The following is a 288,358-nucleotide window of genomic DNA, read 5'->3' as shown; positions in this document are numbered from 1 at the left end:
ATGATCATGTCTGGTAAGTTTTGTGATTTTGGCGGGTGTCAAATGTTCATAACAGCCTTGTTTCAAGCATCACAATCACAAACTACCATTAAGAGTCAGATTCTTAACGAAATATACTGACACAAAGTACTTCATTATCTACTATTCAGCTTTTAAATACAAAAGTGTTTCTTTCAGTAACTTTTCTCAGAGAATTTAAGCATAAATCTGTCAAATGTTCAAAACAGCCTTGTTTCACTGAATTAGCCTCAAAATCACAAACTGCCATTAAGAGTCAGAATCTTAACGAAATCTAATAAAACAGAGTACTTTCATGGTAGTGGTCAGCTTTTTTATACACAAAAGTGTATATTTCAGTAACTTTCTCAGAGAATTTAAGCATAAATCTGTCAAATGTTTCAAAACAGCTTTGTTTCACTGAAATAGCCTCAAAATCACAAACGGCCATTAAGAGTCAGATTCTTAACGAAATCTACGGACACAAAGTACTTCATTATCTACTTTTCAGCTTTTAAACACAAAAGTGTATCTTTCAGTAACTTTCTCAGAGAATTTAAGCATACATCTGTCAAATGTTCAAAACAGCCTTGTTTCACTGAAATAGCCTCAAAATCACAAACTGCCATTAAGAGTCAGAATCCTAACGAAATCTACTCAAACAGAGTACTTCATGGTAGTGGTCAGCTTTTTATACACAAAAGTGTATCTTTTAGTAACTTTCTCAGAGAATATAAGCATAAATCTGTCAAATGTTCAAAACAGCCTTGTTTCACTGAAATAGCCTCAAAATCACAAACTGCCATTAAGAGTCAGAATCCTAATTAAATCTACTAAAACAAAGTACTTCATTATCTACTTTTCAGCTTTTATACACAAAAGTGTATCTTTCAGTAACTTTCTCAGAGAATTTAAGCATAAATCTGTCAAATGTTCAAAACAGCCTTGTTTCACTGAAATAGCCTCAAAATCACAAACTGTCATTAAGAGTCAGATTCTTAACGAAATCTACTCAAACAGAGTACTTCATGGTAGTGGTCAGCTTTTAAAAATAAAAGTGTATCTTTCTGTAACTTTTTGAGAGAATTAAGCATAAATCTGTCAAATGTTCAAAACAGCCTTGTTTCACTGAAATAGCCTCAAAATCACAAACTGCCATTAAGAGTCAGATGCTATACGAAATCTAATAAAACAGAGTACTTTCATGGTAGTGGTCAGCTTTTAAAAAGAAAAGTGTATCTTTCGGTAACTTTTTGAGAGAATTAAGCATACATCTGTCAAATGTTCAAAACAGCCTTGTTTCACTGAAATAGCCTCAAAATCACAAACTGCCATTAAGAGTCAGATGCTAGACGAAATCTGCTAATACAAAGTACTTCATTATCTACTTTTCAGCTTTTAAATACAAAAGTGTATCTTTCAGTAACTTTTTGAGAGAATTAAGCATAAATCTGTCAAATGTTCAAAACAGCCTTGTTTCACTGAAATAGCCTCAAAATCACAAACTGCCATTAAGAGTCAGAATCTTAACGAAATCTAATAAAACAGAGTACTTTCATGGTAGTGGTCAGCTTTTTTATACACAAAAGTGTATCTTTCAGTAACTTTCTCAGAGAATTTAAGCATAAATCTGTCAAATGTTCAAAACAGCCTTGTTTCACTGAAATAGCCTCAAAATCACAAACTGCCATTAAGAGTCAGAATCCTAATTACATCTACTAAAACAAAATACTTCATGGTCTACTTTTCAGCTTTTATACACAAAAGTGTATCTTTCAGTAACTTTTTGAGAGAATTAAGCATACATCTGTCAAATGGTCAAAACAGCCTTGTTTCACTGAAATAGCCTCAAAATCACAAACTGCCATTAAGAGTCAGATGCTAGACGACATCTACTAATAGAAAGTACTTCATTATCTACTTTTCAGCTTTTATACACAAAAGTGTATCTTTCAGTAACTTTCTCAGAGAATTTAAGCATAAATCTGTCAAATGTTTCAAAACAGCCTTGTTTCACTGAAATAGCCTCAACATCACAAACTGCCATTTAGAGTCAGATGCTTGACGAAATCTAATAAAACAGAGTACTTTCATGGTAGTGGTCAGCTTTTTAAAAAGAAAAATGTATCTTTCGGTAACTTTTTGAGAGAAATAAGCACAAATCTGTCAAATGTTCAAAACAGCCTTGCTTCACTGAAATAGCGTCTGTGATATTTTGTTTTCTTTGATAAATTCCGAGTTTAAGCGCATAACAACCCTGCCCCTCCAATCAAGAGTTCTCTCTCAGCTGGATGTGCTATCTGAAAAACTTCTGAAGGTTTTTGAGTAGAGAGGAGGACAGATAGGCCAGCGTCTGAACTGTATTATGTCAAACATGACTCAAGTAAGAATTCATTTTAAGGAAATTATACATTGAGTCAATAGTGTACACATTTCATTGAGCAAAACAGATTCTTTCTTTTCTTATTCACCTTCACTTAGGTTGATGATGTCGATTTAGGCCGGGATTGTCTTCTCAAGGGGCTGTGTGTGTACCTCAATGAGAGAGTTTGTGGTCAGTAGAAGTAATATTTGACCTTTTGATTTTTTTGTTGGGCGTTAAAATATGTATTTATTGAAACATCACATAGTATATAGCCAAAAGTATGTGAACATCCCTGTTTTTGTTTAATAGCCAGACTACACTGAAAAGCTAGAGGGCTTTTAAATTAAAACGGATACAGGAAATGAAACGTTTTTTATCTGGTCAGACAGGAGTATATCAGATAACAAGGAGGCTTAAAAATACTGAAATCTGACCAAATGTACTTGTTAAACACAGGGACTTAGTAATGGGTATATATATGTATTGATTTGTTAGATCTCACTCTGTTCCTTTTGTGACTGTGCGCACTGCAGGCAGAAGATGAAGACGTCATTCTGCGGTCCATTCAGGGGATTACAGTGGGCCTTTATGTCGTCAAACACAATTCCACCATGAGACCAGAGGACAGATGAGACCAGAGGACAGATTGTCCTGGAAGGCCAACAGGTACTAACTGATGTGGACAACATTGCATTAGCTGCTACCATGTTATTTGGACTAATGTATGCAATGAACCTGAATGACCCCCCTAAACTGAAGTGCACGTTTGAAGTGCTCCAGCAAATGTTAATGGAGCTAGACGGCAACATGCTCTCCAAGAAAGCCCAAGCGTTTAAAAACAAACAGTTTGAGTGAGCTGTTGCCATGGACCATTGTGCACTTTTACAGCATTCATAATGGACTTTCATCGATACAACTGTCTTGCACTTCCTTTGCTCATGCTTTTTGCTTGATTTGCATGTTTCAGAAATGTGTGTTTCTCCTGGGGTCATGTGTTTTCAGAAAGTACCCCTTGTCATGTGTTTCAGAATGTACTAATTGCACTAATTGTACTAACTTCAAAATGTCAGTTCTTGTTTTTATTTGTAATACTTTCTTTACTGCATATGTGGTGAGAAACCACGCCATTATTATACTTCCATGTATTTTTCCAAAGCAATGCCATTGCTTTTTTGTATTAAAGTGCCCTTTCATATTAGCAGGTTACTATTTAAATAATGGATTTGCAAGAACATTTCCTTTTTTCGGCTAGGCGTTGACATTTTCTGTTAATTGTTTACTATGAATGAGTTACAAAAATAAGCCTTTCTTTGCCATTTGGCCCAATAAACCTTTATTTTGGTCTGGAGAATAGTTTCCTTTAAGCTTCCTTGCTGTGTTCTAACACAATAATGTATATGTACATGCATCACAAACATTTTCTATTTCTTCTATTTCTTTATTTTCAATGTATTTGTTAATTCTCCTGGGGCTGCATGATGGAAAAACCAAAAGCTCATCTGGATGTGTCGTTGGTGTCACAAACGAGCTGAGGACCAAAATGCAGAACACGGGAAACCAGGGATAGTCGGTAACCAGCTTTATTGATGGCAATAGGCTGGTAGGAGACAAAACGGCAGATAGTAGGCAAAGGGCTGGTCGGGGACAGGCGAGGGTTCCAGGAGAAAGCAGGACGGGAGTCGCAGGTACAGAATGGGTCAGGGAGCAGGCGAGGCAGGCTGGTCAGGGACAGGCAGGGTCGAAACCGGGAGAGCAATCTGAATGGTAATGCGGGAAAGACTGGCATGCTGCAAAGTACGATCTGGCACTAAGGTGAAAGTGAAGTGGGCCTAAATACTAATGGGGCTGATGGGTGTAACAGAGTGAGAGAGAGACAGGGTGTGACTACCAGGTGACTAAGGAATGTTAATGCAGAAAATAGGTGAGTGAGAAAGCAGACTGTGACAGTTGGATGTTGATATTGTTTTATTTTTTGAGAAACATACATGAATGTTGTTCAAAGAAATGTGTTTGTCTTTATTGACTATTTGTTTTAAAATGTTATGATAAATGCTGTAGATAAGAGATTAGGATGGATCCTGTAGAAGAATGTACGAAATGCCTCTATTCACATGAAATAAATAATCTTATGTACCCCTTGAGCAGGCTAGGTAGATTAAACAGAAAACTATAGCATGTAGTTTCAACAAAACATTAATGTGGCTTTAACAGGTACACATGAAATATACTGAGTATATTAAAAGCCTAAAATGAACATTAAAAAGTCATGTTGGTTAAACATAGGGTAAATGAATATACCTAATATTAAAGGAACTATTCAAATGAACATAACAATTGAATGTTTCTTTGACATAACATAGTTGTGTGTCTTTAACATAATGGAATAGTTTTGGGTACACATGATTTAATATGTGCAACCGATGTCCATGTTTTTTATTATGTAAGTCCAACAGACTTTTTACAGTGAAGCTTACATAAAGAAATCATGTTGCTTTAACAGGTACAAGTTAAATATACTGAGCATATTAAAAGCCTAAAATGAACATAAAAAAGTCATGTTGGTTAAACATAGGGTAAATGAATATACCTAATATTAAAGGAACTATTCAAATGAACATAACAATTTCATGTTTCTTTGACATAAAATAGTTGTGTGTCTTTAACATAATGGAATAGTTGTAAGTACACATATTTGAATATGTGCAACCGATGTCCATATTAAAATCATGTGAATCCAACAGCCTTTTTTTTTCAGTGCACCCCCTATAAGTAGCTTGCGCTAGAGAGCACATCTCTATGGTAGCCGGGCTAGCTTAACAGTCCACAGACTGAACCCAAATCTAAAATTTCGGTCGACGGGCGCTCGCCGGCTACCCTTCCTGCTTCGCAAGAAGACTCTAATACTAACACACCAGTTAGTATTATAATCGACCTCGCCGTTTCTTCCTCGGGAATTAAGGTAAGGTTTTGAATCTTTCAAGCTAGCAACACACCTGTCGCTAGCTTGTTTTCCCTCACTACCGACATCACGGTAGCGAGGACGTTTTTTCTTTTCTCTTTCTCACGGAGGAGGAAAGGATTAAAAGAATATTAACACTCCAGTTAATATTCTTTGAGAAAAAAGACCTACACTGTCCTCTTTTTCTCCGGATTAAAGACAGGTTGGTAACACTTTTTTTCTCGACGACGTACCTGTTACGAGCGGGTGCTCTCCACGCCACGCGGCGAACAAGATGGACGCCTCTCTCCCTCACAGCAGAGGAGTCAGGGACTCGGAGGTTCGACTCTGCGGCTGCGGGTTGAAAATATCAGGCACAGACACACACCAGGTCTGCTCGTCCTGCCTCGGTCTGGAACACGCCCAGGAGGCTATTGACAACCCCGGCTCGTGCGGGCATTGTGCCCGTTTCACCATAAAGAGCCTCCACCGACGGTTAGCACGCCAAGCTAGCTTGTCGGGACAGGACCCCCTCATGTCCGTTGATTTGCCGGCTGGCAATCAAGACACGGGAGTGACCGCCGCAGAGATTGAGCCCCGCACTGTGTCGGTCTGGGGCTCATCAACAGCTGCAGAACCGGAGTCCCGCGCCATGTCAGGCTGGGACCCGGCGGCGGCAAGAGACGCGGGAACCGAGCCCCACGCTTTAACAAGCTGGGGCTCCCGGCTAGACCTCACCATGGTTTCGCCCGCGGAGGATGTCCTGGAATTGGATTACATGGAGGACGAAGAGGATGCCTCTGAGTTCCTCCTGTCTGATTCGGATGAGCAAGAAGACGATATCTTCATGTCATCGGCTCAGGCTGCAAAGCCGGGAGCGATGGCTGCTCTCCCGGGCGATAGCACACCAGCTTTGCCCTGTCTGAGCATGGACCTGCAGGCCGTGTGTCAGCGTGCCGCGTCCAGGCTAGACATCCCGTGGCCTGAAATGGCCAAGGAGACCTCCAGGTCCCGCTACGAGAGGAAACATTTTCCCCAAGCAACGAGGACAAAGAGGCAACTCCTTCCGGTCTTCCCGGGTCTCCTCCCTAGACTGTGACGGTATGGAGAGGCTCGGCCTGCTCCGCATACCGCCTATGGAACCGCTGGTGGCAGCCCACCTCCTACCAAGGATGGGCCCGTCACCAAGCAGGAACCCCACGCTGCCAGCGAAGGCGGACCGATTCCAGTCGACCATGACTGAACGGTCCTACAGAGCCGCAGCGTTGTCCGCCAGGGCTCTGAACGTTTCCTCGCTGCTAACCGCATACCAAGCGGAGCTCTGTGAGGATCTGTCGAGCAATCCTGGACCGGCCGTTCTGGATGAGATGCCTCATCAAGCTGCCTCCAACCCTGCTCGGTTCAAAATACCCAAACAGCAGAGGTCGCAGCCCGCCCCGAGTCCCCAGCCCAGGCAGGAGACGAGGGCGAGTTGGCCTAGAAAATCTCCGGTCCAGGCTGCAGCCCAGGCGCAGCCGACCCAGAATTTCGGCCAGCAGTCGAGGAAGAAGAAGCGAGCGGCCTGACAGGCCCTCCTTCTCTCCTCTGTGACAGAGCTGGAAGTCCACGGTTCCCCAGCTCCAGATGTGTTCCCGCCGCCTCGAGAGATGCCTCAACACCATCCTCAAGTCCGCAAAAAACACATGTCACAAGTTTATTGTTGTTTCTAAAATAAACCATTTTCCGCTGACGCATCCAGGCTTCATGCCAAGGGCGCAGCTCAAAAAAATGAAAAGAAAAACAATAAAAACAATAAACAGTCCGTCAACTGTTCCCCTTCTGAGAGCAGCTACGGCTTCTCTCAAAAGGCGGATTACAGACGGGTCCGGCTGGGGCTGTGAAGGCACCACCGTCACGCGCATGCGCAGTGCCGGCTGGGGCTGTGAAGGCACCACCGTCACGCGCATGCGCAGTGCCGGCTGGGGCTGTGAAGGCACCACCGTCACGCGCATGCGCAGTGCCGGCTGGGGCTGTGAAGGCACCACCGTCACGCGCATGCGCAGTGCCGGCTGGGGCTGTGAAGGCACCACCGTCACGCGCATGCGCAGTGCCGGCTGGGGTTGTGAAGGCACCACCGTCATGCGCATGCGCAGTATCGGTGGGGATTGTCGATATGGGGCACCACCGTGTTCAGACACTAGAGGGCCCCATAACACATAGGGACTCAGAGGGTCAGAGACGTGACATCTCCGCTGACTCTAAGGAGCATACAGTGAAAGATGCTCACAACATCTGCTTGGGGTTCTCAAGACAGTAACACGGAGCTACAGACTCCAATTCGCTGTCACCCCCACTCGCTTCTTGGGCCCTCTGTAAGGTATTTACGGAGGTCGTCCGGTGAGGGGTCTCTGGAACAGAGACCTCCAGCGGGCGCACATAAATTACCTTGAGCTTTTAGCGGTGTTCCTCACTCTAAAACGCTTTTTGCCTTTTCTCAGAGGACATCATGTCCTCGTGAGGACAGACAACACGACCACAATATCTGGAGCGGCAGACGTCTCCTCTGTCTGAGAGCGACGCACGTACCAGGAGTGATGAACCTCGGGGCAGTGCTACTGTCCAGAGGTGCACCACTATATGCAGACTGAACTCTACATCCAAGGATTGTGAGTCAGCTGTGGGTGCGTTACGGCAGAACCGCGGTAGATCTGTTCGCATCAAAAGAAAATGCTCAATGTCAGCTGTTCTTTTCAATGCGCGATTTAAACGCACTGTTAGGCGTGGACGCGCTCGTGCACGATTGGCCTCCGGACTTTCTGTACGCGTTCCCACCCCTGGCTCTGATACCCCCAACTCTGGCCAGAGTGAAGGTACAACGCCACACTCTTATCCTCATAGCTCCGCCCTGGCCCACAATGTACGGGCTGGCGGAGATATATCAGCTGCTGTGAGGGCAGCCATGACAGCCCCCACTACGCAGGGACATACTGTCTCAGGCGGGGGGGGGGCGATCTTTCACCCACGCCCAGAGCGCTGGGCACTATGGGCCTGGCCCGTGAGTGGTACAATCTGAATACAGTGGGACTCCCTCAGAAGGTGATAAACACTATTCAGAGTGCGAGAGCTTCCTCCACCAGGTCTCTCTATGACTGTAAGTGGAGGGTGTTTGAGGAGTGGTGCCTTCAAAAAGGACACATCTCCTTTTCAATGTCCTGTTGGGGTGATTTTATCATTTCTACAGGACTTGATCGATAAACACAGAGCTTTCTCTACGATCAAAGTGTACCTGGCTGCTATTGCTGCATGCCATGTGGGCTTTGAGGGAAAGATGGCTAGCCAACATCCTTTGGTCTGCCGTTTTATGAAAGGGGCTTGCAGGCTCCTCCCTGTTTCCAGGTCACTGGTGCCCTTATGGGACTTGGCAGTGGTTTTAGATGGGCTCAACCTGACCCCATTTGAACCCCTGGAAGGAGCTGACATGAAGCACTTGTCACTCAAGACAGTGCTGTTACTGGCCCTGGCATTCGCCAAGTGGGTCAGTGACATTCATGTGCTATCTGTACATCCTTCATGCACTCAGTTCGCCCCAGGGCAAACGAGAGTGTTGTTGAAACCCAACCCTGCCTTTATACCAAAGGTGGTTGGTTAATTTACCCCAATTGACATTGAGGCATTTCCTCCGCCGCTGTGTCCCTCCGGGGAACAGCAGCCGGATTTGCTGTGTCCAGTCCGTGCTTTACGCACTTATATGGACAGATCAAAAGAGTTTCGTCATAATGACCAACTCTTTGTGTCCTGGGCTAACCCTCACAACGGCAAGCCCGTTACTAAGCAACGGCTCTCCCAATGGATTGTTGAGGCTATTGCTTTGGCCTATACGAGTCAGGGGCTGTAGGCACCTTCGGGTCTGTGGGCTCATTCGACTCGTGGTCTGGCTACATCCTGGGCTTTGTTCAAGGGTGTTTCCATCCAAGACATCTGTGCAGCGGCGAGCTGGTCCTCGCCGCTCACTTTTGTCCGCTTTTACAGGCTAGACGTCTCTGCTCATAGTGTGGCCCGAGCAGTGCTGGGCACCTTGTTGAGTCAGAGCTCTACTTGTTAAGTTCTGGTTGGTTTGGTGATTTTCGAGATAAGCTCGTCTGGCAATACAGGAGCTACAATTTCCCATAGTGAGACATCGAACGGAGTGTTATGAATGAGAACTATAGGTTACTTACGTAACCCCAGTCTCAGAGTAACATGTAGTGAGATGTCTCACCAGACGGCCCTCCTTGCTATGGTGAAGCGAGAAGAGGTGCTTATTTTGAATGACGCATGCGACGTAGCGCAAACTACTTATAGGGGGTGGATTCCCTGACGCTGACGTCAAGATCACCAGCCAATCAGGATTGGCGTAATGAGATTAATGCTTCTGTTTGCTCCGCGATGAGGCGCATCCCATAGTGAGACATCATGTTACTCTGAGTCCTGGGGTTACGTAAGTAACCTAGAGTTTTGACCATTTGACAGATGTATGATTAATTCTCTCAAAAAGTTACTGAAAGATACACTTTTGTATTTAAAAGCTGAAAAATAGATAATGACGTACTTTGTGTCCGTAGATTTCGTTAAGAATCTGACTCTTAATGGCAGTTTGTGATTTTGAGGCTATTTCAGTGAAACAAGGCTGTTTTGAAACATTTGACAGATTTATGCTTAAATTCTCTGAGAAAGTTACTGAAAGATACACTTTTGTGTATAAAAGCTGAAAAGTAGACCATGAAGTACTTTGTATTAGTAGATTTCGTCAAGCATCTGACTCTTATTGGCAGTTTGTGATTTTGAGGCTATTTCAGTGAAACAAGGCTGTTTTGACCATTTGACAGATGTATGCTTAATTCTCTCAAAAAGTTACTGAAAGATACACTTTTGTATTTAAAAGCTGAAAAGTAGATAATGAAGTACTCTGTGTCCGTAGATTTCGTTAAGAATCTGACTCTTAATGGCAGTTTGTGATTTTGAGGCTATTTCAGTGAAACAAGGCTGTTTTGAAACATTTGACAGATTTATGCTTAAATTCTCTGAGAAAGTTACTGCAAGATACACTTTTGTGGTTAAAAGCTGACCACTACCATGAAGTACTTTGTGTCCGTAGATTTCTTTAAGAATCTGACTCTTAATGGCAGTTTGTGATTTTGAGGCTATTTCAGTGAAACAAGGCTGTTTTGAACATTTGACAGATTTATGCTTAAATTCTCTGAGAAAGTTGCTGAAAGATACACTTTTGTGTATAAAAGCTGAAAAGTAGACCATGAAGTATTTTGTTTTAGTAGATTTAATTAGGATTCTGACTCTTAATGGCAGTTTGTGATTTTGAGGCTATTTCAGTGAAACAAGGCTGTTTTGAAACATTTCACAGATTTATGCTTAAATTTTCTGAGAAAGTTACTGCAAGATACACTTTTGTGTTTAAAAGCTGACCACTACCATGAAGTACTTTGTGTCCGTAGATTTCTTTAAGAATCTGACTCTTAATGGCAGTTTGTGATTTTGAGGCTATTTCAGTGAAACAAGGCTGTTTTGAACATTTGACAGATTTATGCTTAAATTCTCTGAGAAAGTTGATAAAAGATACACTTTTGTGTATAAAAGCTAAAAAGTAGACCATGAAGTATTTTTGTTTTAGTAGATTTAATTAGGATTCTGACTCTTAATGGCAGTTTGTGATTTTGAGGCTATTTCAGTGAAACAAGGCTGTTTTGAAACATTTGACACATTTATGCTTAACCCTCTGGAGTAGGTGGACGCGCCGGCGCGTCCAGGTGCACATAATTTTACGTAATTAATCATATATTTTCGATTATAAGGAGTAGAAACATTATTCAGATATCCGCGGAATCGCTGGAAGGGTAGCTTTCCAGCAGTATCTCCTGTGAGACTGTAACCAGGGCACAACAGCCAATATGGCCGCTCAAAGCAGCTTGACTTTACACTGTGTGGGATTGGTGGATTTGTGTGTCCGTCAAGGAAATATCAGCCGGCAGACATCACGGTCTGAAATGACCAATGAACATCGAGAAATCACTAAGGACCTACCCACCAAGTAAAAAAAACATAAACCACGTGTCTCCCATCAGTTTACGTCAGTGTGGAGAGAGAGAGAGACAGAGAAAATGGCTAAAAAAAAGTTGCCGACTTCACTCGAGATTTTTTTCGCTAGCAGCAGTGAGGATAGAGCATCAGATGTTCAGAACCTGAAGTCTTCGACTCTTCTGGAAGAACACAAAGACAACAACAAGGATCCATTTGGACATGGGTAAGTGTAAATATTACAGTAATAGTGTACTGGCAATGTGTGGGGAATACCACGAAAATGAACAATAGGTTTATTGATATATATTTGTTATCGATAGTCATGAACTTTTTATTGGGACAAAATAGACTCTCCATTAGCAAACGTTTACTCTGTGTTAATGTTATGTTGGTGTGTAAAAGTGAGATTACATGTGTAGATGATTAAATTAATCATTTATTCGTCCCACAACGGAGACATTTACAGTGACATGTTTTTGCCATCGATTATTTTATCATACTGTTCTGTACAGATGAGACTGTCATAGATTTATTTACGTGTGCCTGTTATTATTTTACCGTCTTGTACAGATGAGACTTTGTAATCAGATGTAGCCTATGCATATGTGTGTATGTGATTTTATACTGAATGTAAAGTAACTGGAAGTGTGTGTGTGTGTGTGTGTGTGTGTGTGTGTGTGTGTGTGTGTGTGTGTGTGTGTGTGTGTGTGTGTGTGTGTGTGTGTGTGTGTGTGTGTGTGTGTGTGTGTGTGTGTGTGTGTGTGTGTGTGTGTGTGTGTGTGTGTGTGTGTGTGTGTGTGTGTGTGTGTGTGTGTGTGTGAGATATCGAGAGAGACTCCTTTTCCAACCTCCCAAACTTTCTTTTTATGTGTTCATTGTTATTTGTGCTTGAGCAACATTTTACTTGAACTTTATTTCAATGAAATTAGTTGTAATTATTGTCCTACATTTGTATTTGTTTTACAGAGATGTTTCACAGCTGTCTGGGCCTAGTGGCCCACAGGCGGTGTTTATCCAGCAGCCACAACATCCATCTGTGCCGGCCACCAGGTCAAGATCTACTGTGGCTCAAGGGCCTTCACTAGAGCCATCACCACCAAGGACCAGCAGACCAGCATCACTACAGCTGCCTCCACCTCCATCTGCGGCTGCCACCAGGTCAAGATACAGCTCAGCACAAAGGCTCCACCACAGCCATCACGATCAACCCAGTCAGCAAGGAGATCTCGTGGAGGTCTCGTATAGCACTTGTACACCCCACCTACACAGCAGCCCATGCACCATCACCCCCACCTACACAGCAGCCAGACCCACTGTCTTGGAAGACAGACAAAGACCTTGACACTGTCTTGACATTTATAATGAATAGTTGGTTGAAAGTTCTGATGTTCAATATTGTAAATAGTTAGACTTTCCAGTTTCTTATATTCATATAAATAGTTGGTTGAAAAAAAACATATTTATAATAAATTGTTGGTTGAAAAAAAAGGTTGAATGCTCAATTTGTATTTGTACACATCACATGAACCTTGGTATGTAATATGAAGTCATTATTCAGTCCTAATGTATCTCAGTCCCTGCTGTGGTGAAAATAGAGTGATAAACACTTGTTTTACTCAAAATTCGAATTACATTTTTTTCATTTTAGACATGAATTACACATTTATACACAGTGTAATTCAAATATTTCACTGCTTTTGTGATCCTAAGACTTTGGTAACCAAATATAAAACACCAAAACATTTCGATCACATGAGTACATTTGTGTTTTCACAAGAGTTTTGAAGATTTTCCGAAAATCGGATGTAACATTTTAAGCTTTTGAGCTACTTATCTCATCAAACAGTGCTCTAAGGTGACTAATTTGCATATATAGCAATACCAGAGATTGTCCTGAACATTTTGATATTTAACACATGGGGTGCCATGTGAGAAGAAATACATTTAAAAGGGGATTTAAGAAAACATCAAAAATTCGAGAAAATACCCTTAGACTCCAGAGGGTTAAATTCTCTGAGAAAGTTACTGCAAGATACACTTTTGTGTTTAAAAGCTGACCACTACCATGAAGTACTTTGTGTCCGTAGATTTCTTTAAGAATCTGACTCTTAATGGCAGTTTGTGATTTTGAGGCTATTTCAGTGAAACAAGGCTGTTTTGAACATTTGACAGATTTATGCTTAAATTCTCTGAGAAAAGTTACTGAAAGATACACTTTTGTATTTAAAAGCTGAATAGTAGATAATGAAGTACTTTGTGTCCGTAGATTTCGTTAAGAATCTGACTCTTAATGGCAGTTTGTGATTTTAAGGCTATTTCAGTGAAACAAGGCTGTTTTGAACATTTGACAGATTGATGCTTAATTCTCTCAAAAAGTTACTGAAAGATACACTTTTGTGTATAAAAGCTGACCACTACCATGAAGTACTTTGTGTTAGTAGATTTCGTTAAGAATCTGACTCTTAATGGCAGTTTGTGATTTTAAGGCTATTTCAGTGAAACAAGGCTGTTTTGAAACATTTGACAGATTTATGCTTAAATTCTCTGAGAAAGTTAATGCAAGATACACTTTTGTGTTTAAAAGCTGACCACTACCATGAAGTACTTTGTGTCCGTAGATTTCGTACGCGCACGCGGAGATTCTGAAGATGGACATTAGACATTTCTTTAATAAAAAAGACAACAATTCTCAAGTGGTGGCTCACACAACAACCCCAGAGCCACCACCGGAGCCAGGTGAACAAGGTATGTACCTGTCAGTAAACTTACAAGTTATGTCAACATGTAAGCAAAGCATAAATTATAGCTACGTTGATGTTACTTTGAATCGCGCGGGTAAGCTAAACCGTTAGCAAGTAGCTATAGCTAGCCAGATATATTAAATAAACACTTTGTCATACAATCTAAATGTTGTGTTTTTTAGCGTTACTTGGTGATTTCAAAGAAAGCTCTCTGGGACATGTTGACTTACTGTCTGTGTTCGACATGAAGCTAGAAGCTACCTTACATTACACAGTTGATCCTGAGTCCTGTCAGTTAAAGTGTTTCATAGTTAGCTTAGCTAAGCATCAACCTAGCACTGCAATATATATGGATATTATGTGACAGTATTTCTGAGAAAAAGTCAGCTGAAATGGTGGCATAGTTGCTACTGCCTTACGTGTCGACAGCATGTTTGAACGTATTTGCAGCAGTAAATGTGGCTCTGGCCACTGACGTTGCCATAACACACCTGCATTTAAATGTGCAACCTCTTTTTGTGACAGATGTTTGCATGAAAATATAATTCTTCTGATTGATATTTCCTATTGACAGCTAGTTTCTATGTGAACATTATGAGATGGACAGCCAGCTAACAAGCTTTTTATACAAATATTTCAGATCAAAGCCAATCCAGTGGGGCTCCTGAAAGGGGCAAGGGACACTATGCTCCCAAATATTAAGCCTTGACCCGCATCTTAAAATTGATATGATCAAAAAATGATCTGCATTGTCGGATCCTTTTTTCCTCATTATCATGTCAAATTGTACAGCTTTCCTTAGTGTTGAATGCAGAAAGATGACTATTAGAGTATTAAGTGAAAATGACTATAAAGTTTTAAGTAAATATATTAAGTGAATTACTCAAACTGCATTTGTATAGGAATGATTCTGTCCTATTGGCAGATAGCTACTCTAACAGTGATATCTACAAGAGCTGTACATTTAACTATTTTCAATTGGTTAGTATTACATTTTGTGACAGTGTGGTGACACTCATTTTAATGAAGACAAATGTGTGTATCTTGAAATTCATTTATTTGTCAGAGCTGGAAACTGATTGACTTACATACTTGTTTGTGTTTACCCACAGTCATCACAGATGCGCCAAACAGAGTAGAGGATGAAGAAAGGAGAACAGGAGAAAGGGACACACAAGGAGGAGATACAACAGACAAGAACGACAATGGAGACAAAAATGAACAGGAACCCCAGAATAGACAAGAGTCAATGAGTAACATGACTGATTTAGGGACTGCAGATACAGGGACAAGGCAAGTGAGACATCACTGCTTTCCATCCAGCATGTTTGGCCAGCAAAAGAGATCATTTCAACTGCAAACAGCAAGAGATGAGGGATTAATATTTCCTCCTTCCATCCCTTTTTTCTGTTTAATCTGATTACTAACAACTTCTAATAATTTGACATAGTTTATGATTTAATTGGAAAATGAAGTGTTTTTAAATAATAAACCCGTTTCTGATTCTTTGATTTCTTTTTGACATCTGGGTGTTGAGAGATGTATCATATCTCTTAATGTTGCTCTCAAAGTGCACAAGATTGATGCTTTTAACTTCAGTATTTAAAAAAAATCTTCCTGGGGGACCCCAGAGGAGGTGAGTTCCCCCCAAAATAGCACTTTATCTCTGCTTATGTAACTCCGGTGTAGTGTCCCCTCGGCAACAGATCACTCAGAGCTGGTGATTACTTTCCTGCATTTCAATGGACAGCATATAAAAAGGACACGTGAGCTGCATTGCTTAAAGAGCCTGTGACACCATCCCAACAACTGTTGTGCAATGAAATATTGGGCTACTAGTAATCTCGAACCGTCAGTTTAAAAAAGAAAAAGCGATACCGTTTCGTTAAATATCAATAATTTCGAACATCGCGGGGAAATTCCTTCACTCATTTTGAAGTTTTGGGGGAAGCCGGAAGTGACGTCAATGCGGGAACGCTTCGAGAGTCAAACACGGACAAAGTGTGTTGTGTCATGCGTAGAAATGGTGAATTACTGAGTTTAGGCACGTTAATAACGTTTTAATGAAGTTGACTACAGTATATTCATATTTGTCAGTGCTTTCATGTCAATTCGGCGACATAAACACATACATGATCGTGGTGAAGATGATGATTACATTAGGATTAAAAATCGGGAGTGAGAGCTGCTGAATTTCCTCCCGTCGGATGTGATATAACAAATAGATTATTTTTGTGGTTATAAACTCAAGTGGATGAAACTACATTTATTAGTGCTTTCATGTCAATTCGGCGAACATATGATACATTAAATGATGAGTGAGGATGATGATTAAAAATCGTTTGTTTGAGCCGGTCTGCATTTACTGATGAGAAAACAAACCGATGCTTTTTGTAGTTGTAGTACACCAACAACGTGGATTAAACGTGTGTTTTTTTACCACAATGTTGGGGAAATTAATGGATGAAATGCACGGATTATTATTATTATTCCCACTCCGATCGGGACACTAGGTCCACCGTTTCCCCGCAGCGAGGCTCCCCCCGTTGACAGTTTACGTGGGCTGGGTGCAGTGGCGGACTGTGGGTGCAGTGGCGGACTGGCCATCGGGACGAATCTCGATGGGCCGGTACCGAAGTGGGCCGGTCGGATAAGTAACTAGCACATCCCCCATAGGCGGCGCGTGAGGCTCAGGTTTGAGAAGGCTAAATAACTTATTTTACCTGACGCTGCCCGCCTCCGGCGTCTATAGAAAAGAGATCCACTCAGTGTGCGGAGTTTAAATCTCTCAAGTCATATTACAGGATAAAGGAAATACAGTTTAAACTGCCGTATGCAGAGAAGACGCCGACGTGTCGCACTTATCATTCATATTACATCATCAATCAGATCATCGATCAGATAATATCATAATATATCATATATTTCCTTATCTGAGTCAGCTTCTCCAGCCTCATCTGGCCGTGCAACACTCAGTGTCACAGACTGGATGCAGAAGTATTATTTAACACATTATGTTGACGAAACACTCGAGACAAATGTAATTAAAGTCAGATCCACTCGTGTCTTAGACGTGAACGCGCTCTCAGCTGGAGAGAGAAACCCTGGCTTGATTTACCGAGTTGATAACCAGCGTCGTAGGACCGCTTAGCGAGATCTCGTTTGTTAGTTTGTTGTTGTTAGTTTGTTTGTTACTCAAACATATCCAGGGTCTGTTGAACTGGCTTCGTAGTACAGGGCACAGGTGGCTAGCAGCGCTAATGTCAAAGACACAGACATTATACATTATATTTGTATTTTACATCCCCCACTCCCCCCGTTGACAGCTTACTAGCGGTACCGAAGTGGGCCGGTCGAGAGTCCCGGGATGATTTTTAGTCCCAGTCCACCACTGGCTACATGACCATATGATCGCCCATATTGACGCACCTCATTCCTAAACTTAGAAGATACAACATAAACCGATCCTTCAGCCTCATATGAGCTCTCAGACATGTTAAACATTAACCCGTCATCGCTGTCTGAGCTTGCTGCTGTGTGCGCCGTCGTGCGTTTACATCCGACTGTATATATATATATATATATATATATATATATATAAAGGTTTACATGCAAATGCTGGGATCCTGGACGGTGCAGCTGGAGCGCTGTGCCCGCAATGACGTCACCCATAATTTGGCGGGACTTGAAGAATCCGCGAGAAGATCCAGAAAATTGTCAACATTGAAGGGCAGATTAATGGTTATCAAAGTACAAATATCCAAAATCAGTTCAGTAACGGTTTTCAAGGGGACAATATGTACTCAAATTGATGGGTTTGGATGATGGGGGAAAACCGTGTCACAGGCTCTTTAAGAGATCCTCACATGCTATCTCTTTTACAAAATAAGTGTCCAGTCAACAACAAAACATCAGTGATCGTATAGTGGTAGTATATTTTTCACAAGCAATGTGAAACATTAAACGTATACAAACTGGTGTACAAAACTCACATACCTGCGTTGATCTACTGGAGTGTCTCTACTCTTTCTTCTCCACATCTCTTGTCCACCATCAGAGATTGCAAACATTTCAGAAACAGCTAGAGGTAGGGGACAAACAACTTGTTCGCTGGGCATGTCAAAAACCTCCCTGCTTTGATCAAGACTTTAGGGAGCCTTTCAGCCCCTCTAGCAAAGGGACTGGAAAGCAAGCTTTGAAAATGCAGTACCATCTACATCAGGGGTGGGCAATTATTTTTCCCAGGGGGCCAAATGAGCAACTGAAAATATTTTGGAGGGCCGGGCCAAAATGCCGAACTCAATTATGCATAATATACATTTTATTTCTATATAAAAAGCAGTAAATGGCATTGTTTTGACCGCTGGTAAGAGTGTATGTTATTATTTGGCAATTAAAAAGGTGAGATTAGCTTTCAAAAATATCATTTATTCAAATGTAATTTCCAAAATGTGAAACATTTGACTCATTTTCAGTCACATTAATAACAAAGGGCATTTTGAGTTTCATATACTATTGAAACAAGGATTTTCTTAGCTTTCTAAAGACATCACATCATCTTTGTAGCCAAAATAAACAAGACATATCACTGAACTGTGTAACGAAAAGTGTCCCAGTTTTCTAGCCTTTTTGACTTGACATGCCTATATTAAACATTTAATGTTTTCAGAACTGTGCAAAAAAAAAAAAAAATCATCAAGTGTCCCATTTCACTTGTTATATTTCCACATTTTAGTGTTCTTCAGTTCTTTTTTTTCATTCAGTGTGAGAAATCCAGTCTCTGTTGAGCTTTAACAAGTCCATCAAAGTCAGGTTGAATGTCTGAGGTGGAGATGCGAAGCACAGCTGACAGATGTTCATCAGTGAGAGAGGATCTGTACCTGGGACTGAGAATGTCTGTTCACATGTGTAGGTGGATCCAAAGAGAACCAACATCTTCTGAGCATGTCTCCTCATGTTTGGAAAGTTATCCTCCTTGAGAGCAGAGTAGAACTCTAGCAGTGATGCTGACTTAAAGTGCTCTTTCAGTAGTGAATCAGACTGCAGGTCAATGAGTTCAAGCTGAACCTCAGTGGGTGCACGATCAACACTGCAGGTAAAGGGAGAGGAAACCAGCTGCATTTCACCCTCAACCTTTTTGAAATCTGGAAAACGCCTTGAAAATTCATCATGCAGGATGAGTACCTGTGCCGGTGATCAGCTGATGGTTTGACTTCTTTCAGGGTTTTCATGTGTTCCATATTGTTGCTGCCTAGTTGCCTTGAAATTAATTGCAACTTTGTCATGAAGGCTTTCACATGGCTCTGCATTTCATGAGCAACAAGGCCCTTGCCCTGCAGTTGTGTGTTCAGTGCATTCATCATTGCAGTCACATCAACAGCAAATGTTAAATCTGCCATCTAGTCCTTATCAGACAGCTCTGGGATGGTTTTGCCTTTCATCTCACAAAACTCTTTTATCTCTGATTTCAGAACCCAAAACCTTTGTAGCACTTTGCCCAGGCTGAGCCATCTGACAGCTGTGTGGTACCTGACATCCCCATGTTCGCTCTCTTGCTCCTCCAACAGTGAAACAAACAGCCTGTGATTTAATGCTCGCGCTCTGATGAACTGTTGTAGTAACAACATCAACCACATGGCTAAGTGTTAGCACTGACTTGCACAACGCTTGCTGATGAATAATACAATATATAAACACCCATTTCTGCTATGCGTTGAGTTCACTCACTTTACCTTGCATTCTTTTCAAAAGCCCAACATTTTTCCCTGTCAAATTCGGACATCCATCCGTAGTGACACCTGCCAGTCTGTCCCATTCGAGTCCCAGTTTGTCCATGCATGCGTTTACCTCGGTGAACAGATCACTCCCCGTTGTGGTTCCTTTCATTGGCCGCATTGCTACCAGCTCCTCCGTAAGCTTGAAGTCGCGCGTTATCCCCCGGAGAAATATTAGCAGCTGGGCTGTGTCACGGACGTCACAGCTCTCATCCAAAGCCAAAGAAAAAAAGTCGAAGCTTCCCACTTCACTTTGCAGCGGAAACTCCAGATTCTCTGCGATGTCCTCCACCCTTCTCGTCACGGTGCGGCGGGAGAGCGGGATGTTTTCAAACGCTTCTTTTTTCTCTGGGCATAACAGTGCTGCAGACTCGACCATGCACTCTTTCACAAACTCCCCCTCCGAGAATGGCTTACTGTTCTGGGAGATTTTGTGTGCTATCACAAAGCTGGTTCTGGTCGCTGCATCTCTGTCTGCATGCAGCTTTGTAAAACAGCCTTGTTGTTTTTCTAGCTTTGCTAGTAAATCCGTTGATGTCCGCGCTGGTTCGGCATCAGTCAAGTTTTTGTATTTCGCGGCATGGTTCGTCTCGTAATGCCGTTTCAAATTGTACTCTTTAAACACGGCGACATGCTCCCCACAAACCAAACACACAGGTGTACCCTCGACTTCAGTAAAGAAAAAATTAGTAGTCCATATTTGTTTGAAAGTTCTGCTTTCGGCATCCACTTTTTTTGGCATGAGCCGACATTTTCGAATTTTTCAGAGGTGACAAGGAAGGTAGACACCCATTTCACGTGCACAGTTGACGTGCACGATTGCGTGCACTGTGAGAATAAATGGGCTTCAAAATAAAAGCAATGCGGTTTTAGTCCACCCATAAGATAATTAGAAAATATGTTTTATTTTCTAATTATCATGTAATCTTTCGCGGGCCGGTCAGAATCATCCCGTGGGCCGTATTTGGCCCGCGGGCCGTACAATGCCCAGGTCTGATCTACATGCTGTCATGTTCCAGACACTGCTCTCAACCACTCAGGGCCTGCACAAATACCTGCAGAAAGAAACAATTGACTTGGTGCAGTCAGTAGATTACAAAACAGCAGTTGAGAACACACTGAAAAGTTACCGAAGTAACGAGAAAGCGCACATGAGGTCTATGACAAGACCAAGGCCCTGTGCAATGATCTTGATATTCCCGAAACTGTGACACAGAGGAAGAAGCGTAGAAACATGGAAGACTTTGTAGTCAAGGCATAATGTGGAGCAATGTGAAACATTACACATAAATAAACTGGTGTACAAAACTCACATACCTGCATTTCAATGGACAGCATAAAAGGACACGTGAGCTGGGTTCTGGTGCTCAGATTAGCTATTGATGATCACGTTGATAAATCATATAAAACAAATAGCCAATCACACAAAAAACATGTTTCTGTGACTGTGAGCATTAAACAATTAACATTAAACTAAACAAACAACAGTACATTATTGTCCTTATAAAATAAAAACATACATTTTGTCCACCGAGATAATACAGGCACCTTACCCTCAAGAGATCCTCACGTGCTATGAGAATCTCCAACAATCCATAGCCGTAATAAAGCTAATGCAGGCACACGTTTGTGACACCAGATGGCGCAATTTTGTATGTGCGTATGGGGAGTCTTGCAGTAGAAAATTTGACTGTAGCGCCGCCACTGTGGGCTAAGCCCCGAATGTTTCCAGGTCCAGGCGACGCCCCTGCCATTACCTAATAATTACTTTACCATTCCTTAAGCAGTGTGTGTCCCCTCAAGTAAAGTAATGCATCAAAAACAGTAGTTACCCATTACCTAATGATTACCTTACCGTTACTAAAACAGTAGTTACCCATTACCTAATGATTACCTTACCGTTACCAAAACAGTAGTTACTGTCAAGCCCTTGGGTATATTTGCAGTTTTCCCCGCTTGAAAGGGATGGTACAGTCCATAGGAGGTTTTCACTGGGTTTCACTTGTACAATGACCACAACTTTGTTTCTTTTGAGTTTTTCTTTACTTTGGTATTTGTTGTTGCAGTACAGCTTATGTTGTAAGGTAAAAAACCTTATATGAAAAATAATTACTGTAAATACAATGCACATCAAATAATAAATGAAAAAATACATGCTTTACATATACTTTTTAACACTTGTGAATATTGTTCTTACTTTCTTAATGTATTTTTATAAATTATGTTTTTAAACAGTTTTTAACTTATGCAGTCTCATTAAAAATGCAAATATAATAGACTGAATTATTAGCAGCATGCAAACCGTTTTTACCAATCTACATATCTCAATAAACAAAACACACTCGTTTTTAAATCAACAATCATGTTGCTTTAGCTTGAGGACATCAAACAAACAAATGACACTGAACTAGAACGCACGTTCTAACGTGCGCCATGAACGGTAAGTTGTATGACTTGACTAAACACACAGTTCGTCTCTCACCGGCCGCTTCTCCAGCTTTTTATGGCTGCACCAGTGCTGCTTCTTCGACGTTTATTCTGCTGGTTCGTTGCTGCTGCTGGACGCACGCTCTTTAGTTTGTCCCTTTCCTGCTTTGATTACTGCACTTCTTTCAGGTGCGGTGCTTTTAAAGGTGCAGCGACGCTGATTAACAATTAGAGACTGATTTCAGACAGCTGCCACTCTGTCAATCAGCCCGACTTTTTAACCCCTTGATCTCCTGTGAGGATTTTTCAAGTTGACTTCACAGTTACCAATTACCTAATGATTACTTTACCATTCCTTAAGCAGTGTGTGTCCCCTCAAGTAAAGTAATGCATCAAAACAGTAGTTACCCATTAACTAATGATTACCTTACCATTCCTTAAGCAGTGTGTGTCCCCTCAAGTAAAGTAATGCATCAAAAACAGTAGTTACCCATTACCTAAAGATTACCTTACCGTTACTAAAACAGTAGTTACCAATTAACTAATGATTAGCTTACCATTATTAAAACAGTAGTTAAGCAGTTTAACAAACAAACAAACACTGTTGATGACAATGACGGATCTACAGCCACTGAAGTTAGTTAATGAGTAGTTCCTCAGTAACTAAGGAGTAATTAAGCACATTTTGTGTACCTTATTGTAAAGTGTTACCAAAAAATAAATAAACTACCGAGTGTTTGAAAGCGTACAACAGTTGTATGATATCACTGCCCTGTCTAAGACACGAGTGGATCTGACTTTAATTACATTTGAGTTGAGTGTTTCGTCAACTTAATGTGTTGCTTAAAATAATACTTCTGCATACAGTATGTGACACTGTAAGTGTTGCACGGCCAGATACGGCTCAAGAAGCTGACTCAGATAAGGAAATATATGATATAGCCTATTATGATATTATATGATCAATATGTGATATGATTGATAAGTGCGACACGTGTTGGAGCAAGGAGTGATCGGAAACCCACCTCGGCTCTGCGTGTCGTTTGGTGAGCTGGGTCAGAGTTATAAAGGAAGGAATTCAGAGCACCAGAATAAGGGTTAAACAATAATCTGTTTTAATGATAAACAACAATACAATACACTTTAAAGAGGATGCCCCTTGCTCTGGTCCGCTTGCCGGGAGATCTCATCATCTTGACGGCAGGAGGAAAAAAGACTGAACAACAGAAGATATGTAAGAACAACAGGAGGAGTTGTGTGGATGCTCCTCCCAGAGGGGTCATCTATTGGGCGATATAAAAACGACAGCCTGTCACAGCGAATCATCGCGAGCCAGCCAGGAGAAAGTGTCTCTTCAGTTTGAGGGCAAAACAAACACATCTGGTGTTCGCTGTCTCACATTCTTGCAGTTTGGACACACACACATTTTCTGCATAGATTTCCCTCTCTCCGGCCCCCTCCCCCATCAGTTCAATACACACAGCTCCACACACCCTTGGCATTTTAAAGATATGTCTAAGATATAGTTGTTTATAGTTGACTAATACAAGTAAGTTACTTTAATATCAATAATAACGAGGAAAACATTACCTCTGCTCTCATTTCCCTTAGCATGTGTCACGCACACTCATTTAATAATGCAGCCCCTCACAAATGTCACATGTTTTTCCCCTCTGAAAGCTATGTGAATTATTTAATTAACAAAGCTTAACTGTTCCCATACCCTAAGGCCTGCATCTGAACTTTATTCCACCCCAAAGTCAGCTTACTTGGAATGAATACATGTATTGATAATCCAGGCCCACTATTGTCTCCAGGCCTCTTTCTGAGCCTTGTAGGAAATGAATCATTAATTTAACAAGACTTTAACTGGATTATATCTGTGGAAGATCTCTCTTGGAGTTCCCCTGTTAATTGCAAAAACCATTGATGATTAACAAAGAGACTCATGGGCCCCTCTTGATATCTGGAAACTGCAACAAGACTTTCTGCCATTCAATTTTAACACACTTCTTATATATCAGGTGATATAATCTTCAATTCCCCCTTTTGATCTCAAAGAGATCAACTTACACAAGGCATTGTGAAACATAACCACTGTCATTCTTTTCCGCTGTGTCTGTCCCCCAACATTATACAAATCCATCAGAAGCTGGGATTTAGAGTACTTGAAACCTTCATGGAGACAGAACACAACTTTCCATGGTAGTGAAGGAACTATTAGAGGGACAACCTGAGTACTAGAAAGCCGTATCCTTGTGTTGGTGAATCATCAGGGTCCTCCTCCCCCTCAGAGGAATACGCCAACAAGGGCATTTGGTATGGAGGGGGAGGGGCAGCTTTCCTTCAATGGTGGAACTGATGAATCTGATCAGAGAGAAGTAGACTCCTCTGCTTCCTCGTGATGTCCCCCAGCCTGCTGACTGCGGCTTCTGGGCCACCTGCTGGATGGATGTCCTCAGGATCCTGCTCCTCCAGTCCACTGATGGCTGCTTCCGGGTCGAGTCGTAGACGAGGGCCAAGTCCGTCCTGATGTCGTGTAGGTTTCTTCCAGGGGATTTCCCCGCCGCACACTGGCTCCAGTGGTAACAGTTGTCTCCCTTTCCTTCTAGGCGGACGGCATGGGATGTCCTCTGAGTCACTCTGTAGGGGCCGGAGAACCTGGGGTTGAGCCACTTGGGCCTGATGACCTTCAGCCAGACAAACTCCGCTATGTTGGCCTTGTGCCTCTCGGGTCCCCCTTTGGCGTCAGCAACCTGTGTGGAAAAGCCTGATACCAGCCCCTGAAGTTTCTGGAAATAAGGTTTCGAACTCATGACCTCTACTTCCTTTCCTACGCTCAGGGATCCTGGGCCCGGGAACTGATGGCCATGGGTCAGCTCAAATGGGGAGAAACCTGTCCCTCGGTTAATATAGCTCCTGTTAGACATAAGGGATAGGGGCAAGTCGTCTAACCATTTCATGCCTGTCTCCTCACATGCTTTGCTGAGTTTCTGTTTGATGTTCTGGTTCATCCTTTCTACCTTTCCCTGAGATTGGGGGTGATAGACGGCTCTGAAACTTGGACGGTTCTACTGTGCGTAGGTCATGGTTGTTAGGATTATGTTTTACCCAGGCGCAGGCAATGACTGAAGATGTTTAAATAGTTTATTGCTTCGGAGACTCAGGCAGGTTTGGTGATTATGGAGGTCCGGAGTGGAGGTAGGCAGTGAGAGGCTGGACTGATTACAAGGCAGGCAGGTATGATGCAGGAAGAAGCAGACAGGTTGGCTGGAAGCTCTGGTGGATGATGGCCGAGGGATTGCACTGAAAACACAAGAGAAACTAGTTACAAAAAGTACGGAATTACACGCAGACAGGATAACTGAATGGGCAGCCAGGAGGATGTAATACCACTGGTGTAGAAAACAATCTGGCGGTGAGTTGCAGGGAGACTGGAGTAGATAAGCTGTGTCCTGATTAGATGATGAGGGACAGCTGAGTCGGACGGCCAGGTGAGAGCAATCAGGCTGCTGCCTCCAAGGAAAACCACACCCTCTCCACACACAGGGGAACAAACAGGAACACAGTTTGGACCGTGACAATGGTTCTTGAAATGGCTGCCCTTGTCTGACCTCACTTTCCTAGGAAACGCATGTAGTGGAATGTAAAGCGTGAGAACTTGATCACTGAGTCTGCATCCTCGTTATATCAATTCAAACAATATTTAGCAACATGTAAACATTCATCAAACAGTATCTTATAGACATGGAGCAGGTTAATTCTAAAACTGTCAATCAATGGTCAGATTGAACATCCGAGTTGGGGCGGCAGGTTTCTTTCAGTCGCTAAATGAAAAATGTAGATTGTGAATTTACAATCCCCCTTTTTACACATGAAATCATGTGTAACAAAATCCTGTATGGGAAGAAAACCTTCAGGTAATAATTGATTATAAGAAAATACCAAACATTATTCACAAATGTACATCCATTATTTTCCACAGTAAACACTCCAGTGAAATGGAGTGTTTCTCTCCATCTTTCAGTCCTAAAAGAAACAGAATCTTCATTTTTTAGTTTGAGCTTCACATTCTGCAAACCTCCACCTCCTGTGGGAGTGAAATATCATCAAGTAGATTAGAAACGGGTCACAAGTGCGGTTTTCCAATTTTGTGGAATTTTAGGAAACCTCTCATTTCCCACAGAGCCCCAGAATAATGTGTTAGTCCAAAAATATGCTTGATTAGTCATTGTTTTAAATCATGCAGTTGCACTGATCACATGCAGACATACATTCACACTCACACTGTCAGGTTGTAAAGTCAAGTTTGGTCAGGTTCACCCCAGAGTAAGTCATTAACAGTGCCTTTCTCAAGTAACACTGTCGGTCAGGGTCAAAGGTCATTTGGTCTAAGTCTTTTTGGCCACGTGTCGTGCTCTGCAGAGACTTTGATATTTCAGCATAGGCCAGTGTCCTTTGTCTACAAAAATCTGTCATATATGGAGCGCCATCATTTATTAATTCACAATTACAACTACAATTTTCCAGACATCTCTAACTTTTCATTGGGACAGCTGTTTCCCACATTCCCTGAAATGTGTTAGCCAAAAATTTCACTTCCTTATCGTACTACTACTGCAGTTTATTAACACCTAATCTATATTAAAATGTCCAATAGATCTATTTCAGAAACTTGTGCATATAATTATTTTCTTGAGTCAAAACATCATATGCATTTCATAGCTCATTATAATTCTGGTCCACCTAAAGGACAATGTTAACCTCTTTAGCAGTGTGTGGAACCTTGGGTGTCCGGACATGCTCCATCACTCCCTCCTTTATCAAGGATTTAAAAACAGAAGTCATTTCATACCTACATCTCAAAGCCCTCCTATGGTAATAACTATGCTACAATGGTGAAATCAATACTTTAGATTGGAATACTATATTTGGCTTGGCTCTCCCTTTAAATACCATACGAATACAGATTTGTCTTATAGAGTGGTCCCTAAACCTATCCCTTTAATGGTGATCAATATTGTAACAAATTAGATCACTACTTTATTCACACATGATTAAAAATCTCTTAAAGAATAATTTGTTAACATGATGTAAAGATTGAAGAATATGGTTCTACTCTGTCATGTTTCCCCCTTTATCCCTTAGTGTGTTTTAGGATGATTCTCATTTTACTTTAATAGTTTCCTCTTTACTGCTATTTTTAATTAACCAATTGATTAATTCATGGGTAATACAACTTTTTATCTTCACTTATTTATCAAGTCAATTCAATTTCTTTAAATGTGGTTCTTTTTATTTGAATAAGTGTGTTTATGTGCAAACTCACTCATTCCGATTGATTCCCTTCCCCTCTCCTCTGGTTTATCTCGAGCCGTGACCCTGGCCTCCTCACATTCTGCTTGCCCAACTCCTCTGATTCTGACTCCTCCCCCTTTGTCCATCAGCTCTTGAATCCATTCGCTGTAACTCTTTGAGGCAGCCATCTGCCCAGTTACATCTGCAGCCCCCATCATGCCACTGTTCTTGTACTGCTTTGCATTTCATCTCCTCCTGTACAGTGTCTTTGCTGCTTTATGGAGCTTTGGTTCTGGCTGCCACAGGTGGAGATTGTTCTGGATGCAGTTCTTATTGTTGTTGGTTCAGCTCTGGTTCTCTGTCTGGTCTATTGAGAAGGAGCAGTCTCCTGCTGGGGATAGGTCTTTGTTTGCTCAGGCGGATCGGGGTCTTAGCCGTCTGACAGGTAGAGAGAGAGAGTCCAGGTCTCGGGACGCATTACCTATAGAAATTCTAACACACTGAGGTTAAATAAATCCAACTCTTTCCACCCTGTCTTTTTCTAATCATACTATCTGTCTTGGTTGTTAAATGCCAAAATCAATGTCTACTAATGATATTACGAAAACTCCCTCTAAAAATTGCCTCATCCATTGCTACATATTTACCCAACATAACTTTTTCAGGAAACCATTTTCTCCTATAAATTGAAATACCTACATGTTTCAAGCATCACATATTTCACACACTACGAAAGAACATCTCCATATTTTCTCCAATATTCTAAATCCCACTATCACTTAGAACAATAGTAAACCTGGAGAGCACACTAATCAGATCACAGTAATTAAATTTGACTCAAGTGTAGGCCTATGTCTACTCTCTATTATAATTATTAATATTATCACTTTTTAGTGAACACTTAAAGGAATTATTGGTGGAAAAGTTTACTCACAAAATGAAATCGTCATTACTAAAGCTAAAACCTAAAGAAATCATCACGGAAAAGTTTTCTTTCCTTATCACCTAATTGTTTCAATAAAAACTAAAAAGCATTGTGAACACTCCCACTATTGAAAACATCTCAACACTTTATTTCATCTGAGCACGAATGTTTATGACCGACACGCCCTATTAATCCAAAATGGTCTTTAATGGTATCAATTGTGAACTTTCTTAATATTAATTGTAAATGCAACGTATGTTCTCTTTAGAACAAAGATAGGACAGTAGCTGCTGAAACTGGTTAATCGCAATTTTCTGTTAACCTAGATAAGCATGTTGTTCTTATATCTAGTAAATATATTTTTATTTCATGTTTACTCACAAAACAATATAACATTTTCCAGAATAGCAGTTAACTTTATACAAGTTTTACTCTCTCTGAACTCTTCAAAACATCTTACTATCTGTCTCTCTCTTTCCTCACTGCCCTGCAGCTGCCTGCTCCTGTCCACAAGCTTCTCTCATCAATCACCTCTTTGTGTTATCCAACAGTGTGAGATGGCTGGAGCAAACATCGTTCGTGAAGCACCTCTGTCATGCTTAACCATGAACAGATTCCTTCTGACTGACAAACTTATAAAAACCTCTTTTTACTTTCCCTCAACGTTACTATATGTAATATTTTTTCCTTGAAATATAATTAAGTACAATTCTTAGTTAATGACAAATACCATGGTGTTCGCAATGCAATGGTAATAATCAGTCCTCAAAACTTCTCATAAAAACCACTATGTGACGTAAGTGTATCCTACAAAAACTATGCTAAAAACAACAAATTATAGTATCTCATTTATTTCAATATATCTACTACTTCAAATCACACATTGATCTATTAATTTTCAATGCATTCACTCCAACTTTAGGTCACTCATTGATCTTTCACTCCTTGTTTTAAATTCAACGCTCAGCAGCCTTCGTCCAGGCATTAGAGAAAAAGAACAAGCAGTCACACTCCGGGCTGCTGCTCGGCAATTAGAGCAGAAATGGGGAGAAAAGGGGGGGAAGATACTTTCACAGACACCCTGGCTGGAGCTCTCAGGCTGTCCAGGAGAAGGGGGGCTTTCTTGAAACTATGGTATCCTTCCATTATGACTTTGTATGTCTTTATCTGACTAAGGTTGATTTATGTTCACTAATTCTATTATATATATTCACAGCTAGTTATATTCCCCGTACAGTCTATTCGGCCTTTATAGTGCGATGTATATTTCCTTTATCGTCACGTTTAGCTGGTTAGATTTTAACCCAACAGAACAAGAGATAATGAGATCCGGTCATTTCAAACGGCTTTTGAAGGTCGCGTTCTCCTCTTGGAATTTTTTTTTGTACATATAACTCACCTCCAGCTCCTATGAGCCTTGGATTTGTTATTCTGATTAGTCATGGATAGAGACTCAATACTCTACTTGACTTCCCCAAGAAGTATACCCTGTGGAGACTCGGTACCTCCACTAGGCGCAGGGACTGTTATACCCTTCCAGCCGTTAGAGACTCCATACCCTACGCTGAAATACTTCGCTGCTTCACTTTTAGCTAACAAGTTATCCGTATGATTCTGAAAAATCTACGGGGCCTTTCACCGTCCTCTTACACACCTCGTTGCTTTATTTGTATTATATAACTTTCCTACTTATCTAACATATGTATTGTATTGTTTAACGTCAAACTAAAACACTGTGAATGTCTTTGACAACTTTAAATTTAGTTTAGTTCCGCCAATCACAGATCTTTGATAGAAAACAGGCATCTGTTTTACCTCTTTCGTTGTCAGGGCCCTCGCGGTCGCTGGTGTTCCCTCCTCTGAAAACCCCACACACAAACGTCGAGGTCACCATTTGTTGGAGCAAGGAGTGATCGGAAACCCACCTCGGCTCCGCCTGTCGTTTGTTGAGCTGGGTCAGAGTTATAAAGGAAGTAATTTGGAGCACCAGAATAAGGGTTAAACAATAATCTGTTTTAATGATAAACAACAATACAATACACTTCAAAGGGGACGCCCCTTGCTCTGGTCCGCTTGCCGGGAGATCCCATCATCTTGACGGCAGGAGGTAAAAAGACTGAACAAAACACACAACAGAAGATATGTAAGGACAACAGGAGGAGTTTTGTGGATGCTCCTCCCAGAGTGGTCATCTATTGGGCGATATAAAAACGACAGCCTGTCGCAGCGAATCAGCGCGAGCCAGCCAGGAGAAAGTGTCTCTTCAGTTTGAGGGCAAAACAAACACATCTGGTGTTCGCTGTCTCACATTCTTGCAGTTTGGACACACACACATTTTCTGCATAGATTTCCCTCTCTCCGGCCCCCTCCCCCATCAGTTCAATACACACATCTCCACACACCCTTGGCATTTTAAAGATATGTCTAAGATATAGTTGTTTATAGTTGACTAATACAAGTAAGTTACTTTAATATCAATAATAACGAGGAAAACATTACCTCTGCTCTCAAGCAGTGAAATAGTAGCACACACTCATTTCCCTAAGCATGTGTCACGCACACTCATTTCATAATGCAGCCCCTCACAAATGTCACATGTTTTTCCCCTCTGAAAGCTATGTGAATTATTTAATTAACAAAGGTTAACTGTTCCCATACCCTAAGGCTTTCCTCTGAACTTTATTCCACCCCAAAGTCAGCTTACTTGGAATGAATACATTTATTGATAATCCAGGCCGACTATTGTCTCCAGGCCTCTTTCTGAGCCTTGCAGGAAATTAATCATTAACTTAACAAGACTTTAACTGGATTATATCTGAGGAAGATCTGTCTTGGAGTTCCCCTGTTAATTGCAAAAACCATTGATGATTAACAAAGAGACTCATGGGCCCCTCTTGATATCTGGAAACTGCAACAAGACTTTCTGCCATTCAAATGTAACACACTTCTTATATATCAGGTGATATAATCTTCACACGTCGGCGTCTTCTCTGCATACGGCAGAGTTTAAACAGTATTTCCTTTATCCTGTAATATGACTTGATAGATTTAAACTCCGCACACTGAACTCTGATCAGCAGGCGGTGCTTTCACTGAGTTGATCTCTTAGACGACAGAGGCGGGCAGCGTCAGGTAAAAAAAAGTGATTTAGCCTTCCCAAACCTGAGCCTCACGCGCCGCCTATGAATATAAGTACCATCACTGAGTGATTAGAACTCGCGACAGGGGAAGCAAATACAGACAACACACGACGTTGCTTTAGGTAGCAAAACACGGAGATATGCTCACCTTTAGCTGTTATTCTGATCAAATGTTGTGTTCAATGGCATTAAAACGAGAAAAAACGCGGCTGAAGGTTAATCCATAGGTTAATCCAATGTGTCTGTCACTTTGAAAAAATTTTAGCCACCAGAGGTTAGCGCAGCTTCCGGTTTTTGCTACGCATCACTCTCACTCCTTATTTGGTAACCTGTGTGTGTGTATGTGGAACTTTCTCTCGATTCCATTGGCTCTGACGGTCAGAGAGATGTCAATCATCAAAATCGACCAAGGGGGGCCAGATATATAAGTCAAATCCACCCAAATGAAATGTTTTGCTAAATCTCTCTAAAAAGGTCCAATTTTACTTGTTTTGCATCAATTTTGATACAGGGTACTTATATAGTTATAGTTTGGATTCCTAAAGCTTTTAGTCTACCATTCCATCATTCAAGGGTGGTTTTCAGTAATGTGTTTTTTTTGGACAGACACAATCATTTACATTTTTTACTATGTTCAAACTGAATTTACTTTAAAATAAAAAAAATCTATATTTATTCTGACTCTTCTACATCCAACTCACAGGTTTATCATTGCTTTGAGAAAAAAGATTATTAATTTTCCCCTTTTAGAAGTGTAGTTATGGTCATTTGTTCTGGGAATGTCATTTTCGAGCCTGAGACCTGGAAAACAGGCTCGAGGCTTAACAGGGGAGATAACAGACGTCATGGTTGGTCATAAACGTCAAAGGGCAAAAGGTTCGATAACTAGGAGAATTATTCCCGAACAACATGTAGTACTGTACTTCATGTTATCTTTTGATGCAGTCATCGAGCTCTCATGGTCAATTTAATAAAGCACATTTTACTTCCCCTTAATAATTGCAGTATCCAAACATGTATGTTGATATCAGGTACAGATATGGAATGTTTTAGTTGTTAAACACCTTGAATGTACATCATTACACTGCCATTTCTGACTTTCAGTCTTTAACAGAGAATAAATCACAGAAAACACTTTTAGTAAGGTCACTTTTTTATTTCCATAATACAACACTGAATGAATATAATGAATGCATGCAAATTGAAAGAAATCTAATATAACCTAACAATGGCTGGAATATTGGTCATATTGGTTAATCAAAAGTTTACATTGTAAGTGTATCCATGTAATCTATGAGATATTCTTATCTTAAACATGTATACTGTGATATTATGACTTATCTTCTTGTTCTAGTTTCAGTGTCTGGTTTAGAGGATTTATATCCTGTACCATATTTTTCATAGATGCATTATCTAGCCATCAGGTATTTTTTTGTGTTTTTCTCAGGCCTCAAAAGAATGACAAAACATTTGGGGGCAAAAATGCAGAGCAGCAAGCCAAAACTAGATGCAAGGATTGCAAAAATCTCCACAGCAACAGTGTATTTCCCGGGAGAGCTAATGTACGCAGGGACAAAAGCTATCCAGACCGCACAGAAAATCAGCATGCTGAAGGTGATAAGTTTGGCCTCATTAAAGTTGTCAGGGAGTTTCCGAGCAAGAAAGGCCAAGAGGAGGCAGGTGCAAGCCAACAGACCAATGTAGCTCAAAACCAGAGAGAAGCCCACCACTGAGGACATGGCACACTCAAGGGTGACCTTTAACCCTGGAATAGTCAAGTCAGCTTGAGGCACAGGGGGGCTGAGGGACAGCCAAACAATACAGATGAAAACCTTAATGAAAAAAAACATTGCACAATGTTAGGGTACGGCAAGTACATTTTTTCATCGTGTTATTAAATAGATGCTTTGCAAATCTGACCTGGATACAGGAAAATAGGCAGACACTTCCTCTCTGTTGGCCTGGGCCAAACCACTTCATTAAGGATCCAGCACCAGGCCGAGCTGAGCGGAAAGCTGCAAGAACTACTATGGTCTTGACTTTAAGGCAGGAGACACAAAGTACAAAGCTGATCCCAAATGCTGCCTGCTGGAACCGACAAGTCCACACTGATGGACGACCAATGAACACCAGAGAGCACAGGAAGCAGAGCTTCAGCGACAGGAGAAGCAGGAAGCTCAGTTCTGAATTGTTGGCTCGCACCTGCAAATAGGAATTGGTATTGAATTGGTAATAAAAAGGCTAGAACATTAACAGCACAGAACAGATTCATTTAAAGTATTTTAAACATATATTTTCACACCAAGGAATGCAGCATTATATTATTTTAGAGTGAATATGCTGTCCTACAACTGCAAATTACAAATGAGTTTTACAAAATGTACTGTTTCTCTGTCGCTTTAGTCTGGTTTCTTACCATAGGTGTTTGACGGTAGTAAATAAAAACTACAAACACAGCTGTTGTCACAGAAACACCAGACACAGCTACTGTGGCCAGGATAAAGCCCAATGTTTCATTAAAGGAAAGGAAGTCCAGCTGGCGAGGGACGCAGGCAGTTCGTTTAGCATTAGACCAAAACTCAGATGGACAACGCTCACAGATAAGGGAACCTGGGGAGGAGTAGGAAACATAGGAACACTGAGGATGACCTGAAATCATATTACAAAGTAAAGAATATTTGATGTGGTTATTTCTTTTTACCAGTGTGAGTGCTTATCTCTCCTTCAGCACAAGGGATACAGTCAAAGCAGCAGATAGGTTCTCCCTTCCTGTTGGCCTTTCGGAAACCTGGGGAACAGCTCTCACTGCACACTGAAACAGGCACCTAAACAACAAGTAAAACCGTATTCTTTAGTACAAAATATATTCTTCTATACATTTGAACTGGAAAGACATTTTAGCCTTGATCAATTTCCCTGTTCCTTTCACCTGATTGGATCCTGTGTTCCACTGAATAGCTGACGGGTCAAGGTTGATGTCAAACCCGTCCACACGTCCAATCAAAACTACTTTGATTGACCCCTCAGGGGTGTTCTGCCAGTTAACAAGGTCGTACTTTGCTGGAGTGTTGCCCTCTTGAAAATAAAACATTTCCCCCTGTGGTGTGGTAAAATTCAAGTTGTTCAAGTGGTGCAACACCTGAAAGCAACACAATTGTAGTAAATATTTCTAAACCTAAAGGTAAATTACACAGCTGCATTTGTCACATAAAAAAACACTTTTACTCTTAATGTCCTCAATTAAAATGTGTTTTGAAATGGACATAGTTGTGTTTACCTCTATGGGTTTGATCTGTTTTGGAGAGGAGCAGGTGGAGCTGATGTTTCCAGGTGAGCTGTCTCTGTTAGGGCAGGACAGAAGGCTGTGGAGGGCGTGGGCTGAAGCATAAACAGCAAGATAAACATTATATGTCACTCTTAGTTGAGAGGTGTCAGTGAAGAGATTCTGCACTTCCTCCAGGGACTCTCTGCCGCTGCACGGTGGAAGTGAAGCTTTCTGAGACAACCGGTCTGTGGGAGACGGTGAATTCGTAGAGAGTGGTGAGGCCCCAGGACTACAACCAAACACCATTTCCCAGAATTCCCATAAGAACTTATCATCAGGTCGTAAAGAGGGATTCAAACTTCTTAGAAAATGTTCAAATCCAGGTATTGCTGAACTTCGAATTGCCACACCAAGAACACCACTAGCCACTTTAGAAGTGATAGGATCTTGAAGCAGATTACCACTGGTGCTCCAAGCCTCACTGGCCAGAAACTGTTTATCAGTCACCTAGTGAAAGCAACACAAAAAGGTATAATGTTCCTCAAATAAGATTAGCTATAATTATTTACAGATTCAGTTCACAATGTAGTTTCAATTGCTCACATTTATGTTGGCGAGTTGCAGAAACAGTTCCCTCACATCTGTATACCAGGTAAAGATCAGAATCACTTTTGCAGTTGAGGCCTGAATTGTGAGGGCTGCTCGTCTAGCATCCATCACAATGTTTTCCCTTTGCACAGTCTCTATGAATGCCAGGCACACCCCTGCCCCCTGTGTCTCCTCCTGAAATACCTGCCATATACAGTCGAAAGGAGCAAAAAACATTAGGTGAATGAAAAGGTTTCAAATATTGTATTTAGGCAGATGTCTTATACAGATGCCATAACATTTATAATAGGACAAAATGAATAACCTTTATTGCCACATGGCCATAATCGTTGTTTGCTATCACTGCTCCAATCCAGGTCCAATTTAGGCGTATTGCAATTTGGGCAATAGCCCGGGCTTGGTAAATATCACTGGGCATTGTCCTGAAGAAGTTAGGATACTGAAGCCTGTCACTTAGACAGGGGCAGCTGGCTGTGTAGCTCATCTACAGTAAAAGATAAAAAAGAAAAAAATATATATATACATAAATAGATGTTCTAAAATCACACACTAGTTTATAATTTTCACAGAGAGAATGTGTTTCTTAAGAAGACTGTGTATGTTGTGAGGGCAGCAAAAGAAATATGAGAAAACTTTAAAAACTTTCCTGTTAAATGTGGTAAATGTTTAACCACAGTGTTTGTGAAAGTTACAATTTAACATTAAGACAACAAATTGCATTTTAAAATCAGAATGTTTAAATTGTGGTTAAACTAAGCAGATGTATATGGTACCTACTAAAGGTATGGAGAGTGGCGCCAGGATTCTTGAGAGTATCATGGCTGTTATAGACGAAGAACCACCAATGATCAAAGGAACAGGCTGATCACCTTATGACATTATAAGACATAATACAATAACTTAACTTGTTAAGGGCTTGGTTCTGTTTTGAACACATTATTGCAGAGTTTCATTTCATTTGCCTATTATTATAAGAGTAGAATTTTCATTAGTACCAAACAATGTTAATGTGTACCTGTTTTTTCTCCGATCCCCTCTCCATACACAGAAGAATACTCTGGCGGAGCTGCTAAATCACAGGTAGCACTGTCTCCTCCAACCAGAGACAGTGCTGCCTGCATGGCCCAGGAGGGTAGGGCACAGCTATCACGAATATGGTAGCCCAGCTTCACACCTGGCAGCAAGCTGTTACTATGATTGATTTCCTCCAGCGCAAACACCATAGCATAAATATACTGTAATGGAAGATATTCCAAACTGCATGAGAGGGATAGAGGAGAACATATCATTCAAATGTGACTGTGAAGATGTGTAATCTGTGTTAAGAATAGGTGATACTTTTCTGTCAACATTAAAGAGATAACTATAACAACATCCTTTTATCAAGAAAAATATATGTGAATGTTTAGACAACAATAATAGTTAACTGCCTATTGAATTGATATGATTATTTTGTCAAATGCATATATATTATACAGTTTACAGTAGATAGAGCAGTTCATAGTTTTACCCAGTGCAAGGTTTGTTGTGTGGCAGCTCGGTGAAGCCGTTGTCTCTAGCTGCAGGATTGTAAAAAAGACTAAAGAGCCCACCAATTACTACATCTCCATCCTTGAACAGACCCTGATCACTCGGTGTGCCCCACTGTGTACAAGTCGCTGTTTGAACCATCTGTAATCCCAGCCTGAGCCCCAGCTGACTGCCCACCAGGAGCAGCAATGCGGCTGAGCACAGCCTCAGAGTGAAGAGCCAGGAGAACCAAGACATGGATGCAGCTGTTTTGGACACAAAGTGTTCAGTTAGATAGATTCTCATTTGCACAACACACATAAAAAAGAGGCATAAGAAACAGTTAACAGTTCCTGAAATTCAAATATAATTAAATCCCTTTTATGCATCATTGAGACATTCCCCTGTAAATATAAATAAATGTCAATGACAAAAAGAATATTACAAGAGATAACACTTGCACTGAATACGTACTTGACAAACTCCCCCTACTCCTCTGCACAACATCGATCTTGGTCTGTCTTTTTATAACATCTGTAAAGCCCATGGTGGCATGATATAAACAGGATGGCACTGAACCGAATAACTTCTCTCAAAGGTGAGAGAAAAACAATTATAAAATGACTGACTGCTGTTTGATACAGAAAGTACAGTATTTGCCTGGAGGGCAGTGACCGCAGATATCCCAATAGAGTTATATTTTAATTCCCAACACTCAGAGCATGAATTCACAGGGCCACACCTCTCACACTTTGGTTCTGTTCTTTCAATTAAAGTTCATCATGACCTTTTGGAAAATGTTTTTGTTGCTAAGATAATTTGTGTGTGTTTATATCTGGAAAAGTTTCCAGAGCACCCATACACTTATTATTGCCAAAGAGAAAAAGTAATGTCACAACAACTCTGCCAATTTCAAAGCAGCCCCAACATCTCAGGAGTGCAACCATAAGCATCATAGGCCTGTCGGAGCATCTTGCGTTCATATGGCCAACACATAGCAGATAGCAACTTATACAGGATAGAAACAGGCCAGTCATCACCATTATGACATTTCAGTGTAGCTGGAAATTAAGGGAACCTGCTACATCTATGTAACTTAGTCCAATTATTTTTTGCTAAATGTCACCAATAGGCCATAGCACCAAGAATGGCATGTATCAGTAAAGGACTAAACAGAAAAACAATGGTAGGCCTAAAGGGAAATGGGTTGGGGAAGCAAGGCTGACTTTGCCCTGGTTTGAAACACTACAAGGTGATCTTGTCTCAGATGACTGTTTAAGCTACAGGTGTACAAATGCTAATTTTGATTTTTCTTCTTCATTTTACAAGCACTTACATCCCTCTACACACTGGCAGAGAGGAGGCAAAGAGGGGAAGAAAGAAGCTATGGTCATGCTTGTTGTTTTTCATTTTGCATCAGGGCTCACCTGCTACAAGCATTTGTTATTTACAGTAGATTCATTATTATTCTGTAGCTACATGAACTTAAACTCGTGGGACTGAGTGAACAATGTGGGCATTCAAACAACCTGCTAAAGAAATTGCAATTGATGTCAAATCCTCACTGTGATTTACATAGGATCTGCCATATAGATGTTAAAACGTGAAGGAAAATATGAGGAGGGAAGGTAAAAACACTTTAGAGATACTTCATTCAGAATTGATATTATGCAACAGAAAAACACTTAGGGCAGGCCTTTGAAACCACTTTATGTTGTCTGAACAAAGTCCAGGTGACTCTTGTGAGAGATATTCTGGCTGGGGGATTAAACATTTAAAGATCATTGTTTCTAACAGTGGCGGCGCTAGGGGGTGGCTACTTGGGCTCAAGCCCCGGATGTTTTGTGAAAAGCCCCGGATGTTTCACTTAAAAAAAAAAAAAGTTTTTAAAAATGTTTTTTTTTTCCAGAGAGGCAGCCACTGTGGGGCATTAGCCTGCGTACTGCGTAGCCTGCCCTGAAGAAGAAGTGATCCTTCCTAGTGCCTGACGAGTTTTAAGCTAATAGCCTATACAGTTATGGATATTAGAAAGTTATTGTCATCGAAGCAGCCGGCGCCACAAGCTGCAGCAGCAGCAGTATCAGCAGCTGACAACAATGTCATCACCAGCAGTGAAGAAATGGATGATGTTTCAGGTTTGTTAATCTAATGGTGATATCTGCACTGAGTAAGAAGTGAAAAAAAGTGATGTAACGTTATAGCTAGTAAACATGGAGTAACCACACTAACTATACCCTTATATGTTAGTATGTATACAGAACATGACTAAAAATTATCCTAAGATGTAACGTTAACCCTTCATACCTCAGTCTACTTTTAAGACACGAAAATGACGTATTCCATTTTGTATTTTGTTTTCGCGCGTGGAATTATACCGGCTCTCATTTCAGTACACATAACAACAGAATTGACAGGCAACCCTCTGAATCAGACTCCGATTGGCTGTGACTGCATCCACTCAGAGTGTCCGATTCAGAAACGTGACTCTTACACTCTTTACGTCACAAACAAAGATGGTGGATGAGAATAGATCTATAAAACTATAAGCAATGCGCCACAATCAAGGTGAGACTATCCGCATCCTTTAAAACTCTACGCACATTCGTTTCACCTTAATAAGTAAATGACTATTTGAGTGAGTTAAGGCATTAGTTTGCTTCATTAAAGGGTGTTAATGAGTGTTCTCCAGTGCCTTTTGTCTGCTTTAAGGTGTTATTAAGGTAGGGTTAATGTTGCTTTCAAAGTGCACCAGATTGATGCTTTCAACTTCAATATTTAAAAAAAATCTTCCCCCGGACCCCCCGAGAGGAGGTGACGACCCCCCTAAAGGATGTTCGGTCCACCCCCCACTTATAAAAATAGCACTGTACCCCTGCACCCCCCCAACCCAACGACTCCTGGGCTAAGCCCCGGATCTCCTACAATCCTAAATCCGCCTCTGGTTTCTAAGTAGTTGATTTGATGGTAAATATTACAAAACCTAGTTAAATAGTACATTCAGGGGCTGATTTTGTTTAAACATGTTTAGCAGGAACACATATTTGTATGATTATCTTGTTGCTTGTTGAATATAACAAGTTGGTTTCTGCAAAGTGCTTTAATCAACCTGCTCTAAAAGTCCTAATCACTTTCTCCTTTTGTTATTCTTTGTGAATATAGTGGACACATTATTTGTTTAGTTTAAGCACATGGGCTCACAGCTACTCTATATTATTATTTTAAGGGCAAATACTCTTAGTAGCTGTAGAGAATGAGACATATGTGGCACAGCTGTACAAGCCAATGTGATGTCAACGAAATGTCCATAACGAAGAAATGCAGAGATGAGGTATCAGGACATGGAGTTATACTTCCATCTAGTGGTTGGCACTTGGTACATGCAGTGGAACAATTATGTATATTTTGTTAACATAACTTTATGTCATTCCTTCTTTAAAGTGATTAGTGTTTAAACTGTGGTTAGATTAATGGATAGCCGATATTAATATGTGTAATCAACCTTTGATGAAGCATTCTGAAGCCACATTAAGTAAGTAAAAACACTTTAGAATTGATATTATGCAACAGAAAAACACTTAGGGCAGGCCACATTTTTCTAATCGTTAGTTATATTGATTTAACTATGCAAAGCCAGACCACGAGACATTGGCCCACTATCAAAGTAATACATTTATTTAATGAAATGTATTACTTTAAATGTGTGTATATTAATTGTAAATAAATTTATATTAAATATATTTTCATTTGGTGTAAGTTTCATCAAAATATTTCGATTTTTTGAGAAAGCAACAAAGAGTTGACAGTTAAATGCCATACAAATAACTAACATCTTAGTAAGCTTAAAATGTGTTGACATCTAAGAACAGAAAAAATATATATATATATATATATACACACACACACAATCTGAGCCATAATTATGTGTGGCTGAAAGGAGAAAACACATTTTTTTAAGTTTTAATTATATTAAAGAATTTACACACTTACACATGAACAATTGCATGACACCAGGCTGTGGAAAGTTGGTAGGCCATTTTCTCCACATGTTTAAAAAAGAGTTATAAGTTCACATTGACATCAGACGAACTACCTTGCCATCAGGTGTTTCTCTCAGGCTTTAAAATAATTATGAAACATTTTGGGGCAAAAATGCAGAGCAGCAAACCATAGCTAGAAGCCAGGATTGCAAAAATCTCAACAGCGACAACATACTTTCCAGGAGAGCTAATGTACGCAGGGACAAAAGCTATCCAGACCGCACAGAAAATCAGCATGCTGAAGGTGATCAGTTTGGCTTCATTGAAGTTGTCAGGGAGTTTACGAGTAAAAAAGGCCAAGAGGAGGCAGGTGCAAGCCAGCAGACCAATGTAGCTCAAAACCAGAGAGAAGCCCACCACTGAGGACATGGCACACTCAAGGGTGACCTTTGACCCTTGGAAACCAAGGTCACGCTGAGGCACAGCCAAGTAGCACAGATTATAATCTATATGGAAAAAACAAAAGAGTGTTATTTTTTTACAACACGTTTAGAAAGCTTATAATTATATGAATACAAAAATATTCGCACCTGTATGGATGTAAATAGGCAGACGCTTCCTCTCTGTTGGCCTGGACCAAACAACTTCATCAAGGCTCCAGCACCAGGGCGAGCTGAGCGGAAAACAGCAAGAACTACGAGAGTTTTGACCAGCAGGCAGGAGACACAAAGTACAAAGCTGATCCCAAATGCTGCCTGCTGGAACCGACAAGTCCACACTGATGGACGACCAATGAACACCAGAGAGCACAGGAAGCAGAGCTTCAGTGACAGGAGAAGCAGGAAGCTCAGCTCTGAATTGTTGGCTCGCACCTTGAGGTGAATCAGATTTACAGACAAAGAGGTGGTGATTTATACATTAATGTTTTATACACAAAAATGTGAAAGAATTTCAAATGAATACAACAATCTTTGTTTTATTATTCTGGGTTCTTACCACTGGTGTCTGACGGTAATAAAGAAAAAGAACAAACACGGCTGTTGTCACCGCTGCACCAGACACAGCTGCTGTAGTCAGAGTAATTCCTAAGGTTTCATTAAAGGAAAGGAAGTCCAGCTGTCGAGGGATGCAGGCAGTTTGTTCTACATTGGACCAAAACTCAGATGGACAACGCTCACAAAGAAGGGAACCTGGGAGAGGAAAAAGGAAAGAGGGAAGGAAAGTAAAACACAAAAAGGGAAATTAAAGTTGTCTTTTGTGGTTATTCCCTCACCAGTTTCATTGCTTATCTCTCCTTCAGCACATGGGATACAGTCAAAGCAGCAGAGAGGTTTTCCTTTCCTGTTTGCCTTTCTGGTGCCTGGTGGACAGCTCTCACTGCACACTGACACAGGCACCTAAACAACAAGCACAATAATGTTTTTCAATGCCGTCTTGTAAATCAACGCTGGCATTCATTTCAATAGCAAATATTACATTACATTGCATTTAGCTGACGCTTTTATCCAAAGCGACTTACAATAAGTACATTCGACCAGGTGTTATGCTATGTTAGTAGCCATGAGAAAACTTGTTGATCTAACTACCTGATTCGATCCTGAGTTCCACTCAATTGCTGACTCATTAAGGTTGATGTCAAACCCGTCAACACGACCAATCAAAACAAGTTTGAGTGACCCCTCAGGGGTGTTCTGCCAGTTAACAAGGTCGTACTTTGCTGGGATGTCAGCACCTTCGAAATAAAACATTTCCCCTTGTGGTGTGGTGACGTTTACTTTGTTCAAACTCTGCAACAGCTGAAATTATAAAATGCTTAAGACACTGTTGACATTTAAAATGATTAATTAAAACATGTATTGATAATATTCACTTTGTTTTCAAGAGCTATGCCAGATAAGAGGACTTGGGTATAATTGTGTTTACCTCAAAGGGTTTGATCTGTTTTGAAGAAGAGCAGCTGGAGTTCCTTCCAGATGAACTGTCTCTGTTGGGGCAGGACAGAAGGCTGTGGAGGGCGTGGGCTGCAGCATAAACGGCAAGATAAACATTATATGCCACCCTTAGCTGGGAGGTGTCAGTGAAGTGAAGCTTTCATAAAGGGACTTGTTAGAAAGAGATGAAGTAGAAACATTTAACCGATTGTTCAATTTCTTCAGTGGAGACAAATATGAAGACAGAGGCACTGCCTGTGATTGTGACCACTGTCATAACAATGACAGAGCAATCAGGCTGCTGCCTGCAAGGGAAACCACACCCTCTCCACACACAGGGGAACAAACAGGAACACAGTTTGGACCGTGATAGTAAACTCTCATCAGCCCCAGAGTCCACTAGGGCAGGCAGAGAGAGAGACTGTTGATTTAACAGCAGTGTGGCTTCAAGTGGCTTGCGGGTCTGGGGGGTTGAGGAAGAAACAGCCTTGCTCACCAGTATCCCCACCTTTACTGGCGAGCACCCTCTTTTGGACGCTGGGGGCATGTGTCCACGAGATGACCGGAGTGAACACAGTAGACACAAAGTCCTTCTCTTATTCTCCGGAGACGTTCTTGAGGAGTGAGTCGGGCTCTGCCTAGCTGCATCGGTTCCTCTGAAGACAGGAGAGGAGATAAGACTTCAGATGGAGCACCAGGACTTCGTAAAGTCTCCGACCTGAATCTTGCGAGAGGAGACGAGACAGGGCGAGAGGGGAGTGACCCAGGAGATCGACTGGCTCTTTCCCTACGGCACTCCCTAAGGCGGTTATCCAGTCTTATGGCTAGGGAGACCAACTCATCCAAGTTAGCTGATTCGTCCCTCACTGCTAACTCATCTTTAACAGAATCAGTTAGCCCGGTTTGAAAAAACCCTTGAAGCGCTGTGTCATTCCACCCCGCCTCTGCAGCTAAGGTCCTAAATTCCACTGAGTATTCGGCTACACTATGGGAGCCCTGTCGCAGTGAGAGGAGGCGTTTAGTAGCGTCCCTACCGCTGACGGGTGGTGGAAAACTTTCTTAATTTCTTCTGTAAACTCTGGATAAGAATAACAAAGGTTGGACTGACTCTCCCATACAGCTGATGCCCAGGCTAGGGCGCTACCTGTAAGTAAACATCATATAACAAATTGTAGCTCTGTCATTAGCATAAGTAGACGGCTGCTGCTCAAACACAAGAGAACACTGCATTAAGAAAGATTTACATGTCCCTAAGGCACCTGCGTACCGCTCTGAAGTGGGAATGTTTGGCTCACCTGAAGGGAGAGCGGGCTGGGCTGGAACCGGTGCTAACGCTTGTGGGGGAGCTGGATCCTCAGGAGCAGGCGGAGCAAGATGAGTTGAAACCAGGTTGAGGTGATGTCCCATCTGTGCTACGTTGGCGGCTAGTGATGCGAGGTTATCCATAACCTCTCTGAGCATCTGGTCATGCCGGCCCACGAGGACTCCTTGGTTGGAGAGAGCCTCACGAATTGGGTCCGGGCCTGCTGGGTCCATGGTGGCCAGATTGTTCTGTTAGGATTATGTTTTAAACAGGACCCAGGCGCAGGCAATGACTGAAGATGTTTAAATAGTTTATTGCTTCGGAGACTCAGGCAGGTTTGGTGATTATGGAGGTCCGGAGTGGAGGTAGGCAGTGAGAGGCTGGACTGATTACAAGGCAGGCAGGTATGATGCAGGAAGAAGCAGACAGGTTGGCTGGAAGCTCTGGTGGATGATGGCCGAGGGATTGCACTGAAAACACAAGAGAAACTAGTTACAAAAAGTACGGAATTACACACAGACAGGATAACTGAATGGGCAGCCAGGAGGATGTAATACCACTGGTGTAGAAAACAATCTGGCGGTGAATTGCAGGGAAACTGGAGTAGATAAGCTGTGTCCTGATTAGATGATGAGGGACAGCTGAGTCGGACGGCCAGGTGAGAGCAATCAGGCTGCTGCCTCCAAGGGAAACCACACCCTCTCCACACACAGGGGAACAAACAGGAACACAGTTTGGACCGTGACAATGGTTCTTGAAATGGCTGCCCTTGTCTGACCTCACTTTCCTAGGAAACGCATGTAGTGGAATGTAATGCGTGAGAACTTGATCACTGAGTCTGCATCCTCGTTATATCAATTCAAACAATATTTAGAAACATGTAAACATTCATCAAACAGTATCTTATAGACATGGAGCAGGTTAATTCTAAAACTGTCAATCAATGGTCAGATTGAACATCCGAGTTGGGGCGGCAGGTTTCTTTCAGTCCCTAAATGAAAAATGTAGATTGTGAATTACACTCCCCCTTTTTACACATGAAATCATGTGTAACAAAATCCTGTATGGGAAGAAAACCTTCAGGTAATAATTGATTATAAGAAAATACCAAACATTATTCACAAATGTACATCCATTATTTTCCACAGTAAACACTCCAGTGAAATGGAGTGTTTCTCTCCATCTTTCAGTCCTAAAAGAAACAGAATCTTCATTTTTTAGTTTGAGCTTCACATTCTGCAAACCTCCACCTCCTGTGGGAGTGAAATATCATCAAGTAGATTAGAAACGGGTCACAAGTGCGGTTTTCCAATTTTGTGGAATTTTAGGAAACCTCTCATTTCCCACAGAGCCCCAGAATAATGTGTTAGTCCAAAAACATGCTTGATTAGTCATTGTTTTAAATCATGCAGTTGCACTGATCACATGCAGACATACATTCACACTCACACTGTCAGGTTGTAAAGTCAAGTTTGGTCAGGTTCACCCCAGAGTAAGTCATTAACAGTGCCTTTCTCAAGTAACACTGTCGGTCAGGGTCAAAGGTCATTTGGTCTAAGTCTTTTTGGCCACGTGTCGTGCTCTGCAGAGACTTTGATATGTCAGCATAGGCCAGTGTCCTTTGTCTACAAAAATCTGTCATATATGGAGCGCCATCATTTATTAATTCACAATTACAACTACAATTGTCCAGACATCTCTAACTTTTCATTGGGACAGCTGTTTCCCACATTCCCTGAAATGTGTTAGCCAAAAATTTCACTTCCTTATCGTACTACTACTGCAGTTTATTCACACCTAATCTATATTAAAATGTCCAATAGATCTATTTCAGAAACTTGTGCATATAATTATTTTCTTGAGTCAAAACATCATATGCATTTCATAGCTCATTATAATTCTGGTCCACCTAAAGGACAATGTTAACCTCTTTAGCAGTGTGTGGAACCTTGGGTGTCCGAACATGCTCCATCACTCCCTCCTTTATCAAGGATTTAAAAACAGAAGTCATTTCATACCTCCATCTCAAAGCCCTCCTATGGTAATAACTATGCTACAATGGTGAAATCAATACTTTAGATTGGAATACTATATTTGGCTTGGCACTAGCTCTCCCTTTAAATACCATACGAATACAGATTTGTCTTATAGAGTGGTTCCTAAACCTATCCCTTTAATGGTGATCAATATTGTAACAAATTAGATCACTACTTTATTCACACATGATTAAAAATCTCTTAAAGAATAATTTGTTAACATGATGTAAAGATTGAAGAATATGGTTCTACTCTGTCATGTTTCCCCCTTTATCCCTTAGTGTGTTTTAGGATGATTCTCATTTTACTTTAATAGTTTCCTCTTTACTGCTATTTTTAATTAACCAATTGATTAATTCATGGGTAATACAACTTTTTATCTTCACTTATTTATCAAGTCAATTCAATTTCTTTAAATGTGGTTCTTTTTATTTGAATAAGTGTGTTTATGTGCAAACTCACTCATTCCGATTGATTCCCTTCCCCTCTCCTCTGGTTTATCTCGAGCCGTGACCCTGGCCTCCTCACATTCTGCTTGCCCAACTCCTCTGATTCTGACTCCTCCCCCTTTGTCCATCAGCTCTTGAATCCATTCGCTGTAACTCTTTGAGGCAGCCATCTGCCCAGTTACATCTGCAGCCCCCATCATGCCACTGTTCTTGTACTGCTTTGCATTTCATCTCCTCCTGTACAGTGTCTTTGCTGCCTTATGGAGCTTTGGTTCTGGCTGCCACAGGTGGAGATTGTTCTGGATGCAGTTCTTATTGTTGTTGGTTCAGCTCTGGTTCTCTGTCTGGTCTATTGAGAAGGAGCAGTCTCCTGCTGGGGATAGGTCTTTGTTTGCTCAGGCGGATCGGGGTCTTAGCCGTCTGACAGGTAGAGAGAGAGAGTCCAGGTCTCGGGACGCATTACCTATAGAAATTCTAACACACTGAGGTTAAATAAATCCAACTCTTTCCACCCTGTCTTTTTCTAATCATACTATCTGTCTTGGTTGTTAAATGCCAAAATCAATGTCTACTAATGATATTACGAAAACTCCCTCTAAAAATTGCCTCATCCATTGCTACATATTTACCCAACATAACTTTTTCAGGAAACCATTTTCTCCTATAAATTGAAATACCTACATGTTTCAAGCATCACATATTTCACACACTACGAAAGAACATCTCCATATTTTCTCCAATATTCTAAATCCCACTATCACTTAGAACAATAGTAAACCTGCAGAGCACACTAATCAGATCACAGTAATTACATTTGGCTCAAGTGTAGGCCTATGTCTACTTTCTATTATAATTATTAATATTATCACTTTTTAGTGAACACTTAAAGGAATTATTGGTGGAAAAGTTTCCTCACAAAATGAAATCGTCATTACTAAAGCTAAAACCTAAAGAAATCATCACGGAAAAGTTTTCTTTTGAAGGTCGCGTTCTCCTCTTGGAATTTTTTTTTTTACATATAACTCACCTCCAGCTCCTACGAGCCTTGGATTTGTTATTCTGATTAGTCATGGATAGAGACTCAATACTCTACTTGACTTCCCCAAGAAGTATACCCTGTGGAGACTCGTTACCTCCACTAGGCACAGGGACTGTTATACCCTTCCAGCAGTTAGAGACTCCATACCCTACGCTGAAATACTTCGCTGCTTCACTTTTAGCTAACAAGTTATCCGTATGATTCTGAAAAATCTACGGGGCCTTTCACCGTCCTCTTACACACCTCGTTGCTTTATTTGTATTATATAACTTTCCTACTTATCTAACATATGTATTGTATTGTTTAACGTCAAACTAAAACACTGTGAATGTCTTTGACAACTTTAAATTTAGTTTAGTTCCGCCAATCACAGATCTTTGATAGAAAACAGGCATCTGTTTTACCTCTTTCGTTGTCAGGGCCCTCGCGGTCGCTGGTGTTCCCTCCTCTGAAAACCCCACACACATACGTCAAGGTCACCATTTGTTGGAGCAAGGAGTGATCGGAAACCCACCTCGGCTCCGCCTGTCGTTTGTTGAGCTGGGTCAGAGTTATAAAGGAAGTAATTCGGAGCACCAGAATAAGGGTTAAACAATAATCTGTTTTAATGATAAACAACAATACAATACACTTCAAAGGGGACGCCCCTTGCTCTGGTCCGCTTGCCGGGAGATCCCATCATCTTGACGGCAGGAGGTAAAAAGACTGAACAAAACACACAACAGAAGATATGTAAGGACAACAGGAGGAGTTTTGTGGATGCTCCTCCCAGAGTGGTCATCTATTGGGCGATATAAAAACGACAGCCTGTCGCAGCGAATCAGCGCGAGCCAGCCAGGAGAAAGTGTCTCTTCAGTTTGAGGGCAAAACAAACACATCTGGTGTTCGCTGTCTCACATTCTTGCAGTTTGGACACACACACATTTTCTGCATAGATTTCCCTCTCTCCGGCCCCCTCCCCCATCAGTTCAATACACACAGCTCCACACACCCTTGGCATTTTAAAGATATGTCTAAGATATAGTTGTTTATAGTTGACCAATACAAGTAAGTTACTTTAATATCAATAATAACGAGGAAAACATTACCTCTGCTCTCAAGCAGTGAAATAGTAGCACACACTCATTTCCCTTAGCATGTGTCACGCACACTCATTTCATAATGCAGCCCCTCACAAATGTCACATGTTTTTCCCCTCTGAAAGCTATGTGAATTATTTAATTAACAAAGGTTAACTGTTCCCATACCCTAAGGCTTTCCTCTGAGCTTTATTCCACCCCAAAGTCAGCTTACTTGGAATGAATACATTTATTGATAATCCAGGCCGACTATTGTCTCCAGGCCTCTTTCTGAGCCTTGCAGGAAATGAATCATTAACTTAACAAGACTTTAACTGGATTATATCTGAGGAAGATCTGTCTTGGAGTTCCCCTGTTAATTGCAAAAACCATTGATGATTAACAAAGAGACTCATGGGCCCTTCTTGATATCTGGAAACTGCAACAAGACTTTCTGCCATTCAAATGTAACACACTTCTTATATATCAGGTGATATAATCTTCACACGTCGGCGTCTTCTCTGCATACGGCAGTTTAAACAGTATTTCCTTTATCCTGTAATATGACTTGATAGATTTAAACTCCGCACACTGAACTCTGATCAGCAGGTGGTGCTTTCACTGAGTTGATCTCTTAGACGCCAGAGGCGGGCAGCGTCAGGTAAAAAAAAGTGATTTAGCCTTCCCAAACCTGAGCCTCACGCGCCGCCTATGAATATAAGTACCATCACTGAGTGATTAGAACTCGCGACAGGGGAAGCAAATACAGACAACACACGACGTTGCTTTAGGTAGCAAAACACGGAGATATGCTCACCTTTAGCTGTTATTCTGATCAAATGTTGTGTTCAATGGCATTAAAACGAGAAAAAACGCGGCTGAAGATTAATCCATAGGTTAATCCAATGTGTCTGTCACTTTGAAAAAATTGTAGCCACCAGAGGTTAGCGCAGCTTCCGGTTTTTGCTACGCATCACTCTCACTCCTTATTTGGTAACCTGTGTGTGTGTATGTGGAACTTTCTCTCGATTCCATTGGCTCTGACGGTCAGAGAGATGTCAATCATCAAAATCGACCAAGGGGGGCCAGAGATATAAGTCAAATCCAACCAAATGAAATGTTTTGCTAAATCTCTCTAAAAAGGTCCAATTTTACTTGTTTTGCATCAATTTTGATACAGGGTACTTATATAGTTATAGTTTGGATTCCTAAAGCTTTTAGTCTACCATTCCTTCATTCAAGGGTGGTTTTCAGTAATGTGTTTTTTTTGGACAGGCACAATCATTTACATTTTTTACTATGTTCAAACTGAATTTACTTTAAAATAAAACAAAATCTATATTTATTCTGACTCTTCTACATCCAACTCACAGGTTTATCATTGCTTTGAGAAAAAAGATTATTAATTTTCCCCTTTTAGAAGTGTAGTTATGGTCATTTGTTCTGGGAATGTCATTTTCGAGCCTGAGACCTGGAAAACAGGCTCGAGGCTTAACAGGGGAGATAACAGACGTCATGGTTGGTCATAAACGTCAAAGGGCAAAAGGTTCGATAACTAGGAGAATTATTCCCGAACAACATGTAGTACTGTACTTCATGTTATCTTTTGATGCAGTCATCGAGCTCTCATGGTCAATTTAATAAAGCACATTTTACTGCCCCTTAATAATTGCAGTATCCAAACATGTATGTTGATATCAGGTACAGATATGGAATGTTTTAGTTGTTAAACACCTTGAATGTACATCATTACACTGCCATTTCTGACTTTCAGTCTTTAACAGAGAATAAATCACAGAAAACACTTTTAGTAAGGTCACTTTTTTATTTCCATAATACAACACTGAATGAATATAATGAATGCATGCAAATTGAAAGAAATCTAATATAACCTAACAATGGCTGGAATATTGGTCATATTGGTTAATCAAAAGTTTACATTGTAAGTGTATCCATGTAATCTATGAGATATTCTTATCTTAAACATGTATACTGTGATATTATGACTTATCTTCTTGTTCTAGTTTCAGTGTCTGGTTTAGAGGATTTATATCCTGTACCATATTTTTCATAGATGCATTATCTAGCCATCAGGTATTTTTTTGTGTTTTTCTCAGGCCTCAAAAGAATGACAAAACATTTGGGGGCAAAAATGCAGAGCAGCAAGCCAAAACTAGATGCAAGGATTGCAAAAATCTCCACAGCAACAGTGTATTTCCCGGGAGAGCTAATGTACGCAGGGACAAAAGCTATCCAGACCGCACAGAAAATCAGCATGCTGAAGGTGATAAGTTTGGCCTCATTAAAGTTGTCAGGGAGTTTCCGAGCAAGAAAGGCCAAGAGGAGGCAGGTGCAAGCCAACAGACCAATGTAGCTCAAAACCAGAGAGAAGCCCACCACTGAGGACATGGCACACTCAAGGGTGACCTTTAACCCTGGAATAGTCAAGTCAGCTTGAGGCACAGGGGGGCTGAGGGACAGCCAAACAATACAGATGAAAACCTTAATGAAAAAAAACATTGCACAATGTTAGGGTACGGCAAGTACATTTTTTCATCGTGTTATTAAATAGATGCTTTGCAAATCTGACCTGGATACAGGAAAATAGGCAGACACTTCCTCTCTGTTGGCCTGGGCCAAACCACTTCATTAAGGATCCAGCACCAGGCCGAGCTGAGCGGAAAGCTGCAAGAACTACTATGGTCTTGACTTTAAGGCAGGAGACACAAAGTACAAAGCTGATCCCAAATGCTGCCTGCTGGAACCGACAAGTCCACACTGATGGACGATCAATGAACACCAGAGAGCACAGGAAGCAGAGCTTCAGCGACAGGAGAAGCAGGAAGCTCAGTTCTGAATTGTTGGCTCGCACCTGCAAATAGGAATTGGTATTGAATTGGTAATAAAAAGGCTAGAACATTAACAGCACAGAACAGATTCATTTAAAGTATTTTAAACATATATTTTCACATCAAGGAATGCAGCATTATATTATTTCAGAGTGAATATGCTGTCCTACAACTGCAAATTACAAATGAGTTTTACAAAATGTACTGTTTCTCTGTCGCTTTAGTCTGGTGTCTTACCATAGGTGTTTGACGGTAGTAAATAAAAACTACAAACACAGCTGTTGTCACAGAAAAACCAGACACAGCTACTGTGGCCAGGATAAAGCCCAATGTTTCATTAAAGGAAAGGAAGTCCATCTGGCGAGGTACGCAGGCAGTTCGTTTAGCATTAGACCAAAACTCAGATGGACAACGCTCACAGATAAGGGAACCTGGGGAGGAGTAGGAAACATAGGAACACTGAGGATGACCTGAAATCATATTACAAAGTAAAGAATATTTTATGTGGTTATTTCTTTTTACCAGTGTGATTGCTTATCTCTCCTTCAGCACAAGGGATACAGTCAAAGCAGCAGAGAGGTTCTCCCTTCCTGTTGGCCTTTCGGAAACCTGGGGAACAGCTCTCACTGCACACTGAAACAGGCACCTAAACAACAAGTAAAACCGTATTCTTTAGTACAAAATATATTCTTCTAAACATTTGAACTGGAAAGACATTTTAGCCTTGATCAATTTCCCTGTTCCTTTCACCTGATTGGATCCTGTGTTCCACTGAATAGCTGACGGGTCAAGGTTGATGTCAAACCCGTCCACACGTCCAATCAAAACTACTTTGTTTGAAAATTCAAGTTGTTCAAGTGGTGCAACACCTGAAAGCAACACAATTGTAGTAAATATTTCTAAACCTAAAGGTAAATTACACAGCTGCATTTGTCACATAAAAAAACACTTTTACTCTTAATGTCCTCAATTAAAATGTGTTTTGAAATGGACATAGTTGTGTTTACCTCTATGGGTTTGATCTGTTTTGGAGAGGAGCAGGTGGAGCTGATGTTTCCAGGTGAGCTGTCTCTGTTAGGGCAGGACAGAAGGCTGTGGAGGGCGTGGGCTGAAGCATAAACAGCAAGATAAACATTATATGTCACTCTTAGTTGAGAGGTGTCAGTGAAGAGATTCTGCACTTCCTCCAGGGACTCTCTGCCGCTGCACGGTGGAAGTGAAGCTTTCTGAGACAACCGGTCTGTGGGAGACGGTGAATTCGTAGAGAGTGGTGAGGCCCCAGGACTACAACCAAACACCATTTCCCAGAATTCCCATAAGAACTTATCATCAGGTCGTAAAGAGGGATTCAAACTTCTTAGAAAATGTTCAAATCCAGGTATTGCTGAACTTCGAATTGCCACACCAAGAACACCACTAGCCACTTTAGAAGTGATAGGATCTTGAAGCAGATTACTACTGGTGCTCCAAGCCTCACTGGCCAGAAACTGTTTATCAGTCACCTAGTGAAAGCAACACAAAAAGGTATAATGTTCCTCAAATAAGATTAGCTATAATTATTTACAGATTCAGTTCACAATGTAGTTTCAATTGCTCACATTTATGTTGGCGAGTTGCAGAAACAGTTCCCTCACATCTGTGTACCAGGTAAATATCAGAATCACTTTTGCAGTTGAGGCCTGAATTGTGAGGGCTGCTCGTCTAGCATCCATCACAATGTTTTCCCTTTGCAGAGTCTCTATGAATGCCAGGCACACCCCTGCCCCCTGTGTCTCCTCCTGAAATACCTGCCATATACAGTCGAAAGGAGCAAAAAACATTAGGTGAATGAAAAGGTTTCAAATATTGTATTTAGGCAGATGTCTTATACAGATGCCATAACATTTATAATAGGACAAAATGAATAACCTTTATTGCCACATGGCCATAATCGTTGTTTGCTATCACTGCTCCAATCCAGGTCCAATTTAGGCGTATTGCAATTTGGGCAATAGCCAGGGCTTGGTAAATATCACTGGGCATTGTCCTGAAGAAGTTAGGATACTGGAGCCTGTCACTTAGACAGGGGCAGCTGGCTGTGTAGCTCATCTACAGTAAAAGATAAAAAAGAAAAAAAAATATATACATAAATAGATGTTCTAAAATCACACACTAGTTTATAATTTTCACAGAGAGAATGTGTTTCTTAAGAAGACTGTGTATGTTGTGAGGGCAGCAAAAGAAATATGAGAAAACTTTAAAAACTTTCCTGTTAAATGTGGTAAATGTTTAACCACAGTGTTTGTGAAAGTTACAATTTAACATTAAGACAACAAATTGCATTTTAAAATCAGAATGTTTAAATTGTGGTTAAACTAAGCAGATGTATATGGTACCTACTAAAGGTATGGAGAGTGGCGCCAGGATTCTTGAGAGTATCATGGCTGTTATAGACGAAGAACCACCAATGATCAAAGGAACAGGCTGATCACCTGATGACATTATAAGACATAATACAATAACTTAACTTGTTAAGGGCTTGGTTCTGTTTTGAACACATTATTGCAGAGTTTCATTTCATTTGCCTATTATTATAAGAGTAGGATTTTCATTAGTACCAAACAATGTTAATGTGTACCTGTTTTTTCTCCGATCCCCTCTCCATACACAGAAGAATACTCTGGCGGAGCTGCTAAATCACAGGTAGCACTGTCTCCTCCAACCAGAGACAGTGCTGCCTGCATGGCCCAGGAGGGTAGGGCACAGCTATCACGAATATGGTAGCCCAGCTTCACACCTGGCAGCAAGCTGTTACTATGATTGATTTCCTCCAGCGCAAACACCATAGCATAAATATACTGTAATGGAAGATATTCCAAACTGCATGAGAGGGATAGAGGAGAACATATCATTCAAATGTGACTGTGAAGATGTGTAATCTGTGTTAAGAATAGGTGATACTTTTCTGTCAACATTAAAGAGGTAACTATAACAACATCCTTTTATCAAGAAAAATATATGTTTAGACAACAATAATAGTTAACTGCCTATTGAATTGATATGATTATTTTGTCAAATGCATATATATTATACAGTTTACAGTAGATAGAGCAGTTCAGAGTTTTACCCAGTGCAAGGTTTGTTGTGTGGCAGCTCGGTGAAGCCGTTGTCTCTAGCTGCAGGATTGTAAAAAAGACTAAAGAGCCCACCAATTACTACATCTCCATCCTTGAACAGACCCTGATCACTCGGTGTGCCCCACTGTGTACAAGTCGCTGTTTGAACCATCTGTAATCCCAGCCTGAGCCCCAGCTGACTGCCCACCAGGAGCAGCAATGCGGCTGAGCACAGCCTCAGAGTGAAGAGCCAGGAGAACCAAGACATGGATGCAGCGTGTTCAGCATGGATGCAGCAAGTGTTCAGTTGGATAGATTCTCATTTGCACAACACACATAAAAAAGAGGCATAAGAAACAGTTAACAGTTCCTGAAATTCAAATATAATTAAATCCCTTTTATGCATCATTGAGACATTCCCCTGTAAATACAAATAAATGTCAATGACAAAAAGAATATTACAAGAGATAACACTTGCACTGAATACGTACTTGACAAACTCCCCCTACTTCTCTGCACAACATCGATCTTGGTCTGTCTTTTTATAACATCTGTAAAGCCCATGGTGGCATGATATAAACAGGATGGCACTGAACCGAATAACTTCTCTCAAAGGTGCGAGAAAAACAATTATAAAATGACTGACTGCTGTTTGATACAGAAAGTACAGTATTTGCCTGGAGGGCAGTGACCGCAGATATCCCAATAGAGTTATATTTTAATTCCCAACACTCAGAGCATGAATTCACAGGGCCACACCTCTCACACTTTGGTTCTGTTCTTTCAATTAAAGTTCATCATGACCTTTTGGAAAATGTTTTTGTTGCTAAGATAATTTGTGTGTGTTTATATCTGGAAAAGTTTCCAGAGCACCCATACACTTATTATTGCCAAAGAGAAAAAGTAATGTCACAACAACTCTGCCAATTTCAAAGCAGCCCCAACATCTCAGGAGTGTAACCATAAGCATCATAGGCCTGTCGGAGCATCTTGCGTTCATATGGCCAACACATAGCAGATAGCAACTTATACAGGATAGAAACAGGCCAGTCATCACCATTATGACGTTTCAGTGTAGCTGGAAATTAAGGGAACCTGCTACATCTATGTAACTTAGTCCAATTATTTTTTGCTAAATGTCACCAATAGGCCATAGCACCAAGAATGGCATGTATCAGTAAAGGACTAAACAGAAAAACAATGGTAGGCCTAAAGGGAAATGGGTTGGGGAAGCAAGGCTGACTTTGCCCTGGTTTGAAACACTACAAGGTGATCTTGTCTCAGATGACTGTTTAAGCTACAGGTGTACAAATGCTAATTTTGATTTTTCTTCTTCATTTTACAAGCACTTACATCCCTCTACACACTGGCAGAGAGGAGGCAAAGAGGGGAAGAAAGAAGCTATGGTCATGCTTGTTGTTTTTCATTTTGCATCAGGGCTCACCTGCTACAAGCATTTGTTATTTACAGTAGATTCATTATTATTCTGTAGCTACATGAACTTAAACTCGTGGGACTGAGTGAACAATGTGGGCATTCAAACAACCTGCTAAAGAAATTGCAATTGATGTCAAATCCTCACTGTGATTTACATAGGATCTGCCATATAGATGTTAAAACGTGAAGGAAAATATGAGGAGGGAAGGTAAAAACACTTTAGAGATACTTCATTCAGAATTGATATAATGCAACAGAAAAACACTTAGGGCAGGCCTTTGAAACCACTTTATGTTGTCTGAACAAAGTCCAGGTGACTCTTGTGAGAGATATTCTGGCTGGGGGATTAAACATTTAAAGATCATTGTTTCTAAGTAGTTGATTTGATGGTAAATATTACAAAACCTAGTTAAATAGTACATTCAGGGGCTGATTTTGTTTAAACATGTTTAGCAGGATCACATATTTGTATGATTATCTTGTTGCTTGTTGAATATAACAAGTTGGTTTCTGCAAAGTGCTTTAATCAACCTGCTCTAAAAAAAAAAGTCACTTTCTCCTTTTGTTATTCTTTGTGAATGTAGTGGACACATTATTTGTTTAGTTTAAGCACATGGGCTCACAGCTACTCTATATTATTATTTTAAGGGCAAATACTCTTAGTAGCTGTAGAGAATGAGACATATGTGGCACAGCTGTACAAGCCAATGTGATGTCAACGAATGTCCATAACGAAGAAATGCAGAGATGAGGTATCAGGACATGGAGTTATACTTCCATCTAGTGGTTGGCACTTGGTACATGCAGTGGAACAATTATGTATATTTTGTTATCAACATAACTTTATGTCATTCCTTCTTTAAAGTGATTAGTGTTTCAACTGTAGTTAGATTAATGGATAGCTGATATTAATATGTGTAATCAACCTTTGATGAAGCATTCTGAAGCCACATTAAGTAAGTAAAAACACTTTAGAATTGATATTATGCAACAGAAAAACACTTAGGGCAGGCCACATTTTTCTAATTGTTAGTTATATTGATTTAACTATGCAAAGCCAGACCACGAGACATTGGCCCACTATCAAAGTAATACATTTATTTAATGAAATGTATTACTTGTGTAAATGTGTGTCTATTAATTGTAAATAAATGTATATTAAATATATTTTCATTTGGTGTAAGTTTCATCAAAATATTTCGATTTTTTGAGAAAGCAACGAAGAGTTGACAGTTAAGGTATACTTTTTATTCAAAACAGAAAAAGAGAACAACCAACCACAAAAATGCCATACAAATAACTAACATCTTAGTAAGCTTAAAATGTGTTGACATCTAAGAACAGAAAACATAAATATATATATATATATATATATATATATATATACATACAATCTGAGCCATAATTATGTGTGGCTGAAAGGCGTTTATTAATTTCATAAAAGCAAATAAACTTTTTTTTTAATTAAAATTAAAACTAATTTTTTTAAGTTTTAATTATATTAAAGAATTTACACACTTACACATGAACAATTGCATGACACCAGGCTGTGGAAAGTTGGTAGGCCATTTTCTCCACATGTTTAAAAAAGAGTTATAAGTTCACATTGACATCAGACGAACTACCTTGCCATCAGGTGTTTCTTAGTGTTTTTCTCAGGCTTTAAAATAATTATGAAACATTTTGGGGCAAAAATGCAGAGCAGCAAACCATAGCTAGAAGCCAGGATTGCAAAAATCTCAACAGCGACAACATACTTTCCAGGAGAGCTAATGTACGCAGGGACAAAAGCTATCCAGACCGCACAGAAAATCAGCATGCTGAAGGTGATCAGTTTGGCTTCATTGAAGTTGTCAGGGAGTTTACGAGTAAAAAAGGCCAAGAGGAGGCAGGTGCAAGCCAGCAGACCAATGTAGCTCAAAACCAGAGAGAAGCCCACCACTGAGGACATGGCACACTCAAGGGTGACCTTTGACCCTTGGAAACCAAGGTCACGCTGAGGCACAGGGGGGCTGAGGGACAGCCAAGTAGCACAGATTATAATCTATATGAAAAAAACAAAAGAGTGTTATTTTTTTACAACACGTTTAGAAAGCTTATAATTTTATGAATACAAAAATATTCGCACCTGTATGGATGTAAATAGGCAGACGCTTCCTCTCTGTTGGCCTGGACCAAACCACTTCATCAAGGCTCCAGCACCAGGCCGAGCTGAGCGGAAAACAGCAAGAACTACGAGAGTTTTGACCAGCAGGCAGGAGACACAAAGTACAAAGCTGATCCCAAATGCTGCCTGCTGGAACCGACAAGTCCACACTGATGGACGACCAATGAACACCAGAGAGCACAGGAAGCAGAGCTTCAGTGACAGGAGAAGCAGGAAGCTCAGCTCTGAATTGTTGGCTCGCACCTTGAGGTGAATCAGATTTACAGACAAAGAGGTGGTGATTTATACATTAATGTTTTATACACAAAAATGTGAAAGAATTTCAAATGAATACAACAATCTTTGTTTTATTATTCTGGGTTCTTACCACTGGTGTCTGACGGTAATAAAGAAAAAGAACAAACACGGCTGTTGTCACCGCTGCACCAGACACAGCTGCTGTAGTCAGAGTAATTCCTAAGGTTTCATTAAAGGAAAGGAAGTCCAGCTGTCGAGGGATGCAGGCAGTTTGTTCTACATTGGACCAAAACTCAGATGGACAACGCTCACAAAGAAGGGAACCTGGGAGAGGAAAAAGGAAAGAGGGAAGGAAAGTAAAACACAAAAAGGGAAATTAAAGTTGTCTTTTGTGGTTATTCCCTCACCAGTTTCATTGCTTATCTCTCCTTCAGCACATGGGATACAGTCAAAGCAGCAGAGAGGTTTTCCTTTCCTGTTTGCCTTTCTGGTGCCTGGTGGACAGCTCTCACTGCACACTGACACAGGCACCTAAACAACAAGCACAATAATGTTTTTCAATGCCGTCTTGTAAATCAACGCTGGCATTCATTTCAATAGCAAATATTACATTACATTGCATTTAGCTGACGCTTTTATCCAAAGCGACTTACAATAAGTACATTCGACCAGGTGTTATGCTATGTTAGTAGCCATGAGAAAACTTGTTGATCTAACTACCTGATTCGATCCTGAGTTCCACTCAATTGCTGACTCATTAAGGTTGATGTCAAACCCGTCAACACGACCAATCAAAACAAGTTTGAGTGACCCCTCAGGGGTGTTCTGCCAGTTAACAAGGTCGTATTTTGCTGGGATGTCAGCACCTTCGAAATAAAACATTTCCCCTTGTGGTGTGGTGACGTTTACTTTGTTCAAACTCTGCAACAGCTGAAATTATAAAATGCTTAAGACACTGTTGACATTTAAAATGATTAATTAAAACATGTATTGATAATATTCACTTTGTTTTCAAGAGCTATGCCAGATAAGAGGACTTGGGTATAATTGTGTTTACCTCAAAGGGTTTGATCTGTTTTGAAGAAGAGCAGCTGGAGTTCCTTCCAGCTGAACTGTCTCTGTTGGGGCAGGACAGAAGGCTGTGGAGGGCGTGGGCTGCAGCATAAACAGCAAGATAAACATTATATGCCACCCTTAGCTGGGAGGTGTCAGTGAAGTGATTCTGCACTTCCTCCAGGGACTCTCTGCCGCTGCACGGTGGAAGTGAAGCTTTCATAAGGGACTTGTTAGAAAGAGATGAAGTAGAAACATTTAACCGATTGTTCAATTTCTTCAGTGGAGACAAATATGAAGACAGAGGCACTGCCTGTGATTGTGTAGCTCCTGGACTGCATCCAAACTCCATTTCCCAGAATTCTCGTAAGAAATCATCATCAGGACGACGAATTGGGTGCAAACTCCTGAGATAGTTTTCAAATCCGGGTATTTTTGAACTTCGAATCGCCACACCAAGAACACCACTGGCCACTTTAGAGATGGCAAGATCTTTGAGAATTTCATCACTTGTGCTCCAAGCCTCACTGGCGAGAAACTGTCTGTCTGTCACCTACAGTAAAAGCAAACTGAAATAAATTAAAATCCAATGACATTTTTTTTTAAACAAACAATATATTTGTTTAGTGATATATCCCTATGTGTTATAGGGATATATACAAATCCATGCCAGTTGCTCACATGTATCTTTGCTAGTTCCAGAAATACTTTCTTTACATCTGTATACCAGCAAAAGATCAGAATGACCTTCGCAGTCGAAGCTTGGATTTTGAGGGCTGCACGTCTGGCGTCAATTAAAATAGTTTCTCTGCCAACAGTCTCTATGAACTCCAAACACACCCCTTTCCCCTGAGTCTCTTTCTGAAATGTCTAAAGGTCAAAACAAGAAAAATGCATACATGTTTTGTAATCTGTATTCTATACTGTATGTAAGAAAACTGTGGAAGTGTTTTTATCAGGCAATTTATAGTACAATATGCAGTAATAACAAAAAGATACACACCTGTATCGCCAAATTACCATAATCATTGTTTATAACCACGGCTCCTATCCAAGTCCAGCGGAAGCGAATGGCCAGTTGAGCCATGGCCCTGGCTTGGTATAAATCACTGGGGATTGTTCTGAAGACGTTGGGAAACTTGTATCTGTCACTAAGACAGGGGCAGCTTGCCAAGTAGCTGATCTGAGAGAAACAAGTAGGAACATATTATTTCACACTGCTTTTCACAACAACACAGACTATAACAACTCTTGTTGTTAAATACCAACTATGTGCAATATGTGCAATATATATATATATATATATATGTGCCGTTTAAACTGTGCAATATATACCTGGCTGCTAAATCCTCAGAACTGTTACAGGGTGTGTGTTTTTGTAAAATGTGTAACTTTTTTTATTATAATAATTTTTTTTATCTTTAGTACTTTTTGTATGCATGCTTGGGTAACATTAAGCTGTCTTTGGCTCTTTTCTGCTGTAACAATGTACATTTCCTCTCTGTGGGACTAATAAAGGTATTCTGATTCTGATTTAATTTCAATTAAAATGTTTTTAAAATAACATCTCCCTCTTGATGTGCATACAAAAGTGAATCAGAGGTTCATCGCTCCAGGTTAATCAACTCACAAGTGGCACAGAGAGAGGCCCCAGGATCCGGGAAAGAATTAGGGTTGTTGTTGACGACGCAGCACCAATAAGCAAAGGAACAGACTGACCACCTGATAGCATTTCAAAAATAAATACTTTAAGACAATGTTTTTAAAATATAAAAAAAATACTTAGTAAATTATATCAAGTCATACCTGCTTTCTCTCCAGGTTGATCATAAGCTGCAGAACTAGAGGCTGTTGAGTTGCAGCTGTGTGCGTCTCCTCCGATCAGTGACAGAGCGGATTGCAGAGCCCAGAGAGAATTGAAACAGCTATCCAGTAAACGGTAGCCAAGCTTTACTCCTGGTAGCAGGGTGCTGTTACGATTGATTTCCTCCAAGGCAAACACCATAGCATATGTATTTTTTAAAGACATTAAATCTAAACTGAGAGCATAGGAAAAGAAAGGAATAGTGAATCATGTAAACAACATTTTAAAAACTGTGAATGAACATGGTCAGAATTGTAAAAGCTGTTAATGTCCAAAAATGTAATATATACCAACATTATGTTTTTCAATAAAAAATATCCAATTATTTTTACAATAATAAAAAAATGCTTATCTCAGATACATGCACATTTAACATGTTTTATCAATAATTGGATAAAACATGTTCTATTCTATAACTTTTTTTCAAACAAAAAAGTTAAACAAATTATTTGTAAAGTTGTGATGTTGACAGACAATTAAAAAAATGCAGACAATGTGCAGAAAAACAACCACCATACATTCAGTATTACCCAGTGCAAGGTTTGTAATGAGGCAGCTTGGTAAATCCTTGCTCTACAGCTGATGGTGTGTAATATAGATTAAAAAGTCCACCAATAACCATATCTCCATCCTGGAAATTGCTCTTGCTGCTTGTTGCTGCCCACTGGGTGCACTGTACTGCCTGGACGACCTCCAGCCCTGTCTGTCGGTCCCCTACACTGATAAGCAGCAGGTAGAGGGCTGAGGATGGCCACCGAGTGAGAAGCCATGGGAACCAAGACATCGATGCAGCTGTTCTGAACATTTAACACATACAGGTAATTGTTATCTGAATGTGGGAAAATGCATCAATACATTAAGTCTGTGCAAATCCAAGACACATCAAAGCCACTTAATCAACCCTGACTATAGATTGAATACAAATTAAAAATAAACGATACCTCATGGACAACAGTTCCTGATACAAAAGAAAGATCCCATTATATCTGCATGTCCAAATGTAACATCATAGCCTCATGCCAGTAACCTGCGAAAAGAGGACACTATAAACAGAAACATGTTTCGTTTGGTAAAAGGCTCCAATAACAAGGTTTCTATATTAAATGAATGGTATCTTGACTAAGACACAACCACACCCCCATTTAGCTCAAGTAAGGTGTTGATGTGAGTGTTTATAACAGGTGTAAAGCTTTTTGCAGGGAAGTAAAACTGATGACACAATCCACAATTATTCATCTCTAGAGTGATAGTGGAAAATGCAAGTGATTAGCGTGCAAGTTGTGGGTGTTGTAGGTGTGTACAGTGTTTTTCCTATAGATGGTACCGTATGATGTATTTTGAATGACCTCAGGTAACTGGGATAATGAACCTTAAGTGAAATGTTTCGGGAGGCTGCTTATCCTTTTTCTTAATGAGCTGAAAAGTGAGCATGAAAGAATAAACCAACTCTAAGGATATTTTTCTTTTAGATTTCTCAGGAATATTACACTGGCAGACCCAGTACAGGGAATTGTTTACCCAGAGCAACAGGTGTGCCATTTGTCAGCCCTATTACACAGTAATTTCATGAGCAATTACATCCCATTATGTGCCAAGGTGGCATATGGGGAAAGAGGCTGTTTGTGACTTCCAACCAATACATGTTGAGCTTGAGCTAATTATCAGTTGTATGTTCTGTGTATAGCTTTTTCAGATAAACAGGAAAAAAACATGGAATTTGTTGAAATCAAGTATTTCAATGTTTTATTGCATTGGTAAGAAAAAGCTCACAGTCCTCCGATGAGCAAAATGACAAAGAGAAAAGGATGGCGTAACACTGAAACAATAAAAAAGACTCACCTCAGTTACTGTAGTCACAGTATTTTCATTTCTTCAAGTTCTAATAAAATTAAACAACTGTTACCAACAAGAGCTTACATTTGCAGTCTGTATCAAAGCAATTATAAAATAAAATAACAACTTTCACCTTCAAATGTTTAATAGTTTGCAATCGTTTTTCTTTTTCAAATACAAACACGCCTATGTCCTCTGTTTATCCAACTCTTTTTCTGTGCAAATGTTGGGCGATGCAACATCTATTGTATACATTTGTGCATAGTCATACTTGACATGTTCACAGGTAACATGCACAAACATAAATGTACAGTTAGAGTTTGTTCTCAACTAAAACCCATCTCAGATTAAAAACAATGACAGAAATGTTAACACATAACACAATTAAAGGAATACCACTAAAAAGAGAAGGAAGACTTACATTTTATCTTTGAAAGGAGGAACCCCATCTATTAAAAGTAGCTGTTGGATTATACTACACATTCACATAATACATAGAAAGACATTCCCTCTCTCTTTTTTGCTTCATAGTCAATTTACACATTTTTGACAGTACATCACAGGGACTAAGAGAACAAATATGTGTACAATCAGTCTAGGAAGCCATTTGGAAGGAAATTAAAGTCCCCAAGTACACACACATCAAGCAGAATATAGACAATAGATTGCCAGACTAGAAAGACCATTCACTATTGAATAGTGGACATTTCATACAGGAAATTCATGCTGTCAGATCCAACCCTGGAATACATGTGAGGTCTCACTTACATTGTACAGACCGTATCTTTCTCTAGAAAAAGCCCAGGTTAAGATTTATTTGAGGGTTATAATGAAAACCTACTGGTCTGTGAACATTGGAACAAACAACAGTGTGTATTAATTTCCTAGATCTTCTGGCTTTTGGTATTGAACATTATCAAGAATCATTGCTTGATTGTTAAACTTATTTAAGGTTATGGTCAGAGTTACAGTCGAAGCAGAAAGTACACCTCCGGCTCTGACGCAGAGTGGTTGGCATCACCAGGTGGAAGAGAGTCATCTGTATAGTACCGATCTCCATAATGATCCCTGTTTCCATAACGTAATGATGTACAGGCTCCTTCAGGAAGTCCCCTGTCCTCCAACTGACCAAGGTAGCCTGCTATGTAAGAACCAGTGGAGTGTCTGTTAGCTGGTGGATTATGTGAGGCTGGTTTATTCCTCAATACCACTCCACCGATGCTGGAGGTACTATTGATCATCACACCTGCCCTTGGCTTTAGAGCCTCTTGCTGTCTTTCGCGAGCCCGACTATTGATGTGACGCACTCGGCTTTGGCTCCGTGAAGATAGACGCCGGGTAAGGGGAGGAGGTGAATCATCTACATCCCTAGGAACAACAGGAGCTACACTGGTTGCCTGTGGCTGTGACAGTGGGGGTTTTGCTGGCTGACACAACTGAGGAGGTTGGGGTCTATCTCTGTCACAGTCATCCACTTCTAAACTGACCAGTTTACGCAGCTGTTCTGTGAGTGGATCGCAAGACTGTGATTGGAAAGTTACTTCCCCCATGGCGCCCACCCTCTTTTGCTTTCTCATATTTGGAGTGACAAAACTGCGGCTAATGATGTGGTATTTGCTCTGGAAGTTGCATGATATGTCTTCAGAGGTCAGGTCTCCCAGGGACTTGGACTTACATGGGCTAGGAGCTTTGGGGTCTATTGTACCAGACTGGGGCTGAGTTGATACATGGCCTAAATGCAGAGAATGTCTGGAATCAGGCTGTGACTGATTCTTTGTTGTAGCAAGTGAAACCTTATGGCTCGATGAATGAGTTGGTGTGTATGATTGTGGTAGACTTTGGCAGTGTGGCTGGGTGTTTTGAGAAGACACTGATGAGGGCGTAATGCAGTCATAGTCCAGATGGCTGTACACTGGATCGCAGTCTGATGAAGGAAGATATAGGCCTCTGTCTCTACTAATGTTTGTCGACAGGGCAGATTGGCCAGGGAGACATTCAGAAGTATGCCTTACTTGCTCCATCTCCGTTTGTTTATACCCTAGCCAATCTTGATGAGGCCGGTTTGGTATCTGGCTGCCACTATAGCTCATCTGTTGATTGGAGGAACTGCTGAAGTCTCTGCTGATGTTAAAGGCATCAGAATTGTTTTGAGAAACTGGGAAGATGATGTGACGCAGCGGACTAGGATTGGAGGCTCTACAGTTGATGGGTCTGTGAAGCTTGGAGTTGTTCTGGTGATGATAGGATGGTTGATTCATTGGGGAAGGACACTGTGAAAATGCATGTGAGGGGTACTGCTGTTGAGGATAGCGGTGTGACGAAGGCTGCCTTTGTTGGTAATAGTTTGGAGTGGACTCGTGGTTTTCATAAATAGCCTGTCTTTTGGTTGGACTTATGAGTCCCTCCCGTTGGCTGCCATTTCTTGTCATAATGTCCAACGGATCCTCATCGACATTTGTCTCTACTTCTGCAAAAGCATTCCCAGCTGAATCATGGTGGAACTGGAATTGTTTGTTGTTTACTGAGGAGCCTATGTACCTTTTAGAAGTACCCTGCTCTTTCTCTGGTACTAATGCTAGTGCTGGGGGATCATACACTTCCTCGTATACACTTTCCTCTGCCTCCTCCATTTGTTCACTGCCAGCTCGTTTTCTGTTCATATCCTCCCAGCTCACATTGTGCCCTTTCCTTGAACCCTGGAACACCTTCGCTGGAGAGGAACCCAAGCTGTTTGAGGACGTGCTTTCCCCAGCGTCTGCCTGGACATGGACCGTCTGTTTGTGAAGGTTGTACACCGATACAGGCAACAGCACTTCCTCATCCAGAATGGTGTATACATCCTCTAGCTCTGCAGTTTCTGGGCTGGACAGGACATACTGGGAAATCTTACGTGGTGAATGGATTTCATGATTAGTTTTTTGAGCAACTTTTTGGGGACTTGTTAGGTGTTTCCTGTAAGTAGATGCAGTACTTGTATTCAGAGGAGACCTTACATCTCGTAGATCTTTAGGGGTGGTAGGCCTGACGTTTGATTGGCGGAAAGGGGTATGATCATGAGATGATGTGTGTGAATCATTCTGTTCAACAGTTATTTCAAATTGACCAATCAGAGCAGAAATAGAGCCACATGTGTCTTGCTCATTGTCCAAGGACACAGCATCAATGAGTCTGGAGATGGTGCTGTCATGCAAAGAGATGGGACTCTTCAGATTGCAGTCTCCACTGATAGGGGAAAGAGGGTGCAAAGAGGAGGGGTTTGAGGAAGAGGATGCTGAGATTGAAGGAGCAGATGTGCCTGTTGTGCTATTTGATGATGTTTCTGGTTTATCTGATTTCATCGGGCTGTTCCACGAAGGTGAGACACAACACTTTCTCTCTTGTCTTGTTGAAATGTTATTCAGTTTATTGACTCCACTGTCTTTAGACTGGTAATTGGCATAATCCTCTTCCTTACTCACTTCTCTTCCACCAATAACCAGATAAGAAGCCTCCTCTGATTGGCCACATTCTTTTTTTATATTGATGTACGTCATAGAAGGGGAAGAGATGTTTGTTTGAAAAGAGAATGACGATTCTAGGAAAGGGTCCAAAGAGGAAGACCTTGGCCTGTTGAAGGGGCAACCTCCTGTGAACACAGATAATTGAACAACACGATTAGTATAAATAGGCTGATATCATTTTAAGAAGAACACCAAGCCAACCAACGATTACATGAAGACAATTAACAGTCCAGCCAATACAAGGCAATAGCAATACACAGACAAATGGATCACCAAGTACGACTGTGAAGGGGAAGCTGGAAAATGAGGCTGTGGAGTTTTTTGAAAATAGGAGAAATCCATGTTTGTGGACATCAGATTAGGAAAGAGATGGTCTCAAGGGATTGGTTTGGTCAAATGGGATCAAATGACACAGCAATATACTTCTCAGACCACTTTTGGACAAAATACACTGGGAGGACGCAATACTGGTATGTTTTGGACGATGCAACCTTCAGACAATAGGTATTTTAGATTACCTGGAGGATTATCCTAGTCAGTTCTCTACTATAAAGAAAAGCACAACAGATGAAGATGGGACAGAAAAGGCATGTTAAGGTATTGTGGAGAGAAGGCTGTTGTATGTCAGTTCACATGGTTACTGTCCATGCATTTTACATAATTGTAGCAGGATAAAAAAGAAAAAAAGAAAAAAAAAACATTTTACATTGGTCAATCTGCAATATAAGTAATGCTAAATGCTACTTCAAGACATGTAAACTACATGCATTCAATCACAAAAAGAGAAAACATATTTTGTTCAACAGTTTAAAGAAATTACTTCAATACCACAGCATAATTGTTACCAAGGCAAATAAAGACATGACATAGTTGTTGTTGTTGTTGTTGTTGTTGTTGTTGTTGTTGTTGTTGTTGTTGTTGTTGTTGTTTTGTGTTAGATAATGAAACACACATTTGACTAAATAATAGAATTCTTAATTCTTTGACTGTGATGATGACAGAAAAATACCCACCGATGCCTGAGTCTGAGCCAATATCATGCAGTTCCTTGTCTGGGGAGCAGATGGATAACTGCCCTTGCATAAGCCTGTCTAAGGGCATGGAAATAGGTCTGTGGGTGAGGGTGACTCGTGGCTGGCTGAAACGCTTCTCCACAACTCCTTCCTTCCCTGACATGCCCTCTGCTCTTGCTTCTGCTCCCATGCCGTTCTTTTGGTCTGAAATTGAAGCCACTGACTCTGATAGCCCCATCTTTGTCTTCTTTCGTCCCTTTGCTGGGGCACTTGCTGTGCGTCGCAGGAGGTGATCACTGATGGAGCGTTTCCGAAGGCCACCTGAGTTTGTATCCACAGAAGACTTGGACGAGCGGTTAAACAAACCTCGGATACCTCGCAGCTGATGACCCTGAGAGCAAGAGGAACAGACCAGAAAAATAAACGAGAAGCGGAAAATATATAAAGATAAAAGTGTTTATCAACCAAGATGCACTTTGAACATAGACTGAACACAACTTTAATGTTAATGTTCACAGCAAATGTTAACCATTGCATGCTTTTAAATGTATTGCCTATAGATGGCACCCTTACTCCTCAAGTTACAACAACAAACAATATGAAGGAAGCTGTTGAGGATTATGCATGCATCTTTGTTGAAAATGAGACATCCAAAAATGATTTAATTAATACATAAAAATGACCTTATCAAAAATCTGTATGGATCAGATAATCAATGTCACACACAAGTCATTGGAGATACAGCAGGACACAAACTGCAGTTTTTCATCATGCATTGCTGTTTCATGCAGCACTAAACAGAGCCTGAGAGCATCAGGATACCTTGTTAGATCCTAGAAAGTGCATTATGGTAAAGCTGGGGTTCAGGACTAGAGGGCTCCACTAAAAAGACAAAGGATTGAGCTTAAGTGGAAGGATGTGTATTATTTTCCAGTTTAACTCAGTTGAGAAAAAGGTTTAACGGGGGGATGCTGCAATGAACAGACTGTACTTACCTTTCCATAGACATCGTGCACTGACACATGCACAAAGATGGAAGCCTCGGTCAGCCCCTCCAAGTAAACATGTCTGTAACCTGTTGTTAGAGATGAAGGGAGAAACCATGTGAGTGAGAGGGAGTCAAAGAAAGATGTCAGCTGTTAACAGACTGGTGATTGTAGAAGGAGAGGGCATCAGGAGTTCAGAGATATCTCTGATGGAAGTAAATAACTAAAATAACTCACCAAGCCACAGGTATTTTACTATACATATCATGGTTCACTAAACACAGGAAAATGTGGCCCATAACCATAGCGATGACCATGGAAAATCATTTGTTTATGTGTTAGGGAGTCAAAGCTATAAGAAGTGTAATTCCCAGTAAACATTGTGCACCACTAAAGTTATCCACATACAAAAAGTGAAAACTGAAACACTGAAGATTTCTGCACATACCAGGCATCAGGCTGCTGAATGCAACGGTCCGTTGTCCAATAAAGTCCCGTCCAATTGGGTCATGGTCCCATACAAGGAAACGCACCAAAACCACCTCAGCCATGTGAAGGGTGAAGGACAGAGTCTCCTCCCATACTGGATTAAAACCTGAGGAAAAAACACACATAGCATATTATAATCGGGAGGTGTTTCATCAGTATATAATTACAGCATGTATTATACAAAACAGAAAAAGAGGAAAGATGGAGAGATGAGGTTTGTGTTTTTCATGGATCAATGCTTTGCACACTAATCTCATAATTGAGCTCCCAGGGCTCAATAACCTTTGCAAGAGGAGGCTTCTCCCTTTCCCCTGCCGGGTGCCCTCATCTGTGTTAGGGGTGACACCAGCAGATCCCTTGGTTCTGCTTCCTGTGGCAATGGTTTCATTTCTCTTCTGTAATCTTTTTTTTTTTTTTTTTAAATGATGGCACTAATTATTAGAAATGTGCCAAGATAAGATGATTAGATTTCACCTACTGTTAAGATGTGAACATAACATTGACATTAAGAGGATATGGCATACTTAAACGTTCTTATAATATCATTTAAAGCAGCCTTAAGACTTTTTAAGAGAACATTTTGCTGTGATTGAATTAGTGGTGTTATGTTGTTCATGTTAATCTGTGTGTGTCTTACCGTTGTCATCAACAACTCGTGTTTGTTCCTTGCAGCAATCAATTGGCAGGCCGATGATCTCTACTTCGACGAATGGATCAATAATCTGATGGATACATTTTGAATACATTCAAATATTTTATTTTATAATGCTGGAAAGATTTCTGATTAGAGCAAGTTGAACATTTCTCAGTAGTCAAGCATTATAGTGCTTGAGTGCATGTGTGTGAAAAAGATAGATGGAGAGTTATTGTGTGACTGGTGTGTTTATACCTCTCCACGGTCACCCAGCATAGAGTCTGGTGGTTTGGGCAACTGCTGTCCACTAATGATCTTGAGGATGAGTTGCTTCTTGGGGTAGGCTGGGAGCGGGTCATCACTGAATGGGTTGAAGGAGCCTGGAGGGAATGAAAGACCGCAGAGCGAGATTGATTTATGTCATCAGTCAATCCTTAAATCCAATCCTCTCTCATTGATATCTTTGTTCTGGTTATATGCAATACTTATATACAAAATGAAGGGTGAAACAGAGGTAAACACACATTTATGTAAATTATTAGATTATATTTACATGTGAGGCTATAGTCACATTACATAATAGTTTGCACACTTCATGGACAGTAGTAAATATAATTGTGTGTGCTTTCAGAAAGCATTGCATCTTAAGAATTGTGCAGCAAGCTGGGGCTTTGTTCCTAGTTGGATCTCTAAAATCAAACAGTATAAAAGTACTAAAATGAAGATGAGATCATTAGGTAAGATCTTCTAATTGTGTACCAATATAAGTCTTGAGTCTTCTTGTGTTTTAATTTTTCTTCTGTAAAATATCACATGTTGTAGGTTCATTGATTTGCATGTATTTGTTTTTGTTTGTGTGCATATGATTTATTTGCCGCAGTACCTTTACACATGGGAGGAGGCTTCAGAACGTAGCCAATTCCTCCATTAACCATGAACTTGGCTCTGTTGAGCTGCATCATCCTGCCCTCTGTCTGGTAGTTAAGAGCAACTGAAATACAAAGACACATATTTATTTAGATACAAAATGTCGTTAAACCTCAGCCTGCACATGGCATCATCTTTTCAATTGCCAGTGGCGAGCCGTCAGAGCCCTCTAGGGCCTACGGAGCCCTGAGGCCTGTACTACGAAGCCGGTTCAACCTAACCTGGATATGTTTGAGTTAGACGGTTGACCTAATCCAAAACATACGCGCTCTCGCTAAATGGTCCTACGACGCGGGTTATCAAGTAGATCGCTCAAGCCAGCAGTGCCCTATCTAGTTAGGGGCGCGTTCACATGAAAGGGGTGGTATTTGGAGCATTCGACCAATCACAAACATGGAGAAGCGCACTGACAGAGCAGCGTCATACTTCCTGAATGAAAAGTCAACTATAATATTAGACATATGAAGAAGTTAAACTTTAAACATCCATGACTTAAACACTTTATCCAGGATAAAAGCCACATAGCTGCACCTGCAAGGTGAATACAGCTGGTAAAAGAAAAAGTATTTGAATGCGTACATTAACACTAGAACCGCCAACGGGTAAATGTTACCCGCAGCTGTTTTTTGATTGTATGTAACTTTTTTTCAATAACATATTCAAGTCTCCCAGTCTGTGACTTTTCCTGAAAGTGTGTTATGTAGCACCCTCTGTTGTTAACAATTGTCAATATGAAGTCAGATTGAAAAACTCGCCAAAAAAATTCCATTTATACCTATATCCGCCAGTGGGTAATATTTACCTCATAGAAAATGCAGCGTAAACATGACGTGTTGCTATAGCAACGCCTTTTGTCTACTGCGGTTCCTTATAGATTGAGAGAGAGATAGATAGATAGATATATTGATAGATAGATAGATAGATAGAGAGATAGATAGATAGATATATTGATAGATGGATAGAGAGAGAAATAGATAGATAGTTATAGATAGTGTAACATCTTGGAGAATACAAGATCTTGGATGACTGAGCTCACGTTGAGGACGTAATGCATGTGTGCAGGTTACGTGCCAGTTGAATAAAAATGGACACTCTGAATGAGAGAAGTAGTCCGCGTTGTCTGTTTGTGTAGACAATTATATGTCCATAGAACAGAACATTACAGATAGATCTATAGATAGTTATAGATGGATAGAGAGAGAGATAGGGAGATTTGTACCTAAACAAAACACAAGTCTAACACCAAGCGTTTAAATCAGCATTCTTAGCGATATTTTATGCTTCATGCTATCTGCACAAACTATATCATAATAAGCTGAGAGTCCACAGATTCTATTGGTATAAGTTTCATCCCTGTGCGATCAAATCTCACTGTTCTGTATGATAAATAAAAGAACATTGTACCTTGAAAATCAATAGCGGGTACATTTTACCCGTTGGCGGTTTTAGGTATACAGCGACCTCTGGCGGTTCTAGTGTTAACAGGTTTATGATATCACTGCCCCGTCTAAGACACAAGTGGATCTGACTTTAATTACATTTGACTCGAGTGTTTCGTCAACTTAATGTGTTGCTTAAAATAAAACTTCTGCATACAGTAGGCTATGTGACACTGTGAGTGTTGCACGGCCAGATACGGCTCAAGAAGCTGACTCAGATAAGGAAATATATGATACATTATGATGTGATATGCCGCGGACTGTACTTAATGTTACTCTGATCCGGTTACTTATGTCGTGGCAGATATTTAAGTAAGCTTTCTTAACGCTAATGTTATAATAGTCAGATTACTCTGAAGATGGGAGGTGATATTCTATTAATGTTCACATTCACACAGACGGTGATTTTTGCCAGCCGTCTTTCCTGCAACGGCAGTTTCTCCTGTAATATGACTTGATCGCTTTAAACTCCGCACACTGAGCTCTGATTGGTCAGCAGGCAGTGCTTTCACTGAGTTGATCTCTTATCCTGGAACCTATCCTCCCCCGGGCAGGTTAGCCGCACAGCATAAATTACCATGGAGATCTCGCCCGCTAAAAAGAGAACCAGCGTCGTAGGACCGGAAACCCCGAGTTTTCCCTGAAGTTAGCCGGCTAAGCGAAAATCCTGCTTCGTAGTACAGGCCTCTGGAGGGTTCATAGAGAGAAAAATAAATAAAGCGTGGCCAAGCTTTATTAACTCGTTAAAAGCGTTACGTGGCCTACTACGAAGCAGGATTAGCTATTTACACTATTCATTCATGTCAGCACGCGTCTCCATGTTTGTGATTGGTCAAATGTTGCTAACCCCGTCCCTTTCACGTGAACGCGCTCTCAGCCGGACAGAGAAACCCTGGTTGATTTACTGAGTTGATAACTTCGTAGGACCGCTTAGCGACATCGCGTTTGTTAGGGTTAGTTAAGCCGGGTAAATCAAACATATCCAGGGTCTGTTGAACCGGCTTCGTCGTACAGGGCACTGGAGGCAGTAACTCAGCAGAATCTGAGAAGAGCAGCACCAGCTGCAAAGAGCTGTGCCTTTTACTGTTTACTTCACTGTGTTTCCCTTCATTAGAACCGCTGAATAGATAGAGGCTGCTACGTTTAACCCATAGACACACACACCTCTACACACATCGAACTACCTTCGTTTTATGAAGGAGATGTCCTGTCACCAGGGCGCATGATGTGTGTTTGTGCTCAGCTCCGCTCTGTGTGTGCGTGTATGGTGTGTTTGTGTGTGTCGGACACCACCGACATTTGTTTTCAAATTACCAGGAACAGTAATTTACACAAATCTGGTTCTCCATAGTTATATGTGTATTCCCAAGTGAAAGAAATTTGTTTAATCTCGATGTAGTGCTGTAGTCCTTACGGAGTACACCGGAACGAACAACACTATCATAAACAAATGCCCACACACACACACACACACACACACACACACACACACACACACACACACACACACACACACACACACACACACACACACACACACACACACATGCCCTGGCGACCGGACATATTCTTCATAAAACTAATCAATTTAAATTGAGGCCACGCTGTATTAACTCGTGCGCACGCTTTATTAACTCGTGCACACGAGTTAATAAAGAAGGTATCTCGTGCGAACGAGAAAGTAAAATGTGGCCACGTTTTATTTATTTTTCTCTCTATGAACCCTCCAGGGCTCCGTAAGGGCCTAAGGTATTCTAAAAAATATTATTTGAAAACATTAAAAAAAAAAACATTTGTTTTTAAATATTTTGTTTTTAAATATTTGTTTTGTTGTATTTTTCATACGTTTTACCAAAATAACTTGATTTAATTGTATTCAAAATAACATTTCCAAAGAAATAAATCCTTTGAATCTGCCTGTTCAGTTTCTGTTGGAATGTGAAGAGTTAAATGAAAGAAGCTCCTTGAGCCGTCTCTGCGAGTTACGGTACGTCCACACAGAAGCTTTTCAAAAATCTTGAAAATCTTGGAGCTGGGCGTGTCTGAAAGCTTGGGAATTGTTTGCGAGCAACGCGACCAACAACCAATCACATGAATCTCCCGCCCCCGACATACAAAGCGAAAAACCCCGGGGATTTTATGCGAGCAATATATATATATATATAAACTCCCCAAACAGGCGAAAACCTACCAGTTTCACCCACTGTCTCTGCCACCTCCCTCCATGCCTGGTTCCTCCGGTTTGTATCCCATTAATAGTTCTGGTCGTAAAGAACCGGGTGATTTGCTATTGTAATTTCTCGTTTGGAATATGAGGAAATGAACTCTCTGGCTCTCCCAGCATACACATGGTTTGATTGGCTAGTGCTTGTACTGTCAGATTTGCATAAACGGGATTTGATTGGCTGACGCTTCCAGCTCAGATTCAAAAGTTGAACATTGCTCAACTTTTGAATCCTGAAAATCCTGGAAATCCTGGAAATCTTCGCTTCGCTCCCCCACAATGCAGTTCGGCGAAAAGCGAGGCAAAGTGACGTCATCCCCATTCAAAGTCAATGGGCAGAGAAGCGTTGGAAGATTTGTTTAAAGCTGCTGTGTGGACGTACCGTTACTGTGAAGACAGGAGCTGATTGGTGGTCCAGCTATGGATTCACAGAGGGCCAGCTACAGTAACTCAACGAGAGAGTAATGTCAAATGACAGTACAATTGACCAATCATATCTTCCCTCTAAATGGGTGGGCTTTATTTTCGCGGACTTTATGACAAGTTCCGCCCGCTGTGAAGTTGATGCATGTGTGAGTGGTGCAGTGACGCGTCCTAAAACCCGGAAGTAAGCTGCACATGGGTTCCCTCGACAAAAAATCTATGGGATTTCTCCATAGGATTTTGGAAAATAGCTCGAAATATGGTCTGTGGAAAACGAACCTGTTAGATAAATGCACGTTTTGTTCAGCCGGATAATATCCACATGTCTACCCTACTTTTATAATTTTTGAATCATAAATGTAATCGATAGATTTATGATCGACAGTTCTATTTCGTCCCTACTGACCGCCAGAGGAGGTGCTTTAGCACTGGATATGTCCATCACACGCATGCGCAGCTCGAGTACCAATAACAACAAAGTCACCTGTGACCCACGTGACACCGGCTATATCTGCCGGTGTCGTCAGAGGATCTGTTCCTTCCATCTTCTCGCTGCGCGAGAGTACCGTGGCTACATTCTTGTAGCCTACAGCGTTCGGTTTGAACGTTTGATCTGAGGGATTTCTCTGCATGCAGCTGGCTGATCCAGTCGGAGCCACGGGTTGTTGACTTGTCCTCCAGGAGCTGTGGCCGGCTGCGCAGAGCTTCGACGGACAGGTTTGTGTCAACTTCGTTGGTGATGGCTGTGTCCCCGCACCCTCTCCCGGCTAAGTTGTCCTGATTGCTGTCTTGTTTATTGTTTGGCTTAGACTTTCTGGTGACGACAGTGTTCCCGCTTCCTCTCCCATAAAGTTGCCCTTATTATGCTCTTTTGTACTTTCTGCTTGTGGCGTTGTGCCTGAGCTATCATTAGCATTTTGAGTTTCCAGCTTTAGCTGCGTTTCTCGTTTAATTTAGTTAGCAGTAGCTTGGCTCAGCCAAACTATATCGTTGTTATTTACTGCTCCTAGTACTAGACTCCTAGTACTAGACTCCTAGCACTAGGACGGGTTAGATGCAGAGAACAATCTTCACTGTGTATGCTCTGCATGTGTGGCCATTTAAGAGGGTTTCATCCCTCCCAATATTATACTATTGCTAGTGTGCATAGGCCTGTCGCGATAATCGATAAATTGACTTATCGTATGATAAATAAAAATGGACTCGATAACTTTTCTGAGCTTGATAAATTGCCGTTTATATAAGGATGTGACCAGCATTTTAGCCGGCCACGCGCGCTGTCAGGGGCGGGGCTGACACACAGCCAGGTCAGGACACTCCGCGTGCACGTGCAGCAGCGTATCAGCCAAATTAATAATATAGCGACAAGCGGGAGACAACGTGTGACTTACTCGCGGGGAATTTAAAGTTAAATGGAATTGGTTACAAAACCTAACTATACATCTCGATTCTCCGGTGTGGCAGTATTTTGGATTCAAGCCAAATCAACGAAGTGAACCTACGGACTTCAATGAGCCGGGCGGTGTATCGCATTTGTTTAAAAAAGGTAGCGACAAAAGCAGGCAATACCACGCATTTTAAACTACACCTAACACACAACCACCCCATTCCGTTTTCCCAGCTGGTAGCAAACACGGCAGCTGGAGATGGAGAGCCCCCACCTTCCCGGCGACAGTTTACAATCAAAGATGCATTTGCCCGACAATGCAAACATGTTGGTGTTCCTTGCTCGAAAACTTTGAAAACAGATTTGGATATGGCCTGTTGAGGCATCTGGGCACAATATGTGCTCATATTTATTTATAGATAGATAGATAGATAGATAGATAGATAGATAGATAGATAGATAGATAGATAGATAGATAGATAGATAGATAGAGAGAGAGAGAGAGAGAGAGAGAGAGAGAGAGAGAGAGAGAGAGAGAGCTCTGTTTTCCAGCCTGAGTCTATTTAATGTATTGTTTTGGTTGAGTGTGATTTAATTCATTTATTAGAATTTAATTAATTTGTTTTATTTATTATATACCATTTATCTATATTTTAATATTATTTCACATTTCATTTGCAATGTTGAATGTTCAATAAAAAGTTATGTTTGAAAGGATGTACTTGAATTATTATTATATATTATCATTATGTCAGTGGTCTAAAATGGTCTTACAACGGTGCCGACAATATTATTGTTTATCGCAATAATTTCCAGAAAAATCTATCGTCCATCAAAATTAATTATCGTGACAGGCTTAAGTGTGCAGCCGTTTGGCTGACACTTTTAAGCACTGGCCATGGTTACTACGGTTCTATGCCGTGTAAGCACTGGCCATGGTTACTACTGTAACTACGGTTCTATGCCGTGTAAGCACTGGCCATGGTTACTACTGTAACTACGGTCCTATGCCGTGTAAGCACTGGCCATGGTTACTACTGTAACTACGGTCTATGCCGTGCTGTTCTCTTCTTTAGAATCTAATTATCTGGTCTTAACATTTGTTATTTGACTTGGACTTGCTTGGGAAAGTTTACTCTAAGGTACTCGAAAGGAGGGTCAGGCCGATTGTCGAACCTCAGATTGAGGAGGAACAATGCGGATTCCGTCCTGGTCGTGGAACGATGGATCAGCTTTTTACTCTCGCAAGGATCCTGGAGGGGGCCTGGGAGTACGCTTATCCGGTCTACATGTGTTTTGTAGACTTGGAGAAGGCGTATGACCGAGTTCCCAGGGAGTTACTGTGGGAGGTGCTGCGGGAGTATGGGGTGAGGGGGTCTCTACTCAGGGCCATCCAATCTCTGTACTCCCAAAGCGAGAGCTGTGTCCGGGTCCTCGGCAGTAAGTTGGACCCATTTCCGGTGAGGGTTGGCCTTCGCCAGGGCTGCGCTTTGTCACCAATCCTGTTTGTAATATACATGGATCGGATTACGAGGCGTAGTCGTGGGGGAGGGGGTCTGTAGTTCGGTGGACTAAGGATTGCACCACTGCTTTTTGCAGATGATGTGGTTCTAATGGCTTCATCGGTCTGCGACCTTCAGCACTCACTGAATCGGTTCGCAACCGAGTGTGAAGCGGCTGGGATGAGGATCAGCACCTCCAAATCTGAGGCCATGGTTCTCAGCAGGAAACCGATGGACTGTCCACTCCAAGTAGGGAATGAGTCCTTACCCCAAGTGAAGGAGTTAAAGTATCTCTGGGTCTTGTTCTCGAGTGAGGGAACAATGGAGCCTGAGATGGGCCGGAGAATCGGAGCAGCGGGAGCGGTACTGCCGTCGCTTTACCGCACCGTTGTGACAAAAAGGGAGCTGAGCCAGAAGGTAAAGCTCTCTGTCTACCGGGCCATTTTCGTTCCTACCCTCACCTATGGTCATGAAGGATGGGTCATGACCGAAAGAACGAGATCGCGGATACAAGCGGTCGAGATGGGTTTTCTCCGCAGGGTGGCTGGTGTCTCCCTTAGGGATAAGGTGAGAAGTTCGGTCATCCGGGAGGGACTCGGAGTTGAACCGCTCCTCCTTCGCGTCGAAAGGAGCCAGTTGAGGTGGTTCGGGCACCTAGTTAGGATGCGTCTGGGTGCCTCCCGAGGGAAGTGTTCCAGGCACGTCCAGCTGGGAAGAGACCAAGGGATAGACCTAGGACCAGGCGGAGGGATTATATCTCTTCGCTGGCCTGGGAGCGCCTTGGGATCCCCCAGTCAGAGCTGGTTGATGTGGCCAGGGAAAGGAAAGTTTGGGGCTCTCTGCTGGAACTGCTACCCCTGCGACCCGACCACGGATAAGCGGGAGAAGATGGATGGATGGATGGATGGACTTGGACTTGCTGGAACGTATTGTTTTCATTGTTAGCAGCAGCCGCTTGGCTAACATCTTACATGTACTGTTAAGCTTCATTATTTAACTCAGCTGGTGAAGGCAGCACGCTCGCTCCCGCTCCCGGTAACGTATTGTTTTGATTGTTAGCAGCAGCCGCTTGGCTAACATCTTGCATGTTCGGCTAAGCTTCATTATTTTACGCAGCTGGTGAAGGCAGTGATCTCGCTCCCGCTCCCGGTAGCGCATTGTTTTGATTGTTAGCAGCAGCCGCTTGGCTAACATCTTGCAGGTTCTGTTAAGCTTCATTATTTTACGCAGCTGGTGAAGGCAGTGTTCTTGCTCCCGCTCCCGGTAACGTATTGTTTTGATTGTTAGCAGCAGCCGATTGGCTAACATCATCATCATCATCATCATGTAGCGCCTGTATGGCTTCTCTTGAGCCCGAGGACGGCCATGACCGCTGCCCCTCTTGCCTTGGCCTCGAGCATTTAAGAGAGGGTCTCACACAAAGCGCCTGCATGAACTGTAGCTTCATGCCTCGGGCGCTCAGAGTGGCTAGAGTCGCAGAGGTGGAGCGTCTAGCAGCAGCCAACGGACTTCTCTCCTTGTCACAACTTCCTCCAGCTCAGTCTGGCCATTCCCGGCGACTTGATGGAGCGATGGGTTCACCCCCCAGGTAGAGGACTAGAAACAAGCTGTCCTCTTAGGTGGATCGGTTAGCTGCCAAAATGGAGCAGATGAAGTCGCTCCTCTAGGCCCTTCAGCCAGGAGCCGGTGTGGGGGCTACTAGCTTGCCGTCTGGCCCTCCTTCGGTTGCCGCACCTCTGCTTGAGGATGCCATGTCGCTAGCGGCTTCGGCTAAACCTCTTCAATGAAGAGGTGGAGGACGAGGCCCCACTCACTCCCGAGGAGGCTTCCCACTCCTCTGCTCAGAGCTCTCTGCAGGGCATAGAGGACGCCTTCATGTCGGCCATTATTCATGCGGCCCTGGCACGCTTGCAGCTTCAGGTTCCGCAGGCCGACTCAGCTCAGGCTAGCGCCTTCTTCAGGCATAACCCTGCCCTTGCCCCTGTCACTCTCACTGTTCCTCCTTCAGAGGAGTACCCGAGGGAGCTCCATGCATGCTGGAGAGACACCAGGGCCCTACTCTTCTGCCATGCAGGATCCGGCGAGGGTGGGGCTGGGTCGCATGCCATCCATTGTGCCTGCCATCGCCTCCCCGATTCTGGCTCTACCTCTCTGCAGCAGGCTCCGGCTGAGCTTTCTTGCCGGGCCTCAGTGATGCATCACTGCGAACCTTTGCCCTAATATCTAGGGAATTGGGACAAGTTATGTCCTTGTTGGTGCAGACTCGTCGCCAGGTTTGGCTTGCTCAGTCACCACTGTCGGAGACATGTCCTCAGTAGTGTGCCAGTCGAGCCAGGGGAGCTGTTTGGGGCAGCTGCCCTGGAGGCACAGGAGCGTGATGCCCAAGCTAGGCGGACCAGGCAGCAGCTCTCGGGTCTTCATAGGCCTGTGCCCACTCCCAGCAGGCCCAGGGGCCCAATAGCAGCCGCACTCAGCCACCAGCTTACAGTGGTGGTCTGCGGAGGTCCCAGCGGCCCTCTCAACCGCCTTCTAGGCAGCCTCGTGCCTCAGAGCCTTACCGGCGCCCCCCAAGCTCAGTTACTGGGCTGCCTGTACTTCTGACCCTTGGGTGGTTTCCACCTTAACCCAGGGGTACGAATTGCAGTTCCGTCCCTTAGCCTTCGGCCGGGTCAAAAGGACAGTTGTCAGCGATCCGGTGAAGGCCTTAGCTAGGGAGTTGCAGTAGTCTAGGCGTGAGATTACGAGAGCCTGGGCCAGAACCTGCGTCGCTTTCGGGGTCAGGTGGGGACGTATCCTCCTGATGTTGTAAAGCGTGTATCTGCAGCAGTGGGTTGTAGCAGTGATGTTTGCAGTGAAGGACAGTTTTTTATCTAGGATAACACCCAGATTCCTAGCAGTCTGAGTCGGGGAAACAACAGAGGTGCCGATGTTGATTGTTAGGTCAAGAGTGGGACAATCTTTTCCCGGAAGGAAAAGCAGTTCAGTCTTGTCAAGGTTGAGCTTGAGGTGGTGAGCAGACATCCACTGAGAGATGTCCGCTAGACAAGCAGAGATGCGTGCGACGACCTGGGTCTCTGAGCGGGGAAAGGACAGAATTAATTGGGTGTCGTCAGCGTAGCAGTGGTATGAAAAACCATGCGGGCTAATGACAGATCCGAGCGAGTTTGTGTACAAGGAGAAGAGGAGGGGACCAAGAACAGAGCCCTGAGGGACCCCTGTAGTTAATTGACAAGGGTCGGACTCGGACCCTCTCCAAGTTACCCTGTAGGTACGGTCTTTGAGGTATGAGGTGAGGAGGGAAAGTGCAGAGCCTGAAACTCCAAGTTCTTGGAGAGTGTGAAGGAGGATCTGATGATTCACCGTGTTGAATGCAGCAGACAGGTCCAGAAGGATGATGACAGAGGAGAGGGAGGCTGCTTTAGCCGTGTACAGTTGTTATTGGTACTCAAGCTGCGCATGCGTGCGATGGACATCTCCAGTGCTAAAGCACCGCCTCTGGCGGTCATCCGGGACTCATAGAACCGTAGTTACAGACGTAACTATCGATTTATGTTTAGCATAGGTTCGTTCATGATCTCTCACATCAGTGATAGTGATGACATCATTGCGAAATTATTAACCGAGTCATTTTCAAGATTGAGTTACAATGATAAATTGGAGTGGCAAAGGATCAGCTGCATGACCCGCCATTAAGTACTTCATCCAAAAGTAAAAGAAGATGGACTTTGTGTTTAAGTGATTTGATCATCAAAGGTAAGTCATTTTCAATGTGGGCCGCCGTGACGACTTAATTCATTTTTAATTGTTACATGGCTGTGGGTGCCCTGTCATGATAGGTGTTTATATAAATGGTGTTGTTTTGTGTGGTAGAGGGTCGCTATCATTGATGCGTTTTGCAACCCGGGCCGTTGTTTTGATATTCTGCTGAAGTATATGCTGTGACGTAATAACTCTTCTTTTTTTTTTAGGGAAGGGGGGGCTCAGAGTGCCTAGGTATAAAATTCACGGTTCGCCACTGCTATCCAAAAATCGTACAGTGAACATTAAGATGTTATTTGTTAGACACTTTTATCCAAAGCGACTTACAGTTCATACTCAATACTATGGGCAATCCCAGGGACACAACGACATGCTGACTGCAGTGGGGTTCGAACCTGTGACCTCCTGATCCGAACACCAACGCACAACCCACTCCCTTCCATTAACTGAGGCAAACCTTTTATGAGGAGATTGATTTGTCACTCTAGGGATAATTGTGCATGTTGTTGGCAATTTTTGGTTTGTTTATTTATTTATACATGTATTCAAATCAGCTGTGTGTGAATACAACCATGAAACCTTAAGGACCAGAAACAGATGATAAAGATTAATCATCAAAAATTAAATGTAATAAAAGGATGAATCACAGCTGCTTCAAAGACAATCTAGTTTGATGTTTTGTATATTTTGTCTATTATTGTACACCTCAAACGATGATTTCTTAGAAATTAAGAGACCTTTGAATTTAAAGGAATAGAAACAAGGAGGGAATCCCTGGACGTCCTGACTTGACTTGAAATATTAAGTTCTGACTCTTTTTCATCAGCTCCCATTTAATTTTTTTTTATTTATGTATTTCTCCTCAATCCTCTAAACATTTGTATTCCAACTATATACCTAAAAATAAAATCAAACATACTCGATCCCACAAAAAAAAAAAAATTCATGCAGCGCACACATATCTTGTTCATCTGAGTTAGTGTTCACATCCATACCAATTAGTCTCTGCATATATGACCACTGGCAAACTACACAATGTGATACGTGTAAATGAAGTGTGTATAGAGTGGTGTAATGACATGTGCGTGGCTAAAGGGAAGACATGGTGTTTTCATTAACAGACAACCTTAATACAAGTAAAAAGGTTAGAGTGACAGACAGCTGTCTTACCCAACTGACAGCCCACGTTCCAGTAGAACTGGGGGTTGAAATTGGACGAGTCGATGCGATAGGCTGAGGGATAAATCCGTGACAGCTGCCTCTGGTTAAAAGCCAGGAACTGTTCGGCTCTGTGATTGACCAGAGATTGCGCTCTGGTCTCGCTGAAGGACAGAACGTCACCTGGAGTGCCTGAAGGGTTACATGGGTTAGGGATGAGAAAATGTCTTTACGAAAAAGATTGCAATGTCCTTATTTGTTTGTGTGTGAAGGTGACAAAGCTTTGGTGTTTCACCTTGATTTAGGCACTCCTGTGAGGCAACAGAGTTGGTGAATACCACCAGGTTTGACAGATCTCTACTCAGTTTCATCGTCTTCCTCTTCCTTCCACCCCTAAAACAATTGCCAGATGACAGAAGACAATTGCAAGAGACGATAGAGGAGAGTGAGTGAGATCATGAACGATATATGAGACAGGTAAGGTAAGAAGACACGCACACACTCATATACCTGTTTAAGAATTTAGTGGCAAAAGCCAGGCAAGAGAGGATTGTCCATAAGGGAGGCAACTTGCAAACCCAAGGAAAGAGCATCAAAGGCAAAACGCCTAATAGGGACCAAAGCGCATGCAGTGTAACAAGACACAACGAATATACAACTTCACACACACATGCATACAAATCTTGCACAAAGACAGTCTGTCAGTCACATAGCCACTCAGAGGCATGCTTGTAGGATCTGCACTGTGACATGCATATATGAATATGCAAACAGAAACTGAGAGAACAAAGGGAGACAAAGGCTTTATACACAGGGAGTGACAGAGGGAGGAAAACACAGCTGGATTTCTATACTTCTTACTCAATGTTCACTCACACAGAAAAAGGAAAAACAGTATTCAGGTAGACTAAGAATGTGTGTGAAAGACAACTGTGATATATTTAAGGTGCAAATGGACTCAATTGGATTTTCTCCACCTTGATTGGAGAATCAGATCAGTTTTTATAACTGTGAATGGGACAACGAACATTGATCCTGCTGACAATGCTGATTTGAGTCTCTTTCATATATGAATAATGAATGGCACATGCATCTCAGTAATGATAGCACAGAGAGTATGTGTGGCAGTTATGTTGGATGTACACATGTTCTCATGACATCAGGGAAGATGGAGGATTGCAGCAGTAGAGGTTTTCAGTGGAGGTACTTTGATGTGGAACATTTTGGGTGCAATTCACCCAAAATACTGTATAGATGTTAAGTAACATTTTGAATATTTTTATCAAGAATTTCAATATTTGGCTTAAGGCCCTGTCACACTGTCCCGAAATTGACACCCGATGGACACACGATAAAGGAAATGTTCAAATTCGGCTGTGATCGTAGCAACATCGGGCCATTCGTGAGGGCATCTAAGCCATCGTATGACCGCCGGTGGAGTTTCTCAGGCTCCGGCAGCACACGAATTCAACACGAAAATGAACCTTCGCAAGGTCCTTCGGCAATTTTTTGGCATGCCAAAGATTTTGCCTCCGCTCACGAAGTTGCTGCCGGAGCCTGAGAAACTCCGCCGGAGGTCATACGATGGCTTAAGATGCCCTCACGAATGGCCCGATGTTGCTACGATCACAGCCGAATTTGAACATTTCCTTTATCGTGTGTCCATCGGGTTGTTTTATTGCACAACAAAATCATGTAAATATATTATGTAAATAACCCAATTTGTGTTCTGTGAAACTAAAAAGGATATAATATATTATTTTGAAGGACAGTTGACAGGAAATTGTTGTTGTTATGGAAACAACATTACGGAGAAAACGTAATATTTTCTACATATAAAGACGGATAAAGTAAAGAACAAAGTCTGAAGATATCAGTACAGTATCATAGTACTGTAACATAATTGTTTTGGTACTTTCATTGTAGTTGTATGTCTTAAATGTAATGTAAATGTTGCCTTCGTGTGTGGTTCGGGGCCATCTTCGTGCGAAATTCACAATTCCATATTCGTGTGTCCATCGGGTGTCAATTTCGGGACAGTGTGACAGGGCCTTTAACAATTGTGATATCGCCATTACGATGTATTCATTATTTATTATTTAGACATTTCATTTTTAGGAAGGATATTGAGTGATTGGTTACGCTTTTTTGTATTAAATACAATAATATTATATGCAAAAATATAATACTACCAGTGGTCGGTTTGCATGATTGGGATTTTTACTCTTAATACTTTCAGGTACCAATGTGTTTCCCCAAAAATTTGAAAGCAGACATTTTTCTTGAGAACTTTAAGTATATTATTAGAGTTGTGTTGGTTATTTTACTAAATAAATGATCTTAAACTTTTAAGTCACTGAAAACATAAAAATGTTTTGAAGTTAAATGCAAAAAAAATAAAGATTCAATATAGTAGCCATGTCAGAAAAACTATTTTTGACTACATATATTATGCAGGAAACACCGCTTTGAGCCACCATCATAATTTAATTGATGCTGATTGACCTGTCTTTGGTCTTATGCACTTGAGGGTCATTTTACTAAAGTAACCTGATAAATCAAAGCAGTCCAAAAGTATACAATATTCAATGTAAGCAGGGAGTCATGATAGAGTAAGGCTTGCAGAGTGAACACAGCTTCAGTTACTGTAAATGTGTCGAAGGTGATACATGAAAGCAGAAGGGGTCAATTCCAATCAGGCTTTCTCTTATTTGCATTCAGTGTAAGCTCTGGGCTTTGACTCCATTTTTCTTTCCCTCACACAAACACAACTGAATGCTGAAGAAGCTTTAGCTTGCATGCCACTGATGCCCTGCAGCCCTGAAGCAGTCAGCAACCATCAAACCTCCCAGTACTCAGGGATTGTCAGTGTTTTGGTATAGCAGGTCAAAGGTCACCTGTTGAACTGTCCTCCGGCCTCCCTCCTGGTCCCAGTCTCCTGAACATCCTCCTCTTTGTCCACGCTTTGGCATGACAGCCTGGATTTGGAGTGTCTCTGAGCAATGGACACACATAGGAATAAATAAACAAGCAAACAAAATACAATGAAAGTTGTATTACTGGTTGGAAAGCAGAATAGCATTGCCTATATCCTTGTCTTCAGTTATAATCCTGATACTGTTTTAAATACACATCATACCTGACACTGCCCACACACAAACTCGCAGTAAGAGTTTGTAAGTGGACAAGGGTGGTTGATAATGTATCCTAGTATGTGTTTCTATTCTATTCATTCGAAGTATTGTTATTGTAGTAGCAGTTTGAATGTGTGGTTGTGCACGTTAGTGGGTGTTTTAGGTAAAACACATGTAATTATAGCAAGTGTATATTTGATGAAGTGCGCGTTTTTTTGTTGAGAGAAGCAACATCTCTATTAGGCTAAAGTGGAGTTGAGGAGAGGATGAGGGTTGCAATAATTACAGGGTTTAGGCTGGATGCCAACAGATTACACACACACACACACACACACACACACACACACACACACACACACACACACACACACACACACACACACACACACACACACACACACACACACACACACATATACATACGTGGGAGGACACAAAATATGCAAAGAGGGAGGCTTTAAAGTATGAAGAGGAGATGTGAGGTTGTATAGGAAGGTCAAATAGATTGAGGAAGAAATTCTCCGTGGGAAATAACCAGGCTGAAAAATGATATTAAACATTGACATGTAAACCTATATTGTAGTGTGAAATAATGAAAAACACACCACAAACGTACCATAGAAAGGATCTAAATCACGACAGTACATACTTAAGATCTGCATGTGTAATTCACAGGTATGCGTCACAAACAGGAAGACTAGGGTGTCAGTCTAAATGATCATCCTACTACCTACTACAGGCCGAAGATAACACTACATAGGGTGCTAATATTTATATGCATATGTTTATGTCATGGTATATTTATCTACAGGAGAACAGTGGGGAGGCTTTCTTTTCTTCTTCCCATAAGTGGAGTTCAGCCTAAGGGACACATCACACTCAAGTTTGAAATAGAAACTTAGTGGCCAGTTTAATGGCAACTCACAATAGCCATTTCAGATCTCACACAAGTACATAAAGAATCAAACCAGCTCTCTTTCCATGCTACTCACCTTCTGTTTGAGCGTCGTGAGTAAGGATCTGCTTTGAGATTTCTTCAGAACCCCTTTGGAGCCCTAAAGACAAGAAAAACACATCCACAGATTGATATGTGTGTTTGGGTGTGTGCTTGTTTACAATATTATGTGTGGATCATTTGATGTGCATCTAATCAAAACCACATTAGCACCCAGCAAGACAGTTAAACCCTAAAGCTCAATAGCTGGAGGGGCTGCATCAGAAATCAGCCAATAAAGCACAGCAAAGCTGAAAAACTGAGTGGGTGAAAAAGAAGAAAAAGAGAAAATGTGAAAGGGATATTACAGTAGGAGAGACAGAAAGGACTGTCTTTAGAGACAGAATGAAGTAGAGGGGATCACCAACACCCAGCACATAAAAATAGATGTCAGGAAACTGAATCCTCTAAAAATAGCACAAGAAGCAAGCAGGGAAATTAAATATTAAGTAACACTGCAGATATTTAGTTTCTCATCACTTTCAGGCTGCTTTGACATGCTTTAGATAAAACACACAGCAGTCTTGACTCACTATTTAGTATGTATTCAGTGCATGTGTTTGACCTGTGAGTGGTGCATTAACCAGCCAAACCCTTTATGTTCTCCCTTTCCCTCTGTGACTAATACCATGGCCTAGTTTTACATCACCCCCCCCCCCCCCCCTCTTCACTCTTTCTTCTCCTCATCTGTTGACGAGTATTAGTCTGCTCCGTATGCAGCTCCACACTTTTCCTTTTAGTACCTGCCGCAGGTTCTTCTGAAGGCCCTGATGCGTAGCCCGGAGCAGAGCACGGATGCTGAAACTATCTGTGTCTTCCTTGTCTCCGATTCGAGATTCTTTCAGTAGAGAGTCCAGTTTCTTTCTGATATCAGACTCCACCTGGTGATTACCGTTCCCCTGTGAGAAAAAGGAGGAAATGTGTTAAAACAGGGATGGAGAAAGAGCTAGGCAAGATATCGAGCAGAGGTTGTTTTAAGAAAGGTGCAAAGACACATATATTAACAGCAAGTGATGCAGAGGAGTGTCATTTTGGACACTCATTATCACCCATGCAAAGCATCTGACACCAGCATCACCTTTTGGCAAGAAAAGTAACTAGAGAAACAGTTTGAAAAGTATAGCAGTAGGAATAGAGATGTGCGCCACCTACTGTACAGGTAAATAAAATAAAAACAACATTTTGACTCCTGATCCACCTTTTTTACCAGTAATGAGACATCCAGTTAACACAAGCTGCCTTGCCTTTCCTTTGATTATCTAATATGCACAACATTAGATTTTAGTGTCACTTTGCTTATTTAACCAAAAGCTTCTTTTTTTTTAGCTACAAATTGACGTATCTTGTAAAATGTAAAATTCTTACTTTCACTAAAGAGACTTCAAATCCCTTCAGTGTTTTATACTTCTCTTTCTATATAACAACCAGTAGTGAGTAGAAAAATGTAAATAGAAATGTCAGTTTTTTGGCATAATATAGAGTACTGCTAGGCTACATAAGTTACTCTTAAATTAGCCTGTGTGCACTGTTGGACAAAAGCTATATCCCACTATAAATGAAACATTAGCGGTGACTGCTGTGAAACTGGTTTAATGAGCGCAATACAAAACCTCTCATCAGTGGAAACCTGCCACCACCATTTCAAAATGGCAATGATCATCCAAAGTGGCATCTGCGCATTATGCCTTCAGCTAAATATTGGAAGAGTGATGCCATATTGTGTTACACAATGCACCATCTGGAGAATAAGTGAGTGTTTTCCTGTTTTAAATGTGGTGAGGAGGACCCTGGCACTACTGTATCACGGAATAAATAAACAGGATTAAAAATGACTATTATAAATGGCACAAGGAACGTCTATCAATAAAAGAAAAACAGCAAGATTAAATGCTTGCAATTACTTAACATTTATGTCTGCACCACTAAGCTTTGATCCTTCCGAAAAATGACTGCAATGATGATCAATAAAACTTTACAAGTACCGACATAACTACCCAATTACTGAAGACATTACGTAGAGCACAACAATGTCATTAACATTCCATTATCTCATTACTGTTTGCGGCGCCTGTATGTGGAGGACGGGGGTTTGACTCTCTCACATTAGTTCCTGACAAGCTAAAATGAATATTAGATAATAGATTTTGTCTGTGACTTTACAAATGTTTAATGATTTGCCGAAGCAGCACTTAAATAATTGTTCACATTTATTGGAGGATACATTTTACTCATTCAAATGATTTAAGTGCTTTTCTGGATTCAACAGCATGAAAGACAGAGTAAGGGCTCTGTGAAAGGTAAGCAAAAGGCATATTGCAGCCGTTAGGCACTTTCCATGATAGACGCAAAAAAAAATCTAATTATAAAGACATAAGCCTAACATTTAGTAGCACAACTGGCCTGATGAAAACTCATTGAAAACATCAAAGTGTGAGGTAACCTGTCTGTTTGTTGGTGTTAATGTGCTTGTTTGTGTGCACATATTATGAAATCTAAAGTCTTCTCTCTTACATTGCTACTCTTAAGCTTGAAGTCGTCCTCAATTTCATCAGCGCTGTCATCATCAGACACTTCCCCTTCCTCGGCGTCCGCAGACAGATAGGCAGGGAGACTTTTCCCCTACACAGAGAGAGGACAGACAAACACATGAGAGGAGAGTGGACAAACATACATTTGACCCATGTACATGTCTTAGATCCTTGCTCGTCTCCAATATATACTAGGACGCCCACACAGGTTGAACCTATAACATAGTCCAAGAATAACACAGAAGAATGCAGCATATTCACTCAGATATTCACCAAAGTGCACACAAGCCTTTGCAAACAAAATGCACCTTAAAGTGATTTCCCGTTATGTGTTTTTTTTCCCAGGACTGCCACAAATACACACACGAGAGCACAAAGCACACCGTAGTGCACACACAAACACACACAATTCTACAATAAGCTACTGATTTTCTTAGAAGCTCCCTGTGCAGCTCTTTCAGCAGAGAGGAAGCACATTAGTGAGCCATTCTGAAAGTGTGAGTGGGAGTCGAGATTTTCTAAGCTTCTCTCAAAATCAATGGCAGATTCCGAGCTTCCCGCATCTCAATGAGTGTCTCACAGGGTGACGCCACCACCCTCGTGTTTTTACTACTGCCCCAGGTAGTCTATCCCTGTCGTTTATTTCTATCTGTGACTGTCAAAAACCCTAACGCCACTTTTCCTTCTCCTGTGACTCTCTGGTCTCCACCAAAGGATGGATAGAAGTCAAAGGCTCTCAAAAGAGGGAAAAGAGGAGGATTAAAGAAAGGGGGGAAGACTTTTAGAGGAGTAAAGGGCTTTATAAATCAATAATGCTCTTTTACTTTGTATACATCTGGTTGGGGAAAAGCAAAAGCTCCTTTTTTCCTCATGTAACAAAGTATCCTTTCTTCACGTTACAGATAAAGTCAGTTGTATATTGGTTCTTAAAAAAAATATCAAATAAAAGGTGATAGAGTTGCCCATCAAAGTGCTCCCTATCTCTTTGTATCAATAACTTGTCCTTTGCTGGAGGATAAGGATCTTCTGGGTCTAAAACCATCCAAGTGATATTAAACAAAATCATATCAACAGATCAAGGCAAGGCAAGTTTATTTATATAGCACCTTTCAACACAAGGCAATTCAAAGTGCTTTGATCATCAGATAAGATCATCAAGCTATGCACCTGTCCTGCCTTTCGGGATTACAATGTTTTGCGAGCTTTATTTCCACTGCTGTGAGTCAAATAAAGAAAGATAATAATAATCATAATAATAATATAAAAGGATTATCTTTTTCCTCTACTTCTGACCTTATTAAAACCTTGTGTAAAAAAAGTTGACATTCAAATGGAAATGTTCAGACAGAATAATATCAAAATAACCCTCATTGACTGATGGTAAGGGAAAGAACAGGAACCACCTTTTTTCTTAAGTTTAACTTTTTGATTTAGTTTCTTAGCAGGGATTTGAGACATAAAGGACTGTTTCTGTAGCAGTGTATGTTTCATGTTGTTTGAATAAGTCTTTAGTTATCTACTTATTGTGGTTCATTTCAGAATTGACAAAAATATAAAATGCAATAAGTCGCTCAATCATCATATGCCGGCATCTCGTCCTTCCCTCCTTCTCCCTTTATGAGTAATACAATGACCTAGATTTGACCTCACTTTCTCCTCTTCTTTCGCTTCATCTGTTTATTGGCAATAATTAGCCGTCCTGCAGTGCCTCTCCCACTTTTCATCGTCAGTGCAGCAAGACACATGAAGTAAAATATGGAGGGATAACGAGTGCTCCGCTTTCTTCACTGAAATAAAAGGAAGGAAACTGAGCCGTGCAATAAAGATGTTTCAATTTGCAAGTGCAGTTGACAGACTGGGCATATTTCAAATTTGCTACTTATTCATTCATTTGAAGACATGAATTGTCACTCCCCCATAATATCCATAAATGAGTTCTTACTTTGATGAGGATCTTGCCCTGCAGGCTCTGAGGACTGGGTAATGTTTTTGAGTCCCTGCTCAGGGCATCTCTCACGTCCAGTTTGTCTCCAAAGATTTCTCGCAGGTACTGAGCAATCTTCTTCTGCTGCTGGATGCTACAGTGGTTCTCTATGGACAGAATTACTGGGTACCTGAACAAATTATCAAAATACATATTCAGATTTCCATGAATTAAATTAAAACCTGTCAACATTTAAAAAATGTGTCTTAAATTCAGCCGTAGAGTAAACATGAAAAATAAAGGAGGTAGCAGGTTAATGATCTGTGTGCTAGTGTGTGTCTGGTGTGTGTTTGTGTGTGAGTACATGCGTGTGTGTGTATATATATGTGTGTGTGTTTTTAAAAAGGTGACATGACTTGTGGCCACACGGCAGAGCAGCTCAAATGCCAGGTTTGTCAGACTGACAGCTCTCCCTCAGGGAACGCAGCCCTGCTCTCACCTCCAACTCTGATCCACATATCACACGCACACACACACACACACACACACACGCACACACTCTGCCGGAGACAAAAAGAGATAACAGAGGGACGGACATCCAGGAGGAGCTTGTCTCAGGTGAAGGAGAGTGTGTGCTTGTGTGTGTGTGTGTGTGTGTGTGTGTGTGTGTGTGTGTGTGTCTGTGTGTGTGTGTGTGTGCGTGCGTGCGTGCGTGCGTGCGTGCGTGCGTGCGTGCGTGCGTGCGTGCGTGTGTGTGTGTGTGTGTGTGTGTGTGTGTGTGTGTGTGCGTGTGTTATTGAGCAGAGACTCGCTCCATTTCAATACAGGCCAGCAGCCATTAATCATATTAACAGGTGGCACTGATGATAAAACATCAGCTGAATGTAAAAGCCAGCAGAGTGGGGATCGAGATGTGAGATACATCATATTTAATTTCTTAACACGTTCTGCCTGTCAGAATTATTATTACAGATTACTATTGATTATTACTTAAGAGTTTACAGGTATTTCCTAATAAGCAAGTTTTAATATTTTCTTTTGGGAACCCTAATTTAACAATTGTTTCATTTAATGTTGTTCCGGTGTCTTTATTTTGCTTCCTATTACTGATTGATCTGTGACTGACTGCATTGAAATTAAAGCTTTTAAAGCATTTGGGTAAACAACCATATTATTGTGTAGAGAATTTACAGAGAATGATGAGAAAATGTAATATTATATAACATTATACAAAAAAAACAGCCTTAATTATTTTTGGTCAAACTTCCCACAAGCTAATGCCAAATGTATTTTTACACTTTAGTTTATTTACATAAATCTAATCAAGTCCAACACTGTCTGCATTTTTGAAGTAAAAAAATGGTTACATAACACAGGTGATGTACTTATAAGTAGCTGCAATAGATGCCGAAGCGAGCCAATGTGGCAGCAAGAAGCTGCATCATACACCACTTTGTTTTGGTAATGTTGGAGCTAGCAGAGAGAAACAGTGGCTCCTCGGGGAGCGAGAGGAAACACTGCTGAGCAGATGGTTCAGTAATACTGTAGGTGCTAATTGCAGCCAGGAAACTCAGTGTTCTCTGAAACATGGCTGGACAATTTTTGCTATTTTTTTGGTAAACCTTTGGGGGAAACCTTCAATCAAAAGTAAATATATAATTTTATAACAGGAACATTTTTAGTTTAAGACTAGTCTCATGAGAAACAATTTAGTTTGTCAGCTTTTCTTATGAGCCAGCTGATGTTATTATGTCTCACTCTGGACCATAAAGCAACACACTAAAACAAAAGAAAACAACATACAATCAATAATACATGTCAGAGAAATACTGTATTGTGCCGTTGGTCCAGAAGAAAATAGCATTATTTGCTCTTCTGAATGTCAACCAGAAATGATGCTTCAGCAGATTTATATGAGTGAGTAAACTGAAGGAGAAATCAGTAAAATGGCATTTCGATTTGGCATTCTCAGACAGTTTCTCCCTTTACAATACCTAGGGGAAAATGGAAGTGTCTGGTTCCCATTAAACATTTACACAAACACACACCAACACACACTTCTATACAGTAGTGTCTAATAGTGTCTTTCTGGATATCATAAATGGTACCATTATTGTCCTTGTCCATTCATGCCAATGGAGTGGTGCAGGGATGTGAACTTTTTGTATACTAATAGGGAACTTAGCATTGCACTGGTTCCCTATGCAAATAACATTTGGGTTTTTCAATTGCATTTTGCAGAGAATATGCTCTGCAGCAAAATAAATTGAGGATAGATAAATTAGACGATACTTAGATCAATGCTCTGGAAGAGAAGATAGTTCATGTTAACGGCAGTAAACAAACAACATTATAACACACACACACACACACACACACACACACTGTGTTGTTGACTCACTGGTTATTAATGAAGGCATATTTATTGATGGTCGCTATGACAGACTTGAACGGTATCTTGGAGGTCAGAGTGTATCCGTGTTGGACCATCGGCTCTCCATCAGGTCCGTCCCAACAGTCCACTGCAGGGGAAAACAGGAGACATGATGCATGAATAAAACAGTGTGGTGTGTTATAGTCTCCGTCTCTTTTCTCTGTTCAGCTTTGAATATAAAGAAGACAGTCAATTTGATCTCTCAGCTTTTATATATTCTACTAACGAACACTGTCAATCAAAGACATGTTCAAGCAATAGCACAGTGACCATCAACTGGCAGTGCGCAGGCCACATCCGGCCCGCCAGACATACTGTGGCGTAAAAAAAATAAAATATAAATAAATAAAGTGAGAAAGTTGCATGCTTTGTGATATGATGATGCCTCAGATTGTACTCTTTTGCAACAGCGGCCGTTTCAATGCAGATAAGGCAAACAGGTGTAGCCTTATTGAACGATGGCATGATGAATGCGTTTTTATCCGTCCATTCCTCATTAAAACGGTGGTTTTCCACGTCAACTTTACGCTTGAGGCTCTTTGACAGTGACATTTGCGTGCCTGGCAAACAATTTTCTTATATCCTGCAACCGTTTCCCACCAATCAGGACACGGTATGAATAAAAAAGTTGATTCCTTTCCCTGCCAATCAGGACTGCTTTCAGTTTTATTAACCCGGATACAGGCTTGTAAAAAAAGATAATTTTTTCAATAAAGTGAACATATTAATCAAATATATATATATAAATATATATATATAATTTAGTATGATTTATATATAAATATATATATAAATCTCTGGCCCCCGAAAGTGTCTCTTGGATTAATTTTGGCCCTTGGACAAATGTAGTTGGTGACCTCTGCAATAGCATGTGCAAGATTGTGCTTCTGTGTTTTTTTTTCAGAGATACTGCGACTTTAGGCTGGTTTCAAATTGTATTACCAAACATTAATACAGTAAAATAGGTGTTAAGTTTCAATTTAAAAACAGTATAAAGTGTCCCAAATTGCTAAGCAGTACACATTCCTAACAGTGATGGTTTTATACCACTTTGAACAGAAATGTATCATTTTATATAGGGTGTAACAGGAATAATCCTAGTTATAAATCAGCTTGTCAAATAAAAAATGTAGTTTTCCACAGCAGACATTTTGACAGGGTATAGCAGGAAAAGCAGCTAATAACTTGAACAATGATAGCTCTGCTCTATTTAAGTGTCCCAGTAAGCCATGATAGTGTGACAGTGATGCACGATCACAGATACCACTATATAGAATTCAGCTGTGCTAAATGTTTTTATTTGCACCTGTGTTTTTCCCACTGCAACATGTCAAAATGTCTGCTGTGGAAAGGCTTATGCGCAGTCAGATTAGCCACGCATGGCGTCCATATTGTAGTGCAGATGTTCGCTCACCTTCTACGCAGCGGCAGCCGGACTGCAGCACCCAGGCATACATGTCGGTCTTGGAGTGGGAGAGAAGCTGGTCTCCAGTCAGGTATGTGTTATGAGAGGAGGCGATGAAATAGTTACAAAGAGGCTGGTCCATGTCTTGGTTCACCTCGTGGTGCAAAGGGTTGAAAATGTCACACGTTGGACTGCGCATGAAACTTGTAAAACCTAAAGGAAAATACAAATGTATTGTTAAATATATATGTGGAATCACATCAGGGATTCTAAAGCATTTAGCTTAGTTCAATCATAGTTTATTGCTTTGGACATTTAATCAAGTGAACTACATAGGCTCACCATCATCTGTTTATGGCAGTGCTGTTTGTTGTCTGTTAGAATTTAGTACAGACTGGTCAACATAATAATTTTATCTTTTAGCCTTGTTAGCATACAGATGATAGATTTAAGTTGAATTACACAGAGGGCCAGTAGAATTGCTGAGGACTCTCTGCCTTGCAGATGCAGAGGTGAAGCAAAGTGTTTGTCAAAACATTGTTTGTCGTGCTGTTATCAGAGTGGCACCTACAATATCTCTCTTCATTTGCATGATGATCTCTCTGGGAAAATACCAAGGATGACAGACAAGCACAGTGTAACCACAGCACACTGGTTTCGAACCAGAGTGGTGAGGTTTAGAACCTCTCGATGGCAGATATTCTTCAAACAGCCAACTTGTTTTAGGTGGTACGGAGTGGAGGGGAGTGGGAAGAAAGAAAGCATCCTTTTATCCAGAGAGGAGGGATACAAATGAGACAAGAATACCAAGATCATGGAAAATCAGAAAATAGGCCAGAGAGCAGAAAACGAAAAGAAGAAGACTGTGGAAAAGCACACTGCCAAGAGGAAACTGAAAAATGTGACGCAAAAAGGCCCATGTGAAAGATATTGATCAGACTGGTCACGCAATATTATCACCATGATGGTTCAAATACTGTAAGTAACAGCTCATCACACTGTAAAAAAAATCCTCTGCTTAGACATTACTGTCACATCTGTCCACAATGCAAGTAAAAAACACATTTCTGGCCTGCAGACATATTGGTCTGATCAGTCAGACACACACAGTGTTAGCCTTCATGCCCCCAACAACAAGATTAGTCTCACCCTTGCTGCTCCCCTCTCATCTCCTCTCCATATTCCCTCCCCTCATGTCTGTCACACTGTCATTTTTTTCTTCCACCGCCCTCATTCTGACTTCCCAATTTCTCACAAAGGCCACCCTGCTCAATCCTCCTTCATAAACTCACCCTTTAGTTGCGTGTGGTATTACTTAAAACAGCTCTCAGAGATGAACAACATTCTTTTATCATTTTCAGAATTGATCTTTCTAGGGATTCTGGATTTTTGGGGGATGAAAGTCACAGTAGTTAAAAAGGGGGTTGATAGAAATGCTAATTTCTGTTAAATCTGCATTTTAAAAAAACTATGGTGACAGATAAGGGGGGTAAAACATTTGGAGAAAAATACCTTCAATCCCTATGACGCCTCTTTGTTTGTTCTCATCAGACCTCTCAAACTTGTCAATGATTTCTGCAACATACTCTGGAGTCACATTGGTCATCTGTAGAGAAAAAACATCATCAGACTCCTTGAAATGTAGTTAATAACAATGATTTCATTCCAGAGTAAAGTAAGACTCAGATATGTTCCCATCTTTACAACACATTTATGTTGCTGTTAAATACATTTCCATCCATGTCAAACCAGCAGCACAATCTGAAAACAGTATAAATGCAGAGTATCTCAGGCTCGAGGCGTCAAATACAGCATGATGAAAATGACACCATTTGAGTGTAAGAAAGAAAAGAGTGAGTCAGAAGCACAACGAAAATAACTGGAGGAAAAAGAGAGCAGAAAAAAGTGTAAAGAACAAAAAAAAGTGCTCTCGTGAGACAAACCAATTTTAGTGTGATAGATTGACTCAGTGAAGCGGATTCCTCTGGGCAGACAGCTGAGACCGAGGGCGTTAAATGTTAAACTCAGGGAGGGAAAACAGGAACTGAATCAATCTCTTTTGTGTGGCTCGATATGAAATTGATACAGCTGATAGGAGAGGAAGTAATTTGGACCCCTCCGAATAAAAATGTATGTCGCCGGCTGAGCATTTTAGTGACCTCTCACCTTCTGCTCGTTACGCAGTAAATTGGCTAGCTCCTCTGTTGTCAGGTGATCCTTCCTGTCACTGTACGCCATCATCAGCAGGAACAGGTCCCGTCGCAGAGACATCATCTTGTAGAAGACAGAGAACTCTTCATAGGTCAGCGTGCCCTGCTGATCGTCAGTGTCTGCTTCCTGTGGAGATGAGGAAGGGACATGTCATTGGTGACACCTCTCAGGCTATTATTTTTAGATGGTAAGTAAAACTCTCCAGAAACCTTTGTGACTTTAACAGTCCTAAATTGAAACAACAAACAGAAACTTTTGACATTGCTTGTTGAGCAATTTGTTTATTTAGAATAGAACTCAAATTGTACTTGTTTTGGGTGGCTATTACACATTTCTATATTTGAGAATATTAAAAACCTGTCAATGTTTATATTGTTATTCTTATTATCCATGTATGAACTCTATCTATCCCATACTTTCACTCTTATTGCTGCTGCTGCTGCAGCTCCTGAATTCACCTGAATTCAGAAAAGGTTTATCTTATCTCAAAAAATAATCCGGGGCATCGAAAATCTAACTCAAAACAACATACATTTGTGCGTTTCCATGTCCTGTGTATTGCTCCTGACCCAGGATAGCGCAGTGTTGTCCAATTACAGAACTAACTTAACTGCCCTATGATTGCATGTGCCATCCAGTCATGTTACAGTTAACATCCATGTCTTTCTAAAATGTCATCAGTGAATTATTTGATCCCGTAAGACATCTTTAAGATTTATTTATTTTTTGACCTTGACCTTTGAGATCCAGTTAATTCTTGAGTCCAGGTTGACGTCTGTGCCATAGGTATTGAGTTCTCTAAAGGGTCCTGAGATATTACGTCCATGAGAATGGTAAAAACACCAAAACATAATAAATTCATATACGAGATTGAAACACCTAAAAGAGAGTTGGACAAATCATTTTAGATTTTTGGCTTAATGTGAAAGACATTGAGTTGCTGCTCTGTGGTGGCCAGATGGATGCGTAATTTGCTACAAATTAGTTAGTTATTAGTAGTATTTTTTAAATGAAGCTTAATGTCAGATTGAGTGGATGTGAGTGAAATGTACTGGCAATTTATTCTGATTATCAGGTTATAATATATGGCCAAAGACCAATAGTGACTGTCAGTGATAAGGAAGTATCAGCCTTCCCAATACATAATTTGAAGCACAAAATGTGTAGACCTGTCAGCTGTGAGGGTTACTGAGTAACTCCTATGCACATGTGCATAGTTATTCTACTCTGTATAATTGTTCTGTAGTTGTTGTAGCTAAAAGGGCACTTTTGAGAGAATTTAAATCTCAGATCTGACCACGTGAAACTCTCACTGCCTCCACTTTGTGCCTGGGCTGCATTTAAATCCGCACCCCTCTGCGTTGATTGTGCGTGACGTGTAGGAACAGCTGGAGAAACCAGTTCTCAGCTGACAAAGCATTTAAATAGCGGTCTCAAAAACTGGTTAATTCAGTGTACTCCTTGACCTGGCGGCTACACCTCCTTGGACGCAGAAACCGCTGTAAGTAATAATCTTGTTTAATTAGACTTCTCTATTTCAGTTATTCTACTCTGTATAATTGTTCTGTAGTTGTTGTAGCTAAAAGGGCACTTTTGAGAGAATTTAAATCTCAGATCTGACCACGTGAAACTCTCACTGCCTCCACTTTGTGCCTGGGCTACATTTAAATCCGCACCCCTCTGAGTTGTCGCCCATCAGCTGTAGAGAATTAACTAATTAGAGGGGCGTGGCACCATAGCTGTGAGAACTCAGCAATCAGGCGTCCATTTAGGCAGCTCTTTCTTGAGCGTCAGCGTCAGCGTCAGACAGCCGAAGACCGACAAAGACATTGGAGTCCTGCGGGAGTAAGACCGACAAAGACATTGGAGTCCTGCGGGAGTCACGAGGGTGGCAAAGAGGAGGCAAATCCTACTCTAATTTGAGCTAAGTATCACTGGTGTCTTATTCTTATTTTTCTTTTATTTCGTTTTCTAGCCCCTCATGCTATAATCATGTGTATTTTCTCCATTCCTGTTCATGTGTCTTCTCGCAATTATCACTGGCCCCGTGTATCTCCTAATCGATATAACCGGCCCGCTCTCGTCTATCCCACATGCACCTCTGAGATCCAGCACCTAGTTTCAGGCGGCCTGTGGAACTACCAGTCAGCTGTTCCTAAGGCTGACTTCATCTCTGGCTACGCCTCCCTGCAGTCTCTGGATTTCCTTGCTCTCACTGAGACCTGGATTACTCCATCCAACACATCCACCCCAGCAGCTCTCTCCACAGCATATTCCTTCTCCCATACACCCAGACCCACTGGTAGAGGAGGTGGCACTGGTCTCCTGCTCTCTCCCACATGGAGCTTTTCCCTCTTCAAGCTACCTAACTTCACTCCTTCCACCTTTGAATTCCATGCCGTCACAGTGACCCATCCTATACAACTGACCATTGTTGTTCTCTACCGTCCACCAGGAGCCTTGGGGGACTTCTTGGATGAATTAGATCATCTCCTCTCACACATCCCTGAAACTGGCCCTCCCGCTGTACTTCTCGGAGACTTCAACCTCCAGATGGAGAAGATAGACGAACTAACATCTCTGTTAACCACCTTTGCTTTCTCACTATCTCCGTCCCCACCAACTCATAAAGCTGGCAATGTCCTTGATCTCATATTCTCAAGGCACTGCTCTACTTCTAACCTCTCTGTAAACCCGCTCCACACCTCCGATCACTTCTTCATTTCATTCTCTTTACCCCTTTCCAAACATAACAAACTAATCTCTTCGCATCCTGCACTTGTCCGCCGTAACCTCCGTTCCCTCTCCCCCTCTACCTTTGCCTCCTCGGTGCTCTCAGCCCTCCCTTCCTCTGACTCGTTCCAACTCCTGCCTCCAAACTCTGCTGCAGAAACTCTCCTCTCTACTCTCTCATCCTCTCTGGACTCTCTCTGTCCTCTCACATCTCGGCAGGCTCGTCAGTCCCCTCCGGCTCCCTGGCTAAATGACGCACTGCGTGCTAATAGAACCGTCCTTAGGGCAGCAGAGCGGAAATGGTGGAAATCCAAACACCGTGACGACCTCCTAACCTATCAGGCTCTCCTCTCCTCTTTCTCGGCTTCGATCTCTCAGGCAAAAAGCACTTTCTTTCAAGATAAGATCCAATCTTCCTATTCCAATCCTAAAAAACTATTTTCCATCTTCTCCACCCTCTTGGACCCTCCCAAAGCCCCTTCCCCCTCCTCCCTTCTGTCAAGCGACTTTGTTAACCACTTTGAAAAAAAGGTTTACGACATTCGCTCTTCTTTTTCTGACTCACCCCTACTCACCGCCGGATCACCTGAGCCACCTTCAACCGGCACACTAACCTCCTTTTCCCCTCTCTCTCCAAGTGAGGTTCTTACCCTCATTACCTCTACCCGCCCCACCACCTGTCCTCTGGACCCTATCCCTTCAAACCTCCTTCAGACTATCGCTCCTGATATTCTACCGTTTCTCACCCATTTCATCAACACTTCTCTAACTTCTGGTCACTTTCCAAACAGTCTCAAGGAGGCAAGAGTAAACCCTCTCCTAAAGAAACCCACTCTCGACCCGTCTGATGTTATAAACTACAGGCCTGTCTCTCTCCTCCCGTTCCTGTCTAAAACACTTGAACGCGCTGTCTTTAAACAACTCTCCTGTTATCTCCATCAGAACAACCTTCTGGATCCGCACCAGTCTGGTTTCAAGGCAGGTCACTCCACAGAAACTGCTCTCATTGCTGTCACTGAGGAACTGCACACTGCTAAAGCAGCCTCCCTCTCCTCTGTCCTCATCCTGTTGGACCTGTCTGCTGCATTCGACACGGTGAACCATCAGATCCTCCTTCACACTCTCCAAGAACTTGGAGTTTCAGGCTCTGCACTTTCCCTCCTCACCTCATACCTCAAAGACCGCACCTACAGGGTTACTTGGAGAGGGTCGGAGTCCGACCCTTGTCAATTAACTACAGGGGTCCCTCAGGGCTCTGTTCTTGATCCTCTCCTCTTCTCCCTGTACACAAACTCGCTCGGATCTGTCATTAGCCCGCATGGTTTTTCATACCACTGCTACGCTAACGAAACCCAATTAATTCTGTCCTTTCCCCGCTCAAAGACCCAGGTCGTCGCACGCATCTCTGCTTGTTTAGCTGACATCTCTCAGTGGATGTCCGCTCATCATCTCAAGCTCAACCTTGACAAAACTGAAGTGCTTTTCCTTCCGGGAAAAGATTGTCCCTCTCTTGACCTAACTATCAACATCGGCCCCTCTGTTGTTTCCCCGACTCAGACTGCAAGGAATCTGGGTGTTATCCTAGATAACAACCTGTCGTTTACTGCAAACATCGCTGCTACAACCCGCTGCTGCAGATACACGCTTTTTAACATCAGGAAGATACGCCCACAGCTGACCCAGAAATCGACGCAGGTTCTGGTCCAGGCTCTCGTCACCTCACGCCTAGACTACTGCAACTCCCTCCTGGCTGGTCTACCTGCATGTGCCATCCGACCTCTGCAGCTCATCCAGAATGCAGCGGCTCGTCTGGTCTTCAACCTTCCAAAATTTTCCCACACCACGCCGCTCCTCCGCTCCCTCCACTGGCTTCCGGTAACTGCTAGAATCCACTTCAAGACACTGGTACTTGCGTACCATGCTGCGAATGGATCTGGCCCTTCCTACATCCAGGACATGGTTAAACCGTACACCCCAGCACGTGCTCTACGCTCTGCATCAGCCAAACGGCTCGCTGCACCCTCGCTGCGAGGGGGACCCAAGTTCCCATCAGCAAAAACACGTGGGTTTGCTATCCTGGCTCCAAAATGGTGGAATGAGCTCCCCATTGAAATCAGGACCGCAGAAAGCTTACACACCTTCCGGCGCAGACTGAAAACTCATCTCTTTCGACTCCACTTCGAGCGATAGAATGACTAACAAAGAACTGCTAACAGAGCACTTATATACTAATAAAGGACTGGCTTATCTAAAGCCAGTTGAGTAGCACTTGAAACGATTGGCTCTTTGAAACCTGATGTTCTTATATGATTCTGTTTTCTTCAAGGTTGTGTCTTCCTGGTCGAATGTACTTATTGTAAGTCGCTTTGGATAAAAGCGTCAGCTAAATGCAATGTAATGTAATGTAATGTGCAGCTGCATGCTGTCTCAGTTTATTCTTTCTCCATCTCTTGTTAATTTACATTTTTACAATGATATCAACACTAATTCACATCGGCAAGTGCAGTGTTCCAGTCTTTATGGCACAAACACATTACCAATCAAGATATTTATTTTTATTTTCCTAATCCAAATCACATGTAGCCTGAGGACACACGCAGCACAGCTCGCTGCTCATTCTCTTCCGCCATCCCGCTCTGCCTGTTCGATGGTATCCAGCGTCTCACATTACCTGATCTCACGGGGGCCCAACGACTACACACCAAATCTAATAATACCAGCTAATGCCTCCATCACACACCCATAATGAGCTCGCTGTGTGCATCGGGGACTCGATCACAGAAAGAATCTTAACACAACCAGCAGGACAAATCACTGTGATAGACTTCATCAGAAATGTCTGGACAGAAAACAAACTGATAACAGGTACACGCTGTTATCTGCCAATTCTTAAATGGAAAGAGATTAATAAATAACATTTCCTATATGATCTAAACCCAAAGAGTGGCTGCTTTATAGAGAACAATTAAGGTTTAGTCCACTTTGAAGGGATGACAACATGTTGAAATCTACTGTCCAGGTTAAATTCCAGGTGATGGGGAAGAGGAGGCTTTCGAGGGAAATTTAATTTGGATAGTTTGATTCAATGTTATTAAAATAAATACTGCAAGGCAACTTCTATTATTGGTTTTAAAATATATATTTCTTAGTCGACACAAAACCTTTGTCTAATATTTAGAAAAACAAGTCCAGTTTGGATCTTTATTAAAATATTTTCATCTTTCATGATATATAAATCAAGCTGTTAGGGGGACACAGAGCAAACAGTTTTTTTCGGGCCTAACCCTTGCACGCCTACAAATGCACATATACATATCGACACAATATAAGCTTGAAGTAATAAAGTGTTGGGATTTTGACACAGGATCAGTTTTAGAATAATCCAAATCCAAATGAACTGCAATGTGTTTGAGGATTTGTTGGGGGGTGGTGTTGACTATATGTATTTGATCTGTTTAGACCCTCAGCATCTGCCTTGAGTTTGCATTTAAATTACTCATTTCCATCACTCCCTCTCAAAATTAACCATCTCATCCAGGTCAAAATTAAAGATCATATTAAATACTACCTAATCTCATATTTAAATATCGAAATATGATGATTGTTAAAAGTCAATCATGCCTGCCAGAGACAGGGGAAACTAGTGTGTTTGTGGTCAAAAGATAAAAGAAAGTGAAAAAGTGTTCTGCACACTATCACCCACATTAGAGAAGCCAGTGATTTCTGACTTACTCAATGTGACTTTTCCTCTTAAAGTGTCTCTCTCTCGCACATGAGAATATTAAATATTTCTTGCACATTTATATAAATAACTCAAATGCCCTTCACAATAAAAAATGCAACAGTAATGTGAAGTCAGTGATCTTAAATATTAATTCACCATGAATGCAAAGTATTCAAATGAAAGCACAACTCGGTTTATATAATCAGAGGTCTTGATGTATATGCTAAATGTTTTAGGTACTGAATTTCAAATATATGTTAAAAAAGGAATGTCATTCTGGATCTGTATGGTTTCTCTTCTGTTGAGATGTGTCCTTTCAATTAGCAAGGCACGCTATTTCCTGTATTTAGATTTGTAAGGACAAAACTGATAACAAATTGGCCATTACAATTTAGTGCTAAATAAATTAAAATAACTTCATTTTCTAACCTGGAACATTTGTTTGACCTTCCTCCGTGGCAGATTGACATTCAGCTTGTGGAGAAGTTGGTATATTTCTTCAATGTTCAGGAAACCGTCTCCGTTCTTATCGGCCTCTTCAAACGTCTGTTTTAGCCACGTAACAAGCGCACATTCAGGAAAATGAGGAATGTACATGAATCTGTCTGCATAATATAAAGTAATTAAATTGATGAAAACATGAATATGTTTTTGAGACAGAAATGCCAAAAACACTGGGCTAATGGTGGATAGAACCAAATAACATAAACACAAAAAGGATTATCCTTCGTTAAAGGATATTGGTCGTGTGTGCGCTGTCGTTTGGCCAGCGAGTCTTCATCACTGATCCCAGCCATCAGGTAACGGAGGCCAGTGATCCAGGTCCTGGCTTCTTCTGCATTTGTGGTCACCAGATCGAGGGACTCCATGTGGTTTCCATGATACACGGTGAAACAGCAGGTCGGGTCGAGGCTGCTGTCGGCATGACGATGGAAAATGTCTGATTGACCGCCCTCAGTCACTTTGTACAGTGAGTCAATGGTGACTGAAGAAGTGGAGTGGAAAAGAAAAGCACCATATTGATTATCCGTCACCATAACATACTCATTAAAGACTTCTGTATCTACTTATTGAATTATCAATTTAATTATGAAGCTATCATTTTAAAGGCTGAAAACTGCAATGAATTTATTCTATTTACTGACCAAACACTATTCCAATTATATCAATAAGCCACACTGTTACACTGTGTGACAGGTCCCTCCATTAAGTAGCTTATTTAGATTCAAACTCACATACACACTCCAGTTGCTGTAAATACACACTCGTGCACTGAATGTGTATTAATTTGCAGCTGAAAAAAGTAATTTTCCTGTTTGAATAAATGATTTGGTAAAGTTAAACTATATACTGTATGTGTGATTGGTTTTATAAGATGTACTGTTCAATAAGGATTGGGTAGGGGATGAGAACCATAGGGTAAACAAGTTGGAAATTATTGAGTGGTGTAGATCTTTTCCTAGGATTTGCTGACTATCTGAAAAACATTGAAACACACAGGCCTTATTCTTTAAACAGCAGGCAGAATAATTTGTAGAAAGTATCTATGACCAATATTAAGTGGGTTCCTCTCTCTCACTTTTTCTTTATCGTATGTAAATGAAAAACGCTCATAGAAAGCAGTTCTTAGAGTGTATCACGGTCAAATGGGATCCAAGTATACACTCAGCTATTTTTGATTCTGTGTCTTTTATAGGAAAGAGAAACAGCCTGCAGTAAACTACACCCTGTTCTGCATATGAATACAGATGCTCTGCACATCTGTCTCTTAACCTCGCTTGCGTTCTTCTCAGTTTATTTCTCTGAGTTGTGATCTATAAACAGGATGTTAAACGTGAGTCAACCAATTAAATCAGTTCATTAATTACCCTCATCAATGTGTTTTCCTCACAACAATGAACCGTCATCTTTTGGAAACTTGACTATGTATGATTTATTAATTAAAGATATCATTATACGGTGATTAAATGATTCAATTAATTGCCTTTCCCTCACAAAATACTTCATCCATTAAAAAATTATCCCTGTCTATTTCAACATAACACTATCATCACGTTTCATTATCTAATTTCAAAAATTCTACAATGACTGAAAGCTTCCACACACACACACACACCAACAAGACACACATACTCAAAGGAAAAACGGGGTTATTGGTTTCTCTTAATCATGTCAATGGAGAGGTTCTAAGAGGCTTATCTAACACACACACACACACACACACACACACACACACACACACACACACACACACACACACACACACACACACACACACACACACACACACACACACACAGAGATATATGCTCCAGTAGGCTCAAAAATAAAAACCAGTAATGTGAATAACTAAAAATAAGTTAAAGCCATTAATGCTTTGAGGGGGCCATGAAATAAATGCCGATAATCTCTTTTAACAGAGATTCTGGGAAAAAGTAGGGTACACATAGGGACATTTTGGAAAGCACTTCATAACAGTATACCTGCTACAAAAATAGTATAGTATTAAGCCTTCATTATGTAAAGATTCATTCTTATATCCGTTTGTGGTTATGTTGAGGTCAGGAAAAGATTGTGTTTATTTTTGTTAAAAGAAAAAAGACAATATTGTTCTTTAAGCTTTAGTCACTGTGAACATTTTCTGTATTATACCAAGTCCATATCAAGCCTGTAAAGTGTCATTGATGGTTTCAATCAAGATTTTGATATTCATTTTTATAATTTCACCTTCAGTTTCTCTTCCAAATACGTCTAACCTGGGGTTTTGTGGCTGAATGCTGGTGGTTCTTGTCCTTATACCGTTTTTTGCAGAGTGGTAGATACTCCAGGGATTTAGAATTTCCTCTTCCATAAATAATAATAATAATAATAATAATAATACACTTTATTTATAAAGCACCATTCAAACATAGTTACAAAGTGCCTTCTCGTAAAAACACGAGCAGGCGAACTAAACCACAGCATATAAACATTAACCCACAGAGTAAAATACATAGAAAATAATAAAAACTAAAATATATAGATTAAGAATAGTTAGGGAACACATTTCATTTAATTTCAAACCTTTATTTAGACAGATAGGTCCCTTGAGATCATGGATCTCTTTTACAAGGGAGACCTGCATTTAAAAAAACAATGCTAAAATAAAAACTGCACATCAAACACTGAGATTTCCTGATACCCAGTCCCTTGTAATGGTCAAGCTCCAAAAGTACTGCAACCTTCATTCCCATGATGCAACACCATAACGTCTCCCACCGAGTTTGTAAGTGTGAGTGTGCCCATGCATACTCACTCTTGGCCTTCTCACTCTTGCGTGAGGGCCTCCAGCGGATGCAGGAGCGATGATCATCCAGGTAGAAGAGTCTCACCAGCCCTTTGGATCCTGCCTTCAGCTTCACCATCTGCGTCCCTGACTGCATCACACCCATGCATCGCTCCACTGCAGGAGAAAGCACAGACAACAGGCTCAGAGAAGCACTATCTTAAGATATAAAGGAAACAGGTGTCTGGCTTTACTTGGATTTTCTCAGGAAGAAGTAAAGCAAAGTATCACAGAATACCGTCGCAGAATTAGTGAAGCAGCCAGCAGCTGATGTGGGTCTGAACTGCAACAGAGATGCTACTGTGTGGACACACAGGGAGGCTTTTCTGTTTCAAACTGACCTGCGGCTGAAAGCAACGGAGAGATGGGAGAAAGAGAGAGATCTCATAGAGAGAGACAAAGCTGATGTGTGTCTCTCTGTTCGAAGTTTCGCAGCAGGTCTTTAGACTGTTCAAGATGAAACATCCACATTATGCAGATGCAGGTGATAGCTACGACTGGAGTATATTAAAGTATTCAGTGGCGATGTGAAAATACCGGTTTACCAAAGCAACCAATAACAGCATTTGGTTGGTTTTTGGTTAAATGTATTCAAGTTTGCATTGAAAAAGTACATATTTATATTTAAGAGAAAAGCTCTGCTTTGTTTTCTGTTGAAAGTTAGGTAGCATGGTGTTAGTTCTACTGAATGCTATATTGACTGTTTTGACTGTGGTATGGTTAACATTTTTGCCACATCAATTTAAAATGCCAACATAACAACATACTGATTTCAAACAGATTCACATTAAGTGCCACTCCTGCAATACATTGTTTTGCTACAATTTATAGTGTGCATCATATACTCAACACTTTCCTTGTCTAAAGGTTTATTTTTGAACTAGCACAAGACAGAAAGAGAAGATGTTGGCGAAGTGTTCTCACGAAGAAAAAATAGGGACTGAAATGATGGGTAAAGTGAGTTTGTGTTTGATTGCCTGACTGCCTGGCATTGTCCAGCTCAGAGAGGATAAAAGACACAACTTCAAACTTTTTACTTTTTGAGACAGCTGGTGGCATGCGTACAGACGAGGCTGACAGCAAAGAGACAGCGGGATTTCCATCCTCATTAGTAGAGTGTGTGCAAGTGTGTATGGTGTGTGTTTGAGTGTAAGTACATGTGTGCGTGCGTGCGTGTGTGTGTGTGTGTGTGTGTGTGTGTGTGTGTGTGTGTGTGTGTGTGTGTGTGTGTGTGTGTGTGTGTGTGTGTGTGTGTGTGTGTGTGTGTGTGTGGCACATGTTTTTTATGCAAGCAATTAGTCTTAATATATGTTAACACGCATAATAAGTACACATACAGTATATCGCTGATATGTTGTCTTAACAGTAAATTAAGTGCTCAAAGACAATATTGTTAGCAAGGATTACTAGAGAGATGATATTTATTTTTTTGCCTGGCAAAGCCCTGGGGTTCCCCAGGAAGAGCTGGAAAATGATTGCTGGAGAGATGGACATATGTTGTACTCTGCTTTGCTTGTTGCCCCCATGACCCAGCCCAGGATAAGCTGATAAGAATAGATGGATGGATTGATTGAAGGGGAACAAGTTGCTAAGAGTGCATCATCGTTCTTAATGCCATTTCCTTGCATGAGGAATAATCCTAAAGGCACACACATACATGCTAAAATAATTTTCTGGTGCTGAATATTAATGGTTGTGCATTTTTTTTCTTTGATCCCAATTATTTTTCTTTGCTGAGCGATCCAACCAGAGATGGTCTCCTTATGTAAAGAGAGATAAAATGCAAACAAACACACATATAATTAACAATTTAGATAATTAACCACTTTAATAAATTCCAGATTCTGAACTGATCGAATACAAAATACCAGGCAACACCACTGCTCACAACTAAGGAAGATGATGGATAAATAGTTGTTGATAACTTAATAATGCAATAGCACAACACTTTGAACTTTAATCCCTCATTGTGAAGAAGCAGCAAAGATGGTGTCTGAAAATATTTGACGACTAGAAGTCCTTGTCACCATCATTAAATGGTACCGAATCTTAGTCCTAAACCCAATGACTAGATTATATAGTTTAGAAAATCCTTACAAATCCTGGTTAAAATTATGGGATGGTGACTAAATAAAAAAATGCCTGCATTGACAGATGTATACAATTCAATCCATGTTAGAAAACAACCATAGAAAACCTGACGAGGGAAACTGACTCGAATTCTTCAGGGTTAAAACTACAAACTGTAACAGGCCAGAAGCCTCGGGAAATAATTATGAGAAATAACAAAATGTTTGAAAGTTGTAGGAGAGACGCACATACACCTTCACACAATTATTATAATGCATTATACGAGACGGCATGGGTGATTATCTTCAAAGACAAGCAAAGTCAAACCTCTAATGGATCCAAAACACATATTTAAGCATACTCAACCGAACACATGCTGAGCAGAGTGCTTGTCAACAGGCGCTCTGTCCTGAGGACGGGCTTATAAATGACAGAAATCTTGCTCTCAATATTCAATGACTTCTTTCAGCGGTAGATGCTTTATTCAGGGACAGAATTAAGCCCACACAAGCATGAACTCATGAGCCTGAGGCCTGTGTGTTATCTCCCGAGGTGCATGATGATTACACAACCTGCCTTGTTGAAAACAGATTATTTGGGGAGATAAACAAGCAGCCATGTGAATAAAACAACAAATAAGCTAGCAATAGTAAGGTGGTACGGTCTATCAGGTAAGATTAGTAAGGTCTATTTAGGCAAGATTTAGGAATTTGTAAAGCCACTACTGTCAAATAAAACAGAGAAACAAAAATTCTGAACTATCCCCTATGTATTGGAATATGTGTCCGCTTAAGTACCTTTTTGACACTAGGAGGCAGCCTTACAAGGAATAAACACAACATTGATATATAATCAATATCTAACATGAAATTCTGTCTGTTTACACATCCAGCAGACATAAAGCAATATTAGTATGTCTTTGGAGTCATGTCACTGTCAACTAGGGATGCCAGCGATTATTCGATTATTCGAATATTCGTTACAGTCTCCATAATCAAATATGATTTTTAAAAATCGATTTTATTTATATATTTTTTTTTATTATTTATATTTTTTTTTTTAATTATTTATGTATTTTTTTTTTTTTCTGGCTTAGTTTCAACCTAAATATATATATAAATATATATATGCTAATAATAGTAATAGTATTAATAATTGTAAATGGCCATTGGTCACACCACCAGTTTGTTTTACTGTAAACTTGGAGGAAGCCTGCGTGCAGAGCAGACTGCTGCTGCAGCACGCTACACACCGACCCCGCCCCTACCCCTCCTCTCCCTCACACGTACGACTAAAGATGAACAAAGCGGCAGGTAAAAAGAGTTCCTCCTCGTGGAACTACTTCGAACTAAGAAGTCCAAAGGAAGTTAAATGCAAGCTCTGCGAAAAGACGTTGGTCTATCACAACTCAACCTCAACAATGCGTTCGCATTTGAGTGCGAAGCACGCCAAAGAGGTTACAGAGAAAGACGCAGCACAGCTGGCCATTACCAACTTCACTTCAAGGCCACGTCGTTGTGATGACATGCTTGTTTGTTGTTTGTACTGTTAAACATGTTACAGTAAAGAAAACAACGGAATTCCTTTTGTCTGAGTTTTTATTTATTTTTTTCTCCCGCGGGGGGGGCGGGGTCGAATAATCGATTATTATTCGCCAGGGCTGCCGAATAATCGATTTTGATCATGGTCAGTTTCTGGCAACCCTACTGTCAACCTCATAAAAAAAGTCCAATATGTAAAAGTAGTAAAGCTAGCCAAAGGGGAGAATGATACATGAGTGTGAAATGTGTGGCTAATGGCAGACTTATATTCACAGTCTAATTTAGGTGAGTCTCACAATGTTTGCTAAAAACTGCAGAGGGACTCCCATTGTGTTGACCCTCTATAGCTCCTAGTGATAGGGTCCTGTTAAACTTCTAATTATGATTTACAATAAACACAGATGTTTTATCTGGTTCTTTTGGATGACAGTGGGTAAAAAAAAGAAAATAATATATATAAATTATCCACATCATAAAAAAAGTTAAGCTAAAGTCCCACATATAGTATTAGAGAGTCTATTTGCTGTATTTAAATTCACTTTTGTTATTAAGATGTTTGTAGTAATCAATACAAACTCATGGGTTCATAATGTACGAGAAAGCAACGAGCAGAGCTGTGACAACTCTTCGAAGTTGCAGAAATTAATATGGAAAAGTGAAGACACACACAGACTCGAGGAATATAATTAATCAGAAACAAGAAAATAGACAGTTATGCATTATTTATCTCGTAGAGCCACTTCTGAAATGTACAGATTCATTAACTATGGAATTCAATAGTGAGGTATTGATCTCAACCGCAGTCTCTGCGCCAGTAAACAGGCCTATTCTTCTGGGATTTTTATTCTCACACTGTTTCAGGCTACAAAACCTGTGACTCAGACTAGTCGAGCTTCCAGCAACACGTTGCCAGTGCTTAGATATGTAACATCATAAATAAGGCCCAAAGTGAAGAAATGCTACTTACCACCACTAGAGAGTACATGGCTATTCTCACATAATTCCCAAAAAGTATAAATATGTAAGAGGGTATTTTCCGAGACGCAGTCAGACATTTATTTTTGCAAGAAGAAGCTAAAAGGGAATACAGATTTTTTTTTTCCATCCAGCTCAACATGGGGCAGGTCTTCAGAAATAGAGGACTGACATGTGCAGGTAGTTTGTTTTAGTTGAAACACATTTTACAAAAAGGGATTGATGGTTCTCTTTACATGTTTTTCTTCAGTTGTCGATCAACCCCTGTAAGACCTTGCATTTTCTGCTGGCAATCCCCAGTCACTTTACTCTCCATCAGCAATGATAAGGACCATGAAGAGTCAAACCTCAAACCTAGTTAAGATGACAATTGCTAAGCTTAAGAAGAGGTAACAGGATTAAATATCTGTCCAAGAGAGAGAAGCTGCCTCCTAATCAAAGATGAAACTGAAGTAAGTGGTTCTCAAAAGAGCAGTGATTGTGAATCAATGGATCAGTGCCCTTCACATCTCCACTCCAATCTCTGGTCTCGTTTATACTCAAGCATTAATGTTCAAATCAACATGAGTATGAGAATTTAAATTTGCAGTTTAGTTTAAACAATTTCACTTCTTGTGGGAAATCTAATTGAATGTATTAAACTGAAATGTATGTACAATCTAAATTATTTGCATCTGTAGCTACACTATCTTTGCTTTGCCATGTCTCCATCTCTACTTTTGAGTTTGTCTTGCATTCACTGCTGTGTGTTTGTTTTTTATGCACATGCATGTTTGAGCATTTGCCAGAACTCATCATCTCTGTTGGTGCAGAGCAGAAAGAGCAGATCAAAGCCTTGTCTTGCCACAGAGGCCGAGGCAATTCAAACATATTTTAATGGGGTAGGTGATGAAGACGCCTCTGTGATAACCTGAAGAACAAAGCCCATCCTCTCTTGTAAGATCCATACAGCGATCTGTGACGCAAAACTACAGCATCCACAGCCGTTTTCATTCATCATTTTCACTGTCATTTTAAACTCAATATGATTAGGGTGCTTCCTGGCCATTCGTGCACGCATCATTTCTATCAGTTTGTTATCAGTTAGGCCAAATATTTCAGTTTCGGCTCTGCATGAGATCTCTGTTAAGATTTGGTCAGAGGGTGAGAACTCGAATGGACCACAGTCCAAATATTTATCATAAAATATTCATAAATACATACATTAATATTCAGCAGATCCTTCATGCACTATTCATGTGACATAAGGCACAACAACCTGAACCATCCAAGCCAGTCTGACTGTTAATGAAACACAACAAGCACAGCAATCAAACCAAAATAAAACCGAATGGAGGCATGGCCTCGCAATTCTTCGCTCACTGCTCTGTTAGCTCTCATGACCGGGAGGTTTGTTTTGTGTTCCGAAGTTTAATCAAGATATGATTCAGTTTTGGTTGACTGACTGTCCACAGGACAAATATTAATGACATTTATACATAATTATTGCTATGAGGAGTGGCAAACTGCACAGAAATCCACACACCAATATATTTTTGTTGCATGTATTGAGCATCATCTCATTAAAACAAGCTTTAAAGGTCTGAAGTCACGGCAGCAGAAAGTGAGCAGTTTGATCCTCCTCTGGATATTCTGATACATAAACATGAGCTCCTTCTCTCTTCCTGTGCTATAAAAAGCAGCACGAGCCAGCAATATGTTCAATATGCAATGTTTTTTTACACACATCTTAAAAATGACAAGATGTGTTTGTGTTTTTTTTCACAAGATATATCCATTCAAGTGTTTAGACACTAAAAAAATACTTACTAATGTTGTTTATTTTTGTGTTTGTTTTTCTCCTTCAACACACTAACACTATCATAGTCTATCACACAATGAAACACACACACACACACTCACACACACACACACACACACACACACACACACACACACACACACACACACACACACACATAGACTTACCAATCTGTGTTAGCCTGCATTTTTGTGGTACTGCCACTGTGCCACCAATATGGTAGATGTTACGCGCCAGGACAGTCGCAACAGTCAATACAGTCGACTTGTCAGCAGCACCATTAAAAAAGGTGGATCTTACTTTTGGAGCAGTTACTGCAGTGGGACCATAAGTAATTTCCTCCATTTCTTTGCAGAAGATAAAAAGCCAGTAGGAGTCCTCCTTTGCTCAGTCCCAGTGTGCAAAACACAGTTTTTCTCACATTAGCTGTTATAGGCATTCCAGGCTGGCTTCAGACAGAAAGTCTCCAAACAACAAGCAAAACTCCAGCTGTTGATCCTCCTCTGTACTGTCCTGTGATCTGTGGCGGCACCTTCAGGGAGTCTCCTCTCTGAAACACCACACACACACACACACACACACACACACACACACACACACACACACACACACACACACACACACACGTTTCCACCTTTCTCCTGATCATCTGTTCTCCACTCCCACTGGCTGCTCTTCCCTTCTTCCTCTCTCTGATGTTTGCGCTACAGGTGTCTCAAACGATGTGCCGCTGTGTCAGTGTGTTTACCAACATGCTCCTGTGATGCAGAGATTTAGATTTGGCTTTTAACAGTTGCATTGTTGTGTAGTTTATGGAACGATTATGAAGAGCAAGGGAGGAGGGTGCAGAGTGTAGCAGATGTGTGTCTCTTCATATCAGATGGGTTTATTAAGGTCAACCAGTAGGATATGAGGATAAGAATGATGACATAACATTCATGATAATGCACTACTAAAAGTGAGATTTAATGGGATGAGGGACGTGTGTGTGTGTGTGTGTGTGTGTGTGTGTGTGTGTGTGTGTGTGTGTGTGTGTGTGTGTGTGTGTGTGTGTGTGTGTGTGTGTGTGTGTGTGTGTGTGTGTGTGTGTGCCTGTGCTAGTGCATGCGTGTGCACTTCAGAATCACCAACCGCACATCTGTCCATCTTCTACCAGACGCTTTTCTATTTTACCCAGGCTTTGCCTTTAGGGAAGTCCTCTTCGCCCACATTCCACTATGTGTACTGACATTTTCATGGACTGCATCACCAAATCAGGAGCTCCATTCTTCAGGAGCAAAACAACACCATATAACTGTGAGTTTGATTTGACTTTAATGGTAAAACCATGGAGCTGTAGTTTCCTGAAATAGGGCGCAAAATAAGATGCAAATAAAGTCTCCGGGCTCAAACATAAATAGGTGCGACCAGCAAATGTATATATTACAGAGAGGGATATACAATAAACAGGTGGAGTTTTGGCGATATATTGTGCTGTATTTCAGGGCATGTTCATCGTGTAACAGAAATAAACATTATGTCTGTCTTTGCCTAGTAGTTTAATTGTCAAGTCTAACAATGTGAAATATTTCTTGAAATATTCAAACAGGCAGTGTTATTTGCTGCAATGTTTAATCAAAAATGATAAACCTCAAATGACATCCCAAGTAGTCCTGTATTTATTTGGGTTAGGGTTATTTAGTCTCCATCCTGTTCACTGTACCCCTCAGTACATTCAACAGTTAATGAAATTGAATTAGTCAGGCGGACAGCTTCAGTTTGATAACTTGGGATGATTGTTAGTGGAAATCAGGCTGCACTACGGAGGGACAAAAGCCAGTGGCACATTTGTGACAGACAGTACTGAGCCTTGGCAAAATGAAAACTCCATCACCTGCTCCACCAGTGAGATGGCTAGTAAAGTGACAACTGGGTGGTCATATTTATTCAAGCATAGCAATCATAATGACCGAATAATGAAGTGACATTTAGTAATTGTCTGTCTTTGCTTGTTGCTGTTTGGGGTCATGGAGGCCTAGAGCCTTTGCCAGCATGCATTAAAGGTGGAGGTCCAGAATAAATCAGTGTGAGTCAGGGCTAACACAGACAGACAGACAGACATTTATTCCAGTGGGACAGTGAGAGTCTCTAATGCACCTAAGGTGTTCCATTGAAATGAAACATAGAGGAAACCTGCATGAATGCAGCGATAACATGCAGACTGCACACAGAGAGGATTGAAGCTAGACACATTACATGTTACTTGTTAGATGCTTTTTTCCAAAGCGACTTACATACTCAATACTGTGGACAATCCCCACAGGAGCAATTTGGGGTGAAGTGTCTTGCCCAGGGACACAACGACATGCTGACTGCAGTGGGGTTTGAACCTGTGCTCCCCTGATCCGAACACCAACACAATAACCCACTGCGCCACCGCCTCCCCCCCACTAAACCAGAATTTCATTCACTAGTTTGAGGACAATAAAAAAACAAGTTATAATGAAGTGAACAGATCACTTGTCTTTTTCTTGTCTTGTGTTGTGTTAGCATTGCATCACACTGTATAACTGAATTAGCTGTGTGCAGTGCCTCAATGTGATTTGATTAATAAAGAAACAACTTGTACAGACATTCATGATGTCCATAGAATGTGCTCTAATGGGTTTGGGGATCCTCTTACTTACTTGCTGTGACATTTAAGAAAAACATTCATGGTTCACTTAAGATGACAAATAATAACTTTGATCACCGTACTTTTTTAAACTTAATAACCAAATATATGCAATGACATTTCCATCTGCTACAGCTTTACTTTCTGTTTACTGCAAATATCATTTTTGTAACATAGTAAACTATCATGGTGGATATAATAAACATTATGCTAAACAATAACATTACCATTGCAAGCATGATAGTATGCTGATGTGACCCCGCAAACGATAACGGGTCCCAATGAGGATAGATCTGCAAACGAAACGCTCTGGGGGGGAAAACGGCTCCGTGTGTACGCATCTATACGATCATTTTCTGATAACGATTAAATAGCCCCGCCTCCCTCTCCCCACTGCTCAGAGATCAGCTGCTGGGCTGTCAGAAGAGGGGGAGGAAAAGAGAGGCTCCGTTTATTATTCTTATATTATTATATAGAGTCGTTATCAATTTGTTTTAAAGTTCAATAAATAACAAAGAAGACCTCTGACCGGCACTTTACTAATTTTGTCCGGAAGATTTAAACTTTAACGGACATGTTGAACGGCGACCTTTTTTTTTTTAACTGAAACTCTGCCACACGGTTCCCTCGTCCCTTGGAAGAGGCAAAGAGGTGGGTGTTTTTCATCTGCTGGTGGACCCGGAGAGATTTACAGCAGGAGCACACGCCGTCCACCGCGGAGAATAAACAGAAGGGCAACCATGGCAACCATGCTCCGGGGTCTTCTTCGCTGTTTTTGGTGTCTTTTGTGGCGGCAGCAGCGCCACTTACAGGCCCGGCATATGTACTACAGCGTTTCAGGCGGTCTCGTGTGAAGGACACGTTAATTGAGCCGAATGCGTGTGAATGGAAGACTTTTTGGAAAACGCATACGGTGCGGAAACGCAAACGTTACCTTGTAAATGGGGTCTTAGAGTAGAGTTTCTAGCATGTGTATTCAAGTCAGTTTGCAATCAATCTCTAAATTCAGATATAATGGTTTACCCTTTACAAGTGGCCGTTCTCAGCTCACTGGCAAGCTGTACTGAACATTTTGATGTGTTTAAGTTCAGTAAAAGTTAACCTGAGACTTGCGTGATGGACAGTCATGAAAATATATGTGCTGTATTAAGGTAAAAATAAAGATTTGGTTTGTAGTAGAGAGACGAGCTTGCATTGTTGTGATATACTGAAACTGCTTTGCCCATTATTATAATTATTGTCAATCTAAATGATTCACACATGGGGGACAAACTCAAATGGAAATGCATTTTAAAGCAAACTAATTCATTGCAAAAAATATGCAAGGAAGTCCAAAATATGATATGTTCCCTCTTATCAGGGACATTAAAAGGTATAAGGAAACACAGGAAAATTATGAGTGAAAAATTGGAAAACGCATACTGTTATCTCACAGTCACTCACTTTGCCTAATTAAGCACGCTAAAGGCAGCGCTCAAGCCGCCAAAGCTACAAATGGGTTCCCAGATCCCCTCATGGCACAGAGGGCAGAGCCGCACCGGAATGAAAATAAACACATGACAACTGTAGCATGATAATGCATTCATCAAAGATGCTACAGGGGACTCCCCGAGTGGAGGAGTTCAGCACTGACATCAAAGGAAGGAACCCAAGCCTCTGTGTGTGTGTGTGTGTGTGTGTGTGTGTGTGTGTGTGTGTGTGTGTGTGTGTGTGTGTGTGTGTGTGTGTGTGTGTGTGTGTGTGTGTGTGTGTGTGTGTGTGTGTGTGTGTGTGTGTGTGTGTGTGTGTGTGTGTGTGTGTGTGTGTGTGTGTGTGTGTGTGTGTGTGTGTGTGTGTGTGTGTGTGTGTGTGTGTGTGTGTGTGTGTGTGTGTGTGTGTGTGTGTGTGTGTGTGTGTGTGTGTGTGTGTGTGTGTGTGTGTGTGTGTGTGTGTGTGTGTGTGTGTGTGTGTGTGTGTGTCAAATGTTCAAGCTGCTTCTATCTTCCTCCCTGAGCCAGGCTGGATGAATAGTAGTACATTGAGATACAATACATAATTATGGCAGCAGAGCCAGACTTCCATGCAAACTGTCTCGTCTCAACTTCAGGATCAAATGTTGGAGAGAGGCTGAACTGTAGCTACTACATTCTGGCTGAAAGGTGTGGTATGGAGGTATGAACTAAGATCTGAGTAGCTTTCTCACCTAAACACAAATATATAAACCTGCAGCTTTATATCAGTGTCCCAGGAGGTTTTATATGGAAATGTTTAACACTCATATACAGTAATTAACAAATGTCTCGTGCCAGCGGCTAAGTCAACATGCAGGCAAATTCAGTAACTGGTTATCAGTGAAATTCAAATGGAAATGATGGTGCTTTAAGATTCCTTGAGATGTGAATATAGTTTAGGAACAATATAAAATGCAACAAAGCTATTTGCTGAACTAAATGCTAGGTATTAAAAGAGCAGGGTGAGAAGATATATCTTAGCAATTTGCTTACATAAAAAAAGTCTAATTTGAATCAATAACTACCAGATAAAATATGTAACACCAGCTTGAGCACTTGACAGTTATTCAATACTCAATACGTGCTAAGGACCACATTCAGTCAGTGTAAAATAAAGTACCAATCTGGCCTCGGGAGAAGAGAGGTATTTCATTGAAAGTTTCAGAATGTAATTTCCACATCCTTTGCATTTGACATGATATTCTGCTTTAAATCAATCACTTGATATTCAATGTCTGCTTTGGGTAGATAATAATTTTCACACACTTTTCAGTCAGTACCAATAAAGAAGGAGAGGAAAGGAGATTGAAAATAACAAGAAAATGTATTAAGGAGGAGATTAGCAGCCATGCATGTTCCTCTAAACCTTTCTCCCTCCCTCCTTTTCTCTCCTCTCTTTGCAAGGGCTTGTGATGCCATGCAACTATAGCACAAGTGTTGCCGAAATGAATGAAGAGGCAGCCCTCTTAGCCACTGAAATAAGCAGGGGCCTCCCTCACACCGAAACATTCACATCGATAAAACAAAACAGGCTCTGCAGGCGGGAAATCTGACAGCTTGACACATCCCACTTTTTAAGTGCCAGGGATGCGCCATCATTTTGACAGTAGGGGCGAGCAAAAGGGGTCACTCTAAAAGCAGAGGGACTGAAGGGACATGAATGTTGCCATTAAATCTCAAGCCCACACTGTCACAGTGTATGGAGTTAAAAATAACCTTTTTTCTGATGCAAACAAGAAACAATCCAGCTCTGTAACGGAGCTATGTGATAATATGATGTGTTCTGTCAGTCTCTCTGGCATTTTCTCTCCAAAACACTGTAATGACAGAATCTGTAAACATCCGAGGGATTTGTATAGATTGTGGAGCATGCAGGATTTAAAAGGAGAAGGTACATCCACACCTATGTGCTGCTATATAGACTGAGAGCAGAGCAAGTCTTGTAAAATCGACAAATTAAGAGGCTTTCCTGCCCCCTAGTGACAAGTACAAAGGGGCATTTTCAGCATGGGGGACAGTTTTCAGTTGATCCCCTGGCGATCATCATCAAAAGAATAAATATGAGAATAAATTCACATAAGAATAAATCATCATCATGTGGCATCAATATGTTGACGTGTTGTACCCCAGATGTCGATAAACATCACATCATTTATCACAATAAATCCTTCATGAAAAATCTGCAATCAACATTCTTCTCAAGTGTCTGTAGCAGCGTGACATTTCTTCACACAAATAAGCGCAATGGAGTCATTACGCATGGGCTCATGCTAAAAATGTATAGGCTAGGAGGCGTCCAAAGGAATGCCACACTGAGTATTCCCCTCCATATGACACTAAAATGATTAAATAACGAATCGAGGAAAAGCTTGAAAATGATCACTTACCCTTCTCCAAACTGAGATTTCTGCAAACTTCAAGTTCTGCCATTTAGGACAAGAGTTGTTGGTCTCACAAGGTCCCTCCATGCGTTATGGACATGTTTATCTCCTAATTGCATCGGTTAGAAAACCGTGAAAACATGCCTGAGTATTTCATTTCTGCACGATGATTGGACGCACCATGATGGTGGAGTGTCACTTTTTTTTTCTCCCAAAAAACGAGCCCAGACACAAACTGCTCCTCAGCATCTGCCTTCCCTGAACGATCTGCGGAGTGGATTCACTAATCATCAAAGCTCTCACATCCACAGCGCGCACAGCCTCTCCTCTCTCAGCGCAACACAGAATCGAAACGATAAGCCGATTCCTCACACGCTCGTTGGACCGACGGAGAGTGTTTGTTAATAAGCAATAGCTTAAGACTGGCGTGGAGTAGGCGAGTGTGAACGATAACGCACAGCCTAGTGGCTTAAACCGCCAAAGTTGGCCATTTCGGACATTTCATCAGCTTTGCCCGACTGTCCGGTTCAGCTGTGTTGGCGACAGTTTGAATTCCCCTCCAAACTGAACTCGTGTCACATCCGTTTTTGTTTTGTTTTGTTTGTGCTCAGTTATTCTTTGGTGTGTATCTGTGGGAGAAAACAGTCACCACTGCGCAGGGGTGCCAGTGCTATGACCCACTTTACGGTGTGTCTCTTTTTTAAAATGCCTCCACAGAGGCAGGCTTCATGGCTATTAGGGATTTTCTGTAGTGCACATACTTGGGCCCCGTGTCCAGAGAGAGGAAAAGACTAAAGAGCACTTTCCGTGTCAACATTCATTAACAGGTTCAGCTTTTGACATTGTGTTTGAGTATGTTTTTCTCAAGTGTGTTCCAGTTAAGTCAATTCCCTAATGAAAGTTTGGGCAATCTGAGGCTCCCAGATTAGTCTAGCTCATTGGTCCACATTAAAGCCATTTCATTTAGGATTGCAGGAGACAATTATGAAGTGATCAAGCGCACACACTCACACACACATACATGCCCACTTACACACATACACACACCCACAGTTGTGTTCATACTGAGGCAGAGCTAATCGATTAGTGCTGTCTGAAGGGGAAAAAATATGTCTGACCACCAGTGTCACCCTCAGTGCTGCCTGTGTGTGTGTGTGTGTGTGTGTGTGTGTGTGTGTGTGTGTGTGTGTGTGTGTGTGTGTGTGTGTGTGTGTGTGTGTGTGTGTGTGTGTGTGTGTGTGTGCGTGTGTGTGTGTGTGTGCGCGCGCGCGTGCGTGCGTGCGTGTGTGCGTGCATTTGTTCTATGTGTGTTAGTTAGTACATGAGGTCATACCACTCCCACACCTGAAACCCCCTTCTCACACTGATTTATGTACCATAGTCGAACAAAAAACATGAGCCACTCTGTCATTTACAAAAGACTTGAAACAACTGAGAGGAAGGGAAAGAGTCAGAAAAGAGTCAGAGAGGGGATAGCAGAAATGGTTCTGACAGATAAGAAACTCCGGTGAGGGAATGAACATATCAACAAGATATACAGTTTGATAAATATCCAGAACAGAAAATGAATTCCCAGATTATTTGTCATGTTTCTCGTGTCCTTATCCCCCTGAAAGCGTAGTTGCAGGTTGAACATAACTTTAGGAAAGTCAATTAGTATGTCATCTTGTAAGAAAGGGATTACTGAAGGTGGAAAGGAGGTGCAAGCTTACTTTTATGCAGGGCCGGCCCTAGACTTTTGGGGGCCCTAAGCGAGCTTTGGCTTGGGGGCCCCCCTCACTCTAGCGCGTTCTCACTACACACAACACGGAACCAACTTTTGTCTTATGATGTTAGCATAAGCACACATATATTGTATAAATAAGCATGTAAACACCGTGGACCTAACCTCCTCTAGGGGGGTCCTCACCTCCTCTAGGCGGGTCCGGGGGCATGCTTCCCCGGGAAGATTTGTTTTTAAATATTGAAGTTAAAAGCATCAATCTGGTGCACTTTGAGAGCAAAAATAAGAGATCTATGGATACATCTCTCAACACCCATATGAAAAATAACTGTAAACAGATTTTTCTTTATGGATATTTTACAAATCACTTAAACTGTATTTTTGTTTTGTCATATAGTATTTCATAACTGTTTTTCATGTATTCTCTCTGGCTCTCCATCTCATAATGTTCACATAGAAACTAGCTGTCAATAGGAATATCATTCAGAAGAATGATAATTTCTTGCCAAAATCTGTCACAAAAAGAGGTTGCACATTTAAATAAACGTCTGTGGCCAAACAGCCACATTTACTGCTGCAAATATGTTCTAACATGCTGTTGACACGTAAAGCAGTGGCAACTATGCCACCATTTCAGCTGACTTTTTCTCAGAAATACTGTCACATAACATCCATATATTTCAGTGCTAGGTTGATGCTTAGCTAAGCTAACTATGAAACACTTTATCTGACAGGACTCCGGATCAACTGTGTACTGTAAGGTAGCTTCTAGCTTCATGTCGAACAGTAAGTCAACATTTCCCAGAGAGCTTTCTTTGAAATCACCAGGTGACGCTAAAAAACATTACATTTAGATTGTGTTTATTTAATATATCTGGCTAGCTATAGCTACTTGCTAACAGTTTAGCTTACCCCCGCGATTCAAAGTAACGTCAACGTAGCTGTAATTTATCCTTTGCTTACATGTTCGCATAACTTGGAAGTTTACTGTCATTTACATACCTTGTTTACCTGGCTCAAGTGGTGGCTCTGGGGTTGTTGTGTGAGCCACCACTTGAGAATTGTCGTATCTTTTAAGAAAATGTTTTCTTATGTCCATCTTCAAAAACTCTGAGTCCGACTGACAGTTTATTTTAAACATTGTCACAGCTCACAGGATAGGTACCTGTCAGCCAATAAGACAGATGTTTATTTCTGTCTCTCTGTTGCATTCACTGAACACGGGAAATTACAATCCTGCCGTCCTCTCTTGTGTCATGATGAGATTCAGGTAAAGCACGGTTAATGTATTATATTATTGACTCATTAATATAATACATGACTTTGAAAGTAGGCAATCTAGGCATATTAACACAATTAATTAAACATACTTATCATGGCGATGGTGTACTGTATATATATATTTTTTTTGCTAGGGGGCCCCTTAGTGGCTGCGGGGCCCTAAGCGGCCGCTTATGTCGCTTAAAGGGTCGGGCCGGCTCTGCTTTTATGCGACTAAGAATGTATTCGCATTCATCTTAATATGAACAAAACAAATTAACCACAGATGAAAGAAAACTCGACTTTGCAACAACAAAAAACATAGGCTATTTATAAAGGGAGAAAACACGTGACATTCCCATCAAAGGGAAAATATCCTTATTTCTAAGAATGATGAAGGGGAAACAGACACTTATGTTCAGTCTCTGCATCAATCAGGTCAATCCATCATCCACAGAAGAGTACTGCAGCACTCAAACCTTATTCCCACTACAGTACACACAGTGTGTTGGGGTCAGATGTAGACGCTGGATGTAGTATGTGATGAACCTTTAAGTGGTCTTAGGTGTGACAGCCACAGAGGAAAATAGATTTGTTATGGACTGCATGCAGCCTGACTGTCTCAGGCCCCACTAACACGGGAACGCAAACGAAATGCAAACAAAATGCAAACGAAATGCACACGAACCAAATTCGATATCAAAAAAGTATTCCGTTCACACGGATACGGCTCAATAAACGTGTCCCTTCACACGAGACCGCTCGACCCGCTGGAGACGCTGTAGTACATATGCCGGGCCTGTACTTCCGCCACAAAATACACCAAAAGCAGTGAAGAAGACCCCCGAGCATGGTTGCCATGGTTGCCCTTCTGTTTATTCTCCGCGGTGGATTTAGCAACATGTAGTTCATGTAGTTCTCCATGTCCACTTGTTGCTGATGGTTGTGATAGAGGAGCTGTAGATTTTGCAATAACATCTGTAGCATGGTCAGTAGCAGTAGCAGTAGCTACTGACCATGCTACAGCAGTGAGCAGCAGAAGTGGGGAGAGGCGGGGCTATGGCTTCATCGTTATCAGGAAAATGATCGTATAGGACGTACACACGGAGCCGTTTGGCCCCAGAGCGTTCCGTCCGCAGACCTATCCACCTTGGGACCCGTTATGTTATCGTTTTAGGGGTCCGTTTCCGCGGTTCCGTTACGGCCTCGTGTGAACGAACGGGCTATACAAAAGAGAAAAGTAGCGGATACAACCCGTTTCGTTCCTGGGTAAACAGCACCTCAGAACCAATGTAATTAATACAGACATCAAAGTGATGTCTGTATTAATTACACCCTTCAAGATAATGAAGAATGCACTAGTTGCTGTGATTCGTATCTAATACAACATACTGGCATAAACAGTAATGCATGTTTCAAGGCACTCACGATGATGCCTTGATCCCTTGTATATGCATGGTCTCCCTTTTTCCTACAACTTTCCACGGTATGAGTGCTAATATGTATGAATCACCCATGAAGAGAAACATAATATAAGTCATTTGTTGCAGCCTACTAGTACACATGTTTTGTATTTCCACTTAAATAAGCGCAATACCCAGTATGAATGATGTTCTGGGGACATTCTTTCACACATTAATTCAGTTGCACTTGCAGCACTTTTTGGGTAACGGCCCCTACACACGGCGGCGTGCGTTGAAGCTTCAACGCTTCTGCCTATTCACTTTGAATGGGGTAACGTCACGCTTTGCCGAACTGCATTGTGGGAGCAAAGTGTTGCTCGCATAGCTCGCTTCAAAAGTAGAGCCGCTGCTTGTGTGTCTGGGGCAGGAGATTCATGTGATTGGTTGTTAGTCGAGCGTCAGACATGCCCGCCGGCAAGCTTCAACGCACGCCGCCGTGTGTAGGGGCCGTAACAGTGAACAGTAATAAGATTTGATGATTTCACAACACTATTACAACTGCAATTGAAATGCCTGAGTGTTTGAGGCTCAATCGTGGAGACGAGTCTCCCTCTACTGTTCACTGCCATGATGTACAGTTATAAGAGAGAGCATACTGTTGATTATATTCTGTCCATGTTATATTTACCATGAAAGGTGCTGTTGTCTGTCAGGAAGTGCCGGCGGTACTGAGGATCTCCTTTCCTGTTCACCAACCTGGAGCTCATGGTAAGGGCAGGAGAGACGCAAGACGGAGAACAATGATGACCTAAGAAGGAAAGAAAGTATATTTTAGTTGTCAAAACATTTTTGCAGGAATCTAAAAAGACATCTTGATAAAAACGAGGATGCATCACATGTCTTGTGCCTTGAGCCAAATTGCTTCCATTCCGGACAGTGTAATAAAGTAACTAAGAGGGGAAAGTTTAAATATCTAGCAGGAAAAAAAAAACATTTGTGAAAAGGTATGTATTATCTCTTTTAAATTACATCAGCAATAGAATGTTTTTTGTAAAAATTGAGTAAAGTAGGAAATACGATTTTAGGGGTGCTTAACAGTTAAAATTACAAACACATTAATGTTTTAATGATGAGCAAAGGAGACTCATCATCTTGAAAGACTTTCAGAGTTGGGTTAAGCAAATGTATGAAGGAAATAGCAAGAATCTTTCCTCTTACAGCACTTTTGTGACACAGTTTGTCAGATTATACTGAAGAAGAAATTAATCAGCATTTGTGGGCAGTTTTATGCACAAATGTCAAGACAACTGCAATGCCAATTTAATAATTTTGGAACAAGACATTTCCATCAATTGACTATAGTGTTGGAAATTAGAAACTATTTGCACATATACAGTACATTGAACACTGCTTCTGTGACTCTCTGTGTCTCACTGTACTCTTTTTGTCAATGTTTTGCTTTGATTTTAGAAATGTATTTTTATTGTGGTAGTGGCAGAAATATCACATCATTCAGCTCTTAACGTAAAGTAAGAGGTTCAGTTATAGTCCGAGATGTTATTGGTGTTGTAAACAAAATCAACATGTATTTGGATCAAATAAATACCAATCATAGCACATATCTATTTAGGTTATGAGACTCTATGCTGTTTCTATTAATCTCTGCCATGAAAACAGGTTCTGATCCTCCTCTTTACTAAACTGTCATAGAGGTTCTCATACCTCTAGCCGGTTTTTGTTGTCAACCTTAGATTTCTACATCTCTCTCCATGTGTTCTCATTTATCTTCCTTCTGTTTCTCCTCGCAATTATTACCGGATTCCCAATTCTCCACTACTTCCTCCTGACTTTTCATTCCTACCTCTTCTACTGCCAGTTTCACTGCTTAGTGTTTCCCCACCTGTTGCTCATCTATCTTACAGTGATTTACGGCTCCCCACTACACACACACACACACACACACGCACGCACGCACGTGTGCGCACACACACACACACACACACAGAGATCTGGAAAGGCTTGGAGCCTCTGGGACAGTTATTGGCGTCTGGTGCCGGCTGACCTGAGGTGAGGTGACTGTCTGGTCGAACACGTAAAGCTAACAAGTATCATTGAGGTGAAAGTACTTTCCTGTGACTCTTCCACTGCCTAACATTAAACCACAGCAGGCTGAAAGTCTGTGATGCCTATGAGCAACCATAGAGACAAAGACCCATTCTGTTAATAAAACACACATGTTTAATGTGACCAGATAACTGTGACAATAATGTATTTCATTTGTTTTTAAATGAAATATAATTTAATGATCGGGAATCTCTGCACTCTTTCTTTAGTTTTAATAAGATAAGCAATGTTTACCATCTTTTGTTTTCAATAGTATTACAATAATTCTTTGTATCTACATTTCAGTTTTATTATAAGCAGTGTTTCCCCTACCATTGTCTTGGAGGGGCGCTGCGCCCCGCCAACGGAGCCCGGCGCACCCCCCTGAAATTCAAGGTATTAAAAAAAAAAAATGTTTTATATATATATATATAGCACCAAATTGCAACTAATATATATCTACTGTCACTTTTCACATTGAACATGTGCTCTTTTATTAAATAAACTAAACGCTTTCATTTTAAGTTGTGAGTTTAGTGTTTTTTGACCCTAAGAAACACTGATGCATTAATCAATAACGATAATCCACAGCTCCTCTCTCTGCAGCCTACTAGTACACATGTTTTGTATTTCCACTTAAAGGAATGGTATGCTCATGACACTCATTTTTAAATAATTATCATCCGATAAAACAGACCAGTCTCTGCCAGACTTGTTTTTTTTTTTTTAATCCGATGACATTATCAGTGATTTTAAACTGATTATATACCGAAATAACATCAACACTGTGGGCGCCGCCATTTTCCAATAGAGTCTGGCTGCAGACCGCAGCAAGGAGGCGGATCGTATAGGGGCGGATCGTATAGGGGCGGATCCTATAGGGGCGGATCCTATAGTGAACGACGGGAGCCGGCTCTCGCCCGCGAATGAGCCGTTTTTTGTTTTGTTTTTGCGGAGGGATCTAGATCGGCATGAAGGCACATTATGCAATGTGCAATGTGGACATTATCCCGCTTATTACACATGGCCACATTCTCAACAAAGTAACAACATGACTCCCAATAATAATTGAAATGCTTTTATGGATTTAGAAAAAGATTTTATTGATTTAAAAAATTGTTTTATGTATTGATTTAAATTGACATGCATCCGCTAAGAAAAGTAGTCCATTGTTACTGTTTGAACTAACGTAACAACGGCAGGAACTGCTTCTATAGTGTTTTTGAGGAGCTTTTTGATTACAGATTTGAAAACATCGTTGCTTGCTTTAAAAGTTGCACAATTCATTATGTCAAACCTTGAAAGATATCCCTGCCCTAATGCCAAAAGTAACTGGCAACTGCATATGTGTCGCCGTATGATGTCTATGTCTGGACCGCTCCGTAAAAAGGAGTGTTTCTGCCCCATTACTTCTCTTCTTACTTCTATAAGAATAAAACACGGAGGACGGAGATCTCTTTTTGTCCCCCTCTTCTCCCCGCTGCAGCCTAGCAGCTGATCTCAAAGCACGCTCCCCTCTCCTGCAGGGAGAACAACTATATTTATATACTTTATATAGGTTGATACAGTAGCCCCTTTTTTAAAATAGAAAACAATTGGCCACAGCAAATAATTTATATTAAACATGTAATTTTTACTTTTGAATACTTCAGTACAAAGGATGTCTTGAATAATTTAAGTGATATATGTGTACACATATAAATCATTAGTCAAAACAGGGCTACATTTGATTTAATTAAAAGGTATAATATGTGGTAAACTGAAGAGCCCTTTGGGAGCCGAAAGAGCCGGCTCTTCTTGGTGAGTTGAGCCAAATGATCCGGCTCACCAAGAAGAGCCGGAATTCCCATCACTAGAACGAATGACTTCTTCTGGGAGGATTTATAAAAGCAGCTGGAATCCCTTAAGTTGCTATTGGATAAAAAAAGCTAGGAAACGCCCCTATACGATCCGCCCCTATACGATCCGCCCCTATACGATCCGCCTCCTTGCTGCGGCTGCAGCCAGACCCATCTCCCATTTTCCGGACGTGACGTAAACCATGCGTTTGGTTTTCGAAGACACGTTGATCTCCATGTTATTTACTGTAGTTTCTCTCTTCAAATATGCCTCACTGTATCGCGAAATATTGCCACAATTCTGATAGGAACAATCCACGGAATGCTCGGTTCCATCTGTTGCCAAAAGGTAAGCGTAAGAAGTACATTCGGAGGCAGTGGCTAGCGAAATGTGGCCGGCCCGAACCGAAAGATTCACAGGCTCATGTATGCAGCGAACATTTCAAATTTCCGGACGACTACTATGATAAAACATAACATGGGATTTATGGAACAACCATTACTTAATGGAGATGCAGTACCATCGGTCTTTCTAGTGTCTTCACCGACCAGGACACCAGTTCGGCCAGTTGAGAAATCGCCCTCTGCAAGTGTGAAGCGACGGAGGAGCAGAAGTAGTGCTCGGAGTAAGAATAAGGTATGTTATAGCGCATTTCCATTGCAGCGGCTAGCCCCGTTTTAACGTCCTTTAGCGTCCAGGCCAGGACAGTTTTTGGTGGCCTTTCCATATAGCGTAGTACCGGCTAGTGTGTATTTTCCCCCAGTTTTTTCCGGCCCCATAACATTGTGATTCTATGGCCAGGGACAACGAAGCTGAGTATGCTAAACTAGATAGGGAATCGCTAGCAAGGGTGGTACTACATGCATACATATAGTATCTTATATCATCTTCCTATTATACACACATGCATTTCCAAACATTTGGACTACCTATGTTGCAAATGTATTATCTTTTCAATTTACACACGGCATCTATTGCACGTCTGTCCGTCCTGGGAGAGGGATCCCTCCTCTGTTTCTCTCTCTGAGGTTTCTCCCAAGTTTTTCCTTGTACGATGTGAGGGTCTAAGGACAGAGGGTGTCGTATTGTCATACTGATTCCCCCATCCAATCTCTTCACATTGGTCAAAACTTCTTCCTCTGCTGACGAGTCCGAACTGAAATACTCCGCCATGTTTCCGTGTGTTGACAAAGTGAACGCATGGATGACGTCACGACCATCACGTGACTACTGAAAATGGCAAAAATGGCGGCGGCCAGATGGAATATACAGGTTTTGATAAAAAAGAGCTATAAAATCATTATTTACCGGGGAATATCGCTGATTTCTTCAGGGTATGGTTTAAACATAATGTTTCACTAAATACTGAAGTTTTGATTAATTATCTAATGAGTGGACCATTCCTTTAAATAAGCGCAATACCCAGTATGAATGATGTTCTGGGGACAGTTTTGTCATTCTTTCACACATTAATTCAGTTGCACTTGCAGCACTTTTTGTGTAACGGCCCCTACACACGGCGGCGTGCGTAGCTTTGCCCAATGCGTTGCCCAATGCCCCCCCCCCCGCTCAGGCAGCACCCCCCCAAAGCAGTAAACCTAGGGGAAACACTGATAAGTGATTAAATATTAAGCTGTAATCTGCTTGGTGTTGTTGTAGGAAGTCAAATTTGCAAGAAATAAAATAAAATAATTAAAACACCCTGCAAAACAGGGTGTTTTAACAGACAGGCTCTGCTGAGACATGATCAGTGTTTTTATGGTGCCTGGTAGACAACTAAATACAGCTTTGACTTATTTTAAAATGTTCTTTTGAAAACGTGTGTGTTGCCTAAGCATCTAGGGTTTTGTATTCAAAGTTATTAAACTCTGCGGTTTACCTTGTGCCTGGGGATGTCCCGATCACCTTTTTTTGCTCCCGATCCGATTCCGATCATTTGATTTTGACAATCTGCCGATACCGATTTTTCCCGATCCGATCTTTATGCAATGCATTAAGAGAAAAAAAAGGTAACAGATAACGGCTGGTCATCCAACGCGATGAATTCAGCTATCTTGGCTGTTATTTTTTTGGCCTTTTCACTGTTCTGGGGCAGTTTCTCTTTCCTTTTAAAAGTCTCTGAAAGTGTCGGTTGTTTCAGTGCCGTTACCTGAGTGGCCGCTGTGTACTCGTCGTGTTGTTGTTGGTGTTTGTTTCTCAGGTAGCGTATTAGATTGGTCGTGTTGAACGTAGCTCTGTTCTTTCCACCACGCGGAACCTCTGCCTTGCAAACATTGCATCTGGCTGTGACACTGCCTTCGCTTTCAATTTTTGAATACTTCCAAACTCCTGACATTTTCTCTGTCCCGACTCCCGAGGCACCAGCTGAACGTAGCCTCTCGTTAGCTTACTGCTACTATTAGACACTGCGCCCACTCTGTTGCCAGATTTCAGAGAAATAAGCAACCAGGTCTATGAAAACAAGCCCAAAGAAAGCAACACATACATGATGTTGTGTAATTTTAAACCAAAACTAAGTCCTCAGGATGACTTTAAGACGTGAACATGGTCATTTTTGTTTTGTAACATTACATAAAATAATAAAAATATTTTATATATAAAAAAAAAAAAAAATTAAAATATTCCCGATCCCCGATTTTTTTCTCCCGATTCCGATCTTTTGAAAATCACGTGATCGGCTCCGATCCCCGATCACGTGATCGGATCGGGACATCTCTACCTACAACACCTCTGAGCTGCTCTGAACTCTTGAGCACGGCCCCTTGAGGTTCAATTACAGAATCGTGTTTCTAAATTACTGTTTGTTTTCATAACAGAGTCAAAATTAGAGATAGGAGCCGAGCAGACGACTGGAGACACTGTTTGAGCAGCTTTAATGGCAAGCCAGCTCCTAGTTGAATTTGATTATATTTTTAAGTCATACTGCAAGAAGCAATGACCGGAATATGCAAGTTAATGAGTTTTAAAAATACTGCACAAGGCAATAGAGCAAAGATGATCAGAGATTGTATTTACCGTTGAAAGCCAAGTATGAATATTAACATTACCAAATCGAAGAAATAGTTCAACATTCTGTTAATTTGTTTTGCTGAGAGTAAGATGAAGACACTGTTACCACTCATGTGTGTCCTTTAAATTAGAAAATACCAGAGCAACTTGTTAGCTCTGCTTGGCATAGTAAAATCTGGAAGAAGCAGCTGGTCTGGCAAAATCTAAATCATATCTACCAAGAGTATCCCTAAAACATGTTAATTCTCCCTTTTTCTGATCCTTACAAAAGTTTTGTTTTTTATGTACTGAAATAATGATTGTCCAGTAGCAGTGAATGTCTTGGGAGAGTGTCTCTATATCAATTGAACAAACAAAATGTAACCTGTGTTTATTTGTGAGCTTTAGAGGTGCTGGTTTGTGTTTTTTGTGTTTTACCTTTATGTTTTTTATAATCCTTGTCAAACTGTATACATTATTGTTGGTAAAAATCCAATAACCCCTTTGGGAACTAGCTTTATTTTACTGATTTGTATACTGCAGCTAACCTGGGTGAGGCTGCTAGCTGTAGCTTCATATATAGGCAGAGTGGTATTGACCTTGTTATCTAGACTTCGTCAAGAAAACACTTTTGCAAAAATGTCAATCTATTCCTTCAATAATAGCAAGAAGGATAATACAAAAACAACATATGGTTTATAAATCAAAGCAGTGCGAAAGTGTGTGTCAGTGCATGTAACACAAGTTGGTAAACTGACTCTTCCTCTTCTGACTGTGTGTAACAGTAGCCTTCTCATCTACAACATGGGCCAAACCTCAGGGGGAAACCACCTGCTCTTTACATGCTATCAGGCTACTGGGAGAGAAAGCAGCTTAAAAATAAATGTTTCACTGCCAGACTGCCTGATGAGCCTCTCTATCTCATGCCCTTGCAGGAAGTAGGTCAAGGATGCCCCCAAGTTAAAAGTTTTGTTGAAGTAGATATTTAAAGTGGACCTATCATGCTATATTTGAATAATATATTGTAGGGCCATACCTATATAAAACATGTCTGTAAAGTTTTTTTTTCAAAATACCAAACAGATCATGCATTTTAGCCATGCCTCATTTCGCTCTATTTGCTCTTTTTTAGCCCTGTTTTTGCAAGGGCTGAATCTGCGAGAAGTCTTCTTCGCTACCTACAGGCCTGGCATATGTACTACAGCGTCTACAGCGCTTTCGAACGGCAATGGCCGTGGCTTTCTCCTCCTGATAGGTGGAGAGTTGCCCATATAGGCGGAGCTCCTCGTTTCTGACGTCAGAGATATTTCAAATCTGTATCAGTCTGTATCAGATCCATTATAGCCCCGTTTTTAGAGATTTGCGTATGGAGGAAAAGAGAGAGAGTTGTGTTTTCTGACACTTGGTGAGTTCCCTGACACACTGGGGACACATATTCATTTATAAAAGACGTACAAAAGTGCATTTTGTTAGGTCCCCTTTAAATCAATCAGAAGTAATTAGGGATGTAACGATACCAAAAACTCACGGTACGATAATACCGCGATAAAAAGTCCACGGGACGATATTTATCGCGATATTGAAAAATAAAGGGAAAAAAATGTGATTTTTTTTATTTGTTTTTTTATTTGTTTTTCTTTATTAAATAATAAATCTGATTTGTACAGCATTTTAGTAGGATAGTAGTATTTTAAAGTGTCAACAATATAATAATCAGACCCTGCAATAGAATAAATCAAGTTTCACTTTAGTTTTTCAAGTAAGTCAACTCTCACTCACTCATCATCATCATCATCATCATCTTTATTTAAAGAGACTCTTGGTCCATTATTACAAAACATACAACACTCAAATACAAACTAAAAAAAGGCAGCCATACCAATGTTTCCACAGAGGTGACTGGTATCGTACAGCACTGAGACACGGATTTGAAAGCAGCATAATGACAGAGTTATGAGAAACATTCAATCGACAGATGAATTTGTACATCAGACCTCTCAAAAGAGCATGGAACGTGTTGACTCGTGCATTACAGAACATTTCACTTGCACTGCACCACCTTGGTTTTCTAAGCAGTATACGCAAACAGTCATTATATGCAACCTGGAGCTTCCGGAGGCTCGCCTTCTTATACTTGACCCACAAGGGGGCAGTATAGAGAGGAGTGCAATACGCTCTAAAGAGGTTCACCTTAACCTTATCTGAACACCAAGAGAATTTTCTAGCCAACATGTTGGCTTGTATATATAAGACACGCCGCTGTCTATACATGTCATCATCATCAGCCATTTCATCTGTGATGATGTGTCCCAGATACTTCGTGTTACAGCAAACAGACAGCACCTGTCCTGACAGATAGAATGTTGGAAAACAAAGGTTCTTATCCCCTTTTGCTCTACAGATCATTACAGCGCTCTTCTTAGCATTGTATTTAACGTCAAATTTGACTCCGTAATCAGAACAAACATTTAGCAACTGTTGAAAACCAGCACTGCTAGGAGAAACAATTGCCAGATCATCGGCATACATAAGATGGTTTACAATCACATTACCAATCACACACCCTGTTTTACAGACACTTAAATCATCTGATAGATCATTCATATAGATATTAAAAAGGCTCGGTGAGAGGAGCCCCCCCTGGCGGACTCCATTACCAACACCAAATGGCGCCGAGACTGCATTCCCCCATTTGATCCGCATGCTCTGGTTGGCATACCAATAAGCCAGGATCCTAATTATACTGTTAGGCACACCTCTTTGTCTCAATTTTAAAAACAGTTTATGATGGTTAACTCGGTCAAAAGCCTTAGAGGCATCAATGAAACCAATCAGAACAGTGGAATTCTGTCTTCTATATGTTTCTACCATTTCCTTCAAAGCATAGATGCATAGCTCAGTACCATGCTTAGCCTTGAAGCCAAACTGGTTATCTGAGGTACATAAATAAGAACATAGTCTATCCAACAAAATTCTTTCCAGGACTTTGGATAACACACTGGCCAGAGCAATTGGTCTATAGTTATCCAAGCTCCCTACCTTGCCCGCTTTGTCCTTAATGACAGGGACCAAGGTAACCGTCAACATGGAGTCTGGCAACACACCATGAGTCATGAGGCCGGTAAAACAAATGGCAAGAAGAACTGCAACCTTCGGGCTTGCCAGTTTAAGGTGCTCTGCAGTGATTCGGTCAGAGCCGCATGCTTTGTTATCAGCTAGCTGTTCAATTGCTCGATAAACCTCTTTAGCTGTGATTCCCACTGTGTCACTTTTCACAACACTACCAACTTTGTAGGGGTCACTTTTAACACAATTAAGTATAGTAGAGTAATGTTGCCTCCACAACTCGGCTATGTTATCGGCTCCAGATACTCCCTCTATGGTACACGGTAATGACGTACTGGCCCTGTTCAGAGCTCTCACCTCCTTCCAGAAGCCAGTCACATCATTATGAAGGAGCTTTTCAGCCATCGAGTCCGCTCTCAATGTTTCTGTGTGTTTGTTGACATAACGAACTGCATATTTATATCTAGCATGTGTACGCTTTTTGAGATCCAGGACAGGCCCCTCTCTGGGCCTTCCTGCCTGAACCCAGGCCCCAAAAGCATTCTTGGCTTCAGCGTATTGATCAGCCACATGTGTATTCCACCCTGGCTTGACGTTGTGTCTCTTCCTAGAGTAGGTACAGCACGGTATACTGGCCTCCCATACAGCTCCCACAATACAATCATACATGTTACAGAGGTCTTCACGGTGAGAGCTTTCATTACAACCCACATCAACACACAGAGTTGCCACTTTGGGTAGATATACATCACTCAATAGGACATCAGTTCTCCCATAGTACAATAGCCTATCCTCATTTGTGAGCTTGGACCAGTCCACTTTAGTGGTACAGGCATGTTTAGCCTCCTGAGACATCTCAGGGAGACTATCACAATCTAGTGACATTATAAAAGGAATGTGATCTGACATTGATGCCTCATACACAATCTCAATTGATCTTACAATGTCATGGGCATTAGCAGTGCTTATGCAATGGTCAAGCCATGAAGTTGTATGCCAGGCCTCGCTTATATATGAATAGCTATCTGTAGGCAGAAGTATTTGGCTTGATAATATAAGATTGTTATCATCACAAAACTGTAGCATATGCTTAGCAAACAAGGACTTTTTGTCTGATATGTCAGCATTCATATCACCCACTACATAAACACTGGAGGAATGATTATCAACAATAAAAGAATGTATAAAAGCAAGTCTGTTCAGGTATTCATCTTCATTATGCTGTGACTCATATGGTGTATATACATTGAGAATGCTAAACTCCTTGTTATTCATTTTGATCTGTACAGCAATACACCAGTCAACTTCAAGCCTGATGACATTAATGACAGCGTCCAGCTTTTTGTGCCACAGGATAGCCACGCCCCCTGCTATCCTTCCTCTCACTATTCCCAGAGATAGGTCACTCAGCATCATCAAGGTTATCGTAGAAGCTGGGATGTTTGGGCGTTTACAATATCCCCTGCTGTGGAAATAACTCTCTTGCTTGGTACTGATGTTGCTGGGACAGAGAGATATGCTTTGGCCATGGGTGACAGCAGTGGGTAAAACGGTGCATTGTCTCTCCACCACTTCAAAAACAATACAGTGTTTGCCAAGAAGGTGAGGCGTATTGACAGGGTGAGATATATACTGTTGGTACTTGTCAATGTCTCTAGGTATGTACATGTAGCCCTGTAAATACGATGTCCTTTTGTGTTATCTATTGTTTTATGTTCATGTTGTAACCTACTTGCTGCCATGTTGGACAGGTCTCCCTTGAAAAAGAGATCGATGATCTCAATGGGACCATCTGGTTAAATAAAGGTTTTTAAAAAAAAAAAAAATTTATTTAAAAAAAATCGCGGTAGATTTTGTCAGTCTCAAGACAGTATTGAGACATTTATTTACCGCGATATCGCGATAATCGATGTATCGTTACATCCCTAAAAGTAATACAATATGAAACATGTGGTTGCAGCATTTTATCACGTCCACTGTCTGCATGTGAAACCCACGTTATCTTATTCTTTTATACAGGCTGTTGAAGATACAGTGCTTAATATACAGGATATTTTGTTTCTTATCAAGCAAAGAACCATTGGTGTTTTATATTGCATCCCTTTAACTGAAAGGTAATACAGTTTTTCTCAAATATAACATTTGAAAGCATGCCTTTAATGCCATTTTTGCATAAAATAAATTAAAAAAAACATGGATTTAGGGCCAAATAATCATGTTAAATAAAATGTTAAGCTGGTGGTTTACAATTAAAATTAACATATGTGTTAAGCCTTTATGTACAAGACATTTGAGATCCAATAATATGTTATTGGACTGTTAAAGTAAAACTATGCCTATTATATTCTATTAGTCCTTAACACTGTGGAGGAGATGTCCAGTGATTTAAGATTGCACAGAAGTAGAATTTTCTGTGACAGCTCAACAAATCCAAGTAGAATTATTTATAAGGAACACTTTTATGATCTTGACAATCCGCTCGTCTGCTTAACTGTTTGTCTGACAGCTCATTTTCTTTTCTTTGTTGGACTGTTAACATAATAATAGAAATGATGTCCAAAACTATGAGTATAAGACCCATCATTCATTATGGGGCTGTTTAATATTAATGGCACATGTGGCACGGCAGGAATTATCCCTCATATAAGCATCTATCAATGTGACAACGGCCCTGTCATGACACACGGACACAAAGAGAGCAGCATCTGTCGCCATATATTGACACATGCCAAAGAACAATCTATATAGACATGAATATTTAGATATACAATGGTGGATTTAACCAGCTTCCATGAATGAGAGAGGTTATATTTACCATGATTAAAATTGTATCTAAAACTGCTATGGTTATTGGTATGGTATGGTAAATGCTAAAACAAGACACAGTGATGTTGTTTGTTTCCTTTATATCTTCCTTCACTGCAAGTCAAGTGGGATGGATGAGGATCTTAATGGCCATCAGCCTGCTCTACAGAGTCAATGAGTAGCTTTTAATTGCTGGTTAAGCAATTATTGGATGGAGGGTAAACAGTTTTGGTATGCTGATGGCTAGAGGGATGGTTTCCAAACAACATGAGTGGACCCTAACTCACTGAGTTAAATCTATATGGGACTTTGTTGAAAGGAACTTAATGAACACAAACTACATGTTGATTAAGGGGAAGTACTACAGGTGAATAGTGTACACAATCTATACATGATTTATCACCCTGAAAGTGTATCTGTTATTAAGTTTGTGATTTGCCAATTAAACAAATATGTTTAATTATCGATTGATACTAACAATTTTATTAATTAATCAAATGATTGCTTGGTTTTCTTTATGAGAGTTCAAAACCCATTATATTCAATTTATATATATAGGCTATGACCTGAGAAGGCAACACATCTTCAAATTTGGCAAGCTGGAACATGAGATGTTTTGACAATTTCTCCGGGAAGATTATTCAAACAAGAAGCGCATTTCAAAGTTGTTGAACATTATTTAACTAATAATTTCTGCCCTATAGCTATAGCATGTGTCCACCAGCTTAGGAGGAAGGAAGTGGAAGTTGTAACATCTAAATTGACCAGTCGGTCCAGTTCAGCAGGCCTTTGACCTGATAAGGAAACAGAGTGACCCTTGAGGCAGGGAGGTTACTGAGGGGTCGGTCAGAGTTGTTAGAGAGGGGCACTGAGGTTATCTGAGCTCAACAGCAGACGCTGTTTTATGGCTGAAACAAGTCACAACTGGGGGTCTCTTCTCTACACAAGAGATGTGTACAAACTGATCCACTGCCTGGAATTAAAGCTCAAATATATTTCTTGAATTCTGTAATGTGAAATTGAGCGCCTACAATTTGAAGGTAAGTTTGAATTTGAAGAGAATTGCCTCAACGTTTTTGCAAGTACATCCTTAAAAATGTTTTACCAATAAAAAGGTCCATCCATTTTAGAAGAAAATCCGGTCTCCAGTGCTAAAATATCAACTATACTGCATTTATTTGGAGGGATATAATGTAAGAGCTCAATCTTTTTTTAAATGTTTACTTTTTTGCATCTGCATTTGTGTGATAGAACTGTGTGTAGTGGGGTCATCTTGTTTTACTGTGAAATTGAAGGGTGGGTAAGGTCATGAGTCAAACCTTCAGATCTATTTCAAGAAGGGATAGATTTCCCCCTTCTGTTCCTATCTTTATCTCTCAGGTTTTAGACTCAAACTCTGCTATAATATGCTGAATTTCTGCTGGATTGAGAACTGAGTTTCTAAAACATTGGCAAAACGGAGTCATATAAAGTTTTCAATTTCTGTAAATATATATGAGCTAGTGTGTGTAGTAGGCCTCTGACATACAGTACAGAAGCAATGAGTGATAGCTTGTTTCTATTACCTGCAAAGACATTTAAACTGTAGACACACACGTTTGGTTCATTCAACGTAGCGTCCCTTCATTCCTCCTCCCTCCCTTTCCACCAAAAAAACTTCAAATATTCATGAGGGATCACAACGCCCACAAAGAGTCATGTTCCCGCTCCTACAACTCTCTACCAGCAAGCCGATACACTGTTCACAATACTTCAAGTCACATAATAACAAGGGAGTCACTTTACTGCTGATGCATTCCTCCAGTCACCCCCCCACACACACACACGCACACACAGTGCATGTGGGTGTGTGATTGAAAAGCTATGTCTTATAGTTGATTATTTGTTTATTGTGACAACAGGTAAAATAAAATATTATCATTTGGATAAAGTTAAATTAAAAACTGCAAACAGCGCAAAATAAAACCAATGAGTTTGGACCTGAGGCCTTTATGTCAGTACACATTTACAAATAAGCTTCACCAACACTGCCTGACAAAGACTCTCCTTGTATGTTGACAACTGTTTGTATTGTTTATCAGGCATGAGAAAAAGATGGAGTTACCTTTAGGTTTCGAAAGGGTGCATTTGGGAGAGTGTCACACACCACCAGATTCCTGTCTCTTTAAATCTCTTTGTCTTTCACAGCCAGGCAGCTACACACAACCACTCAAATCAAATCAAAAAATCCCCAAGGACCCTGCTCTCGGACGGGGGAGTGCCCCATCTCTTTCTCTCTGAGGATGGCTACCGGCTGAGAGTAATAAAGGCCTTTGTTATGCTGCCCTGCTGCAAATCTCTGTTGTTAAAGCTCAATGGGAAGGAGCATGACAATGTAAAACACATGCAGCAGAAACTATTTCATCAATCACCCAGATTAAGCATTGATTCTAGTAGAAACACAAGCCAAATAACATGACAATTGTGTATACCACATCAGGTTAGGCAATTTGTGGTTGTCAAATGTATCAAAGAATAGAACAAGTGTTTTAAACCTGATTACAACTGGAGTGGTACAATATAGATAAGGATTGAAAAGTCTTACATTTCTATATTACAGAGTCTGTGTGTCCAGGCCATTTACAGGCACACATGTTTAGCAGGTGCAAAACTGCTTGGATACTGCATACAAACAGTATCCAACCAACAGTACATTTCAAGTGACAGCTAACTGTATGCAAATTGCCATAGTAAGAAAAGTGGAGTTAAGTTCCAAAAAACAGTCTTTTTAAATGAGAAAATGAACCTTGTGAGTTATCACATGCTATTTGTTTAAGAATCACATCAAGCATCACAGGCTTACTTACTTGTTACAGTTTCAGATTCTGAAACCACGTTCTCAGCTTCTTCATAAAATCTTGCCACTTTCCCCAGAACAGTAGTCCATCAAACTCTGGAAGTCCATGGCACAGGTGTAATATACATCAGAGTTAGTCCCAGCATCGTGGTTTCCAAAGGAGAAAATGTCCCAACAACTTCACTGGTGTGGGCAAGTACCCACCACTACATCAAGCACGGTGTATTTTCAAAAGACTAGTGTGGGACCAGTGGATTAAGGAAAAACCTGGAGTGGATTTCGGAGTGGACTACATTTACAAAGAAAACAAGAGAGATGGATTAGTCATTAATTCCGATCTTCTATTCAACACAAGGAACAAAAAGCGGAACAGCATGACTCAATTATTTTATTTGAGAAATAAACACATTCTGATACCGGTATTATCCTACCAGTGTGACAATAACTATACATTTTAGTTACATTAAATGTTGATGATAATATACTATTTGTCATTGTATTTATTTAGTTGATGACTGTAACAGTTCTCATTTTCCACAGTAGTATTATTTGAAAATGACGAGGAAGCAAGTTGTCATAAATTCTCTTATGAAGTTAAAACCGTTTTCAGATTTATTTTTTTAATAATCTTCATCCTGCTCCTTCAGGTTTATTAACTTTAAGATTACATTTGGAACAATTGTGGAGTTATATTAATTATACAGTATGGCAGGTGATTATGCAAAACATCAATGCCCTTATGTAACATTCAATACTGACCAATAATTGCACTCAACGTTCCTACCTGCATTAATAATGAATCATAATTTGAGGTTAAACAAGAAAATGCAGCCACATAATACACACACATGTTAACCTCTTCAGGAACATACATTTTTCTTGTTAACTCCAGCTTCAAAACGTTTGCTCTGCCTTCCCCCTGTTGTCTTTCTCAGCCATGGTTTCCCTCCCACTCCCCCCTCAGTGACAGTTCAAAGTCTGGCAGCAACAGCCATCCGCCTGAAATGCACCTTACAATTTAAACCAGGCCACCAATCACAAGCCTCATGGGCCGTAACAGTCTCTAGTAACATTTGCACAACAAAAGAGAGCTGATTCATCAACCCCCCTCCCCTCTTCTCTCCCTTTCCCTTCTCCTGTGACTCCTCCTCTACTGCCTTTGTGTTCGGACCCGAAATCCCCTTCTGCCCCAGCGACCCACCTCCCCTGCACTAATCTCCTTGAGCCCATTGGGTTGACTGCTTCAGTGCCACTTCTCACTGCACAGAGACCCCCAAAGGACACACATCACAGTCTGGCTTCATTTGAAGGCCCTTTTCCTCCTCCTCCTCAGCCGTGCATGGATGAAGCATGGACCGCACCACAGCACATGGAAGCACAAGGTGTAACTTTGGCAGTGGCCTTGTTCTGCAAAAAATAATGACAATCACATGAGGCTAATCCTGGACACACAGGACGTTTTCTTTTGGTGCTTATGTTTTAGGACTCGAGATAATATACAGTGAAAATCAATGGATTCAAATCATAATTTATTAATTAGTTTTTTCTCCTACATTTCTGCAATGATGCCATTATAAATTAAGGGCAGGTTCCAGGCTTAGTCTAATTTCTGTTCTATTTCAGTGCCCAGCTCCTCACATTACAGCTAAAAGGGCCCTTTTTGTAGGTACTTAAAGACCCCCTCACATACACACAACATGTAAGGCTCCCATGGGGTTTGAGGGAGCGGCCAATAGAGTTTGGCCTTTTCTTCGCTTTGTATTTCACATATAGTGTTTCTATAGCAACAGTAAGAGGGTACCAGTGGACCCCCCCCCCTCTCCATTTTGAACACCATCAACATACCCCACCCCCGCCGTGTGATTAGTGGGGTGTCCAACACACACCAACAGCAGGATATGCTTGGCTGTGTTTTAATGGGGTAAGTGAAAGCAAAGGGATTCATGTCTGCGTATGAGATATAGTTTTACAATCATTTCAAATGTCTAAAGACTGAAATACAGCAACAACAAACCACACACCTTTGCAACAGGTGTAATGAAAAAAATGTGTTTTCTTTTTCAAAGCATTCATTGGTATATTTGTCTCACATGACAAATCAGAGATGGATGGCACTGAGCCTTTTTAGATATATCAGGGGGAAAAACAAGGGATACAGTAGAAAAAATAACTGTAAGTTGTCTCGTTTTGATCAAGATATTTTGTCTTGGAATGGCAAAGTCACTTGGTGTATCAAGTCCTCTTAAAAATCCTCCTCATCAGTCTGAATAAAGCATTGTCCCCGACTGCCTTGGAGGCTCTCTCCCATAGGCTGTCCTCCTTCCACAGTCCCCGCCCTTTCCTCTCAGCTTTGACCTCTGCCCTGTGCAGCCGTTTGAGGAGACGCCAGTAGAGGCGAGAGTCGGGCCGGACCCCAACCACGGGTGCACTACGAGCCAGACCCAGCCGAAGGACCTCTTCGTTCACACAATAGCTAAACATCGACCTCTCCTGGAAAGATAAGGAAAGCACATCCTGCAATATCAGTTTGACATCATATATAGAAATGTAATTTTGGTTGTGAAACTGATAATCCCCCTTCCCTTTATCTTAGTGATGAGATGCCTCACCCGGCTTTGAGACACCAAACAGTGAAGCCTGTCATCCTCTCGACTGATGAGTTTTATCCAGACTGTTTGTGCAGGAGCCAGGTTCTTCTGCAGCCATTCCCTGCCCTCTGGAGTCAACTCCACTCCTGCAAGATGCACCAGCATCGGGGACGTGCACACACCTAAGAGCATATCAAACATCCATTTACCATACGTGTTATAGTAAAGCGTATAGGTTATAGCTGACCATGTAGTAATGCACAATGTTAGTTACTGAATATCGTTTTTGTTAGATTTTTTGTGCCAATATGATACTGATGTTTGGTACCAATACATCCACATATCAATTACCACAATGTTTTTGTTTTTTTTATTAAAGGAACTTACATTACAAAAGCCATATTTTTTGGAAACACAGGCAGATGTACAATAACTTTGCAGAAATAAAGTCTAACATTGGAAAGATCAATAACTTACGAATCAAGACTATTGACCAGATTCTCCTTGTACCAAAAACAGTTTTGAAGCATTGAAATTCAATATCAAGCCCTTTTGGGATTGACTGAGACTTTATATAAAAAACAGCAATCTCAGCCACATGTTTAAAATAAACACAAGTAAACTATCTTTAACAGACACAGTACAAAACAATGGGTCTAACCAGTTTTAATTGGTCTGAGGTCGATTGGGACAAAGGTAATATGTGAGAAATTTGACAATCTGTTCATGTGAGTCCTTCACACTAAAGTTTCTGATGGAGCATGCTATATAAAGCATAAGCTGCTTGATGTAATTGCTCAGTGAATTCCATGATTTGATAATACTGGTAACAAGCTTACCTGTCACTCTGACTCATGAAAGGATAATCAATTGCAAACAGCTTGACAAAGTAAAAATGCCACAAAGACATTTTTGGTTATAACTATACAAAGGTGTACATGCAGTAAATTGTTTAGCTGTTGAACAAACAGGAGAAGAATACATGTGCTGATTGTGTGTGTGTGTGTGTGTGTGTGTGTGTGTGTGTGTGTGTGTGTGTGTGTGTGTGTGTGTGTGTGTGTGTGTGTGTGTGTGTGTGTGTGTGTGTGTGTGTGTGTGTGTGTGTGTGTGTGTGTGTGTGTGTGTGTGTGTGTGTGTGTGTGTGTGTGTCAGATGATACCCTGCATTACCTTGTTTTCTTGAAAGTATCCCAGAGAGTACTGGCAGATATATTGGAACATGTTCCACTTTAAGTCCTCTCTCTGTGATTGAATGAACTTTCCCACGGAGGCTGACGTTCCTCTCAATGAAACGGGCTGGGATCTCAGACACAGCATGAAATGTGGTGATCTGAAGAAGTGGAAGTGGAAAAAGACAGCTGAGTGGCCATGTCTGATTACTCATTTGGGTAACATTTCTGAAAGTGCATTTCATTAACATCCTTAAAGGCCAATATTATATGACACAATGTGTGCCGCCGTTACCCTCTTACCAGTTTGATACTCCGTGCTATTACTATAACGCCAACAACAGCCAGTCCAGTGCTTATGTTCTGAAAAGAGAATATAGAGGAAGAGAGGGTTGCAGTTGACAGAGGGATGACAGGGATACCATAAATCCAGCAGAGCATGTGCAGGATAATGACAATTAGAAAGATTTTGACAGAGACATGAGTGACACAGGTGCATGACCGGAAACCCACCGGGGACACCCCCGGTGAAGCCCAGCAGGACATCTGTGTTGTGATAACGTGGTCGTTTTTAAGGAGTTGTTCCTGAATTGTAAAAATGTTTTAAGAACAGATTTATGAATCGCATTTATATATGTGTTTTCCCTCCTCTTTTACCAATACGTTAGTACTACCGCCACGGAAACGTAGTTGCAGGTGGCTCACGTGCATTAGGACCATAACATTGCAGGTCCATGCCTGTGTATCACCAGTCATTTGTAGGTTGCAAAACGGAGAATCCTACCCGCACAAGGGTCAAATGATCGTCTGCAAACTTGGATATTGAAGACACGATGTTGTTGGACGACTGGTGTCCTTGATATCTTTGTTGTCTAACAGTCTTTTCCTCGTCTTCTCTGGAAGACGACGGCATGTTGACATTTATTCGATGCATCCGGCGCACCGCATTTATGGGTGGGACGTATTGCTTGTCTGAAGTCTCCGCCCTGTGGTTTGGTTGGGATATGACAGGATGAGATCTCTTTATATGTCCATATACGCCTAAATTAATTAATATGTTATAAAATAAAACCAACTCAAATGTTCCTTAAAGTGCACTTTGCACTCAAAATGTCAACGTTATTAGCTGCAGAAAGCTCATTTTAGCACAGTAGTATAGCGGCGGGAAAAAAGTAGTTGTTGCTCTTTGAAGCTGAGATTAATTTGATCACTCTAGTAACCTAATAAATACCTCTGTGATCAGTGATGTCCACATCTTTGTCTGCAAAAATTGACATAGACAACTTCATACTGCAGAATAAATCAATGCACAAAGCAAAACGCCAGACAGACATTATAATTTCCCCCTAATATTCAAATATAATATGTCATAATATGTGCAAAAAAACACCCCAATAACTTACTGTATAAATATCTCAGTTTCTTATAACAGTCACATGCGGCAGATGTTGCATGTGAAACATGTTAAATAACAGACATCATTGAGGAGTGACCACTGACTGTATGACAGATGCACTGGAGCTCTCATCTTGTAAACTGTGAAGTCATGGAGCTACTTGAAGACGGATGACGCCCCCATTACCACAAATTGGCCAATAGGAGTTGAGAGGCAGAGTTGTCCTCCTGGCCGCCATTAAAGAATTCAATCCATGAACTGAAATAATGGAAATCTGCAGGACCCATGGATCAGGCAGAGAAAAGTAGCCGATGAGTAGTATCGCCAATTTAGCATTTCGTTTGTTTTAAGAGTAGTTTTACTATGACGGAGCCCTGTGATGGTTTTAGCGAAAAGGAGGGCGGTGTAGCTAATTGTTTTATTTAGCTAGCAAGCTAGCGTTGGAGCTCTGGTATGTTAGCTTTTGTGCTAGCAGGCTAGGAGAGATCAGGGGGAGGGGAGAGTTCCTTTGCTTTGAAATTGTTTCAGATCAGCTAGCTAGCGTTAGCATTAGCACACCGGGAACTAAGCTTTTGGGGTGAAGTTTTTTAGTTTTCGAGCTCGTATTTTTTATTGCGCATCTAACTTTTCTGGTATTTGATTTATCGTTTGTCTGTTCAGGTCATGTTTACGTTGACTATTCAATAAGGTAATGTAGTAGCAAGATTGCGGCTAACCAGATCAGACAATACATTTCAAATAGGATTGATGAACCGAATAGCTAGAAGCTTACAGTTGACGCTGGGTGCCTGTCTAACGTTAGCTTAGCTACCGGGCTAGTGGTGGCTAGCGCCGGTTAGAAGTTGTCTGGTTGACTAGCGGCAGCTAGCTGTAGCTAGCAAGTTGGTCAGCGCTTAAACGGTATAATTACAACGGAACACCGCTTCCACAGCAAGTTACCTACATCGGCTATTGCCCCAGACGGTGATTGAGACAATGGACCTTTACGTTACAACCACGCAGTGAAAGGATGAGTTCGTGCTTTGTACCAAACGGGGCCAGTTTGGAGGACTGCCACTCCAATCTCTTCTGCCTGGTAAGTCTCTGCTATATGCGCTAGCTAGCGTTAGCTATGATACTGAGAGGCCAGAAAGCCATTTTGGCTAATCAGGCAACAAGCTTTGTAACGTCAGTTGCAGACTGGCTTTAAGGCATCGGGCCTGCAAAATACACATCATGATCTAGATAACTTTCATAATAAAGACAGCACACACTGCAGAGCAAGTACACTGAAGACTTTTCCCTGAAAATGGCATAGTTGCATGTTTACACTGCATTGGTTACAGACATACCCAACTAGCATTAACGTTATGATGGTAACAGGTCAAGCCAACTGGCGAATTATTTTAACATTTCAAAACATTTTACATTTCATTAATTACAGTGACAATGTTGTATTTAACAATATTCATATTGGAGGTAAAATCACATAGTTACTGTTAATAAAGGAGACAAACTAATCAGATATGATACTGACATGTAGTGGTGCGTCACTTGTTGTTAATAACAGTTGAGTAAATTACCTCATGACAGTTGTGTTTTTAGGCATGATTGTGGTCTCAGATGTACAAAGTATTGCAAAACTTTCCAAGATGTCAGCAAGTCACAGTTTTCAACTTTTTTTTCATTCAAAGTGATTTTCTGAATGACAGCTGTCTTCAGGTTCACATCACTGTGTGTTTATGGGAAGAAACACTGTGTGTTTATGGGAAGAAACACACATACACACTTACAGAGTCATAAAGCCAACAACAGATGATTGACCTCCTGCTGTGCAGCTATGTTGTGCTTCATTCTGACAATGTTATTCTCTTTTTTTCTAGGCTGATTTGACTGGAATAAAATGGCGGCGATTTGTATGGCAAGGACCCACCTCATCGCCCATCCTTTTCCCTGTGACCGAGGAAGACCCTATATTGTGTAGTTTCAGCCGATGCCTGTCTGCAGATGTGTTGAGTGTGTGGAGAAGACACCACACCCCGGGTCGCAGGGAGCTCTGGCTTTTCTGGTGGGGGGATGACCCCAGTTTTGCCGAGCTTATCCATAATGAGCTCTCAAGTAAGTACATGCAACACCTCCATGTCTATCAGAATTGGTTACACTATAATACATGTAATTCTTCAGTGTAAATAGCAACAGTATCAACACATCTTCCTCAAGTTATATGCATGTTCTCAGAGAATCCAAGCAGTTTGTTAAGTGCTCTATAATTGGCCTCATTATGTTATTTAAAAAATAATAATACAGAGTGTAGTGGTTGAAATTATTAAAAGATACAGTCTAGAGCTGCAGGCAACATTTGTCCATGTTAAAAGCTCTATTCATGTTTAAACATGTTAAGGGTTTGATGACGATGATAACAATTCTGAACTGCTGCAATTAATTAAAATGCAGTTTTAAAGATCTGAGGTCTGATAATAATAAGTTGTGAGAATCCATTGGCTCTCAGCCACGGATGTACAGTATCATGTAAACAAGGTTTGTTCATCAGCCACCTGGCTCAGTCTTGATTTTGGACCAAGGGTTCTTTGCATCTTTCTTTAATAATATATCTCTCAAACAATTCCCTTTTTAACAGCTGCTCCACTGACCAGATTCTCTGTCTCCTGTCTCAAGGAGGGTCAAGTGCTAGTTGAAAACAACACAGAGACAAGAGAGAGCCACCTTTTCACAAATCTTAGATAAATGCAAAGTCATTCCGCAGGTTTAATTTCGAGTTATATGGCTTTTAATAAAGCACAAGTGACTACAGCAGGATTCAAACACATATCTACTTGCAGATACATTTTTGAACTTTTCACAATAATGCTGTTTGTAGTGTAATTGTTTATTGTTTCGTTTCACATAAGTCATCAATGGTATCACCTAAGTGGCTTACTAATTCTATTTTGGATCATGCTATTGTATAATTGTCAATAAGATGAATGTTGAAATCAAGTGTTTTCATATTCTCAAACAGGTCCCTTCAGGTATTATGCAATTAGTTGTTTACAAACATTACAAAGTCCCTTTATACGGGTCAACCCATTTATTTGATTACAGTTATCATGAGACAGTTTTTTTTATCAGGAAGAAGTGATATATTTTTCTTTCAAGTAACTGATTTCTTGTATCTGCAATGTTTCAGGTGAAGAGGATGGTGAGTGGGAGAGTGGCCTGTCCTACGAGTGTAGAACGCTTCTTTTCAAAGCCATCCACAACCTGTTGGAGCGGTGTCTCATGAACCGTGGCTTTGTTCGCATCGGCAAGTGGTTTGTTAAGCCATACCAAAAGGAGGAGAAGACCATTAATAAAAGGTATGTCCTGTTTCCAAGTAGCAGTCAACAAAGTTATACGACATGCCATAGATTGTCTAATTAAAGCAGACACTTAACCGATTGTCGGGTAGCAAGTTATAGCTGTTTTGTTTGAATCTCTACCTCTACCTGTTGTATTGGTTCATCAGGGTGAAACTGGAATCTTATCGATTGCTGTGGTTTTCTAGTTTGAACAGAAATACTGTCCTCACTCACTGATTTACTAATCATGACAGGTTTTACTTTTGTCATTGTAAATGCCGCTATTAATGAATCTCAACATTACCAACAGATGTTTCACAAAATCATTTTCCACTAAAAAGAAGGGGCATTGTGTTGCCCAATTAGCTGGGAATGTTTTAATATGAACATGTTAATATTTTTAGTCAAAAAAGTCGGAATACCTATTCAGAAGTTGAAAAAGTGCCACTTATCCATTTGGCAATGGTCTTGTCTACCTAAATCATAACTGTCATACTTGCATGTCAAGGTAGTTTGTTTATAACACACAAGCGACACAATCGCTGAAGATAAATATGGCAATAGAGCAAGATTTCATGATTTGTGCTGAATGACTGAACATTAGTCAGCTTTTGGTATCGGAGACTGGTTTAAGATTTGCATCATGTGGGGGTTGTGCTTATAAAGAGGTGGACTAACTGTGCAGCGTGATACATTTGTTGGGAAAAGGGTTTGAAGCCTGCATGCAAAATACTATGCGTGTTCATGAAAATATTAAAGACGGATGCCTATGAATGTTAAGCAAATGTGTGCTGCAAAGCAATCTGGGAAGAGGAGATGTCTTGCGATGCTTCCATAACAGTTCCTGCCCTATGACAGCCTTTAATTGTCAAAATCCCCTTTTGGGAATCAGCTTTGATGTGGTTTTTGCAGCTGTATTGTTCCAACTATGTTGTTATAATTAGATAGCACTTTTAAGGTAATGAGACCTCATTGTACTATAAGAAAGATAGCTTGACCAAATACACACAAGGCTTTCCTTAAGTAGTGTATCCACGTGACTAAACTGACTGCTTATCTGCTGTTCTGATTTCGCTTCTCTATGTTGTTGTACTCTGAGGTCAGTTGTAACTTGTGTTAATGAAGCATTTGCAAGTACATACATGTCGCCTGCAATACACAGAACGTTTAGATTCCTATAATTCTACAGATGTAACAATGTGGTTGTGTATGACAGGGTTATAACTATTTTCTTATTACATTATCAGCGTGACACATCCACCTAGTTTTTCATCGAAGTAATAGTCATCCAGCTGGCAGCTTAAGTTCTATTACATTTGAATGCCCACACCTTCACTTTCCCCGCTGCACAGTAAAGCATGTCTGTGTTGTTGTTGAAATACATGCCTGAGGTGAACCAGCAGCAGCACATAAGTAGCTGGTTCAGAGTAGGGTTCCCTGAGTGGAGTTCCCTGACAAGCTAATTTGAGCCTCTGCTTTTTGGCTGTGTTGATCCAGGCTGACTTGTGTTTGATGCACAACTCTTTGGCTCAGTTCCCTCTGGCAGCTTTGTATCTACTGTATGACAGTTTTAGTGGATATATAACAGAGGTGTTGGTTTAGAACAGGGCTCACTGTTGTTTAACTTGTTTTTCTACAAACATATTTCTACAAGTGTGTGTTGAGACGGCAGCGCAGCACCTCTAACAGAAGAGTCTGGCAGCCTCGCTGTCGCCGGCCCTCTCTGGCTGGTGAACAGAGCAGTCTTTGGAAAATGCTGAGTGTGCACAGTGGTTTTACAGCAACCATGTCAACAACTATTTTAGTGCATTTAGCCGTCTGACCCACCAGTAGTAGTTTGAAAATACATGTTAATATTGTTTTAACATCTCAGGACTATAATAATCTCCCATTATTATTTTTGACTTGTATTTTTTCATGTGCATTGCAAGAAGGTTTCATTAACGTTAGCTGGGTTAAAGCAGAGTGTGCCATGTGCACAATCTTATTAGCAGGCCTATATGTTTCCCATCTAATATCTGTAGAAGCTACAGTTGACACCTGTAAGCATGATATGAAATGTCAAGTCAATAATGCAAGGACTGTTTTCGTGGTTTCACCTCATCCCAACCATTTTAATTAATTGTTCCCCCTTGCATCATTCATTCCCAATGATTGATGGAAAGTACATTGATAACCTCAATAGCCTTCAGGGGTTTATATTAGCATCTGTGTGCTAACTGCAATCTGAAACGTTAGTCACGTGTTTATTTTTCCTACCTAATTATGTTGTTATGCTTGGGGATGAATATCTAATTACAAAAACCCCTTTTTATCTTTGACCCACCCTGCAGCGAGCACCTGTCTTGTGCATTCACATTTTTCGTGCATGGCGACAGCAACGTGTGCACGAGTGTGGAGATCGCTCAACATCAGCCTCTTCAGCGGCTGAATGAGGAGCATCTCAGCCTCGCACAGCAGAACAACAGCCCTTTGCAAGGTAGAAAATCCCCAGCTGTGCACAGAGTTAAAAAGTGGTTTTCGCTTTTTTTTTTATACATTTTTGTTGGGGTTTATTACTGAACTTACATACGTATTGTGACTCCTCTGCCCTGCAGTCATCCTTAGCCCATACGGCTTGAATGGGACCCTCACCGGTCAGGCTTTCAAGATGTCAGACCACCCCACTCAGAAGCTCATAGAGGAGTGGAGGCAGTTCTATCCCATCAGCCCAAATCCCAAGGACGTCCAGGAAGATAAGATGGAGGATACAGACTGGGAGGATGACTCTCTGGCGGCTGTGGAGGTCCTCGTCGGTAAGACATCAAAAATGCTTAAAAAAATGTCTTGGTGGTTGTTGTGCTGAACTTTGTCTAAACTTGTCAATTAACCGGCTGTGGAATCAATCGCAATGTTGCAACAAATGTAAACAAATAATTTCCGAATGCGGTCAGAATTTTTTTTTTAAATAAATGGTTGTTTCTTTGGTTGAAGCGGGAGTTAGGATGGTGTACCCTTCCTGCCTGGTGCTTCTCCCCCTGTCGGACCTTCCTGCTGTGGTCCTGCAGGGCTCAGTGAACACCTCAGGAAGCCTGTGTGGTGCTCAGCAGGGCCACGCTGCTCACAGAGACCCTGCCATGTCCTCTGTCACGCTGACTCCTCCAACATCACCAGAGGAGGCTCAGACTGGTGAGACTTAAGGCTGAATATGGACTAGAACACCTTCATTGGTCTTTTTGTTCTGAGAGATTCAGCATAATAACAGTATTGTTTTTACATCTTTCTTCCCTCATAGATTACCAGCCTGCTCAGAGGTGGCTGAAGTTGTCCTCTGCGTCGGATGGCTACAGCTCTAACAACACTCTTCATGGGGGTAAAATCCCTCGCAGGCTGGCCAGCCAGATGGTGGAGTCTGTGTGGCAGGAATATAACATAAACCGTACAGGGAACAAGTATGTGCAGTGCCATTTCTTCCTCAAAAGTATTCAAAGTATTGCCTCCATGGTGACTGATAAATATCAATCTGCCCTTTTTCAATAGGAGGAAGTTTACCACTTTAACCAATGGGACCTGTGAGGAGGAGTCGGACAAAACTGGTCTTTGGGATTTTGTGGAGTGTACTCACAGGCCTCATTGCAATTGCTTACGGTATGTTGAATTAAAAAAAGTGACATCTTTTAATAATCAAAGGAATGTGTCTTATACCCATTGTCTTTCTCTTTATACAGACATAAGAATCAGAAACAGCGATCCAGCAGCACCTCAGGACACCCGCCTTCATCCTGCCAGCCTGCCCAGCCGGCCCTCAAGCACAAGCTGGGCGAGAAGCTGGAAAAGGGGGATAAGCAGCAGAAGAGGCCACAGACGCCTTTTCACCACCGCAACTCTGTGAGCGAGGAGCAGACCATGGAGCCGCAGAACCAAAGGCTTTGTTTGAGATCACAGGACGACGGCTCGTATCCCAGTCTGCACCACGTGGACACCGTGTCCTCCAAAGCCCCTACGCTGCACACACACCCTGCAGACCTCAACGGATCCCCGCCTCCCCCTCCCCTTAGCCCACATCCCTGCGATCACGCAGAAGGTGACATGACTCCCGGCGGCATGAAGAACTCTTCCACGCCCATTCATCAAACGTTCTATCCGCCATCGGTGGAGCCCTGTCTGCTTCCTCAGAAGGGCTCGGAGGAGGACACTCGGCTGGAGAACATGCCTATGCCTTTCCCCCAATCCTACAATGAAACATTGGAACCCACTGTCTTTGTGGGTTCAGCCATTAACCCCAATGAAGACTCCACCCACAACCCCTGGAAGTATTTCAACCTGCCCAGGAAGAAGGCATCAAACTTCCTGACGCCCCTGTTACCTGTGGATAAAATACGAGATGATTCTGGGGGAGGTGGAGGAACAGAAAACGTAATCTCCGTCACAGAGTAAGTGCTGAAATACTCAGCTGCATGTTAAACCACATGCCGGTATCAGTCTTAGCAACTCAGCACAATTTATTTCCTCTCAGGTTGATGTCGGGGTCCATGCATACCCTGAAGGTGTCCCAGGAGCTGGTCAGGGCCTACGCCCAGCGGAGAAACAGCCATTATGCCTCCGCATCAGGTGACAGAGAACACGGTGATGATTCAGACCCTTACGCCTTTGTAGAGGGAGACGAGGAGTTCAGCTTTACAGAGAAGAAGGACAAGTCTGGCTCAGAAAGGGATGGCAACAAGAAAAACAAGGTGGGTTCACAGATAGGCTGGATGAATCGACTGCCTTGTATCCTATGTATCCTGCTTCGGTTACCCCCCAAAATACGGCCTGGTACCTTTTTGTGTGTGTTAGTGTTTTTAAGTTTGTATCACTGAGTATCAACAATTGTCAGGTACAAAAAGTTGCCATCAAATGCCTGTCAGACTTTAGTGTTGTTTATCACAGAATTACTGTTATCAGTCTGCCAGTTTCAGAAAATGTATCTTCAGTTATTATATAGTTGTTTGTTCTAAGAAAGCTCTTAACCTATTGGAAGCATTCGACTTATTTTGGTAACTGGAACAGGAAGTTATTAAAGGTGTTTAAAAAGCCCCATCAGATTTATTTGTATTTATTCACCAGTGTTGAAAGTATTTCCAAACTATCCCAGCTCTGTCAGTATTCCTTTATTTGTAAAGATGCAGAGTATATCTGTAAGCGAACTATGTGTTATGCAATGATCCTGTATGCAAATAACAATGGTGGTGGTTTCCCTGATGATCTACTGTACAATATGTCATAGTCTTCCTACAATATTACAAAAACGGACCTTTTTGTATTTCTTTAATCCAGGGGGACGAGGACAATGGATCAGCAGACGGTGAGAATCCCCTTTCTTTGTTCGTTTGGCCCATAGGTTTGACATTTTATTAAATGTAATGTTTGGAGTCTGGTTATTCAAGGTCTCCTTTCCAATTTGTTTTGCGGTGCAGATGGTCAGGGTGCATCGGGCAGTAAACCTACCGCCTCCACCAGCCTTATCCACGAGAACGACTTGGCCGTGTCATACAGCGACCTGGATAAAATCTTCAATTCAGATGAAGATGAGCTAGTGGTAAGGGCAGCACAACAATTTCAGTTGAAATTTGAGAGTTTTTCTTAATCTTCAGTTTTTGTATTGGCTTGAGACCGTTTGTTTATTAGGGACTTTTAAGCCCATTCAAAGAGTTTTGGTTTTCCCTGTCTGCACAGCCTGGCTCCAAAAGAGCTGGAGTTGGTTCGGAGGACAAGTTTGGCTGTAAAGACAGTAAAGGAGCCACGTTGGATCCTCTATCTTGCATAAGTAAGGAGACTTTGTTTCAAGTCATCATTGTGCATTGTAATCTTCTTCTTTTTTTTTTACACGTATAGAAGAAGTAATAACGTATTATTTCCCCAGGCTCAGCAGACCTGCACCAGATGTTTCCCACCCCGCCCTCCCTGGAGCAGCAGGGTTACTCTCCCATGAACTCCGGGGGCAAGGACAGCCTGGAAGGAGGGGCGGGCCTCACCCTGTTGGACGGCAGCCAGCTCAACAACCACTTCAAGATGGAGGTGGAGGAGGGATATTGCAGCCCAAAGCCATCGGAAATAAAGGTATGACACGAAGCACACCTGTCAAGTACGAAATGAGTGGAACGTCTACCTACATCAGTGAATCTCACCCTTTTTTACCTTTTTTCTTTCAGGACTTCTCCTTTGTATACAAGCCAGAGACGTGTCAGTTGTTAATCGGCTGTTCCATGTACGCACCATTGAAGATGCTACCAAGCCAGTGTCTGTTGCCTATCAAACTGCCAGAAGACTGTGTGTACACGCCCAGTTGGACCATGGGCAAAATGGAATTGATACCCCCAGTGACGAATGTCAATCTCCTCACCAAAGACAGGTCAGTGCTGTTTCAGAAAAAGTGAGGAAGGGGGCTATTTGGGATGAGCCCCGTTACAAAACTTGTATCGGGCACCACTTTATAGTCTTTGGCAGATTTTCTTTATTTTATTTTAGCTCATTGTCGAGTTCATTTTGACTTGAATTTATCCAAAAACTATTTTAATAGCCAGATGTTATGAATGAAATTCATTTTAATATTGTTTGTTTTTTTGCAAAGTTGATTTGTTTGTGATTTTGAAAATATTTGGAAGAATGTCTGTGGATGTCATTTGATGTAATGTTATGGTTACGTACCATTATGCATAATACTGATGGAGATTTTAGAATGTGTTTTTAAAAAAAATAATAATTAAATCTAGAAACAACTTTTTTTTGTATAAACAAAAAACATGTTGTAACCACAAAACTAACTTTAGTTTTCTGCTTGTCTTGGTACCAGTAACGTCCCCAGTGTGGAGCCCGACTACAGTCAGACCTACACCCCCCAGACCCACACCCCCTTCATGTCCAGCAGTGCCCCCCCGAGCAACAGCGGCACCGGCATCCTGCCCTCCCCAGCCACGCCGCGCTTCTCTGTGCCTACGCCTCGCACCCCACGCACTCCACGCACTCCCCGCGGCCCGTCGAGTGTCCAGGGCTCCCTTAAGTACGACAACTCTGACCTTTACTCCCCTGCCTCTACTGCCTCCACCTGTCGACCTGTCAGCTCTGTTGAGCCGGCCACCGTACCTTCCATCCCCGAGGCTCACAGTCTCTACGTCACCCTCATTCTGTCCGAGTCAGTCATGAACCTCTTCAAGGACTGTAACTTTGACAGTTGCTGCGTGTGTGTCTGCAACATGAACATCAGAGGAGCAGATGTAGGGGTGTACCTCAAGGACAACGGCGAGGCCCAGTACCCCTGCACTTGTGGCTTCAGTGCTGTCACAAATCGGCGCTTTGGCCAGTCGGCCGGGTTGTTTCTGGAGGACGAGCTGGACGTGGTGGTGCGCGGCTCGGACGCCAGTCGGGACACTGAGCGGTGTTTCGAAGAGCTGCGAGCTTCCACGGCTCACAAAGCTGGCAGCCTGACAGAGAAGCCTCCGGATGAGCTAATCCTGCTGCTGCAGGACCAGTGCACCAACCCTTTTGCCCCCATGGCAGGCGTAGAATACACCAAGCAGAGCTCAGCACCCAGTTCATTTCTGAGGGTGGAAGAGAGAGACTGTTATAATGACTGCTACATGGCACTGGAGCACGGCAGGCAGTTCATGGACAATATGTCAGGAGGAAAAGTAGATGAAGCACTAGTGAAGAGCACCTGTCTTCATCACTGGCCAAAATGCAAATGTATGTATTCTTTTTGTGTCAATTTCTTCTAACAACAAGCTTATTTTCCCCTGTTTTTTTTATTTTATTCCTAACCACAAACATGATGAAGTTAAAACATTTTTTGTCTTTGTTCTTTTTGCAGCAGCAGACATGAGCAAGCTATTCTCTCAGGACGTCCTGCGGGTGTTGTTGTCCCTGCAGCCTGTGCTGCAGGACACCATTCAGAAGAAGAGGAGTGTGCGCTCCTGGGGCGTTCAGGGACCGCTCACTTGGCAACAGTTCCACAAGATGGCTGGGAGGGGATCATATGGTATGTGGAAATGTTTTTACCTAAACACTCTAATCTCTTAACAAAAATAGAGATCTGATATGGAATATTGTATTTGTTGAAATAACATTTGATGTCTTTTTGCTACAGGTACCGATGAGTCTCCTGAGCCTCTGCCCATCCCCACTTTCTTGGTCGGTTATGAGTATGATTTTGTGGTGCTGTCTCCTTTTGGCTTGCCATACTGGGAGAAGCTTCTTCTGGATCCTTTTGGTTCCCAGAGAGACGTGGGATATGTTGTCATCTGCCCAGAGAATGAGGCTCTACTCCGCGGCGCAAAGACCTTCTTCAAAGATCTGAGTGCTATGTATGAGGTACGCACCTGACGGGATGAAACTCATCATTCTTGTACGGACATGCCCACAAAAACAGTTACATGTTCTTGTGAAGTGATTCATACAGTTGCATTTTGCTCATTCACTCCCTTTTTGTCGACAGGCATGCCAGCTTGGGCAACACAGGCCCATCTGTAAGAGTCACCCAGAGGGCGTATTGAAGGTCGGCGCCACAGAAGGCAGGAGCATGACGGAGCAGCCCCTTAGTGACTGGTTCCTTAAGATGGCTGCCAGAGACGGAAACAATGAAGCTTTTAATCGGCTCAAACTCTTTGCTCAAGTGTGCCGCTATGATCTAGGTAACATCTTTACTCATTCATCTTAAATCCCAAAGTTGAAAAGGTAGCATGGTTTGCAGAACTGACAGCTAATCATTTTGTGTTTACCTTTCAGCTCCATACCTGTCAGAGCAGTCTTTGGATAGCTCCCTATTGTCTCAGCGCAGCCCTGTTGTGGCCTCTCCCTTGTCCCAGACCCCCAGCTCTTCCAGCACCACCTCAGGACCCCAGAGCACCAACACTACCAGCGCCAGCATCAGCTCTGCCCCGGTCAACAGCACCCCTCCCTCTGCCTCCTCAGGCCCACAGACAATCGGGGGGATGCCCTCAGCCAAGCCAAGCTCTTACACGCCGTTTGGGACGTCAGGCCTGCAGGGCAGCTCGTCTCAGAACGGACCGCAGTCAAACCAACAGGGGGCGGGGGGGTTGGCAGAAAACGGACCCTCAGCCAACCAGCCTCAAGTGCCCGTGGAGGCGCCAGAGAGGTATGTTACCACAATGAGGGCCAATTTAGCATCTAGACAGCGATGCATTTTTGTTGTGACCAATGGCTTTTAAGTTTTTTGGAAGTTATTTTTGGCTACTCTGAAGCTGCTTCCTGGTGGCAGTAGCTGGTAGGAAGTATGACGTTTAGTTTATTGTTTTACTGTATAACTAGAAAGGTCTGAGGGGTGCCAGTGATTTGGGGTGCATACCTGATGATTCTTGTGAGATTCTTTATTGCTTTACGTTGTGAGGAAGTTGTACACGGATGCAATGTTGCATATATAATTATAATGTCATTTCTTGAAATGGCCCGTTTCAGTTTGTATTCATTTAAGATGTAACAGACATTGTAGTATACACTTTAGTATGTGCCAGTTTGAGAGAGGGTCATGTATATAAATACAGGATTTCATGTTATAGACAGATTATTTCACAAAGCTGTCAGTGGCCCCTGGCTGTACATTAGCCGCGTTCACACTGCGGTACTTTTCCCACAAAGGTTCATGCAAACTTAGTTCATGATCGCGTTCACACCAAAAAGAGCCGGTACTAAAAAGTTCATGCGAACCTTTTTACCCCCTCGAAAGTCCCTGCTAGAGAGCAGGGACTTTCGAGCGGCTCTTTTTTGAGAAAAGAGCTATATTCCTGATTGGTTGGTCGAATTGCAAACCACGCCCCGTAAAACTCCCAAAAAGTTTTGTGAAGCTGCCATTTTATTATCCTCGCATTAGCATTATTAGCATTAGCATTAGCCCATCGCAGAAACACGGAGAGACTAACTTATGGCAACACAAAATAAAACATGGGAGCGGTGGAGATGAGGAGGTGTCGGCGTTCTGGCGATTTACTCGGAAGGCTTCAGTAGAAGCTGCTGGGACTCCCAGCAGCTTCTACTGAAGCCAGTCCCCAACTCCGGGGACTTCCGGCCGGGGACTTTGGGCGGCAGTATACGCCGTGAAGTGGGTTGCGGCCTGCCAGTAAACCCAAAGCAGAAGAAGAAGAAGTGACGTCAGCGGCTTCATTGGCCTAATCCACCCCCAGGGACTTTTTCTGGTGTGAACGCGATCTGTACTTAGTTCATGCGAACTAAAGAGTTCGCATGAACTAAGTTCGCATGAACCTTTGTGGGAAAAGTACCGCAGTGTGAACGCGGCTAATGAATCAGTTAGCAGACAAGGATGCAATCGATGACCTTCATCAAAACTAAGGACAATTTGGAAAAGATGTCTTATAATGCCGAATTCTGGCTCATCCTTAGTTGTTTCCATTTATCTGGGTGCTCTTGTTATTGTTTATGTTCTCTTGGCTTCACTTGATATTTTAATAGTTCAATCGCACACCAAATTGGCTTTTTAAACAACTTTTTTATCACTTATATATTATTCTAAACTCTGTCCATGTTTAATTTGGTTATTGTACCTGCCTTGCTTTTATTAACACCTTCTGGTTGAATACATTTCTAAAGTTACTTTACGATTTAAACATTATTTATTTTGTTTCATTTAACTGGCTACTCAAACGTTTGGGATCTGCATCAGGTGGTTTTTATACACAGCACATTTGTACTGATCGCTACATCTTCTGCAATGTACAACATGGACTAGGTATTCAAGTGTCATTGGAAGAAAATGTGACATAAATCATAGCTTATTTAAATACACTTACCGGCCACTTTATTAGGTACGCCTTGCTCGTACCGGGTTCGACCCACTTGCCTTCAGAGATTCCTCCGAGATTTTTGCTTCATATTGTCCATTATGATGGCATCAAGCTGTTGCTGCAGATTTGTCGGCTGCACATCCATGATGCAAATCTCTCATTCCACCACATCCCAAAGGTGCTCTATAGCAGTGGTTCCCAAGCTGGGGGGGGCGCCAAAGATTTCAGGGGGGGCGCCAGGCCTCAGATGATTTGAGGCCAAATATCATCTTTAGACTTTTTTTTTTTAACTTTTCCTTTTTTAACTTTTTTTTTACATATAAGGCAATACATGATTGTCACTAAAAGCCTTGTCTCTACATTACAATAACATATACACAATAATTGATTAATTTATTTTAATAAAAATTCACTCCCAACAGGAGTCATTTGGGGGGGCTCTTGGGGAAAAAAGGTTGGGAACCCCTGCTCTCTAGGATGCACATCTTGTGACTGGAGACCATTTGAGTACAGCAAACTCATTGTCATGGTGAAGAACCCAGTTGGAGATGATTTGAGCTTTGTGAAATGTCGTGTTATATCCTGCTGGAATTAGCTATCAGAAGATTGGTACACTGTGGTCATAAAGGGATGGACATTGTCAGCAACAATACTCAGTAACAATTGAGCATTGTCTAAACTTAACAGCCTACCTAAGGGGCCAAGAAAATATCCCCCACACCACATGTGGTCTTCTGCTGCTGTAGCCCATCTGCTTAAAGTGGACCTATCATGCTATATTTGAATAATATATTGTAGGGCCATACCTATATAAAAAATGTCTGAAGTTTTTTTCAAAATACCAAACAGATCATGCATTTTAGCCATGCCTCATTTCGCTCTATTTGCTCTATTCCAGCCCTGTCTTCACAAGGGCTGATTCTGTGGCAAATGAGCTGCAGCTGACCACGCCCCCTTGCAAAGGAGGGGGGCGATGCACGAGCGTCATATTACCATGCTGTTACCATGCCACGCAACCTCTCATTCCCCTGATAGGTGGAGAGTTGTCCATATAGGCGGAGCACCCCGTTTCTGACGTCGGAACAATTTCAAATCTGTATCAGTCTGTATCAGATCCGTATCAGATCCGTTGCAGCCCCGTTTTTAGAGATTTGGGTATGGAGGAAAATAGAGAGGGTTGTGTTTTCTGACACTTGGTGAGTTCCCTGACACACCGGGGACACATATTCATGTATAAAAGACGTACAAAAGTGCATTTTGCATGATAGGTCCCCTTTAAGGTTCCACGTGTTGTGCGTTCAGAGAAGGTCTTCTGCATACATTGGTTGTAACTAGTGGTTATTTGAGTCACTGGTGCCTTTCTATCATCTTGAACCAGTCCGGCCATTCTCCTCTGGCATCAACAAGGCATTTTTGCCCAGAGAACTGCCGCTCACTGGATATGATGCCTTTTTCTGACCATTCTCTGTAAACCCTAGAGATGGTTGGGTGTGAAAATCAGAGTAGATCAGCAGTTTCTGAAATACTCATACCAGCCCGTCTGGCATCTGGTTGCTCGTGGAGCAAGCTCATAAACTGTTCGCCGGAGCCTTGCAGCGGAGTTACTGCGGAGCGCATAAAGCAGACCCTTCACGCGATAACGGAGCGAACAGGTACAGGAGGGGTGGTTAATCGATCGCAGATGGCGTCGTGCTCACGGACAGATAAAAAAAGATGAAACCTAAATGGGTTGCGCTATATACTTTGGCGGACGTTATATACCTGTGCGGCCCGCCCAAGTAAAGTCTATGGTGTGGGAATCCCTGGTTGTTTCTTCATGCCTGGTTTCTATGTTGTTTTTATGGTTTATTGCACTATTTGTAAGTCACTTTAGATAAAAGCGCCAGCTAAATGAAATGTCATGTAATTGATTTTGTGTCATTTTATCAACAGCACAATGGATAGAGACAAAGTGGGCAAGCCAACAGACGGAGAGTCCCACGCTTTGTCTTACCCGCCTGCCATAGTGGTGTATATCGTCGACCCCTTCAGCTACGAAGACGCCGACCGAGACGTCCACTCCAGCGCCTACACCCTGGGACTGCTGCGCTGCTACATGGAGATGCTCCAGTTCCTGCCTGCTCGCATCAGAAACGCTGTCTCAGTGCAGGTACAGACCAACATTACAGTCCACGTTTCTTAATACAGTGTGTTTTACTGATGGGAAGTCTATCACATTATTACTAGATTGACATGTACAGATCACACAGTTACAGGACTCTGCTCATGTGCTGTGATGGATGGCTTCCTTAGTTTTAAATGATCTTCTCCTCTTTTGACGGATTAGTCACAACAGAGCAGGTTACGGGCAGGCACAGAGGGAGCTGAGAAGGAGAAGGGGACTCATTAGCAGACACTAATTGAGGCGCTAACTGCCACACCTGCAATGTAGTGACACAAGACTGCATGAACTGCCAGGGGGGATTCTGAAAGACGAGAAGTGTGAATTTGCTAATGGTTAGGCATTAGTCTAAAGCAGTGGTAATGAAGAGCAGTTTTAATATCCTTCTACTTTTAGTTTGGCACTGTATTTCACCTTTTTTAATATTAAGTAAAAGAAAAAAAATACAGCTTTAAATATTTTCCTTAATTTGACCATAATTGTCAAAAGATGCACACATGCATACTATTTCGTAACTCCATTTACATTTTAACTAATTGTTAATAAGCCAGTAAGCACATTCTAACATTCCCAATATGGTGGTACATGTGCTGCTATTGGTTATGTTCTTTATGTAAAGGATGATTAAGTCATTAATGAAATATGATTCAAATTGTTATTGCTTGTACTCTATGTGGAAAAGGCTGTATAGGGCTCGACAGACATTTATTCTTTTATATTCAAAGTTTCTATAGGGGCCCCTCAAATATGGAGGGGAAAGTAAACTTAAGAAGTAGGCAGATGAACCCATTGATGTTTACCTACAGAAAGACTAAAGTGTCACTGCTATTTGTTCCCTGTCAGATTGTTCCCTGCCAGTACCTGCTGCAGCCGGTGCGCAGCGGGGAGCGCCACCTCTACAGCCAACACCTCAAGTCGCTGGCCTTCTCTGTGTTCACTCAGTGTCGGCGGCCTCTGCCCAACTCTACCAACTTCAAGGCTCTGACGGGCTTTGGCCCCGGCCTTGCCATCGACATGGCACTAAGGGATCCAGAGGTAAGTGCCCCCTATATAGGCTGCTTATATGAAACCTGTGTGGCTTCTGGTTAAGGGAGTCAGCCAGAACAGTTTCTGTCTTGTGTTAAAGTCTCTCTGTTTCTAATCTTTTAAACCATCACGTGTTTCTCCTGTGCAGAGGCCCGAATGTCTGCGCCTGTACACGCCGCCCTTCATTTTGGCTCCTATAAAAGACAAGCAGACTGAGCTCGGGGAGACGTTTGGCGAGGCTTCCCAGAAGTACAACGTCCTGTTTGTCGGCTACTGCCTTTCCCACGACCAGCGCTGGCTGCTGGCCTCCTGCACCGACCAGCACGGAGAACTGCTGGAGACCTGCATTATTAGCATCGATGTACCCAATAGGTATGTGCACTCATAAACAGAAAAAGAACATGCATTTGTCCCACAGTTCATTGCTGTCTTAATTACTGCAAGATTGTGTCTGTATTTTAAAAAACAAAACATGTGTTGTGTCTCTCTCAGGGCACGCAGGAAAAAGGGCTCAGTCAGGCGGGTGGGTTTGCAGAAACTGTGGGAGTGGTGTCTCGGCCTGGTGCAGGTGACATCGCTGCCATGGAGGGTGGTCATCGGACGGCTTGGTAGAATGGGCCACGGGGAGCTGAGAGGTACACACACACACACACACACACACACACACACACACACACACACACACACACCTGCAGTGTTTGCAGAACATGTAGCTTATTTACTCACATGAGCACCCACTAAGCAGCTCCTCTCTCCTCCCTGATCCAGACTGGAGTATTCTGCTGAGCAGGAGGAACTTGCAGTCTCTCAGTAAACGCCTCAAGGAGACGTGCAAGTTGTGTGGCATCTCTGCTGCTGACACTCCCAGCATCCTTAGCGTCTGTCTAGTTGCAATGGAGCCCCAGGGATCCTTTGTCATCATGCCAGGTAAAAGGGAATAGTAACATGGTGGTTTAGACTTTGTAAAAGGAGGGGAGTTTTTCGCTCTGACTCTGATTGTCTGTCTCGTGTCTGCAGATTCTGTGTCGACAGGTTCAGTGTTCGGTCGCAGCACCACGCTCAACATGCAGACATCGCAGCTGAACACTCCTCAGGACACATCGTGCACACACATCCTGGTGTTCCCCACCTCAGCCATGGTGCAGGTCAACACTAACACGGCAGAGCCCATCGACATCAACTTTAACCCCATAAACCCCGGTACGTTCTGCATCTGAATGAAAAGTGCCCATTCATCATCTTTTTGTTCATTATCCAGAGTTATTGAACCATGAATGCGACAGACAGAACCCTAACCCTCTGCATGTTTCTCTCCACAGATGGATCTGACGGCATGGGCCTCTTCGACCTGTTCGACAACGACATGGTGGATCCAGACCTCATCAACATCTTGCCCAACTCCCCCACAACCTCCCCTGTTCACTCCCCCGGCTCCCACTACCACCAGGGGGGAGACGGAACAAAGGTATGTCAATGATTTATAATCCAATGAAACAGAAGTCCATTTAAAGTCTATTACAGACAATTACCTGCATACCTGCAAGATGAAGAGACTCAAATTCACGTCAAAATGTCATGTTGTCTTTATTCTTCGATCATCTCGTGAGATGAAGCAACTTAAACATATTTATTCCAGCCAGTGAGCTTCAAGTGGAGCAGACTGACACAAAAATGTATCAAATGTTGCCAATAGATGAAGACTGAAGCTTGAAAGAGATAGGATATCACACATGTAGATAATGACACGCTCAAATGTGTGCTTGCGTTTGAAAAATGACGCAACTGCCCTCAGATAAAGGAAAACTGAAAACTATTACTGCCTTGAGCTCACTATATCTTAACCTCACACTGAGTCACAACGTTTCAAGATTTGTTAGCTAGTCCATTAATGCGTGGTTCCATTAACATCATTTAAATATATACAGTAAATGGAGGCAGTAGCTGGAAAGAAACAATTGTGCTGTATAAATCAACTCTTTCTCTGTTAATTCATTTCAACAATGTTCCCTCGCAGGGCCAGAGTGCTGACCGTATGGAGTCCCATGAGGAGGCTCTGAACATCCTGCAGCAGCCCATGGCGCTGGGCTACTTTGTCTCCACAGCCAAAACTGGACCACTGCCTGACTGGTTCTGGTCTGCCTGCCCTCAAGCCCAGAACCAGTGCCCTCTCTTCCTCAAGGTACAGTTACACTGTACTTTTGTCAAACGTTAGCGCTACAACTAATGGGAAACATATGGGATGAATGGTTCTTGAGATGTGTTAAGCATCTAACCAAATACCCACAGACAGACTGATTCCTTGACATATAGTTAGATAACATGTCAGTGCCGAGTACACTTCACTTGAGACAAATGTGTCCTTAACAAAACATATTTCTCTTAACAAGTTGGGACAAGATAATTGCTGATATTTTGGCCCAACCAGGGACTATAAAATCTGGAGTGTCTGTCAGAAAAGCAAATTCTCTGTTGCTATGATGAACTATCTATCCATTGGATTAAGCCATGTGATCAGTGTAAAGGAAAATATTATTTTAACTTTAAGGACCAAACAGAGAACTGGCTTCCCAGTTATGTAATGCCTTTGTTATGTCAGCAGGGGGCGGTAATCAGCTGTGATTTGCTGCAGACTGGAGTTAGTGGGTACGGTTTATAAAGCAACTTGAAAGAAACAACCAACCATCCCACAGTGCCCTTTACAACTTTATTTATAATATAAAACCCAATTCCCAAAGGGCAAACCTTCTGCGCTATAGTAGCAGAATTGTGAGAAAAGAGACACGAACTGATGCCTGCAGCGTGGGTGACAATTTGTTTAGAATGCTAATTTGGTTAGTTGAGGTTTTAATTTATGAAAATTATACTTATCGAGCACAAGGGTCCATAGTGTCCACTTACAAACTTGTTGTGTTACCTTACAAGTTATGTTCCTCTTCTGTACATTGTGTTTAGGGCATGGTCCTATCTTCTCATATCTCATATCCTCCAGCATCCTACAGTGCAGACTATTTTACAGGAATTGTTTGTGGAAAGAGCTGTAAGAGGCGAACATGGGTCACAAAATGTAACGGCCGGTGTGTACACGTCCTAATGTGGGGGCGTCCTCTGTCATTTGCATCTTTATCCTTCATTTTCCCAGGCCTCTCTGCACCTGCATGTGTCTTCTGTCCAATCAGACGAGCTCCTGCACAGTAAACACTCCCACCCCCTCGACTCCAACCACACCTCTGATGTGCTGAGGTAAGCTGCTCCAGTTTAATAGCGGCATGTTAAAATAAAAGGAACAATGTGACGCATGAACTAACACAGCTGTTTCTGCCTCCTACATCATAGATTTGTTCTAGAGCAGTACAACGCCCTCTCCTGGCTGACGTGCGACCCTGCGACCCAGGACCGACGCTCCTGTCTGCCCGTTCACTTCGTGGTGCTCACACAGATGTACAACTTTATCATGAACATGCTCTGAACTCTATCGGGATCAAAGTGCTGAGATTTGATTGGATTTCCTGCTTTGAATGATCCCGGACACTCAATGGACCTTACACTCCATCAGGGCGAGTGGGGAGTGGGGAGGAAGCATCCCTCCTCCTCCCCCGGTGTTTCTCACACAACACTGACTGACTGTCTACAAGTTTCCAATCAATCAATCAGATGCCAAGAATCCATTTTAGCATTTTGGAAGATCAAGGGACGTTTCATAAACGAGAATAAATTGTCTTTTTATGACTGTAGATTGCAATCTATGAAATTTTATCTTAATGAAATGCCTGCATATATTATTTATTGTAAGTTTTTAAATGTGGATTTTTTAATGCTTAATATCTTTTATATATTACAAATCCTAGAGGGGGTGTACATCTCACTGTAAAGGAATTGGTTTAAAAAGTGTAATTTTCTCAATTACAACACGGAAAAACCTGTTCAAGTGAATTTGCTGTAGATTGCTTTTAGAATATTATTTTTTCAAAGGGTACAGACCTTTTTATTGCCATGCTGTAAAAATGAAGTAAAAGCTGGCCTGGGCATTTGTGTCCCACCCAATGAGTGGATGAGACTTACCTCTCTGTCCGCTTTGGCTCCAGAGTCTCTCGCACAGTAACTCAATGAGCTCTGAAGAGGAATTAAAAGGTACATTGTCAGATTATATATTTTATATAACAGATTTAGGTAATTGTGTGTGTATATGTGTACATATAATTGTGTGCCGCTACTGATGGTGCAGCTTCTGTTTTAGGAATAAAGTGCGTCTACCTTAAACTTCTTGTTTACTTGTTTTTTGGTCAGATTCTGGTTGATAAACATTTCTCCACCCTTAAAAGAGTTCTCTAGTTGGATAGTAATGCACTCAAGTTCTACCTAGTAAACTAAGCAAGACCCTGTTGAGGTCGGTAAGTCATCTCTGACTATTAATCAAACCTACTAATCGACCTAAGTGTGAGTGTGGTAGTTGTGAAATCTTACCTTAAAGCAGGAGAGTTCTTGTCCTAATCCAAATGGGTGGAATGGTTTTATTAAAATAAATTATCCATATTTTACCAGGGTTTTACCTCCTCGTTACATTGTGACAATCTAACAATTATTTCCCTCTGGTGTACATTTCTAATATATAATCAATAATTCAGTTGCTGCTAACAGAAGCAAAAACACACCCACATACAAATATATGTGGGGCAGTGTCATTATCTTCAGGGGAGGGAAGCTGAACATGTCTAGACTTGCTTCAGATTTTACAGTCAAAACTAAACTAAAGCTTACAGTAATGTCACATTCAGTCAGGGCCTCCTGCTCACAGCTGCTGAGAGAAGACGGCTTGTTTTCCCTCTGCTAAACAGTGACCCCTATTGTAGTTAAATATAACAGACCTTTAAACTCTTTAATGTCAGTTTACCAAACCATTTAGTATATAAGTATAGAGCTACGTGAAATCAAATGCATTCTACATTGTGGATTATACTAAATTATATTGAAATTATTTACTTTGGTTTTGATTATATAACCCAATATAGAAACCTCCACAATACATAGATTTTTAAGATGGCTAAACTCATTGGACCATAGTATTAATGCACCACCATTCAGATATATTGGCAAACCCTTCATTTGGTTTCAAAATCACTTTATGTGGAAGTGCTTAAGGTACAAAGTCATCATTATATTTATGCAAAGCCAATAATGATACGTCTACTTTTGCTAACTTTAAGAAAAACAAAGTAACTAGAACAACATTTTAAGAGCAGTGTGTGAACAAGATGAGAATGCACTATTGAGCTCTAAGTTGTCCAATAGTTTTGGCACACCAGTGTATTGGGGTCATAAAGGTTAATGGTTCCGTGGCCTATGAGTGTTGTTCCTCAACATAGGATGAGCTAAGTACCCTGCCCATGCTAAACAAGATTTGGATGGTTAGTGAGAATGGAATTAGCTAATCAAGGAGAACATGTCATCCCAAAGCCTCATCCAATCACCGTCTTAGGTTTTTCTTAATGGGATCCAATTGAAGGGTAGCCCAGTTTGTCTGGGGTGAATTCAGGACGAGCTTGAGACACATAGCACATTGAAGAATTCAATTCAATGATCTGTTTAGAATAATTCAATCAGGAAACACTAACGGTGAAGCCTTATTTGGAGTTGATAGGTTTAACTAATTTCAGTAGTAAAACATTACAATGTTAATGGAATTACTGGAACAAAGACAACACCATTTGATCTATACCCTCAAATGTTAGTATTTTTATGAATATTATCTGCATATGTCTGTGTGTTATCCATGTGGAACAGGAACATGTGTAGTTGTGGGCAATACATCTATTCATCCTTCCTTTAAGATGATGTATTTATTATCATTGTGGTGAACTCCTGAGTGATTCAAGTTATATTCTTTTTAAATAAATGATAATGTACCTTACATTTCTATAGGTTTGCAAATAAACCTTACATATACAAAAAAACATATATTTATTATATCATTTAACCTTATTTTTAAAAACCCTCCTCTTGTCACATAAACTGTATTCCTCTAAACTAAATCCGAAGGGTTTAGGGAGCTAATGGGATTGGTTTAAGCCATTAGGGGTAGTTAATGGTATTTCCTAGTGTTGGTAAGTAACACTGACTAATTGACTAAAGGGCAGCAGACAGCTGACACTGGCTCACAGCAACAGGTGTTCCTGAACTGATGTCAGTGTTCTGGGTCTGCTGAGAGACGACACGCAGGGTTCATTGTCCTGTTAGTAGCTGAAATTAAATGTTTGATGTCTTCTAACTTTGTTGGTTGATAGAGAAGCTGACGGGGCTGGATGTTGTTAACTGGACTATAACCCTCAAACATCAGGACGTCTTTTACTGTGACTCATCAGGTAAGAAACACATTACAGAGTCTGCCATTGAGTTTGCATCATCAAATAGTCAGATGGATGCCAGCTATGACTGTTTTTATTAAATGATGTATTCTTTTGTGCAGAAGATGTTTCTTTCTAAATGTAACAACTGCTTTAACCCTTATGTTGTGTTCGACCCGAACGTTTCAAGTTAAAATAATATATAATAACTACGCTCTAGTTTTTTTTATCGGAACAAGGCTTCATGATATCCTCCACAACAGCTATATAAACACGACAAAACTGATTTTGACAATTTTAGCCAAGTCTGAAGGTCTCTAAAAAAACAAGTGTATAATTTGGTATTCGGGTCACAATATGTGGTGTAGTGTGTTTTGGGGCCATACAATACAATTACAACAGGATTGTACGGTTATAAATGCATAATACGTTTTTTATGATGTAGTTTAAATAATATTGGATGATAGTCATTTGTTGTGTGTGTTTTGGACTGAAATGAATCATGGGTCAAAATTGACCCGCGAACACCATGAACGGTAACAGCTTTCGAACACAACACAAGGGTTAAAACAATGATTTACATATTATCTCTCAAGCAAAGGGCACTTTTTTTTAACAGGTTATCCATCTGTTGATCTAACTGTTTAGTGCTTCAATCAACAGTTAATAGGCTATAGGCTAATCAATAGTTATTTTATCTTCCAAATTATCTATTCAATCTGTATTCTATTAAATCATTTGTTCTATAGGTTGTAAAATCAAATCATTAAAGAGGACAAGTAGAGTCCTTTAACGTTTTGTCTGTTTAAACCAGCAGACTAAAATACAACTATTAACTATTGGTTTTAAAGTGCTTTTGGAACTTTTTTTTATGTAAGTATTAAGATTTGACTGATGTATAATGTAGAGTGCTTTGAGGAAAGTACTCTGAGGCCTCATTCACTCAGTTTGCGCTTCTGACAAACGGTTCCTTTATCAGATTAAGAGATTTATTTGGCACGCTGACATGGGCAACATTTAGAGAACATAGGATATCTAACCTCCAGCTAATCTTGTCTTTATGAGAAAGGAGGGATCAGGCTATTGGATTGCTTTGGCCTAAAGGGGTTAAACAGGCACTGACACAAACAGCAGGATGAAGGAGATCCTCATAAGGAAGGAAGGAAGGATACCTGCACCAACTTTATCTGAAATGTTCTTCCAGTACACAATAAATTCAAAGTAGGGCCTCACTGTCGCTACTTATATTCAGAGATGGCAAAAGTACACACATCCTTTACTCAAGTAGAAGTACAGATACTTGTGTTTAAAAATACTCTGGTAAAAGTAGAAGTACTGACTAAACTACTTTACTCAAGTAAAAGTAAAGAAGTATCGGCTTCGAAATGTACTTAAGTAAAAATTACCCATAACTACCAGCTGTTTTAAAGAGTAACTGACCTCCCTTTATATTAATAGAACAATAATGTCTTTGTTAGCTAATGAATGTGTCGATGCTTAACAACGGCAACATGACAAAGTTCTCATTGGTCGCTCTTCTTTAGAGAAGACCAGGAAATGAAGGATACACGGATCGTGTTCAAATCAATAGGCACGCAATGACTCTAAATAATAATGATCACGCCACCAAACACAGATTAAAACTAAAGTAACAAACCTGTTTTGAAAATGTAAGAAGTAGAAAGTACAGGTATTTGTGTTCAAAATGTAAGAAGTAAAAGTAAAAAGTTGTCAGAAAAATAGGTAGTGGAGTAAAGTACTGATACCAGAACAATTTACTTAAGTACAGTAACGAAGTATTTGTACTCCACTACTTCCCATCTCTACTTATTCACACAGAATAATTGCAATCACAGTGATCACTCACAGCTGTTATAATCATGTGTTCTTGGAAAGGATGGATCCTCAATTAATTAAATGGATTGCCATACTGGGTTCCTAAATTGGATTACTGTTAGTAATGCAATTTAATTTAAGATACTGTCATTTGCATGTGATTTGCATAGTTGTGTGTAAAATATTGTTCACTTTTTCATGCCGTTTGTGTCTCGCCTATAAGGTTCATCCCTGATCGGAAGGAAGAGATCCGTCTGAATTTGTGACCATTAGGTGTTCAACCAGCCAGGAGCAAACCCACACATTCAAGTTCCTCAAGCTCCAAAACTAACTGGCTCTTCAACATCTTCCCATGCATCAGTATGTTCACCAGCATGCCTACAATCCCATCCGGTGCCACTCCTTGGCCACCACACCTGCTCAGATGGGATCTCAGGACAATAATGTAAGCAGATGTGTCACTTTACTTAGCAGTGATGTTAATCAAAAAGTACCGATGTTCATCTGAGGCCTATTCTGTAATGTTATTTGATGTTTGAATGTCATTTTTAGCTTATTGCCACTAAGTGTGCAAAAATAATTTAAAGATGTTGTCTTTAACCTCTTGCTACAGTTCAACATGCACCTTCCCAGAGCGAGGACGAGGCGCACTTTTGCTCCTGTCACTGCCTTTCACAAAGCAGCACAGAAACCCTTCAGTTCAACAGTGAGTCCAACATGCACCGATAAAAGCTGACATGTCAACCAAGCTAAACGTCAAGCTACTTTCTTACCTTGGTACCTTTTGTCTAACACCTCTGACAGTTTGTTGCATTTATTTGTTCAGAAACGAGGAAGATGTGGCGCCCTGCATGTCAGGATTGCATGGAAGATATATTACCAGAAGAAAATCAAGGTAATAAGTAATTGCATCAAATTGTATTCACATAAACTGATACATTAGAAGGTATTTGTACACATTCTCCTTATTTTGTGGCTGAAACTCAAGTCCATGGAACTTGATTTGGGGATTTTATATCTGAATAAAAATAAGCCATAGTGTGAAAAAGTGTTTTGTTTAATATAATAATTCATCCAAAAGCTTTAAGTCGTCAGTTGACAGGCATAATAACACACTTAATTTAAATGAGAAATACATATAGTAAACATAATATTGTGCATTTTTGTTGTACTAAAATGTTTTCTTTTGACTGTGATTGTGATTAGTTCTTTTCTATCTAATTCCAAAACCAATGTTGTGCTATAAAAACTGTATCCACCAGGAAATACAGCAGAAACCCAACAGTTTCCACCCAGATCTGACACCTGAGTATCCTGCATCCAGTTTACCTGACAAGGAATCAGAGCAGCCCTCCTGCTTTCAGCCAAAGATTGGTGAGTTCAGAATTGTAAGAAAGTTTGCAACTGTATATATATATTTGTCAAACTATTGAAACTGAACTGCTTCTCCTTTCTTAGACTCTCCCTATAAACATCCTGCATTTGGAAACACAAGTGACAGAAGTGAGCCAGGAAAAACAGCAGGACATTCAAACCACTTCAACAGAAGATATCCCGCTGAATATTTCCAATCATCACCAGCGCCTTACAGCCATACTAACAAAAGGGAGAAACTGGAACAGCCCCTGGTCCTGAACCGGAGAGAGGAACTAGATGAAAAAGAGAAACACAGGAGCCAGCAAGGTGAAACAACAGACATTTCACCTCCAAGAGACACATATTTGAATCCAACTCCTGAACCTGAACACAGCGGATCACATGGCAGGAAGAGGCAGCTCGAAGGTGTCAGCTCCATTCAATGTAAGAGGGTGAAGCAGGAAATTGTAGATGACAGGTCTGATCCATCTCCGCTCAGTACAACTCACACCATGCCAGAGCAACACATAAACACACATGCTTTGTCCGGCCTGTATCCTAACAGCAGTAGATGTCATGTCACCAGAACACTCATCTCTTATCTAGGATCTGACATGCATCCCCACCAAACTGCTTCATGGGATCCAATTGGGGGTGTTCACAAGATAATGGATCTCTACTCTCGACAACATCTCCTAAAAGATTATTCTTTGAATACCTGCAGAGCGATCAGGGTACCTCCTGTTGCAATGAGGCAAAAAGAGTCTTTTGGTTACTATGCGCCGCCTTTTTATTTCCCTCTTGCTTTGATGCAACAGCAATCTTTTTACCTCAGTTCACGTCACATGAACAGTCATCTCCATCATCCTGGCTGACTGACAACATCCTACCGGAGGCCCTGAGAGGAAAGTAGATAATCCCATGAGATAGATTACCCATTACTCCCTGTCTGATAGGTTCACTTTATTTCAACAGGGCTCCACAGTGTCCAGGATGTAGAAAAAACTGTGGATATCTATTGATTCATTTATCAACAAAATATACTTTTGCATTAAAACAGCTTCATTTGAGCAACAAATATTATTAACAACCATTGATTTCTTAAATGCCTTTTGGAGACTTTATAGTCATACTTATCTGTAATGCTTCCCTTTGATTGAAAGGTTGTTGTTTTTAAGTTATAAGATTTTTTAGGATGCATGTGATTTTTTTTGGCCAGGTGATACAAAAAAAAGTTTAAAAAAGATAATTGCAAATCTGCCAAACTAAAAGGAAATGCAGCTGATAGAGTCTCTGTGATTTGTGCATTAAGCTTAATTTATTATATTCTACAATGTTTACAATTATATAATAATAAATGCTATCATGCTGATGTTAGCATGTATCATTTTCACCATGATCACCATCTTAGTTTAAAAGTAATTGGCACTTAACACAAATTAAAGCTGAAGGGAACGGCATTAGGTATTTGGTCATAAACCAAAGTATGGACAAACTCATTTTGGGGCTATTTTGCCGTTTCATTACAAAGTTAAGCCAAGAAGAGAAGAAACGGGGAGATAGAGGGGACGACATATTGAACTGGATAAAAAGACAGGACTGTATTGGCTTTCATACAGGTGGGGTAAGAACAAAAACAACAACAAGAAAATGTTACTTTAGTATCAAAAATGTATTTCAAATTTGTAACAATAAAATCAAGCAGCATTAAAACAATACATCAAAAAATAATGTCTTCGGAAAGCCTCTGTCGGGCAACACACTGTGGTGTGTTAAGAATAAAATGTATAAGGAACTCACTTCATAGTGCTTCCAGTTATTCTCATTCATGTCAACTTGGTCAGAAACTTAAATTAAGAAACTTAAATTAAGAAAGAAAATTAACCGGCATCCCTTAGATAGGAAGCATCATAAAGCCAAGGCATTGTAGGTAATAAGAGCTGCTCAAATGAAAATGGGCCCTCCTAAAAGGTAAATAAAACCACACTAAAAGCTCTTGAGACCACGCGAAAGCTTTGGGTATAAAACAGTTCTGGTCCCTGATGGCCCTCACACAGCAAACAATAGCGCATGATGCAGTGGAGCAGGCAGGGGTCACACCACGTCCATGCCCAGGCCCCTCGCCACCTCCGTCAGGGCCTGCACCGCCCCCGACGTCCCGCTGCCGTCACAGTCCTCCTGCGACGACCCCCCAGGCTCCTCCTCGATGAGAGGGATGGTGCTCATCACGCAGTAGACCGGAGAGTCGCTTCCTCGGGGGCTCGGCTGAGACGAGACGTCCTCCGCTCCAGAGAGATCCGAGCCGTACGAGGAGGAGGAGCTGGAGGAGGGCGAGGAGGACCCTGCGGGGGAGCCCCGGCTGCTCTCCGGTGGGACGGCAGCCCTCTTCGTTCTCTGACTTTTCCGAAGGCTCTGCGGCTTTTTGGCCATGTTCTTCATGATCTCCTTCGTCACTTCCACAGTCTCAAACCGCACCATGTTCACTTTTAGGAAGCCGTCTACGTCTTTTCTGTAACTGTGAAGAAAGCATGTGGAACAAACTCGGATCAAATATGGATTATTTCAACTTTGAATCACTTAAATTGCATTTGATGTCTCTTCCCCCCTCCAAGGATGAGAAGTTGAGTGGTTTAAAGAAATGGTGGTTTCAGTTGTGATTGCTGTTGTGACTTACCGAAAGCGAGAATGTCCAGACGGCCATTTCAGCTCGTGCTTCTTGCGGAGGTGAAGTGTGAGAGTGTAACACCAGGAGAAGACCTTATCACAGATATGGCATTTATATTTGGACATCCCTCCGACCTGTTGGTGTACATCATGGAATCATGTAAACAACACAATTCTGTAACTCTCAATGAGATTACAGCAGGTTGTCATTGCAATCAAAATAGGTTTTACACTAACAAACCTGGTGCGCTCTCTTGTAGTGGTAGCTCATGGTTGGAAATGTGTGACAGGAATAATCACAGCCCTCCACTGTACAGTGATACACGGTGCCCTCATTGTGAACCTCGGTGTGCTTCTGCAGGTCGCGCTGGTTCTTAAATCTGAAAAGGAAAGAATAAAGGTACTCTTTAAACATAACGTACTCAAAGAATATGTTCACATTCTGCAACTCAAATGACAAAGAAATATACCAGAGGAATTACATTAATAGGACAATCACTCCAAAATGTTGAATACATTTGTTACTAAAAAGGTTTTCCCATAAATAATGGTAATCGAATAAAAAGCTAACGTGGATAAGGATATTCAGATTTTTTTTGTTCATGTTTCGGGTCTGTACAGAGTAGATATTAAGGGCTATTTGGTTACAAATGCAAGTAAAAGGATCCATGCTAGGACAAATAGCCCAACAGTCTGTTAAGAAATGTAAAGTGTTGTCCATCTCTTTGATTTTTTTAACTTCTCAGTTGCAGAACGAAATGTGAAATAAACGTTTGAATAATTTGATGACATTTATTTTTACAAATAAACTGACTAACAGGTTCTGAAGGATAAAGCATTTCAAAAAGGTATTTTATTGAAGCTTGATATTGCTTTTAATGCTAAACATACATGAAGACACAATTCAGGGGTGGCTGTAAACAACACTTGTCAGCTGGACATCCAATCAGCTATCCAAAGATCTACCTCTTGTCGCAGAAGTCGCACGGGAAGGGCCGCTCGTCACAGTGGCGAAATCTGATGTGGATCTTCAGAGCTGCCAAAGTGGTGCAGGTCATGTCACAGAAGGGACACTTCACCTGGTTCACTGGAATAAAAGAGAGCAACAATTAGATATAATCCTTGCCAAACATGTCTGTGTCTACGGTTTGGACATTGTTAACTCGAGCGACATTATTATTTTCATTAGCCCTTCACTGTCCGGCAGTGGCTCAGTCAGTAGGGGCTTGGACTGTGAGCCGTAGGGTCGCCGGTTCAAGTCCCCGACCAGACCTAAATATGGAGATCCAGTTCACCTCCTGCCCTGCCGTGGTGCCCTTGAGCAAGGCACCGGACATCCCCCTTCCCCCCACTCCCATTGCTCCCCGAGTGCAGTAAAATAGCTGCCCTAGTAGTTATGATGGGTTAAATGCAGAGGCCAAATTTCACTGTGTGCTGTGTGCTGTATGTGTGACCATTAAAGAGGCTTTCATCCCCCTGATTCTATCTATCTTTTTTTTTAAATGCCTTTGTCTGAATGTCTTTCATTTTGGTAAAGCACCTTGAATTGCCTTGTGTTGAAAGGTGCTATATAAATAAACTTGCCTTCTATCTAAATGAACCCGACTGTATCCACGCCTAACATCACACTAAATCCTCTTTTCATACCCAGAATGTAACAAAGTTGTAGAATAGATTTTAGAAAATGCTTACCATGCTGACGAACATGATCCCTCAACAGCCTCTCGTTGGAAAAAGCTTTGCCACAATGTTCACACACCAGTGAATCTGCTCAAATTAGAGGTAAAGGAACAGAATTCAGCATACAGGCAATACTATCAGATCTATCTGCATCGTGGAAATAATGAAGAGTCCTTCACCTATTGGCTCGGCCTGCCTGTGCAGGTGGTCGAACAACTTAGTGTTGCTGGAGAACATGTTGCCACACGTCGGGCAAGCCACCAGTCTCTCCTGAGTGTGGCTCCGCATGTGCTCCCTCAGACGGTATCGGATTTTGAAGGAAGCATCGCAGCCTGTAAAAGAAATATGAGGTTCAGATAAGGTCAAACTTAAAGGCTCAATTCCAATCCAACTCCAACATTCTCCCCCTACCCATTTCAACACCGTTTGCACTGTTATAAAAACCCTCAAAGACCAAGTGCAACACTGTTTGTGTCAGACATAAAACACATTGTGTCCATAGTTCCATTGTCATACAGATGTTAACAACTTTAAGATGACCTTGTATGTTTGTATACTTCATATGGTACACAGCAGATGTGTGCATTTGATTGTCAAGTTTTTTGATATTTACAGGTACTGTTGCAAAAAAAAAGGCTCATAAACATCTGATTTAGCAAAAAAAGGAACGCCTTTAAAGATTTGTGGTGGTTTATTATAATTATAACGTAGGGCTGCTTGATTATGGCAAAAACCATAATCTCGATTATTTGGGTCAATAATTGATATCACGATTATTAAAAACAATTATCCATTTACTTTGAAAACATCAATTTATTGGAAAACATTTTTTAGATTATGTTGTTTTCATAATCGTTGCAAGCCAAAATCGTAATTGCGATTAAAATACGATTAATTGAGCAGCCCTATTATAACGTATACTTTTTTAGCCCGAGAGAAGCTGATTCTCAATCATTGTTGCAAAAGTTCCGTTTTGTGTTTGCCAGGAGAGAGGTCAGATGTTCCAAAGCTTACTGCTGTATCTACACCCTGCACCTGAATAAAAGGAGCCTCATTCAGCTGTGAGTATGACTACAGATGGAGTTCACTCTGTCACAGAGAAGGAGTGTGTCGGGGATGCTTTTGAATTGGGCTGAAGTTATAATAGGAACATCTCATTGATCTGTTTTGACTTTGTTATACCTGTCCAGGGGCATAAGAATGTCTGCTGCTGATGAGGGAGGGACTGTGGCTCAGCACTTTCAACGTGATTGTCCACGTGTCGGTAAAACCACTCAGGATTGTTAAATGTACTCTGTGTAAAAGAAGAACATAACTTAATTAATATTGGTGGTATCAATCATTTGATAACCAATGGATCATTCTAATTAAAAAGGAAAAACCTACATCACAGTGTTCCCATTGGCAGATGTATCCATCCGACCCTTCGGGAACCAGGTTGCTGCTGTGCAGACCTTCGTTGCAGCTGGGTAGGTCGGGGCGGGACTTGAGAAGCCTCGCCCCGACGAACTTCAGCTTACCGTGATAGTTGTGGAAGTGAGCGTGGACCTCCAGCTCCGCAGGGCAGCCCATGGCTAGAAATTGACACCCTTTCCAGAGACAAGCATACTCGTCTAAACAAAGAAAGGGAAGGAGTTACAACTGCAGTTTAGAAATGACTGTTTTTGTGTACAGGGAGTTCGCTGAGATTTGATTGAGTAGGTTAGGGCAATCACCTAAACATTTACAGACATAAACCTTTATGACTAGTATATTTCTTCAGACTAGTTGTTGCCCTATTGCAAAAAAGGACAGTGTTGTTGTCCTACATTGTAACCTAGAGACACTGTAAATAAGTGTGTACACATGTCGTTAATGCATTTTAAGTTACAAAAGATAAACTTTTCCTGTAGTTAGCACCATACATAAGCAATACATTAGCCTATAGTAAGACTAACAACACTGACCTGGTGTGAACATTGTTATAGATGATTTAGAATGAGTTGTCCTAACTACATAAAGGTTAGAATGACTGAAAGGTCATATTTATTTCCAGCCCTGCAAGTGACATAGCATGATCCTTTAGTTTGTCTTGTATGATCCTCAGTTACTCACCAAGCTCCTCTAAGGCGTCGTTGTCTCCCAGGTAGTCCTTTAAATGCAGAGCCATATGATCGCTGAGCTCCTCCACGGTGCAGCCCCTGAAGTCGCATGAATCCCACTCACACATCACCTCAAAATTGTCTAGTCTCTTAGTTGTCATCATGATGGTGATTAGTGTGAGCTCAGCTGCTGCTAACAATCCTGAATGAGAATCAGAATTGGTTAGTTAGCATATGATAATAGCAAGATGTTGAAATGTAAACACCGGTTAAACAGACATAACCTAAAGTTAGCTGAGAACTGATTCTCTTTTCTGACTGAAAGCTGCACTCACTAAAATCCATTTGGAGTGTCTTTTTATCCTCATTTAGAAAATAGTGGTTTTTCAAATGCTGATTATGTATAGTAGTCTGTTGTGCTAATCTAGCTAAGAGTTAGCATGTTGTCTAGCTAACGCTGAACCTGTCACTGGTTTGCACTCTGTCGGACTTTTCCTAAAACAGCAAACGTATATGGTTTACAGTTTGACATCTTAATGGTCGATTTGTAAACACATACTTATGTTTGTGTTGTTATACACGACGTTAAATAAATGGTTCTCTTACGAGTATGAATGTCCCTGGCTGCAGCAGCTGAGCCTCTTCCCTCCTCTCAGCTTGTCTGGCTTTGTTTATTTCCGGTCACTATCATCCTTCTTCTTCGCTGGTAAAAATGGCGGCTTGCATCCCAAATATTGCTTTTCCGCCCACTACTGGATTTAATCTAAAACTCTACTTAGTAAATACAATAATACAAAACCTCCTTCCCACCAATTATTCACTTTGTTATTAATATTACGTCTTTCATTTCAACATATCCTTGCTGCACATGTATAGTTTATCAGATTGCCATGAATTCACCAGTACAATTATCATTACCCTTGCCCAAAAGGACAAAACCTAACCTGTTCTTCACAATGTAACACTGCAACTGTTAAATACAAGAATAAAAGTAACAGGGCAGTGTAAATATGATACATTTATTCAATAAGGCAGCATCAAAATACTAATACATAAATGGCAACAGCGTTTTTTCGTCCATGTAGTGTGAGTTTGTATTCCTGACATAGCAACCATGACCATGGTTACTGCAGTATGATGCACTCCCACACTTGCCATGTTGTGATAATAGGTTTATTTTCCTGGTAGCTATTTGGATGTACATGTTAACAATAGAGATCCGAGCCAGGGAAGTAGAGAGATAATCACACCATCCAGCAGGGGACACCTTCAAGAACTTGATATTGCAAAGATGGAAATCTAATCTACTTTGCTTGGCAGTAGTTTACATGATGCTTTGAGATTGTGTAAGAGATCCTATCCACTAGAGGTCATCATTTGCTGATCATCAGCACCACAATATGCAATGTGTTGTATGTCAAGAAATACAATATTTTCACAAGGGTGCTTGTCAAAGAATGGTTTGGTGCACACTCATAAACCCCTACAGCGCTGTTGTTTAGTTGAGCATTTACATTTTATGATTATTTAGGGTTCTTTTGTTCCCTTTTTGAAACTGCAAGTTATTTCTTCCACATACAAAAATGTACACCACTAAATCATGTAGACTATTTAATATCAAGTATATCAATTCTCTATTGAACCCTTTTTAACACAATAAAATAACCATGTAGGTGGAGCTGTATCCAGCCAGACAAGTCTTTTATAGAAGAGATGGAGCTTAGGCAGACCCAGTGCCATTACTGAGCTGTTATTCAATATTTTATGCTGTTCTGCGAACATAAGGGCCCATAACAACTGAATTATTCATGCAGTTTTATGTCAGGATGACTGATTCACAAGGAAATGACCAGCAGCAGCAGCAGCAGCAGCCATGAGCTATAGTGCATGAACTGAAAAACGATCAAATAATATTTTCACTTGGACTTTGAATCTTTGTTTCTTCATAATGGGAATATTTTTGCAATTCCCGCATCTAAAGAAAAAAGAGAGAGTGCTTGATTTGGCTTCTGGAGGGCTGTGAGAATAAAATACATGGCTGAAAAGAAAGGTTTTCCAAGGTCTTTTTGAAAAACTAGGTTAGGTCGATTTTGTATTATCTGCTTTATAGCCCCCATGTATACTGATGTTACATGCTATAAAATAAATGGATACCTTTTTAATTTGAAAACTTAAATAACTAATCATTACTGTAGCATCCACAATCAGCTTCACCAAATGCAAATAAGATATTAAACAAGAGGGGGTTTGCTTGAACTAGAAGGGAATAACTAACAACAGCTCTGCCAGATTTAAAAGCCCCCCTGCCATTTTATACACCAGGAATCTAGAGTAAAATGCTTTTGTTTGCTTAATCCTTAATTTAAATGTTTTGTTATTTTACCACAACTCAAAAATCATTGTTATTTAGATTATGGGTGTGAATGTATATTGCTCTTTAATTTACAAAATATATATAAAAAACACTAATGCCTATAGGGTAGAATAAGTCAGAACACAAGCTGTTAGTATCATCACTTTATTCAGAATTCAACCAGAGCAAGCTGAGAGAACAAGCACAGTTTCACGTCTGCAGCGGTATGACGTTATTTCATAATTTCCCTCTGGTTTGATGCCACGTGTGGCGCAAACCAGACAGCATATAGAATGAGCGAGTTAGCACCAGGGTGTTGGAGTGTGTAGCAGCAGGTCTTATGGTTAGGTCAGACATGGTGCTAGCAGGCAGCAGGCTGTAAGGTCATACACATCAAAACTCTCAGGCTCACACACGGAAGCTTAAACTTGAAGCAGACTCACCGTGGGTAGTGCTTGACTGGGCTCTTGCACACTGCAGCCATGTTTGCCGCCACAGATAAGTAAAAACCCCTCATGTCATGTTCACAATGAACAGGTGTCATTTGCGTATTATCAGACAGCAACATTTTAAAAGGCTGAACTTCAAGTCCTGGCCCATTCCTTGTTCTTTCCCACCTGGTGAGATCAGCCCATTCAGAGTGACATTTATTGAGTAAATACAATAGTTTTTCCCTTTTCAGGCCTTTATGCATACGTTTCTTTTCTTCTCATTTAGCACAATTACAGCATCACAGATCAGAGGACGGAATACAAGGTCACAAATACTGAGTCATAATAAGTACTGCAGTATTCCCATTAAATCAAAGGAGTGGATCTACATTAAGATTGCCAGAATTGTGTTAGTGGGTACAACCATATTGATGGTGCGTTTAGGTAATAGCTTTATTAGCCACTAGACTATGATTTCGTGAATGTACTTTAGTTTTTTCGGTGTGACCACCAAAATCTATTACTACGCATGCATTACACTTGACAAGTTCTTTCCCCTAGAAATGTATCTTTAGTTGCTCAATTTACAAGCAAAAATGTGACTGTGTGACATATAGTCTGCTGAAATGTAGCCACTCAACCAAACACAGTGTCCTGCATGCAAGCCGTAGCAATTATATTACACTTCATTTGGTTTCTTGGCAACCAAACTGATAAGACCAGATATCATCCCAAACAATGAAATGAAAACCAGGACCATACAGCGGAGGCACTGTAACTAGGAAAAGCAACCCTAAAACATATGTTGTACTGTCACAACACCTCTTATGTGATAAAGTCTGAGAGAAAAACCATCCCCCTGACTTTTTCTACAATCATTTCAAAACTGATTTGAGTTTTTATTCATTAAGACAAAGGTAAAAATTCCCTTTCATACACATATGTGTACTGATGGCTTTTTTTTATGGTTCGATGTCAAACAGAACTCATATAAACAAAGTGCAAATAATGTGCTCAATAATATAAAGCGGTTTTGTGCACCAAAACACAAGGGATCACATACTTACATACATCTGAACACACACTCTCTCTCTGTCACACACACACTTACTCACATTTTACAGTGAAATGACTTGCATTATTTTGAAAGCTCAACATCAGTGCCCATTTAAAGGTGACTAATATATGACAGGACAGCAAAAACAACAGGTCAGGAAATAAACCAAAAGGAAGAAATGTGCCTAATTCGTCATGTCACCTTTGATCACACACATTAAAGTGTAGAGAGAAACTTCATTTAGTGGTTTGCTTCAGCCAGTCTATTGCTGATCTCTTTGCTCTTCTTGGTGACGACTCCATCTGGTTTGGGTTCTGGGGTGCCCAAAGACGGTTTCTTCTTGGCTGACAGGGAACTAGCAAGCACCTTCTCTTTTGATTTTTTCACCATCTTCCCTGTTGTTGTTGGTGTCTTTTTTGGTTTGATGCGAGACACTGGTTTATCCACCTGAAAGAGAAGAGGGGTGAACATATTGAGATGGACAAAGAAAATTGTTAATTAAACATAAACCTCGTCGGGAAGCCATAGTTTGATCATTTGGGAAATGCAGTTATTTGCTCTCTTGCCGAGAGTAAGTGAAGACAATTGATACCACCTTCATGTCTTCCCATTAAATATGCAGCTGATTAGCTTAGCCTAGCATAAAGACTCAACAGCACCTTCTTGGCTTGGTGCTGTCACTTCCTGGAGAATTTCCATGACAGCCAGACTGGTATGAGAGCCTAGTATTGATCATCTCATCCAAGTCTTGGCAGGAAAGCAAATGAGCGCATTTCCCAAAAATGTTAAACTAACCCTTTAAAGGAGTGCTTAATCCATTAAGACTCTAAATAATGTCAAAGTGCTATTTTGGCATGCAAAAGGTACCTTTGTTACCCTGTTACTTAAATGAGGACAGGCAAATGACACCATACGGTATAGGTGATATTTGCATTATGTGGATTAGTGCAATGGAGATAAAATAAAAAATAAACAGCACAAGAGGTATTTGTGCCTTTGTTTTTATAGAACAGTGGTTTGTGCAGTTTTTCTATAGAGGCAAAGTCCCTACCTTTCTGGGAGCTCCATAGGACCTTATTTCGGAAAAATTATGTATTGAAGTCAATGGAGAGAGAAAGATTATCTTTCAATCCCGTTTAAATTGTGCCACGAATTAAACATATGATGTTTGTCAATTTAAAAGATAATTTTGCAAGTCAAAAAAATTTAAATGTGTCGTAAAACTGTGAAGTAACACTTTTTTTGTGTGAAACCGCTCAATGAACTACATCTCCCGTCTCGCACCACACACCAAGACGGCCGTCACGTTGGCACATTTCACTTCTTTCTTTCAGAATGAGGCGGAAAGTATTAAAAGAGGTGGAAATCACTACAAGTCTGGGCATGTTGAGAGCTGTACATACACACAAGGGGAGATAGTCGGTTCCGTAAGAGCCAGCATGCGGGACCGGATTCTGGGATTTGTAGTCTTTCTAGTTGCATATTTTTCATAGTCTTATATTTCAACAGTTTTAAGACAAACTGTGACTTTTTTGACGTGGAAATTATTTTTTAAGATTGCCAAACATCATATGTGTAATTCATGGCACAATTCAAACGGGATCGAAAGATAAGTTTTCTCTCTCCATTGACTTCAATATATAATTTTTCAGAAATAAAGTCCCATGGACCGGAAGTAGATGGGTGTGACTTCGCCTCTCTATTGAAATAGAAAAAGAAGAAGAAACCATAACCTAAAGAGTTAGTGGTTTATATTAGTAAATTATGATGTTAGTCTGTAAAATAAATGTAATGATAACATTCAACTATTAACAGAAGTAGTGGAGGATTAAGAAGCGTGAGACTGGAGGATTGCTGGTTCAAACTCTTACACCTACTTGGAAAATTAAGCAAGGCACTCTCCTCTCCCTGCTCTTGTTGAGTTTAATATTTTCTTGATTAGCTCCAATATACTCACATTTTTCTGAGTAAATACATCTTAAAAAAGTATTTATTGTAAGCAATGACAACTGTTTGTAAAGGCTGTAACTGAGAATAAAAATGAAAAGCTCTAATCCTAAGAATAATAGGGACCATGGTGCTATTTGCACCAAAAAAAGTAAACATATTATGCACCATTCACGATAGACGATACAGTCCAGATTATAATCAACACATTTACTTTTACTCTTGTATGTAGTGATTGAAGAATGAAATTCATGGCTGCATATTACTGAATTTCAAACTGATACTACACTGAAATGAAAAGCTAAAAAGGATAACATGCAATTGGCACAAACACACTGTTGTGCCTTTCTTTAAGTGGTACATTTTGTGTGATATTTTACAAACAAACAAACAGTTTACTTTCCAAATGTAATTGTACCTATACATTGTCTCCAACACAGAGCAATAAACAGTGAAGATCTTTTGTTTTGATCCTAATCTGTTACTCTCAAGTATAATCTAAGTTTACTTGTTTCTTTTATTTATGAAACAATCCACCCTTTTGCTCCATAAATGGTGGTGGGTGATGCAAGCTGAGGTGGGTAAACAGTGAAGATGAGCCAAGGCGCAGACTGTGTGCGTGTGTGTGTGTGTGTGTGTGTGTATATGTGTGTGTGTGTGTGTGTGTGTGTATACAGTATGCAAGTTTTTGCGTCTGATCAACTTGAGGTCAGCCTCCATGCCTTTTGAAGAAACAGACAACACACCTGACTACAGCAGATTTAGAACAGAGCTGCTCTCAGTCTCTGAGACGTCCTACAAGAATGAGAGAGGGAGTGGCCATATGAACACACTACAGACACATTGTTAACCACTTGTTGTCTGAACTGTCAATCATGCACACGGATACCAATCTATGTGAGAAATAACTTGGAATAAAAGGCATACCTTATTATGAGATGATGTCACTATAATCCAAAAATGGGATGCAATAAATATATTTGTTATTGGTATGTTATTGCTTTTTTCTTTTTAGTTGACACAGTGTGGTTACTTAAACATTTCACTGTCTGATTTATATGCATGATGAAATAAAATAAGGGCTAATTTTGCAATTTAAAATGAACACAAATTTAGATTTGAAGCTGTTTAATGTGTTTGCATTTAATCAATCACAATGCCAAGCCACAGTATGAAGCCATGTACACATCAACGCTTCTAGTGATTAACAATTTATGTTAAAAACAATAAAAACTGACAGTGTTTATCGCATGACTTAAATCCAAGTACTTAATTGAATAACAGTAAATAGTGTTACCAGGGTCACAGTCCCCACATCAGTGTTTGGCGCACGCTCTCACCTTGCTAGTTTCCTTGCCCGGCTCATTGTACAGGCTGCGTATCCTCCTGCGGTCGATCAGCTTGTTGTCGGCGGGCTGAGCCTTCACCTGCTCCCCCTTGTATGTGGCGCTGTAGCTGGTCTCACGGCTGCTCTCCTCCACTGGGGGTTTATACTGAGATGGAGCTTTAATGGCCTTCACTGGTTTCACATCCTTATATGCCTTGAACTCAGTCCTAAAAAAATGAAATAAGCAAACAGAGAGGTATCTGTGGATGTGATTTACGATCATTTCATTATCAATCAATTAGAAAATTACTTCCCTGATTGAATATATTTTGTGTGAAAGCGAGTGTAGTGAGTCACTACTTTTTAATGTGAACGAGTTTTGTTTCATGGATTAAGATTCAATATTGAACGGTATCTATGATAAATGATGGGTACTCATCACCGTGAGCAGCTATCTAACTGAAGTCAAAATCTAATTTTCACATGTTCTTTTGAGTTCTGTTTTAAGTTCTGTAAGACGATAAGTCTTAAGTTTGAGTTTTAAGTTCTGTAACACCATAAATGTCAGCAAGCATTGACTAGACTTTTGTTCTTATTGCGAAAATGAAGTATCCTTTACTCACTGGTTACTGGTCTTACAGTATATAATAATTCATGAGTTCCTTATTAATTTCTGATATCAAAGCTAGCTTTTAATAGATATTAAGAAAGTATTTAATTGCCAATTTGACAAGGAAATCCTGTTTTAACTTTTTTTTAAAGCCAATTCAAAAGACAAATGCAGATTTTTTAAATCTCCAATGTTTGTTCACAAAGCACATTGGCACAGGTTGCATGCTTAGTATATTGGTCAGTTGAGTTAATTTGAAATATTCTCTCTGAATAAGTTTCCTTTAACAAAGGCACTGGTACGACAACTTCAATATTTCAGTAGGGCATACTGAAGGCAGCAAGTCTTAACTAAGTTTGCAAGCATCATGCATCCCTAATTAGATTCAGAGGAAGACTGCTAATAAACCAAGTTAAGACACATGATTAAATTCAGACCCTTTTACTGGCTGTACTGGGCTACTGCATTGATTTAGTACACTAGAGAGGATAAAGCAGAGACAAATCAATAATGCAAGCTTTATCTGTGGCAATATCAGTTTGATTTGGAAATGCATAGAGTATTAAAAAAACACAATGCAATAACAAATATAGACGTTAATGATCTGATCTTTAAATGTGTCATCTCTGCACAGAGGAGCGGTCTGGCACACAGGAAGACATTCCGTAGGTTAGTTGAAACGCTTTCAGAAATGTGAAAGAGGATAAGCGTACATGATAAGGTCTCGCTGCCTGAGGCTTACCTGTAGCTGCTGGAAGTCACCTGCTTTATCTGCCTGTTGAGAGCGTCTGCAGCCGCTCTGCCTTTCTTCTGCTCGGCGCTCACTTCTGCAGAAACCTGCTCCTCCGTCTTCTCCACAGTTTGTCTCTCTGCTGACTTTTCCCTCTTTCCGCTCTTCTTCGTCGGCTCGTTTGACTCTTTCTCCTGTGTTTTCTCTTCGATCTCGCTCTTCTCCACGCCGCTCTCCACCTCGGGGGCCGCTTGCTCCTGTTTTCCGCCCCCTGCGCTTCGCTCTGGCCCCGCGGAGGTGGGGCTGGGTTTGGGGATCCAGGGGTGGTCGTTCTTCTTCGCTATAGGCCAGGCCTTATAATCCTTCTGGTACTGAGTTTCGTTGTTGAACGGGGCCGCCGAGCGCTGCAACTCATTCCTGGGTTTACAGCTGGGCTCGGGGCGAACTCTCCAGGCCTTGAAGTCTTGGCGCATGACAGACGCAGCAGAGCCATCTTTTCCCGCTGCGGCACCCGTCGCGGGCGGTGCCTTCCCAGGCTCCTGCTCACCTGAATGAGGCTGGGTTTCTATGGCAATGGCTCCGGCCCTCTTCAGCCTCGGCTGCGGGTGATGGGGAAGATGCGGCACCTCGCCCACATCCGAGTATCTGGTAAAAACCAAAGGCACCGCGATGTCCCCTTTGTCCAGCTCGGTCCAATAGCGGTTGATGCAGCAAGCACGCGTGAGGCACGGCCATGCCATGATGATACAAAAACAAGGCTGGCGAGAAAAAGATGCGCAGAAAAACTCTAGATGACGGATTGACGTGCAAATGAACGTCCTACTCACGATTCGAAGACTTGCATAGGCTTGGTCCCTGTAACCTCTCAGATTCTGCCCCGTTAGTTATTTCTTCTTAAAGCTCTCTGCAATTCACACCACTCTTTGCCTGATATGAGAGAAAGTAGATCCCCTCCTGCAGGATATTTGTTGACTGAAGTTTAAATGGACTTTGGGGCGTGCTGTGGAGTGCACATTGCTGTCTAGTTGCGCATCAAAACGACCCCACCCACATTTGTGTGTAGCCGAGATGCCCGGTTTGCGTGAGCGAGTTTGCACGGTGAACTATCACCTGAGCTCGTCACAGCCTGGCCAGCAGAGGGAGGAGACACGGTTAACCCCTGTGCTGCCATGTCAGAAAAGGCCGAATTACAACGACAGGGGATGTAACAGTAGCCTGCTGTGGTTCCATGGAGAGGAAATGGCCGATCATGATGCTGTGAGGGGCGGAATAAAGATTCTCTTTTACAAGCTTTAATTCTGAAATCCATGTTTATTATTTTGGCATCCTTCTTTAAAATAAATATTTTGACTAGATGGATTACAAAATGAAGTTTACATGCAGTTTAAGAGTGATACAAATAAAAACAGTTCGCCACAACGCTGACTCATTTTGAATTATGTACAAATTATTTTATTAAACCAAACAGAAGAAATAACATTGTGAAAGTATGTGATACCCGACAAGTTATTGAACATCCAACATGTGGCATCCAAAAGGGCACCGTTTCGATATGAACATAAATGACATACACATACTGGTCTTTGTAACAATCCAAAATATGTACACACGTATATGCTTTTTTCCCCATTGACCGTGAATTCAGGCCTACATCTTATTTTGGTGTAACTAACTACTCCCTCTTGTGCTGTACTGTAGATCAACAGGGCCAATTGCCTTCATCATGTAGACTAAAAGCACACATTGAAGAAATGTTACAAGTGAGCCATTCATGGCAGGTAATTTGTGGAGCAAACTCATATACCAAATGTATCAGATAAAATAAAGGATGTAGGAAAAAAAAATAGCTGCAAGATACTTTATATCACAGCATCATTACATAGGAGGCTATTCTAATAACAACAGCCTGACAAAGAATCAGAACTTGGAATATTTACACATTGTTCTCTTCACTCTGGACATTTTGTGGTGTAGCATGTTCGTTCTTCTTCAGTCTTCAGATAATGTTCAATTATTTCCAAATTTTCTTTATGCCAAATGTACTTACTTATTGACAATGCAAGATTTAGCTGTACACCATTATTTTTAACACATACACTGATACTACACTTTTTTTTTTACTGGGATCATGGATTGAAAAGCAAATGACACTAATTAACACAAAAATATTTGCATTATAATCATTAAGAGTGACATCCGGGCGTGCGTACACCCTAGCACAAATGAGCGACCAAAAGAAGATGTGTGACGGCATATTTGTAGTACCATTCATTTTCGTCCAAATTTCGGCTACTTTGCTGTTTCATTTCATCGCAGCGTCTTCCTCTGCAACTTCCTCAGACTTTGTCTCAGCCTCAGCCTCTGCCACTTCTTCAGACTCTGCCACTTCCTCAGACTCTGCCTCAGGATCATCCTCAGGATAGAGTCTGCAATATTTGTCTACCATGACATCCAAGTCATGTTTAACATGAGTGTTAACATTTAGCATCGCCAGACTTTTGTTCCACTGCTTACTGGACATGCTGTCAAGGTAAACCTGCAGACGATCACTCGCTGTGTCACTTTTATTGTCCTCTAGTTTCAAAGCTGGCAGGGCAGAAAGCACCTTGAGGAAGGAGTTTACGTTGGGGAAGAACTTGACATCTGGTAGCTGAAGGGTTTCATGGATGGTGGTGGGCAGGCGCACCTCTTTGCCCCTGTGCTTCCACTTGATCCTCCAGCAGTGAAGCTCCGCAGGAAGTGTGTCTGGGCTGGGGAGGTCGGTGCGGTAAACTTCTGCGTAGTTCTCCTCTGTTGTGTTGAACTTCATCTGGCCCATGACGGCTGGGACCAGTGACAGGCATTTCAGAGCTTTGAGGTTGGTCTCGGAGAACATGTCCTCCAACTCCTGCATGACGCCATGGATAACGGGGACGGTCACATACTCCTTAAAATACACTTCTGCATGGACTTCCCCCGCATCAGCTGCACGCTGTTTCCTAAGAAACAGCCTCGGCACATTCACAGGAATCTCCATTACATTGGCCACACTCACAGCCTCCTCGTACCAGAACTCGTGGTAGACATCAATGTTATCATTGACCTCGTTTAGTGAATGCAGCACTGCAGTGAGACTGTTTGCAGCAAAAAACACATCAAGTGTTTCCCCTTGGAGATTCCTCCCGAAGGCTCTGGTGAATGTGAGAACATTCTTTAAGATGATGATGGTGACAATGATTTCAAAGTCAGACAGGGTTTCTGTGATTGAATATGCGTCCGCTGTGACAGCATCAGAAAACGTTCCTTCATCATTGTCACGAATGCTGTCCATGCACAGCAGCAGGGGGGGCAACATGTCTAGCAGCACATCAAAGACACCGTGCTTCTCTGTCCATTCTGATCCACAGGCTAGTTTTAATGTATTTCCTTTCTCTTCATTTTTTTGGTAGTGAGTAGAGATGGCTTTCTCAAGCTCTTCCCGGGCAAACGGGGTGCTAAGGAAAACTTTGACCCTCCTCAGAGTCTCCATGACCACCTGGACGTTAGGAAAAGGCAGACTGTTGGCCAGGTGGATGTTCAGCGCCATATGAGAACAAGGCATGTGCAACGCCAGGGGATACTTCTGCATCAGTAATACTGCCACAGCTTTCATCTTGGTGGTGGAGGTCCCGGTAGCCTTGTGGGCCTGACCTCGGCATTCCTCCATGCTGAGCCCCCAGCGGTCAGTCAGCTGGGCCTCCAGCCTCTCTACCAGTGCATTCTCATCACCATCAAATGACATAAAGTCCAAAAACTCCTCACGAAGGACATTTAGCTGGTTCACGTAGCGTAGAAACAGAGGCAGGTGTTTCTCGTTGGCAAAGTCCACAAGGTCACCCGTCACCAAGGAGAAGAAGCGGCTCTCTCTCACTTCCATCAGCATCTCCTCTCTCACTGTGTTTTCACAGACGTCCAACAGCTGGCTCTGCTGGGTTGCAGAGAGGTATTCAGTGTTCACAGCTGTTGCCTGAAATCGCTTCTTCAGAGCTTCATCTCCAGCGTTCATGCGGTAATCTACAAGGGCCTGGAGGTTGCTGGACATGTGTTCGGCTTCAGATACCTTGCAAGCTACTATTGGGATGCTTTGTTTTCCTAACATAACCACAACCTCAAACAAGGACCGCAGGTGGTCACGAAACTCCTTCTCCTCTGTGGACAGTTGAGGTTCATCCTCATTGGTGCTTGAGCTGTCCTCAACAGCTCCATCTTTTTTGGAAGCAAGCTGCTCAATAGAAGATGCCACTGGGGAAAGACAAACGCACAAAATGTAAACAGTGATCATTTTCAGTAAATAATAATAAAATAAACATTATTTTTCCTTAATGACCACAAAATATATTTCCTATTTACTTACATCTCCTTTCTTTAATCTTCCTTAAATCTTCTTCAGTCTAAAATGAAAAACTCAGGTCATTTACAAAAAACAGACAACAGTTTGTGAACTATCATGCTTAAGAGGTTAATTTAAAACAGCGAAACTATTAAATATTTTCCTTACAAGTTCTTTTATTCGCTTGCGATGTCTGGTATGAGGATTCTTTAGATGGCTTGTCAGATCAAATATGGTTGGAATGGCTGTGTCCTTCAATACAGTCCTGTAGGGGCTCTGAAAGAAAATGCAAATTATAAAAATAAATAAATAAAATAAATAAATAAAATTGGGATAATCCCATTTTTGGGAAAATAAGTAGAAATGTTAGACTTGTTTGAGATACTCACGGTTTTGCACACCATTGCAGGGTCGAAGTGTTTGGCACATAATCTGTAGTGCTTGTTCAGCTGGTCTGACGTTTTTGCCTCTAAATCTGCTCTGCGGCAGTTCTCTACCCAGATTCGGCATCTAAAGGAGACACATAGCAGCTTTATGAGACATCCAAAACAAATCTGTTCTGAGACAGGTGGCTGTGTCTGTAAACACAACTTATATTATCCATAGTATGTGCTCCCATACAATGATTGCATGTGCAATACAATATTGTAATAGTTAACAGTGACAGGGATTTTTTTCTGCATTGTGTTCTTTTACTTTTAGTTACATTTTCCTAATTATACTAAATGTTTTGTTGCAGAACTTTTACAAGAGTTTTAATTGTAGTGTGGTATTAGTACATGTTTACTTCTGACACACTTTCTCTACCACGGCACTAAAGTAGACCTGGCCATTCAACAAAAACAAGTCAGATATAACGCCCATAGATAGATGTGTCACCTAATTTAAATCAAACATCACTCTCTGCAAAATATATTTAGATATGTATTTTTAAAATGAATAACAAGCCTAGACCCAACATGAAAAACGTTTATCTCTGTATATAAGGTAAAGCTTTGGTTAGTTAGTTTGCCAGCTTTGCAAATGTTATGATCGTTGAGCTCTCACTGAATTATCACAGTTTGCAGTCATGTTAAGGGTTACATTGAGGTTTCAGTCTGTTTAATCGGGTGACTCTAAAATATTTCCTTCCTACCTTTCTGGGTCCCGTGGAAAACGAAAAAATGCCAAATCTGACTGTGTGCTCTTCCGTGTACAGTTTGGGGCCGCGCAAAAATTCGGCATGCTTCAAGCTAGGTAGTTAGCTTAGCTAACCTAACTTAAGCGCTTTCCTTTACTTAATCTTGTGGAACCAGATACTTTTCTCAGGCTAGCAGAACACTTAAAACGCCTCAACTAGTGTGCGTTTCCATCAAACTATCAAACAGTTTGTGGAGTGGATTCGCGAACACTATCACAACGGTTGAATTTTGAGTAGATCGTTCTGCAGGACGACGTCCCGCCTACCAGGTTCCTGATTGGACGTACACACATTATGAGGTATAACTATTGGTTGCTGACAGTACGCCGTTCATTTCTAATGACCAATTAAAATACATAAAATATTTCTTCTTCACCCTTAAATATACTGACAGCAGCTTTCCAAGGTTTACTGCTGCTGCCCCCCACTGGCTCTCCCACTGGATGACAAGAGTTAGCCTGCTTAAATGGTAGATTGTCTTTGTGCTTAAAGGTGGGGTAGGTACGTTTCAGAAACCGGCTCGAGATACACTTTTTGTTACATTCCATGGAATGCTCTTAACATCCCGATAGCAATGAATATCTTAAGTGCTTTGACAAAAAATCCAACGGATTGGATGGCCTACCTGCCTGTCAGCCTTCCATCGGGGCACAAACTTTTCTCGTGCCCTCATTGGTCATGTGCGCATCCGTGTGTGTTGGAGGAGGGGCTCTATAAGGAAATGGCAGATTTTCTCCGGTTGTGTATTTTCAAATTCTAGCGATCTCGAGCCGGTTTCTCAAATTTACCTACCACACCTTTAATATATTAACGATAGATGAGGTTTTCCAAGAAGATTGTAGAACAGAACAGACTAGATATTTGTTTGAAACCCCAGATCATATAACGAACAAACAAATATCTAGCCATATTTAGAACATAACGTTAAATCCAATTGCAATTGGTAACTATGAAATCCCATAACTTACTAATTCTTCCTCACTAAGTTAGCTGTCTTAAATTCAGTCAAATCGGTTAAGAGAAAACTCGTTTATTAGATAAACTAGTAAACAGTAGTTCGTCTATATAGTGCAAATAGTAACTGAAAATGATACCCGAACCCCGTCATTTGGCTCGTTGGTCTAGGGGTATGATTCTCGCTTAGGGTGCGAGAGGTCCCGGGTTCAAATCCCGGACGAGCCCTCCTTTTTTCTTGTATGCCTGACATACGACTGAAGGTCTGGAACCGAGCAACACCTTACAATCGACACGATCGACAATAGCGAAAATACGGTCAGTATTCGGCATCAGAATAGCTCAACAAATCCATAATCGCATAAAGTATTATGAATTTAGGATTATATTTATTACATTATTTGATTTATCAAACTACACTGAACTATACGTGAGGAAATTGCGACTAACCAATTTTGTTAACTACAGCCTCCGTCCTTTGAGTAAAACTAAGGGCTCGTCCGGGATTTGAACCCGGGACCTCTCGCACCCGAAGCGAGAATCATACCCCTAGACCAACGAGCCAGAACGTCAATTACAGGCCTTTCTGATATTATAAAATGCCTCATATAGATAGGGTCATGCATTTATATTTAAGGCTTATACATTTTATTTATTGCAAAGGCTATGATAAAAAATATTTCATTTTGGATGAGTTTTTATGTTACCTGGGGTGAAGAGTGAGCTCTTTCTGAAAATGACTTAATGTAGATGGAGAACAATAAAGACACACAAAGCAATTCAATTAACTTCTTTTTATATATCATACATAAGACTGTCTTAATATAATACAAAGGGCATTGTCATAAACACAGCAAAGTCTTGACTAGATCTTACAATCTGTGGATACATGGACTTATCCTTTCCCCCATGCTGTTCAATTCTATAGTGCATGTTGCATGTACAAAAAAAGTGAAAAAATGTGAAATTAAAAATGAAAAGGATAAATCCAAATTAAATAAGAGGATTTCAACTTCTGTTGGGTGTTCAGATATGTCGACAAGTATACGTGTTTGTGTATAACCCACAAACTGAACAGGCTTATGAAAGATGGAACCTTATTTTTTCAACCATGTGCTTCTCATATAACCAAAAAGTAAGGTTTGTGATGTACATGCACTTACAATATACCCTGTGAAAATTATTAAGGTTTGAAGATCTAGCTTTCCCTGTTTGATTCAAACCCTACCTCATAGTGTTGTCCTGATGTAGTCAAGTACCTTTGCCAAAAGGCAAGGTTTTGCCACTAAGAAAACAGGAGTTCCTGCCCACTGAATGGTCACCAAATTGACAAACATAATCAACATACCAGCAGGAGCAAGGTAGTGAGTTCTATACTTCCTTTATTAAAAAAATATAAATATATACATAAATTCTATTTCAACTATTAAAAAGGGGCTGCATTTCATGACAACTGCTCTAAATAAGAGGTCAATCAGCATGATCTGAAATAGGCGCACACTTACGAGTCACTGCAGTCAATTTTTTTTCTTTTTCAGTCTTTATTTTTGGAATGTTTAGTACCAGTATGAGTGCCAGTAATAAAACCACTGGCAATTTCTAAATGTCTCAAATTCTGCGGGGTATGAAAAATGATTGCAAATTTGCAATTAACCTTGACATCCAGATAAAACCCCAATCTCATTATAGGTAGCTTTACATTTGTGTTTGTGGAAATACCAAGCATGATCTCTTATGATGGTTTCTCCTTTAAAAATGGCAAGAGCATGACCTGTGGCCTGCCCTTATTTTTGAAAGGTGGCTGTGGGCAGGTTTTTCTGTCGAATTTCAAAGCTGGTAAAATGAGCAACAGAAGAAAGAAAGTACTTCAAAATCCCTGATATAAAAAAAAAATCTGGTTATTGACTTATGTTGAGGACATGCATGTCTGCCTAGGCAAAGCATGTGGTTGTGGGCTGACGGACACCCTTTCCTTTTTAATAGGACAACAATCATGGGGGATCTGCCCTACCAAATCAGAAAAATAGCATTCATCACAAACTGATTTGCCACAATTATCTTTACCCTGCCAAGACAATGACATTAAGTCTTGCTTTCACGGCAGAAACTAGCCAAGTTGACCAAATGATGTATGAAAGGCAGCAAAACCCTTTGAAATAGTATGATGGGGGCAAAAAGAAAAACGACGACACAGAAATAGAACGCATTAGTCTCCTTTTTTTTTTTCTTTTTTTTTAAACCATCAGCTTCTATCTTGCTACTCCGGAGCCTGCAGAGTAACTACCAAATTCTCTAACATACCAAAGTTTTAAAAGACTCCCAAAATAATCTACCAATTAATATGGAAACAGTTTTGGTAAAACGTTGCAAACAAATCTGGCCAGAATACACAATAGCCAACGGTCTCAACAACGGTCTCCAGTTTTGCTAAAAGTAATATATTGCAGCTGTTTGTATTGACGTTAAAATAAGATCTTGATAAACTTTGCGTCAAAGTGGTGAACTGCTACATTATTGGTTACAGACACCTATATGCTATAAAACAACTGCTTTGGTATAAAAACATATCCAAAGGGAAAATAAATTCTTGTAAAATTCACAGCATAATTTGAGGAGAAAAAAGGCAGTCACTTAACTCGTTTTTTTTCTTCAGTTTCCATGTTTTGGATGGAGAGACTTGTGCAGGTGGTTCTGATGAGGAACTACATGCAAAAGGGAAAAATAACAAAACATAAAAGGGTAGACTCTGGAATAGATAGTTCTTTCCACTGCAAAATCCTTAACCAGTGAATAAGATTTTCAAGGAAGTAATGTTTAGGAGGTTGTTGTGTACAATAAGACCCTGTTATGTGGGGCCCTGCTGAAGAAGAAATCTTTGTCGAGAAAGGCCTCAAATTACCATTCTTATTTACCTTTTCTAAAGTTGTTTTAATTTCCTTAAAGAATTAAGGGCTGTCTAGAGAGAAAAATAGAGAAAAGCCATCTTAATTCAAATGATAATGTCCAGCTCCATCCCATTCCAAGTCCATGAGTCATAAGGCCAAAGGGTTATCTAGAACCAGCCACTGACTGTCTTCCTTTCCCCGGGCTGGATCCTTGCGTCTCCTGCGCCCGTCGCTGCCCTCATCTGTGCCGGGCCAGGGTGCAGCTTGCAGGACAACGGGGCCTCTACGCCTGAAGGGTGGTGCCTCCCTCTCCTTTGACCCAGTCGGTGTCAGTATCCACCTGCAAGGTCTCCTCTCCGCCCGGCCAGCACACGCTTCAGGGACTCCACTGCTATGTGCTCCCCTTTGACAGAGTTACACAATACCGACCAACAAGAAATATCACCGCAAACACTTCCCCTCATTGTCAAGCTACAGGATTTACAAGCAGCTTTTTACGAGAAATTTCACTTAAAAAGGGCAAAATAATAAAGAACCAGTGGAACAGTAATGTCAGGCAGCCCACGGTTTGAACCGAAAGAGGACGCCAAGCATTTCATCACCAACAGCTACCTGCAAAACAGCATCAAACTTTGCTCTGAAATGCTCCTTAGAAGATTTTGTCACATAATACCATATGGTGATTACTTGGTGGTTACATGAAACTGGTGAAATGGTAAGATGGATGTCTCAATCTCACTATGGTTATTCCGCGGTATTATTTTGTGCCTAATGATTGCAAAAGAAAGACTGATGAAAATTACATATATACTTTTTAACAAAAGGTTTTTCTCTGTAGTAGCGGTTCAGTGATATCTCCCTTCTGACGTGAGCAGCTTTTGTTCTCAACACACCTTGTAGTAAAAAACACCACCTTAAAAATGACGCACAAGGGGGAACACACAGCCAAATGTCAGTGCAGTCACGAGCTGGCCATAGAACTCTGCTGCACACACACTCCAGTCATTGGAGACTCCTCCCGGTCCATGCCCTGCCTCATGCCCAGGTGGCCTTCCGCTAGGTAGTGGGCAGGCCCTGTGTTCGTGCCCATGGAGAATGCAGGGTGCGCGGCCATGCCAGTCTCCTGCCGTGGGTTCGAGAAGGCACCTAGCCCCATGCTCAGCCCACCATTCTGACTAAAGTCAAGAGCTCCGACAGGCAAATGGCGGAGCTGGTAGGCCTGGTTGCCATGGTTTCCAGTGGAAGAGGACGATGTAGAGGAAGAGGAGGCAGAGGAAGACAGAGAGGTCATGGACAGATGGCCATGAACCACCTCCATGGAGTCCTGTGTCGAGGAGCTGTGTGTCGGGGAGGTGTAGTGGCGTGGGCGTGGGCGTGTAGCCATCATCGGCCCGTGGTGGTGATGAGTATGTGAGTGGGGATGCAGGGCCTTAGGGTGCTGAGGGGGAACGTGGAAGGTGGTCTCCTGGACTGGGTGGGTCTCTCCAGTGGCGGACTCTGCTCCAACACCACCTCCCCACACAAGTGGGGGTGGGTAAGGCTGTCTTGCCTGTCAATGTCAAACAAAGAACAAGAGTCAGTGGTGGAATACGGCCAGAGGTCTTAAGCATTTGCAAAAGACTAAACAGAGTGGATATAATTGCCAATACAGCATACATAGCATTCTTTCCCCAAATAATAATGATTGATTTTGAATTTGACGTTTATCCAGTCTTGTTTTGATACCAAGCTACATGAAAAAATACTTTCAATGGTCAAATGTAACCTTTTTCTGATCTGTTCTGAAAGATCTTTACTAAACGGCTTAAAATAAGCAGGCCGGCCTCTGGTACATGCTGAATGAGCAAAGATATACAAAGATACTGATAGAACAAAACATCACAATAACTCCAATCAAATTGTATTTCCATATTGTTCCGATATCTTACTGACCTGCGGGCAGAGGCTGTCACCATCGATGGCAGGCAAAGCCGTGCCGAAGTGTCCTCCACTGTGCAAGTGGTGATGGGTAGGGTCTGACCTGGCTCTGCCACTGGTACTTGTCCCAGAGGATCCTCCTAGGGGTTCAAACAAAAGGAGAGTCACAAATGAAGCCTCAACAACATATCAAAGTTTACTTATGTAGCCCAATATCACAAACATATTGGAATAGTTTCAATGGCGTTCTTACATGCTACAATTCATAATGTAGATGCTAAGTTCCACAAAACCAATCCTCCTTACCAAATAGATCATTTTGGTGAAGTGCGTGTGAACTTAGAACAACTGACAAATAAATGTGATACAGAACTGTAAATGAGGGAGAGTGGAGAGACTGAGTGTTCAGGTTACCGGAGCTAGAGGAGGTGCTGGAGGTGGTTCCTGAAGACTGGGACTGCTCTAATGCGGGGCTCGTAGACACGCTGCTGCTCGTATTGGTCCCCTCGTCCGCAGTCTTCTTGAAGAAGCTGTGCTGCAGAGCATAGTAGGGCTGGATGCGGCTCTTGGGGTCATAGTCCAACATCCGGAGGATCAGGTCCTTGAACTTCAAGTAGTCAGCAACAGCATGGCCAGACTCCCCCGCCCGCCGGCCACCTGGACCCCCTGTCTCCACACCCAGGATGGAGTGGAGCTTCCGCGAGGCTGGAGGCTTATACTGTTTAAGGCAGAGTACACAAAGATTAAGAGATTTACTTCACACAGTACGTTACATTCCACTGTAATCACAAAATACAACGTTTAGTCAGTCCAACTGAAGCAATACAAATCAAGCTTACCCTTTTGCCATCTTTGGTCTTCTTAACACTCCATGTACCATCCGAAAGCTTCTCAAAGAACTTCCTGGCTTTTGGGGCTAGGTCCATTATGTGATTAGGTGGGATACCAAGAACCTCAACTATTTTGTTCATCTGGTCCACCTGGGGAACAAGTTATAAATCAAGTTATAATTATATTTCAATCAAATTAAAAAGACATTGAATACATTTTTATCACCATTAAATGTAAAGTCAAATGTCATCTGAGCTTGAGTTGACCTAACGTTTAAAACTGTGGGCTAAGGCATGTGGCCACAATGACTGGAAACAACCATTTACATTATGGCTTGAAAACGTAGTGTGAGCGCGATACGTTTTAGGTTAGTGAACACCACGTATGGATCTTAAGGCCTATACGATATATTTGCCATATACACACTTGTAAGTAAGACAAAACTCAAGGACAATGAACCGTTGCCATTTTCAGTTATATTAAAGACTAATATAATACAAGTCAGGGCTCATACCTCATTGGCTCCGCTGAAGAGAGGTTCTCCAGTGTGCATCTCTACCAAGATGCAGCCCAAGGACCACATGTCAATGGCCAGGTCGTAGGGCATTCCCAGCAGCACCTCTGGGGAACGGTAGAAGCGACTCTGGATATATTGGTATATCTACAGGAAGAAAGCATAAACAGTCAGTCTCCTTGTTTACCATTAACATCTGAACTATAAGAAAAGGCCATTTTTGCATAAATTCATTTATTGCAAATTAGGAAAACTGCAGCTAAATACCCTTTGTCCCAGTTGGCATGAGCTGCCAAAGTCCACTATTTTGATGGCACTCCTCTTGGGGTTACAGAGGAGGATGTTCTCAGGCTTCAGGTCACAGTGGATGATGCTGAGCTCAGGCGTGGCCAGGAAGAGCAGCGCCGTGCATAGCTGCTGGGCAAACTTCCGGGTGAGGTTGAGTGAGACACCACGGAAGTTGGTATTTCGGAGAAGGTCGTACAGGTTATATGAAAGCATCTCAAACACGAGGCAGAGGTGGTTCCGGAACATGAAGTGACGCTTTAAGTGAACTTCAGAAACACAAAGAGTACAATGTTAGTCAAATACAGGACATTTCATTTCTTTCATATATCTTGTCAGATCATAGGCAAATTTCAAGAATGAATTACCGATGTAGTATTTCATCTCGGTATCATGTTTGTTCATGAGCTCTAGGAGGCGCACTTCAATCTGGGCTTGATTGAGGAAAGCTTTCTTGTTCTTAATGATCTTAATGGCGACCCATTCCTGCTCAGCACGGTCATACGCTTTCACAACCTAAAGAGGCCAGGAAAAGAAGATGTTAATATTGCAAAGTTAAATCAGAACGGCTCTATTGATAATAAACATTTTAACTGCAAAATCCTCAGGAAGTGTCATCAAAGTTATGCAGGGTTAAATTAAATCACCTGTTTCTCCAATTTCAAAACAATTCTTCGTTTCACATGTATTCAAATAAAGTGTGTGTGAGATTATAATAAAAGTTAAGCACCTGTCCAAATGATCCTTTTCCTATCAAGGAATCAATCTCATAGCGGTCCATCCACTTCTCCCCATTCTTGACGATGTAGTCATAGTTATCATCGTCATAGCCATCATTGAAGACTTTCCTCTCTTTTTTGTGACTGGAGTCTTCACCCTGACCCTGTTGGTGCCGCCGCTTCTTTTTTGCATAATACACCTATAAATGAACAAATAAAGAATACAAATCACACTTGAAGAATTTTACATTATTAAAAATATATGTTTTTTCTTCCTTGAAATATTAAAAGATAAATGCATGTATTGAGAAAGAAAACAAACCTCATTGATGTGTTTGTATGTTTTGATAAGGTCAATGGAGAGCTTCCTCAGGGGAGCTGCAGTTGGGTCACGAAAGCACTGGGGCATGTGCCTCTGTAGTATCAAAAAGTCACAACATTTCATAAACAAACAGTTTGCACAGTACTTTTGCTTTGTCATTGCATTAAAAGGCCTTGAATACAGTTTACACAATACTTAATGGCTAGACTGAAAGAATATGTGTAAGCAGCTACTCTGCCTGGTGACAGTAGCAGAAAGAGAAGTAGTCTTTCAAATCACATTAAGTAGGCCTATTGCAATTTTTGTAATGTAAAATTCAGATTATAGGAAATGTAAGAGCGGAGGTAGGGGCAGAGTTAGTGTACCTGATTGGCAGTGAGCTGTGGTGTCTGGTCGCTGTACGGTAAGACCGTAACAGATTGGTCAGTGCTTGGCTGGTGGCGGTCACTGTACTGCTGGTGCGTATGGGGCATTGGAGCAGCCATCTGAAGACCAGCAGTGTGTAAAGAAAAAGAGGGCGCAAGCCGGACGGACGAAGGTTTGCATGCTGAAGTCTCTCCTCCTAAAAGAAATGAACACTGCTATCAGTTGCATATAAACCATAATTCAACATTACATGTAACAAAACACACAAAAGGAGTAGAAATGGTAATAATATTGATGTAAAACAGCAGTTTTCCTCATCCAAAAAAGAGATATGGCCCAAAAATCAAACAGATTAAAATATATGCTTTATATTGAACAGATTAAATATTATTCAGCATTTTGAAGTATCCAGTATGAATTTCCTAATACAATAATGTCTTAATTTCTATTTGGGAAATAAAAATATATGCAAAATGCAAATGATGCATTTGTAATATTAACCTGTACATTGAAAATGATCAATTTGACAATGTAGCACAGACAAAAATGATCATAAAATATTTTAGAACAATTAAAAAATAATTCATTGTTAAGAAAAATGTCAGATTAATACATTGTGTCTTTTGTTAAACATGTTAAGTCACAAAAATGCATCAAAGGATAACCATAAAACAAATTATAGCAGTAAGATATCAACCTTTGTGAAGAAAAAGGAGCAAAACTGCAGGTTTAACAGTGAAAAGGGGTGAAAAGAAAGCATCTCCACTCTATACAGTGAATCATCCTTCATTTTAAGCCAGAAGGAATCAAAAAATTATTAAATAGCATGTTCAGCTATCAGCATCTCTCACCAGACAACACAATTCACCAGTGCTACAGAGTAACCACTATTCAGAATCCCAGCAACAGCACCTAATTAGCATAGCCTATCACCACAGAGATACAGCGTGATTTGGCAAGCCCATCAATGCACAGACCAATCACAACGCAGTATGCAAATAGCCTACTTTTGTTGCCAGGGCAGAGCTGCTCCCATTTTCCAATGAGAAAACAAGAAATAAACAAGAAATAAAATTGAACTTTGGCACACTTAGACGCTGCTTTCAACACAAGAGCCTGACAGCAAAATAGCTGCACAGCCCAAAACCTGCACTCCATCTGAGAGCATTAGAAAGCTGACCCAGCTTTGGAAAGGAGAAAATACACATCCACTGACAGAAATAAGAGAAACTGTAAGATGATAGAGCGCAGGCAAAAGGCTGTATTTTAAGAAACCAAGACATGTATGCAATATATATAAAAAATATAAATAATGTAGGCATATATGTATATATATATATATATATACACACATACATATTATATTTAAAACATTTATCTATTTTATAAACGTTACATTTTATTTTATAAAACCTCACATTGCAAGGATGACCAAAGCTATTTGGTTAAAGTAAAAACTAATTTTGCCTAATACAATCATATTCATTTGAATCTTTTTATGCACAAAACAAACTTAAAGCACTACAATTATAAGAATGACTTGTCATGATGACTAGTCTATTTTCCTGCATGTTAAGCTGAGGCCTGAAAACAATTACGTCAACTAAATTGTAATCACTTTAAACTCTTAAATGAAAAAAACATCATCATTAAATGTATATTTAAAAACTGCATTGATAAATTGTAATACAAATAGCTTTGTGACTTTTATCTACAAAAAATGTCCTGAAAGGTGTGTGTTTGGTTGTCAAATGTAAAACAGCCAAATAAGTGAGAGAAAGAGAAAAAGGTCTTAGTTGTATCATTTCACATCAAAGGCTCAATATATAGCAGCTAACCTGAATGCATTATCTCATGTCAAATTTCACATCATCCTGGGAGGAGAGTCCAGCAGCAAACCACAACCCACTACAAAGAATAGAAACAGACCATTATCATTATTAACTTTAGAGGTTTTTTTTTTTACTTGTTGTGAAGTAGGGCAGAGGACCCCTTAAGAACAGAGGACACCCCACAACTTTAATAGGGTGCTAAAAGTGACGTTAAGTGTATACACTTAGTTTTTAATAAAGCTGAAGTACAATAAAAGGCAAGCTATTGGTGGATACACAGTCAAAAGCAGTTCATTTCCAGGCAAGTGTTTTTTACAATACACAAAATACTTAAAAGTTATTTGAGAAACGATTAACCAAAAATAATAGTTAATTTAGAAAAGGCACACACACTACATTAAACACATACTTATCAAAACAAATTGAGATTAATATGGATAGGGACTATATGTCCATAGTCAACATAGCTTTTCATTTTAAGTGTTTTTAATACCTCAAATGTACTTACAAATAGGTAGTCCAACTTAAAATACTGTAAAACCAAATAGTACAGTTCAGAAGGTTGGTGTATAGTGCAAATTAACAAAAACTGGGAAAGTTTGGTTTGACTCCATTTTACAAACACAATACCTGACAGAATAAAATACCTATGGGCTTCATTTGACAATTCAAAAATCTCTAACCCGAATATGTAAGATGTATTTGATGAAAAAGCCATTTAGCAAGCACACTTGTAGCTCTTTAGTACCTCCTAAACGTTTGATTATTCTTCATTTTCAGTACTGACATATGAACAGTTCCTTTCCTGGCTCTACTCATCACGGCACCAACGGGCCTATTTAGGTGTAAATATAACGGCGACTAGCTTGCTATTGTTAGCCGTATCATATCATACGTGATAGCCGAAGACCTCTGTAACATGACTATGTGTCATCTTCTCACGCCCAATCGACTAGATCCATGCCAAAACTGAATCCAATGTAACCCATCCAAAACAATTAAAAGCCTAACGTCAGTGCATAAAGACGGTGCCCGAGTAGCCATGTACTTACAGATGATGGGGTAGATCTCGTCATGGTTGGAATTTAGAAAGCATATTCAGTGTTAAATTGCGTCCCCTCTTGCTATCGTTCGTGTATGCACCCAATTTCGCGAATAAATGGTAAACGTATTCGGGCTCACGTTACCGTTAGCAGTCTAACTAGCTAACGTTGTCGTCGTTAACGTTACCCTGAAAACTGCGGGACAAGCAAGCATATCTCTCACCAATCCAACGTTAGCTAGTGACGCTGTGCAGCCAGCGGGTTGTGGGGCCCATTCAGCTGGTTCGTCAACAAGTCAACGTTAACCATTAGCCAGGTTAGCCGAATTAGCTACCAGGCGTTAGCCAGGATAGCTAGGTGAGCTTCCGTACTGTATAACTAAAAAACCCAAAGCAGACCACATCGTTTTACAATAAGAAATTGTTTTGTCAGTAATTCAAATGGGACTGTTAGCTTACACGGAAACACTTGCTTAAGTCGTACAATGACAATGTCTTATATTGCAGGGTTAACGTTAGCTGTAACGTTAACACCGTGCCAGTATGACTCTTCTTCCAAACCTATACAATCCGCTGCACCCTATGGCTTACAACAAGCTGGAAAACAGATCCCTGTTAACAATAAAATCAGTCCGTTGACCTACTGACTGAAATCAGTTGAGAACGCTGGCTTCAGCGGAGTCGGCACCGCCACAAAATGTTAGCTAGCCGCCATACCATAAGCTATCGTTCTCAACTTCACTGTCGCGTCCATCATTGTTAACCATTCGCGTTACATACAATATGAAACTGCGAAGGCGTAAACGTAACATTTTAAGAAAACGAATGGTAACGTCAAAGATAGTATTTTAGTATTACTCACCTCTGATGGCACGATCTTCATTTAAAGTCCAATAACCTGTATGATGAGGAAACTTATCCAGCTTGAGATTCTCCCCTCCCTGCACGGTTAGCGAGTAAGGTTAACGTTAAATCCAATTCCCGTCCTCTGGTCGGCCAACTCTTAAAAAAAATCGCCTTCCAGATTTATTAGGGTCTTCATATTCCAAGCGTTGATGAACAACATCGGCGATCGAAGCAACTTTGACTAACGTTACGATCAGCTGATGACTAGCAACATGCTAACGTTAACTAGCTCGCATAACTCACTAGCTAACCTTAGCGAACTGGCTACCTAGTTGACTAAATGAACGCAGCTAACATTAGCTACCTGCCCTGGCTGGCTGTAGCTTCTCTGGCTAGCCTCAAGCTAACAATTCTAGCTGCCGCTAAACAAACGTTATGTCAAATTCAGATTTTACGTTGTCTTTGCAAATATAGCGACGGCCACTTCGATAGATACGACAATACTGTTGAATCCAGCTTGTTTCAAACATGAAACAGAAACCGTGTCCTCTGATAATTTTGGTTAGGAATTTTGTGTAAATTTTCACAAAATGGCGCGCGGTCCAAACCTGCGCAGTGAACCGGCCCGGTGGACCAGAGACACGGACAACTGAGTTAGTGCGGCGCCGCCTAATTGGTTCAACTATTTAAAACGTCGGCCTCTTGATCTTCTTAATCCGATCCACTAGACGCATTTCGATATCCAAAAACGTCAAATATATATCCACTGACAGCATTATTCCGGCGGGAAGGGAGAACATTTGAAAAGACTGAGCTGGGAAAAAAACCCTCCTGACAAAATGGCGATGCTCTAGCTTGTTGCCATGGCAACTGTCAATCAAAAAAAATGAAGTACCCGGATGTACCAATGACGAATAAAATGTAACTGGCCAGAGTTACAGGACACATAACTCCAGTGGTGTCCCTGTCTGTCTGCCGACCGTGTTTGGCCTGTTGCTACCGTCCGGCAGAAATGCGTTTATTTTTACAATTTTAAACATCCGTTATTTTTATGTGTAGCCTTATGCTGCCAGTTTCTATCACAGCAAGTTGGTATGTGTTTCCTATCTCCTTTTTTTTTAACGTTGGTGTTTTGAAGAATAGCTTAGCCAAAACTATTATTTATAATAATAATACTTTTTTATAGACTCAGATAAGTTTAATGTAGGCTACTATATGTCTTATATTATACTTTTTAGTTTACAAAACCCAGTGTTTACCTGCTGGAAGAATAGCAACAAAATACGGAGGATTGTCAAAGTAACTTTGGGAGATGTTATCTGAAGTATGAACTTTTAATCAATGTTTATCCCATTTTAGTTTCTAAGCTTACAGTATTTTTTGATTAAAGGGACAGTTATCCAGAAGCCCCTTTTAACATAATGAGTCTTTAAGCATTAGGATGAAAGATAAATAAAATAAACCCCACATAAGACTGCATAAGAAATAGGCAACCTACACTTGAATTCTAAGCAGTAAAAAAAAAAAAAAAAGATTTACTAGGGCAGGTGTTCTATAATATAACTCAGTCAAAATGTATTCTTAATATAAACTCTGATGCTTTCCCATCTAAAACTGTTAGACATTTAACTACTGCATACATCAATTATTATAGTATGTGTCCTCAAGGCACAAGAGGTTCAGGTCACCTGCTGGATATTTGTGAATGTGTCAGCTTATGACATCTGTTGGTTGGGTGCAAAGTAAAGCCCAGGGAGATCTCTTTTTTGTTATCATCAAGGTACATATCACTGAAACAGCTCTGGGTTTAATTTTGTAAAAATATCAAAAAAAAATGTATATTTGTCTTACACTTGAATGCTTCTTCAATCAATTGCAAGCCATCCTTTGCTAATTAGTTACCCTCAAAGCGGGGGGCGACAAAATGACTTTCTCCCCCGACATACGTTTTCTGCTGATTGTGGACACTGTCAAACAGAGAAAATAATTTAGATAAAATGTATACAAATATAATTTATGCTACTCATTTAAGTCATCAAGTTAATCATACCTTTTTCTGAGCCAAGACATTAGCTGCAAGGAATATTTCACCAAAACATGACAATTTCTCTTTCAATTTGATAAGACTTACAGTGCCATTTAAAATATAAAAAAACAATACTAAAAGTGTATCAAATCACAACTAAAGCACACACTTTGGAGTATACAGTATAAACTCTTGCATCGATGCACTTCTTTATACTCCTACGTTGCCAAATACACTGCTTCTGCAAACTGTTTTTATACTCACTTCTATGTCATTATTATCCAGTTTGTCTGATTAGTTTTACTTGCTGGCCCAACACTAGGCAAATTATATCCAATGTAGAGTGTCTTTGAGTGAGTGTTAACAGTAAAGTGTTGACCATTAGTTGTTACTTTCTGCCCACAACAGATCTGCATCCCATGCAATCACAACACACAAAACCCAGCAGTCACCACAGTGACACATAGAGCAAAGGAAAATGTGTTTTTCAAGATAAATGACCAAACCATCCCAATGTCCAAAGCTCACAAAAAGAAAAACAATATATGCAGTTTACACACGTTTCTGAAACACCCTATATCTGCAATTTCAAGAGTCAAGATTCAAAGGCTTTATTGTCATATAGTTACAATGTAGAAATTGAAATGAAAATCTTAAGACCCAAGCTCTTCCAACATTGCAACAAAGTTATATAGGACAAAATATAGGCTGATTAGGATGGCAGAGTATTAACAAATGATGGAATGGATTTGGACAACAACAAAATAGGCAGGTAAATCATTCAGTATACACATAATATGCAGATCAGGGTGTACAGTTAGGTCTTGAACAGTTTAGCTATGTCTAAATTGAAAAAAAGGTTGTATAGGCTTTCATCAAGTCGAATCAGTTTGTGTTATTTTTTACATTAAATGCTTTTTTTTAGGGGACCATGCACAGTTTAAAACCCATATATAAAAATGTGATGCACAGTAACGCTTTTTAGCGTTAACCTGAGAGTCATAGTCCCTTGATAATTGAAACAAAGACAGCACAATAACACTTAGTAAAGAGATAATACAAAGTTATACAACGAATAACACACAATAGTGCATCACAATGTTTGCTTGTTAGATAAAGGACAGTCATAAAGAAAGTGCTCTATTGGGCCTCACTACATTTGTCTTCTCTGACAGAAGGTAAACATGCATGGTCACACCAGAGTTTTATTTAAGTCTTTGCATAGTCATCGTTCCTAAGAAATTTGGTAAATTAAATCTATGTTGACATGCATCCTTTTTGTTTCGTTAGACCAACCGAGGACATACTTCTTAAAGGCCACAGTGGTCATGGGTGTAATACGTTTAACTGTGACATGATCATACATTTATCATTTAATGATTATTGTGTTTCAAGATCATGTAATACTAGTAATAGTAGTAAATGAGACAGTGTTTTCGTTCTTGAAATATTCCCACTTAAACATAAACCATATTGTTCGGATTATTTTATGGTGATCTTCTCTATTAACAAACGCTTGTCAGAAATTATTTAAATGCTGCTACAGAAATTCAAATATTGTGTGAAAACCATTAAGAGGTACAGAGTACCTATATATTAGCAATTGCATCAGTTTATATTGTTTTCACAAATGTATTGGATATCTTTTTATATTCTCTGTGTTTCCTTTAAAGTGTTACAGTCAACGCCTGTTTTCGTCTACCTGTGAATCAGTGTAGAAGACATGTACAATTTCCCATATTCTTTTTGTAACCCAGCTACTTCATATTTCTGCCAGATCTTTAAAACTTTGTGACACTGTAATGATAACCCTGTTAACAATATCATGGCACAAGAACATGCTTTAGTGGTGAATCCCTGACCTCTATGTGTTCGTATAACAACCCTATACATCTGTGATGTTCATTAGGGATTATTTATCTGTTTTAAAGTATAAAAAAAAACTTGAATAACCTTACTTTTTGCTTGTGACACTGATAATGCTGTTAACACAAAACCCACTCATGAAGAAATTATTTACAGAAGTTAAATGGGCTCCAATCCTTATTAAGATGTATTCCATCATTCTCAAAGTTAAAATAAATATGTGTTTCAATTCTGTAGGTCAAGCACTTTGATAAGCACAGGTTCTGTTCTCAGAATACATTCATACAGTATTTCCTTGATCCCAACACTGCCCTTACATTATATGACCACAGGATGGCAGCAAAAGCTTATTTTGTTGAGACCATCTGATGAGGAGGCCCATGATTACAGTAGAAGCTGGACTGGTTAAAGTTAATAAGTAACCATACACAGAGCTATCACTGCCGCAGTCATGGGGCTGACCCAGCTGGCAACATTGATGTGTAAATGATCTTGCGGTTAATGTGATTATCTGACAAATACCTTTTTCTTTTGGAAAGTCATGGTGTCTTTGCCCTTGTAGGCCTTAATGGCATTAAATGCAGAATCAATCAGATCAAACATTACTGCCTTTTCTGCTTCATTCACTGGATTTTATGCTTTTTTCCACTATGGCAAAACCCTCCAGAGAGACCAGGAGAGTTAAATTCGATTCCTAAGATTGTCGTTATTTGACATAGCAATGAATTTAATGGAGTTGAAAGAACATTATTTCCCTCTGAAATGTGGTGGAGCAAAGGGGGAAGAAAATGAAAGAAAGAACAAGTACCTACAATGTAGGCTTATTCACAGTACTTGAGTAAATGTACTTTCCACTACAGGTTAATAGTGAAAGGGTATGAATCAGTGGCGTAACTATCAACGGTGCAGCCGGTGCAACGCATCGGGGTCCAGAGCCGGCCAGGGTCCCATGCAAAATGGCATTGACCGGATCACGCAGTCTTCAAAGTAACCAAGCAATCTAAATTCATTTGTAATTTGTCTGTCCAATGACCTTGCTCCCTCTCATGTCATGTGATGCCTTGCGTGACGAGCGAACCGTTTAATCAACCTGTACTGTAGCTAGCAGCAGCAAGTTTGGCAGCATTATAAAAAATGTAACAGCTTGAGTGTATGTCCGTGCGTGTGTGAGCGCATCAGCGTGCGCTTATGTTTGGGGCCATGGGGGGCCCAAAACAATATTTGCACCGGGGCCAATCACAACCTTGTTACGCCACTGGTATGAATCCTTCAATCTATCGATCAACATACTTGTTTCCACTTGCTTGTCACCCTGGCAATTTAGATTACTATGTCCCAGAGGTGGACGAAGTACTCAGATCATGTACTTACATGACATAACGTTGTCCAGTAAATTGACAGGAATCTCATTTGCTAATATAGAATGCTTATATAAGGACAGAGTTTTAAAATTGGCACACAATATTGTGAGTGACCTGAGGCACCCTCTTGCCTCTTACTTTGAACTGTTGCCATCCGGGCGGAGATATCGTGCCCCTTATTTAAAAAAGAACAGATCTAGGCTGTCTTTCGTCCCACAAGCCATCAAACTCCTGAATAAATGATGGCGGGGACGCACTGTTTACCCAGCTGGTCTGGCCCTCTCCCCCCTATTTCCCAAATGAGAGCCTATAGGCCCCTTGTCATGTCTGCCGATATCTGGTTTTCTTATTTCTGTTTGTTTTTATCTGTGTCTAAGTTGTTGTCAGTGATGTATTGTCTTAACTTTTTAAATACCTCTGTGATGTGCTGCAACCCATTTTCCCCTCGGGGACTAATAAACGAATACTATACTATACTATACTTACGTAAAAGAAGATGTAACAAAGAGTAGCAATACTATGTTACAATTAGAGTCCTGCAATCAAATTGTTACTCAAGTAAAAGTACAAAAGTATTAGCATCAAAATATACTTAAAGTACCAAAAGTAAAAGTACTCATTATGCAGATATCCATTTTGGTACAATATAAATTACATGTTGTTCTTACAATAATTTATCATAGCTGGTAAAGGTGCAGCTAGTTTGAATGACTTTGTATATGGTAGCTTGTGAATTTACTCCAGGTAAACTCAAGTCTTATTTGAGTGTTGATTATATTTCACATTATTAATCCATACCTGTAAAGTAACTAAAGGTATTAAATAAATGTAGTGGAGTAAAAGTATACTATTTACCTCTGAATTGTATAGAAGTACAAAGTAGCATATATTTAAATACTCAAGTAAAGTACAAGCATCTCAAATAAGTACAGTACTTACTACGTAAATCTACTTAGTTACTTTACACCGCTGCTATGTCGTTACACACACTACCTCTCTGGAAAGTGACTGCTTTTATGAGATTGTAAACACATAATATGATGCAGTAATAGATGTAATGCAAAATCATATTTTTAACTTGTCTCAGTTTTGTGCCAAGAGATGTGAAATGAGTCTTCACTACAGAAGTATACTGTATGTTGCCCTTTTGTTAAAACATCTTCTACCACTATTTGCAACTCTTTTACTGCTCTGTCATGTTCAGTCATTATATATTATTTGTGTAATTTTCACATACATTTAGCATATATAAAAGGGAAAAACTGTTCCATGTTGCTCTTTATTTCAAAACAGGAAAATGTAACATCAAAATTAATATTCAGTGGACATCATTTTTTCAAATGTACACTTTATTTTAAACAAAAGTACAAAAACAAACATCAGGTATTTACAATACTTGCATGGCAATGTTCACTTTCTTTGGTCATTCTTCCAATTTGATGGTTGTACACATGGTAGGCAACAAACAGCTAATTGGAGGTCTGAGATGATCACATGCTGAATCTATTATTCAAGCAGACCTTGGGCAACCTACTGACGACTCACAACTTAATTACATGTTTGTAAAGCCTGCAAGCAACTTAACAACGGTTTCAATCCAAGTTATGAATTATGTGACAATTATTGAATTTGCCTACCAGGAAATGTCATCTTGTACAATATAAATAGCAAAAAGAAAATAAATTCACATACTTCACAATTACATCCTGGGTTTGATACAGTTTCAAATTTAGTAAATGCTCCTGAAGGGACCAATTTTGTGACATGTACAGCTGCGCATATTCCATTGTATTCTACACAACTCTGACATGAAAACATGAACCAGAGTGCACATGACAAACTGAAGCAGTTACAGGTAGATTTTCAAAAGAAGGCAAACATATAATGGCGGCTACTTTGACACAAACACCTTGTCTTCTTTGTGTGCTCCCTTACAAATGATCCCAGAGCTACAATCATACTTCAACACTGGTGAAGCACACACATATTAATCCACTTACAGCCTTCTGCCTAAAACATCCTTTCCCTGCTACAGGCTCAAGGACTTCTTCTTGCATGAAAACGAACAATGGCTTTATGTAAAACAATCTGTACAGCCAAATGATAGCCAGTTATATGAGGCGAGTTATGCTATACATTCTGTCAATAATCTACCCGTTTGTGGTATACAGTGGTTATGTTGAATGTACAGTCCTTTTGAAAAAAGAAACAGGCAGAAATGAGCTGAGTTTTGTTTGTTTTTCCCCTGGTTACTTTGCACACAATCAAAAACCCAAACCAACAAATCAGGTGATGCCAAAGAACTCTGTGGCACATCGCTTACGTCCTGCAACATGTAAATCATATTACCATCTATAACTAATGCAGAGTATAATATACCCAAAGCCCTTTCAGGAATTTCATCTCTATTTCAACATTTTTTTTATACCTGAATGAACAAACTGAAATCAATGCACAAATAAACAGATATACTACAGTGATGTTGAAGGCAGAGGGCTTTTGACTGTGATGGCGTGCAACTAAGAAGCAATGGTGTCCCTCTGTCCCTGCTATGTCTCCAAGGGCCAAAGAGTCAGACTAATTCAGGCCTACACATCCTTACAGCAAAGGCAACTGGGCTAGTAGTTATTCTACTTGCATCAACTAACAAAACCCAAACTTCTTTTCCCCCAAATTCCATTCTAACAAACATGAATCCTAAGAGTAGACAAGTTTACACATGTATCAGTAGTGCAGACAAGTTATGTATATCACATACAGTATCCATTCATCTTTTTTTTAGGATAGGAGGGGTGAGGAGCTAAGGTGGATTGTGGGGGGGGGGGGTTGGATATGTAATTTTTGTCAAATGCTCCCTGATACCAAATCCAAATTGTTTTCATCCCAATGTACAGTCGTTGTTTCCCCCCCCCCCCAAATAAGGAGGTGATGAGGAATGTGCAAAAGTTCCATGTTCTCACTAGAATAAAAAACAAATACAATAATGTTATTTAAACAAGAATGACTGTGTTTGTATTTATTTCATTATTTATGCATTCATTATTTGGGGAAAGTGATGGAAACATGTTTTTACCTTTCACATTCCCACAGGATGGTTGCCATTTCTTTTACACCTCAGCTTTTTGGCTGTTCTCCTCCACTTTCTCCTCCAGTTTTTTCTCCTCCTCAGAAGAGCCGTTCTCCTTTTCCCCAGTCTTCCAGCTTCCTTGCCTGTTTAACATAAAACATTGTTACCTGACATGCTGACAAGCCTTTCCTCTATAGGTATTTGCAAGAAACCCAAACACTATATGGTATTATTGTGTGGACTTCACATGGACAGAATAATATCTTATGTCCACTAGCACTTAATGGAAGCTACGCATATTCCTGCACTTCGATTATTTACTTAAAATAGCAAGCTACAAGTTCATGATCAATCAAGAGCTAAACGCCTTCATTTGGCAAATGCATGGTTGATTACTAAGTGGATAAAACAGACAACTGTGCCTAGACCGAAAGTTCAAAGCTGATTCACTGTGGTTAATTGTTGTTCATTAATTCAATTAAAGGAATAGATGCAAACAAATCAACATTTATAGTGTGCACTCCATGTATATTTGGTGGGAACTTGGTGTAGAAGAGTAACGGAAAGGGACAATCGATATCTGTTTATTTGCTTAATTGTTTTCTGCTGCAATAATACGTCTCAAATGTATACATCTATAGCTGCTAAAATACACTGAATAACATTTGTAAAAAGACAATTTAACCATGCACCTAAATAAAATAATAATGCACCTTTAGAAAAGCTAGGATCATTACGTAACAGCATAATCATTTTGTTGAAAGGTCAATGTTGACTACTTACTTGAATTTCTTCACGTAGACCAAGTAGGCCAGGCCTAAAACTAGAGTGGCGACGATGAGGGCGACAACAACTCCAACCACCAACTTGGTTTGGTCATTCTCATCTGTTTGAGCTGTAAGACAAAACAGGAACATGAGAGATCTGGGAGAAACATTCACTCAGTATGAAACTCCAGCCTAACTGCATACTTATACAGGGAGGAAAAGAGTCATTATGTGCAATAAATGCATTGATGAATGGTCACATCCGCACTGCGTATGGTTATGACTCATTGACTTAAATGTTAATGACAGACATTCTTAGTTAGTGATTAATTTCATCAGCCAACGGGATTATGGACAATGTTGACATGTTGTCAGGATGCTGGTAGCTCCACTCCTTCCTTCATCTGTGTGTTTTATTAATGACCGAAAAAAGTGTCCAAAGATGATTTCAGTTTCAGATTCAGTTGTAGAGCCTAAGGCGAGTTTACAAATATTTAATCTTTCAGTGCGCAACATTTTATTTCCCCATAGTCTTTAACTAACCCACCTTCCACCGATTCTTACAAGCAAGAAGACTGCTACAACTTACCTTTTTTATCCATTCTCACCTCCTCAATTACTGAAATCAGATATGAAATCAAATTAACTGCAAATCAAAATTTTAAAAAATGAAAGCAAACTCGAAGTCCAGAAAAGTTGAATCACTCTACTTCTATTCTACTTTTGCATGCAAGTACTACAGTTCCAGAGAGGGAACAGATAAAGTCCAGCATCCCAACATATACACCACGCAGTGAAGGGGAAAAGAGAGGTGAAATGCTATCTCAAACACGCAGGAATGAGTAAGCAAGAGACAGCAAAGAATGATTTTAAAACTGCAGGCTTTGAGAAAACAGTGGGTACAAAGTGGTACATGCATGCATGAATAAGATTGTTACAGTGATGATGTGAGAGAAGTAAGTTCTTTACTCAAGAATAAAATATGAAATACAAATGTCTACATGATGAATTAACGCTGTATGGGTGTCTTCTTAAACATGTACTTCTTATTTTTGCCTGGTATGGACTAAAATGGTGTATTACTGTAGGTAACATCAAGTAAATATATCAGAAAGCTTTATGTCAGTTCATAACATTTTTTTTTTTATAGAAATAAATCTAACTGTACATACCTGCTAAATTATAGTAGTTAAAACATTTGAACAATAATGTAAAGTCAACATGCAGACAGAAAGAGTGAGTTAGCATTTTAGAAAAACATCTACAAAAGGAAGATCACTGAGTTAGTTTAGAGCAAAAAGCGGAGAGAGGCGAGTGGACTGTACTACCACGTTGTACTTACTGGATGACACATTTATAGTTTTGGTAGCCACACCAAGTTCATTGGACACCGTACAAGAGACAGTCAGATTCTCAGTAGGCACCACTCTGATCTTTTGTGTTATCTTTCCATTGACAAAGGGACTCTCATCAATCTGAATGGTAAGGGGAAAAACACATTAGTATACGTTGGATTTCTAAACATGTGTTTTTTTGTAACACTAGGGGGCAACGTTGGATTGATATGTGACTCAGCCTTTCCATGACAAAGACACCGCATGTGTGCCTCTGGGATAGACACTTGAGTCTCAGGGGAAAGCCCCAGACACAAAGACAAACTGCCAACACCCTATTTCAGGGTCTTCTACGTGTACAGTACAGGAAGATGTGGACATTTTGGCAATTAATGAGCCTGTGTTCATTCCTTTTCATTGCTATCTTTTGGGAATTAGGATGGGACGAGAGAACAAAAACATAAACTTTGACTGAATTGTAGTTGTCCTTTAGTGAAAAGGGTTGTGGAGTTGATTCATAATGACACACAGGTTTAAGTTTGGAGATTAGACATTGACTGAAAGAGCTGAACAATAGTCTAACCATCCTACACACACCCTCAGATTCACATGGAATTTAAAATGCTTCATTGAGCAGTTCCGCTATCAGTGCACACAGGTACACCACTGAGACAAAAGAGAAAATAAATGTCCAATTGGAAGCCATTGTCTTTGTGACAGTCTGTAGCGAAACACTGGGTTTCAGCCTCAGAGAAAATAAAGAAATGTTCTCTTTCGAAACACTGAGCTCACCCGTCTAGAAATGTTTGGAGTAGATAAGTGTGGTAGCCGGGGAAAATACTAACACTGCAAACTGCTCTGCACACAACAGGGAGGGAGAAGTCACTCAGTGGCACGGCAAGGCATGAACTGTCTCAGACACTGAAAAGTCTCAGATCTTTTATCATAAGCTTAAACAGAGTCACACCTTCACATCTCTGCGGGTGACATTCATAGGTTTGTTTTGATGAAAATGCCATTAAATTGAAACAACTATAAGCATCTCAGTGGTTTGTCTTCTCTGCTAAAGGAGCCATTAGTAGATTTCAGTGGAAGAAAAAGTATTTCGTTAAGAAGTTGTGTGATGTACCTAACACCTAAAATAACACTTTAATTAATCAAAAACGTTGTACCTGTGTAGATCCAGATGAAGCCAGATATTGCGTGCTGCACATAGAAATCATCTACAATATGCCTTGAATACTTTATGAACCATACTTAGACACTGCTGCCTAACTGCTGCAGTCACTGTACAGGAGGACCAAGGACAGAAGATGGATTTCTTTAACAACCAGTATTGATTTTTCATTCAAAGAGTGACCGACAGAAACATTGCTGCCTGCTGAAGGATCTCTTAAAAACGTAATTTGTCATTGGAGGCGGTCTTTTAATCGTGACATTCAGGACATATTTATGGACATAATATTATGCTATTGCGTGAAATCTTGAAATGGTTTCACATACCCGTATTTGATTTTTAACAGGATTTTTTTTTATTGTTACATGATAAAGGATAATGTCGCAAGAGTATATGTGTGTATGTGTGTGTGTGTGTGTGTGTGTGTGTGTGTGTGTGTGTGTGTGTGTGGTGTGTGTGGGTGTGTGTGCATACCAGGGTGCCATTGATGCTCCAGGAAACAGCTGGCTTTGGAGAACCTTCAGCCTTACAAATCAGTTCTTCATGTGTGCCGTCTTCGCCACGCTTTTTGGTCAGCTCTGTGATCACCGGAACACCTGCAACAGGACGTAACCCTTCAGATACATCTGAATGAGTGCACGTGTGGCGTGAATGGTTGCATTTCATTCAAGAACAGACACAGAGTTGTCTGATGAGGGATAGTTTGACATTTTGGAAAATACGCTTAATTGCTTTCCTGGATCAGAAGATTGATACTACTCTTAGTTCTGTATGGTAGGTATTACGCTATGGCCAGCAGTTGGTTAGCGTAGCTTAGCATAAGGATTGGAAAGAGTGGCTCTGTCCAAAAGTAACAAAATGTACCTAGCAGTAAGTACCTCAGTTTACCAATTACACTTTGGGTTGTCTGAATGTTTAAACATCAGGATATACCAAGTTATTTAGGCTATGTTTTTAGGCTGATTATGTTACCTGAGCCCAAACCAAGGCTTGCTTATCCCCTTGTTTTCAGTATTCAAACTGAGAAAATCTTACCTGCTGCTTTGAGGCAAAAGTGGTATACATCTTCTCTAATCTAACTCTGAACAACAAGCTACTAATAATATATCCTAAAAATCTCTGAGTTCTTACCTTCAACAGTCAGCTCAAGAGAGGCTTTTTGGTTGAGGAGCCCAAGCGTCACCTCACACTCATAGTGGCCAGAATCAGCAAAAGTCAGCTTGGCAAACTTGGGCTCTTTGTCCAATTTAACATTGTCCTGTATCAAATGAAAAGGAAGGACCGTCAATAACAACCACACACTTTTCCTACTTGATTCAGGCTTTGTTGTATAAAAGATTGCTTTTACCTTTGTCCAGGAGACCTTTGTGTCTCCGGAGGAATCAATCTTGAGATTTGGATGCAATGCTTCACCGGCACTCTTGACGATATTTCCAGAGGGGATTAAGTTGATGTCTAGGTCTAACAAGAGAGGAGAGGGTTGTGAATAGATGGTTCAGAGGCCTGACAAGGGTTGAAACATTCCTGTCGTTAACCACACAACCCTGCACTTGGCTCAATGCCCTGCAGATGCAGCTTATTAGAGGCACTTTCCTTCACGAAACAAAAGGAAAAAAAACAGTAGGACTTTCTTTCATCTAGCAATAAACATAGCTATAAAGAAAATTACATGCGGGAAAGGTAAATGTGCTGACAATCATGCTGGCTTGTGGCCAAACTGCATACTACACCATGTTTTGGTCCCTTACAGTTCACTGTGATTGCCTTGGATGCTTCCATTGTTGGGTCATCAACGAGAGAGCATTTGTATTCACCAGTGGTGTTGCGAGAGACATCAGTGATGGTGTAAGAATCAGCGTTTTCCACTTTCACCATCTCTCCCTTCAAAGACATACAATGGCGGGAGATTAGCCTCATTGAAAAAACAATAACACATTAAGCATGAATGGAAGACATCTCTGAGTTCCTCAATGAGATATTGATAAGCACCCGTACCTTAAGGTGGAAGTTAAAAGCGGTTGGAGCTGGGTTTCCATCAGCAACACACTTCAGGGTCATACTGTCTCCTTCCACCAGAGAGTCCTGACCAGTGACCTGAAGGATGAGGTTCTCTGTGGAGTCTGGGCAGAAAGTAGGAGATGGAAAGTCAGAGGGCTACTTAATGAGCATGTTCCCCTAACAGCTGACTTCAGAGACACACTGTGTCATCACACTACAGAGAGCTGTAGCTTTCTGCTTCAGCAGAGGCAAGACTCTTCACACTTCTTGTGAGAAAGTGTTACGACAGTGATACATTTGAATTTAAAGTCTGCACTTAGCAGGTAGCATGAATATTTAATGCTGATTTAAAAAAAATGCTGTCACCATGAAAGTTATCGTTACTGTTTTCTTCTTTGTTGTACCAGTAGGAAAGAATGACATAAAAACTATTAATATAGTCTGAAAAATAACAGCCTGTTTCCACTAAAAATAGTCTGTATTGGTCTTTGTAATGAGCTTGCGGGTCAGGAGCTGCTGCTCATGTAGTCCTGAAAAGCCCAGCGAGATGTTGTGTGATGTTGAAAAACTTGACTTAAAATTAAAGTCAGGCTATTCAATAGCCGTTATTCTTATCTTTTACTCCAAAAAATGTAATACAAATATGAGAAAATCACATCACAGTTAAAATAATCATACCCTGTTAAATAATCAAGGTTCATAATTGAAAAAATAACCACTGTTTCCCAATTCAAAAGTGAAAAGGGGAAAGAAAAAGCACAGAATTATTTTTTTAAATCAGCCTTGTATGTTTTTTTTGTAAAAAAAGAAATTGGACTGCATTCAGTCACAACCCACTGGCTTGAAATCTACAATGGTCTGTTTCTTTTTTTAAAACTTGAAATAGAATTTGAAATGTCTAACCTTCATCAGCATTTAGATGGCTACCAAAATACCCAGGGTGATGGTCAAGCACGAGATGCATGTGCCATATTTCGGTTGTCTTAGTAGTATCTTCTTTAGAAATATGATGATTACATAATTGTAGTTGCTAGCTTGCAGATGGGAGGATCGATACCACTCTAATATCTTCTCCATTAGATATAATTATATTGCGATCGACAGCTTAGCTCAGCAAAAAGCCTAGAAACATCCAGGCTGGCTCTGCGCAAAGTTAAACAATTCACCTCCTAGCAAATCTATAGCAAATCACCAATTAACAAGTATTTATTCAATGTATACAAATAATATTTGGACATGCCAGGCTAGTTGTTTCCCTCTGTCCCAAGTCTTAATGCTAAAAGCTAAGCTAACTGGCTGTAGCGTTATCTTTACTGTGCTGACATCAGAAAGGTATTGTTCTTCTCATCTAACTCTCAGCAGGATTTTGTGTTATAGCAGCTTGAACAGTTTAGCAAGTGTTTTCAGGGCGGGTTGTTTGCGTGGCCTCGGGGACTCACAGGTGATACTGAACGTTACTGGAGATGACACGATCCCTGCGGCCAGAGTGTTCTTGGTGCTGCAGGTGAACACGGCGTCCGTGTCTTCCTTCTGCGCAGAGTACTCAAGTACGGAGGAGGTGGTCGAAAGGCCAGTCACATCGTTCACCAGCACCGAGGCCTGGATGGAAATCCCTAGACAGAAAACGAACAACTTTGTCTCAAAACTCTAACAAGGAAACAATGGTGTAGAGACCAAATCGCGGCATTCTCACTTGGCAGCACTGAAGAACAATGTACAGTAACTGTTTCAGTCAGAGAGAATAAATACATCTGTGTATGTAATATTTCTTAATGTCAACTCAAACCCTAAAGAGTTGTTTTGTTGCTATTACTAATTATAATCTTCCAACAGAATGAAGAATACACACCTTTTCCATCAGCTTTCAGAGTTGTGTTGTTTTTCAGCCATGTGATTTCTGCCGCTGGATTGGAGTCCTTGGCAACACACTTTGCGAGCTAAGGTACACAAATAACACCTTTAAATCATAGCGAATACCTGCACACACATATTGAAAAACAATCACTGTTTAAAGCATGTCAAATAAATCTGCATCTCTTTAAGTGACTAAACATCTGAGCAAGTTAGCTTTTTGTAGCACCCTTCCGGCATTTGAGGACTTAGTTATTTCTGCGCAACAGACCATGAAATGCCCGAGTTCTTCTAAAGCCACTCAGATCCTCTGGGTATTTTAATTGCAGTAAGGGGGATTCTGCTCTTTACTAATTCATGAGAATCACTTCAAATAACTCATTACTGTAGTAACATGGCCTCAGCTATGCCTCAAGATACCTTTGCTCAAGTGCGGGATTTCCCTTGATGCTTAAAATAATGTATGTATAAGCAATGTTTATCATTAAAAACCCACCTTTGTAAGTTTGCCAATTTCTAGTTCCTCCGCTTTGTCAGAAATCTCCAGGCCTTCTGGCGTCTCTGCAATTCATAAAAAAGAGTGGGGAGTTATTTGTATGCTGCAGTCAGTTATTAAACACCTCTACCAAAGAAATCCAAAAGAAGAAAAAGTTATTTAAGACGATAGAAGCTTGTACTCACTCTGAATCACCACATTAACTGGATATTCTGTGATGTCCACACCAGCCACCACCATGCAGGTGAAAGTGCGTTGGTCACTCAGCTTGGCGGCAGACAGAAGCAGGCTGGATTTTGCAGCCATGCTAACACGGTCCCTGTATTCATCAGTGGTCATGATGGAGACATTGTGGTCTTTCCACTTGACCAGCAGGTCTCCTGAAAGACCCTCTCCTTTGTCCTGGAGAGAAAAGCAGAGTGCACTTGTTACATATCTGTCACATATGGCACTGGCATCCATTTCAAATTAAAAGCACACAGTGTTTGCCCCGATTCATGCATTTTATTATGAAGAGACAGATGCTTGGCACTGCATGTGCACTCAGACTGGGCGTGGTTCAGACATGATAAGTGGGTGTCAGACGGACTCCACCATTTTGAATCTATTGACCTCCACTGTGACTTACATATTTCCATTTAGTGATCATGACGTCCTCCTCTGCATTCACTACTCCATAGTTGCACGGGATTTCCAGTGTTTCCCCATACAGGCCGATAACCGTCACCAAACCGCTGACTGCGAAAGAGAAAAGCAGAGACACAATTTTCAATTACACTGAACAAAAATATAAACGCAACACTTTTGTTTTTGCTCCCATTTTTCATGAGATGAACTCAAAGATCTAAAACATTTTCTATATACACAAAATAACCATTTCTCTCAAATATTGTTCACAAATCTGAAAAAATCTGTGATAGTGAGCACTTCTCCTTTGCCGAGATAATCCATCCCACCTCGCAGGTGTGGCATATCACGATGCTGATTAGACAGCATGATTATTGCACAGGTGTAACTTAGGCTGGCCACAATAAAAGGCCACTCTGAAACATGCAGTTTTGCTTTATTGGGGGGGTCTGGGGGGGTCCGAAAACCAGGCAGTATATGGTGTGAGGGGTAGGGTTAGGGGTAGGGTTAGGGTAATGTTGTGAATCGAGTGGCCCATGATGATGGTGGGGTTATGGTATGGGCAGGCGTATGTAATGGACGACGAACACAGGCCACTCGATTCACAACATTACCCTAACCCTAACCCTACCCCTCACACCAGATACTGCCTGGTTTTCGGACCCCCCCAGACCCCCCCAATAAAGCAAAAATGCACGTTTCAGAGTGGCCTTTTATTGTGGCCAGCCTAAGGCACACCTGTGCAATAATCATGCTGTCTAATCAGCATCTTGATATGCCACACCTGTGAGGTGGGATGGATTATCTCGGCAAAGGAGAAGTGCTCACTATCACAGATTTTTTCAGATTTTTGAACAATATTTGCAATAACAAAAGTGTTGCGTTTATATTTTTGTTCAGTGTAGTTTTTTTAACAGGGTTAATCTGGTCAGCTCCAACATAGCATGACAGTTTTTGAATGAAAAGTCAAATTTGTTATTATTGTGAGGGCTTCAAAGTCCCATCTTTCTAATCATATTTGACTGGCCTACACCAATACCACTTAGTGCTCAGCTAAATACACTGAGAACAGCAGTTTCTATACAGTTCTGCTAATAACAACTCCCTTGGTAAAAAAAGAAAACCTCAAACATCGCCATGGAGACTAAGTGCTTGAGAGGGGAGATGGGATGAGGTGTCTCAATGGGCTGCAATGAGGGTTAGAGCCAGAGGGCTCTGGGGAAGAAGCGGCTGCCATGGCACGACTGAAAATGAGGTGCTGCTCAGTTTTTGGTATTCACATTCACCTCCGTGTGTTGCACGCACGAGTGGGTTCGTGGAGACGAGGATCTGACAGCTAAAACCCAAAACAGCTCATCAGCCAGTCAGTAAAGTGTGAGAAAACAAAGCAGTGGCCAAACCAACTTCCATCTGTCGGACAAATAATGTTTGCACAACAAAAAGACTACAACAAGTAAGACTGCAATGCAACTGAAGGTTTAGTCTCACTTTCCCTCTTAACTCAGCAGACCTTTCCTCAAAGTGGAGCAAAGATGGGGCGGTTAATTCATTTGCTTTGTGCGTGATACTCATTTGAATCCCTTTGAATGAAAGTAGATACTTTTGCTATGGTTACCATTGTCTACATTGGGACAGAGTAACAACTGGGACCCTGAAGGCATATTTGCACAGTTGCTTGTGATTTAAGGATGAGCACAAGCATCTCCTGCGTCCTGCTCCGGCTGTTATGTTCCCGTCACGATAAACCCCCTCTTGTCGAGTGTCATTTTCACATAAAGACGATTAAACAAATTCATCAAATGCTTATGTACTTTTATGCAGCATTACTTTACTAAAGATACACAACCATGTCTGTGTTGACTCAAAGTTTCCCTCCAGTCAACACAGTCTGCTGTTAATGCCGTCCTCCTGCCACTCAGCTGAACAAGTTCACTCCCGACACTTGTCACTCATCTTTATGAGCCGTCAGCTTCAAAACTAAATGTAGTCTAACGCTGAGCTAGCCAGAGTCAGTAAAGCCTGTCAGTGAAGATGCCTAACAGACAATTTAATAATGGGATGTTTTGCAGGTCATGTTTTGCTACCTTTTCTTTTCATTCTCATTCAACGCACGGCAAAAATAGATTATTTTCTCAAATTTTAACCTATTTATTCAACAGCCACAATAGCTAACACTAACTGTCTGCTCTTGCACATACTCAAGTAATGTGCGATATATTTCATTTCTTTACAAAAAGTGTTAATTTAAACAAATATATTGAACTTAATAACATTTGTATAGGTTTCCTAATAAACTATAACACCTCTATAAAACTAGGTAGATTGCTGGATGCAAAAATATCAGCATTTATTTATTTACCAGGAAACAATAAACACACGGAGAACAAAATGGATATAAAAATGTATGTGGTCCACTGTTTGGTGATGACTACTAGAATAAGATCTTAAAGCTCTATCTGTGAATATCAAAGCATTGTAACCCACACACACACAAAAAAACAGATACCGAAAGCCCATCACCCCCAGAGACACTATCCATGCACTTCAAAAAGGCTCGGGGATGTTTAATAGTGACAACACGGACAAAAAATGCTCGGCACATTTCAACAGATGACAGTTGTACCAGGAATTCTTCACCAAAAACAGGGTACAGCTCTGTCACCTGTCAACTGCAGTGCAATTAAAATGACGGATTCCTCCAATTATTCATGATTTGCCACACCTTAAACCTACATTTAAATGATTTGAAAGCCTATTAAGAGTCTTTCTCCCATCCAGATTTGTACACCTCTGTCCGATCCACCTGAAATAGAAATGCAGATTGCTGGTGCGAACACAGCATGCCCATGTAGCTGTCCTACACTGCCTTGGTTTATCTTTCTGATGTACATTGCTTTTAATAGAACAGACTCTTGTGTTTGAATGGGCTTAAGCCTTTAGGCAGTGAAGAGTGCACACACTAGGTGGAAAACAGGAAATGAAGACATGATGAATCTATTAGGAGGATGGAGTTAATGAGCTCTCTGTGCAGGACCTGGGCACACGTTTTGTATATGTGTCAAGTCCTATGATATCATGCTGCATTTCATATTTAGTGTTACAGTGGCAACAATAATCTGTCAGTATCTAGATTGGGTATACGTATGTGCCAGCATAATATAATGTGTTCAGAATCTTGTTATGAATCACATTTGTCCTTGTTTGTTTTCCGGGTGTTCTCTCAGGAAAGAGTCCTGCACAACTTGGTCTTCCCAATCTTTCAATTGTTAAGTCAAAAGAGTGAGTTATATTCATGTTACACTGCACAAACTGCAGAGCCAGAAAGGTTATCGCACTTCCTGTAAAATAGACTCCTTCAATTTCAAATTCAAATGAGCCTTTTTGAATATTCAAATACAACTGTGTTCAGCCTCTCTGAGAACTTTAGAAGAGTCTGTATTAAGGAAAAGGCTTTATCTGCACAGATTACACTGTTACACAATGAGAACTAATCACACTGGTGGAGTTGCAGAAGACAAAAGCTCCTGCTGGTTACTGAGATAAGGTAATCCTTCGCCACAAAAGTAGGTGAACAGTGTGACTTCACGTTTGCAATCACATGGAGGCCCGCAATGCATACGGAAGTATTATCACTTCACAGTTGTCTATGTGATGAGAGAAATGGTTACAGGGAGTCTAACTAAACCGTGTGCTTTGTTGTGTTTGGCCTTATTCTATGTCTACATTGCTCTACGTATTATTATTTAAAATAACAAGTGCATTGTGTCTTTTTCCTTTTCTAACCTTATTAAAAAACAATATTGTAGAAAAGCATTGAGGCGATGTAAACCATTGTTATTGATTACAACAGATAAGGAAATATATTAGGTATTATATGTATTATATGAGCCTACACATGATTTTTGTTTGCCGAAGATCTTTCAAAGACGAGGTCATTTAGAGTCTGTCAATATTCATTATAATATAACTTAACGTTGGAGTAGTGCTGTGTAAAATGCCCTTGTATAAAACCATGTTCAAAGCAGGGGTATCTGAGACTCAATAATCTTAAAACCCATCAGCTATCTGAATATCAATGATAAGAATTTGCGGGGGATTCCGGTCAATGAATTACGCCTCTTTGGCTCCCCACACAGCCTTTTTACGTGCGTTAAACCAAAGCACGTTTAAATGGGATTGATCGACACTACACATATTACTAATGGAAACAAAAATGCTTCAAGCAACAAACTATTGCCCCATTCTGCAATCATATGCATAACCTGTGTTGTGGTGAAGTATTGCGCCATTTAAAAAAATAATCTCAGCAGCAGCAGATTGGGGTTAAGCATCACTTTATTCTAATGTGCTACATCTGTGTCTTTACAAATCCTTTATTGGCACTTTATTCCACTGAAACCAGAACTTGGCACACCAGCATGGATGTGAATTTCTTGGTATTTATAAAGCAGAGTTCTTACACTGGATACAGGATATTAGCTAATACTCTGGCGATGGTAAATCAAGCAAACGACAGGCGAGTGACAGAGACAGGAGGCGACACCACAGGAGACACTTTCATGTTCCTGATTAAGGCGCCTTTATCCCGGCGAAGAGACAGGTGACGACAGCTCCGATTTAAGCTCGCCAGGGAAATCAGCTACCTCCCCACACAGGTCTCTATATCCCTGTTTTTCTACCTTACGCCCCCTATTTGTGTGTCTGTGTGTGTGTCTGAGTGTGTAGGCAAGTCATTTCAATTGAAAGTAAACGTAGGCCGAAACTTATTAAGTGCCTAAAATGAAGATTGTGCTGTGAGAGGAGATACCATGGCGCATGTCCACAAAGACTTGATGGCAAATAGCCTTGCTTCAGAAGTGCTTCAGCGGCGAGGGGGCAGACAGAACCACTTCAGCTAGATCAATAATACTTAAGGAAAGGCGAGATTCTTATAGTGAACAGCGCTTGTCTCAGGAGCGAGAAATCAAAGAAAAGCTAACCTCCCATGACATTCTGCTACTCGTCCTTGTCTTTTCTTTAATAATGTAACAAGTGCTGAAACGAGAAGGGATCAAAGATGTAATAGGCTCTATAACTCATTACTAGCCGTCAAGAAAGAAATAGAGGAACCGCTGTCATGTAGAAAGATGCGGAAATGTTTTGGGAAATCCTTCCGTCTACCACCAGGTTCCCAAGAGCATCCTTTTAGCCATTTAGTATTCAATGAGTTCTATAAGCTGCTGTTTTGAAGACATAACTCTTATGTTACAGACTACTATGAAAAGCATATGACTGTATTTGAATTCAGTTACAGTACAAACTTAGGAGGAAGTGTTCCAGACCAAAGAGGGATTTTTTTTTAACATAAACGAAGCTACTTCCTCACTATCACTGTCTGTCTCTCTCTGTCGAGGGGAAGGGTAGTAATCATGTCACTGATGGATAACTGGCAGCACACTTGCACAACATCCCTTTTACACAGTCTCTCTCTGCAGCAGGCTGAACCATGGAGGCACCATTCCGAATGTCAAGCTCTATAATTTAGCTTTTTTCTTTCTACTGTAATTGCCTGTCAGTGTCGTTACGGTGTAGAACTAAGGACATCAGTTTGTATTTTTTACAGGAGAGATGGTTGACAAAAAACACTAATGTCAACAGCTGAGAAACTCTCCATTTTGAAGCATGCAGGACACATTTGAATGTACGTTCAGCTCTGTTTGTAGCTATGAAAATAGGATGGTAGAAGCTTTTATGGGTAGGATGCATTGTTTACAATGTCAACTTCTTTGCTCCTGACTTAAAAAATAACTAAAAATGTTTTGAATGGATTGCATTAATATATTGTTGTTACAAATGTATAAAGGTACTCATTGGGCTGTCTTCCAAGTTGCTGCAATAAATAATTATGAAGTAATACATCTCGAAGAAATTAAGGAAATAGCTAATTTATGTATATGCCAAGGTGACTTCTTCAAACAACCCAAACACATTATCTGACTATCACCTAGGGCTGAACGATTAATCGATTTTAAATCGAAATCGCGATTTGTAATGATGCGATTATCAAATCGTAAAGCCTTTTTTTTTTTCTTGTGTGTCAGTCATCCACACCAATCAGAAGTGCTGTGCTCCACATGTACCAGCCATTGTTAATCAATCAGAAGTGGCCCATTATAGAAGGTGATAGACAGATTGAACCAATCACCTGCCAAGTATTTTTGAAAGTGCCTGCTTTTTCCAAATGGCTTCCAATGGAGCTCTCCTAGATGGTTTGGTGAAATCTGAGGCTGCGGCCACACGAGGACGAAAACGGTCGTTTGCGTTACTGTTTAGTGTCATATAGACCGTTCGGCCACACGAGGACGACCGAATACGCCACTAAACGAATGAGGAAACGATAACGGGTCCCAAGGTGGATAGAACGGCATACGCAACGCTCTGGGGGGTCCAACGGCTCCGTGTGTACGCCCTATACGATAATTTTCTGATAATGATGAGGCAATAGCCCCGCCTCTGCTGCTCACCCCCGCGTCAAAGTAAACTGTACACTGAATTCAGATTATTTATCTTTCTCTCGATATGGACCTAAACGCGAGTGAAGTCTAATCTGACAGGACGGAGACACGCAGCTCTGCTCACCTGCAGCTCCTCCCGCTGCAGCAAAACACACACTTCAAGTCAGATCATCATCCTTAGCTATTTTAATTACCTCTCAAACTCCCTAAACTAGTTATAAATATGTTTATTTTTACTGTCGGCCGGGTCACTCATTACTGGATCAGCTGCTGCATGAGACAGACACTGACGCTGTCCGAAGAGAGGGAGGGAAAAAGAGAGGCTCCGTGTATTTTATTATTATATTATATAGAGTCGTTATTTATTTGTTTTAAAGCTCAATAAATAACAAAGAAGACCTTTGACTGGCACTTTTATAATTTTGTCCGGAAGATTTAAACTTTAATACATGTTGACTGGCGAAAAACTCTGCCCGGTTCCCTAAGCCCCCACCGCGGAGAATAAACAGAAGGGCAACCATGACAACCATGCTTCTTCGCTGCTTTTGTGGAGGAAGTTACAGCACCACCTACAGGCTCCTGCATATGTACTGCAGCTTCTCCAGCTAAACGGAGCGGTCTCGTGTGGACAGACACTATCCGGATAACTATTGCGTGGACGGAAGCTTGTTTGCGATTGCGTTTGCGTTAATCCTATGCATTTAGCCGTTTTTGTCCTCGTGTGGCCGCAGACTGAGTCAGGTTAGTAATGCTCCATCACATGTTTCTATTACAGGGTGAATCTTAAACTGAAGCTTGACTTTAAAGCAACCCAACGGAAGTTTCATGTAAGTTTAGTTCTTTCACTCGTAGCTCGGGCTGCGGGGGTGCTAGAGACGGGAGTACGTTGATACAACCTTCCTAGCCGGAGTTATGGCCGCAATTTACAATAAACTTCCGTTGAGTCGCTTAAAAATAAATATCGCAATTCGAATCGCAATCGCAATATTTGTCAGAAAAATCGCAATTAGATTGTTCCCCAAAATCGTGCAGCCCTACTATCACCAACCCAAAATGTCCCAAATTGGGATCATTAAATCACTTATTATCTTATCTTAACCTCACACTATTTGACAAAGAAAACCAGCAAATTCTCACATCTGAAATTGTGGCCAGACAGTTTTGTATTTTTGCTCTATAAATTAACTCTATAAATTATAAATCTATAAATATTAACTCTATAAACTCACAAAAACTCACCTCTTCAATCTGGCTTTTAATGTGTTGTGTGTTTGTATTATTTGACTTTAACTTTAACTATATATTTATTTGTTGTTCCTTTCTTTTCTTTTCTTTTCACTATATCTGTAAAGCGTCTTTGAGCACCTTTAAAAGTGCTAACAAAATAACAATAATAATTATTAAATAAATGAATGCATTGATTTTTCCATTTTTAAAGTTGTTGCTGAAGAATTGAAAAAAGTATTCCAGTGTTGATATTGACTAGTTTCCCCAAATTCATCGATTTTGCAGAAGTACGCAGCAGGCATGAGTTTTTATAAGTACTTTGGGGTAGACAAAAGCCACATTGTGTGAAATGAACTGCACAGTGTGTGACATGGAGATTTCAAGCCATTTCCAAAGCCTCATTTTCTGCCACACCATCTGTTTCAGGGCACAAAAAGCTACCCACCACCCTAAAGATGTCCCCCTGCACCCCTCTGACCTCCAGAAGGAGTAAAGGTCTTTTAGAGGGCAACACTCTGAAAAGGAGGTCCCTTTATGGACAGAAACACTTAGGACAAAGGTTTCATTTTCTACAACGTTACTCACAGGCGCGATCTGCAGTCCAGCTGAACTAGGCCTGACTAGTCTCTTTGTTTTTAATAACAACTGCAGATTCTTATCTATAAGTTTGAGAAACTGTGACAAAAATCTAACACATTTATTAGTTTATGATGGAAAAGAGTTTGCGATATTTCTCACATGTATATAACGTTGAATTGATGTATAGCCAGCAGACCAATTTCTTTCTTGCACTTATTAAGTTAGATGGTGTTCTCTGTGCAACACTTAGACAAGATTTCTCTTTCAAGGCTTGACAACTTCAATGAATCCACTTCCAACATTCAGATAACAGAAAAGTTGTTCAGTTATCACACTATATAATATAAATACATTTGGCCTTTTCTTTGGGTCCACAATAAATCATTGATTTATATATATTTTTTATGCACAAATGCTGATTGCTACTTTTTGTATCAGATATGCATCAGATAATTATTTTATACTGTGATTTTGACATTCTTGTTTGTAGAAAAAAATGCATTATGATAAAAATTAAAAGCCTGCAAATGTTCAAAGCGTACACGAAGCAGAGTCATGTTTGTCACCTCAGGGCGAAACCCTCCTGTGTGGTGCTAAGAAGGAGAATGGACATCAAATGGAGAATTATGCAGAGTATACACGCACAGTATTATTAGTCTGAGTCTATTAAGCATAATGGCTCCTCTCCCTCACCCCAGCAGCGTGGACACATTTTCAGGCCACCGTGAAACAACAAGAGTTTATGCTAGGCAAACAAAACCACATGTTAATGCTGCATGTTATTCAGAAGGAAAAAAAAGCAAAATGTGTATCTACCAGGTTTACAAAAGAGTGCAGTAGCAAAGATTAGAAATGTTCAATGATCCTTAATCATGCACCTTTATACTTTAAAGTACCGAGCAATGAATAACCTAATTTGCTTTACACTCTCTTCTCACTAGATATACAATACACTTCTAGTTCAAATTATTTTGAGACACATAGATAGCTTTTTCCCCCTCAGGCAAAAAAACAATGTTCATTTGCTGCATCATGTGTGGTCAAAGACACCTCCAGACGACAGCAGGCGGGAACAGGGCTAATGCATCGCCTGCAGTTGCACCTGTCGGGTTCCCTTTGTTGCCTCGTAACTGAAAGTGCTGGCTCCATTTTCTCTGATTTCAGACTCGTCTCCATGACGGCCCTCAGTACCTGTGCAGACCTGCCGCTGAGGGATCAGGTTGCTGCTTCCGCCCCTCGTCGGGGATCGAGGCGAGAGGACAAAGAAAGAGAGGAGGGCTCAAGAAGGAGGAAAAGATTAGTTTAAGCCTTCGGGTGTTTTAAACCACTTGTGTAATTGATGGCATCTTCCCTAAAGAAATGTTATGTTGTTGAAGATAAATCTTTCATATCATAAATCTGTGATGTTCAATGCAGGTTTTAAAAGCCCTCAAAACATATTTTGTATTCAGCTTCTTAGTATGACAGATGGGGTTTTACATGGAAACAATATAGTCGGGCTAAGTTAACTCAGTCTTGGGGCTATTTGGAAAATGATTCATTAGAAATCAGGAGAAACTTTTATTTGATTGTTGCTTATTTGGTCCAAGATTTTTACACCAAGTTTTCAAACACCATTTTTATCCGAGTATTTTTCATTTTGCAGGATTGGATTATAGGAGTTAATTTAGGAGAGTAACCAGTACATGTGTTATATCACATCTTAATGTGTATTCCCAGAATACCTGCTGATATCCCCTGAGGACAGACACACATATTTGTTTCAGCTGTGGGTTATTGGTGTGTAGGTGAGGAGAATAATAGCACTAGAATAATAAGCCCAAAGGTAGCAGTGAGTCCTGCTCTGCATCTCAAAACACAGGATGACTTGTGACTGCATTGCATTCTGGTCCATTAAGGACCCTGTCTGAGTAACTTATCACCTTATGTCTACATTCACTTTTTCTGAAGTAGTCGGATAACTATGTTATTCTAAGGGACTGGCATCTAAATGGATATTTCCCGGTGATGTGTTAGATAGTCAAGTTTCCATTAAATATCCTCGAGGCTTCAGTAGAAATATCTCAACATGATGTCTTTGTTTGACTCCAAGGTAATAAGAGAAGAAAACAGACCTCTGGCTGTCAGGTAGATTGGCAAAAGCTATTTCCCATTAGCCCCTCCATTGTAGATATCCTCTCTTACTTTTAACAACACAGGGAATATATGTGCCATCCGAATTTCTGACATTGACTGACATTCAAGCTTTGAAGCAGGGTGGGAGACACAGCAACAATTTATAGATTACAGAATAAGATTCAAGAAGTACTTGCATTTTCCCCTTTGATTAGCAAGTGATTTTAATATGGGATTTAAAAAAGGAACAATTGCCAAGTGTTTTTAATAAATGATGTTCAAGTTCCCTTAAATCAATGTCTCACTCTCAAGATGCTGACAGCCCAATCAAAGCAGACAATTCAGCTTTGATTGGGCTTAAATTGTTCTGCAAAGCTCCAGCAAAGCACTGAATCCGCTACTTGGGGAAAAGCTTTTGTTGGTACTAGAATTAACGGGATAAATACATGTTACGATAAGGCTTAAGAGCATAGGTATTCAATTAGAAGGGACACACACACCTTTTTATATAGACTATCTGTGGGATCGTATGTATGCCTCTGCACATTATTGGCAGTATGACGGGTAATTTTGTTCCATTACTTTTCTGAGCGAGACAGATGAGAAAGATAAAAGCGCATTACAAGAAGGGTGATTATCACTCTAAATGACTTGCCATGAGGTTTCCTAGAAATTGATCTTGTGGCGCGATCATTAGTCTTTGTAATGTTCCTCGCTTTACACTCGACCACACGAGCATTAGTAAAACCCTCTTTAAAAATGTCATAAATTGCGTCAGCAGATGAGCATCACGAGTGCGTGGACTGCTCTTAAGACAGCAGTCTGCTGCGGGAGTGATCAGGTGGTAAGTGCACTCAGAGATCTCGTCCATTATATCCTGAATTATATATTTAAAGGGCGCAGGCCAAGGCACCCGAGGGGAGAAGTAGTTGTGAGGGGCTTGTGGGTGGTCTTGGGCGGACCATAGGAGGGCTCACGTCCTAACTATAAACATCCACCAACAACTCCCATTAACGTTGTTACCATTAAAGGCAACATTAGGCCATTAACAAGGCGCAGTTTCAAAGCTTCATACTTATCCATTAACCCTTCCTAAAGCAACTCAGGGCCTCACATTCTGAACATGACTTCATTTTCATGTTCCAGGAAGAGCTGACATTAACCCGACCAAGACTCTGGGTTTAAAGTCTACAAGACAGATTCTTCGCTGTCAGAAGCGGACACTAATGGGAGCTAATACCATTTCTCAACTGTGCCACAATGAGGTTTCTTTTCAGGTAGGAATAAAAAAGAGTTCTATCATTGTCAGAAATATTAAAGCACACATGACTATCTGTGTAGTTGTAGTAATACATAACAAGACATTTAACTTGCAATACATTCATCTCTAAAAGGGGACTGCCATTCAGTATGGCAGTCACTCGCCTGTCGTTTTTTTTTTTATCCTAGGCTGATCTTGTTTAACAGTGTTTCTAAAGAACTGATACATCAAACCTTTACCAAGAGAATAACACATATTACATTAGATATATTTGTGTGTATTCTTGGGATTTTATTGTACAACTAGACTCACAACATTTCTTTTTGCTTTTTGGGTTTAGCCTTGAAAACAGCTTGAACTGTTTATGGTTTACTGGTGTTTTTAATGCACAGTTGCACACAGAGGGTAGCACTCCCCCTTTAAACCCTTTTAAACCCTTTGTAGGCTATTTAATTAAAAGCACTAGCAATCACTAAGAAGCGTAATCAAACTAATTTAGGTTTAAACATGCAGGCAGACACCATAATGAAATGAATGTTTACAGCCTAATAAAATAAAAGGAAGGGTTAAAGAGGGGCAGCAGATGGTGTGATGCTCCAGAAGGAGTGAGTAATGCCTTTCACTAATGAATAAAGTGCCCTCTGAATAACTGAAGCGTTTGAACTCATATCCAAAAATCTAAGTTCAAGAAGTGAAGCCTCAAGTTGTTTGAACACCCCCCCTCAACCCCACCATCATGTCAGATGGGTTAATAGGCAATTTTTAAATATTCCTGATACATTTAAGACAACTTTCTTGACATCAAAGTGCTTGTCGTTGCACCAGGTCTCTTCAAGAGCTATCACACCAGATGAGAGGTATCCGATTTTGAATAGGAGCCATAACATGCTTGTCACTTGCCTTAAGCAATTAGAGCAGGACTCACTTCCAGGCTAAGTGTCCGCACTCCAAAGAATAGGTTGAGTAACATTTGTGATACATTGTTATTATTAGCCTGAAGGGTCCTCAGCTATAACGTAATATTGCAATAGAAAGAGAGAGAGAGAGAGGAAAGGCTGGCACTGGAACAATAAGTTGATTAATTCATAAAGAAGGAAAATGTTGATATGTTCATGTCACTTTACGAGAAACAATGTCAAACATGTTGCTGGTTCCAACTCAAATAGAATGTGAGGATTTGCTTCTGTTCTCTCTTTTATATAACTGTAACTTTACATTTCAAGGCTTTTTCAGACAAAAGGATCCTTTTATGAAATTAAGATAGATGGATTCATTGATTAGATAATTTAATTAAATAATCTGATTAGATTTAGTAAGCCTTAGTTCTAAGAAATGTCAGTGAACAGTGAATAAATGCCGATTACAATTCCATAGCAAAAGGGGATGTCTTCAAATGTCTTGTTTTGTTTGACCCCCAGATATTAAAGGAAGAAAAACAGCCAACCCTCATTTGAAAAGCTTGGTCGAGAGACTCGTTGGCATTTCTGCCTGAAAAATGACTAATCGGCAATCGTTTTGGCTCTTAATCGCTTAATTGAGTCGTTTATCAAGTATAAATGTCAAACACTGTTCCAAGTTTCAGTTTTATATGGTTGAAAACTAGGGCTGTCAAGTTAACGCGCTAATAACGCGTTAACGCACAAAAAAATGAATGCCACTAATTATTTTAACGCGATTAACGCATGTGTCTTTTTTTTCCTCGGCCGCCCCGTAGTTTCAGAGCGCATCGAGTTTAAAATACCATCTACAAGCTTATGCTGACAGCCCCGCTCCTGCTGCCCGCTTGCAGCAGACCACACTTCCACGCTCACTGGCAGGCACCGCCTGGTTATTGGGAGGACCGGGAGGGTGTGTGTAATGTGGCCCGAGCGAGCGAGAGAGAGACCTTACGTGTATTGTTGTTAGCATCTGGTGCTAGCTAGCTGCGCTAACGGATATAAAGAGCTGTTTAAATGAAAACAGAGGAGCGACATTTCGCCACAACTGTGCACTTGACTTGATGCAGGAAGCCAGACAGGGGTACATTGTACGAAAAGTCAGCACACTCAGCACGGATAGTGTGCAACATGATTGCAGCGTCCAGGCAGCTCCCGTTCGAGCCAGGGTTTCCGCTAGGATTTTTTCTCGCCGGTCAAATGTCCGGGCAGAATTTATTTTACCGGACTAATTTGAAACTTACCGGTCATATTTCAATAATAATAATAGTTGTGTAGCAGAGTTTCCGTTAGCAGGTAATTACCGGACTATGAGCAGATATGCTTCAGTTTAAAACTCAGTTCACGGGCTCATTTTTATATTGCTTCAGTTTATAATCGTAACAGATCGAAAAATTCAGATACATTTTTCAATAAATGATTCCACAAACAACAAACAACATAATTATTACATTCAAACAAACTACTTGTAGTAGATAACGTACATTATTCAAAAGTTTACATAACATTTGAATAATAACACGGGAGAAACGGAGCCTCTCTTTTCCCCTCTCTCTCCTGACAGCCCGTCAGTTTCTCAAGCAGCTCCTGCAGCCCGCTAAACAGAGGGCGGGGCTTCAGGTGATTATGCAGAGCTGCGTAATTTACCGGTTTTTAATAAATTTGACCAGCTAAAAACCGGTAATTACCGGCTATCGGAAACCCTGGTTCGAGCATATGCCTTGAGTTGCACATAGCTCCAACGATCCATCACACACACACACACACACACACACACACACACACACACACACACACACACACACACACACACACACACACACACACACACACACACACACACACACACACACACACACACACACACACACACACACACACACACACACACACACACACACACACACACACACACACACACACACACACACACACACACACACACACACACACACACACACACACACACACACACACACACACACACACACACACACACACACATGTGTGAGCATTGTGCCTGCCCTGTCAACTGAGCGGTCCTAGCGCCCTTCGCATACAGCACACAAACACACAGGCACGCAGCCAGACACACTGCATTGCACGCAAACAATGTCCCGTACGGGCCACGCCCCTTTTGGCTCAAATACGGGTTGGCAACCCTACACACACACACACACACGCACACGCACACCATTTGTATTGTATTATTGTATGAGAGAGGTTCCAGGTTGAATTGAGTCGAATATTTATGTTCAGAGGTTGTTGTGTTTAATATTCATGAGAATATTTGTCATTATTCAAATGATAATAAACATTAGCATAAAGCATATTTGTCCACTCATATGTTGATAAGAGTATTAAAAACTTGAAAAATATTCCACTAAGGTACATTTAGAACAGATCAAAAATGTGCGATTAATTAGCGATTAATCGCGATTAAAGGTGGGGTAGGTAAGTTTCAGAAACCGGCTCGAGATACACTTTTTGTTATATTCCATGGAATGCTCTTAACATCCCGATAGCAATGAATATCTTAAGTGCTTTGACAAAAAATCCATAAAAAAATGTCATCTGTAGAAGCCGTAATACTGTAAAAAGTACAACCAATTGGATGGCCTACCTGCCTGTCAGCCTTCCATCGGGGCACACACTTATCTCGTGCCCTCATTGGTCATGTGCGCGTTCGTGTGTGTTGGAGGAGGGGCTCTATAAGGAAGTGGCAGATTTTCTCCGGTTGTGTATTTTCAAATTCTAGCGATCTCGAGCCGGTTTCTCAAACGTACCTACCCGACCTTTAACTATGGACAATCATGCGATTAATCGCGATTAAATATTTTAATCGACTGACAGCCCTATTGAAAACATAATATCTTAAGTGTTGTGGACCTTGGACATTGGGGTCTGGAAACATGTGATGGGCATTTCTCTTTATTGTCTGACAGAAATGACAGCTGAATTGGTAATGATTATAATTGGAAGTTGCAGCCGTGGCACAAAACCCATGCCCTCCTCATCAACTTTTATGGAAACAGACCGAGACGTATAGAAGGTCAACATTGAAACATCCAATGCACGATCAGAATGAAAGCATCGTAACACATTTGGTGGATTTGGTTTACATGTTGAAATATTACTCCAGCAGCTTCACATGCCACTATTTACCCACCTGCAGTATGTTTTTGTTCAAGTACCTGCATGTCAGTTTGAACCACAAGTGCTTCCTTTCCTGGTAAAGCCACGCCCTGTCCCAGCCCCCATGCCTCCCTCAACAGGAAATCCTTCAAACATCTGCGGCTCATTGGGCCTGAGGGAGCACTTCTGTTTACCTTCATACTTTTTGAATGCACAAAATACAGGTGCGGGTGTTGCCTCAGGATAACAATCAAACCTGATGCTACAACCCCTCCCCCACACATCCCGTCAAGGGCAAATGGAGCCTTTTCTATACTAAAGAAAAACACACAGTCCTGACCACAGTGGTAGGAGGAGGAGGGAGATGAATCCACCCAGAGCCCATCACTTTTCTACGTGGGTAAACAAGAATGCATCCACTTATCGATCTTAAAGTGCTTCATTAGACGCTACATGAGCCATGGAATCATATTTCCCCAAACACAAAATGGATGATTAATGGAAATATGTGCGCTGGTTGTACTATTGTCTGATTATAATTCACAGCACCTGCTTTGCAATATCAATAATGCATGCCTTGTCATGCTGTAAACAACAGAAAATATTAACAGGTAGATATTTTTATTTGATCTACTCATGGCCTGTGTAGCTTTCATCTCCGGTAATTGCTGTGGCAAGGCCGATACTTTCGCATTAGTTGAGCAAAGAGTCATGTATGCTGTTGTTCACTCTTAATGACAGGCCTGACCTTCTAACCCTTCACTGTGAAACAGAGCAGGCAATGCTCCACATCCAAATAAGCCAAACAGCCTGGTTGGTATTAAGAGGGCATGACGATTTTCAAATTGTGTCCTGCTTGAGCTTCTGGCTCTGGGGGGGTCCTAAAGCCTGTGCTGGCTAAACAGAGCAGAGAGCGGTGGGAGGAATACGTGGAATGCAGATAATACATACAAAGGATTATGTACCTGCTTGCACATCAAATCTGTGTGGTTTCATGTTTAATACCCATGGGCCAATGTCTGCTTTGATGGAGTACTGTGAAAGCTCAGAGATTAACAAGCGCCGTCACACCACTGAGTCTTCCTACGACTTCAGGACTTTCAGACTTACATGGCGGGATAACTGTGAATATGAATGGAAAGGTTTTACTCATGGCTACTCCAATGGCGCCAAGCTGGTTTTGGTGCGTGATGGATTAGTGTATTCCATAAAGTGTTTGTTTATGAAAAATAAATTCACGGATGTCCAAAAGACAATTTGACTATTGCTGAAGCAAGGTCACAAAAAGTGTTATCCGCCTAGATAGAAATGTCACAACAAACCCAATCTTGCTTTTGTTTGAGTCCTTTGTTTGCGTAAGATAAGATAACCACTCTCAGTTTATGTTTTTTAGCATATGTCCCTGTCGTCCTAGGAACCCGGGTCCTTTAAAGCATAATAATTTCATTAGTAGTGGCTATTGAATTTTCTTCTACCATTATGACATGAGGGAAGCCATACATCAGGGTAAGTGCTTTTAACCATCCAGCCTGACAGTGTACATCCCGCCCCCCTCTGCATCGTGTCCTGTGCGGTACATCCAGAACAATAGAATAAGTAGCCCTGCAGAGCTAACAGACGGTGAGTAGCAGACAAACCCCCCACTTCACACAAAACCTGTCAATAAGCAACTCTGAAAGATACCTACAAAATACTGTTTCTACAACGTGGCCTAAAGAGCTCTTGGGTAAAACTCTCTATGGGGCTGCTCTGCACAGACTATTCCCCTTCAAGCAAAAATGATTCAACCCGCTGTTCTGAAAGTCCTCTGGAGCAAGGAGCTGCTTCCACCCCAGGGTCACACAAAAATACAAGAGCCCCCTCGAAAGTCCATAAAGAGCCACAAGCTGTAACAGAACAAAACCATTAGGCATTTTCTTACTGGCATGGCACTAAAGATAGCAATGTCCGCTTATGGCGCGTTTCCACTGCAGCGGGTAGCTCGCTTTAAGCGTGCCGAGCCCATTTTTGGTTGCGTTTCCACTTGGCCTAGTACCGGCTAGCGGGTCCTAATTCACAGTTTTTCTGGCCCCATAAAATCGTGGTTCTAGGGCCAGGAACAACCAGGCTGAGTCGGGCTGAGTATGCTAAACTAGAGAGAGAATTGCTGGCAAGGGGGCTACAACTACAACAAGATGAACATATTTGACCGTGATTTAATTGTAATACACGTTTCAAAATGATGCCGAAGTAACAACATACTGATACCGGTTAGTAAAAACCATGAATTAATGCTTTGACAAGTCTGCAGACAGACTGCAGGCGAAAAACCCTTTTAAAATGCGTGTTTTCTAAATGGAGCTTGGCTAAGCTAACGTTATATATGCTCCGACCGTCCACACTCACAACAACGGCCTATACAGACATAAATAAACCAGCGACTGTATTCGCCATGACACAGACAGTCTGTGGTTTGTACTTGTTTAACTTTTGTCTAGTTTCTGAACAGATATGAGGAGCTGTGAGCTCTGAGTGCTAAGAGCTAACGGCTGTGTTGTTTTTCTGGGGCACTCATTGAAGATGACGTCACGGCTCTGCCTACACTGCGTTACTATAGTAACTATCCTAGTTCCTAAACTGTAATGGAAGTGCAGCATTAAAGTGAGCCGGGCCTAATAAGGCCTAACCAAACCGAGCGAGGCCTGCAGTGGAAACGCGCCATAAGTCTACCACTGATTTCTAAACTGAAATATCTCCACAGTTTTAGCACTGGAACACTGGATTGTCATGAAACGTTGTAAAGACATTCATGTTACCCAGATGATCAAGCTTAATGCCTTCGGTTATTCCCTGATGTCTCCTATGGTGCCACCATAAAATAAATTAAATGTGGCTTTAAAAGGCATGTCTCCACAACATATGGATTGATTTCCATGAAATGTGAATCAGACTAAAAGTGAAGATAATCAATTGATTATATTTTTTGCAGCCCCAGTACATATATTCATGTTCCCCTTAGTTTGAATTGGTGTTATATCTGCTGACCCCATTGCCTTATACATAGTTTATTATCATCTAAAAATGTCCCAAGTGTAGGACAAATTGACAAATCTTCGCATGCTATCAGCTTTCGAAGGCTAATCTTAAATGGTTAACTTGAAAAGCATCATACCTTCCAAACATAAGCCTGTTAACACAGTGTGAGCATGTTGCTATAATCATTTAGCTCACAAAACATGTGAACAAATATGGTTATATTGAGAACATAAATATGTGTAGATATAAAACCTGGGAAATTCAAATTCAGTGAACACAACACATTACTGAGGCCAATAAAACGTATATTTATTCAAGTATGAAATCAGAGGAATTCCCCCCTAAAAGCCCACTGGGAGATCTTATTTTCTGAACAAATGACTGTGGCTGTAATGTTCTCTTCGTTCAGTGTATCCGTTTGTATGGCTCTGTTTATAAATCAGCGTGTTGTGGCAAGTCCTCCACAATAAGACAGGTAATCCTGAGATTTCCTAGAAAATCCAGGCAGCTTTAACCTAAAACGTCTTACACTCACTGCGAAACAAATCCATAATTAATTGTCAAATGCTTTGCTGTGTCATCCAGTGCGCTGAAGTGAAATTACTATCGTTATATGAGGAAATGATGTGTCATCTCCCCTGTATCTGCTTGTATAAGGGGGGAATGAATGGTAGAAAAATGGGTTATGGCATTTCATTTCTCAAAATTAAACACTACAAAGTTAATCTATCTATCTTCTATTCACACAGACAAGCGAGGCACGGCAATAAAGCAACTTTTATTTGACAAGGGGCACGTGTAGACAGGCTGCTTGTGAGTTTACTATTAAACCTCAGTGCTTTGTTTATTTTGCAACCACCTTGCAGTTGAGCCAACGTTTAACCAGTGTGATGCACATAGAGTTTATTGCTAAGAGATTAACTTAGTACAAATCGGTGTCTAAAACGCACCAGTGGGATGTGTAACGCTCAGAGATTCTCTGCAGGAACAAGAGACTACTTGACCTCTTAAGACATCCCATTAAGAAAAATTAAGTATTGCATCCAATTACCAGACAAGCATCTCTTCACCTTCCTTGTAAGGTCTGGCAGTGGAACAGCTGAATACTTAACAGCAAAGCAAAGCGTCTTATGATAAAACATCTAACACAAGCCATTTATCATTCAAAGCATCGCCTGTGCTGTAAAGCGCCACCACTTGACTTCCTCTGAGGAAACAGTGGTACTTTTGCTAAAGCCTTTTGCTCACAACAAGACAGGATTGTGTCGTGTCAGGATTACATTTCTTCCCAGTAAATAACATTCTTTGCAAAGAACTTCAGATCAGAAAGTTCAAGCCCTCGGGTGATAGTCATAGTTTTCCTAGGGACTGGAATTTGGAAATGTCTTTCATCGAAAAGGGGAACGGGGGGATTGATTTATGAGGTTGAAAGCAAAAAACATTAGGTTGTACATAACCATAAGGTCTTAATTTAACGCTTTAGATTTTGGAAACAGAGTTTAAATAATTAGCTTAAAGTTATATATATATATAGCTGTTGAATCTAGTTATTTGCTTATATTAGACAATATTTAAATTACAAATACATTTCTTTTTAATCTATTTATATATGAATTCTAGGTTAATATTTCAAATCTGTATCCTTTCTTAACTCACTATATAAACCATGTTTCTATGGAAGCATGTATACTATTTTAACACATCTTCTTGAAAGGTTGGTCCAATACCATGATTTCAAAAAGGAAAAAAACATCCAGCATGTTAGAGCAGGTTGGGTCTGCCCTCCCGCTCCCCCCTTGTCTTAGACCTTTATAAAAGGTTCAAGGGTAGCCCCAAGTGTAATGCTACAGTGATGACCCATAGAGGACAGGGTCAACCATTTCATCTTCTATCTTGTTTTGTACTTAGGCACTAAAAGAATGACAGGCTCTTAATTCAAATCAAAGATATACTCTTGCCATCCCCTGTGAAGAGTCTCCTGAATTAGAACTCGTGTCTCCTGCAAGTTCAACCGAAGCAGCATGTAATCAAAGATAGCTTCAGGCATTGCAGACTGCTGCTGCAGTTTGTGAAGGAAGGATCGTGGACACCAGCACAACACAAAGAAACAGCTTTTAAAATCGCAAGAATGTGAATACTGAGGTCAGATGCAGACACAGGGCCGTTCTGTTCACTCCCTAAGGCAGTGCGTAGAGGAGCAGCACAGTATTTCATGAATGAAAAATTAATAAACAGCATCTGAATGAATAGGGAGACTTCTCAGTATTACAATCAGGCTTATTGCCCAACAGAGAATGATTCAGAAATGAATAGATGACAAATCTTCATGTCATTCTATGAGTTGGCCTGGGATGAGATGGATGTTTCACCTCTACCCAAAAGCTGAGTCAACGACACTGAATTCGCTTTAAAAGTCTCATACAATAGCAACCTCTTGTATTCCCTGTCTCTCATAAGTATGCAGAAATAATGACTTTATGGTGCAGGCATAATTATAAGAGGCTCACCACTAACCCCCTTCCATGGGTCAGTACGAGCCCCTGCTGCTGGCAGTGGTGGGAACAGTGCCTTTGTCTTGGCTTAATCTATAAGATGTATTTAATGAGGAAAAAGAAGTTCATTAAATGTAAAACAAAAGCCACATAAGCACCCATCTTCTGGCAGATATGCCCCTGAATGGTATTCCTTAAATATTCTCTGAGGTCGAAGGATTACCATCACAGTTAATGGAGGCCTCTAAAAGAATTCATTCAAATAGAGCATTGCCTCTAATGGAGAATTTGAACAAAGATCCGGGCCATGTTAAGGAAGGGTGTGGCCACAGGCTTTTCATATGGAGGGGAGACACCCACCACCCACCACCCCCCCCCCCCCCCCCCCCCACCCCCCCACCCCCAGTCAGGTTGCAAATGTGAAGTGCAGGGACAGGCAGCAGCTACTCTGTGCCCTATCCGAGGGGTGTGTGCTGTTCCATATTAATGACAAAGAGAAGAGCGGGAGCAAGAAGTCACTATCATACACTCATTTGTTTATAAGGAGCCAGCCACACAATACAGTCGGCGGGAGTCCACAAGAATCCAGTGAAAGCCAGGGGCTGCATCAATGACAAAAGACAGAAACAACCTCACTTTTTGTCCCTGAGACAAGGGCTGCCCAATTTCAGAGTGCTGTTGCTCTTTCACCAAAACCAAGGATACCTTCATGCATTTCAATGGGGGTATTCCTGCATAAAGAACGAAGCACTATTGCATAGCCCAGTCATCCCTCTCCTCTCCTGTTGTTAAGCCTTTCTTCACAGCTGAAACAAAAGAACTCTGGTCCCTCCCCTTGAATAACAAATTATTATTTTATTATTTTGCACAGCAGAGCGAGGAACATGTGTGCAAAATAAGGAAAATGGCCACAAGAAAACTGTTAAACCTTACAATGTTTTCTTTCACTTTAAAATGTCCTTCCTTGTATAACTATGAAAACCGTGTTTATAAAAAGCCAATAAAATGCTAAATGTAACCTGCCAAGTTAACATATAACACCAACAAATGGCAGATGAAGAGGTAATTTGAGTGTGTACAAATGGGAATATATCTCACTTTCTGGCTGGGGCAAACTACTCACCAAAGTTTAATTAAGATTCTTGCTGCTGTTTTACTGATAATCCTGTGTAGAAAACTGTCACAAGCAAAAAAAAGACCCTTTTTACCGTTGAGTCATTGCCTGAGAGTGATTGCTTTTGCCACACAAGTAATTTCTTTTTCTCAAAGCTAAGTCGCTCATACATCTCTCTGCTCTGTGAGCCAGCAGAGTGAGTTGCTCTCTCTGGAAATTGTAATCAAGTTAATAATGAGGGAAAAACTTGAAGGTTGTAATCATTTAGCACAACATGAGCGATGGGACCAATGTGTTTTCTTTCAACAACTGCAAACACAAACAGAAACCATAAAGAGACATGGTTTGCCCCCTTCTCAGCCCTAAAAAACAACACTCCCCCACCTGTTCAGTGTCCTGCTGGGCATGGAAAGAAACATGTGTGTGTACGTGTGGGGGTGCATAGCAGACAAAGAGCAACTACATTTAGAATTCATGACTATCCACTGTGTTAAACATCAGAATTACAGTTTTATCCAACTGTACTGTTCTTTGCACATCTTGGGCCATTGTCTATTGTTACAGGGTCTACTGTATGTGAGCAGCTACCACACCATATGGTCCAGTTGCATATATTATAAGCATCATTTCTCTGGGGACAAGCTGATTTGATATGTTATTTCTTGTAAATCTCAGGCAAATGATCAACTCTAATATGAGGTTTCAAATGTAATGACTTCACAAGAACCTGTTATTTTGTAAATGTTGCATCAAAGATTATAAGGTTGTTTTTATCGCAGACAAAGCATTATATATTGTTTGTGTTAATTGTAATCTAAAAATGAAATTACCATATCAGTAGGTAATTAAGCTTGAACCACACATCCGGGCCATAAAGTGCTGCTGCCAGGGGGCGCTAGCAGGAATCCTGCACCCCCTGATGGGAAGTGACACTAGGCTCCACACCCTAATGCTGCTTTAATTTACAGTATGATCTTGCCTGTGTGATGAGCCCACGGGTCCCCTTTTCCCTCCACCATTAGCACCTCAGCACACAAGTCCACAATTCTTCTTTCTTATAGCTTTGCGATTCGTGGTGACTAATGGCATATGTCCCACTTCCTACTCAAAACTATGATCTTTTTTTAAATCAAAAATACAAGTACACTAGAATAAAAGATTCCACTGAACACAGAACTGAGCATCCTACAGAGCTTGTTGAGAGACATTATGAAGTACCGAATTAGGGTTAAGCATCCAGCAGTGTTATGGGTATGTTTTCTTTGTAAGTCTTAAGTCTATAGATGTCTGGCTGTCGATGAGCGTCCTGTTGCACCGGTCTGGCATTATTTTAAGGTGTCCGAAAAAGACAGTAAAATAGTGGTATGCAACGTGTGTGAAGCAGAAATCCTGCAGCTCAGCCCGCTGGACCAGTAAGCGCAGCGAAACACACACACAGGGAGAACCGAGAAATTACGGTAGCAAATTACCCGGTTCTTTACGACCAGAACTATTAACGGGATACAAACCGGAGGAACCAGGCATGGAGGGAGGTGGCAGAGATAGTGGGTGAAACTGGTAGGTTTTCGCCTGTTTGGGGAGTTTATATATATATATATATATATTGCTCGCATAAAATCCCCGGGTTTTTTTGCTTTGTATGTCGGGGGCGGGAGATTCATGTGATTGGTTGTTGGTCGCGTTGCTCGCAAAATATCCCCAAGCTTTCAGACACGCCCAGCTCCAAGATTTTTGAAAAGCTGCTGTGTGGACGTACCGTAAGAGTTAGACCTAACACACTTAGCTGTTTTATCTACCTCTGGAACAAGCTAAACTAGTTATTATAAATATATGTATTCTTCATTGTCGGGTCACTCATTACTGGATCAGTGAGCTGCATGAGATACTGACAGGCTGTCAGGAGAGGGAGAGAGGGGGGAGAGAGAGAGGGAGAGAGGAAAAGAGAGCGCTTCCGCTAATTTCTCCCGTGTTATTATCCAAAGTGAATGTAAACTTGAATAATGTACATAATTTGAATGTAATAATTAAGTTGATTGTTGTTTGTGGAAGCTCCAGTGAATGAGCCCCATTAACTGAGTTTTAAACATCACTTTAAATGGAAGATTTAAAGTGATGTTTAAATCTTCCATTTAGGCCCCGCCCACTCGATCGGATCGGCGATCGGTATCGGCCGATACTGATTCCGGCGATCGGCCCCGAAATTGGCGATCGGAGCATCCCTAATTTTTGCCATAATCGAGCAGCCCTAGTTCCAGTGCGACTTTTTGGCCAAGACACAGGAGACGTGAGGCGACACAACAATTGGGTCCGTCGGGACGTGTTCTTTGGTGTGTCCGGGCCTTAAGATCATTTGCAGCCATAATAATTTCTGCAGATTCTCATACTTCCTTATGTACTAACTCAGTAATTGAGATGTTAAACTTGATTCCACAATTTCATTGTGTTCTGTAGCTAGCAAGCCATTTTCCAATTGGATAAACGAACAACTAAAATGTTTGAAGCGAAGAAGTTTTAAAATGATAGCGCAAAATACGGATACAGCATTTCTAACCAAAAAAGATTTGGTTGAGTTGCCATATTTTTAATGAATGCATCTGAATTTTGTATGAAGGAAATACTTTGCAAGTCACAAAGAAATCTCTTTTCAAAAGAAGAAACAACCACAAGCAGTCTTCAAACATCAAGAGGAAGGCTCCAACAAACAAGATGCGAGCTGCACAGCATGAGTACAAAAATACACAGTGGTACACAATCTCCCATGTAACACAACTAAAGCCATTCTTTCCTTTTCCAGTAGTTAACATCACAACATTTCTGGGACAGTTCTGGAAATAAACTATAGTTAAACATGAAAGAAGGAGAACGAATCTATCTCAGGTGAAATTGGGTGACCCTCACAAGAGATTAGTCCATTAGCAAAGAGGAGAGCCCCTCTCGCTTGACAAGTAATACCAGCTGTGACACCGGGCGCCGCCTGTCTGTTCAGGAGGGGGGGGGGTGGAGGTGGTGGGGGAAGGGGGGGGACTTGGGAGTGAACAAAAAAACAGATGCATCTTTCTGACTATTTGTTCTAGGAGTAATTCAGAGCTCTGTTTTTCAGTTGTATCTGTTTTTGGCTAAACTCAGGCCCAGGAGCTGTTGTTTTTTCAGCAGTTCAAATATAATAGACGCAAGCCTGTTTTTTATTACAAGTATTGATGCAGTTTTATTGCAAATCACAAACTCAATAAACACTTTCTGTCAGATTTCTTTGCCTGGATTAAGTAGATACAGTATATATTTTCCTTTGGAACAGCTGAAGGGAAACCTTGGCCCTTTGCAAGAACATGCAAGAGACTGACCATCTGTTGTGAAAGCAAACACACATGACCATTGCTTGAGGCCTGCTAAACACAAAGCAGTTTAGATGGCCATAAAGTCTAACCATCAACACCAACTCAGGGCACTCTCCTCCTGTCTCAAGCACACGGCACAACAGTGTAAAAGCGTCTTAAAAGGGCTGTTCATTTCCTTACAAATAAACCACCTGAGCCTGAATGATCGGCGCTGCATGGTGTTAATTTACAGCGACAGTCGCCACCGTAGTGTGACGAGGTAGAGGGAGTACAGTGAGATTAGCCTCTCCACCCCTTTCCTTTCTGTGGGAGTACTCTGAGCCCCTGTGCAGCTTTGCTTAATGGCCTGGCTGAGTGATGTGAGCACATGGTGCTGCTACCTGTTGGCCGAAAAGCAGACAACAAGGAAGCCTGGAGAGAGGCATCACCACCCATTGCACAATAAAAACCAAGCGAAGAATAAGCACCGAGAGTTGTTTTAAAACGTTGTTCCTTATTTTTCATAGTCAACAGTGGCAAAACATCAATTTTCAAAGCATATTTGAATTTCTTAATGGCAAGTTGCTGATTTCACATCAAATATTTTTAAAAAAAACCCACCATTTTCTATTTGTAGAGTCTTGGAAGCATTCGCTTATGCCACCCATTGCTACTGCCCAAATCCAAAATGAGACCTGTCCTACATGTAATTATTAGTTGGAGCCTGCAGCTCCCCCTCCCCAGCCAACAGGCAGCCAATAATTACAATAAATCAGACAGGATGTGAACATCATTCCGCTCAACAGCCTGTATTAAACAGGAGAGAAAACACATTTAAAAAATGAGGCATCATGATGACATCATGGCATGAGCACATGTGCCCCACTGTACCCCACTGCCTGCCTCTCTCATCATGAGAGGGGGGGGGGGTAAAAAAGGGAGGCACAATGGAATAGTTAATGTCATATAAGCAGTTTCTATACAAATATGTCTCTTTTATAGAAACGATCAAAAGTGTAGGCTACAATGATAAACCATTTACTGAGGTGAGTGAAGTTAAAAAAAAGCTGCCTGATCTCATTTTTATACATGTAATATGTACGTTTTGTTTCATAATTTAACACACCTGCTAGGGATAGAAACACATAGGAGTGACCAATGTGAATATTGTTGGTCTATTTGTTTCGTAAAAATCGCCACATCATAATTTGTTATGACTTTATAAAATATATTTCCATAGGTCTACATTTACATGCAAACTATATTCATATAAAAAGCATACATGACTGCATTCTTCGACGAATAACCTAAAGTGTACTGCAGCACACTAACTTTAAACTTAAAACGAAGAGCCACTCTTCCCCGTAAATGTGATCGATAACCCGGGCTGAAGTTTTGTTGGCACCTGCGTGTGCCTACTTTCCTCCACACAGTCTACCTGCGGCTCAGAGCACCGAAGCGACCCGCGGGAACACCGCGACAGCCCGGATAGTGGGACAAAAGCTTACCTTGGCGGAGAAGCACGGAGATGACGAGGGCACACACACAGCTGGCGGACAACAAGTGCATCCTTGCGGCTCTTTCAGATCCTCAGTCGGCTGCTTGCTTCAGAGGTTTGTTAAAACAGTTGGCTGAGTTGATATTTGAAGGTGGCTTCAATTAAAATGGTCCTCTCGGGCTCCTGTTGTTGGTAGTGTACAGACAGTAGTTCAGTTCAGATTTGGCTCCTCTCCAAACGTTGCATGTGCTCGCAAACTCGCGCTCACATCAGTTCTGGTGGAACAGGTAATTGCGAGGGGCGCAGAGAGGAGCGCGAGGGAGGGCGGGGGATACTGTCTGCAGCCCCGCCCCCCCTCATTTGCCCACCCTCCCTTTCCCCTCCAGCACCCCCCTCCTCCTCCCACACAAAAGTGCACCCAACCCCTTTTATTGAGACCCCCCTTAACTCCCCCTCCCTCGCCCCCCTTCTTCCCCTCCCTCTCACCCCCTTTACTCTCATCTTCAACTTCTTTTTTTCTCCCCCCACCCTTTTCTCTTTCCAACATCCACCCTCACTCTGCATGCGAGCACAAGTAGACAAACACATGCAGGGGGAAACCTTCAATCCAGAAAAACTCCACACTTGTTTCATGCACAATTCCCAGAGATGAAATACCTTAATACCTTAATCCTCAATATGCATACTACTACATTTTAGCAATAAAATGTAGTAGTAATCTGAAATTTCATTGAGTGAATGTATCTCTTGGTCTTCTAAAGTTTGAAAAAACCTTGTGAGACAATGAATCAGTTATCAAAATATAAAGTTGCCCTAACCCTTTTTTGTGTGCATTGATAGACTCAACATTTTAATTTTAATCCAAAATATTGTCTTATTGCAGAGTGTTTAAATACTGTACATCTATGAACAACACTACCAACCTAAATTGGCCATTTTGGGTGATTTTCATTGTTCCAGTGGAGCTGAATGATTTCATTCCTCCTCAATTCAAAGTCAGTTCATTGTTGAAAAGGGTATGTGTCATCAAGATAGACAAGGTCGTCCGGAGTTCCTGAAAAGTTGACATTTTGATTTTATATTTATTTGTTATTTTTGCCTGATGACAGTAACATTTGATGAGCTTATCACAGTGTGATATCTGAATCTGACAATCACAAACTGGATGAATGTGAAGTATTTTGTTAAAGGAGGATGAAAGCGTAATTAAGGAGCACTATTGGAGTGACTTATTGGACTCAGGATTAATTCATTTGGATTCCCGCTGTATGAAGAAATTAAAGGACGGCGCAAGTGGAAACAATTCACAAAGGGATTAAACTGTTTAAAACACATGCTCAAAGTAAGCCGGATTTTGCCGATGTGTTTATGTGGGTTTAAAAGTCGTAAATAATCTACAAAATGGAGGAGACCGATCTGATCGGAGCAACTGTGACAAATAATCCAACTGAAACCGGCATGGACAATGACTATGTTTTAAAAATGCGCTTATCCAGAAAAGCCTGGTTTGGACACTTTACGGGCAGAAGAAACATTTCTATTAAAGAAAAAAATATACATTTCTGTCTTTTTATAGTCTTTATTAGCTACTAACTTGAATTTTTATTCAAATTAATTAATCAATTATTTTAAAATGTTATTGGAATGTAGAGACAAGGCTTTTAGTGACAATCATGTATTGCGTTACAATTATATGTAAGAAAAAAAAAAAAAAAAGTCTAAATATGATATTTGGCCTCAAATCATCTGAGGCCTGGCGCCCCCCCTACGATCTTTGGCGCCCCCCAGATTGGGAACCACTGCCCTATAGCATGTGAAGTACAAGGTGTACTCTCATAGTGACTGTCACAAGCTAAACATGCTACTTAACTCCTTTACTTGAGAAAAAAACATATTTCTCCTGACACGCACACTGAGGTATGCTTTCAAGCGGCCCCAGACCTGTTCCATTCAGGAAGTGAAACCAAGCGTTGTGCCTCACAGGCGGAGGACAGAAGGTTCATGGTAAAGCAGGCTATAGGATGTGGGTCCAAGGTTAATTATAATGAGAGAATTTCCACATAAATAATTCAAGCTGTAATTAATTATTAAAATCCTTGCTCATATCTCCTTACTTTTCTATTATTTCACTGAAAACATTCAAGAGCTGCGCCACTATAATTAATATCCATACAATTAGCCTACTATGTTAATAATTAGAATCTATCTAAGGGACTGACTACTCTGCAATTGTTCTCAGCTCTGTGTAAAGTCACTAACTGTCTATATGTACCTGCATAGCGTGCCATGGTTTCAAGACAGGTTTCTAAAGTAAAGACAAATAGATTGTGACTATGAGGGCTGTTTACTGGTTAAATATCACGCTCTTGATTTACGGACATAAAAGTGACAGTTATAGCTAGTTCATTTCACAAGTTGGTAAAAATAAACTTCAGAGCATGTCACATTTAATTTAAACCACACTCACAGCAAATGAAATTATTTACCCCTGTTCTGTAACTGCATGATCATGGTTGTCTGATCACAAAATGTGTGTGCCTGCTTGTGCGCACAGTGTGTGTTGGGGCTGGGGGAGGCAATCTATCCGGGTGAACAAGTAAGTATTCCTCACCCTGGGTGTGAAATTCATGTATGATGGTTTGTGCAAATGGAGTGAGTGCACAGGCTGTGAAAACCTAATGCAATTTGATTAGAAGTTAACTGCAAAGCAATATTTTTCTTGCCTCAGTGCATTGAGTGCAAAAAAAGAACTATTTGCTTTTTTTCCGTGTGGGTGAAAGAGAATGAGACTGAGCGATGGCCCGAGCCTGGAGCGTGATGTTCAATTACCAAACTATAACATCTTGGTAATAATTGGAATTGCAGGTGAGACTGGTCAAGGACTAAACAAAAACCGAACAACAAATCCACATCAACAAAAAACCTTTGAGCAGGCTGTAGAAGTTCTATTCAGATGAATAAATGCAGCTGAAGCTCAGGTTCATTTTGTATTCACAGGAGAGCATTTTCAGTCAGTCCCCGTGACTGCAGAAAGAGATTACACAGAGACTAATGAATTACAATATATCATGTCTGGAGGAACTGCTCCAGCTCCAGCTGTCTGTTATTTGATGAAAGAATAAACGCTCCTATTTTTGACATCTTGTGTGACATAGTGTGACATTGCTCCTGCTATGAGCATGGAAACAAACATCCTCCCGTTGCTATGGACTAAGGCAATACAAATACACATTTTTGACATAGGGGAATGCTGCTGACAGGAAATCAAGCTCTTGTTTCAGGGCTACACTAATTACCATTGGGTTGTTTCAAATAAAAAAAATAAGGAAATTCATCTTTATCAGAATGAATGCAGTAACCTGTGCTATGTGCAGCATGGGCTCCGGCCTAAACAGAATGTTGTTCATTTACAGCTCCACAGTGGTCAGTTCCCTTTTCAATTCTTCATGTTCTCCCAGTTAAAGCAGGAAAAATGGCACAAGTTAATTAGGCTTTTCTCCAGGTTTGTGAAAATCAAATTCCTTCCATATCCTGTGGATGTGTTTGCCCCTTCTGAAAAGCTCCTGGGAGGCAGACAAGTGATTAGTCTCCTATAGATTGGGCTTCAGTAAACTGTGTCAAGCAGCGAACACAGTGACCCGACATTTTCAGCACGGCCAAGGGAGAGGAAGATCTGCTTAATAGCTAGTCTTGTGCGGAGCGGCAGCCCAACTCTGGATCGATAATTGCTTCATTAGGTAATCTGATTGAGTGTGTGAGCAGCCTGTAGTCGATGCAGAGTTACCTCTCTTTCTGTGAAGAGTCTGCGTTTTATTGATTCAACTGTTCTCTGTAGAGCCTAACTTCCCCCCCCCCAACTAATCCACACATTTACACGGAGAAAAGGAGAATGGATATCTTTGTTTGAGCTTCTCATGCCATCCATACCTCACTTGTATTAAAGCCGGTCAATATAAACTGCTTCTTGATAACAACAGTAAAACAAATGAGGAGTCCAAATTCCATGTCTTATGTCTGCCAGGTTGTTTCTGGTGGTTTAAAAGGTCAACTGCGTCAACAATGTTTAGCATGCATGCAATGTTCTGCATATTTCAAACAGTTGTTCAATTTGACTGAGAGCTAATGATAGATGTTGTGAGTGAATTACTCCATTAACTGGTGGTTTGGCGTTTCTAGACCTTTTAGCTGAAAACAGGTAGAAAACATTGAATGTGAACTAAAACAGTAAAGTTAAAGGCCGTCCAATCACGACCATGAGCTGAAAGACACTAGTGCACTTTGGAGCTGAAGGGAGTTGGTTAATCATACTCAATGAGTTTGTCACTGCAAATAACATTTGGACATAGTCATCTGATCCATTGTTAATACATATTATTTATTTTAGTCTTGGTGTTTTAAATGTCAAGTTTTTATTTCTGAGCTTTATACGCATCTACATTAAGCTTTGCAGCGTTATCGCTATAGCATTGACCTATTCTTTAATGTCAATGGTGGCGTTGGTTTTTATATTATATACTCTTTCTGTCTTGGTTGGTTCTTTAACATTATTTTGTGAATATAAATTATGAAATAGGTTGAGCCCCAATAACACATGTAAACTCAGCTTTAATGCTTTTCTGAATAGCTAGCATGTACATTTACACTATTTACTACACTATATCATTGCATCAGTACTTTAACCTTTAACACTGGTAACATTTCTCAGTTTTGACCATGCTATTTTACTGTCTTAATTTTAATGTATTTTCACCACGTGTGAGTTTTTTTAAACTGGTATACTCAGTTAATCCTGTCTTGTGGAACCGTGTTGCAGCATGTGAGTGCAAATTTACCGAGACAAATTCCTTGTGATACCATTGTGCTTGGTGAATGAAAGTGATTCCTCTGGGCTCTATGACCTGATGGGAAGATGCTACAGAGAAACTACTGCAAACATAAGGGGACTAGTGCATTTTCAAAAATATATTTCTACTGCCTAACATGATTTTTAAGGATAATAAAACCTATTATATATGCCTAAATCTTCTCTAAAAGGAAATTACACTCTTTGGAGTAAACAAGGCATTTATTTCAGACATTTGCTCTACCCTGACATTTAGATCAAGGCACACAGACTTCAAAGTCTTGCTCAACAGTGAAGATAATATGAATATGTCATGGGGTTGAGCAGGTGTCTCTGTCTTAACACTATCCTAATAGAAAGACCAAATATGAACTGAAACCAAAATATCAAAGAAAAAAAACGTTTTAAATTAAATAATATTTTGATGAATTCATATAAGGCTAAGAAAACCAACCCTGCTGATTGTGGATCAAATCTGTGAGGCCGAATCAATTACACCAGAGGCTGTGGGAGAGTTCAGATGTACTGCCGGTGACATGTTCCCAGCCCGTATCTGCCTTCATCCTGCGTTGGATGCAGCTGTTGGTGTGCGATATATTCGACAAAATCTGGCATGCTGGTTGTGTCTGTTTTCCCAAATTACCTGGTTGTGAATGCATAAATGTAATTCATTGGCAGCATGAAAAGAAGAGACATTATTCATGAAGGTGTAGAGCCGTCTGGTACAACTCAGGCATCTGTCAGCTGTCAGTATTGTGTATTCCTCACCTAAGCCTGAAACAATTTGTTGGTTTGTCAGATAATGGCGGCTCGTTTCAGGTGCTTAAATGCCGCCTGCTGCAGGCTAATGCTTTAAAAAACAGTTCAGAATAAACAGAAAAATACCGCAGCAAATGTTTTAGGAAGACGGCTTCTCCCTCTTCCTTATAATGAATCACAACACACAAATGTTCCATGAAATTAACTCTTAAACAAATGATAAGACATGTTATGGCAATTCCGTTATTAGAATTCAAAAAGTTAGAACTTGCTTTGTCGGGATTTCAAAGGAAAAGTTGTTGGAATATGATTTAATGTGCTGCTTTTTTCTGTACATTAAAATGGGTAAAGCATATTGACATTCTGTTTGCTGGTTAATCTCTAAGGCAGAAGAGGTAGATACCAGCTCAAGTGAGATACAATCTTGTGATATATTGGAGGGAGAAGGGCATGTCAAGAATATGAAACAGACCAAAAATTCTTTTTTTTCCAACAACATCTGAATCAGGTGCCAGACTGTATGTTCTGTTTTGAAGCTTTGCATGCATTACAATAATCTCACTCCCATTTTGGCTGTTTGGAAATGCGTAGCCAGACAAAGTGTTGAGAGTGAGAAAGGGTATTTGTTGTTTCACCACAGCATTTATAGCCTAAACCGGCTGGGACTTCACAAAAATTCACAACATTATAACACTGCAAGAAAATAACCTGAAAACTGAAAGCCCCCGATCTTCTATGACTCTATAACTGATGCTGTCAAATTATCTAATCTTACATTTTGTGAGGATGCCACAGAAAGATAACAATGCTTTACAAAATGGCACCCTACAATTCCCAGTAGATCCTCCTGAGTGAAGGCACCTCTTGGAAAACCCCAAGAGGTTTTCCCGTGTGTCACTGAATGCCTGAGGAGCCTGGATAAGTTGGGACTTACAGATAAGTTTAATATTAGCCCATTTCAAATGATGATTTGAGATCTTCTCTGTAACCCGCAACTATGGATGAAAATAAGCCATTCAGGCTAACTCCTACATCTTCTGAGAAATGCAAGAATAATCCAATGTCAAATATAACAATAAACTAAAAGCTATCAAACTTTCTGAACACCTTACTTTACATTACCTAACCTTGGTAATTATGAATCATATACTGTATATTATTCGAATAATGATACACAACACACAGTGAAGAACTTTAATGTAGTATTTGCTAAAGGTAAGACCTATTTAAAATAGGTTATACACTGCTAGCTTGTGAATTTCCCCCTTTCTCATTTTTATTTAGCCTCTTATAATACATACTTTTCTCCTCTTTTGGTTATATTTTGTAAGTTATTATTAGACATTGTAATAAAAATAACAATATGTACCTCTGAGGTGTGGAGTAGAAGTATAAAGTAGCAGAACATGGATATACTCAAGTAAAAGTACCTCAAAATTATACTTTTACAGTAAAATGTGTATGTGCTCAGTTTCTTTACACCACTGAGCGCTGGTGTCTTAAAGCCTATATATGTTATTTGTTAACACCTTATAAGGGAGGTTGATGCTCTGATCTTATTATTGCTGCTGTTGATTTAGAATTATCTTGATTAAAATGTGGCATTATTAAATAAGGAGCTGTGTCCAAAACGGCCTATATTCATTTCCAGTGATGCTTTTTTGCAGTCTATGAAATAAACATTGGCAGCTCTGCAGCCTTCTCTGAATTTATGCTCATCTCCAACTGAGAATAGGACTTGTCTTTTGTTCTGAGGGGGTGTCAGATTTCTGAATGCACTGCTACTCACGATACTTGTGCTGGTCCCAATTGGTGACAGTCACACACAAATACAAACACATAGCCTATATTTATGATACTCTTCCGTTTTTTCTTTCTGAATTCATTGATTGCACGTTCTTATGTTTCAAAGCAGTTCTACCGCTAATTGTTTCTGTCTTTATCTTTGAATTCTTTGATACCAAAACATATCAGATGCTGTTTGATTTCCCTCCAGAGTTTTCTGTTTGGTAGTTGCCTTTAGTGAATCTACTGTAAAACAATTACAGATGCAGCATCTTTTGCATGCTGAAGTGATCAAATCAGTTTGAAATGCAAGCGACAGAAAACCTCATACACGACCAATCAATTTACAGAAAGAACTGCATTACAGAACTTTGCATTGCCTAAGTATTTCAAGGCAAGGCAAGTTTATTTATATAGCACCTTTCAACACAAGGCAATTCAAAGTGCTTTACAAAAATGAAAGACATTAAGAAAATGGCATTTAAAAAAGCAAAGATAATAAAATAAACATTAAAAGAAAAAAGACATGAATAAAAGTTACAGTGCAGTTTAAGATATGAATAGTTCAATTAAAAGCAGTTCAACTGTAAGAAATACAACAACTTAAACATATTGAGAGATTAATTAAAAACGTTTTATTACTTCAGTTTGCTGAGCACCTTTTTTATTTTCTGCTTTTAATGCCTTGCTTTTGTCTTGCCTCTCTATCCTAATGTCCTTTCTTCGGCCTCTGTCTTGAAAGCACTTTGTCACTATTGTTTTGAAAAGCGCCACATATATAAGGTCTGCTTACTAACTGACTTCCTAATACCTTGTTTGCAGGGTGGGAAAGAAGCACCTTACAGGTGTCACCTCACATCTCCCCTGCAAAGCCGCTCATTGTCTACGACAACAATGCAGATCCAGCCCTGCCCTCAACAGTCCAACACATAGATCTGATTAGGACTGTTTAAACACAGGCGGTTGCACTGCAGAACGACTAAAGCCCCCTGACTCAGGAATGTGGGAGGATTGGAGCCACTTTGCCCTAAAGGTTTGAAACCAGTCTGGAGCTGCAGCACTAGTCTGTTTGTTGGTCCACGCCGGTTTGACATTATCTTTTCAAAGCCTTCAGGCTCCGGATAACAAACTATTGAGTTTATGCTCATGAGCGGTAACCTACAAGAACATTAGTACAAATAGACACACCTACATTTATAACACACCTCCAAACAAGCGGGTGTTACCATAACAATCGACTTTGTTTCGAGCCAGTTTTCCCTTCACCTCATGCCGTGTCCATGACAATGCAACTTCAGCTGCAGAGAGGGAGACAGCTGGGTGGTGCAGAGCTGGCTGTGGTCATAGCTTGCAGTAGAGGAGGGCACGGTGTTTGGCATTGTTTTATTCTCGGATGATTTACAAAGCATGCAAATGACCCTGAAACCTGCCAGAGGCATAAAAACAGCACATGTCTAAAATCTGGCTTTGTATAGGCCTACAATCCCTTTGTTTAGTGTTCAGATGTTTTGCTCTGTTGTTGGTGTTTACTTTTAAATAACTACAAACATGCCTCAGGTAACACTGGTTTGTCTGATTTGTATTGGCTTTCTGGTGTACTTTTAATGACTTTGTGTTGTTTGGGCTAGTATCTCTGTCAATGCATTTACTGTGATGTGAGAAAACATTCAAAATGAATTATTCCAAGGTCTAGGAACTGTTTATCTGTGTGTGAACCTGTGGGACGTTCTCAGCGTTGTTTATTTCTTGAGTGAACCTGAGGTGTCCCTGCCCTACTGCCTTCACTTTCTCGTGCTCACTTTCTTCATGCCTCGCTCTAAACAATTGTTCTGTTCAGCTAATTTTCTCTTTTGTTGTGTGCATTTCATATGGAGATTAGCTAGCTGTGCCATTCAACCCAAACCTGCTTTGGCAAGAGAGCTCTGAATTTCATGACTTCCTATTACTGAGGCTGATTTCTTTTAAATAACCTTTCAGGAAATCAAGTGGCCCCAAGACATGGTCATTATTAACACAGAAGGTGTTTATTATAGAAACGTTTTGTTGGCTTCAATACATGCCAGTCATTTATAACCCGTAATTTAGCCACTATAAACAAAAAAACATGTTTGATGAGCAACCACTGATTGGATGTCCTTTCACACAGAGTTCACACGTTTCACAATTTACTTATTAGTGAAACTATTGTCACCTTAACTGACCACTTAAACCCTTACTTATTTGAAATACCCAGTACTGAAGTGGGTTTTCAGAGATGTAAGGGTTTTGTGCACCTCAAACTGGAAAGATAAAGCAGAAAATCCAGATTAACTATTTTTTCTGCGTTTAGAAGACAATGAAATGTTTCTTTGGTTTAATAACACACTGATCGTTTTGCTACTTGGGAACTGCATGCTTTGGACACAACATTAGCACATCATCTTATTAAGTTATTTTGGTGAACTGATTAGAAAAACATTTTGGTTTTACACATCTAACACACATGGACCATCATTCTTAATTATTTGGTTTGCTGTTTCTAAGCAACTTCCTCTGACTTTGCCTGTCTATCGTTTGGCGATGAGCAGCTTTGCACAGAGCAGCTTAATGCAACTATATTGATGAGGTGAAACTATACAACATAACATTTGTTGATCGAAAGACCAAAACAATATAATCAAAGGGAATAGACTCTGTGTGATCCTCACCATGAGCGACACCTTTCACAATAATGAACCATTTGAACTAATACAAATATATTAAATAGAGCACCTATAAGTCTATTGACAATGTTTTCCTATATGCTGTCGCACAGAGCAAAGCTCTATCTTTACTTCAGCAAGACTGATGCATTCAGCACTTGCCATTCCAAAACAGGCCTTATTACTGAAATGGAAAGCAAGAAATGGTGTCTCGCTGAACCATTATTAGCTTGTCGGGCTGCTGTCAGGCGGAATCAGGTGCAGCTTATCATGCACTGGAGAGAAAGTTTCTGCAGTGTCTGAGCCAGCCATTCAAAGTCATCATAAGCAAATCATTCGTCTATTAAAAAAACCTTTTAACAGTCTTATTTTTAAAAGTTATTGGCGTGAAGGATAGCATTTTGAGGTATCCATTAAAGCCCCACTTTGCAATGCCCATTACAACTATTTTAAGTAAACCTTTCTCTTCTTTGTCCCCTCTGGTGTTTGTCAAATTTTCTAAATGTAATTAACTAGTCAGTAATTTAACCAGATTATCCCTAAAATGTATGAGAGGTCAAAAACAGTCCAAACAACTGCTCAAATTTGTATTTTGATCCCTTCAGAGACGGCTTGCTGCTGCAATTAAGTGCAACCAAATGCATTTGCAAACTAAAACAAGATTAGCCGTCTCTAGTGAGGCTGGGCTGCTCCCATGCATAATGGTCTCTTACACATCCTGTGAACCTGCCACTCCTTCATGCATGCACACTGCAAAAATATTTAACTTCAGGGCTAATGATACTGCAGCTAAATGAGATTCTCCTTCAAACACCCTATTATCATAGTGGCCTTTAAAGGATCATAATGGTAGTTTTGTATCTTCCATCCCATTACCTACTAATCATGTATACTTTGCATTGCTGGATATTTTTTAGAGCAAACCATAAGATTGCAGATTGATTTCCTATCCTCCAGCCAGCTATTTCCATTCACTCCAGTGCACGATTTAAATGAGCTTGCCGAGTTCTGAAACTTGCTCAAGATATGTAATCCATCTCTGTGAACTACTTGCAGCTTGTGATAGCCAATGTTACATTTATTTCAAGTGATAGTCTACTAGTTGATTAATAGGTTAGTAGGCTAAACAGAAAATCAATCAACCTTTATTTAAAAAAAATGTTAACAACAATTATGCAAAATTAAAAAAACAAGAACCTAATTCACATCACAATCATAATCTGATTTGATTGTCAATCAGCTCTTTAATGCATTTCCGCCCTGAATGTGAAACAACAACTCTCAGACTGTGACTATCACATCCTCTTTTATAATGAAAAATTAAATAAAGATTATTGCAAATGTAATAAAACATATTCTAATATCCAAAACAGTGCTTTGAAAAAAGGTAATGTGATAGCTACAAGTAGCTGATTACATAAAAAACACCCTGTGCTTCTCATGTTGAAGTGCTCTACATCATGTCCAGCTCTTGTGGGGAAATTGCTCACCTATTGCACACTGCTGCAGTACATGGAAGATAGGGTGAGGAATAATGCAAATACTCTCCATTGTCAAGCCTGTTTCAAGTTGTGTGTCTGTATGGATTGATAATGAGTAGGACTGCCTATCTCTATCTCTAATTAGACAGCTTTAAAAGTCCTTTATTGAGCATTTCAGCACACAAAGAAGGACTTCTACAGAAACAAGTCACATCTCATTCATCTTCCAGCAGCCTTGGCAACTGCCACAAGGACAACAAACCATTAATCTGGTTGATACGTGGACGGCATATTGGCCTCTACGCATTCCTGAAAGCACCTTCAACTGCCTATGCGCTTGATCATTTCTAATGTGGGATATTATCCAAACTACCAAAACATGGTCTGTATTCGTCTTTTCACTAATGTAGTGAAAATAATGTGATATTTAATATTATTATTTGATTGCTTGTACTACAATTTCTCTGTATGCAGCACCTGCTACAGTTATGCACATATTTACATTGCTTTGATCTTAAATAGGCTTTGAGTTATCATGTTCAAACATTTTTTATGAGTTGATAAAAATGCATCACTTTGTAAAACCTGAGTTATACTTTCACTCTTTGCTACCTTCATTTTGGAAATAATTCACAATTCCAACAACTTCAATGCTAACATCATCATGGATGATTAGGCAAGTTGTAAACCCATCACCAATCTTTAAAGGGGCATTACACTATTTTCACCAAACATTATACAAACACAGATCGCCTGGGCCAAAGTCCTGTGTTTGGTTTACCCAACCCTTCACCTCAACATCCTGCCGATAATGATTTCTGTGGACTTTAATCAGAAGCGTATTTGTGATATATCCAAAAGAAAAGTAAACCTATGAACCGTAATTAGCAACGCATTTATGTTGTTTGGGAACTTATTTTTGGGAGACCATGCTTCTTACTGGTCTCCATATTAAAGTGTTAACGCTGTATAAAGTATTTTTGTGAGTACATTTGTATTGGTACCTTGAAGGAATCATGGCCAAGACTACAACAATGATATAGGCTGCAACAAGACATAGTATCGCTGAATGTCATGTTATATTGTCTCCAGTAAACGATGCCCAGGGCAGAGGTGGGAAGTAACTAAGTACATTTACTGTCCTTTTGTATTTCCATTTTATGCTACTTTGTACTTCGACTACTACAATTCAGAGATATATCGTGTACGTTTACTTCACTACATTCATTTAATACCTTTATTTACTTTACAGATTTGGATTAATGATGTGAAATATAAACAACACTTAAATAAGCCTTTAGTTACACCTGGAGTAAATTCACAAGCTACCCTGCAGCATACAAAGCAACTGATACTTTTGTACTTTTACTTAAGTAACATTTTGAATGCAGGACTTTTACTTGTAACAGAGTATTCCTACACTCTGGTCCTTCTACTTTTACAAGAACAAGATCTGAGTACTCCTCCCACCTCTGGCCCAGGGAGGTGTCTCTGCTTGCAGGGGGGGTTTAACTGCTGAGGCCCCGCATGGCCTGACACTTTTCTTTTCCCTCCAAACAAGGGCCTCTTCCCGACACTGGCCACATTCCTCAGACAGAGGTCAGAGGTCAGACCCCCGGCCTTCCCTGAGTCCTGACAGTCAGTACCCTCTGTAATTCAGAGAGGAGACCTCTTATTTCCAGAGGCTTCAGAGCAATAATGATGTGCTTGTGAGCAAGTCCATCAAGTGTCCCGAGTAATGAATCACCATCCACCGATTCCACATTCATCTCACACTCACTTGTGATGAACTGCAAAAAAACATGTCATAAGAATGCTGAGATGGTGCTCTCTGTGTTGATATTGAGGAAATGTTGATGGAGAAATTAAATAAATAATTTATTAAAGATTATATAAGTTTGTTCAGCCCGATCCCTGACGTTTCAGCAAATCCTCACCAAATGCAATTTTACTTCAAATAATATTATTTTTGATACAAGACATATATCCTGGACTTGGTCATTTGAACTTCTGACTTTATATAAAAAAAGGTGTACTCCTTTTAGCTCTTACTCCTGCAAACCACTGGATAATTAAAGGGCTGAGAGCAGGATTTGCATTTGATTCTCTGACAGAAAGACCAATTAAAAGTCACTGGTGTTGTCCAAGGCTGCAGGGCACAGACAGACTGACACCCTCAGGTGGACATGAACTAAAGCAAAGTTACTCCTCTCATGTATAATTAGACTGTGATGTTTAATGATTTCTAAGAGGTCAATTGTGATCCGGAGCTATAATTTGCATTTTATGTTTTCTCTTTACCTCATCCTGCCTCTCTTCATTTTAACCTCAGGTAATGTTTCCCAGAAATACTTCTAACATGGAAGAGAATTTGCCCAGACTTGTTGCATGTACATGTACAGGAGAGCAATAACAAAAGGGCAGTTCATGTGGCAGGTAATGGCAAGAGAACAAGTTTTTCCAGTTGGATGGAAAAAAAGTGTGCGATCCTTTTTAAAAGCACAGCATGGCTTGTGTCTGCAGGGCATCCAGTAACATACAATTACAGACCTCAAGTTACTGTGTAATTATTTGGTACATACTAGGAAACATTTTCTGCACAAAAATGTAAGGGAAGAAGAAAACTCAGTAGGGAACAACAATTTGCGATGGTTCAACTTTTAAACTGTGTGACCATGGCAACCATCAAAACTAGAATGAGGTAATTATACAGGAGTTCATTTTAGGTGTCAAGTGCCTTAATACATCTCTTTGCAGAAACAACACCAGCTTCAAAATCATTTGGACAACAAACCATGGAGATACTTGTTTACAAAGCCTGAGACCATAAGTGAGACAGAACAACCATCCCATTGTTGCCTCAGTGCGCATACTTTAATAAAATAGGTAGAAGGGTCTACCGTCAATGCTATAGCTGTTAAATAGTCATGTGGCTATTTTTTAAATAGTGACACATTTAAGGAAACATTTGGGCAGTTTTCCCGTATGGCAACCAAAACGGTGCCATAGATGTAGCTTCAGAGTTGTTAAAGTGCAGGTGAAACTGATAAAGTGAATGATGGCTGAATGCCAATTAGCTGCTTTAGTTTCAGGGTCCTGGTATTTTGCATGACTGTCACATTGTCATGACTTAATTGGACACTTAAAGAAAGAGTAAGTGTACATGTTATCAGTAACCTCTGTGCTTTTCTTAGTCCAAATGTCTGCTTGGAAAAGAAGGTATACTTTGAAAAAGACATAAGTAAGCCTGTTAGTCCTCTGTTTTCTGTAATTGCTTAATATGTGCTGGTTAATTAAAAAAGTACTTAGTCTGTAATTTTATTTCGGCAGTAGGGCCCTTCTAAATGCAAATTAGGTACCACACTACTGCCTGTACCTCATCCATGTAGCTGATAGTTGGTGCCCAGTACATCTATACTATTGGTACACCAAATTCACAAACAAATGTTGTTAAAAGCAACTGGCTATCCTTTTGTCTTTTATCTGATATTATCAGAGAAATAACCAACAAAATGTATCCAGGACTCCAATCGATAAACATGCCTTAAAGGTTTGGGATGCTGCTCGTTATTATTCACCTTTATGTGTTTTTGAATACCATCTCACAGAATATGACATTGCGCTTCAGGATGTTTCTTGATTAAAAGTGTCTGTTTATTGAATGAGTTTGAGGTGAAAAAGTCCACATGTAGCACAACTACAATAGTGGACTGTGATTAACAGACAGTGCTGAGCCATCTCCAATTCAAATGCAAATGTGGCGAATGCAGGCTTCCACACATATGTTTAGAATAGAAAATGAATGACATTCAACTTTAGCCCAGTCATGCATTACGTGGAAATACTCCAAACCTGAAAATTAATAGAATTTAAAGCTGCAATGATTTTCTTTCTGTTTGGATATGTTTGCAACTGTAAATACCCCTAATATACATAATTTATTACTGGATGTTCACCTCGTCAAAACTGAATACATTTATTAAAATCCACAAGATTCTAGATGCTGAAAAACAGTGGCAAAACATTTGAGACAAGAGCCACTCCCTCACCTTTAACAGCTCAGAGAAAAACACAGGAGATATGGTTTGCTAAAAATGAGAGAAAACATGTCTGAAAGGGTATAAATCTTTAATCAAACGGTGGTGATGTGCCTTGCCTGCAGCTCTCGCAGAGCTGGAGAGCAGATGCTGAGATCTCAGATCTTGCTTCCCCCAAAACAGGATAAATCCCCTTCTCCAGTACAAATGTGTCAAGGGAGCGGCTCTCTTTGCACTGAAGCTGCTGTGTTTCTAGTTCCCTCCTCAGAAACTCCCACAGGGACGCTGCACTATTTCAGCATTTTAAAAAGGGTACGGAACAGGAGGAAGTGAAGCTCATATTTAATCATTTTGCCTCCAGTTAAATATCTAAAACAGTCCTCATAAAAACATGCAAAAGTGAGATTGTTTATTATGTTAACAGCAGATTGAGCATGAGCTATATAGGAAAACAACACCAGAAATGTAGGATTTATAATAAGTAGCAAACAGATGTGATACTTCCATACCAAGGTCAAATACAGATGTGCTGTTTCAAGTAAACATTTCAAACTTATTTATTTAATGACAATCTACATGTATCACTTCCTGTGCTAATCATAGGACATAAGTCTCCTTACTCCAATAGTTTGGATTCTAGCCGATTTGACAGTTCTTTATAGATTTTACGATAAGTGCTGCTTGCAAGCCATACATTACAGCTGAAACGGAAGTTATTATTTATGAATGAAACACGTTAATGGCAGCAAAGTATAACCACGGGGTTCATTGGACTGTAGCTAAGGTTTCTTTCTGAGTTTCTGTGACAAATGCAGAAGCATGTGAGTTGCTATGTTCAAGTGTTTCAAAGCACTGAAAAGACATTTATCATGGGAAAGTATTTTAGCAAAGCAGAGGCACTTAGACACATTACGGAGGGTTCATGGAGCTCTAAAGGGTTCTAAGAGGCAGGAACATAGTCAGTTACTTTCCTGTTGATGTAAATGCTGGTGCCATTACAATTATTGCAAGTACTAATAGAACATATTTGCAAATATTCTGCCACCCACTCATCTGCTTACACATACAGTATAATAGGTCATCATTTCCCCTAAGTGAAGTAAACAATGACTTCAAAGAGGTTGTGTTCTACTGAAAAAATGATATGCACACAGACTCAGAGGATCAGATATGCACATATAACAAAGATGAAAGGAAAGAATACATGGCAAACACAGGCCATTATATGCATGCATGTGCGCGCACAGAACATATGAAGAAGTTAAAGGTCATGTACATGGACCAACCAGTAAGCAGTATAAACACAAAAGAGAAGCATGCATAATTAGTTAAATATATATCAAACTATACAACACTGAACAAAAATACATAATCAACGCAAGACAAAGGGAGACCAGTGCTGCAAGAAAATTGTGATTGAACATTTGCATCCCAAAGTAAGAAATCCTTCTTTCACACTCTATCAGAGAGAAAAATGAGAGGATGTTTAAAAAATGCTGATGATGACAAAAGAGCTGCTTAAATCACAATTCATCATTCTGCTTGACCAAAGGTGGAATCAAACATTTTAATGTGTGAGAGAGTTAAGGAGTGTGTGAGAGCAAACATTCCTACTTTGTCAATCCATGGACCATAATAGAAATATATTATCAGCTATTATGTCTGCTGGTTATATCTTTATTGTTGTCAGTGATGGACGCAAGAATATTAACAGCATCATTGTGTCTGTCTTTCCTCATATATCACAACAACCTTTATTCAGACAAAACATCAAAGACATTGAAATTGATCAATCAATCGATAGAAGCGCGGAGGAAATGTCAACCGGATACAAACAGCTTTACATAACATTAAATTATTTAAAGCAATGAAATGATAATGTGATATTTCATTGGTCCCACTAGAACATTTGTGTATTACTTTATGCACATGGATGTAAAAGTGCAATGTGAGCATCAGGCAGGCACCCTTGTCTTGGTTATGATGTTGATCTGGAATTATTTAAAGACCTTTAACCTGCAAAAATTGATGTTTGATCACTTCGACAGCTATAAAGACAATATAGACTTATAATCACTTTTTAAAGTTGATGTTGAGCACATCATTGAAAACACTGGATTATTTATTTACTTATCAAGCAAACAGAGAGCAGAAACATTGTAATTCATAGGGAGATAGTATTTCTGTCCACCTGTTAAATATTTGTCCAATATTCATTCTCTATTGGCTTAGTTTCTTATCGCTACCAACTGCACAGAGAAATATCTGTCTCTTGCTGCTAAATGCTCCATTATGTTCAACCACTCTGTCCACCTGCCATTTGGTGGTAAGCGCAAGCAGGAAGTGTGGGCTTTTACTGTTTCTAAAAAAACATCTTCTTGCTTTGTCAGAAAATGAAACAGATGAGTGTTGAGAGTGAACCAAAACATTAAAATGGCATACCTTCCATCCCAAACCGCTAAAAGGCGCTAATGGAGGAACAGTTTGATTGGGCGATAATTCTTTGTGGGTTTGTCACTATATTATACAGAATAATTTATTAGAAAATAAAAGTATAGCAGCTTTAAAATACCTACAACCCATAGAACTAACAAGTATGAGACTAAAACCCATCCTGACACAGGAAGCTATATGTTGCTTTATTTCCTCCATAACTATTTCAGTACCTCTCACATTGACTACATGCCCTATTTTCCTGTTCCTACTTATCATTGTACTTTCAACACATTATAAACAAACAATAAGTACAGTGAGAGAGAAAATGAGACATTTTTAATGATTCATATTTAACATTTATCAAAACCAACTTTAGCCTGAAGCTTTAGACAATCATTTTGGCTCAAACAAAAAAGAGGCAGAATACTTTGACAGGCGCTGGTGGGGCTCTCTCCAAAACTATGTTACTGTATTTGGGAGAGGGGCGAAAACGTAATATCATTTTAAAAAGCAGGTCTATTGTCCACTGTAGTGTCTTACAACACACACTGTAAAATGTTTGACTGTAAAATTACAGTAAATTACTGGCTGTGTAATTGACTGTGAATATTTCACAGTAATTGACTGTGAATATTTCACAGTCAATTACTGTAGATATGTTACAGTAAATTAGAATAAAAGCACAACTAAATACTGTGACTTTACAGTTTCCATGCCCATGGAATTACTGTGATATAGCAGTACAGAGCTGTGATATTATGGTACCTTGCTGTACATAAATTACAGTAATTACCTCTATTTTCACACTATTACTGTAGAAGTAATGCAACACAGTAGCCAGTAATTTACTGTAAATATAAAAATGTAAATAATACGATAATATATTGTAAATCTAGTTCACTGGGATTTTACCATAACTACACAATTCAATCAGCTCAATCAACAAAGAAAATGCCCATTTTAACTTTGTATTACTCCATTGAAGTGCAAAGTACATTTCACAGTGTCTTGGACATGTTGTTACGGCCCCAACCTCTACTCCGCGTAGTGGCTGGTGCTGAGACCCGCAACGTGATAGAATACACGCAATAACCGGTACTTGGTAACAAGCATTTATTGATAATCAGCCGTTTGCTCACACAAGCGAAACGGGAAACAAAAAGAGGTCTGGAGGACTGGCCAAAAGGAACAAACAGAAGGAGGGAACCCGAGCCAGCCACACCACGGGCCGTAGGACCCAGAACTCCCCCCCCCCCAACCAAAAATCAATTATAAACCCTATGGGAAACAAAATAAAGCCAAGAAAACTGGACTACTAGGTCCTCCAGGCTAAACATAAACACACCTGCAAAAATATGGCCTACAGCTCAAAATGGCAAAGAGGTATTCTAAGGAGAGTGTCTCCCGGCGTTAGGACAGGCGAGACATCCTTCTCCTCCAGCTTCTCTTTATATATACACGGCTGAGTGGAATTTGGAACACCTGGGCAGAGGCGGAGCCAGGGGCAGACCAGGTGCACCTGGGCAGAGGCGGAGCCAGGGGCAGACCAGGGGGGTATACTACGAAGCAGGATTTTCGCTTAGCCGGCTAAATTCAGAGGAAACTCCGGCTTTCCGGTCCTACAAAGCTGGTTCTCTTTTTAGCAGGCTAGATCTCCATGGTAACTTATGCTTAGCGGCTAACCTGGTCGGGACCAGGTTAGGTTGCAGGCTAAGAGATCAACTCAGTGAAAGCACTGCCTGCTGACCAATCAGAGCTCAGTGTGCGGAGTTTAAAGCGATCAAGTCATATTACAGGAGAAAGGAAATACAGAAAAACTGCCGTTGCAGGAAAGACGGCCGGCAAAAATCACCGACTGTGTGAACGTGAACATTAATAGAATATCACCTCCCATCTTCAGAGCAATCTGACTATTATAACATTAGCGTTAAGAAAGCTTACTTGCATATCGGCCACAACATAAGTAACCGGATCAGAGTACATTAAGTACAGTCCGCGGCATATCACTTCATAATGTATCATATATCTCCTTATCTGAGTCAGCTGAGCCGTATCTGGCCGTGAAACACTCACAGTGTCACATACTATATGCAGAAGCATTATTTTAAGCAACACATTAAGTTGACGAAACACTCGAGACAAATGTAATTGAAGTCAGATCGTGTTTTAGACGGGGCAGTGATATCATAAACCTGTTGATGTACGCATTCAAACACTTTTTCTTTTTCCAGCTGTATTCACCTTGCAGGTGCAGCTATGTGGCTTTTATCCTGGATAAAGTGTTTAAGTCATGGATGTTTAAAGTTTAACTTCTTCATTTTTGACTAGTATTAACGTTCACTTTTCATTCAGGAAGTATGACGCTGCGCTGTCAGTGCGCTTCTCCATGTTTGTGATTGGTCGAATGCTCCAGATACCACCCCTTTCATGTGAACGCGCACCTAACTAGATAGGAAACGGCTGGCTTGAGCGATCCACTTGATAACCAGCGTCGTAGTACAGTTTAGCGAGAGCGCGTATGTTTTGGATTAGGCCAACCGGCTAACTCAAACATATCCAGGTTAGGTTGAACCAGCTTCGTAGTATAGGCCCCAGGTGCACCTGCAGCAGGGAGACAGAAAGAAAACAAGGAGGGGAGCACGTAACACATGTCTACAGACATCCACTCAAAGTCAACAATTTTTCTGAAGAATGTGCTGACATGGGGGTTTAAATTGCCATGCCTCTTTCTGGCTTTCAAGCCCGTCTTGGGGTTAATGCCCAGGAAGCACCTGAAAACAATAAGCCAAGACAACCATTTCAATTTTACATAGATTTATATGTTGCATCGTTTATTTTAAGGCACATGCAGCGGTGCCCCTTTCAATTTAAGTAAAACCTGCACCAAAGAAAGAAATTAGTATTTAAAGCCAAGCAAGAGCGATGAAAGCAAGAAAATCACTTAATTTGTTGTGTTATCACAGAGGATGGTCTGAATACAGTATTTTACTGTGAAATAATACAGTAACATGTTGTGAAATCCTGGTAATCATTTATCCTGTACATTCACAGTAATTAACTGTGCCTGTATTGATTTCACTGTGAAATTCAAAATTACAGTATTATATTGTGAACATTACAGGTAAAGACTGTAAAGTGGTAAAACAGTAATTTATTGTAAAATATTACAACTAAATATTGTGAAATCATGGTAGTATTTTACAGTGCACCTTTGCAGCATAAAATGACATGGAATATTAGAGGCAACATGTAAAACAACAATTAAATCGACTAAGACATGACTTAGCTGAAAATAGAGTAATTTAATTCTGGCCCAGCCTCCTATTAGCATTTCTCATCTCTTTAACTTTTGAGAGAGCTTCTCAGCAGGATTTAACTGAGAAGTGGGAGCCTGCCTTCACTAACAGGATTTATCAAAACCTTTAGTGCATCTATGTTTGTCACTGCTTTATGTCCCTGGAGTTCTCCAGCTCATCCAGCTTAATCACTGACCTATGCAAACTCCAAGTGGAGTCTACTTCAAATAGGAATTTATGCAATTACAGTATATTCTGCATATCCTTTCAGTCCTGAGAGTGTGACTGTGAGAACATGTGACTAAGCTAATAACCCACATTCACAGATATAAAAACAAAAACGGGAGCATCCAGCTTTTGCTTTCTAAATATTGGAGTCAGAGATCCAATGCATAATAAAAAGCGTCTGCCTGTTGTTGTCTCGCTCCGGATGTCTGTCTCCTTTTATGAATTATGAACCATTATCCCCACATGCTCCCTAGGGGCCACAGATGGATCGGGGGCAAAGCTGCCCATCTCAGTCAGTGATGTCAAAGGGCGTTTGTATTGTCTGAGGGGATACAGTTGTTTGTGTAAAGTGCTGTGTCCCTTTAGCCCCTGTGCACCACGGTGGTGTCAGGTTATAAGGGTTAAATGAGCTTAAGGTATGGGAATAAGTATGGCTACTGCAATGCAGAGAGACGTGAGAATGTTCCAAATGTTTCGATGACTCCTTGTTAGTGACACAGGAAATATGGCCAGAAAAGTAGTGGCATGACATGCATCAACGATGTCCAGCTGCCTGTGGTCACCAGGAGCCCATCATAATGTTTTTTAAAGCATTAGTTAAATGTATGCATAGGGGAAAACCTATATTACACTGCTTGAAATAATATTGCCAATTAGCTGATTGCATTTAAGAGTGGAAATAAACATTATGAGAAGTTTCAGCCTGGCTTTTTAATTCACTATCGTTGAAGATCTAAGTGGTTGTCTTTTAGCAGCCAACAGAAGTAAATTACACGGTTTTATCCTTCTAGATCTGTCTGTGGCTTTGGAAACACTGATCATATGATTCTGCCTGACAGCCTTACACACTGTGCTGCCAGGAAACAGCTTTAAGGCAGCATGACTTTCTCTTTTAGCACTTGAATTGTATATCCCTTTCAGTTAAAGGGGCTCTGGCTTTTCCCCTTTAGGTCTCTTTTTGTGATATGCTACCCATGAGCCCATTGACTCACCTGTTACTCTGACGCAGATAATGCAGCTGTATCTTCTGTTCCATGAAACAGAGGCATAGTCGAAACTCTTATTCACTGTCTTCTTGACCTTTGAAATAAAATGTCAAAGCTTAAACAAATGTGAGCTCCACATTGCAGGACACAATAATGTGATTGTCACAAATGCCAGACAGTTTGGACCGATGATCTCACACATTGTTTTCTCCTATTTTTGCCACAGTGATAAGGATGTAGGAACAGAAATGTCAGTTTTTGTGAAGACTGAAATTATGTCAACAACTATTGAACGGATTGATATGAAAAAACATCCATGATGCTCAGAGGATAAATGTAACTCTGTCTCTCATTTGATTTCCCAAATAACCTTTATCCAAATGTCTTGAGGAACAAAACAGGTACATCGTACATCGTCGTGTGTAAACTCCTCAGATCCAAGGGAAACATTTGTTAAGAGTGAGCTATCTGCGTGCATTACAGTGTATTCTGAACGGACCCCTATTTACTGTTACAACGTATAGTGTGCTGGGTACAGCTAGCTAAGGAAGTGCAGTTGAAGTGTCAAGTTGAGTGTGAAGGTGATTTGGATGAACACTTCTGAAGGCAGTAATACCACATTCCAAGCATGTGTCTTGATCAGACAGCCATGTTTTGAAATCTCTACTGCACCCATCAGGTTAAACATTTCCTTTTCCAATAATTCGGTTTATGACCCTCAAAACCACAGGCAACGACATTTCCCTCCGCTTTAGCTGCCCAGTGCTAAGCAGCTAATGTTAGCGCGCTAATATGCAAACTGAAGATGGCGAGCATTTAACTTGATTAACATCTGCATGTTATCATTAGCATTGTGAGCAAGTTAGCATGGTGAAGTAAGCATTAAGCTTATCGTGCCTTACAGACTCACACAGCTGCGATATAGAAAGACTCCTAGTGTTATTTAAAAACTCTGACAGCATTTGTTGCATGTGCATTTTCTTAGACAAAGCACTTCCAAATTTAGAATCATTAAAGCATTTTATCTGCCAAAACCAATATGTGTTTTTCTTGCTTAGCACAGCCCATTTATATCACGTCAGCTTTCCGTTCTTTTTCTATTGTGCAACATGTTTGTATGACAAGGTTCTTACTGGTAATCTGAACATCATACCCAACCATGCAATCATTGGTAGTGTTTCTCTTCCCATGCATTGATTCCTTTTAAAGCACACTTGAATGTATCCTCAAGCTTAGACCTTGACCTTTAATCTGATCAATAAACATATTGAATTGGCAGAAGATAAGTATTAAGTATTTTATCATGTCTAAATCTTATATTTAAATATAGTAATTATATACTTGTGTTGTTGTTGTTGTTGTTGTTGTTGTTGTTGTTGTTGTATTATTACTTCTCTAGATAGTTGAGTGATGCATGATTGCATTTTCTTTCTCTCTGCATATTTGCATTAATTACCTCCTGTGCTATCATTAAGAGTTTTTATATAAATGTATTTTAAAAAATAATGTTCAACATTTCCGATGTCATAGGCCTACACAGTTCTGCATCTGTCCGACTTATACTTAAGGCTGAGATACTTTTTTATAGACAATGTGTGAAAACGTATGACATGGGTGATACATCAAAACTAAGGCATGCTCTTTATCTTGCTTTTGACATATTTTGAGCGCCCGCGCTGCGGCCTCTAGAGAGACAAAGCAACTAAATAGGGCTCTCAGACATCACAGTGACGCTGCCTCGCAATAATGAATAAAAAGATGATACTAGATGTCTCAGTTAAAAGATCCGGAGATCATAAACCAGTCAAAACCCATTTCTATACCACAACAATGCCCCGGTTTCTATAGGGCTCCTTTAGCAAAAGGCTTCCTCAGCTGTACATTATTGATGGGGCCTAAATCTAACACGCCTTTGTTCCTCCATCGATGGACACAACGAGCGTGTCTCCCCTACATAGAGTAGTTGTGGGGGAGGGGAGCAGGGGTGTGTGACTCACCCCCATCCCATCCTGCTGCAGCAGATTCATCCATCACATTAAGAGGTGGTGCATCAATCATTAACAAGTAGCCCCCTGTTGAAAGGATGATGGACAGCTTGACAAATAAGTTAAGATGAAGGTGATGTTGGTCTTTTTCACTCTTCAGGCAATGTATTCAAGATACAACAACAGAATATACAAACGCAGGCAGTTGAATCATCCTGAATAAAAATGCTTTAAGAGTAGAAAAAATGGTGGATAATGGGTTCGGCAGAGAGATTTTATCTTGACTAAACTGAACTCGCAGAGTGAATTTTGCCGATGCGTTCAGGGGGTCTGAAGAGCTTGGGCACAGATGACACTTAATACTCCCCTAATGGGTGGCCAGCTCTTCTTAGAGAAATTCCATTGGGTTTTTTTTTTTTGTACTCACCCAGGTGTAAGGGACGCACACTCTGATAATCTAGAAGTCCTGAGAAAACCTTTGAGAGGATTTTCACTGCAGGTTCAGAGAAGGACTGGAGCCATTCATCCAGGGTAGGATTATTCCCCCTTTTGGAGGGATTTGACACTTTAGCCGTCTTTATTCTGACAAAAGTTTGCTTAGGGCCAAAACCTCTATTTATCCTCAGTCAACGAACTACCTACTTGTAATTTTACCTGATGAGTTAAGCTATCATGTGCTCAAAGAAAAAAAAAACAGTATTTAATGTTCAATGGATCAAATAACATAGACATAGACATACTTTATTGTCATTTCAACAAGACACAGAGTGTACTATTAAAACTAAATTTCGTTGTACTGGCTTACAGGAACAGGACAATATAAAAACTTGCTAAAATGGTACATATAAATAAATAATAGTGACGTGGTGCTGATAAAATTAAAGATAAAATGTGCGTTTAAAATATAAAGACTTACTATACATATAAATAAAATAAACATACTATATAAAAAAGATGTGCTCTTTACACAGCGTAATGTAATCTTTATGTTACTGGTCTATACTTGCTGTTCAGCAGTCTGATGGCATGGGGGAAAAAACTATTGCAGAATCTGGCTGTTTTGCTCTTAATGCTGCAGAACCTCTTGCCGGAGGGCAGCAGGGAGAACAGAGCATGGTGAGGATGAGTGGGGTCTTTAAAAATGTTCTGGGCTTTTATCAGGGAGCGTTTCTGAGCGGTGTCTCTGATGGGAGGGAGAGAAACTCTGATGATCTTCTCTGCTGTCCTAACCACTCTCTGCAGAGACTTCCAGTCTTTGGCGTCGCAGTGTCTCGACCAGATGGAGATGCCGCTGGTCAGAACATGGTGAGGATGGGAGGGGGGAGCTGTACTCTTCTCAACCTGCGCAGGAAGTGTAGGCGCTGCTGTGCCTTCTTAAATAGTGATGTAGTGTGAGTGGACCAGGTCAGACTGCTTGTGATATGCACCCCCATGAACTTGGTGCTGTCTGTAGTCTTCACTGCTGTGCCGTTGATGTGGAGTGGTGGGTGACAGTGCTTTTTGTTCCTGAAGTCGACAATGATCTCTTTTGTTTTATCGACATTCAGGATCAGGTTGTTGGTGTTACACCAGTCTGTCAGATGTTTCACCTCCTCCCTGTAGGCCTGTTCGTTGTTGTCCCTGATGAGTCCCACCACTGTTGTATTGTCCGCATACTTTATGATGTGGTTGGTACTGAACCTGGAGCAGCAGTCGTGGGTCATCAGGGTGAAAAGCAGTGGACTCAGAACGCAGCCCTGCGGGGAGCCGGTGTTTAAGGTGATGGTGCTGGAGGTGTTGTTACCGACCCGAACATACTGGGGTCTCTCTATTAGGAAATCCAACAGCCAGTTCCACAGGGGTGTGTTGAGTCCCAGGGGTCCCAGTTTGTTTACCAGATGCTGGGGGATGATTGTGTTGAACGCTGAGCTGAAATCCAGGAACAGCATTCGCACATGGGTGTTCTTCTCCTCCAGGTGGGCCAGGCTCACATGGAGCGCAGAGGAGATAGCGTCCTCTGTAGAGCGGTTAGGGCAGTAAGAAAACTGGAATGGGTCAAGTGTGGGGGGAAGTATGGAGACGATATGGTTCTTTACCAGCCTCTCAAAACACTTCATCATGATGGGGGTGAGTGCCACAGGCCGGTAATCATTCAGTCAGGTCACTGAGGATTTCTTTGGCACAGGTACAATGGCTGCCATCTTAAAACATGATGGAACAATGGCCTGGTCCAGCGAGGTGTTGAAGATGTCTGTGAGGACATGGGCAAGCTGGTCCGCACAGTCCCTGACAATGTGTAATGTGAATGCAGAACGAGAACTATGACCCATTTCTTTATTGTCCCTGAGCTCCATGTAGCATTTTTATCATCTTTTAGTTTATTGGTTTGGGTTTACGGGGCAATACTTTACTAGCCTTTTTCACTCTTAACAAGCATCAGCTTTGTTTGATTGTGCAGTACAATTTCAGAAAAAAAGACCTGACAAATCAGCAGCTACTTTGTGAAGCTCCTTTGTGAGTTTTTCCCTCACATATTTGTACAGAAACTTGAAACCAAAAACAGAGCTTAAGACACGTGTCTTACAATCGATGCTAAAGTTGCTACCTATCTGTTGCTTTACAGCTTGTTGTACTGCCCCCAGTGGCCAAAACCATCTGTTAACGCAGGCTATAAAACCGAAGGATAATGCGCTTGTGTCCAGGGCCGTCCCTGGCCAATTTGTGGCCCCACGCAAAGTTATATGATGAGGCCCTCTGTGTCGTGAGCGTCGACGGGGGACGGGGGGGTGCTAGTGGAGCCAAGATGAGGCCCCCTCCGTGAGGTGAGGCCCCACGCAGTCTGCGTGATCTGCGTGTAGGGAGGGACGGCCCTGAGTTAATCTCTTAACACTTTACAAAATCTTCATTTTGCCTTAAAGAGCCTGTGACAGCATCCCAACAACTGTTGTGCAATGACATATTGGGCTACTAGTCATCTCGAACCGTCAGTTTAAAAAAGAAAAAGCGATACCGTTCCGTTAAATATCAATAATTTCGAACATCGCGGGGAAATTCCTTCGACTCATTTTGAAGTTTTGGGGGAAGCCGGAAGTGACGTCAACGCTTCACTGTGCGGCGAGAGAGCCAAACACGGACAAAGTGTGTTGTCATGCGTAGAAATGGTGAATTACTGAGTTTAGGCACGTTAATAACGTTTTAATGAAGTTGACTACAGTATATTCATATTTGTCAGTGCTTTCATGTCAATTCGGCGACATAAACATAAATGATCGTGGTGAAGATGATGATTACATTAGGATTAAAAATCGGTAGTGAGAGCTACTGAATTTCCTCCCGTAGGATGTGATATAAAAACAAATCGATTATTTTTGTAGTTGTAAACTCAATTGGATGAAACTACATTTAGTGCTTTCATGTCAATGCGGCGAACATATGATACATTAAATGATCGTGAGGATGATGATTAAAAATCGTTTGTTTGAGCCGGTCTGCATTTCCTGATGAGAAAACAAACCGATGCTTTTTGTAGTTGTAGTACACCAACATGGATTAAACGTGTGTTTTTTTTACCACAATGTTTGGGAAATTAATGGATAAAATGTACGGATTATTATTATTATTATTATTCCCACTCCGATCGGGACACTAGGTCCACCGTTTCCCCGCAGCGAGGCTCCCCCCGTTGACAGTTTACGTGGGCTGGGTGCAGTGGCGGACTGGTCATCGGGACGAATCCCGATGGGCCGGTACCGAAGTGGGCCGGTCGGATAAGTCACTAGCACATCCCCCATAGGCGGCGCGTGAGGCTCAGGTTTGGGAAGGCTAAATAACTTTTTTTACCTGACGCTGCCCGCCTCCGGCGTCTATAGAAAAGAGATCAACTCAGTGTGCGGAGTTTAAATCTCTCAAGTCATATTACAGGATAAAGGAAATACAGTTTAAACTGCCGTATGCAGAGAAGACGCCGACGTGTCGCACTTATCATTCATATTACATCATCAATCATATAATATCATAATATATCATATATTTCCTTATCTGAGTCAGCTGAGCCGTATCTGGCCGTGCAACACTTACAGTGTCACAGACTGTATGCAGAAGTATTATTTTAAGCAACACATTATGTTGACGAAACACTCGGGTCAAATGTAATTAAAGTCAGATCCACTCGTGTCTTAGACGTGAACGCACTCTCAGCTGGAGAGAGATACCCTGGCTTGATTTACCGAGTTGATAACCAGCGTCGTAGGACCACTTAGCGAGATCTCGTGTGTTAGTTTGTTGTTGTTAGTTTGTTTGTTACTCAAACATATCCAGGGTCTGTTGAACTGGCTTCGTAGTGCAGGGCACAGGTGGCTAGCAGCGCTGAGGTCAAAGACACAGACATTATACATTATATTTGTATTTTACCAGGATGCAGTGACACAAATATTTACATATTTACATTTACTATCTACAGCACCCTGACATCCCCCACTCCCCCCGTTGACAATTTACTAGCGGTACCGAAGTGGGCCGGTCGAGAGTCCCGGGATGATTTTTAGTCCCATTCCACCACTGGCTACATGACCGTATGATCGCCCATATTGACGCACCTCATTCCTAAACTTCTAACAGATATCATACAACATAAACCGATCCTTCAGCCTCATATGAGCTCTCAGATACGTTCAAAATTAAACTGTCATCGCTGTCTGAGCTTGCTGCTGTGTGCACCATCGTGCGTTTACATCTGACTGTATATATATAAAGGTTTACATGCAGATGCTGGGATCCTGGACGGTGCAGCTGGAGCGCTGTGCCCGCAATGACGTCACACATAATTTGGCGGGACTTGAAGAATCCCCGAGAAGATCCAGAAAATTGTCAACATTGAAGGGCAGATTAATGGTTATCAAAGTACAAATATCCAAAATCAGTTCAGTAACGGTTTTCAAGGGGACAATATTTACTCAAATTGATGGGTTTGGATGATGGGGGAAACTCGTGTCACAGGCTCTTTAAGCCCAGTGGGTCTTACTGAAGTGAACATCTTTAAAAACAGATAATCAATATAACTTTAATTTTTAATGAAACAGATGGGCATTGTAGTTTTTTAAGTAAAAATTACATGAGGATTAACCCTAACCCAAACGCATTTGTATGGGACTATTTTAAGCCATGGACTAAGACTTATTTGGTATAAGAACGAGTATTTACAGCAGCAGGAGGGTTTTTGTAGGACTCACTCAACATTAACTACAGAACCCATGTTTATGGTAAAGGACAACATGTGTGTGGCTCATTGATGTGTTTTTAATGTAAATGGCCCATAGCACTGACTATAGGAATAAGAGATATCAGACTTTAGCTACACTGACATAACTTGTTAATAGGATCAATTTAGATTTGGGTTTAGTGTTCTAATGGGATTTGTTTTATAAAAGGAATAATGGCACTATATTTTAAATATAAACACTATAATTTAAGTGTTTTATGTCAAATGTGTGTAATTGATATTTTCTTCATAGCGCATAAGTCTTATAAATAATATACATGAGGCAATCAGATTGTATTTAGTTTCACAAATAAAAGAAACCATCAACTTTTGTCACAGCAGCATCAAGGATAATAAAAATGAAATTGAACACTTTCTTAAATATATTGCTGAGATGAACAATCAGCACTTTGTGCAACTGCCAAAAATCTTTGCTCATTTGGCAGTCAGTTCCTGATTGTACTAATTTAGAGCCAATAAGCTTGTCAAATCCACAAATTGAAATAAGTTTTGAAAATAGGTCCTGGATGGATATCCTCTTGGATTCATCTTCCTATTATACACACATGCATTTCCAAACATTTGGACTACCTATGTTGCAAATGTATTATCTTTTCAATTTACACACGGCATCTATTGCACGTCTGTCCATCCTGGGAGAGGGATCCCTCCTCTGTTGCTCTCCCTGAGGTTTCTCCCATTTTTCCCTTTAAACTGTGGGTTTTCTCCGGAAGTTTTTCCTTGTACGATGTGAGGGTCTAAGGACAGAGGGTGTCGTATTGTCATACTGATATTCTGTACAAACTGTGAAGTCCACTGAGACAAATGTAACATTTGTGATATTGGGCTATATAAATAAACATTGATTGATTGAAAATGTATTATGCCACTAGTTTTAAGTATTGATTACATATTTTCTTGATCTCATTCGTCCACAACTACTTTAATTTTTGGCATTAAACTGAACTGAACCCTCTGCAATCGATTGGCTCTAAGTTTATTCTCCATCCCTTAAATCATACAAGTCAAGGTTTTCTAGCAAAGTAATGCTAATCAGAGGCTCAAGCTTTCATATTCACACATCACACATTATGCTTTAAGTTACATGCCAATCAAACTGTCATCATGATTGTGCCAGACTCTCTTCCCTTGCTTTGATTTCTCTCATTGTTTTCGCTACATCTTGCAGTGATCTATGGTTTGAAATATCCTTCCCTTGTGAGACGTTTACGGTCAGGCAGACACCAGCATAGATACTTTGCTGGATTTATTCCACAATACCCCCTGAAGGCTGACAGTATGTTCTGGTGTTTTACATTCACCCTTGTTCACTCCCTCTCTCAACCCTAAATGGACTAACACTCTCCCTCTCTCAACCCTAAATGGACTAACACTAACTCACACACTAGTCTGATACACACATGGGCATATGCTGCATACATATAATATCTCATAAACACCAGCTGCTGACTGGGGAAACCTTGTCATGTCTTTGTTGAGACCATAGTAATGAAAATTGTTTTCCTTTCTTTTCTGCACTAGGAATCATTTATTATTTTGGGGAATATGCTTATGGCTTCCTTGGTGAGTGTTAGAGTTAGGAGATGGTTAGCATTGGTATAAAAAAGGGGGAAAACAGCTTGCCTGCCACAGTACCATTATACCACTGTAGCCATTAAATGTAGGTTTATATCAATCAACATACTTTGGCTGACGAACATCCATGAATACCAGGCATTATATACTTATTAGTGCCATTGAGCCAAATGGAAATATGACTTTGCCGAATATAGACTTGAGTGTTGATGTGAGTGGTTTGACATTTTGGTTCATACACTTATTCACTTTCTTGCTCAGATTTACATAAAGATTAACACTAGGGCTGTGCAATTAATCGTATTTTAATCGCAATTACGATTTTGGCCTGCCACAATTACGAAAACAACGTAATAGAAAAAACGATTATTTTGCTGGTTGTGACAGCATATTTGATCTAATTTATTTTAGTCTTATTTGTATTTATCATATTTACATATGTTTAGTAGCTTGTTGAAGTGCGCTCCAAAATATTGATCTTGTTTATTGGTATTTATTATTTTGATATTATTTATTTAAATGTAAATATAACTATCATTTATTTTTATATTGGTTTTTCAGTTGAATTATACGTTCAGGGTAATCAACAGTTAAAAATATACTGTTCAAATTATTATTTGTATTTGTTTTAAAGTTCAATAAATGGATGTTTTCAAAGTCAATGAATAATCGTATTTAATAATCGTGATATCAATTATTGACCAAAATAATCGTGATTATGATTTTTGCCATAATCGCACAGCCCTAATTAACACTACTCAAATATATGTCAATTTGCTGAGTTAACTACTAAGCTGTAGACAGGAGACCGTCAACTAAGTTTAGTATAATGGTAAAAATGGGACACAACCAGGCTGGCTGTTTCCAAGGGTAACAACAGTACTTCATCTAACTGTTAGATTGGAGCCAGGAAATAGCAAGTTCAGCTTAGGCAACTGACCTGAACTATCCTTGCTCTGTCCAAAGATAAAATACAATCTACTAAGACCTCTAGAGCTCACTTATAAATCATGTTGCTCTCTTTCAGAGAGTTAGGGGACAGTTAGCTCAGTTGATCTTAGCAGAAAATATTGGACAGGGGAAATAGCCGGCATGGCTCTTTTTAGAGGAAACAAAATCCACCTACTGTACCAGCACCTCCAGTGGCGTAACAAGGTTGTGATTGGCCCCGGTGCAAATATTGTTTTGCCCCCCCCCATCGCCCCAAAAATAAGCGCACGCTGATGCACTCACACAGGCACGGACATACACACTCTTGTCCTTTCTCTTTTTAGCGCCACTCTTGTGCTTTGGTTTGCTGTACATTATAAATGCAAGCTATTACATTTTTTATAATGCTGCCAAACTTGCTGCTGCTAGCTACAGTGCAGTACAGGTTGATTAAACGGTTCGCTCACCACGCAAGGTATCACATGACATGAAAGCAGTGCCGGCTCAAGCCAATTTGATGCCCTAGGGGTCGGCAACAGGCGGACCGCGGTCCGGACCTATAATCAATACATTAATAGGGGATTTGTCGGCGCCTCCCGCTTTTTTAACGCTGAGGTTAGGTCCCCCCCCCCACTTAAATCATGTTCACATGGATAGGATACTAAATACATTTGCACACATCTTGTGTGTCCATATATTTCTGTGTTGGTGGTCATGCCACACCGTGCACATGCATGCATACGTGAGTCATGGTGAGATATCTGGATTAAGAGGTTGCTTTTTCTTTGCACAGCATGAAAGAAAGGCGAAATGAATGGGCTGTGATTTTAGTTTTTTTAAGCAGAGTTTGAGTTCAATCATTTGTACGACCCTCGGAGGATGTTGTAAGAATTGAAAGGAAAAAGGTTCCCCACCCCTGCTGTAAATAATAATAAAAACCCTTGATTTTTAACTTAACATCTCTGTCTCCTATTGATCTGAGTATTGTTATATTTTGCATGTGTTTTTTGTTGTCTTTGTGTTTAACTTGTTGTGTGCTCCTTTTACCCCTCACTACTCTGTCTTTCTGTCTCTGCAGGGCTGGTGTGTGACAGGGGGGCGTGGCTGGTTACTCCTGGCTGCAGATGAGGCACACCTGTCCCCACTCACTTGATTACCTGCTCTTTAAGAGCCTGGCCCTCACCTCACTTCTCTGCCAGAGTATTTTTCATGCTGTCCCGCGGTCCGGAGTGCCTTTCTGCAGCCTGGAGTCTGTTGTAGTTGGTTTAGGAGTTCTTTTTGAGTTTTGGTCGGAAACGTTTTCCCGCAGCTTTGTTTTTGGTTTACTACGGCCAGCCAAGCTCCCTGTCGTCAGTACCTGCCCTGGATTACCTTGTCTATTAAACTTTTTGAAACTTTATTTTTGTCAGTCTCTGCTTTGGGGTCCCAGTAGTATCTAAATGTCACAAGTATATTATAAAGAATAGCCAGTTAATTGAAGCATTATAGCACAGGCCTTTGTAAGATGGTATATAACGCTGTTTTTTTCTGCTTCGAATAGTTCAAACCGGAGAGACGTGATGTAAGGAATACATATTTATTGTTTACACGTCATATGAATGAAATTATTGCCATGATAATACAAAAGGAGAATGGAATGGTGTTTGGCGATTAGGCCCCGGTTTGCAGGATAATCATTCAGGAGGGAAAGAACCGCTCCGATGAAATCCCCGGGGTCTAGCCAATGGTGGTGGTGATGAGTAGGTGGGACCGGTCTGAAGAAGGAAGTTTAGCTTTGTCCTGGAGGAGACGGGAGGCGAGAGGGGAGGAGGCGGGTTGCGTGTTGTCACCTGAAATGACAACTGACAGGGAGGAAGAGCAGGTATTTAAGGAATTTAGCCTGTGCAGCAATTGGCTGCTGAGGGGTGACGCCCTCGTATTTAATGAGGGGGGAAGGGAGCAATAGAGTGACATGTAAGTGACTCGTGTTAGGTCTTCCTTATTGAACTTGCGCTAAAGCTTTCATTTCAAACCGGAGAGACGTGATGTAAGGAATACATATTTATTGTTTACACGTCATGTGAATGAAATGATTGCCATGATAATACAAAAGGAGAATGGAATGGTGTTTGGCGATTAGGCCCCGGTTTGCAGGATAATCATTCAGGAGGGAAAGAACCGCTCCGATGAAATCCCCAAAACCAGTGAAGTATGAAATACTGAGATGAACTGAGTTTCTTACCTTGTGTGATCTGGGGATGAAATAATAGATTAACATATGTATGCGGCAGTGGGCCGGAATCACTGCCGGAGCTTACGGGTCATGCTGAGACTCTGACTGCCGAAATCAGTGCCGGTCTTATCTGAAAACGACCTGAGGGTCGCCTGCCTGGCTAGCAGGGCTTGACTACGCCGCACGTAGGTCGAGCGTCCTGCCGGAGCAGAGATCTTGTTTTGTAACTGACACCGAAGTGTACGGTGGCCCAACGTCCACGACACCGAAGTGTACGGTGGCCCGAAGCCACGACACCGAAGTGTACGGTGGCCCGAGTCCACGAGACCGAAGCCTGCTGGGACCAGCAGTCCACGAGATCGAAGTCTACGGGGACCCCCAGTCCACACCTGACGTTGCAGGGTATACATTTTACACAAACACATTTGAGCAAGGGCCTGGGATTTAGATACCTGCGTGCAGGAGAATGTAGCCCGTTACATGTAGATGCAGCGTGAGACGAGACATTGTTCCCTGTGGGAGGGGGACCACGGACTAGGACAGGAATACAGTTTGAAATCCGATACCATAATGAGACATGTATACGTGTAGACGTGTTATGAACCACCACCAGTTATATGCATAGATACCATAGTTAGGGTCTGAGAGATCTTTGGGAAGCCAGTACGGCGCTGATGTCCGGGCGAATGTAGGTTGTGAAGGCGGAGGAGGACCACCGTCCTAGTTGTTGTAGGGATGAGGTAGAGAGACCTTGATTAGCAGCAGAGGTGGCTGCACCTATCCTGAAGGAATGTCCCGGGTATGATATAGGTGATAGACCGGATTTAATGAGAACTTGCTTGAGGTAGAAATTGACGGGGGCCATGACCCTGCGAACCACTCTCCCTGGAAGAAACCCCCAAAACCCACGGATGGGGCGGCATCCGTGAAGAACCTCATTGAGTCAGAGGTACGCACGAGGTCATCGTAAAAGAAAGTAACTCCGTTCCAGTGGGCGAGCAGGGGGGACCAGAAACGTAGGTCTGAGCGGCAGCCTTCGTCTAAGAAAACGCAGTCATGGAGGTTGTCGACCGCTGATGCTGCGTCCAGGAGGCGGGAGATGAACGAGCGCCCCTGGGGGATGACGTGCATGACGAAGTTGAGGTGTCCGAGAAGGGAGAGCAACTGTTGTTTTGTGATGACTTGTTGCTCGCAGTATGACTTGGTGATGTCCCGGATGCGCAGCAATTTGTCGGAGGGGAGAGACGCCTTCATGTCTATGGAGTCGAGGATGATGTCTAAGAACTCTAAGCGTGTGTCGGGACCTAACGTTTTCTCTTTGGAGAGAGGGACACCTAACTCCTGAAAGCAGTGTTTAAGCTTGGCCAGTGAGATCCCTGAGCTGTCCTGTGGCGGGTCTATGGGGAGGAAGTCGTCCGGTAGGTGAAGGACGGAGGGGATTCTGACGATGTTCAGCAGGATCCGGCAGAGCGCTTCCGAGAAGGAATTGAAGATGCAGGGGCTGCTTCTGCACCCGGAGGTCAGGCAAACGGCGAAAATAGCGTTTGGACTCCCACTTAATACCGAACAAATTCCACTGAGACGGATGAATGGGGATGATTTTGAAGGCATTGGTAATGTCCGCTTTGGAGAGCCGAGCTCCGTGCCCTGTGAACTTGATCATCTTTATTGCATTATCCACTGAGGCATGGTGAAGGGAGAACTGATCTGGAGGGATGATGCTATTGACGCTGCAGAATGGGCCGGAGCGGGGAGCGGACAGATCGAAAATCAGCCTTTTATTTACGTGTGGCTATTCCAATGGGATTTGAATGGAACACTGAGAAGGGGGAGGAGCTAAAAGGGCCGATTATATATCCTGTGAGAAGTTCTTTGTCGATGAGCTGGGAAACTATGTTGGGTTCTTTAGCGGCTGACTGTAAGTTTCTTGCTACGAAAGTCACTGTGGGAGAAGGGAGGACTACTACTGGGGACGGGTGGCGCAGTGGTCTGTGCACTGATCATCAGATCAAGGGGTGAAACCCGCCGCTGCTGCATCTGTAAAGCCGGTGTGTCCTTGGGCAAAACACTTCACCTGAACTTGCTCCTGTGGGTATTGTCCACAGTATCTGACCATTGCATGTATGATATATGTGTAATGTGTGTATATGTAAAAGCACTTTGAGTCATTGAAAAAGCGCTATAATAAATGTAAGGAATTATTATTACCCCGAAGCCTTGGGAGAGCCCTGACAGGAGATAGTCAACAAACACGGAATCTGGGTGAGTAGATAGCGCAGCTGCTAGCTGAGGGATGTTAATGGAGCTTCCAAACTTTTCCTTATGTTTTTTTTTCCACGAGGTTTCTGGCGCAGAGCTACTGTGACGCCCCGTCCACACGGTGGCGTGCGTTAAAGCTTCCAACGCTTCTGCCCATTCACTTTGAATGGGGTGACGTCACTTTTAGCAGAACTGTATTTTGGGAAGCGACGTGGAGCGTTGCTTGCTTCAAAAGTTGAGCAATGTTCAACTTTTGGCGCCTCGGCAAAAGAGTCAGCCAATGAAATCCCGTTTATGCAAATCTGCCAGTACAAGCGCTAGCCAGTCAAACCGCGTGTATGCTGGGAGAGACTACGCAGGTCATTTCCTCATATTCCAAAAAATGGAGGGAAAATTCATTATAGCGGTAGTGAATCACCCGGTGCTGTATGATCAGTCTCTGTTCATCTACCGGGATACAAACCAGAGGAGCGACGCATGGAGGGAGGTGGCAGAGACAGTGTTTTTTTTCTTCCAGTTTACTTCGTTTTAACATTGCTATTGCTTTGTATGTCGGGGGCAAGAGATTCATGTGATTGGTTGTTGGTCGCAAAAAAAAATCCCCAAGCTTCAGACACGCCGACTGCCAACGTCAACGCACGCTGCTGCGTGCGGACCAGTAGCGTAGGCAGAAATGTACTTTAGGGTGGGCCTGTAAAAATATAGGGTGGGCCAGATTTTTCTTCTGCGCATCAGAAGCTAACAGTCCCCGCCGGTACCGGTGGCAGATTACTTTTAGAATACTTCCTTTTCTTCTCTTTTTTTTTCTTTCCTTTCCTTTCCTTTTCTTCTTCTTCTTCTTCTTCTTCTTCTTCTTCTTCTTCTTCTTCTTCTTCTTCTTCTTCTTCTTCTTCTTCTTCTTCTTCTTCTTCTTCTTCTTCTTCTGAATACTTTCTTTGCCATAACTACGGTGGCCGGCAGGTGCAAACGCTAAACAACGGCCAAAAACACACACATAAGCAGGAAACACCTGCAAATAATGAAATGAAAAACCAACAAACCCTGAAAACACATACAACAGAAAAACGCTGCATTTACAGAAATGATGCAAGCTAAACCTACAACACACAATCCCCGAAAACAAACGCAACAGAAAAACGCTGCAAATACAAAAACGATATGCAAAGTCAAAAGCACATACAACCGAAAAGCACATTACAAACAAAAAAGACATTACAAAAAAAAAACATTCCGGAAGTGCTTCAGGCCTCTAGGGGGCGCGCTACGTGGAACAGATTGATGTATGACCAGACATAGAGAGAACGAAGAAGAGGAAAGAAAGTTCATTTAAATGGAGAAAGATATAAGAAGGTAAGTTTTGTTTTGTTTTTATACATAGAGCGTCATATTTACGTAGCTAGCGTTAGCGTGTTTGATAAAAGAGCTTGCAAGAGCCATTGTGCACCTAAATGTAACTCTTGACATAATATAGATATAGTATAGAACCGGGACGCCCCTCCCTACACGCAGATCACACAGACTGGGTGGGGTCTCACGCCCTCACCTCCTGGAGGGGGACTCAACTGAGATGCGGTGATAAAAAGGAAATAAAATAAAATGTAAAAAGTTTAATTAAAATATTAAAACAGCAACACAACATTATTCCCACATTAAAAGACAGTCTGAAGAGGTGTGTTTTGAAGGTGGGGGGGTCGGTGCAGTCTCTGATGTTTAATGGGAGTGAGTTCCAGAGGGAGGGGGCAGCGATGGAGAAAGTTCTGTCCCCCCAGGTTCGGTGCTTGGTTTGTGTGGGGATAGACCTTTATATATACAGTCTATAGACTGTTGGCTTCTGATGAGTTAATTGAAAGACCGTTCTTTAATACTATTATAATATTTAGGTAGCCGAAAAATGTCCACTCTTTTTGACTTAACCTAGCTGTCCTACATTTTATTTCTCCACAGATGTACTGTCCATGCTATGGTTCCAGCGTGACATCTTCGCATGGCTTTTGTGGTGTCTGTGGCAGAGACATCACATTTCTAAAAGATGTGGCTAACAAAGTCCCTGAGGAGATGCCCACCACTAGTGCGCATCTAAGTGCACAGCCTAGCACCAGTGCAGGTAAATAGGTTCTTCGTTTTATTACCAAACAATAAGTATTTATAGAAAACTTGGTTTACAAGTTCGAATTCTGTTATTATACAAATACATCTCTAAACTATGTGGCTTACCTACTGTTGAATGTGCTCTAAGATGTTCCTCAGAAGGGATTGAGGATGAGACTCCTCATAATGAAGAGTAATGAATGTTTTATTCCTGTTTTTTTGTAGCAGGAACCTCAGCTGTAGAGTCCTTTCAGAAATATAGGGAAATAAAAAAGAGGGAGAGAAAGACCTTTTTTACAAAGGGACGGCATAACTCCAAAAATGAAAAGAAACAGAAATTGGTGAAAGTATGCAACGTTTTCTATTATGAATACATCTGTAATTCAAATCTGCTCACCACACTCTCATATAATGTCCGAAAAAACGTTTTATTCATTTGCATTATTATTATTTCTGTTGGAGTAATGAGGAGGATGGATGGCTGCCTTAAACCCGTGAGAGGGAGGTCACTTCCCCTTAATGTTGAACCTCAATGGGCATGTGAAGAACTGTTGGCTGCTGCCTTAAAAAAGCAGAAAGCCTTTAACCAGGATGGAAGATGGTGCCCATGTCTTGTTGTACCCTGATGCGAGGGTGATACCAAATATCCCCGGAACGGACACCCCTTTCAGAGTACAGATGTACACAGGGGCCATTGGAAAGCCCTAACAACGAATTACGTTGTACATCTGTACTTTTGAA

General features: G+C 40.9%; 12 protein-coding genes, 2 non-coding genes and 1 pseudogene across 23 annotated transcripts; 2 read left to right on the top strand and 13 right to left on the bottom strand.

Moving 5' to 3' along the window:
- Window positions 1–23,440: 23,440 nt before the first annotated feature.
- LOC117457797 (uncharacterized) lies at window positions 23,441–30,602 on the bottom strand. The gene is made up of 4 exons (XM_034098029.1): window positions 30,557–30,602; window positions 30,332–30,467; window positions 25,687–25,830; window positions 23,441–25,599 (listed from the first exon to the last, which is right to left on the bottom strand). Exon 4 carries the CDS (start codon window positions 25,305–25,307, stop codon window positions 24,534–24,536), a length of 774 nt encoding a protein of 257 aa, XP_033953920.1. The 5' UTR covers window positions 25,308–25,599; window positions 25,687–25,830; window positions 30,332–30,467; window positions 30,557–30,602; the 3' UTR covers window positions 23,441–24,533.
- Window positions 30,603–33,065: 2,463 nt separating this feature from the next.
- Window positions 33,066–37,586, bottom strand: LOC117456999 (extracellular calcium-sensing receptor-like). The gene is made up of 12 exons (XM_071205160.1): window positions 37,514–37,586; window positions 37,041–37,305; window positions 36,609–36,787; window positions 36,308–36,399; window positions 35,835–36,014; window positions 35,525–35,713; window positions 34,934–35,428; window positions 34,586–34,795; window positions 34,358–34,481; window positions 34,073–34,266; window positions 33,577–33,858; window positions 33,066–33,488 (listed from the first exon to the last, which is right to left on the bottom strand). The coding sequence occupies exons 1-12, from the start codon at window positions 37,584–37,586 to the stop codon at window positions 33,066–33,068; spliced, it is 2,706 nt and encodes a 901-aa protein (XP_071061261.1).
- Window positions 37,587–41,053: 3,467 nt separating this feature from the next.
- Window positions 41,054–44,833, bottom strand: LOC117457636 (extracellular calcium-sensing receptor-like; annotated as a pseudogene).
- A 6,078-nt stretch (window positions 44,834–50,911) lies between these two features.
- Window positions 50,912–55,044, bottom strand: LOC117456998 (extracellular calcium-sensing receptor-like). The gene is made up of 10 exons (XM_071205159.1): window positions 54,788–55,044; window positions 54,299–54,540; window positions 54,061–54,152; window positions 53,590–53,769; window positions 53,280–53,468; window positions 52,689–53,183; window positions 52,204–52,327; window positions 51,919–52,112; window positions 51,423–51,704; window positions 50,912–51,334 (listed from the first exon to the last, which is right to left on the bottom strand). The coding sequence occupies exons 1-10, from the start codon at window positions 55,042–55,044 to the stop codon at window positions 50,912–50,914; spliced, it is 2,478 nt and encodes an 825-aa protein (XP_071061260.1).
- A 2,715-nt stretch (window positions 55,045–57,759) lies between these two features.
- Window positions 57,760–62,318, bottom strand: LOC117456997 (extracellular calcium-sensing receptor-like). Its single transcript, XM_034096870.2, has 12 exons — window positions 62,065–62,318; window positions 61,477–61,709; window positions 61,310–61,392; window positions 60,674–60,853; window positions 60,352–60,540; window positions 59,981–60,223; window positions 59,675–59,899; window positions 59,338–59,547; window positions 59,025–59,148; window positions 58,748–58,941; window positions 58,342–58,623; window positions 57,760–58,257 (listed from the first exon to the last, which is right to left on the bottom strand). The coding sequence occupies exons 1-12, from the start codon at window positions 62,316–62,318 to the stop codon at window positions 57,835–57,837; spliced, it is 2,640 nt and encodes an 879-aa protein (XP_033952761.1). The 3' UTR covers window positions 57,760–57,834.
- A 976-nt stretch (window positions 62,319–63,294) lies between these two features.
- plch1 (phospholipase C, eta 1) lies at window positions 63,295–140,302 on the bottom strand. Of its 2 annotated transcripts, XM_071205152.1 has the most exons (24): window positions 140,165–140,302; window positions 125,206–125,325; window positions 107,191–107,337; window positions 104,637–104,880; window positions 104,325–104,454; window positions 97,394–97,564; window positions 96,740–96,833; window positions 95,237–95,440; window positions 93,790–93,910; window positions 91,407–91,578; window positions 89,448–89,555; window positions 87,680–87,835; window positions 86,935–86,997; window positions 85,706–85,803; window positions 83,104–83,201; window positions 82,821–83,000; window positions 70,873–70,980; window positions 70,245–70,369; window positions 69,993–70,077; window positions 69,315–69,461; window positions 68,876–68,955; window positions 68,703–68,762; window positions 67,881–68,271; window positions 63,295–66,992 (listed from the first exon to the last, which is right to left on the bottom strand). In XM_071205152.1, exons 2-24 carry the CDS (start codon window positions 125,282–125,284, stop codon window positions 64,333–64,335), a joined length of 5,721 nt encoding a protein of 1,906 aa, XP_071061253.1. In that variant the 5' UTR covers window positions 125,285–125,325; window positions 140,165–140,302; the 3' UTR covers window positions 63,295–64,332. The 2 variants fall into 2 exon arrangements, with proteins under 2 accessions (XP_071061253.1, XP_033953911.2); XM_034098020.2 differs by lacking the exons at window positions 68,703–68,762; window positions 104,637–104,880; window positions 107,191–107,337; window positions 125,206–125,325; window positions 140,165–140,302 and having other exon boundaries at window positions 104,325–104,403.
- A 236-nt stretch (window positions 140,303–140,538) lies between these two features.
- Window positions 140,539–145,381, bottom strand: c18h3orf33 (c18h3orf33 homolog (H. sapiens)). Of its 2 annotated transcripts, XM_034097648.2 has the most exons (7): window positions 145,314–145,381; window positions 145,142–145,171; window positions 144,695–144,896; window positions 144,214–144,273; window positions 143,912–144,071; window positions 142,764–142,924; window positions 140,539–142,644 (listed from the first exon to the last, which is right to left on the bottom strand). In XM_034097648.2, the coding sequence occupies exons 3-7, from the start codon at window positions 144,842–144,844 to the stop codon at window positions 142,387–142,389; spliced, it is 789 nt and encodes a 262-aa protein (XP_033953539.1). In that variant the 5' UTR covers window positions 144,845–144,896; window positions 145,142–145,171; window positions 145,314–145,381; the 3' UTR covers window positions 140,539–142,386. The 2 variants fall into 2 exon arrangements, with proteins under 2 accessions (XP_033953539.1, XP_071061351.1); XM_071205250.1 differs by lacking the exon at window positions 145,314–145,381 and having other exon boundaries at window positions 145,142–145,179.
- A 143-nt stretch (window positions 145,382–145,524) lies between these two features.
- LOC117457128 (mediator of RNA polymerase II transcription subunit 13-like) lies at window positions 145,525–166,836 on the top strand. Its single transcript, XM_034097012.1, has 30 exons — window positions 145,525–146,381; window positions 147,169–147,403; window positions 148,473–148,641; window positions 150,957–151,102; window positions 151,221–151,418; window positions 151,597–151,791; window positions 151,898–152,054; window positions 152,143–152,250; window positions 152,331–153,035; window positions 153,119–153,335; window positions 153,919–153,946; window positions 154,059–154,180; window positions 154,318–154,408; window positions 154,505–154,701; window positions 154,794–154,993; window positions 155,435–156,324; window positions 156,449–156,616; window positions 156,725–156,948; window positions 157,073–157,268; window positions 157,363–157,732; window positions 161,325–161,541; window positions 162,397–162,588; window positions 162,728–162,951; window positions 163,072–163,214; window positions 163,348–163,506; window positions 163,597–163,779; window positions 163,899–164,044; window positions 164,594–164,758; window positions 165,719–165,819; window positions 165,913–166,836. The coding sequence occupies exons 1-30, from the start codon at window positions 146,316–146,318 to the stop codon at window positions 166,043–166,045; spliced, it is 6,345 nt and encodes a 2,114-aa protein (XP_033952903.1). The 5' UTR covers window positions 145,525–146,315; the 3' UTR covers window positions 166,046–166,836.
- Window positions 166,837–173,762: 6,926 nt separating this feature from the next.
- Window positions 173,763–179,266, bottom strand: LOC117457870 (histone H4 transcription factor). Its single transcript, XM_034098121.1, has 10 exons — window positions 179,141–179,266; window positions 178,548–178,736; window positions 177,840–178,066; window positions 177,636–177,747; window positions 176,633–176,785; window positions 176,466–176,540; window positions 175,740–175,860; window positions 175,015–175,153; window positions 174,784–174,908; window positions 173,763–174,624 (listed from the first exon to the last, which is right to left on the bottom strand). The coding sequence occupies exons 2-10, from the start codon at window positions 178,696–178,698 to the stop codon at window positions 174,204–174,206; spliced, it is 1,524 nt and encodes a 507-aa protein (XP_033954012.1). The 5' UTR covers window positions 178,699–178,736; window positions 179,141–179,266; the 3' UTR covers window positions 173,763–174,203.
- Window positions 179,267–181,051: 1,785 nt separating this feature from the next.
- Window positions 181,052–188,072, bottom strand: map6b (microtubule-associated protein 6b). 4 transcript variants are annotated; one of them, XM_034097426.2, is made up of 4 exons: window positions 187,002–188,070; window positions 185,663–185,876; window positions 185,250–185,269; window positions 182,739–182,822 (listed from the first exon to the last, which is right to left on the bottom strand). In XM_034097426.2, exons 1-3 carry the CDS (start codon window positions 187,727–187,729, stop codon window positions 185,267–185,269), a joined length of 945 nt encoding a protein of 314 aa, XP_033953317.1. In that variant the 5' UTR covers window positions 187,730–188,070; the 3' UTR covers window positions 182,739–182,822; window positions 185,250–185,266. The 4 variants fall into 4 exon arrangements, with proteins under 4 accessions (XP_033953314.1, XP_033953317.1, XP_033953315.1 ...); XM_034097424.2 differs by lacking the exon at window positions 185,250–185,269 and adding an exon at window positions 185,069–185,117 and having other exon boundaries at window positions 182,740–182,822; window positions 187,002–188,072; XM_071205151.1 differs by lacking the exon at window positions 182,739–182,822 and adding an exon at window positions 185,069–185,117 and having other exon boundaries at window positions 187,002–188,071.
- A 263-nt stretch (window positions 188,073–188,335) lies between these two features.
- Window positions 188,336–192,805, bottom strand: thap12b (THAP domain containing 12b). The gene is made up of 5 exons (XM_034097422.2): window positions 192,473–192,805; window positions 191,727–191,847; window positions 191,506–191,613; window positions 191,362–191,398; window positions 188,336–191,249 (listed from the first exon to the last, which is right to left on the bottom strand). Exons 1-5 carry the CDS (start codon window positions 192,559–192,561, stop codon window positions 189,292–189,294), a joined length of 2,313 nt encoding a protein of 770 aa, XP_033953313.1. The 5' UTR covers window positions 192,562–192,805; the 3' UTR covers window positions 188,336–189,291.
- Window positions 192,806–193,627: 822 nt separating this feature from the next.
- trnap-agg (transfer RNA proline (anticodon AGG)) lies at window positions 193,628–193,699 on the top strand. The gene has a single exon. It is a non-coding gene; the product is annotated as a tRNA-Pro (tRNA).
- Window positions 193,700–193,963: 264 nt separating this feature from the next.
- Window positions 193,964–194,035, bottom strand: trnap-cgg (transfer RNA proline (anticodon CGG)). Its single transcript has one exon. It is a non-coding gene; the product is annotated as a tRNA-Pro (tRNA).
- A 215-nt stretch (window positions 194,036–194,250) lies between these two features.
- dyrk1ab (dual-specificity tyrosine-(Y)-phosphorylation regulated kinase 1A, b) lies at window positions 194,251–205,876 on the bottom strand. Of its 4 annotated transcripts, none has more exons than XM_034098151.2 (12): window positions 205,047–205,876; window positions 203,149–203,218; window positions 201,310–201,506; window positions 200,945–201,037; window positions 200,634–200,822; window positions 200,272–200,419; window positions 199,886–200,172; window positions 199,619–199,765; window positions 199,113–199,253; window positions 198,688–198,991; window positions 198,289–198,413; window positions 194,251–197,905 (listed from the first exon to the last, which is right to left on the bottom strand). In XM_034098151.2, the coding sequence occupies exons 2-12, from the start codon at window positions 203,156–203,158 to the stop codon at window positions 197,318–197,320; spliced, it is 2,229 nt and encodes a 742-aa protein (XP_033954042.1). In that variant the 5' UTR covers window positions 203,159–203,218; window positions 205,047–205,876; the 3' UTR covers window positions 194,251–197,317. The 4 variants fall into 4 exon arrangements, with proteins under 4 accessions (XP_033954042.1, XP_033954043.1, XP_033954045.1 ...); XM_034098152.2 differs by lacking the exon at window positions 205,047–205,876 and adding an exon at window positions 204,195–204,449; XM_034098154.2 differs by lacking the exon at window positions 203,149–203,218.
- Window positions 205,877–211,575: 5,699 nt separating this feature from the next.
- On the bottom strand, window positions 211,576–249,069 carry LOC117456880 (CD166 antigen homolog). Of its 2 annotated transcripts, XM_034096731.2 has the most exons (16): window positions 248,790–249,069; window positions 221,602–221,711; window positions 221,159–221,375; window positions 220,974–221,038; window positions 220,476–220,563; window positions 220,066–220,239; window positions 218,624–218,748; window positions 218,377–218,509; window positions 217,977–218,089; window positions 217,760–217,886; window positions 217,103–217,224; window positions 215,460–215,592; window positions 214,707–214,736; window positions 214,134–214,245; window positions 213,357–213,493; window positions 211,576–213,242 (listed from the first exon to the last, which is right to left on the bottom strand). In XM_034096731.2, the coding sequence occupies exons 1-15, from the start codon at window positions 248,848–248,850 to the stop codon at window positions 213,391–213,393; spliced, it is 1,713 nt and encodes a 570-aa protein (XP_033952622.1). In that variant the 5' UTR covers window positions 248,851–249,069; the 3' UTR covers window positions 211,576–213,242; window positions 213,357–213,390. The 2 variants fall into 2 exon arrangements, with proteins under 2 accessions (XP_033952622.1, XP_033952623.1); XM_034096732.1 differs by lacking the exon at window positions 214,707–214,736.
- Between the last annotated feature and the right edge of the window lie 39,289 nt (window positions 249,070–288,358).

This window comes from Pseudochaenichthys georgianus, chromosome 13 (genome assembly GCF_902827115.2).
Source record: "Pseudochaenichthys georgianus chromosome 13, fPseGeo1.2, whole genome shotgun sequence".
Lineage (NCBI taxonomy): Eukaryota > Metazoa > Chordata > Actinopteri > Perciformes > Channichthyidae > Pseudochaenichthys > Pseudochaenichthys georgianus.
This window is presented reverse-complemented; position numbering and strand designations above follow the sequence as displayed.

What these genes read in the sequence shown, in the direction of transcription:
- plch1 (XM_071205152.1), bottom strand. Translation starts at nt 125,284, where the DNA reads ATGAGCTCCAGGTTGGTGAACAGGAAAGGAGATCCTCAGTACCGCCGG. An exon ending in TCACGACGCTCAAACAGAAG is followed by an intron (nt 85,804 to 86,934) that starts GTGAGTAGCATG and finishes TCCATTGCTCAG; the next exon opens with AGACACTCCAAATCCAGGCT. An exon ending in ACAGGAGTGCCTAAATCAAG is followed by an intron (nt 83,001 to 83,103) that starts GTGAAACACCAA and finishes GTAACCCTTCAG; the next exon opens with GCACTCCAGGTGACGTTCTG.
- LOC117456998 (XM_071205159.1), bottom strand. Translation starts at nt 55,044, where the DNA reads ATGTCTTGGTTCTCCTGGCTCTTCACTCTGAGGCTGTGCTCAGCCGCA. An exon ending in AGAGATAAGCAATCACACTG is followed by an intron (nt 52,113 to 52,203) that starts GTAAAAAGAAAT and finishes ACTCCTCCCCAG; the next exon opens with GTTCCCTTATCTGTGAGCGT. An exon ending in GCCTATTTTCCTGTATCCAG is followed by an intron (nt 51,335 to 51,422) that starts GTCAGATTTGCA and finishes TTTTTCATTAAG; the next exon opens with GTTTTCATCTGTATTGTTTG.
- c18h3orf33 (XM_034097648.2), bottom strand. Translation starts at nt 144,844, where the DNA reads ATGCATCGAATAAATGTCAACATGCCGTCGTCTTCCAGAGAAGACGAG. An exon ending in TAGCACGGAGTATCAAACTG is followed by an intron (nt 144,072 to 144,213) that starts GTAAGAGGGTAA and finishes CCACTTCTTCAG; the next exon opens with ATCACCACATTTCATGCTGT. An exon ending in GTTTGGTGTCTCAAAGCCGG is followed by an intron (nt 142,645 to 142,763) that starts GTGAGGCATCTC and finishes TTATCTTTCCAG; the next exon opens with GAGAGGTCGATGTTTAGCTA.
- LOC117456997 (XM_034096870.2), bottom strand. Translation starts at nt 62,318, where the DNA reads ATGTCTTGGTTCCCATGGCTTCTCACTCGGTGGCCATCCTCAGCCCTC. An exon ending in CATTACAAACCTTGCACTGG is followed by an intron (nt 61,710 to 62,064) that starts GTAATACTGAAT and finishes CTATGCTCTCAG; the next exon opens with TTTAGATTTAATGTCTTTAA. An exon ending in ATGGTAATTTGGCGATACAG is followed by an intron (nt 60,541 to 60,673) that starts GTGTGTATCTTT and finishes TTTGACCTTTAG; the next exon opens with ACATTTCAGAAAGAGACTCA.
- map6b (XM_034097423.2), bottom strand. Translation starts at nt 187,729, where the DNA reads ATGGCATGGCCGTGCCTCACGCGTGCTTGCTGCATCAACCGCTATTGG. An exon ending in GTGACTTCCAGCAGCTACAG is followed by an intron (nt 185,877 to 187,001) that starts GTAAGCCTCAGG and finishes TCATTTTTTTAG; the next exon opens with GACTGAGTTCAAGGCATATA. An exon ending in CGGGCAAGGAAACTAGCAAG is followed by an intron (nt 182,823 to 185,662) that starts GTGAGAGCGTGC and finishes CTTCTCTTTCAG; the next exon opens with GTGGATAAACCAGTGTCTCG.
- thap12b (XM_034097422.2), bottom strand. Translation starts at nt 192,561, where the DNA reads ATGCCGAATTTTTGCGCGGCCCCAAACTGTACACGGAAGAGCACACAG. An exon ending in CTGCAATGGTGTGCAAAACC is followed by an intron (nt 191,614 to 191,726) that starts GTGAGTATCTCA and finishes ATTTTCTTTCAG; the next exon opens with AGCCCCTACAGGACTGTATT. An exon ending in GAAGATTAAAGAAAGGAGAT is followed by an intron (nt 191,250 to 191,361) that starts GTAAGTAAATAG and finishes GTCTTTCCCCAG; the next exon opens with TGGCATCTTCTATTGAGCAG.
- LOC117456999 (XM_071205160.1), bottom strand. Translation starts at nt 37,586, where the DNA reads ATGGGCTTTACAGATGTTATAAAAAGACAGACCAAGATCGATGTTGTG. An exon ending in GAGTAGGGGGAGTTTGTCAA is followed by an intron (nt 37,306 to 37,513) that starts GTACGTATTCAG and finishes TGTCCAAAACAG; the next exon opens with CTGCATCCATGTCTTGGTTC. An exon ending in TGCAACTCGCCAACATAAAT is followed by an intron (nt 35,429 to 35,524) that starts GTGAGCAATTGA and finishes TGCTTTCACTAG; the next exon opens with GTGACTGATAAACAGTTTCT.
- LOC117456880 (XM_034096731.2), bottom strand. Translation starts at nt 248,850, where the DNA reads ATGCACTTGTTGTCCGCCAGCTGTGTGTGTGCCCTCGTCATCTCCGTG. An exon ending in TCTGAAAGCTGATGGAAAAG is followed by an intron (nt 220,240 to 220,475) that starts GTGTGTATTCTT and finishes TTTTCTGTCTAG; the next exon opens with GGATTTCCATCCAGGCCTCG. An exon ending in GTCTACGTGAAGAAATTCAA is followed by an intron (nt 213,494 to 214,133) that starts GTAAGTAGTCAA and finishes TATGTTAAACAG; the next exon opens with GCAAGGAAGCTGGAAGACTG.
- LOC117457128 (XM_034097012.1), top strand. Translation starts at nt 146,316, where the DNA reads ATGAGTTCGTGCTTTGTACCAAACGGGGCCAGTTTGGAGGACTGCCAC. An exon ending in AGTGCCCTCTCTTCCTCAAG is followed by an intron (nt 164,759 to 165,718) that starts GTACAGTTACAC and finishes TCATTTTCCCAG; the next exon opens with GCCTCTCTGCACCTGCATGT. An exon ending in CACACCTCTGATGTGCTGAG is followed by an intron (nt 165,820 to 165,912) that starts GTAAGCTGCTCC and finishes CCTACATCATAG; the next exon opens with ATTTGTTCTAGAGCAGTACA.
- dyrk1ab (XM_034098151.2), bottom strand. An exon ending in CATACAAACACATCAATGAG is followed by an intron (nt 200,823 to 200,944) that starts GTTTGTTTTCTT and finishes GTTCATTTATAG; the next exon opens with GTGTATTATGCAAAAAAGAA. An exon ending in TCTTCAGCGGAGCCAATGAG is followed by an intron (nt 199,254 to 199,618) that starts GTATGAGCCCTG and finishes CTTGTTCCCCAG; the next exon opens with GTGGACCAGATGAACAAAAT.
- LOC117457870 (XM_034098121.1), bottom strand. Translation starts at nt 178,698, where the DNA reads ATGATGACAACTAAGAGACTAGACAATTTTGAGGTGATGTGTGAGTGG. An exon ending in CAGGCAGGCCGAGCCAATAG is followed by an intron (nt 176,541 to 176,632) that starts GTGAAGGACTCT and finishes TAATTTGAGCAG; the next exon opens with ATTCACTGGTGTGTGAACAT. An exon ending in TCTGGACATTCTCGCTTTCG is followed by an intron (nt 174,625 to 174,783) that starts GTAAGTCACAAC and finishes CTTTCTTCACAG; the next exon opens with TTACAGAAAAGACGTAGACG.
- LOC117457797 (XM_034098029.1), bottom strand. Translation starts at nt 25,307, where the DNA reads ATGAACCAGAACATCAAACAGAAACTCAGCAAAGCATGTGAGGAGACA.